At 46.1% G+C, this 288,358-nt stretch overlaps 3 protein-coding genes across 4 annotated transcripts; all 3 read left to right on the forward strand.

Moving 5' to 3' along the window:
* Positions 1-19,595: 19,595 nt before the first annotated feature.
* Positions 19,596-175,971, forward strand: LOC116979247 (sodium- and chloride-dependent neutral and basic amino acid transporter B(0+)-like). 2 transcript variants are annotated; one of them, XM_033030847.1, is made up of 14 exons: positions 130,924-131,076; positions 131,526-131,679; positions 133,488-133,619; positions 142,558-142,725; positions 144,121-144,259; positions 146,585-146,717; positions 165,339-165,479; positions 167,546-167,774; positions 167,940-168,065; positions 169,256-169,374; positions 170,243-170,342; positions 171,360-171,469; positions 171,559-171,729; positions 175,162-175,971. In XM_033030847.1, exons 1-14 carry the CDS (start codon positions 131,014-131,016, stop codon positions 175,270-175,272), a joined length of 1,896 nt encoding a protein of 631 aa, XP_032886738.1. In that variant the 5' UTR covers positions 130,924-131,013; the 3' UTR covers positions 175,273-175,971. The 2 variants fall into 2 exon arrangements, with proteins under 2 accessions (XP_032886739.1, XP_032886738.1); XM_033030848.1 differs by lacking the exons at positions 130,924-131,076; positions 131,526-131,679 and adding an exon at positions 19,596-19,629.
* LOC116979312 (sodium- and chloride-dependent neutral and basic amino acid transporter B(0+)-like) lies at positions 31,228-81,786 on the forward strand. The gene is made up of 9 exons (XM_033030920.1): positions 31,228-31,384; positions 34,256-34,394; positions 56,072-56,204; positions 56,942-57,082; positions 64,881-65,089; positions 65,765-65,769; positions 70,771-70,896; positions 80,728-80,769; positions 81,713-81,786. Exons 1-9 carry the CDS (start codon positions 31,231-31,233, stop codon positions 81,784-81,786), a joined length of 1,023 nt encoding a protein of 340 aa, XP_032886811.1. The 5' UTR covers positions 31,228-31,230.
* Positions 175,972-221,837: 45,866 nt separating the features above from the next.
* On the forward strand, positions 221,838-283,334 carry LOC116979248 (sodium- and chloride-dependent neutral and basic amino acid transporter B(0+)-like). The gene is made up of 14 exons (XM_033030849.1): positions 221,838-222,082; positions 222,543-222,696; positions 224,294-224,425; positions 234,678-234,845; positions 235,957-236,095; positions 240,082-240,214; positions 249,974-250,114; positions 250,862-251,090; positions 260,834-260,959; positions 271,932-272,050; positions 276,078-276,177; positions 280,162-280,271; positions 280,361-280,531; positions 283,215-283,334. Exons 1-14 carry the CDS (start codon positions 222,020-222,022, stop codon positions 283,314-283,316), a joined length of 1,887 nt encoding a protein of 628 aa, XP_032886740.1. The 5' UTR covers positions 221,838-222,019; the 3' UTR covers positions 283,317-283,334.
* The last annotated feature ends 5,024 nt before the right edge of the window (positions 283,335-288,358 follow it).

Genomic DNA, 288,358 nt, shown 5'->3' on the forward strand with positions numbered 1-288,358 from the left:
AATATTAACTCCACCAGAATTTCCATTGGTTAACTATGCCTAATTCAGTAACTTTCTGTGAATCTCTGCACAGCAGAATAATTTTGTACATTCATTTCTATAGTTGCTTGATTTTGGAAAACTATTAAAACTGCGTGGCTCTTTCTACCAGTTCTGCTCTAACTGATAAAACTTCTCTTTTGATAAGTAAGGAGAGGGAAGAATTACATTTCATGTTTTTCGTCACTCCTTACAATGCTATGTACGACAGTGATCGCAATTTCAACTGAAGTGTGGATGGCTGTTGGCTCACTAGAAGCTCATCCGTCCTTTGACAAGTCTTGTTTTTGGTCCTGCTGGGGTCCACAGCCCCCTCCTAGCAAACCAGATGTGGGAGACTGTTTAGTCGCCGACTATCCGACCATGGAGCAGGTAGCACGGGATTACATAGTACCCGTGGCGGGGAGAACTTCCCCCGACCTGACCAGTTCTGCTCTACTGAGTGAGCAAACTCTGAGACACAATGAGACACAATGAACTGCAGATACTGGAATCCTGCATAGAACACAATGTGCTGGAGTATCACAGTGGGACAGGCAGCATCTCGGGGGGACATCAATAGGCAAAGTTTTGGGTGGGAACCCTTCAGTCTCATCCCAACACGTGGCCTATTAATGTTCTCCAGAGATGATGCTTGACCCACTGAGATATTCCAACACTTTGCATTCTGAGTGACCTCTGAACAGGGTTGTCCTGTACATGAGCCAGGTGTCCCAGTGCGAAGAAGATGCCAAAATTAGGAAACGCACTTGTGGCACAGTTCATAACACAGACAGTACTGGTATCCCTGTAGCATTTGTTGGAGAGTTTGCTGTATGATTTCAGTATATATATCAGCATAACTCACTATGAGAGAATAAAGTGAGTGAAGCAGAGCTTTCCAGGCCAGGTGAATAGAAGATAGATCCAAATAAAAATGCCAGATGTTGGAAATAAAAACAGAAAACGATGGAAACACTCAGTAGGTCACGCAGATTGTATGGAAAGAGAAATAGTCAACTAACCTTCAACACCAGTGCTTCTCAGGCTTGTGTGCTCAGTCTACTTGGACACCTATGTCTGTGTGGCCAAAAACATCGGCAACTCCATCTTGAAGCTCGCCGATGAAACCACTGTCCTCAGTAGGATCAACAAAAACAAAGATATGAAGTACAGAATAAAGATTGTAAAAACCTGTGTCATTAGATTAGATTAGATTAGATTAGATTAGATAGCCTTTATTGTCATTCAGACCGAAGTCTGAACGAAATTGCAGCAGTCATACATATAATACAATAAAAACAACAATAAACACATATTAACATGATTCAAGACACAACCTAGTACTTATTGTGAGCAATACAAAAGAGTTGATTGTCGTCCTAAGGAAGTGAGGTAGTAAACACAACCCTCCAGCTGCTGCAGAGATGGTTAACAACTTTATGTTTCTTGGCCTCATCTCAACGTCCACATCTCAAGCAACCTAATCTGTTCACTTCACATTGATGTGATCAAGGAAGTGGACCAATACTTCAACGTCAAACAGATGGTTGATATAATTTACTTGGACTTTGATCTTGGATACAACATTTTACTTGGATACAACTTTTGACAAAATCCCATAAGGAAGACTGATCCAAAAGATTCGAACCCTTGGGATCTAGTGTAAGTTAGCTAAATGGACCTAAAATTGGTCTAGCAATAGGTGGTGTAGAGCAATGGTTTTAGTCATTCGAAGTGGTGCCTCACAGGAATCTGTTCTGGAAGCTAAATGTTTGTTATATTCAGTGACAATTTGGAAATTAATTTAGGTCAAAAAATAGTGGTGTTCATAGGTGCAATGACAGTATAATGAGATTAGCAGGCTGTTGCAGAAGGTCACCAGGATGTTGTCTGAGATGGAGCACTTCATATTAATGATCTGTATGAGGGAATTGAATGCAACATCTCCAAGTTCGCGGATGACACGAAGCTGGGGGCAGTGTTAGCTGTGAGGAGGATGCTAGGAGGCTGCAAGGTGACTTGGATAGGTTGGGTGAGTGGGAAAATGCATGGCAGATGCAGTATAATGTGGATAAATGTGAGGTTATCCACTTTGGTGGCAAAAACAGGAAAGTAGACTATTATCTGAATGGTGGCCGATTAGGAAAAGGGGAGATGCAACGAGACTTGTGTGTCATGGTACACCAGTCATTGAAAGTAGGCATGCAGGTGCAACAGGCAGTGAAGAAAGCAAATGGTATGTTAGCATTCATAGCAAAAAGATTTGAGTATAAGAGCAGGGAGGTTCTACTGCAGTTGTACAGGGTCTTGGTGAGACCACACCTGGAGTATTGCGTACAGTTTTGGTCACATAATCTGAGGAAAGACATTCTTGTCATAGAGGGAGTACAGAGAAGGTTCACCAGACTGATTCCTGGGATGGCAGGACTTTCATATGAAGAAAGACTGGATAGACTCGGCTTGTACACGCTTGAAATTTAGAAGATTGAGGGGGGATCTTATAGAAACTTACAAAATTCTTAAGGGGTTGGACAGGCTAGATGCAGGAAGATTATTCCCGATGTTGGGGAAGTCCAGAACTAGGGGTCACAGTTTAAGGATAAGAGGGAAGTCTTTTAGGACCGAGATGAGAAAATCATTTTTTACACAGAGAGTGGTGAATCTGTGGAATTCTCTGCCACGGAAGGTAGTTGAGGCCAGTTCATTGGCTATATTTAAGAGGGAGTTAGATGTTGTCCTTGTGGCTAAATGGATCAGGGGGTATGGAGAGAAGGCAGGAATGGGATACTGAGTTGGATGATCAGCCATGATCATATTGTCTATGTTTTTATGTTCATGACGAGGAGCAACTGGCTCGGTTGGGTTTGTTTTTCTTTAAAAATTAAGAAACGTTTCCCCTTTGCAATGCAATCTAGATGCATAAGTTTAGAATAAGTAGTAAGATGCATAAGTTTAGAATAAGTAGTAAGACTGTTAGAGGGGATATGAAGACGTCTTTTCACCCACAAGGAGGTTAGAATGAAGCACAATGCCTGAGTGTGTAGCAGCATATAATGTCACACTTAAGAAATATCTCAGGGAGCGCTTGAATCCCTAAGGCATAGAAGGGTCCAAACATGTGTTGGGTAATAGGATTAGTATGATGGTTAGCATAGATATGGAGAACGGAGATGAGGAAACACTTTTACACACAAGAGTTGTGAGTCTGTGGAATTTCTGCCTCAGAGGGCGGTGGAGGCCGGTTCTCTGGATACTTTCAAGAGGGAGCTAGACATGACTCTTAAAGATAGCGAAGTCCGGGGATATGGGGAGAAGGCAGGAACGGGGTACAGATTGGGGATGATCAGCCATGATCACATTGAATGGCGATGTTGGCTCGAAGGGCCGAATGGCCTACTCCTGCACCTATTGTCTATTGATATAGATGTGCAGCACAAGAATAGGCCCAAACAGTCCACAATGTATGTGTCGAATATGATACCAAAGATCATCACTTATCTACTGTTCATAAACTATATCCCTCCATTCTTGCATATCCACGTGCCCATCCAAAACCCTCTTTAATGCTACTATCGTATCTGCTTCAATCACTACCCTCGGCTGTACTTTCCAGGCACTCACCACCCTGTTAAAAAATCTTGCCATCTATATCCCCTTTAAACTTTGCCCCTCTTACCTTAAGGCTACGCCCTCCAGTATTTGATTTATTGAATATAGTGGGCCGACAGGCCGACCAGCGCCATACCGGAAGTGGCGGCGCTGGTGAACGGCTGCGGCTCGCCTGCAGTCCGTTTGTCTTTACTTTTTTATGTTGTTTTTTTTCCGTTTTGTCTAGTTAGTTTTTGTTTTTTAGGTTGTGTTTATGTGGGCTGGGGGGTTGAAACGGGGCTTGCTGTCTCTCTCTTCGGGGGAATACGACTTTTTTGTCGTATCCCCCTTCTCTGCCTCCGTCTGCGCTGAGGCCTAATGGCGGAGCTGGCGACCTCGAGACTCCGGAGGCAGAGCTAGTCAGGACTTGCCCTGGGCTCGCTCCCGTGAGGGCGGCCCGGCTCGGGGCTGGAACGGTGCTTCCGTCGGAGTGGCCCAGCTCGAGGGTGGAATGGCGCTCCCGTCGGAGTGGCCCAGCCCGCGGTGGAATGGCGCTCCCGTCGGAGTGGCCCAGCTCGAGGGAGGAACGGCACTCACGTGAGGGCGATCCGGCTAGGGGCTGGAACGGTGCTCCGGTGGCTGGGACGGCGTTCTGGCGGCTATGACCTGAGTCCGGGGTTGAGCCACGGGCCAGCGGCTGTGTCCGTTGGACTGGAGGGCGGCAGCTTCGACCACCCCGGGCCGCGGTGTTTGAGCCGGCCCGTTGTGGGGTTCGGTGAGCCGCGGGACTGTTTTTACCATCGCCCGGTGGGGTATCGCCTCAGCGCAGAGGGAGAAGAGGAGGGAAGAGACTGCAGCCCTAAGATTTTTGCCTCCACCACAGTGAGGTGCTTGGAGGACTCACTGAGGTGGTGTTAATTTGTGTTTATTGTTGTTATTATTGTATGATTGTATGTATGACTGCAGGCACGAAATTTCGTTCAGATCGTAAGGTCTGAATGACAATAAGGCATTCAATTCAATTCAAAAATTCAATTAACTCAAATGGAAAATGGTGAGTGCCTGCAATACCCTGCCTGAGAGAGTGGTGGAAGCAGACGCTTTGTATTACATGATGGTCAGCAAGAGATAGTCACACAGTTGGCAACTTCAGTGGGAGGATGCCGAACACAAGTGTGGCTTCAAGCCCCACACTCCATTTGGAATGAACATTGAATTCTGCAACTTCACGTAAACTGCTCTCTCATTGTTTCCCATTACATGCGTTCCTTTCTTGCCCACTTTCTCACCCAGCTCCTATTCCTTATTACCCGATCTGCCTTAACTAAACTCATGCACCTCACCCCTGCCTCTCAGCTCTGCTTTGAAAACGGACTCCTCCCCCAGTCCAGAGGAACGGTCCTACTACCGAAATGTTGACAGGCCTCTCTCTGGAAATTTTAGTTTTGATCACAAGCGATTTTCAGCTTGCCCGGCTCATCTTTTACAACAATTTAGGGGGAGGCCAGCTAATGCTTGAGTTATAGACCAGCGGACGACCGCTCTGATTCTATGTCATAACGGGTGAGATCCAAATTCTCCACAGTTGACCAAAGTGAGGTTATCCCAAATTAAGGAATTGAATTGAATACTTTATTGTCCACATGTGACAAGTCACAGTGAAATTCTTTGCTTGCATTACCAAGGTATGCAATAGTCGCCCATAAAGGGTGCTTACAAAGTACCCCCATGCCAGGTCCGCCTTTGTTCTCCCCCCGCCCCCCTCCCTCATGGCGGTCCTCCCCCAGACCGGGTCCTCCATTGTCCATTGTTCTTCCCCCTCCCTCATGGCGGTCCCCCCAGGCTGGGCCTTCCTTTGTTCCTTTCTCGGGCAGCGGCGTCCTCACTCCCACGTGGTCCGTCTTCGTCCATCGGTCGACGACATAATCGATCGCTGCACCAACCTCTCCACTATCGCTGCCGGATACTCTCCGCCGCCTCCGTGGCGCCGACCCAGACCCCAGCCACGGGCTCTACAGACCCAGTGGGCTGATGGCTGTGGGCTTCCTCGACTCACGAGGCTCCAGCTCTGACCTGCAAGACCCAGGGTCCGACCCGCGAGGCTCCGACCCGCAGGTCTCCGGCCCGCAAGGCTCCGACTTCAGCGGCACCTTCATAAGGTGTCGTATAATGGAATGTGAAATGGGCATGAGGTGCTGTGGGTATCATGAGTCCCTGTTCCTGTCTCATCAGACAGAAGATATAGCTTGAATGCATAAGCAACCAGGCTCAGGAACAGCTACTTCCCCTGTTATGAGGTTTCTGAACTCCCACCATTCCCCATAGTCCTGACAAATACTTACTGTACAAAAGCACAATAAATGACATACAAAAGCACAGTCAATTACCTACAAAAGTACAATAGATTACATTAAAAAACACAAAACATGGTTTAAGATTAAGAATTTAAAAAAAAATCACTGTCCTACAATGAGACAACTATACCAATGTCTCCACAGCAGGGATCTTTCCTTTCAGATATTAATCCAACTCCTTTTTGAACACATTTGAAACTGCCTTCATTAATACCCTTGCTGGAGAAACTCAGCGGGTGCAGCAGCATCTATGGAGCGAAGGAAATAGGCAACATTTCAGGCCAAAACCCTTCTTCAGACTGATGGGGGGGGGGGGGGGGGGGGGGTAGGGGGGTGGGTGGGGGGTACGGGGAGAAGAAAGGAAATAGGAGGAGGAGGAGCCCGAAAGCTGAGGGAGAGTTAGGATGGGGAGGTGACAGCAAGGGCTAACAAAATTGGGAGAATTCAATGTTAATGCCCCCAGGATGCAGACTCCCCAAGCGGAATATGAGGTGTTGTTCCTCCAATTTCCGGTGCTGCTCGCATGGAGGAGACCCAGGACAGAAAAATATTGAAGCTCCTGACGTCGGCAATCACTTCATATGCTCGTTCCGTGGACGGGGTTGACATGTCAACCAATCAACAGGACACCCTGGTTCTGCTGTGCAACACACAGTATGAGATCAACAACCTCCGGAAGGAGGCATAAGACATGCCCTCAACCCAAAATTCGCAGGACTGTGTAAAACGCCGACCTCACAGCCACAGATCCTGCTATTTGGCAAAGACTTACCAAAGCAAGTCAAAGATCTGGATGAAGAGTCCAAGGCATTTGGACTCATGAGGGCAAGCCCCGGAACGAGCAAAACCACGCAATCCAGACGGCAGTACCCCTACGCATCCACCAGTAGGCGTCTACTTCATGGTACTGGTGAAAGCTCGGGGCCCGCATATCATCCCCAGAAGTCTTTTTTAGGACAGGGCCCAGAGCGGGCCCCATGGAAAATGCGCCACCCCCACACAGCACCACCCCGACAGACAAGGAACCAGAAGCCCAAGAATTCTACCAATAACAATGGAGGTAGGTGGGTCTGGTTCCTACCAGTACATAAAAGGTAGGGGGATTTTGCTAACAGGGGGGAGACTACACCTGTTTTTGGAAGCATGGAGGACTATCACACTTGACAATTATATACTAAAAAGTATTCAAGGATATAAAATTGAATTTATTCAAGAAAATATGCCACCAGTTCAGCATGCACCCCAAAGGGGGTTTACCCTCTCACTGAAAGAAAAACGTGAGGGACAAGCAGAACTGGTGAGGTTACATACAAAGGGAATCATAGAGAAATCTAAACATGAACCTTTGGAATTCGTATCAAATATATTTACTAAAACCAAAAAAGATGGCGGATGTCGCATCATCATTGACTTAACCCCATTGAATACTTTTGTTAGGTATATACACTTTAAAATGGAAACATTTGTGACTGCCAAACAATTAATTTCCAAAGGATACTTTATGGCAAGCATCGACTTAAAGATGCATACTATTCAGTAGCCATTCATAAGGATCATCGTAGATACCTAAAATTTAACTGGATGGGGCAACTATGGCAGTACAAATCGTTGCCCAAATGGGCTAACATCAACCCCAAGACTGTTTACCAAGATATTAAAATCAGCCCTGGCAATATTAAGAAAACAAAAACATATTGTCATGGCATATCTTGATGATATTTTGATAATAGGCAAAACCATGGAATTAGCTAATTCAGCAGTATTAGCTACTAAACATTTATTTGAAACCTTGGGGTTTGTCGCATCCAGATAAATCTAAGTTGATGCCATCCACAACTATGGACTATCTGGGATTCACAATTAACTCAGTTCACATGTCTGTAACTTTGCCAAAAGAAAAAGCAGCAGAATTGGCACAAGCCTGTAACAAATTAATGATTAACAATCAACCAACCATTCGACAAGTGGCAAGAGTAATTGGGAAATTAGTAACAGCATTTCCAGCTACCCAGTTTGGACCTTTGCATTATCAAAACTTACAAAGAGCAAAGGTGCAAGCGTTAAAACAACATGCAGGTCACTTTGACCGAACCATGAAATTACCAATCGAAGCAATATCAGAGTTACAATGGTGGAAAGAGAACATTTGGCATAGTTCCAGTCCCATCATTATCAATAATCCAACATTAACAATTCAAACAGATGCCAGTGAAGGCTGGGGAGCAACTAATACCATATCCAGTACAAGTGGTAGATGAACTGATCTAGAATCATCACTACTTCAGACACTGGGTATAAACTATTTGGAAATGTTGAGTGCGTTCTATGGATTAAAAGCTTATTGTTCAAATATGCACCATTTGCATGTCCGCTTACAGATTGACAATACCACAATGGTGGCCTATATTAACCATATGGGCGGGATAAAATCGATATCATGTGATAATCTGGTCAACACAATCTGTCAATGGTGTGTCGACAAACATATTTCGCTATCAGCAACTTACCTACCAGGTAAGCTAAATACAGTGGCAGACACCAGGTCACGCAAATTCAATGATAACACCGAATGGATGCTAAACCCCAAAGCATTTGCTGAAATTACAAAGCAATATGGAACACCAGATATCGATCACTTTGCATCCCGACTGAATCACCAGGTACCAATGTATGTCACTTGGGAACCAGACCCTGAGGCAGCGGCGATGGATGCATTCTCGCTGAACTAGGGGAACTATTTTTTCTATGCCTTTCCCCCCTTCTGCCTCATCAGTCGGGTACTACGCAAAATACAGATGTACTCTGCTTCAGGTATTTTGGAAGTACCCGACTGGCCTACACAGCCATGGTTCCCAGTGGTCCTTGACAGGGTCATTGAACCACCCATGACCATTCCCAGCGGACCAGATCTACTGATCCACCCTGTCTCAGGTGAAAGTCACCGATGCCATGACAGAATAAACCTGTTGGGTTGCAGATTCTAAAAAGACCTTTACTGGACCTGGGATTGTCAAATAGGACCATGGACACGATGACAGCATCTCACCGACTTTCCACCAAGAAACAATATCTCTCCAGTATCAGAAAATGGGAAACATACTGCTCAAGAACAGGGACAACATACAGATCAACAACCATAACAAATGTACTGGAGTTCTTGGCCAGCCTTCACCACAATGAAGGTCTGAGCTATAGCACTATCAATTGTGCTAGGAGTGCACTGTCAGCCTATCTGAGGCAGGCACCAGGACAACAGGCCATAGGGTCTCATCCGCTGGTGGCAAAATTAATGAGAGGGATCTTCAATACAAATCCCCCTAGACCTAGGTACACCAAGATCTGGGATGTCCTGACATACCTAAGGGAATGGCCACCAGCCAGATCCCTCACTCTGGAACAGCTAACCCTGAAAACGACTATGCTGATGGCGTTAGTCTCAGCACAATGGGTCCAGTCCCTTTACCCACTCAGACTGGACAATATGGTCATAACATCAGACCAAATAACGTTCACCATTCAGGAGCTGGTAAAACAGAGCAGACCAGGAACTTTAGGACTCATTATGGAATTCCGGGCGTATCCACCTGACCCCCGTTTATGTGTCATGACACACCTACTACTATATATCAACACAACCAAAGATCCCCGAGGGAGAGAAAAGGCACTATGGGCCAGCCACAAAAAGCCACATGGTCGGGTGTCCTGTTAAACCGTCTCTCGATGGCTCAAACAGGTATTGGGAGCTGCTGGAGTGGATACTGATATTTACACATCTCACTCCACCAAGGCAGCATCCACATCAGCGGCTAACAGAATGGACGTGCCATTGGACCACATCCTGCCAAGAACTTTCCAAACATTCTACAACAAGCCAATAGTAAAACCTGTTTCATTTGCAGAGAGAATTTTAGACTCTGCAAATATATAATTTAAGCCCGGGGGAGCATTATTTTCTTTGTTATTTTTTCAAATAAATACCATTATTGTTTTATAAACAGATTAATGTTTGATTACAATAACATACTTCCTCCCTTGGATGACTTCGGCAGTGAGTGAAGCATGGACTGTTACACGGTTTGAAATCACAGAGCTTTAAAATCTTCACGTAGTCACTCACGTGACTCCAAAGTAAAATAGTAAGATTAAATGAGAACTTACCAGTTTGAAGTTTGATCTTTATTTTATGAGGAGTTACGATGAGGGATTACGTGCCCTCCGCTCCCACCCTCAATTATAAAGGTCAACTGGTATCTTAGTTCTCCTTATCTTTACTATGTTTATTTCAATTATTGTGTTGTTTCTGTGATTCCACACCGCTGCTTTGAAGTATGTCGCACATGCGTGCTGGCAGGGTCTTCACGTAATCCCTCATCGTAACTCCTCATAAAATAAAGATCAAACTTCAAACTGGTAAGTTCTCGTTTAATCTTACTATGATATTCTGAACTCTGCAGAATCAGAAGAAGGGTCTCAACCCGAAACGTCGCCTATTCCTTCTCTCCATTGATGCTGCCTCACCCACTGACTTTCTTCAGCATTTTGTCTACCTCATAATTTCTGCCAGGTCATCTTAGGTTTTCCCTATCAAAGTGCAACAAATGACATCAAATAATTGCCCATTATTTATTTAACCTGTCCTCATCCAACCTGTAGTCTTTTTTTATATGTCACGTAATCTTTTAGTGGTTTACTATGTTTCCAATGCAATACTAGTTACAAATCTGATAAATCAAGGATTTGGTTTGATAAATGATCCCAAGCAAGTACATGAAGGGAAAAAAAGGGTAACTAGTGAGAGAATGGGACCGCTCATGAATCAAAGCAATCTATGTGTGAAGCATATGAGATGGGCAAAGTCCTCAATGAGTAAATCTCCTCTGTTTTTATGGTGGCAAATGACAGGAAGACTGAGGAACTTGGGGCAGTCAATGTAAGTGGCTTGAGAGCAGTCAGTAGTTACGGTCAAAGAGGTGCTGAAACTTCCTGATGAAGGTAGACAAATCTCCCAGGCCAGGGAGATTTATCCGAGGACAATGTGGGAAACTAGAGAGGAAATTGCAGGAACTCTGGCTGAAATTTACGAGTCGTCATTAAATACAGGAGAGATGCTGGAAGACTGGGAGACAAATGTTGTGACTCTATTCAAGAATAGCTGCTGGGAAAAGATGGAATTATAGGCCAGTGAGCTTAACCTCTGTAGTTGGGAAATTACTCGAAAGTATTCAGAGGGTTAGGATATACATGCATTTAGAGGGACAAGGGCTGATTAGGGATAGTCAGCATGAGTTTTTTGAAGATGTGACCAAAAAGATTGATGAGGACAGAGCTATAGATGTATATGTGGACTTCAGCAAAGCATTTGACAAGGTTCCAATTGATTGGCTTCTCTGGAAGGTTAGATTGCATGGGATCCAAGGAGATAGCAGAATGTATAGAAAATTGGCTTCATGGAAGGACGCAGAGGGTAATGGTGGAAGATTGCTTCTTGGACTGGAAGCCTGTGAATAGTAGTGTGCCTCAGGGTTTGGTGCTGGGCCCATTACTGTTTGTCAGCTTATTACTACATGGCAAGATTTGCAAGTTTGCAGATGATACAAAAGTAGGTGGTATTGCAGATAGTGAAGATGGCTGTCAAAAATTACAGCAGGATCTTGATCAGTTGGCCTGGTGGGCTGAGGAATGGTTGGTGGAATTTAATACAGAGAAATGTGTGAATTTGCATTTTGGAAAGTCTAACATGGCCGGACCTATACAGTACATGGTAGGGCTCTGGGAAGAGTTGTAGAGCAGAGGAATCTGGGAGTGTACATAGTTCCTTGAAGGTGGCATCACAGGTAGTTAAGATGATCAAAAAGGCTTTTGGCACATTGGCCTTCACTAGCCAGAGTATTGAGTATAGAACTTGGGAGGTCATGTTGCAGTTGTATAAGACATGGTCGCATTTTGAGAATTGTGTTCAGTTTTGGGCACCATGTTATAGGAAAGATGTTGTCAAGCTGGAAAGGGTACAGAGAAGATTTACGAGGATGTTGCCAGGACTAAAGTGTTTGAGCTATAGACAGAGGTTGAGCAGGCTGGGACTCTATTCCTTAGAGCACACGAGGATGTGGGGTGATCTTATACAGGCATACAAAAATAATGAGAGAATAAATCGGGAAGATGCACAGAGCCTCTTCCCCAGAGTGGGGGAATCAAGAACCAGAGGGCATAGATTTAAGGTGAAGGGAGTAACATTGTCATAAATCTTCTCTGCACTCTGTGGGGGAAACCGAAGCAGCTGGGGGAAATGATTGTCAAATGGCCTAGTAATAATAATAATAATAATGGATGGGATTTATATAGCGCCTTTCTAATACTCAAGGTGCTTTACATCGCATTATTCATTCACTCCTCAGTCACACTCGGTGGTGGTAAGCTACTTCTGTAGCCACAGCTGCCCTGGGGCAGACTGACGGAAGCGTGGCTGCCAATCTGCGCCTACAGCCCCTCCGACCACAACCAACCACTCACACACATTCACACACAGGCAAAGGTGGGTGAAGTGTCTTGCCCAAGGACACAACAACAGTATGCACTCCAAGCGGGATTCGAACCGGCTACCTTCCGATTGCCAGCCGAACACTTAGCCCATTGTGCCATCTGTCGTCCTAGTAGTGAAATAGGATCATTGTATAGATATAAAGGACAAATATAGACCTGATTGGCTAGGTCTATAATTTCCAACATCCCTTTCAGGACATGAAGCAAACAAAAATGTAATCCTAGCTCCTCCCCTTAGAGCACCATGCACTTTGCTTCATATCAGCAATCATCACCACTTGCTCCAAACAGCATTCCCTGCATTTTGAAACATGTAGGATACAGTACAATGTCCAGATTCCTTTTCCTTTATGCGGATCCTGTGTACTATCACCTCCAAAGTTTCACTTCTTAATTCCTGGAACTCTCTGGATGAATCTCTGCCAGAATATTGAAATCAACCGTCATCATCTTTGATGGCAATCCCAGTTAGCACAGATGGAAGGAATCCATGTGTAACATCTCCCTCTCTTGGTAGTCTCTACTCTCTGGCCCAACTTACAGCAATGTTATATTTGATGCAAAAAGGGATCAGAAAATACCATAAAGGTACTTTCACACATAAAATGGACCAAGCTCCTGGGGCTCGGAGGCTCCAGCAACGCAGCCGCAGGTCCGGTGGACTGGGACATCGGGAGCTCGCGGGTCCGGGGGGGAGAGAGAGACCGCTTCCCGGAGCTCCCGCAACGCGACTTCTCCAGCCCGTGTCGTGGGGTTGGAACGACCTGGAGCGGGGTCGTACATCGCCCGGCACGGCTTCATGGCCGTGGGACATTCCAGCGCCCGCCGGGGGCTCCAACTTTGTGACTTTTAGACCGGGAGCGGGGCCGTAAATCGCCCGGCACGGCCTAAAATGGCCGTGGGACTTATCATCGCCCGCCTGGGGCTTGGACATCGGGAGAGACATGGAGAACAGGGGAGAGAAAAGACTTTGCCTTCCATCACAGTAGGTTCACTGTGATGGATGTTTGTGTGAACTAAATTGTGTGTATGTCTAGGAATTGTCTTTGTTTGTATGGCTGTGGAAACGGAATTTCGTTTGAGCCTCACTGAGGCTCAAATGACAATAAATTGTACTGCCATTGGGACCTAATGTAGCTCTTAAATGAACATTTCAAACAAGTAGTGAGATGAGTAGTGAACAGAATAGAAGAGGAAATATTCCTATGGGGACATGCACTTGATTGACTGGCTGACGTCATATTCACCAAGCCAGAGCTACAATTATATGATGACGCAAGGAACTACAGATGCTGGTTTATTCCAGAGGAATTCCATGGGCAGGAACTGAACAAACTCATGTTAATGTAGACACAAAGTGTTAGAGAAACTCAGCGGGTCAGGCAGCATCTTTGGAGGACATATATAGGGAACATTTTGAGTTTGAAGGGGTATGACTCAAAAAGTTGCCTATCCATATCTTCTAGAGATTCTTCCTGATCTGTTGGGGGTAGTCCAGCACTTTGTGTCTACAATGACATGAGTGGAATTCCTCTGATCAGGCTGTAACAGGATTTAGGATTTGTCCCAGAACTGTGAACCGGAAATTTCACTGCCATAAAACTCACTCACTGACCTTTCAAAATGCTGAAACACCCTGAACAGTTGTGCCTTGTATGATATTAGTTAATAATTAAACATTTTCTTCATGTAACAATGTGTTCAATAAATAATCCAGGAGCATGAAGCAATCAAATCAAGAACTTTGTGACTTACAGCAAATATTCTGAGATAATAACATGAGGGGGTTTATGTCAATCAATTGTCAGGAGTATAATTTATACTTTATAAAAGAGTAAGTAAGTAAGTAAGTTTTATTTATATAGCACGTTTTAAGTCAACTCGCATTGACACCAAAGTGCTTTACATAAAATAGATAATAAGTTTCCATACAAACCATAGAAAAAGGTTAAAAAAATAAAGAAAATGGACACAACACATTATAGAGTTCAACACAAACGTCCCCCCACAGCAGAATCAAAAATGTCCACTGTAGGGAAAGGCACCAGAAAGTTAAGTCCTCTTCCTCTGTGAAACTCCCGCGGTCGGGGCCCATTTGTGGCCTTGCAGCCAGTCCGATAATTTTCAGGGCCCTCTTGCCGTGAAGATGGAACACCGGCGTCGGGTGAAACATTTCTCAGCGGCTTGGAAAGTCTGGATCGGCTGCCTCCTCCCCGGAGACCGGGGCACTCGTAGCCCTCAGGCCACGCCGGTTTGAGCTCCGACCCCGGCGATCTCGGATCCCAGGCTCCGCGGCGCTCCAAATCCAGTGCCGCCCGCGGCCGGACGCCCGCAGCCACAGCTCCGCGATGTTGGGAGTCGGTGGCCACAGCGCTCCGGAGCTTACCGCACGGCGACCCGGTAAGGCATCGCCCGCTCCGTGTTGGTATCCCAGCGCTGCGCCACTGCCACCGAAGCTGTAGTCCCGGCTGGTCCCGACAGGAAACGCCGCTCCATTCTCGATGGTAGGCCGCGAGGACGGGGCGAAGAAGCAGCTCGGAGGGATGCTGCCTCTCCGACCAGGTAGGGGACTAAGAAATAAAGTTTCCCCCTTCCCCACTCCCACCCACCACATAAAAGACCTCCAACTAACATTTTTTTAACAAGACTTAAAATTAAAAAAAAAGGTGAAGAGACGGACTATGGGCAGGCTGCCATACACAGACGGCGCCCACTCCTGCACATCCGCCATCTTCATTTAAGAGGGTTCATTTAAGACTTGTCAGGAAACTACAGGCAAGGCTGATCACCCTAACTGATAAAAGCCTGTTACAGATCAAATGCTGTGTCATTGGAGCTTTAAACAGGCTGTGGAAAACATCTTGCCTGGTACCTGTCCCAAAGAAGACCCATCCCACTCTCCACAATGACTACAGACCAGTAGCGCTCACTTCACATATAATGAAGACATTTGAGAGACTTGTCCTTTCCTACATCAGGACTAGTGTGTCAAATCAAATGGATCTTTTACAGTTTGCATATCAGCCTAACATCAGTGTCGATGATGCCCTCATTTACATGCTGCAGAGGGTGTACACACATTTGGACACTACTGATGCATCTGTAAGGATTACATTTTTTGACTTCTCAAGCGCCTTCAACACAATTCAGCCCCGACTGCTAGGGGAGAAGATGGAGAAGATGAAAGTGGATCCATCACTGGTACTGTGGTGTTTGGATTACCTTTCCCTCAGACCACAGTACGTGCACCTACAGAACAGTGTCTCGGGCACCATCTTGAGCAGCACAGGGGCTCCACAAGGAACTGTGCTGGCTCCGTTCCTGTTTACCATCTACACAGCGGATCTCCAATATAACACCAACAGCTGCTTTTTGCAGAATTTTTCGGATGACACAGCTGTTGTCGGCCTCATTAAAGGGGGCGATGAGGAGGAGTATAGAGACATAATAAGTAACTTTGTGGAGTGGAGTGCACACAATAACCTCCATCTTAACACCAAAAAACCCAAGGAGATAGTTGTGGACTTCAGGAGGGGGAGGAGGAGCACTCAAGCAACACCAATCACCATTAAGGGCACTGAGGTGGAGGTGGTCGCTAACCACAGGTACCTTGGGGTGCAGCTTGACAGTGAGCTGAATTGGAAGTGTCATATGGAGGCGGTGTACAGGAAGGGACAAAGCCGACTGTATTTTTTAAGGAGGCTGAGGTCATTTAACATCTGCCAACCCCTACTGTGCAGTGTCTACCATTCAGTGGTGGCCAGTGCTCTGTTTTTTGCTGTGGCCTGTTGGGGAGATGGCGCCCGCATAGCGGACAAAAACAGACTGGACAAGCTAATCAGGAAGGCCGGCTCAGTGGTCGGGGCTGAGCAACGAACGGTCCAGCAGGTGGCAGAGGCCAGAACTCTGAACAAACTGGGTTCAATAATGACCAACCCCACTCACCCACTCCATGCCCTGAAGGTGATCAAGAGCAGCATCTTCAGTCAGAGGCTGATTGCACCAATGTGCAAAACTGAGAGACATAGGAAGTCCTGTTTACCAGCTGCTATAAGGTTATATAATGCGCATAAATAACTGCACTTTTTTTTTAAATTAATTGTATTTTAACTTGTATTTTAACTTGTATTTTAACTTGTATTTTAACTTGTTAAGTATGGAAGCCATTTGAGGAAATGTGTGGTGTTATGTCTGTCTTGAAGCTGTCGTGGCACTGTAATTTCCTGTAAAGGATTATTAAAGGTATAATCACAATCACAATGACACTGCAAGTCTATTTTTAAAGATCAATAGTTATAACCTTTATTTGTATTATAAAGAATAAATGACGGATTGATTTCAGTGGGATACCTCATGGTTCTCCCTGTAGTCTGGGGCAGGATCTGTGAACAACCACCTTGCCCTGAGGGCCCTATTGGGAGCCAGTTGGGCTGCAGCGTTGTATTAATGTACAAACATCCAACCACATGGTTGAAAGTGCAACCAGTGGGTTAGGTACCATAAGCTCAAAGACCCGACAAACTGCGCTCCATTTTTACATAAAACATAGAACGGTACAGCACAAGAACAACCCCTTTGGCCCACAAGTGTCTGTGCAAAACATGATGCCAAGACCAACTCTATCTGGCTGCACATATCCATCCATGTACTCACCTAAAAGTCTCTTAAACACCACATGGTCCTCAATTCCACTGGGCTAATTGGAGATGTTTTTGCACAGTGATGGCATAAATATTTCTCTATCACTCAAAACATTGGACCCAGAATGTGTTTAAGAAGGAACTGCAGATGCTGGAAGATAGACAAAAATGCTGGAGAAACTCAGAGGGTGAGGCAGCATCTATGGAGCGAAGGAAATAGGCAACGTCTCGGGTCGAAACCCTTCTTCGGACCCAGAATGTGAATTTGGTGGAAAACTCTCTACCCCACTGCTGGCAAAATATTGGAGAACAAGGCTAAGCCAGTGCAGACAAGCTTCGGGAGCAAAAAAAGGACTTTTCAGTCTTTATCAAAAATATTGCCCCATTTTTGACCAAACACTCTCTCTGAGCTTCTCATTGAGGCTTGAGTGCTTAATAATAATAATAATAATATATTTTATTGTTATTGCACATCAGTGCAACGAGATTTGGTATGCAGCTTCCAAACGATGTCAAAAAAAACAAAAAAAAACTGTGTGGCGTGACCATCTGAGGAAGACAGTCCAGGTGGGGTGGGGGGCACTCAGCAGGGCCGGTTCAGAGCCGCTATAGCTCTGGGAATGAAGCTGTTTCTGAATCTGGAGGTTCGGGCGTAGAAGGCCTTGTAACGTCTGCCGGAGGGAAGTAGTTCGAGCAGTCCATTACAAGGGTGTGAGGAGTCTTTATGGATGTTGACGGCCTTCCTGCGGCATCGTGTGTGGTAGATGCCCTCCAAGGCTGGTAGCTCTGTCCCAATAATCCTCTGCGCTCTGTGGACGACGCGCTGAAGAGCTCTCCTCTCCGCCTCTGTGCAGCTGAGATACCACACAGAGATGCCATACGTTAATATGCTCTCTGTGGTACAGCGGTAGAACATTGTCAGCAGCTGTTGGGGCAGACCATTCTTTTTTAATGTCCTCAGGAAGAACAGTTGTTGCTGTGCCTTCTTGACGAGCGCAGCGGTATTAGTGGACCATGTGAGGTCCTCTGAAATGTGAGTGCCCAGAAACTTACAGCTGGACACTCTCTCCACACTTTCCCCGTAAATGGAGATTGGGGCGTATTCTCCATTATGGGACCTCCTGAAGTCAATAATCAGCTCCTTGGTCTTGAAGGTGTTTAGTGATAAGTTGTTACGTGTGCACCAGTCCGCCAGGTTCTGCATCTCCGCTCTGTATTTTGTTTCTCTGCACCTCCGCTCTGTATTCAGCCCAATCACTGTTGTGTCGTCTGCAAACTTCACGATGGTGCTAGTGTTGAATGCAGGAACACAGTCGTGAGTGAAGAGGGAGTAGAGCATGGGGCTTAGTACACAGTCCTGTGGTGTGCCGGTGCTCAGGGTGATAGTGGAGGACAGGTGCGGCCCAGTCTCACTGCCTGCGGTCGCTTCGACAGAAAGTTCAGGATCCAATCGCATATCGGCGAGCTGAGGCCTAGCTGGTGGAGTTTGGTGGTGAGCTTGGTGGGGATGACCGTATTGAATGCAGAGCTATAGTCAATGAAGAGCATCCTCACGTACGTGCCATGTCTATCCAGGTGAGTCAGGACAGTGTGAAGAGCCATCTTGAAGATTTCAAGTCATCCTTGTGGAAACAAGGAACTGCAGGTGCTATTTACACAAAAGAACAAAGAATGCTTAAGTAACTCAGCTGGTTAGTCAGCATCTCTGGAGTAACATGGCTAGGTGATGTTTTGGACTAATTGTCGAGGAGGGGAATAATATGCCAGGGTTATCACATCAGTGGATGTGTTAAATCTGTACTTTGGTACCATAGGTTCTAAAACTTGTATAAGTAACTAAAGAAAATAATTTGTAATTGATGAATGAATGAATGTGTACAGTGACTGCAAGTATCACTGGACCCAAGTTTTAAAACTCTGGCTTGTGACTGTGGAAAAGCTATTGCCTCATATAAAACTTCATTTCTCTCAACTAGATGCAGTATAAGCGCCGTAAACCTCCAGCCACGAAAGTCTTCCTGAAATTACATTCAACCGCAGGCCAAGTGAAAGGATCATTCGTCATTGTGAAAAATGGACAAGAAAGGATTGGCTACGTCTGGGTTCCCTCAGAATAATAATCAAATATACACGCCAGCAGAGACAGTGAATATCACATTGATGCATGAAGAAAGCTGGTTATATGGGGATTGGGTTACTTTGAACTGTGGGGCTACTTTGTGGGATTATTATTGACCTAATGGAGAGGAGCTCAGGGTGAGGGCAATGGGCAGAAACTGTCCTGAGTTCATACGTAACAAAATCTAACCTTTCCTCTTTCTCACTCCTCCAGTCTGCCATCGATGGAAGCGTGGGCGAAAATGACGAAAATGTGGAGCGAGGCAACTGGTCCTCGAAAACCGACTACCTGCTCTCAGTGATCGGGTTCACTGTGGGTCTGGGCAACATCTGGAGATTCCCTTACCTGGCGTACAGGAACGGAGGAGGTACTGTTGAGGATTCACAATACATGAGAGGGAAAGGCAGAAGCAAAGGGAATGAGTATCGTACATTAGGAATACATAGGGAATAGTTATATTTAATAAACAAGGGGATGTTAATTATATCATATAACATTAATTGTATTAAGTAATAAAAGTGGGTCAACTACACCAAATAATAACGTAGATTCAACAATGTTGAACAAAGAGAAAATGCTTCAGTCTCAAGGCTTGAAACTGTACATCTTTAACGGAGATATGGGTGTGGAATTACGACAGTACTTTATACTCAGAGTGAGATATTTCAAAGGTAGACAAAAGTGCTGGAGAAACTCAGCAGGTGCGGCAGCATCTATGGAGCGAAGGAAATAGACAATGTTTCGGGCCAAAACCCTTCTTCAGACTGATGTAGGGTTGGGGGGGGAGGGCGGATGAAGAAAGGAAGAGGAGGAGCCAGAGGGCAGAGGGAGAGCTGAGAATGGGAGGAGACAGCAAGGGCTACCGGAAATTGGAGAAGTCAATGTTCAAGCCGCTGGGGTGCAGACATCCCAAGCGTAATATGAGGTGCTGCTCCTCCAATCTCCGGTGGTGCTCACTCTGGCCATGGAGGAGGCCCAGGACAGAAAGGTAGGATTTGGAATGGGAGGGGGAGTTGAAGTGCTGAGCCACCGTGAGATCAGGTTGGTTAATGCGGACCGAGCGGAGGTGTTCGGCGAAACGATCGCCAGGCCTATGCTTGGTCTCACCGATGTAGATCAGCTGACATCTAGTGCAGTGGATGCAATAGATGAGGTTGGAGGAGGTGCAGGTGAACCTCTGTCGCACCTGGAACGACTGTTTGGGTCCTTGAATGGAGTCGAGGGGGGAGGTAAAGCGACAAGTGGAGCATCTCCAGCAGTTACAAGGGAATGTGCCCGGGGAGGAGGGGGTGCGGATGCGAAGGGAAGAATTGACCAGAGAGTTACGGAGGGATCGGTCTTTGCGGAAAGCAGACAGGAGGGGAGGTGGGAAGATGTGGCGAGTGGTGGGGTCACGTTGGAGGTGGTGAAAATGACGGAGGACTATTTGTTTTATGTGACGGCTAGTGGGGTGGAAGGTGAGGGCTAGGGGGACTCTGCCCTTGTTCCGAGTGGGGGGATGGGGAGAGAGAGCAGTGTTGCGGGGTATTGAAGAGACCCTGGTGAGAGCCTTATCTATAGTTGGCGAGGGGAACCCCCGTTCCCTGAAGAATTAGGACATTTCCGATGCCCTGGTGTGGAACACCTCATCCTGGGAGCAGATGCGGCGTAGATGGAGGAATTGGGAGTAGGGGATGGAGTCCTTACAGGAAGCAGGGTGGGAAGAAGTGTAGTCTAGATAGCCATGGGAGTGAGTGGGTTTATAGTGGATGTCGGTCAGAAGTCTATCACCTGCGATGGAGATAGTGAGGTCAAGAAATGGTAGGGAAGTGTCGGAAATGGTCCAGGTGTATTTGAGTGTCGGATGGAAGTTAGTGGTGAAGTTGATGAAGTCAGTGAGTTGTGTGTGGGTGCAAGAGGTAGCACCAATGTAATTGTCGATGTAGCGGATGTAGAGGTCGGGGATGGGGCCCTGGTACGTCTCAAACAAGGATTGTTCGACGTACCCTACAAAGAGGCAGGCGTAGCTGGGGCCCATGCGCGTGCCCATAGCTACGCCTTGTATTTGGAGGAAATTGGAGGAGTCAAATGAAAAGTTATTAAGGGTAAGGATCAGCTCCGCTAGGCGGAGGAGAGTATCTATAGACGGGGATTGGTTGGTTTTCCGGTCGAGTCAGAACCGGAGGGCTTTGAGACCTTCCTGGTGTGGGATGGAGGTGTAGAGTGACTGGACGTCCATGGTGAAGATGAGTAGATGGAGGCCTAGAGAATGGAATGCCCGGAGACAACGGAGGGTGTCTGAAGTGTCTTGAACATAGGTCAGGAGGGATTTAACCTGGCGGGATAGGATGGTGTCGAGGTATATGGAAATAAGTTCGGTAGGGCACGAACAGGCAGAGACAATGGGTCTACCAGGACAGTCAGGTTTGTGGATTTTGGGGAGAAGGTAAAATCGGGCCATGCGGGGCTGGGGAACGATGAGGTTGGAGGCTTGGGAGGGCATGGAGCCGGAGTTGATGAAGTCAGTGATGGTGCTGGGGATAGTGGCCTGGTGCTCGCCAGTTGGGTCATGGTCCAGGGATAAGTAGGAGGTGGTGTCCGAGAGTTGGCGCGTGGTCTCAGCTTTGTAGAGACCAGCATGCCAGACTACCACGGCACCTCTCTTGTCGGCGGGTTTGATAACCCAGTCTGGGTTGTTGCGGAGTGAGTCGATGGCTGTACGTTCAAGTGGGGAGAGTTTAGAGTGAGACAGGGGAGTGGAGAAGTTGAGGCGGTTGATGTCCCGCTGGCAGTTTTGAATAAAAAGGTCTAAAGCCGGAAGATGGCCATGAGGGGGGGTCCAAGAGGAGGGGGTCTGTTGGAGACGGTTTGCGGGGTGAGTCGATGGCTGTACATTCAGGGGGGGAGATTTGCGGAGTGAGTCAATGGCTGTACGTTCACGGGGGAAGATATTTCAATCAGACAATATTTAAAATGAAAATCACCTGTTGAGCCTCAGTAGGTTGCCTTGATTAGAGGCTGGAATGTAGACTTTTCATTAGTTGAGGAATTCAGATCACAGCTGAATATGACACTGCCACCTGTAACTCTTTGTATTTTAAAAAAATGCCTCGTAAATCTTTAAATTTTGTTTCCGTCAGCTTAATACTATGCCTTCATAAGTATTTGACATTTTACTCCAGGAAAAAAATCTGACAGCGTTCATATTCTGACCTATCTGTATTATATACTTTTACAAAGACAGTGAAAATACACTAACAGTGAGATGCCACAGCTGTACAGTTGGCAATGCACATTGCTTTAGTGTATACTGACGACACAGTAACAAGGCAAGTTGTTTGTTTCTCACAATATCTCAAAGAACATCTCTAAGTAAAATGAAAATAACTTAAAACTGCTGCCATTCATTGTTCTACAATTAGTCAGGTATTAAACTCAATTCCTGGAATTCTTTCTATCTATCAAACAATATTTCACATACTACCGTTTTCATTTTACTTAAAGAGATACTATTTGTAGAGATTGCATGGGAAGTGAATAACTTACCTTGTTATTATGTCTTCAATGTATCTTAAAGCAAACTGTCCTCAAAAGATGACCTGTCAACAGTGCAACAGTCCATTGTAGTCATACCGTACAGAAGCAGGCCCTTCGGCTCAACTTAGCCATGCCAACTAAAATGGTTAATTTCATCACATTTGCCCAAGAGAGTTAAGAGAGTTCTTGGTTCTTGGTCCTCCAAAATATTACAAATGGAATTTAAACTGGAGGTGGAAGAGAGGTGGGGCAGGATAAAGCCTGCAATTAGTAGGTGAAACAGGTGAGGGTGGATTTTGATAGGCAGACAGTTGGACACAGGCCAGAGATGAAAATACAGATGATGTGAGACAAAAGGATTGAAGAATTGCAAATTGTGAATCTAGAGGAAAACATGTTTGCGGAAGGGGATGGACAGAGGACAAAACTAGTGTTCCCTTGAGTCTCTCATTGTGGTGGGAGCTCTTAGAAAGGACATCTCATCAGAGTTTCTCTGACAATGGATGAATGAATGAATGAATAAGTTTATTGGCCAAGTATTCACATACAAGAAATTTGCCTTGGTGCTCCGCCCGCAAGTGACAACATGACATACAGTGACAGTTAGGAATGACACATAAAACATTAAACATTAATAATAAAACATTGTAGTGGCCTGGATGAGGTCAGGAAACGGCCAGGCACCAGGCAGGTTCAGAAGTAGTTTTATCAATCATGGCAAACCCACTGGACGCCCGCGAGCAGCCCTCGGGAAACCCCGTGGCCAGACAATCGTCCCTGTCCATCAAGAGCTGAGTGGCCTAACCCCCAGGGACCCCCCCCCCCCAAGAACCAGAGGCATGAAGCGGACAGGAGGGCACACGCGGCGACTAGCCCGGGTGCGCGCCATGCCCAGCACAGGAACGAGCAAGCGACCAACAGATGCAGGGGATGGAGTAGCCACTGGAGGAGGTATCCTAGATTGAGGGCGCCCTTGCTTGCGGGGCCATGCTACCAGCACTGGCCGATCGATGGCAATATGCGCCGGCTTCAGCCGCGCGACCGAAGCAGTCTCAGGCCGACCCCCTATGTCCAGGACGAAAGTGGACGAACCCTGTTCCAGGACCAGGAAGGGATCCTCGTACGGCCGCTGGAGGGGTGTCCGATGAGCATCCCTGCACAGGAAGATGAACTAGCAATCCTCCAGAGCAGAGGGAACGTGCAGACGGAAGGACCCATGACGAGACGTTGGCACAGACGCCAGCTTTCCCACCGTCTGCCGCAGACGTTGCAGAGCGCCCGAAGGCTGCTCCACCTGGCTCCGCGCCGGCGGAATGAACTCCCCGGGTACCGTCAACGTGGACCCATATACCAACTCAGCGGAGGAGGCCAAATGCTCCTTAGGTGCGGTGCGGATCCCCAGCAAAACCCACGGCAGAGCGTCCACCCAGTCCGGATCATTGAGCCGTGCCTTCAGGGCATCCATGAGTTGACGGTGAAACCGCTCCACCAGTCCGTTCGCTTGCGGATGATACGCCGTCGTGTGGTGGAGACGAACCCCCAGGAGGCGTGCCATGCCCGACCACAGTCCCGACGTGAACTGAGGCCCCCAGTTGGATGTTATGTCCAGCGGCATCCTGAACCGGGCGATCCAGTGCGCCACCAAGGCCCGGGCACAAGTGGCCGTTGAGGAATCGGACAGTGGAATGGCTTCAGGCCACCGTGTGAAGCGGTCCACCACAGTGAAGAGGTAGGTCATTCTCCGGGACAGCGGCAGCGGCAGCGGCCCCAAGATGTCCATGTGAATGTGGTCGAACTGCTGCCGAGGGATGCCAAACTCCTGCAACGGCGCACAAACGTGTCGCTGCACCTTGGCGGTCTGGCATGGGTTACAGGTGCGCGCCAATGTCCAACCTCCTTGCGCAGCCCATGCCACATGAAGCGGGAGGCTACAAGGGCCGTTGTCGCCCGGATGGAGGGATGAGCGAGTCCGTGGAGCACCTCAAACACCCTGCACCGCCAGGCAACGGGGACGAAGGGTCGCGGAAATCCAGTGGAGACATCGCACAACAGCATTGCGCCCCCAGGACCACATACAACGTCCTCCAACTGCAAGCCCAATACTGCCGTGCCATTTCCTCATCGACCAGCTGTGCGGCTGCCAGGGCGGAATAATCAATACCCTCAGCGGCTTGGAGAATGGCGTGAACCGTAGGTCGCGATAAGGCGTCGGCCACCCTGTTGTACTTGCCCTCGACGAAATGGATGAAGGTGGTGTACTCGGACACGTACGCCAACTGCCTCTGCTGCTGCGCAGTCCACGGATCTGAAACCTTGGCAAACGCGAAAGTTAGCGGCTTGTGATTCGTGAAGGCAGTAAAAGTCCTCCCCTCCAGGAAGTAGTGAAAGTGGCATAAGGCGAGGTCAGACCAAGGAGCTCACGGTCGAAAGTGCTGTAACGGTACTGAACACCACTGAGATGCCTGCTGAAGAAGGCGAGTGGCCGCCAGCATCCGTCAACGAGCTGCTCCAACACTGCCCCAACCGCCATCTCAGAAGCGTTCACCGTCAGGGCAGTCGGGGCATCCTCTCAATACAATACAATACAAATTTATTGTCATTTGAGCCCCAGTGAGACTCAAACGAAATTTTGTTTCCACAGCCATACAAACAAAGACAATGTCCTACAGACATACACACAATTAAGTTCACACAAACATCCATCACAGTGAACCCACTGTGATGGAAGGCAAAAGTCTTTTCTCTCCCCTGCTCTCCATGTCTCTCCCGATATCCAAGCCCCAGGCGGGTGATGATAAGTCCCACGGCCATTTTAGGCCGTGCGGGGCGATTTACGGCCCCGCTCCCGGTCTGAAAGTACAAGGTCGGAGCCCCAGCGTGCGCTGGTGAGTCCCACGGCCATGAAGCCATGCCGGGTGATGTACTTCCCCGCTCCAGGTCGTTCCAACCCCGCGACACGGGCTGGAGAAGTCGCGTTGCGGGAGCTCCGGGAAGCGGTCTCTCTCTCCCCCCCGGACCCGCGAGCTCCCGATGTCTCAGTCCACCGGACCTGCGGCTGCGTTGCTGGAGCCACCGAGCCCCAGGAGTCGAGTCGCAGCAGCGAGTCACCACCGCTCCCCACGTTCCGAGGCCGGCCAGCCCCACGATGGTGAGTAGTCCGCAGTGCAGTCTCCCGAGCCCCCGGGTCATTCAGGCTGGAGGCCGCTCCATGGTGCTAGGCCCCAACGACAACGGAGACCCGACAGGGAAAAGGTCGGGTCTCCCGTACAGGGAAGAGATTTTAAACGGTTTCCCCCTCCCCCCCCCCCGCCCCCCACATATACACATTTAAAACCAAGCTTAAAAAAACACAAACACTACATTTAACTAGACAAAAATAAAAAAAAGACAGACAGGCTGTAGGAGTCGCGCCGCCACCAGGAACGTGAATGAACGAGCATCGTGGCCCCTGCCAGGGCCTCCTTAGCACTCTCGAATGCAGCTACTGCTTCGTCGGACAACTCAACCTCCTTGCGATGACCAGCAATCAGGTGCAAAAGCGGGCGCATGATTGCCGCCACCGCCGGCAAGAAACGGTGATAATACGCAACCATCCCCACGAATTCCTGGAGGCCCTTAACTGTGGTTGGACGGGTGAACCTGTGGACAGCATCCACCCTGGCCGGCAGAGGCACCGCCCCTTGTGGAGTTACGTGGTGGCCAAGGAAGTTGATAGCCGTCAACCCAAAACGGCATTTGGATGAGTTGATAGCAAATCCATAGTCACTGAGGCGCTGACACAGCTGACGGAGGTGGATGCAGTGCTCCTGCCGCGAGCGGCTGGCCATGAGTATGTTGTCCAAGTACACGAATACAAAGTCCAGGACACGGCACACACAGTTCATAAGGCCTGCGCGGCGTTCTTCAACTCAAACGGCATCCTCAAAAATCCAAACGGTGTAATAATTGCTGTCTTAGGGATATCATTGGGGTGGACCGGAATCTGGTTGTACCCTCACACGAGGTCCACCTTGGAGAACACCGATGCTCCGGCCAGATGGGCATTGAAGTCCTGAATATGCGGGACTGGGTACCTGTCGGCGATGGTCGCATCATTCAGGCGACGGTAATCCCCACACGGGCGCCAGCCCCCTCCCGCTTTGGGGACCATGTGGAGCGGTGACGCGCATGAGCTATCGGAGGGGCCCATCGTCTCCATCAGGCGGAACTCCTCTCGCGCTAGGCGGAGCTTGGCCAGTGCAAGACGACGCGCCCGGGCGTGCACAGGTGGGCCGGTAGTCAGAATTTGGTGCTCCACCCTGTGCTTGGGGGCGGTGGAGCTGAAGTGGGGTTCGAGGATGTCTGGAAAATCCGCCAGGATATTCGTGAAAGTCGCATCTACGGACGACAGGGAACCATCAGGGCGTGCAACTGGATCACGAATGCGCAGGAAGACTGGCTCCAACATGACTGAGTGCACCAGGCGCCGCCGCTTGACATCCACGAGGAGTGAATGGGCTCGCAGGAAGTCGCCGCCCAGCAGTGGCTGGGAAATGTCGCCGATGACGAACTTCCATGAAAAGCAACTGTGGCCAAAGTTGAGGGTGATGGTGCGAACTCCATAGGTGCGAATAGCACTCCCGTTCGCCGCGGTGAGGGGGCCACGTTTGCTCGCACGGATGTCAGCAATGGAGGGAGGCAGAACACTCACTTCAGTACCGGTGTCCACGAGGAATCGACCCCCGGTGTGGCGATCCCAGGCGAAGATGCAATGAATATGGCCGGCCGCCGAAGGAATCACTGACGACCGGCCCCTGCGTTTCCCGGGAACGCACAGGGGGGGGCGACATTCATTACCGTGCGCGGCGCGACTCTCGTCAGCAGCGGCCTCTGCAGTCCGTCTGCGTTTTTATTATTTTATGTCTATGTTTTTATGTAGTTTTTGTTATTTTTTGTTGGGGTATGTGTGTGGGGGGGTGGGGGTGGTGTGGGGGGGAGGGGGTAACTTTTAAATCTCTCCCTGCACGGGAGACCCGACCTTTTCTTTGTCGAGTCTCCGTTGTCGTTGGGGCTGCAACGAGGAGCGGCCTCCAACAGGAAGACCGGGAGCTGTGGTGCCGACTACTCACCTCACCGTCGCGGAGCTGGCCGAGTCCAGAGTGGGTGGAGCTGTGGTGGACGCTGCTGCGGCCCGACCTCCGGAGATTCGGTAGCTGCAACTGCGGGTTTGGCGGACAGTGACACCGGGAGCCCGCTGGTCCCTGGAGGGAGACCGCTTTTCGGGGCTTCCGCAACGGCGACTTCTCCCGCCCGAGTTGCGGGGTTGAAGAGCTCCTGGAGCGGGGCCTTACATCATCGCCCCGCGCGGCTTGGAATGGTTGCGGGACTGCGAGCGCACGCCGGGGGCTCTAACACCAAGACCCGGTGCGCGACCTTGCATCACCCGGCGTGGCTTTAATGGCCACGGGACAATCGCCATTGCCCGCCGGGGGCTTTGACTTTGACTCTGACATGGGGGGGGGGGGGGGGGGGGGGGGGGAGTGCAGGGGAGAGATAAGTTTTTTGGCCTTCCATCACAGCAATGTGATGGATGTTTATGTAAATTATGTTGTGTCTTGGGTCTATTTGTTTGTAATGTATGGCTGCAGAAACGGCATTTCGTTTGGACCTCAAGGGGTCCAAATGACAATAAATTGAATTGTATTGTATTGTCTGCTTGCAGGCGAAGTTGGCTGGGTTGAACCATAGTGACCTCTGCTGGCGTCGGGTGGAACTGCAGGCGGGCCCTGCTGGAAAGACGTGCCTGCGTTGGAATGCCCGATGGTGGCAGGATTTCGCCGAGGGGGCCGAACGGGAGCAGTGGAGACGCGGTCGATAGCGGCCCCCGATCTGCTCCGCGCCTCCTGATGCCATGGGAAGGACGGCCAGCGCTTCCAGGTCCCGCCGACGGGACATCCACAGCTGGTCGGTGCGCTCAGCCGGCACCTGCGTGTCGGCAAAGGTATCGGTGGCGAGCTGCAGGTGGATGCCGGGCGGGAGCTGCAGCAGGGAAGCATATTTAAATAAAAAACAAGGCCCGTGGTCACCCATTAGGGCGAGCATGTCCTCCAGGAGCCGACGGTCACCCAGGCCGTCCATTCGGAGAATCCGAGCTGCCCGCTCAGACTCACAAAGGCCAAACCTCCTGATGAGCCGGGCCTTGAGGACCCTATATTTGTTAGCTGCCGGGAGGGCCCTGAGATAAGGTTTAACCCGCCTCGCAGTCACCTGGTCAAGAGCGCTGACCAAGTAAAAGTATTTAGTTTCATCTACCGTCACCCCTCGCAGAGCAAACTGTGCCTCAGCCTGCTGGAACCAGATATCAGGCTCTTCAGTCACAAAGTCGGGAGCTTCAGCCCAACGCCGTTGTGTTCCATCACGTTGGGGTCACCAATTGTAGTGGCCTGGATGAAGTTTCAGAAGTAGTTTAATCAATCATGGCAAACACACAGAACGCCCGCGAGCAACCCTCGGGAAACAGCGTGGCCAGACAATCGTCCCTGTCCCTCAAGAGCCGAGGGGGATGACCTAAGAAGTGGCCTAACCCCCTGGGGACCGCCACAACATTATCGATTAAACATGTGAATTAAATAAAATACTAGAGCAAAAGGAGGCTACAGATTTTTGGTTATTGAGTAGAGCTACAACCCATGGAAAAAAGCTGTTTTTATGTCTGGCTATGGCAGATTTCACGGTCCGGAGTCGCCATCCAGAGGGAAGTGATTCAAAGAGTTTGTGGCTAGGGTGAGAGGGGTCAGAGATCGTCTTATCTGCTCGCTTCCTGGCCCTTGCAGTGTAGTTCGTCAATGGAGGGAAGGTTGCAGTCAATAACCTTCTCAGCTGATCAGACGATTCGCTGCAGCCACCGGATGTCGTGCTTGGCGGCTGACCCAAACCAGACCATGATGGAGACTCTACGGTGGCCGTATAGAATTGGACCATCGTTGCCTGTGGCAGATTGTCCTTCCTCAGCTGCCGCAGGAAGTACATCCTCTGATGTGCCTTTTTGACTGTGGAGTCGATGGTGCCCCCCCCCCCCCCTCCTCCCATTTAAGGGCATTGAAGATTATGGTTCCCAGGAACTTAAAAGACTTCACAGATGTGACTGTGTTGTTGTTGATGGTGAGTGGGGTGAGGGGAGCTCTCCTAAAGTCTACAATCAGTTCCACTGTCTTAAGAGCATTGAGCTCCAGATTGTTGTGATGGCACCAGGACGCCAGCTGTGTCACTTCCTGTCTGTAGGCAGATTCCTCCCCATCCTGGACCAGTCCAATCAGGGTTGTGTCGTCTGCAAACTTGAGAAACTTGACAGAGGAGTCAGTGAATGTGCAGTCATTGGTGTAGAGAGTAGAGGAGAGGGGAGAGTACGCAGCCTTGCGGTGCTTCTATGCTGAGGGTCTGCGAGTCCGAGATGTGCTTTCTGAGCCTCACATGCTGCTTTCAGTCTGTCAGGAAGCTGGTGATCCACCGACAGAGGGGTTCAGGCACAGTCAACTTGGAAAGTTTGGAGTGTAGTAGATCTGGCAAATGGTGTTGAATGCAGAGCTAAAATCAACAAACAAAATCCTCGCATAGTTCTCTTAGCGGTCTAGGTGCTGGAGGATGAAGTGCAGGCCCAGGTTGACTGCATCATCCACAGATCTATAGGCCCGATATGCAAACTGCAGAGGGTCCAGCAGAGGGTTCATGATAGTTCAATGTGGAGGTTCAATGTGCCTTCACATACCTCATTGAAGCAACAGGAATTAATGCACACCAACACGTCTACTTACTCAGGAGACTGAAGAAATTCAGTACGTCTCCCATGATTGCTGCAAACTTCTACAGAAAAACCATAGAAAGCATACTGTTGCTTGGTTTGAGAACAGCTCTGCCCAAGACCGCAAGCAACTGTAAAGAATTGCAGATGTAGCCCAGCCATCAGGCAGACCAGACCCCCCACCATTGCCCCCACCTACACTTCACTGCCTCATGAAAGCAGTCAACATGATCAAAGACTCCTCACCCTCGTCATCCCTTTTTCTCTCAGCTCCCGTTGGCCTGGAAATGCAGAAGCTTGAAAGCACGAACTATCAGACTTAGGAACAGTTTCTTCCCCTTTGTTAGCAGGCATCTGAATGATCCTTCCATAAGCTAGGGTATAGTAGAATTCTCTGCTACGTTGCAGATATTGGACTTTGTCTCTGAAACTGTTATGCTGCAATACCGAGTACTATATTCTGCACTCTGCTTCATTCCCTTTGTTCTACTTGTACGAGTTTGGTTGGATTGTATTATATATTGTATCTGATTTGATAGCATATAAAACATAGATTTTCACTGTTCCTCATTCTCAATGGATGCATTCTGACCTGCTGAGCTACTCTAGCAATGTGTGTCTTTTTTTCTAATGTAATTTCCATTTTTTTCTTCTATCTAAGGAGTGGGGATTGCTATGGTCCTTCTGATTACATTAGTGCACATTTCCTACAACTGCATCATCGCCTACAGCCTGTTCTGCCTGTTTGCTTCCTTCCAATCCCCTCTGCCATGGTCAGACTGCTTCAGCTGGTGGGGTGCGGATGAAACCTGCAGTCGGACACCCAGAGGTACTGTTTTGTGTAATATCTGTGCAATAAATATTCAACTTTTACTCTGTAGAAACTTCTACCATCAGTTCTACTCTGTCAGTCAGAATGATTGAGAAACTGAATCAGACTAGGATAGCGGGTGATGGTTGACCTTGTTACACAGACTGGGGGTGTGGTTGATGTCTGCCCATGTGACACAGGCTCGGTATACGGTGATGACTGTCACAGAGTAATTTTAATCATCAAAAAAGTTAAGTCTACATATTTTTGCAGCATGGAGGAAGGGTTTATCAGAAGACAATTTGTGATTACAGTCTTCCTTTCGAGGGAATAACCGTCTTTACTACAGCATATGAGGTAATTTGTTTTTACTGACAGGATTTTTTTTGGTTAATATCGCAGCCACAGGTTACGTTACCCACCTATTCCCACAGAAAGGAGTTTCCCACACAGACATCAGGGATTCTGAGAGATAGTGCTCCCTTGTTTCTCTTCAAAAGGCCATTTCCAGTCCATGCTTTGCCTCTTTGCACCAGTTACTGATATTTGCTGTTCAGTCTCATCTTTGTGTAATTAGGTTTCTTTACAAGTTACTAAATGTGTGAGTTAATAACAAAGAGAGAAACATTGAGTCAGATTTCACCCACAACTCAAGGAATCTGAAATACAAACAGGGTGTTCTGGAGACTCTCATGAGGTTAGGCATCTGTGGAAAGAGTATAACATACTAAACCTTTCATAAGGGAAAACAAGCTGTGGGGAATGACAGTCATACAGCTCAGCAACAGGACTTTAGGCCCAACCTATCCATGCCGACCAAGATACCCTATCTACACTCGTCCCATTTGTTGTGTTTGGCCCATATTTCTCTAAACCTTTCCTATCCATGTACAAATTTATTTTAAATGTTGTGATAATATCTGCCTAAACTACCTCTTCTGGCAGCTCATTCCACATAACCACCAGCCTTATTGAAAACTTTACCACTCAGGTTCCTATTAAATATTGCCTCTCTCACTTTAAACATGTGCTCAGGTTCATTAATATTTTAAGACACCATACGGCAAATACTCAGGATGAGAAACATAGAGTTATGGGCCTGTCCCACTTAGGCGATTTTTCAGCAGTCTGCCGGCGACTGTCAAGTTACCGGCAGTTGCCTGAAAAACCGGCAACTGGAACGGCGACTGTTAGAGTGGAACACGCACACAAACACATCGCTTCCTTCACCAACCTGTTATGCAGGTGGGGGACAGGGCAAGCGGGGAGAGTGCTGTCTAAATAATTCACACAGTGCAAAGCCAAGGTGAAACAGACATACACCACGATGAACAGGAAGGTTGGCGCTGTAAAAAGTGGCTAAAGCACAGTGTACGGTAAGTCCTTTAAAAGAGGGGGGGGAGAAGGAGTGGTGACAGCATTTAAGAAGCCAGAGGTACGGTGCAGCGGCATCTGTGGAGCGAAGGAAGTGGGCAACGTTTCGGGCCGAAACCCTTCTTCAGACTGGGGAGGGGTTTTGGCCCGAAACGTTGCCTGTTTCCTTCGCTCCATGGATGCTGCTGCATCTGCTGAGTTTCTCCAGCACTTTTCTCTACCTTCGATTTTCCAGCATAAAAGAGAAAATAAAAAACACAAAAAAAATAAAAAAAAAATAATTTAAAAAAAGCCAGAGATACATGGCTGTGAAGTTCGGCAGACATTTAACATTACGGGTCGGTTATCCTTGGTTCTGAAAACTACTGCTTACCTTTTTTTCCCCAATGAGCCAATGAAATTCACCTTTCAGCACCGGCTGCAACCTACAAGAACCTTCGACCTCCTGACATCCCATAAGGACCTCCTGGCGACCCACCTACGGCTCGAGAATTCTCGCTACTCTCCATGGCGGCTTCATACTAGTCGCCACTAATTTTTCAACATGTTGAAAAATTCACGGCGACCATAATGAGGCCGTGACTAGTTCCCAGAATGCGGGAACTCCTTATGACCATCAAGGCGACTCCCCGGCAACCATCCGCGAACATGTAGCGACCATGTGGCGACTGCATAGTCTCCTGCAGTCGCCTAAGAGGGACAGGCCCATTACAGAAAAAAAAGTGGAAATGTGGAGCCAGTACAGGCATGCCTAACCCGATGGCTTCCTTCTGGCTGTACTTGCTCAGAATTCTTTATATTCAGATTCGGACTATTAACATTAGAGGATCACAGACAGGGTGATCTTGTGAAAGTTTAGCAGACTGTAAAATAATTCAAAAGACACGTCTCAGTCAAAAGCCTTTACTTTAACATCATGATGGGAGAGGGACACAGATACTTGAATGTACCGAAGTTCACTCAAGCGCCCGCGATCGCCCTCTCAAAGTATACACAGAAGTACAAGCACTATTTATACCGAATAAAACAGCTTATGGTACATGTAGTATTTTTCCATAGACACATAAAAAAGTCATGGTGTAAAAAGACATAATAGGCTTCCTTTAATTGTGTTAAGGAGCACATGGGAGTTATTATGGAGTATAGGCAGCTGCAGAAACAAGAAGGCATTGTTGTGTGATAAGGTATCAGAATGTCCAACCTCAGAGAAACTATTTCTTGTCAGTGTTTCTCTAGCATAGTGAAGATCAGTCTGCAAAGCCTGTTTTTACTAAATTAATATGTTTGACTTAAAATGTCGGCTATAGCTTGAATAAAATGGCTGCTACCGCATTAACCCTTACAATCTCAGCAGAGCAGGATCTACTGAGAGACTCTATGTCTTAGTCTTCTGAACGCTCGCTCACCTGATAACAGGGATCAGACTGATTCAACAATAATGACCCCGTTTATTATTTAGAAATGAATATTTTTTCCAAAGAAATGTTCTTTTCATCCATACCCCATGTTTTTCAGATCCACTCTGCAACCTCACTCTGGACAGCGGATATTCTGAAGTCGTTAATACAACCTGGCTGCAGGCAAACAATAAAACGTGTTCAAATGGATCTGAAATCCATGTTCCTCACCAGGGTCCAGGTGAACAATACTGGGAGTAAGTAATTTTTGCAGAGCACGGCACTGTTCACCTGAACAGCCTCTTCCTGGGGAGGATCACTGGGTATATGTCTGGTTGGTTGAATGAGTGAGGATGGGAATTTCATTTGGATTGAGGTTTATTTGCATCTTGTGTCTGTTACTGAATACCATCACAGGAGTTAATAACATCTTGATTTTAACCCAAGGATTTTTTCAAATGTATTTATGCTGTGTGGACATTGTGAAGTGTTTTAATTTTTCTCCTCTTTACGTAAAATGATCATTATCAGTGTTTGTAAATGTTACATTGTTCATATTATCCATCGTTCTTGTCAGGGTCAGTTTGTGCAAGCAGTGAATAGCCTCTTGATTTTATTTAACCTCTTGATCTGAGGAACTTACTGGAAATGATAGTGCAAATTGTTAAATCAGTTAGCTAGGTAAAGCATAGAAAAATTATAGCACAGGAACAGGCCCTTCAGCCTACCATGTCTGATGTTCCATGATGCCAAGGTAAACTAATCTCTTCTGCCTGCACATGATCTATACCCCTCCATTCCCAGCATATGCACGTACCTATCTAAATGCCTCTTAAACGGCACTATCGTACCTGCCTTCACCACCACCCCTGGCAGCACTCTACAGGCACCCACTGCATTCTGTGCAAAATCTTACCCCACACATCTCATTTGAACCCTGCCCTTCGTTAAGTTGGTTTGCACTGAAAAAACAATACCGAGGACGGAGGTGTAGTTTAGTTTAGTTTAGAGATCCAAGGCGGAAACAGATCCTTAGGCCCACCGAGTCCGCACCGACCCCCGCACATTAACACTACCCTACCCACACACTGAGGACAATTTGCTCATACACCAAGCCAATTAACCTATATACCTGGGTACACAAAATTGCTGGGGAAACTCAGCGGGTGCAGCAGCATCTATGGAGCGAAGGAAATAGGCGACGTTTCGGGCCGAAACCCTTCTTCAGACTCTGATACATGTCATACAAGGTCTGAAGAAGGGTTTCGGCCCGAAACGTCGCCTATTTCCTTCGCTCCATAGATGCTGCTGCACCCGCTGAGTTTCCCCAGCAATTTTGTGTACCTTCGATATTCCAGCATCTGTTCCCTTTTGAACACTTTGTCTACTCTACTGCGATATCTCCTCAAGGTATGCCTACTTTGAAGAAGTTCTCCTCCTCTCTCCGGAGACAGTTTCACAACCTCCTCTCTAACTGCACACCTTCTGTGATCCCCCCTGCCCTCCAACTGTACGACCACATCCTTACCCAGACTCGATACCACAGCCACATTTGCTTCCTCGGGTCCTGCCTGCGCCATCACCTCATACCCCACGGCTTCCAGCTCCAGTTCCCTACCTCCCAGTTCGGACCCCAACCGGACCATCGGTACCGACTGGCTATCCACCGGCATACCCAGCAATTCTCCAACCGGGCACTGAGATCCACCCTGGTCGCGATGCGCCGGCACCAACAGGACCTCACATCGACACTCCCTGTGCTTCAGGCCTCACTAACATAGAAACATAGAAATTAGGTGCAGGAGTAGGCCATTCGGCCCTTCGAGCCAGCACCGCCATTCAATATGATCATGGCTGATCATCCAACTCAGTATCCCGTACCCGCCTTCTCTCCATACCCTCTGATCCCCTTAGCCACAAGGGCCACATCTAACTCCCTCTTAAATATAGCCAATGAACTGGCCTCGACTACCCCCTGTGGCAGGGAGTTCCAGAGATTCACCACTCTGTGTGAAAAAAGTTCTTCTCATCTCGGTTTTAAAGGATTTCCCCCTTATCCTTAAGCTGTGACCCCTTGTCCTGGACTTCCCCAACATCGGGAGCATCGGGAGCAAAACCCAGACCTGCAACGGACCCCAGCTGTATTTCATCCGCCGGAAGATCCACCTCTTTAATAAAAAATTCCTGGCCTACCTTAATTCCACTAAGGACCTTAAATTATCCCGACTCCAGGCCACTCCCGACGCCTACACTCCGCGACTCGACCGCCCGCAGACTCCGGGCCCCAACTCTGGCCCGCCTCGCCTGCCCGAGTCCCGCGACGCCATCTTGGCCACTAGGAGCGACTTCCATACTCACCGGGACGCCGTCTTCACCGACCTCCACATCGATGCCGCCGCCGACCCTCACCTGCCGACCGATGACGCCCAGCCTCGCAGCTTCTACGGTAACTCGGACTTTCTCCCCCTCGCCGATTCCTCCGACATCGCCGCCGGACCCGACCTACCCGACATCGCCGCCAAATCGGGGCTCCCCCAACATGGCCGCTGCAATGCACACGATTCATCTCGCCGCCGACCCGCCCACCGGGACCACCCACGTATCGCCCGCGGACCCCGACTCAACCACCGCTGGACTCCGACCATCGGGTCCGGTGACCCGCGCCACTCGACTCCGACCATCGGGTCCGTTGACCCGCGCCACTGGGCTCCGACCATCGGGTCCGGTGACCTGCGCCACTCCACCCCCCTCCAGCAACCCACAGCCGTCGCCTTACCTGGAGCCTGGACTCTGCACTGGGCCTTCAGCCTCCACGCTGCTTACTCCCACTCAGCTGGACTTAACTCCACTGGGTCCTAGCGCCCGTCTGCCCAGCCTTGCTAACCTCAGTGGCTGCTCCACTGACCCTCCCCCATCCCCCCCCAACCATGTCACCCCCGCTCTTCCCCACCCACATTACAGCCCCCTCTCCCCCCCACCCCCTGACCACCCACCACTCCTCCAACACCCACAACCCCCCCCCACACATCGCCCCGTCCCCAGTCTACCCACCTGCCTTCCTCTGGGCCCAACTCCCACCCCTGCCGGGTGTTCACCATCCCCCCCGACCTCCCCCTCTCCCCCACCCAACGGTCTGTCCTCAGCAGAGGTCTTACCTTTGTCCCCCTCCGTCCCCATCTCAATGAGTTCCGCGCCCACCATGACTTGGAGCGCTTCTACCGTTGTCTCCGCCTCACAGCGCACTTCCATGGGAAGGAGTCCTCGCCCCCCAATGATGACCCCTTTTCCCGTCTCCAACGCACCCCCTCCTCGTGGAACCCCCCTCATAAAGTCCCGGCTCTGGAACTCTTTATTCAGAACTGCCGCCGCGACGTCAACCGCCTCAACTTCTCCACTCCCCTGTCTCACTCTAATCTTTCCCCCTCTGAACAAAGAGTCTGAAGAAGGGTTTCGGCCCGAAACATCGCCTATTTCCTTCGCTCCATAGATGCTGCTGCACCCGCTGAGTTTCCCCAGCAATTTTGAGTACCTTCGATATTCCAGCATCTGCAGTTCCCTTTTGAACCTATATACCTGTATGTCTTTGGAGTATGGGAGGAAACCGAAGATCTTGGAGAAAACCCTCGCGGTCAGGGGGAGAACATACATGCTCAGCACGGACTGCACCCGTAGTCGGGATCAAACCCGGGTCTGCGACGCTGCAAACACTATAAGGCAGCAGCTCTACCGCTGCACCACTGTGGCCGACCTCATTAACACCTCCCCATTGATCCAGTGAAGCGCAGACTAAGTCTATGATGCAGCCTTATCGACATTGACACCTGGTACTATGCTGACTTTTACCGTAGCAACCACAAACCCCAACGTTACCTTCGGAAGTCAGCTGTGGAGATCTTGGTTCGTGAAGTGAAGGGAAGCAGAAGCCCTCAATCAACAGGGGTTTACTTCCTCTCAGAGTCTTGGTTCACTTCATGTCACTGACGAATCAACATCTGGTGTACTCTAATTGAGAAAAATCCCAGAGACATTCACTGGCTCCTTCAAATTCCTATGATGCATCTAAAAGGTAGACAGTCAGAACCTTTTTCTCCAGGATGGAAATATCAAATACTAGATGGCATAATTTTAAGGTGAGAAGGGTGAGGTTTAAAGGAGATGTGCAGAGCAAGTTATTTTTTAATATACACACACATAAAATAGTAAGATTAAACAAGAACTTACCAGTTTGAAGTTTGATCTTTATTTTATGAGGAGTTACGTCGAGGGATTACGTGAAGACCCCGCCAGCACGCATGCACGACATTCTTCAAAGCAGCGGTGTGAAATCACAGACAACAGTAGATGAAATAAACATAGTAAGATAAGAAGAACTAGAATACCAGTTGACCTTTATGATGGAGGGTGGGCGTGTAGAGCACGTAATCCCTCGACGTAACTCCTCATAAAATAAAGATCAATCTTCGAACTGGTAAATTCTCGTTTAATGTTACTATTTTACTTCGGAGTCACGTGTGACTACGTGAAGATTTTAAAGATCTGTGATTTCATGCCGTGGAACTAGTCCATGCTTCACTCACTGCCATAGTCGTCCAAGGGAGGAAGTATGTTATCGTATTCAGACATGAATCAAAATTCAAACAATAAAAATTTATTTTAACAAAAATAATGATCCCTTGGGATAAATTATATTACAGAATTCAAAATTGTTTCTGCAAACACCGCAGGTTTGGTGATCGGTTTATTATAAAAGAGTTGGAAGGTCTTCTCTCTAGACCATCCTGCTGTAGCCAGGATATGGTCCATAGGCACTTCCATGTCTCTAGCTGCCGATGTTGCTGCTGCCCTGGTGGAATGAGATTTAAAAATGTCAGTATCCACCCCAGCAGCTCCCAAAACCTGTCTGAGCCATCTAGAGATGGTCTGTGCTGATACCCTGCCATGAGGCTGTTTATAGCTGACCCATAGTGCCAATTCACTACCTCTTAAGGTTTTAGTAGACTTAAGATATAGCAAAAGGTGTATCTTAACACATAGTCGGGTATCTGATGGGTATGCACGGAATTCCAAATTCAGTCCTGATGTTCCTGGTCTGTTTTGTTTAACCAACTCCAAGATCCGAAAGTTTATCTTGTCTGTTGATACCATCATATTGTCCAGTCTCAGTTTATGTAGGGACTGGACCCTTTGAGCTGAGACCAGTGCCATCAGCATAACTGTTTTTAACGTGAGCTTTTCCAGGGACAGGGACATTGCTGGTGACCAACCCCTGAGCAATGTTAGTACAACACTGACGTCCCATATCTGGGAGTACCTCGCTCTAGGAGGGTTCGTGTTGTAAATGCCCCTCATGAGTTTAGCAACTAGAGGGTGGGATCCCATGGAATGCTGTCCTGGTGCCTGCCACAAGTATGCTGACAGGGCACTCCTCGTGCAATTGATAGCGCTGTAGCTCAGTCCTTCATCAAAATGAAGGCTGGACAGGAATTCCAGGACATTGGTAACTGTAGCTGTATTATACGCTACACCAGTCCTTGACCAATACAATTCCCATTTTCTTATACTCGAGAGGTATTGCTTCTTTGTTGACTCTCGATAGGCCGCCGTGATCATGTTCATGGTCCTGTCCGTTAGTCCCAGATCCAGCAATGGTCTCTTTAGATTCTGCAAACCAACTGATTGATCCTGTCATGGCATGGGTGACTCTTGCCCGTTACAGGATGGACTAAAAGATCTGATCGTTTAACGATGGACATATATGGTTCCGAGACCGTCGATGACCACATGGAACCATGGCTGAGTAGGCCAATCGGGTACTACCAAAATACCTTATGCTGAGTTCATTTGTATTTTGTGTAGAACCTGACTGATGAGGCAGAAGGGGGGAAAAGCATAGAAAAACAATTTTCCCCAATCCAGCGAGAAAGCGTCCATCGCTGCTGCCCCAGGGCCTGGTTCCCAAGCGACATATGTCGGTAACTGGTGATTAAGTCTAGATGCAAAGACTTTTGGATGGCGTCAACTTAGATTTATCTGGATGGACGATGAACCCCAGTTTTTCCAACAAATGTTTGGTAGCTAAGACTGCTGATTTGGCTAGTTCCAGGGTTTTCCCCAGAATTAATATATCATCAAGATATGCCATGACAATATGTTTTTGTTTCCTGAGTATTGCCAAGGCCGGTTTTAATATCTTGGTAAATAGTCTTGGGGCTGATGTTAATCCATTAAACAACGCTTTATACTGCCATTGTTGCCCCATCCAGTTAAATTTTAGATATCGACGATGATCCTTATGTATGGGTACTGAATAGTATGCATCTTTTAGATCGATGCATGCCATGAAGTATCCTTCAGAAACTAATTGTTTGGCAGTAACAAATGTTTCCATTTTGAAGTGAATATACTTTTCAAAAGTATTCAGTTTTGTTAAGTCAATGATGATGCGACATCCACCATCTTTTTTGGTTTTCGTGAATATTTTGGATTCAAATTCTAGAGAGTCATGTTCCGATCTCTCTATTACTCCTTTGGCATATATCTTCCCCAGTTCTGCATGTCCTTCCAATTTCTCCTGTTGTGAGAGTACAAACTCTCGGTTAGGCACATGTTGAACTGGGGGCATGCCTTTTTGGATGAACTCAATTTCATATCCCTGAATACTTTGTAGTATATAATAGTAAGATTAAACGAGAACTTACCAGTTTGAAGTTTGATCTGTATTTTATGAGGAGTTACGATGAGGGATTACGTGAAGAACCCGCTCAGTGCGCAGGCGCGGCATACTTCCAAGCAGCGGTGTGGAATCACAGATAGACACAGTTATTTGAAGTAAACATAGTAAAGATAAGGAGACATCAATGAGGGTGGGAGCGGAGGGCACGTAATCCCTCATCGTAACTCCTCATAAAATACAGATCAAACTTCAAACTGGTAAGTTCTCGTTTAATCTTATTATTTTACTTCGGAGTCACGTGAGTGACTACGTGAAGATTTCAAAGCTCTGTGATTTCAAACCGTGTAACAGTTTTATTTCACTCACTACCGAAGTTCTTGAGGGAGGAAGTGTTATCGTAATCAACCAATGAATCTGTTTTTCAAGAAACAAAAAGGTATTTATTAACAATAACAAAAATAAATTGTTCCCCCGGGCTTAAATTAAATATTTGCAGCTTCTAATATCTTTGCTGCAAATAAATCAGGTTTCATCAACGGCTTATTGTAAAATGTTCTGAATGTTGTTTCCCTTGACCATCTTGCCGTATTTAGTATGAGGTCAATAGGTACATCCATTCTCGCTGCCGTTGATGTAGATGCTGCCCTAGTGGAATGAGATTTAAAGGTATTAATATCTATCCCTGCAGCTTTCAATACTTGTTTTAGCCATCTTGAGATGGTTTGGCTTGTTACCCAGCCATGAGGTTTCTTGTGGCTGACCCATAAGGTTTGTTCACTCCCTCTGATGTTGTGGGTTGTGTCTATGTACTGTTGTAGATGGGTCACGACACACAATCGTGGCTCTGGTGGGTAGGCCCGGAATACCACTAGTGGATTAGATGTTCCTGGCCTGCTTTGTTTCACCAGACCTTGTAGAATGAATGTGATCTGATCTGGGGTAGTCACCATGTTGTCCAGCCTCAATTTGTGTAGTGACTGGGCCCTCTGAGCGGATACGAGTGCCATCAACATGAGCGTCTTTAGTGTAGTTTGCTCGAGGCCGAGGGATCTGGCTGGTGGCCATTCCCTGAGGTATGTCAGGACCACACTGATGTCCCAAATATGGGTATACCTGGGCTTAGGGGGCTTGATATTATAAATGCCCCTCATCAGTTTTACCATCAGTGGATGGGATCCCATTGCCTGTTGTCCTGCAGGTTTGAGGTAAGCAGAAAGAGCACTTTGTGCTGTGTTGATGGCACTGTAGCTGATCCCTTCATGATGGTGTAGATAGGCCAGGAACTCCAGTACATTGGTGACTGGTTGTATATGTTGTCCCTGTTTCCTGGCAGTACTTTTCCCATTTTTTGATGCTGGTTAAGTACTGCCTCTTGGTGGATGTTCGAAGGGATGCCGACATGGTGTTGATGGTTTGTTCGGACAATCCCAGTTCCAGGTAAGGTCTGTTCAAAACCTGCAACCCAGGAGTTTAATGTCTTTATGGCATGGGTGGCTTATGCCTGATACTGGGTGGGTTAATAATCCTGGATCACTGGGAAATACCATTGGTGATTCTACCACCATGTCATGTAGAACTGGGAACCATGGCTGTGTAGGCCAGTCGGGCACCATCAAAATACCAGAAGCAGAGTCCATCTGTATTTTGCGTAGTACCCGACTGATGAGGCAGAAGGGGGGAAAAGCATAGAAGAAGAAATTTTCCCCAATCCAGCGTGAAGGCATCTACCGCTGCTGCCTCTGGGTCTGGTTCCCAAGCGACATACATAGGCAACTGGTGATTTAGTCTTGATGCAAATAAATCGATATCTGGCGTTCCATATTGCTTAATAATTTTAGCAAATACTTTAGGGTTTAACATCCATTCGATATTATCATTGAATTTGCGTGACCTGGTGTCTGCCACTGTGTTTAGTTTACCTCGTAGATAGGTAGCTGAGAGCCAAATATGTCTTTCGACACACCAATGATTTTATGCCGCCCATATGGTTAATATAAGCCACCACCGTAGTATTATCAATTTGTAACCGAACATGCAAGTGCTGCATATTGGATACATATGCTTTTAAACCATAAAAGGCGCCCAACATCTCTAAATAGTTAATGCCCAGTGTAAATTGTAATGATGACTCTGGGTTAGTCCATCTACCACCTGTGCTGGATATGGAGTTAGTTGCTCCCCATCCTTGAGCACTGGTATCTGTTTGAAGCACTAAAGTAGGGTTAGTGATGATAATAGGGCTGAAACTATGCCAAACATTTTTTGCCCACCACTGTAGCTCTGATATTGCTTCAGTGGGTAATTCCATGACACGGTCATAGTGACCTCTATGTCGTTTTAGTGCCTGTACCTTTGCTCTTTGTGAATTTTGATAGTGCAAAGGTCCAAATTGTGTAGCCGGAAATGCTGCTACCATTTTCCCAATCACTCTTGCTACTTGTCGAATAGTTGGTCGTTTGTTGACCATTAAATTATTGCATGATTGTGCTAATCCAACCATTTTTTCCTTCGGCAAGGTAACAGTCATATGGTCTGAGTTAATTGTGAAACCCAGATAGTCCATAATGGTGGAGGGTTTTAACTTAGATTTACACAATGATCCTTGTGTATGGGTATTAGATAGTAAGCATCTTTAAGATCAATGCTTGCCATGAAGTATCCTTTGGAAATCAGTTGTCTGGCAGTAACAAATGTTTCCATTTTGAAATGTATATACTTAACAAACTTGTTTAGTGATGTTAAGTCAATGATGATGCGACATCCACCATCTTTTTTGGTTTTAGTGAATATATTGGATACAAATTCCAAAGGTTCATGTTTGGTCTTTTCTATGACCCCCTTTGTGATGAGTCTCACCAGTTCAGCTTGTCCCTCACGTTTCTCTTTGACGGAGGGAGAAAATACCCTTTGGGGCCAATGTTGAACTGGCGGCGTTTTTTCTGATATGAACTGTATTTTATATCCACTAATGGTGTTGAGTATATACTTGTCACTCGTGACCGTACCCCATTCTTCTTTAAACAAGTGTAATCTCCCCCTGTTAGTAAAGCACCCTTATTCTCTATATGCTGGTAGGAACCAGACCCACCTACCTCCATGGTTATTGGCGTTTCTGTTTCCTCATTTTCTTGAAGATTTTGTTCTGACGTGCTGGCGATGTTGGGGGGAGGCGCATTTTCCAGGGGGTCCGCTCTGGGCCCTGATCTAAAAAAGGTCTTTGGGGATAATATGCGGACCCCGAGCGTTCACCAGTCCCATATTGAGGACGTCGACTGGTGGATGCCGTGGGGTGCTGCCACTTGGGTATCGGAGGACTTGGTTTACTCGTCCCGGGGCTTGCCCTCATGAGGCCGAAACTTTTCGCTGCTTCCTCCATGTCCTTCAGTTTTTTATTGAGGTATTTCCCAAATAGCAGAGCGTCCGTCTCCGCAGCTGGGGCATCCACACAACCCAGCAAATTTGGGATTGAGGGCAGGTCTTATGATTTCCCTCCGGAGATTGTTAATCTCAAACTGTGTGTTACACATTAATGCCAGCACATCCTCCTGGCAGGTATCCATCTCCGTGGTCTCCACGGAACGAGCAAAGGCTGTGATGGCCGACGTCAGGAGCCTGAGGATCCGCTGTAGTTTTAATTCTTGGATCCGGATGTGTGACCCCACATGCCCCCAGATTTGGCTGTTTACACTTTTTACTTTGAGGACCTCACAGTTTTTTGGTGCTGTGTATTGTTCTAGTACCTCAGAGAGCACCTTTTCCATTAAGGGTTTGTTCGAAAGATGGTTGATGCTGGTCGCCGTTCTTGGTTCCAGCGGTGCTCCAGCCCGTGGGGTTGCTACAAAGCGGTCCACCACACCCAGCAGCTCTTCCTGCTCCTGCACCCCTTGCATACTCCCGAACTCGTCCGCCTGCCCCTGTTGCAGACCAGCCCAGCCCTGGTCACCAATGCTAGCCTCCAGTAATGAGGGAGCAGAGGGCAGTGCACAAGACACTGTGGAGGAGGTACCTGACCTTCCTCCCCGGGAACGCTCTTGCTGCGTATCCCGCTGGAGCACCTGCTCCAGGAGCTGCTGAATGCAGCTCAGGCGGCTGTCTCTCCTCCGTTTGGGTGGAGACATGTCCCCCTCCGACGAATCGGAAATGACCGGCCGGTTTGACTTCCTGGTCGATTTTCTCCCAGTCCGCCGTGCAGGCATTAGCGGGACTGGGCTCGGCTCGGTCTCGGGGATAGCGAAACGCTCTAAGAGCGACGCTGCCGCCGGTTGCTGCCCCGCTGGAACAGAACGCTCCTCTGGTGGAGTTAGATCGGGGGCAGTTTTCTTGGAGAGTCTTTTTTGTTGTGTAGACATTTCTGCAAGCAAACACAACTTCACTCTCCTCCGTTAGTTTTGCACGCACCGTATACTTACCTAACGGTCCGTTTTACAGTGCAGCTGGAGAGCCTGACTCCAGCTGCCGCCGCTGTTGCACTGCTGGCGTAATGCCGCGCCTGCACACTGAGCGGGTTCTTCACGTAGTCACTCACGTGACTCCGAAGTAAAATTATCAGTAGTAATAGACCTCCATGCCTCCCAAAACATGTGTAACCTTCCCCCTGTTAGTACAGGACCTACACCTTTTATGTTTTGGATGGAACCAGACCCACCTACCTCCATGGTTACCGGTGACACATTCACTTCTACGGCTTCTGCCTCTTCTGTGGATGAGGCGCCGGAGTGCGGGGTTGGCGCATTTTCAATGAGGGTCGCCCTGGGCCTTGGCCTAAAAAAGACCTTAGTGATTGCTGAGCGGCCCTCATGCTTTCACCAGCATCCTGGTGTCGATGCTTGCTGGTGGATGCATAGGGGTGCTGCCTTCTGGGGTGTGTGGTCTTGCTCGTTCCTGATGAAGCCCTCATGAGCCCAATGGCTTTAGCCTCTTCATCAAGCTCCTTGACTTGTTTTGACAAGTTTCCCCCAAATAGCAGTATTTGTGGTTGTGTTCCAGTTGTTTTACACAACCCTGCAAATTTGGGGTTCAGTGCAGGTTTTATTGCACTCTTTTTTAGACAATTTATCTCGTACTGAGTATTGCAGAGCAGTGCCATTGTATCCTGCTGAGTGTCGTCATCTCTGTACCATAGACGGAATAAGCGAACGCCGTTATGCCCGATGTCAGAAGCTTCAGAATCTTCTGCAGTTTGACCTCTTGGGTTCTTATGCCAGGCCCAATGTACCCCCAGATCACACTGTTTACTGCAGGGACATTTAACGAAATACAGTTCTCAGGAGGCATATACTTCTCCGTAGTTTTGTTGACTACCTGTTCCTGTAGTGGATGGAAAGACAGGTAGTCGATGCTGGCCGCCAGCTTGGTCTGCAACGGCTGTCCTGATTGTGGTGGCACCGCAAATTTGGTGACCACTCCCAGCAGCTCTTTTGGATCCTGCACCCCCAGCACACCGCCGGTTTCTTCAGCCATGTCCCCTTCTTCAGAGCCAGCCCAGCCCTGGCCCGAATTGCTCACCTCTGTCGAGGGAGATGCATTGATCAGCCCTGGGTAAGGCTGTTATGGGTGTACGATGACCCCCATGGTGACCATACTCCATCTCCCGGAGCATGTCACGTTGGAACATTTGCTCCATCAACCGTTCCATGCGGGAAAGGCGGTCACCTCCACTGTTTCCCGGCAGCGAGGCTTCCTGGCCCGACTCATCCGAATCAACCGGCCGGACCGACTTCTGCTTGGCTTTGCCTCCAGTCCGCTGCGCTGGTTTGGGCTGTGCAGCTCGCGGTGCTGGACTCAGCTGAGCAGGATTAGCTTCGGTGACTACGGACCGCAGAGACTGCGGTCAAGGTGCCGCTGGTCGTCCTCGACTGCCGGAACCTTCGCAGCCGGTCCCCCACAGCCACACGAGACGTGACCCTCTTCGACTTCTTCCCCTTGTCCATTGTTGCTAGAACAGAAAACACAACAAGGGAAAGAAATACGACCTCAGATAAGAGAACTTACCTGTAGGTCCCGTTTTTAAACTTTGGCGCGGGAGAGGATATGTCGCGCATGCGTGCTGGCGGGGTCTTCACGTAGTCACTCACGTGACTCCGAAGTAAAATGGAGAGTACCTGTCAAGAGCCAAGAGTGTTTTATTGTCATATGTCCCAGATAGAACAATAAAATTCTTACTTGCAGCAGCACAACAGAAAAGGTAAACATAGTATTCTGTAAACAATATGATAAACAAGAACAAAATCATATATATATATATATATATATATATATATATATGTGGAGGCACATATGATAGTGGCATTTAATAGCCTGATGGCTGTAGGGAAGAAGCTGTTCCTGAACCTGGACATTAGTTTTCAGGCTCCTATATCTTCTTTATGGTGGCAGGAGTGAAATGAGTGTGTGGCCAGGGCGGTGTGGGTGACTGATGATGACTCCTGTAAATCCCTTCGATGGTGGGCAGGTCAGAACCTGTGATGGACTGGGCAGAGGCCAGAGGGCAGAGAGCAGACGAGGGCATTCGATCCAATTTGTGATCCCAGCTACACAGACAGATGTATACTGCAATTCGTTCTTCCCCCGCACAATTAAAGCATGGAATCATCTCCACCCAACTATAGTTACCCAACCAGATACAACTAAATTTAAAGTAGCTCTTTCTTCCCAATAACCCTTTCTGGCTTAAGCCCTCCCTTCACCACCTCCAGTTTAAATTCCATTTGGAATATTTTGGAGGACCAAGAAACCAAGAACCAAGAACCACTATTTGCAGCAGGGAAAGTGCTGCCAGAGGTGGAGACAGATATGATAGTGGCATTTAAGAGGCTTTTGGACAGGCTTATGGATATGTAGGGAATGGAATATGTGTAGGCAGCTAGCTAAGAGATGGAGCTAAGAGCTAAGAGTCTGAAAAATGGTTTCGGCCCGAAACGTTGCCTATTTCCTTCGCTCCATAGATGCTGCTGCACCCGCTGAGTTTCTCCAGCATTTTTGTGTACCTTAACTAAGAGATGGACTTGGCATAATGTTCGGCACAGACATTGTGGATCACTGGGCCCTGTTCCTGGCCTGTACTATTCTATGTTCTAACTAGAAACATAGAAACATAGGTGCAGGAGTAGGCCATTCAACCCTTCAAGCTAGCACCGCCATTCAATATGATCATGGCAGATCATCTAAAATCAGTACTCTGTTCCTGCTTTTTCCTCATCTCCCTTGATTCCTTTAGCCCTAAGAGCTAAATCTAACTCTCTCTTGAAAATATCCAGTGAATTGGCCTCCACTGCCTTCTGTGAATTCTAAAGATTCACAACTCTCTGGGTGAAAAAAAAAATCCTCATCTCAGTCCTAAATGGCCTACCCCTTATTCTTAAACTGCGACGCCTGGTTCTGGACTACCACAACATCGGTAACATTTTTCCTGCATCCAGCCTGTCCAATCCATGAAATTTTTTATATGTTTCTATAAGATCCCCTCATCCTTCTAAATTCCAGTGAATACAAGCCCAGTCGACCCATTCTTTCACCATATGTCAGTCCTGCCATCCAGGGAATTAACCTGGTGCGCCTATGCTGCGCTCCCTCAATTGCAATAATGTCCTTCCTCAAAATAGGAGATCAAAATTGCACACAATACTCCAGATGCGGTCTCACCAGGGCCCTGTACAACTGCAGTAGGGCCTCCTTGCTCCTAAACTCAAATCCTTGCGCAATGAAGGCCAACATGCCATCCACGTGCCATTAGCTTTCTTTACTGCCTACTCTACCTGCATGCTTACTTTCAGTGGCTGATGTACAAGCTCACCCAGGTCTTGTTGCACCTCCCTTTTTCCTAATCTGACACCATTCAGATAATAATCTGCCTCCTGTTCTTGCCCCCAAAGTGGATAACCTCACATTTATCCACCTTATACTGCATCTGCCATGCATTTGGCCACTCAACCGATCCAAGTCACCCCGCAGTCTCATAGCATCCTTATCGCAGGTCACACTGCCACCCAGCTTTGTGTCATCCGCAAATTTGGAAATGTCACATTGAATTCCCTCGTCTAAGTCATCAATATATATATTGGAAATAACTGGGGTCCCAGCACCGAGCCTTGCAGCAGCCCATAGTCACTGAAAAGGACCCATTAATTCCTACTCTTTGCTTCCTGTCTGCCAACCAGTTCTCTATCCGTTTCAATACCCTGCACCCCAATAACATGTGCTCTAATTTTGCACACTAATCTCTTGTGTGGGACCATGTCAAAGGCTTTTAGAAATCCTGTAAATCAGGTTTCCCAAATTTACTAACTCCTTTGCTGTAACGATTTCCCTCTTGTCATCTTATTCAGTAAGGTGGTTTTACTTCGGTCAAGGTCGATAGATGAAACGGGGGAGATTGTCTGGCACGTGGCTCTCTGTCTGCTTCTGGCCTGGCTGATGGTTGGGGCCACCCTGTCTAAAGGAATCAAATATTCAGGAAAGGTAAAAGGATTGGTGATGATAGGGGTCACACGCTGGTGAAAAAGTACGGATTTCCACATGATTATCAAATTTATCTTGGTTGCAAACACTGGCTCTTTGGGTGGAGGGGTGGGGGGGTGTGGGTGGGAGGTGCCAGTTGAAGATCTTACCCTGTGATGGAACAGCAGCAACTCTCCAAAGCCTGAAACAAGTTCCTCACTCTAAAGATTTAAGATATAAGAAGGCTAATCAGGCTAGCCAGCGATTGAACATTTATAGTGGAAATCTTGGGAAATACGTTTGGCATGAATAGAAATGGCATAGAACACTGTGAACAATGTTTCGTGACTCAAATATATTGTCCACATTTTCCGCTTTCCAGTTGATATATGTCACAGCTGCAAACACGGCTGAGTTTAGAATGAGACTCTGCTATATAAGTTTAGCTAATCCTGCAGCTCAATGTTAAATACTTGATCCATGTGGTTAGTTCCTTCTGCTACATTCATTACTTTGACAATTATTCTTCCCGTGTGAGGGGGGGGGGGGGGGGGGGAGAGGGGGGAGAGGGAGAGAGAGAATATGCCTCAGTCTGACAATGGAGGAGACAGAAAGGAATGGGAAGGAGAATTAAAGTGTCCGGCAACCGTGAGATCAGGTAGGTTCAGGCGGGCTGAGCAAAGGTTTTCCGCAAAACAATTGCCCAGTCTGCGTTTGGTCTCGCCAATGTATAAGAGTCGCAGGGCATGTGAGGTATCTTGGACATAGGTCGTGAGAGATTGGACCGGTGGGGGAGGATGGAGTCGAGGTACGTGGAAATCATTTCTGTAGGACAGGAGCAGGCAGAAACAATTGGTCTGCCAGGGCAGTTGTGTTTATGGATTTTGGGGAGAGGATATAACCGGACTGAGCTGGGCTGGGAAACGATAAGGTTGGAGACTGAGGAGCCAAAAGTGATGTAATCATAAATGGTTTGTGAGATTAAGGCCTGGTGCTCAGCCGTGGGATCATGGTCCAAGCACAAGTAGGAGGAGGTGTCTGAGAGTTGTAGGGGGTGAGGTTAGAATAGGTAAGGGGATTGGAATAGTTGAGACGGTTGATGTTACGCCGGCAGTTAGAAATAAAGAGGTCTAGAGAGGGTAGAAGGATGTTCTGGGGAGTCCAAGAGAAGGGGGAGCGATGGAGACGGGAGAAGGGGTCTTCACTGTGTGGTGAGGATTCCTTCCCATAGAAAAAGGCACGGAGGCAGCATGAAGCATTTAAGCAATTATAGGCAGCATAAGGTAAATGAGGTGCTTAAGGAGTATAAGGAATGTAAAAAGAATCTTAAGAAAGAAATTAGAAAAGCTAAAAGAAGACATGAGGTTGCTTTGGCAAGTAAGGTGAAAGTAAATCCAAAGGGTTTCTACAGCTATATTAATAGTAAAAGGATAACGAGGGATAAAATTGGTCCATTGGAGAGACAGAGTGGACAGCTATCTGCAGAGCCAAAAGAGATGGGGGAGATATTGAACAATTTCTTTTCTTCGGTATTCACCAAGGAGAAGGATATTGAATTATGTGAGGTAAGGGAAACTAGTAGAGTAGCTATGGATACTATGAGTTTCAAAGTAAAAGAAGTACTGACACTTTTGAAAAATATAAAAGTGGATAAGTCTCCAGGTCCTGACAGGATATTCCCTAGGACATTGAGGGAAGTTAGTGTAGAAATAGACGGGGCTATGACAGAAATATTTCAAATGTCATTAGAAACGGGAATAGTCCCCGAGGATTGGCATACTGCGCATGTTGTTCCATTGTTTAAAAAGGGTTCTAAGAGTAAACCTAGCAATTATAGGCCTGTTAGTTTGACTTCAGTGGTGGGCAAATTAATGGAAAAGATACGTAGAGATAATATATATAAGCATCTGGATAAACAGGGTCTGATTAGGAACAGTCAGCATGGATTTGTGCCTGGAAGGTCATGTTTGACTAATCTTGAATTTTTAGAAGAGGTTACTAGGGAAATTGACGAGGGTAAAGCAGTGGATGTTGTCTATATGGACTTTAGTAAGGCCTTTGACAAGGTTCCTCATGGAAGGTTGGTTAAGAAGGTTCAACTGTTGGGTATAAATGCAGGAGTAGCAAGATGGATTCAACAGTGGCTGAATGGGAGAAGCCAGAGGGTAATGGTGGATGGTTGTTTGTCGGGTTGGAGGCAGGTGACTAGTGGGGTGCCTCAGGGATCTGTGTTGGGTCCTTTGTTGTTTGTCATGTACATCAATGATCTGGATGAAGGTGTGGTAAATTGGATTAGTAAGTATGCAGATGATACCAAGATAGGGGGTGTTGTGGATAATGAAGAGGGTTTCCAAAGTCTACAGAGTGATTTAGGCCATTTGGAAGAATGGGCTGAAAGATGGCAGATGGAGTTTAATGCTGATAAATGTGAGGTGCTACACCTTGGCAGGACAAATCAAAATAGGACGTACATGGTAAATGGTAGGGAATTGATGAATACAGTTGAACAGAGGGATCTGGGAATAACCGTGCATAGTTCCTTGAAGGTGGAATCTCATATAGATAGGGTGGTAAAGAAAGCTTTTGGTATGCTAGCCTTTATAAATCAGAGCATTGAGTATAGAAGCTGGGATGTAATGTTAAAATTGTACAAGGCATTGGTGAGACTAAATCTGGAGTATGGTGTACAATTTTGGTCGCCCAATTATAGGAAGGATGTCAACAAAATAGAGAGAGTACAGAGGAGATTTACTAGAATGTTGCCTGGGTTTCAACAACTAAGTTACAGAGAAAGGTTGAATAAGTTAGGTCTTTATTCTCTGGAGCGCAGAAGGTTAAGGGGGGACTTGATAGAGGTCTTTAAAATGATGAGAGGGATAGACAGAGTTGATGTGGATCAGCTTTTCCCTTTGAGAATAGGGAAGATTCAAACAAGAGGACATGACTTCAGAATTAAGGGACAGAAGTTTAGGGGTAACATGAGGGGGAACTTCTTTACTCAGAGAGTGGTAGCGGCGTGGAATGAGCTTCCAGTGGAAGTGGTGGAGGCAGGGTCGTTGGTATCATTTAAAAATAAATTGGATAGGCATATGGATGAGAAAGGAATGGAGGGTTATGGTATGAGTGCAGGCAGGTGGGACTAAGGGAAAAAAGTTGTTCGGCAAGGACTTGTAGGGCCGAGATGGCCTGTTTCCGTGCTGTAATTGTTATATGGTTATAGGCGACGGAAGAAAAGCTCTACGTTGAGGCGGAACCGGAACTCATTGAGGTGATGACGGAGGGGAACGAAGGCGAGGCTTCTGTTGAGGACAGATTGTTCAATATCGGAAAGGGGGAGGTCAGGGGGGGATGGTGAAGACATGACAAGGGTGGACGTTGTGGTCTGAGGAGGGCCGGGGAGTGGACAGAGGCCGAGGCGAGGGATGGTGGGTGTTCAGAGAAGAGGGGGGGGGGGCGTGAGGACTATTGTGTGGGTGGGGTATGGTCAGGGTAACCTGGTTAAAAGAGGGGAAAGACCCATCACTACTGAGGTTCCCTGTAGTAGGGGCAGAGCAGTAGGACCCAGCACAGTCAGACCACGTGGTGCGGGAATCTGTATCGTGGAGGTTATGGTCCTGGTGCTGAGTGTGACCCCACATTTTCGCCCTTGCTCCCCTCTCCCTAGTCACAACAGAGACAGAGTCCTCCCAGTCCTTATCTTCCACCCAATCAGCCGTTGCATGCAACACATAATCCTCCAAAATTTCTGCCACCTCCAATGGGATTCCACCACTAGCCACATTTTCCTATCTCCCCCCCCCCCTTCCGCCTTCCACAGAGACTGTTCCATCCGAAACTCCTTGGTTAACTCATCCCTTCCCACCCAAACCACTCCCTCCCCAGGTTACTTCTCCTGCAAATGCAGAAGATGCAACACCTTTCCCTATACGTCCTCCCTCGACTCTATACAGGGACCTCGACAGTCCCTCCAGGTTAGGCAGAGGTTCCCTTGCGCCTCCTCCAAGATCATCTACTGTATCCATTGTTTAAGATGTGGACTCCTATACATCAGCAACACCTAACGTAGACTAGGCTTTTTTTTTTTGCGGAACACCTTCGCTCAACTCACCTGAACTTGTATGATCTCCCGGTTGCTGGACACTTTAATTCTCCTTCCCATTCCTACATGGTCTTTTCTGTCCTAGGTCTGGTCTTTTCTCTTCCATTGTCAGAGTGAGGCTAAACGCAAATTGGAGGAACAGCATCTTATATTTTGCTAGGGTAGCTTACAGCCCAGTGGTATGAATATTGATTTATCTCACTTCAGGTAGCCCCGGCATTCCCTCTCTCTCTATCTCTCCCCTGCCCAAGTCACAATAGCTTCTCGTTTTTACTCTACAAACAGCTTACAATGGCCTGTTTCCTTAATCATGTTACTTTTTTGCATATCTTTCATTCATTTTCTTTACCTCTCCACATCATCGTCTATATCTCTCGTTTCCCTTATCCCTAACCAGTGTGAAGAATGGTCTCGACCCGACACATCACCCATCCCTTCTCTCCAGAGATGCTGCCCGTCCCGCTGAGTTACTCCAGCTTATTGTGTCTATCTTCGGTTTAAACCAGCATCTGCAGTTCCTTCCTGCACATTCTCTTGGAAAGTTTACTAGATGAATGTCGTATTATTGTGTTTGACCTACTAATCGTATATGTTGTAAAATAACATCACTACCAGGTGCCTTTTCATCAGTAACACCATGCTTTCTGACACTGCAGGTTTATTTCAACGATATCTATGGAGGGAAATTAATACTGGACATGTTGAAAACATTCAGCAGGTTTGACTGCTGCTGTGGAATATGCTCTTCCTAGTTCTAATGAGAACTATTTAAAATGTCACCTCTGTTTTTCTTTCCATGGATATTCCCTGGCCTGGGTGTTTTCTATTCTTCTATTTTCTTCTTGAATGAAGCGATTGCTCACCAAAGACCAATTATTAACAGTGCAAATAATTTGCAACTGATATCTTCACTTGATTTCAATTTTAATTGGATTCCTGGTTGAGAGTAACTTTCTGGGAACTGTCGCCCTGTTAAATAATACGAAGAAACCAAATAACGTTGTGATTAACAGCTGGAGATTCTGTTGGGTTCTATTTTTGTTCAATGCATTTCAGCCACTCGCATTGAAGCAGTCAATGTTTTTTTTAATTAAATATTAGTATTTAGAATGATTTTTTATTTTGCTTACTTTTTTATTTAATTTTGATTATTTTTTAAAGTTATTTTTCAATTAGTTAAAGGTGAATATTTGTAAAGTTTCTCTGTTTATTAAGCTTTTGGTACATTGGCCTTCATCAGTCAGGGTTTTGAGTATAGAAGTTGGGGCATTAAGTTACAGTTGGACAAGCCAAAGTTGAGGCCGCATTTGGAGTACTGTATTAAGTTTTTGTCACCCTGCTAGAGGAAGGATGTCATTAAACAGGAACGAGTGCAGGGAAGATTTACGGGGAAGTGATCTACTGCTTTAAATTATGAAGCTGTTTGCAAGGGTGAATGTGAACTTTTTTCTTCCATTTATTTATGTCCAGAATATTTATATTTAGTCCAGAACAAGGGGCCAAAAATAAGATCATCTTTTACATATCAAATAAGTAACTTTCCAGAGAGCATTGGAACTCACCACTACATGGAGTGGATGAAGCCCATGATATAGGTTGTGGGTGAGGAAGTGGGACGTGGGGTGGTAGAGATCATTTGTGTGGGTGGTTGTTCATGTGAATTACATATTCTGTACTAAACCAGCCAACTAATATGTTGCGCATTCTTTTAACTAGGATATTGTTATAATCCATGCATTTTAATTGAACTCATGTTTTATTTAATAGTGAGAAATCTATATACTATTAAAAGTATTGACTTGTCTGTCTGTCTGTGATCTCAGGAGCTACGTCAAAACCTTACAAAACGGTGCGAAGACTTTTTGGAGAATCTTACTCGCGTTTTCCCCATTCGTATCTAGTTTCCTTCGGATTTGATGTTATATTTCACGTTATTGATATTTCAAGGTATAAAAAAGCCAACGGGACGACAGATGGCACAATGGGCTAAGTGTTCGGCTGGCAACCGGAAGGTAGCCGGTTCGAATCCCGCTTGGAGTGCATACTGTCATTGTGTCCTTGGGCAAGACACTTCACCCACCTTTGCCTGTGTGTGAATGTGTGTGAATGTGTGTGAGTGATTGGTGGTGGTCGGAGGGGCCGTAGGTGCAGATTGGCAGCCACGCTTCCGTCAGTCTGCCCCAGGGCAGCTGTGGCTACAGAAGTAGCTTACCACCACCGAGTGTGACTGAGGAGTGAATGAATAATGCGATGTAAAGCGCCTTGAGTATTAGAAAGGTGCTATATAAATCCCATCCATTGTTATTATTATTATAACTTTAACAAGATTTTTACTGTTAAAATCCTTCCTGCCAGCTTCTAACAGACTTTGATACAAAGTTGCAATACAGGAACACTACTTCCACCAAATTTTCACCTGAATGGGGTATCACAGTCCTCCACCCGACGTTTGCAACGATGTTGCCATCATACAACACTTACTCCAGCTCCTGGCAGGACAGGAGGGGGAGGGTGAATTTGTGTTGCAATTGGGGAAGTGCAATTGGGATTTTTTTTTAAAGTCCAGTACTGGGGGAGGCAGGGGAGTGCGTTTGGCAATGGGTTCAGTTGGGGAACCGCCTCCCGTGGGAGCTACGGGTTAGTGGTGCAATATTGCGTTGGGGAACGGGTTGCCAGTTGGTCTAGTATCCCATTAAAAATATGTTTTCTGTTGTAATTTTATTTAGTAAAGAGGTTTTACGACAATCAAGTTCCATGGAGGAGACAGGGGAGATCGTGTGGCATTTAGCCCTGTGTCTACTTCTAGCCTGGTTGATCATTGGAGCTGCTTTGTCCAAAGGAATCCAATCTTCAGGAAAGGTTATGTATTCACAAACCATCACAATTGGTGATGAATACATTTAAATCTTTTCTGGCAAAACAGTCTCTTGCCACAATTAAACTAGAATACATACGACCATTTTCAGTGCCTCAATAATCTTAACTGCAGCCTTTTGTGAAGGGTGACTCTTGCAATTTTTATCTATGACCAGTCTGACTGAGATCTAAAATTCTTTATTTTGAATAAAATACAGCAGCAAAATCCCCAAAACCTGAAGTGGATTATTAATTTGCAAGTTTTCAGCCTCTGAAATGTATGTAGGTAGCTCTCTGTATTGTGACTTTACACAACACAAAGTAAATACAACAGGACTGATGAATCAGGGAACATTGTTTGTATTCTGCAGGCTGAATTGGTTACAACATGATTTCAATCTGAAGCTAGAGAACCACTTCAAAGTTAATTTGGAAATTTACAGGCAGAAAAACATATCTGTCTTGGAAAAATAGATTAGGGAAAAAGTACTGTTTCCATGTTACCTCCCCACAGTAATCAGATACAGATGTTGGTCTGCCAACAGTCATAAAACACAACAATATACATGAAACAAGAAATTAAAGTGACAAGTGGAAAGTCCAGGATTGGAGATGTGCAAAGATTGGGCTTAATTCTTTGTTTTAACTGCAATCTAATTATTTTTAATTTAAATGAGTTCAGTACAGTAAGTATTGCACCAATAGTACAGCATATCTAACAGGCTTCTCTTTGTGGTTAGGTGGTTTATTTCACTGCAACATTTCCATATGTGTTTCTGATCATACTTCTTATTCGAGGAGTTACCCTTGAAGGAGCCAATAAAGGGATTGAATTCTACATTGGATCTCAATCAGATTTCTCTAAGCTGGCTGTTGCTGAGGTAAATATAGCAGGTATTTTCAGGTTATTCACAATATTCTGAAATCCTGAAATGGGAGGGAGAGGAGCCTGAGGTTGTGGTGCATATAGGTACCAATGACATAGGTAAAAAAAGAGAAGAGGTCCTGAAAGAAGAATTTAGGGAGTTAGGTAGAGAGTTAAGGAGAAGGACTGGAAAGGTAACAATCTCAGGATTACTGCCTGTGCCACGCGACAGTGAGAGTAGGAATGGAGCGAGGTGGAGGATAAATGCGTGGATGAGGGACTGGTGCAGTGGGTATGGATTCAAGTTTCTGGATCATTGGGACCTCTTTTGGGGAAGGTGCGACCTGTACAGAAAGGACGGGTTGCACTTGAACTCAAGGGGGACCAATATCCTGGCGGGGAGATTTGCAAAGGCTACTGGGGAGACTTTAAACTAGTATGGTTGGGGGGAGGGACTCAAATTGGGAAAGCTAGCAGTCAGTGTGTGAAGCAGGGGGCAGAGAATGGTAGCACTCTGACCCAAAATGTAGGGGAGAGAGAAGAAAAAGAAAATAATCAGAGAATAAGAGAGGGTGGGTTTCTTAAATGTGTATATTTTAATGCTAGGAGCATTGTAAGAAAAGTGGATGAACTTAGAGCCTGGATTGACACCTGGAAGTATGATGTTGTGGCGATCAGTGAAACATGGTTGCAGGAGGGCTGTGATTGGAAACTAAATATTCCAGGATTTCGTTGCTTCAGGTGTGATAGAATTGGAGGGGCAAGAGGTGGAGGTGTTGCATTGCTTATCAGGGAAGATATTACAGCAGTGCTTTGGCAGGATAGATTAGAGGGCTCGTCTAGGGAGGCTATTTGGGTGGAACTGAGAAATGGGAAAGGGGTAGCAACACTTATAGGGGTGTATTATAGACCGCCAAATGGGGAGCGAGAATTGGAAGAGCAAATATGTAAGGAGATTGCAGATATTAGTAGTAAGCACAAGGTAGTGATTGTGGGAGATTTCAATTTTCCACACATAGACTGGGAAACACATTCTGTAAAAGGGCTGGATGGGTTGGAGTTTGTAAAATGTGTGCAGGATAGTTTTTTGCAACAATACATAGAAGTACCTACTAGAGAAGGGGCGGTACTGGACCTCCTGTTAGGAAATGAGATGGGTCAGGTGGCAGAGGTATGCGTTGGGGAACAGTTCGGGTCCAGTGATCACAATACCATTAGTTTCAATATAATTATGGAGAGGGACAAAACTGGACCTAGGGTTGAGATTTTTGATTGGAGAAAGGCTAACTTTGAGGAGATGCGAAAGGATTTAAAAGGAGTAAATTGGGACAGTTTGTTTTATGGGAAAGATGTGGAAGAGAAATGGAGTACATTTAAAGGTGAAATTTTAAGAGTACAGAATCTTTATGTCCCTGTTCGGTTGAAAGGAAATCGTAAAAATTGTAAAGAGCCATGGTTTTCAAGGGAAATTGGACACTTGGTTCGGAAAAAGAGGGAGATCTACAATAGTTATAGGCAGCATGGAGTAAATGAGGTGCTTGAGGAGTATAAAGAATGTAAAAAGAATCTTAAGAAAGAAATTAGAAAAGCTAAAAGAAGATATGAGGTTGCTTTGGCAAGTAAGGTAAAAGTAAATCCGAAGGGTTTCTACCGCTATATTAATAGCAAAAGGATAACGAGGGATAAAATTGGTCCATTAGAGAGTCAGAGTGGCCAACTATCTGCAGAGCCAAAAGAGATGGGGGAGATATTGAACAGTTTCTTTTCTTCGGTATTCACCAAGGAGAAGGATATTGAATTATGTGAGGTAAGGGAAACAAGTAGAGTAGCTATGGAAACTATGAGGATCAAAGAAGAGGAAGTACTGACACTTTTGAGAAATATAAAAGTGGATAAGTCTCCAGGTCCGGACAGGATATTCCCTAGGACATTGAGGGAAGTTAGTGTAGAAATAGCAGGGGCTATGGCAGAAATATTTCAAATGCCATTAGAAACGGGAATAGTGCCGGAGGATTGGCGTACTGCGCATGTTGTTCCATTGTTTAAAAAGGGGTCTAAGAGTAAACCTAGCAATTATAGACCTGTTAGTTTGACGTCAGTGGTGGGCAAATTAATGGAAAGAATACTTAGAGATAATATATATAAGCATCTGGATAAACAGGGTCTGATTAGGAACAGTCAACATGGATTTGTGCCTGGAAGGTCATGTTTAACTAATCTTCTTGAATTGTTTGAAGATGTTACTCGGGAAATTGATGAGGGTAAAGCAGTGGATGTTGTGTATATGGACTTCAGTAAGGCCTTCGACAAGGTTCCTCATGGAAGGTTGGTTAAGAAGGTTCAATGGTTGGGTATTAATGGTGGAGTAGCAAGATGGATTCAACAGTGGCTGAATGGGAGATGCCAGAGAGTAATGGTGGATGGTTGTTTGTCAGGTTGTAGGCCAGTGACGAGTGGGGTGCCACAGGGATCTGTGTTGGGTCCACTGTTGTTTGTCATGTACATCAATGATCTGGACGATGGTGTGGTAAACTGGATTAGTAAGTATGCAGATGATACTAAGATAGGTGGGGTTGCGGGTAATGAAGTAGAGTTTCAAAGTCTACAGAGAGATTTATGCCAGTTGGAAGAGTGGGCTGAAAGATGGCAGATGGAGTTTAATGCTGATAAGTGTGAGGTGCTACATCTTGGCAGGACAAATCAAAATAGGACGTACATGGTAAATGGTAGGGAATTGAAGAATGTAGGTGAACAGAGGGATCTGGGAATAACTGTGCACAGTTCCATGAAAGTGGAATCTCATGTAGATAGGGTGGTAAAGAAAGCTTTTGGTGTGCTGGCCTTTATAAATCAGAGCATTGAGTATAGAAGTTGGGATGTAATGTTAAAATTGTACAAGGCATTGGTGAGGCCAATTCTGGAGTATGGTGTACAATTTTGGTCGCCTAATTATAGGAAGGATGTCAACAAAATAGAGAGAGTACAGAGGAGATTTACTAGAATGTTGCCTGGGTTTCAGCAACTAAGTTACAGAGAAAGGTTGAACAAGTTAGGACTTTATCCTTTGGAGCGCAGAAGGTTAAGGGGGGACTTGATAGAGGTTTTTAAAATGATGAGAGGGATAGACAGAGTTGACGTGGAAAAGCTTTTCCTACTGAGAGTAGGGAAGATTCAAACAAGGGGACATGACTTGAGAATTAAGGGACTGAAGTTTAGGGGTAACATGAGGGGGAACTTCTTTACTCAGAGAGTGGTAGCTGTGTGGAATGAGCTTCCAGTGAAGGTGGTGGAGGCAGGTTCGTTTTTTATCATTTAAAAATAAATTGGATAGTTATATGGATGGGAAAGGAATGGAGGGTTATGGTCTGAGCGCAGGTATATGGGACTAGGGGAGATTATGTGTTCGGCACGGACTAGAGGGGTCGAGATGGCCTGTTTCCGTGCTGTAATTGTTATATGGTTATTATATGGTTATATGGTTATTCATAGAATTACATTTGCAGTTTTCGGTCAACCCATTTCATGCTTCATCCTATTTCCCTGCACTTTAAAGAGTGTCCCTCTAATTTTTGTCTATTGTTTTTGAGCTCTTGTTCAATTGTACATAGACAGTGCAAGAGCTATTGTTGAAGCTGAAAGAACATAAATCATCCAAGTGGACAGTATATGGGATTCTAGTCGAATTCCACCTGCCTGTCAACCTTATTTATCTTGAACATCACCAGATTTGCAACTGCTCGACATATTGGCAACTCATGCTGAGCTGCGCAAAACTATAACAAATGTATTCCACCTCCGCAATGTTGTGCCAATAAAGATTTTAATATCAGTGTGCATCAAGTCAGAGATTAAGACCTATCCTAGCACAACTCATTGTTTGAAAAAGCAAAACAAAAACTGCAAATCCTAGAAATTCAAAACTAAAACATCAGGAAGTACTGAAATTACTCAACAGGTCTGGCAGCATATTCTGAGAGAGAAGCAGAATTAATGTTTCATTGGCACTCGAAATAATTCCAACACATTCCTAATCCTACTTGGGCAATGGAACACTACTGAACACCTCTTACACCACCATGAATTTGTTTAACAAGTGTGTGTTTTTGAAGACATGTCTTATTTTTTTTATAGTATTATTTTATTCCTTTATAAAAGGTACGTGTAATTGATGTATAATGTATGTTTTTTTGTGAATTATCTGAGTCTATGTACCTGTGATGCTGCTGCAATCAATCCTTTCATTGTATCTGTACCTCATCATACTTGTGCACATGACAATAAATACAATTTAACGAATTAGAGATCAAAGATATTTTAAATTGGAGAGTACAAAGGGGATATTTGTGCATTTTTGTAGATTTTATTCCTCTGGCCTGATTCTTCCCCTGATTACATCTCCTCCATTAGATCTGCGTATAACAAGACTCCCTCAGCTAGCAACATCACCACTTACATTAGACTATCCGTCTAGGTAGACATTCCTATTGTTCTTACCAACCCTCTCTTCTTCACAATTTAAAATATAAAAGTTAACATTTCTACCTTCTTCTAGTTCTAATGAAAGGTTAATGCTATTTTTCTTAATCCACAGTTATTGCCTGATTTGCAGAATATTTTTTTCGTTCTCTGTTTTTATTTGGAATTAACACTAGGTAGAATGTTATCTTTTTGGGAATACTTCAGAAGTTTCAGATTTCAACTTATGTCCCTTCATATTCAACAGTGAAATAATGAGCCCATATTTGATACAAGACATCAAACAACTCCTTTGTACCCAGGAACTCTAAATTCAGCATCTCTCCTAATATTCCTTATCCTCACTATTGTTACATGCACACAGACTCAACAACATTTGCTGATATGCTGAAAACCATCATCCTGCACCTGACCCACATGAATATGACGTTTTGTTTAAGAAAGAACTGCAGATGCTGGTAAAATGCCACGCTTTTCAGACTCCTATACCTACTTCCCAATGGCAGGAGTGAAATAAGAGGTGGTGAGGCTCCTTGATGATGCTGGCTGTCTTTTTGAGGCAGCACCTCCTGTAGGTCCCTTTGATGCTGGGCGGGCAATATCCAGATGAAATGTTGTGGAAAATCTGTGCTATTTCTTTAAAGATAGTCACAAAAAATTAGAGTAACTCAGCGGGACAGGCAGCATTTCTAGAGAGAAGGAATGGGTGATGTTTCGGGTCGAGACCCTTCTTCAGACTGATATATATTTCTTAGTTTCAGCATCTTATAACAAAAATGTTAATTAAAATTAAAATGTACTTTATAGTTTTATTACCCACTTGAGTTGCAATTCTATCCTGTGGTGAAAGAGGTTCTTTTGTGATTCTTTCAGAAAAAGAATAATTCCGGGTTGTAACATAAAAATAGTGTCATTCATTTGATCATGTGATTGACAGGTAAACACATAAAAACATAAAGTTGCTGATCATTTAGTAGGGGACTGTATAATGCTTAGGGAAGCCATTTCAGATTTGAAGGAGTTTCATTCGATCATGTTACCATTTGCTTGTAGCTCTTATACCTTCTGTTCAAAACAATTTTACCTGTTCAATTAAAATCTTTGTGTTAGAAACATAGAAACATAGAAATTAGGTGCAGGAGTAGGCCATTCGGCCCTTCGAGCCTGCACCGCCATTCAATATGATCATGGCTGATCATCCAACTCAGTATCCCGTACCTGCCTTCTCTCCATACCCTCTGATCCCCTTAGCCACAAGGGCCACATCTAACTCCCTCTTAAATATAGCCAATGAACTGGCCTCGACTACCCTCTGTGGCAGGGAGGTCCAGAGATTCACCACTCTCTGTGTGAAAAAAGTTCTTCTCATCTCGGTTTTAAAGGATTTCCCCCTTATCCTTAAGCTGTGACCCCTTGTCCTGGACTTCCCCAACATCGGGAGCAATCTTCCTGCATCTAGCCTGTCCAACCCCTTAAGAATTTTGTAAGTTTCTATAAGATCCCCTCTCAATCTCCTAAATTCTAGAGAGTATAAACCAAGTCTATCCAGTCTTTCTTCATAAGACAGTCCTGACATCCCAGGAATCAGTCTGGTGAACCTTCTCTGCACTCCCTCTATGGCAATAATGTCCTTCCTCAGATTTGGAGACCAAAACTGTACGCAATACTCCAGGTGTGGTCTCACCAAGACCCTGTACAACTGCAGTAGAACCTCCCTGCTCCTATACTCAAATCCTTTTGCTATGAAAGCTATCATACCATTCGCTTTCTTCACTGCCTGCTGCACCTGCATGCCCACTTTCAATGACTGGTGTACCATGACACCCAGGTCTCGCTGCATCTCCCCTTTTCCTAGTCGGCCACCATTTAATTTAGATAATAGTCTGCTTTCCTGTTTTTGCCACCAAAATGGAGAACCTTACATTTATCCACATTATACTGCATCTGCCAAACATTTGCCCACTCACCCAGCCTATCCAAGTCACCTTGCAGTCTCCTAGCATCCTCCTCACAGCTAACACTGCCCCCCAGCTTAGTGTCATCCGCAAACTTGGAGATATTGCCTTCAATTCCCTCATCCAGATCATTAATATATATTGTAAATAGCTGGGGTCCCAGCACTGAGCCTTGCGGTACCCCACTAGTCACTGCCTGCCATTGTGAAAAGGACCCGTTTACTCCTACTCTTTGCTTCCTGTTTGCCAGCCAGTTCTCTATCCACATCAATACTGAACCCCCAATGCCGTGTGCTTTAAGTTTGTAAACTAATCTCTTATGTGGGACCTTGTCGAAAGCCTTCTGGAAGTCCAGATACACCACATCCACTGGTTCTCCCCTATCCACGCTACTAGTTACATCCTCGAAAAATTCTATAAGATTCGTCAGACATGATTTACCTTTTGTAAATCCATGCTGACTTTGTCCAATGATTTCACCACTTTCCAAATGTGCTGCTATCCCATCTTTAATAACTGACTCTAGCAGTTTCCCCACTACCGATGTTAGACTAACTGGTCTGTAATTCCCCGTTTTCTCTCTCCCTCCCTTCTTAAAAAGTGGGGTTACGTTTGCTACCCGCAAATCCTCAGGAACTACTCCAGAATCTAAAGAGTTTTGAAAGATTATTACTAATGCATCCACTATTTCTGGAGCTACTTCCTTAAGTACTCTGGGATGCAGCCTATCTGGCCCTGGGGATTTATCGGCCTTTAATCCCCAGGGCTAACCTGGATTTCACTCAATTCCTCCAACTCCTTTGACCCGCGGTCCCCTGCTATTTCCGGCAGATTATTTATGTCTTCCTTAGTGAAGACGGAACCAAAGTAGTTATTCAATTGGTCCGCCATATCCTTGTTCCCCATGATCAACTCACCTGTTTCTGACTGCAAGGGACCTACATTTGTTTTAACTAATCTCTTTCTTTTCACATATCTATAAAAACTTTTGCAGTCAGTTTTTATGTTCCCTGCCAGTTTTCTTTCATAATCTATTTTTCCTTTCCTAATTAAGCCCTTTGTCCTCCTCTGCTGGTCTCTGAATTTCTCCCAGTCCTCCGGTATGCTGCTTTTTCTGGCTAATTTGTACGCATCATCCTTCGCTTTGATACTATCCCTGATTTCCCTTGTTATCCACGGATGCACTACCTTCCCTGATTTATTCTTTTGCCAAACTGGGATGAACAATTTTTGTAGTTCATCCATGCAGTCTTTAAATGTCTTCCATTGCATATCCACCGTCAACCCTTTTAGAATTAATTGCCAGTCAATCTTGGCCAATTCACGTCTCATACCCTCAAAGTTACCTTTCTTTAAGTTCAGAACCATTGTTTCTGAAATGCTGCAATACAGATTTTCTTCTCGTCGTCAGTGGGTTCTGGCACTCTAATAACCCTGTCATCCTGCAACAAATTCCACAACAACTGTTACATCGACACCATCATTGTCTGTGTGGTGAACTGTGCCACGAGTGTGTTGGCTGGATTTGTCACCTTCTCAATCCTTGGACACATGGCTCATGTACAAGACAAGCCCATTTCAGATGTGGTACAGTCAGATACACAATCGTTCACACCTTCATACAGGAGAATAATCAATTAAACAATTTAATTGAGCACTAATCTGTCTCTGAAGAGGATCCAGTGGAGGCTTGCAGGAATGATCCCAGGAATGAGTGGGTTAACATATGATAAGCATTTGACGGCACTGGGCCTGCATTCGCTAGAGTTTAGAAGGATGAGGGGAACCTCATTGAAACTTACCAAATGCTTAGGTGAGGCACAGATTCTCCTCGTGCAACTGTACGCTCCAGAATTCTGTTATCTTGCTCTTCATCTCCTTTTGGATATGATAGAAGCACGGGAGATAGCTGCCTCTATCACACCGTCTTGGTGGTGGTGTGATAGATCCTGATACTCACTACCAAGAAGTTGGTAGTGTCAGTTCCCACTCAGTACATTGGAGTAACTCAGTAACTGTGCCCAGTTGCAAAATTATTATCGTAGCCTTCCAAACACTGTCAAGTCTGTTTTCTGTTCCCTGATAGCAGCACCAATAGAGGAGTGATCTCCTGTATCTGAAAGTCAGCCTGCTACTGATTTAGTTAACAGAGCAATAAAGGATTGAGACTGGTCCTCATTCCTATTCCCTCAGCTGAAACTTAAAACAACACTCTTGACATTCACCTCCACCATTACTTCCTCCTACCATTCGCCCAAAGCTAGGAGGGCAGGTGCTCTCAGATACGGTATCTCCTTTCTATATCTTGCGACAATTTTTTAGAATTTAGCCTCTTCTCAAATTATCATGGTCTGGAAGGCCTTTTCAAAAACCAATCAACATTTGTTTTCTTTCCCATCTTCGAGGTGCAAGTTCCTTGAAAAGTACTAATCAATCACGAGTCTGGACTTGTGCTGATGTATACAGCTAATGAATGGCATGGAAAGAATTAGCATCATAGAGGAAAGCCATGAAAATTCACAGCATTCATTTAATATATTGCCAATGAAAAGATGCAAATTAATCATGTACCTTTGACATTTCTCTGAAAGACCTCTAGGTGGCTCGTGGGTCACTGGAAAATATATTATAGAATCATGGAGTCGAACAGCATAGAAATTGGCCCTTATGCCCATCGCACCTTTGCCAAATATCACACCTATCTATACTAATGTCATTTGTATGCATTGCCTTGCTCATTCAAGTGCCTAACCAGATACCTCTTATACATTGTTACTATTCCTGTCTCCAGCACCTCTCCTGGCAGCTTAATCTAGATATCATCTACTCTGTGAAAAAAATACCTCTTCAATCCCCTTTAAACCATCTCTCCTAAACCTATGCACTTTAGATTTAGACACCTGCTATGGGAAATAGACACTGATTTTACTTCGGAGTCACGTGAGTGACTACGTGAAGAAGCCCGCCAGGACGCATGCGTGGCATTGCGCTACACGCATTGCGAAACGTCAGATGCGGTGGAAGGACATTCCCCCGCGGCGGCAATTTAAAAAGCCGCTATTGCAGGTAAGGTTTTTACTCTGCGGTCTTTTCCCTTTTTGTCCACCACAGACGGAGAATGGAGAAAGGGAAAAAGACAACGAGGGCTGCGACGAAGCTGGCCGGGGAGGACCGCGGAGCAGCGGACAGCCAGCAAAAGCAGCCGCGGCACTGAGATCACCCGTAGTGGGATCAGCTGTGCCCTGTGTAGCCGCCGCGCCGGCCAAATAAACGCGGCCGGGTGGTAAGGCAAAACACAAAACAAACAGAGTCGTGGACTCGGAGGAGTCCGACTCTGATACACCGCGGGAGGCCAGCGACCGAGAGCGCTGGACCCGTATGGAACGGTGTTTGGAGCATCTGCTCCAGCATGACCGGCTCCGGGATTTGGAGTCAGGCCACTGTGGGCCCTATATCAAACCCACAGCAGTACCTTTCCAAGGGCTGCATAGTGTCTCCACCTTATCGGAGGGGAGCACTTCGAGTCAGTTCTGGGCTGACTTGGAAGATGGGTCCGCGGAAGAACATACAAGTGTGCACGGGGTGCAAGAAAAAGAAAACTTGCTGGATATGGAGGCAAATTTCATACAGCCAGAACAAACTGGGGCAAATCTGAAGCCAAAATTTGCTGCCAGTATTGGCTATATGTCACTGAACCAGCTACAAGAACAGGCTGTAGTGGATACAACAGGAAGACATATGGCACCAGGCAACTGCATTTCCCTAAACGTCCCAATCATCAACAGCTGCATCTGGAAACACATCGGACCAGGGGTCAGAAGTATGGACCTGAAACTTCAAAAAGTCCTAAAATTGCTGACTGCGGGAATAATGTTGGGTGCATTTCATGGCCTTAAGTCATATTATACTGGATCACACCACCAGCATGTTAGATTACAAATAGACAATACCACTGTGGTAGCATACATCAGCCACATGGGCGGCAACAAATCGATATCATGTGACACTCTTGCTAATTCAATTTGGCAATGGTGCATCCAGAGAAATATTTGGATATCAGCCACTTACCTACCAGGGAGACTAAATTTAGTGGCAGGCACCAGGTCACGCAAATTTAATGAAAACACCGAATGGATGTTAAACAAAACGGTGTTTGCTGAAATTACAGCAAAATATGGAACACCGGATATCGATCTTTTCGCATGCAGACTAAACAACCAGATATCTAACTATATTTCATGGGAACCAGACCCTGGGGCAGCGGCAACAGATGCATTTTCACTGCATTGGGGGAAATTGTTTATTTACGCATTCCCTCCCTTCTGGAAGTGGCGGCGCTGTGATACAGCTGCGGCTCGCCTGCAGTCTGTCTGTTTTTACTTTTTGTGTTGTTTTTTTTGTCTAGTTTAGTAATTTTTTTGGTTATTAGGTGGTGTTATGTGTGTGGGGGGAGGGTGAACAGAGCTTTCTGTCTCTCCCTTCGGGGGAATGCGACTTTTTGTCGTATCCCCCTTCTCTTCCCCCGTCTGCGCTGAGGCCTAATGGCGGAGCTGGCGGCCTCCAACCTGCGACCGACCTCGAGGGTCCGGAGGTAGAGCCAGCCAGGACTCACCAACGCGAGGCTGGCCGTCTTCGAGCTGTGGCGACGTCCGGGTAGCGGCACTACTCGGCGCTCTGGTAGGGGCGGACGGCGCGGGGCTGAGACACTCCTGTGTGAGCGGCACGGCTACCGGCTGGAGGGCGCTCCCGTGTGAGCAGCCCGGTGCGGGCCTGAGACGCTGCCGTGTGGGCGGACCGGCTCCCGGCTGGAAGGTGCTCTCGTGGGGGCAGCCCGGTGCGGGGCTGAGACTCTGCCTTGTGGGCGGCCCGGTGCGGGGCGGAGATGGTGCTACGGCGGCTGAGGCGGCGTTCTGGCGGCGGTGACCTGGATCCGGGGCTCGGCCGCGGGCCAGTGGAGGACAATGTCGGGAGCTCGCAGGTCACAGGCTGGTGCCTGTTTTCCGGAGCACCCGTTGCAACAGCTGCGGGCAGCTTCGACCACCCCCGGGCCGCGGAGCTTGAACCGCGGGACTGATGCCATCGCCCGGTGGGGTATCGCCTCGGCGCAGAGGGAGAAGAGGAGGGAAGAGACAGTAACTCTAAGACTTTTGCCTCCATCACAGTGAGGAGGTGTTTGGTGAACTCACTGTGGTGGATGTTAATTTGTGTTTATTGTGTTTTGTTATTATTACATGTATGGCTGCAGGCAACAGCATTTCGTTCAGACCGAAAGGTCTGAATGACAAATAAAGGATTCAATTCAATTCTGCCTCATCAGTCGGGTATTAAGGAAAATACAACAAGACTCTGCGTCTGGTATTTTGGTAGTACCCGATTGGCCTACACAACCATGGTTCCCAGTAGTGCAAAACATGGTATTATAACCATGCATTACAACCCCACACAGACCAGATCTACTACTACATCCCGTGACAGGGGATAGCCATCCAAGCCATAAAAGCTTGAACCTGTTAATTTGTAGAGTTTAAAGATACCACTTCTACAACTGGGACTCACGGACCACATCATCTCGGCGGCCCAAAGAGAATCAACGAAGAAACAATATCTGGTCTACATCAGAAAGTGGGAAACGTACTGTCATAAGAACAAAATCACCAACAGGAATATGAACATCCCATCTGTTCTGGAATATCTGGCAGGCCTCCACTATGATGAGGGGCTCAGCTACAGTGCCATCAACAGTGCCAGAAGTGCCCTGTCGACATACCTATGGCAAGGGACAGAGCGTTACATGGTAGGGACTCACCCTCTGGTAACCAAGCTCATGAGGGGAATATTTAACACAAACCCCCCAAAAACCAGGTACTCCCATATATGGGATGTAAACATTGTCCTGAAAGCACTCAGGAACTGGTCACCAGCATCTACCCTGTCCCTACACAGACTAACGTTAAAAACAGTCATGTTGATGGCATTGGTCACGGCACAGAGGGTTCAGTCACTGCACAAACTTAGACTGGACAACATGACCTCCTCACCTGACGATATTACGTTCCATATTTACGAACTAGTAAAACAGAACAGACAGGGATCAGCAGGCCTCAATATCCAATTTAGGTCATACCCTGCAGATGACCGCCTCTGTATAGTTAAACATCTATCACTATACATGGAGAAAACAAAAATCCTAAGAGGCAATGAGAAGGGACTGCTGATCAGCCATAAGAAACCTCACAAAAAAGTGACGGTCCAGACGATCTCGAGATGGCTGAAACAGGTACTGACGCAGGCTGGGGTGGATACTAACGTGTTTAAATCTCATTCCACCAGGGCTGCAGCTACATCGGCAGCAGTACAACTGGATGTGCCCATGGACCAAGTCCTCGAAGCAGCAGGATGGTCAGGGGAAAGAACTTTCCAGTTATTTTATAATAAACCAGTGAGGAAGCCTGGAACATTTGCAGAAATTTTTTTAAATTCTGTAAATTAATTTAAAACCCATAAATGGGGTTATAATTTGTGTTAATAAATTTTATGATTTTAATAACGAATCATGTGCAATTATGTTAACACTATTCCTCCCACAGTCAAGGCAGACGTGTGCATGGACTCGTTTCCACGGCATGAAATCACAGAGCTTTGAAATCTTCACGTAGTCACTCACGTGACTCCGAAGTAAAATAGTAAGATTAAACGAGAACTTACCAGTTTGAAGTTTGATCTGTATTTTATGACGAGTTACGATGAGGGATTACGTGCCCTCCGCTCATACCCTGATCATATACTTAACTGGTACCTCTTCTCTAATCTTACTATGTTTAGTCATTACAGTTATCTGTGAATTCACACCGCTGCTTTGAAGAATGACACGCATGCGTCCTGGCGGGCTTCTTCACGTAATCCCTCATCGTAACTCCTCATAAAATACAGATCAAACTTCAAACTGGTAAGTTCTCGTTTAATCTTACTAATATCTACTCTAATTATGCCTGAGAAAATGTTACATACCTCTATCATGTCACCTCTCAACCTTCTTCACTCCAGGATTTGAGGGTTTGAACCTTCAAACCCTCCAATCCAGGCAACATCCTTATAAATCTTTTCTGCACCCTCTCTAGCTTGATTAAATTCTTCCTTTGATGTGGTATTAAATACACCCTTGTGTAGTATGTCATCATCTGCAATTGAGGTTGAGGAACAATATTAGGGTGGTACAATGGGATCTCTGTTCAACGCCATTAATTGCATTCCGTTAATTGTATCCACTGTTCAGGTTTCGGTTTGGCTTTCATCGCCTACCCGGAGGCTCTTGCACAGCTGCCTTGGGCTCCTCTATGGTCCATTTTGTTTTTCTTCATGCTGCTTACTCTTGGACTTGACTCTCTGTTTGCATCTGTAGGTAAGAATGATGTTGTTTGATTTAGCTTATTCGTTCCAAGGCTTAAAATATAGTTGTATAAAGTTTAGATAAAGTTTGGTAGTTTGATAAGATAAGAAATTACATTTGGTGATATACGTTGATGAATGCTCCATATATTTCTGTATCAATCCCTTGTTTGCGGTTGGTGAAACCTGAATCTTTCTTCTTCTAAAGGGTTAAGCATCTGCATGTGATGGATGATGCACCATCAAACTCGAACTTCATATACACTCCTATCTGATTTGTTGATCCCCTACTCTGCGTTTTGCTTGTCCTGTGTGCACAATATTATGATCCATACTGCTAGTTAAAATGTGGGCACCAAAAGATTTATTAAACATAATTGCTGTTCAATAAGTACACATTGACTCTACCCATCCCTACCAAACACTCTACCCATCCCTATCTCGGCTGCAATCTGAAAACAACACTCATGACATATAACTCCACCATTACTTCCTCCTACCATCTCCAAAAGCTAGGAGGGCATGTGCTCTCAGATATGGAATCTCCTTTCTATATCTTGCACCAAATTTTTAGCATCTTCTCAAATTATCATGGTCTGGACATGGCATTTAAGACTTACATAATAGCATAATGCTGCATTCTCCCTACTGACAAACCTACTAATTTAAATGTAACATATCCAGGTTTGCAGATGACACAAAGCTGGATGGCAGTGTGACTTGCGAGGAGGATGCTATGAGGCTGCAGGGTGACTTGAATAGGTTGGGTGAGTGGGCATGTGCATGGCAGATGCAGTATAATGTGGATTAATGTGAGGTTATCCACTTTGGTGGCAAGAACAAGAAGGTAGATTATTATCTGAACGGTGTCAGATTAGGAAAAGAGGAGGTGCAACGAGACCTGGGTGTCCTTGTACTTCAGTCACTGAAGGTAAGGATGCAGGTACAGTAGGCAGTGAAGAAAGCTAATGGCATGTTTCCCTTCATCGCGAGAGGATTTGAGAATAAGAGCAAGGAGTTCCTACTACAGTTGGACAGGGCCCTGGTGAGAGCACACCTGGAGTATTGGGTGCAGTTTTGGTCTCCTAATTTGAGAAAGGACATTCTTGTTATTGAGGGAGTGTTGCGTAGGTTAGCCAGGTTAATTCCCGGGATGGCGGGATTGACATATCTTGTAAGAATGGATTGACGGCTTATATTCTCTGGAATTTAGAAGGATGAGAGGCTATCTTAAAGAAACATATATAATTATTAAGGGATTGGACAGGCTAGATGCAGGAAAGTTGGAGGACAGAACCAGGGGTCACAGTTTAAGAATAAGTGGTAGGCGATTTAGGATTGAGATGAGGAAAAACTTTTTCACCCAATGAGTTGTGACTCCATGGAATTCTTAGCCACAGAAGGGAGTAGAGGCCAATTCACTGGACGTTTTCAAGAGAACGTTAGATATAGCTCTTAGGGCTAACTGAATCAAGGGATATCATAGAAAAAGGATTTGAGTACAGGAGCAGGGAGGTTCTACTGCAGTTGTACAGGGTCTTGGTGACACCACACCTGGAGTATTGCGTACAGTTTTGGTCTCCTAATCTGAGGAAAGACATTCTTGCCATAGAGGGAGTACAGAGAAGGTTCACCAGACTGATTCCTGGGATGTCAGGACTTTCATATGAAGATATGAAGATATCCACTGCCTACTGGATAGACTCGGCTTGTACTCGCTAGAATTTAGAAGATTGAGGGGGGGGATCTGATAGAAACTTACAAAATTCTGAAGGGGTTGGACAAGCTAGATGCAGGAAGATTGTTCCCGATGTTGGGGAAGTCCAGAACAAGGGGTCACAGTTTAAGGATAAGGGGGAAATCTTTTACGACCGAGATGAGGAAAACATTTTTCACACAGAGAGTGGTGAATCTCTGGAATTCTCTGCCACAGAAGGTAGTTGAGGCCAGTTCATTGGCTATATTTAAGAGGGAGTTAGATGTGGCCCTTGTGGCTAAAGGGATCAGGGGGTATGGAGAGAAGGCAGGTACAAGATACTGAGTTAGATGATCAGCCATGATCATATTGAATGGCGGTGCAGGCTCGAAGGGCCGAATGGCCTACTCCTGCACCTATTTGCTATGTTTCTATGTCTATGTTTCTATGATATGGGGGAAAAGCAGGAATGGTGTACTTATTTTGGATGATCAGCCATGATCATATTGAATGGCTCGAAGGGCCGAATGGCATGCTCCTTTTTTTTGTGTTTCTATGATGGAGACACAAAGAAATGCAAATGTTAGAATCTTGAGTAACTACTGCTGATGTCTGGCTAACTGGTGCCTGGTACTTGTTTTCTCTTTGCTTTACCATGTGTCAGTTATAGAGCAATATCCACAGATCATGGATCTATAATTAAATTATGTTTTACATCATAACTACTTTGGGGACTACATGACATTCTGCACATGACTATCTTTATCCTGAAGAAGGGTTTCGACCCGAAACGTTGCCCAATTCCACCGCTCCATAGATGCTGCCTCACCCGCTGAATTTCTCCAGCATTTTTGTCTACCTTCGATTTTCCAGCATATGCAGTTCCTTCTTAACCATCTTTATCCTGTTGATTTAAGTTCATCAAGTGATTGAGTTAAGGATGCATGAAGAAAGTCATGAAGAAAGTGTCATTATTTTAAAATGTTTTAATTCTGCTTAAAGGCGGGGCCTCCGTCGATGAGACGAGGAGGAGGGACTGCGGGGACCAGGGAGCTCTCCCGGACTGGCTTTACTCTGGACACGTGGAACGTAGGATGGACCCGCATGGAACGAGGCAACTTGAGCCTCACAGCCGCTGGGTTGATGACCTTCTGGATCTCAAAGGGACCAATGAACTTGGGTGCCAACTTCTTGGACTCCACCCTCAAGGGAAGGTCCCGGGTCGACAGCCACACATTCTGGCCCGCGAGGTAGGTGTGGGCCTGGGTGCGGTGACGGTTGGCAGCCGTGGCGTAACGGTCCACGGAGCGGAGAAGAGCCGCCATGGCTTGGGTCCACGTCTTGCGGCAGCGACGAATGAAGGCCTGGACGGACGGGCAGGAAACCTCTTCCTCCAGCGCCGGGAACAGTGGAGGCTGGAACCCGTAGGCACACTGGAAAGGGGAGAGCCCAGTAGCCGAGCTTGTCAGGGTGTTGTGGGCGTACTCCACCCACAACAACTGCTGGGACCAGGAGGAGGGATGCTTGGACACCATACACCGCAGCGCCGTCTCCATCTCCTGATTCTTCTTTTCAGTTTGGCCGTTGGACTGGGGATGAAATCCGGACGTCAGACTCACGGTGGCCCCCACAAGCGTGCAGAACTCCCTCCAGAACACAGAGGCAAACTGGGGTCCCCGGTCGGAGACCACATCGACGGGGAGACCATGGAGCCTGAAGACGTGGAGTAACATGAGCTCGGCAGTTTCCTTGGCTGACGGAAGCTTGGGCAGGGGCACGAAGTGAGCCATCTTGCTAAATCTATCGACCACGGTCAGGATGGTGGTGTGACCACTGGATGGGAGCAGGCCGGTAACGAAGTCCAGGGAGATGTGGGACCATGGTCGATGGGGTACAGGCAGTGGAAGCAGATGATCCGCAGGAGCTTGGTGTGAGACCTTGTGCTGGTTGCAAACGGGACAGGCGTTGACAAACTCCCGAGTGTCCACCTCCAGCGATGCCCACCAGAACCTCCGTAGCACCATCTCCTTGGTCCGCTGAATGCCGGGATGACAGGTGAGTCGAGAGCTGTGGGCCCACTGAAGGACGTCGGACCGCAGGGCAGAAACCACAAACAGGCGATCAGGAGAGCATGCGCTGGGTCCCGGCTGGTTCTCCAAGGCCGCCTTGACCCTCTCCTCCACTTCCCAGGTGAGGGAGGCAACCCTGTGCGAGGACGGGAGGATGGTGTTGGGGCCAGAGGCAGGCTCCTCCTTCGCCAAGAACTGTTGAGAGAGGGCATCGGGCTTCACGTTGCGGGACGCAGGTCGGTAGGAGAGGGAGAAGTTGAAGCGGGTGAGGAAGAGAGACCAGCGGTCCTGACGAGAGTTGAGCCTCTTGGCTGACTGGAGGTATTCAAGGTTCTTGTGGTCAGTCCAAACCAAGAAAGGCTGCTCAGTTCCCTCCGGCCAGTGACGCCATTCCTCCAACGCCAACTTAACCGCCAACAGTTCTCGGTTGCCAATGTCATAATTCCTCTCAGCAGGGGTCGGGAGAAGAAGGCGCATGGATGGAGCTTCTGGTCCTCGGCAGCCCGCTGGGACAGAACAGCTCCCACCCCCACGTCGGAGGCGTCCACCTCCACCACGAACTGTCTCACTGAGTCCGGAACTTGGAGGATGGGGACCGATGTAAACCGTGTCTTGAGTGTCTGAAAAGCTTCGTCGGCCGCGGCAGACCACCGGAACGGAACCTTGGAGGAGGTGAGTGCCGTGAGGGGTGCGGCCACAGTACTGTAGCCACGGATGAACCATCGGTAGAAATTGGCGAACCCCAGGAACACATGGCGCTGAACATACCGTCAGGCTGCACAGAAAACCTGGACTGGACTCCAGTGCTCTCCGCCCTTCCCATACACCTTCACATACACAAGCTAGCAATGGAAGAGCTGCAAGCTGCTATCAGCAAACAACTAACTGCACACCCAGAGGGGGCTTTTATTGTTGCGGGTGATTTTAACCACTCCAACCTTAAAATGTACTCCCCAGGTTCCATCAACATGTCTCCTGTCCAACCAGAGGAGACAATATTCTGGACTTAGTATACACTAATATTACTGAAGCCTACAAAGCCCTCCCCCTCCCCCACCTGGGTCAGTCTGACCACCTCTCTCTGTTGTGTTCAAAAGGGAACTGCAGATGCTGGAATATCGAAGGTACACAAAATTGCTGGGGAAACTCAGCGGGTGCAGCAGCATCTATGGAGCGAAGGAAATAGGCGACGTTTCGGGCCGAAACCCATCTTCAGACTGAAGAAGGGTCTGAAGAAGGGTTTCGGCCCGAAACGTCGCCTATTTCCTTCGCTCCATAGATGCTGCTGCGCCCGCTGAGTTTCCCCAGCAATTTTGTGTACCACCTCTCTCTGTTCCTGCTCCCCAAATACACACCTCTCATCAGACGTGTGAAACCAACCGTGAGGACAGTGAAGGTTTGGCCTGAGGGGGCTGTCTCTGTACTACAGGAACAGTTTCAGCAAACAGACTGGAGTCTGTTTTCCACCCAGGCCACCGTTAACTCCCAAGTGGACATTAACTCATACACCTCATCCGTTTTGTACTATATAAAATTCTGCACTGACAACGTCACTACCCACAAACAAATAAAGACCTTCCCTAATCAGAAGCCGTGGATGAGCAGAGAGGTCAGACTCCTCCTGAAGGCTCGCGATGCCGCTTTTAGATCTGGCGACGCTGAGGGATACAGCTCATCCAGGGCCAACCTGAAAAAGGGAATTAGGAACGCTAAACTCAATCACAAACGGCAGATCGAGGAGCATTTCCAAAACAACTCCGACCCCAGGCGCATGTGGCAAGGCATCAAATCCATTGCCGACTACCATAAATTTAACACCCCCCCCCCAGATAACGCCTCCCTTCCTGACGAGCTAAACTACTTCTATGCTCGTTTCGACCGGGACAACAAAACACCAGCCATCAAAGCTGCCCCACCCCCGAACGAACAACCCCTCAGTCTCTCCACCTCTGCTGTACAAGGCGCACTGAGCAAGGTGAATGAGCACAAAGCTGCCGGCCCCAATGGCATCCCTGGGCGTGTGCTCAGGGCATGTGCTGCACAACTATCCCTGGTCTTCACTGACATTTTCAATCTGTCACTGGCCCAGGGTGTCGTCCCCACTTGCCTCAAGACATCAACCATTGTGCCAGTGCCCAAACAATCAGCTTCAGGGAGTCTCAACGACTTCCGCCCAATGGCACTCACCCCTGTCATCGCAAAGTGCTTTGAGCGGCTGATCTTGGCTCACCTCAAAGCCAGCCTCCCCCCCACACTGGACCCCCATCAGTTTGCCTACCGGACCAACAGGTCTACAGAGGACGCCATATCGGCGGCCCTACACTCTGCCCTGACCCACCTGGACAGCAATAACACCTACATCAGGTTGCTGTTCATCGATTTCAGCTCCGCCTTTAACACTGTCATCCCCGCTAGCTTGATCACCAAACTCAGCGGACTTGGCATCTCCACCTCCCTCTGCAATTGGACACTGGATTTCCTCACCAACCGACCCCAGTCTGTTAGGATCAACAACCTCACCTCCTCCACTATAACACTGAACACCGGCATGCCACAGGGCTGTGTGCTCAGCCCTCTCCTCTACTCCCTCTTCACCCATGACTGCATCCCTAAGTATGGCTCCAACGCCATCATAAAATCTGCCGACGACACCACGGTGGTAGGACTGATCAGTGACAACGACGAGTCAACCTACAGGGAGGAGGTCCAGAACCTGGCAGCCTGGTGTGCCAACAATAACCTCATCCTCAACTCCAAGAAGACGAAGGAAATTATTGTTGACTTCAGGAAGAACAGAGGGGGCAGACATATCCCCATCCATATAAACGGGACTGAGGTGGAGCGCGTCTCCAACTACAAATTCCTCGGGGTACACATCTTGGAGGATCTGTCCTGGTCCCTCAATAACACCAAATTGATCAAAAAGGCGCAGCAGCGCCTTTACTTCCTGAGGAGGCTCAAGAAAGCTCACCTGTCCCCACAGATCCTGACCAACTTTTACCGCTGTACCATCAAAAGCATCCTGACCACCTGCTTCACGTTATGGTACAGCAGTTGCACCGCAGCTGACAGGAAGGCACTACAACGGTTGGTGAAAACAGCTCAGCACATCATCAGTGCCCCGCTCCCTGCCATGGATGCCCTCCACCGAAAACGGTGTCTGAGACGGGCCGGGAAAATCATCAAGGACCCCTCCCACCCTAACCATGGACTGTTTGCCCTCCTCCCATCAGGGAGGCGGTACAGGAGCCTCAGGTCTCGCACAAGCAGGGTGAGGAACAGCTTTTTCAATAACACTATTACACTGCTGAACTCGGAGTCCCGTCGCTAGATATCTTTAGTCTCTCCCATTTGTATACAATATTTGCCTATGTACCTGTTTTTTTTCTAATCCATCCACATTCCACACATTGTTAACCAGTACTCTTTTACTCTATTGTATGCTTATTCTGTATTTTTATTTTCTACTTCTACTATCTTGCACTATGACTATGATCAGACGCTAAACTGCATTTCGTTGTACCTATACTTGTATCTGTGCAATGACAATAAAGTTGAATTGAATTGAATTGAAGTGGAATGGAGTGAATTTCTCCAGTAACTATAACATACCTCCCCTCTTCATCTGATATAATGTTCTTGGGTATGCCTTTATGAATAATAATAGCCGTCCCTGTAGATTTAGAAGTAAATGAGGAATAGTATGTTTGCCCGATTCAATTTGCCTTCAATGTTATCTGTGTTTGTTGTCTCAGGTGTGTTTCCTGCAAGAACATTATGTCAGAATTAAGTGATTTTAATTGGGCGAAGATCTTGCCTCTTTTAATTGGTTCATTAGCGCCCCTTATATTCCATCTACAAAACGTGATTCCTCCAGTCTTCTTTTGTTTATCGTCTTGCATTGTGAATCATTTTGTTACCCTTAAGTCATATGGTGCAACCAAGTACCTCTGAGCTCTAGGTGTTGGGTGGTTGTCCAGAACTGTTGAGTTTATTTGACATCTCCTTTCCAAAGTAAACCTTAAAACCAACAAGAAAGAGTGAGGTGATGAAAAAATAATAATAATTTTTAAAAAGTGGTGTTAAAGTATCTAAAGAGGGATACCTTAATAGAAAGAAAACACCTAACGGTGGTAAATAAGTATTTATGAGCTTCCGTCGTTGTTATTATACATTCAGCTCCGCCCCCTTTACCAAATATTGTAAAAAGGAAGAAATGTCGTTTCAAGGCTGTGAAATATATCCAAACGGAAAAAAAACCCCAAAACACTTAGGTTCAAAATATCTATATGCATCTCCAAGTGGTCTAGCATTGAATATATATTAAAATTTACCGTATGTTAGTTATGTACCCATATGTACCTATACCCCAACCATTATTACCTTAGATTCCCCACTTACGTCCAAAACTTTTATTTTAAACAACAGCAGGTTCCAAGGGGTTAAACAGAGTTAGACTCCTGGATACCTTCCAAATGTCTGAATCTCCTCCCCCCTCATTTACACAGAACTTAGGCTAGTTCTATTATGAACTTTTAATTAATTAATATTGTTGTTAGTATATATCTATAAATTTTAGCTCATTATCCTTAAACCTAGGGGTTAGTTAACATCGTCAGGTGGGCCCCCCTATTCCCACCTCACGGGAGTTAGTCATTGTTACATTCTACATTAAAAGTAGGTTAGTGTTATTGAGTTAGTTGGGTTGGTTAGTTATTTTATGTTAGTATATGATTATATATATTTTTTAAATTCTTAAATCAAGCTTTTTTTATATTCAAGTCCATTTGTGTTATTTTTCCATGTTCTCAGGCTCGACTTTGTTTTCCATGTTCCCCGACTTTGTTTTGTTTTTCTTTAAGTCCTTCATTCAAGGTGAAACATAGCGTGTGACCTCGAATTCACATTCCAGGGAGATAACATGTCTGGCCAACGCCTCATGTGAAATTCCGCCATCTTAATGTGAACAAGTTCCTTTATTTTAAAAAAAGGTCTTATCTTCACCGCTTCTCCTCTGTAATATTCTAAGGGAGCAGTTCTTGGTTCTCAGTCATTCTCCTTTACGATATCTTGTGCATATTTAAATGCCACTTCTGAGTCCATAAAGGCACGTTCCCTGTTATAGGTAATTCTCATTTTTGCAGGATACATTATACCATTTCTTACACCAGGGATTCCTCTCAAAATGTGTCTTGTCTTTGTGAACATATTCCTTTTTTTTGACAATTTCAGCTGGATAGTCGCAGAAGAAACGAATATTATCCCCTTCGTATGTCAGATTCGATCCGTACGGAATCTGTTTCATTATATCTTCCAATGCAGAGATGTCGGGGGGACTCAGGTCCTGTCTGAGCATGACGAACCCGGTGAGCCATGTCTATTCTCGGGTTTTCCGGCAGCTTAAAAACTTGTTTAATTAAGTTAGCAGCAAACTGTCGGGGGTGCTTTCCAGCCTCCCTCCCTTCCTTTACTCCAACAATTCTTAAGTTCTGCCTTCTCGATCTCGCTTCCAAGTCCAAGCATTTGTCAGTCTTTTTAGCAAGTTGCCCCCCAGCAGCTTCTTGTGCCTTTCTCAGTCTCTTTATTTCCTTAGACATCTCACTCAATGCAGCATCCATTTCTTCCATAACCGTGTCATACTTTTGAGTGGTCTTGAGAATAGAATCAAACTTCTCATTGCAGACTATTTCAACCCGCATGATTTCTGAAGTAAACTCCTCCTCAACTTCTTTAACACATTTCTTTAGAGTAGCAAATTGCTCAATCACCTCATCATTGACATGTTTAATTTTTTAGACAGATTTTTCTCCTCTGTGACGTTCCCATCCAGTATCATTTGAGAAATGTCTTTAGTAACTGAAGCATTTACCAATTGTTCCATTTGTTCCATCTGTCTCTCCTTCGAAGCCATTTCAAAGGGTAACCTTTGAGAATCAGCTTCTTCTTCCGAGCTTTCTGCTGCTGTTTGCAGGGTTTTGCCAAGTTCTTCAAGATGGCTTCTTGTGGCAGGTCTTTCAGGTCTCTGAGGAAGATTATTTTTTCTCATTTAAAGCTGTTGTTAATCTCCGTTATTTTGCAGCGATTTCTGATGACGTCACTTACGCGACGTCAAACAGCTCCAGTGAGTATTTTCAAATCGATCCTGTCTTCCAAAACGTCTTTTTCGCGATTTTAACGGGAGCTCAATGCAGCGCCCTTACTGCTCCATGGTGCCACCGGAAGTCCACATCATAAATTCATTGGAAATGTTTTACGCAGTTGATTATTCTACTGGTTATACTGGTTTCCTGAGTTTAAAAAAGTTTCCAAAAGCACCAAAGTGGAGAGTATCACAAAAGGGGATACTTTAGTATAGTTTAGAGATACAGCATGAAAGCAGGCCCTTCGGCACACCGCAGACCACAGATCACCCATTCACATTAGTTTCATAGAATCCCATTGTCCCATCCACTCCCTATACACTAGGAACAATTTAGAGAGGCCAATTAACCTGCAAGCCCACTTGACTTTAAGCCATGGGAGGAAACCCATGCAGTCACATGAAGAATGTGCATCTTCACACAAACAGCATTGAACCAGGTTTATGACGCTGTGAGGCATCAGCTCTACCAGCTGTGCTGCCCAGGGTTGATAGGTTGAGTGTTGTTGCTCTGAGCACAAAGGCTCAGAATGATGAGAAAAAATGTGCTTTCAGAAGAGTTTATTGCATTTACAGGCCTTTTATGTACAGCAAATAAGAATTTCAAATATTAATTCCACCGGATTTTCCATTGGGAAACCAGGCCTAATTTAGTAACTTACTGTGAATCTCTGCACAGCAGAATAATTTTGTACATTCATTTCTACAGTTGCTTGATTTTGGAGAAACTATTAGAACTGCGTGGCTCTTTCTACCAGTTCTGCTCTAACTGGGAACAATTTCTCTTTTGAGAAGCAAGGAGAGGGAAGAATTACATTTTCTGTTTTTCTTCTCTCCTTACATTGCAATGTATGACAGTAATCACAACTTCTACTGTAGTGTGGATGGCTGTTGGCTTGCTAGAAGCTCATCCGCCCTTTGACAGGTGTTGTTTTTGATCCTGCTGAGGGTCCACAGCCCCCTCCTCACCGAGCAAACCAGGTGCTGGAGACGGTCTAGTCGCCGACTATCCGACCATGGAGCAGGTAGCATGGGATTACATGGTACCCATGGCGGGAGAACTTCCCCCGACCTGAACAGGTCTGCTCAACTGAGTGTGCGATCTCTGAGTCACAAGGAACTGCAGATACTGGAATCCTGCATAGAACACAATGTGCTGGAGTATCACAGTGGGTCAGGCAGCATCTCTGGGGGACATCAATACCTAACCCTAACCTTTGGATCCGATATTTTACTTGGATAAAACCTTTGACAAAGTTCCATAAGTGTAATGAGTCGACTCAAACACACATCAAGATACAACACATATTCACTCCCCTGCGGCCGGCACGGCTACTGGCTGGAAGGCGCTCCCGTGTGAGCAGCCCGGTGCGGGGCTGAGACGCTGCAGTGTGGGTGGCCCGGTGCGGGGCGGAGACGGTGCTACGGCGGCTGAGGCGGCATTCTGGCGGCGGCGACCTGGATCCGGGGCTCGGCCGCGGGCCAGTGGAGGACAATGTCGGGAGCTCGCAGGTCACAGGCTGGTGCCTGTTTTCCGGAGCACCCGTTGCAACAGCTGCGTCCGCTGGACTGGAGGGCGGAAGCTTCGACCACTCCCGGGCCGCGGAGCTTGAACCGCGGGACTGATGCCATCGCCCGGTGGGGTATCGCCTCGGCGCAGAGGGAGAAGAGGAGGGAAGAGACAGTAACTCTAAGACTTTTGCCTCCATCACAGTGAGGAGGTGTTTGGTGAACTCACTGTGGTGGATGTTAATTTGTGTTTATTGTGTTTTGTTATTATTACATGTATGGCTGCAGGCAACAGCATTTCGTTCAGACCGAAAGGTCTGAATGACAAATAAAGGATTCAATTCAATATTAATTAAATCTACATACAGCAAGGATCTGTAGCCATCACATGTCTGAGCTGCTATTCATTCTAACTAGCGTAAGCAGGCTCTTGATAATATGAAGTACACAGTAGGCGGAGTCACTACTAACAAACACTATAATTGGCTAGTATGAAATAGCCAATCTACATCCTTCCTTGTAGAAACAAAACAAGCATCGGTGACTAAGCAATATAGGACATTGTTAATAATACATTTGAAGAATTACACAAATTCGCCGTATCTAACGGGTGGCCTGCAAACCCTTCCGGCTCATGTGTGGTATGAGTCCGCATCACCATCTTTCATTGGAGAAGAAACCAGGGAGGGAAACGGGGAAGTGACCAGCGGCCCGACAGGCAGGGAGGGTGACGAGATAGGCAGCTAGGCACCATGCGCTGCGGAGAGACCGCAGTGGGAACAATAGGTGGTAGTGGGGATGCAGGTCCGACTGGGAATGAATACGAAACGTGAGACATCAGGATACGGAGTCGCAGGACGATGTTCCTTCACTGGAAGGATATGTTGACGGTTGCATCTGTAGATGGCTCCGCCTGCTTCGACCAGATAAGAGCGCAGCTCTTTGGCAGGGCCGTAGATGCGTCCCAGATGTGCATAGCCCTTGTTTGTCTGGAGACAGACCACTTGTCCACGAGCGAGATGTTTAAGTGGCTTGCTGGACTTGTCGAAAAAGCGTTTGTGCGTGTCACGTTTGGATAGTAGTTGCTTCTGAATTGCAGTCGGAGAACGAACTTGTGGCTGCAAAAGCTGCTGGGACACATGCAGAGGAGCACGGGTTTGGCGAGACATCAGCCGTTGGGCTGGAGAACCCAGTACGGGGATCCCGCGCAATATTCCTTAGGTTGAGCAAGTCCAGGTACACGTCTGATTTGGCAAGGTATGACCGCTCCATGAGTTGCTTTGCACTCCGGACCGCTCTTTCGGCGAGTCCGTTGGACTGTGGGAATTCGGGTGGTAATATGTCGAAAGTCCCATCATTGTGCAAAATTTAAAAGCTTGGCTGGTGAACTGCCTGTCGTTGTCGGATTGGATACGTGAAGGGGCGTGCATGAGCCGTGCATGGAGAGGTGTCGCTGCAGCTTTTCGATTACCGCTTCAGAAGTAGTGGTTTGAAGTAAGTCGAGTCGTTCTCGAACCAGCCAGAAGATGTCAGTTTCTAACGTGGACCATGGGAGAGGAGGGACTGGGTGCGGCAGTAGAGGCTGCTTTTGCTGATGTGGCATCAGGCTTTTGCAGACTGTGCAAACTTCGGTATTTTCACGTATGTATTTGGTCATTCCGGGCCAGTAAAACATGCTTTGCGCCCTTTGGAGGGTTGCCTCCATGCCAGGGTGGCCCCTGTGGTTGTCGTCAAAGTATTTGTCCCAGAGGGCTGCTGGGACACTGCCTTGTGGCCCTTGACAATAATTCCGTCCTGTAGAAACATAGAAAATAGGTGCAGGAGTAGGCCATTCGGCCCTTCGAGCCTGCACCACCATTCAATATGATCATGGCTGATCATCCAACTCAGTATCCCAACTTCCCTCCATACCCCCTGATCCCTTTAGCCACAAGGGCCACATCTAACTCCCTCTTAAATATAGCCAATGAACTGGCCTCAACTACCTTCTGTGGCAGAGAATTCCAGAGATTCACCACTCTCTGTGTGAAAAATGTTTTTCTCATCTCGGTCCTAAAGGATTTCCCCTTTATCCTTTAACTGTGACCCCTTGTCCTGGACTTCCCCAACATCGGGAACAATCTTCCTGCATCTAGCCTGTCCAACCCCTTAAGAATTTTGTAACTTTCTATAAGATCCCCCCTCAATCTTCTAAATTCTAGCGAGTACAAGCTGAGTCTAGCCAGTCTTTCTTCATATGAAAGTCCTGACATCCTAGGAATCAGTCTGGTGGACCTTCTCTGTACTCCCTCTATGGCAAGAATGTCTTTCCTCAGATTTGGAGACCAAAACTGTACACAATACTCACCAATTCCCTGTGCAACTGCAGTAGAACGTCCGTGCTCCTATATTCAAATCCTTTTGCTATGAATGCTAACATACCATTCACTTTCTTCACTGCCTGCTGCACCTGCATGCCTACTTTCAATGACCTGTAATAATAGTTCATGTACTGTCGTGTAAAAATAGTTCATCGCGAACCAGGAAGTATGGGCATATATCGAGCGGGGTTGTGTTGCTTATCCAGCCAGCTGCGCCGGATGACTGCAGACAGCAATTGTAAGGTCTCATCAGCAGCCGTGTGTTCTGCTAGGCTGTTCAAACAATCAATTGGCACAAACGAAACCTTCATTACTGAGAATTGGTCCTGTTCGGAGAGTTGTTTGTTGGTTTTACGCGGGGCTCTAGATAGCGTGTCTGCTATGTGCATGCCCTTGCCTTTCTTGTCAACAATGTTGAAATCAATTTGCTGTAGCTGCATCATCATTCACTGTAGTCGTGCTGGGGCAGCGTGGATGTTTGTTCTCAATGGTGACCAGTGGCTGGTGGTCAATCTCGATAGTCACAGACTTTCCAAAGATAAAGTCCTTGAATTTAGTGCAGGCAAAAACCACTGTGAGCAGTTCCTTTTTGATCTGGGCGTAACGCTGTTCAGTGTCAGTCAGCGTACAAAACGGGCTTGATATTGCCATCGGTAGTGGTCTGCAGGCACACTGTATCTAGCCCATACTGAGACGCGTCGCAGGTGAGCGTTACTGGTAATTCCAAAGCAAAGTAGGCGAGAGTAGGTCCGCTAGTCAGCTGCAATTTGAGTGTGTCAAAAGCTGTTTGGTGTTCCGGGTACCAGGACCACGACCGGTCCTTGTGTGTCCGTTCTCGTAAGGGGGCAGATATGTCGCTGAGGTTGGGAATAAATTTACCCAGGTAGTTGACCATTTCGAGGAACCTTTGGAAGCTCACGACATTAGTAGGAACAGACATTTCGCTGATAGCTGCAGTTTTCGACGCGTCTGGTTTGAGACCATCACTTGTGAACATATGTCCAACATAAGTAACCTCTGGAACTCAAAACCTGCAATTCAGAGGATTGAGTTTGAGATGAATATCTTTGGCACGGTCAAGTACTTTCTTCAGATTGGCGTCATGTTCAGCCAGATCGCGTCCGTAGTCGAGATTATCATCAATAATGATAGCGCATGGGTACTCTGCAAACAATTGTTCCATAGTGCGCTAGAAAACTTCACTGGTGGAGTTGATGCCAAAGGGCATTCTCAGAAATTTGTATCGGCCAAATGGGGTACCAAACGTAGTGAGATTGGACGAGTCTGGAATCTGCCAAAATGAGCTTTTGGCATCCAGAACTGAGAATACTGCTGTGTTGCCTATCTGGGCAACAACTTCTTCTATCGTTCGCATTAGGTAATGCAGGCTTTTGATGGCAGTGTTAAGATCTCTGGGGTTTATGCAGATACGGATCTCCTCCTTCTGCTCCCTCTGGACTGCATGGCAGACTGCAGGAGTGGATCGCCATTGTGTGTGGCAGTTCTCCCTGCAGTCCGCCCTTTCACCCTTTTATATTTTTATTTTTTGTCCTGTTAAAAAACAAAATGTTAGTTGGAGGTCTTCATTTATGTGGGGGGTGGGGGAGGGGAAGGGAGAAACTTTATTTCTTAGTTCCGTGCCTGGTCGGAGAGGCGGCTTCCCTCCGAGCTGCTTCTTCGCCCCTTACTCGCGGCCTACCATCGGACTGGAGCAGCGTTTCCTTTCGGGACCGGCCGGGACTACAGCTTCGGCGGTGGCACAGCGCTGGGACACCATCATGGAGCGGGCAATGCCTTACCGGGTCGCTGTGCGGTGCACTCCAACATCCGAGGAGCTGCGGTCTGCGGAGCGTCCAGCCGCAGGTGGGCAGCGCTGGATTTAGAACACCGCGGAGCCTTGGATCCGAGATCGGAGCTCCGGCCAGCGCGGCCTGACGAATTTGGGTGCTGCAGTCTCCGTGGATGGAGCGGCCGCTCCGGAAATACCAAGCCGCCGAGGAGTGTTCACCCGACGCCGGAGTTCCAGCTTTCCGGCAAGAGGGCCTGAAAACATCGGACTGGCTGCGGAGGCCACAAATAGGCCCCGACCTCTGGTGATTCACAGAGGAAGAGGACTTAACTTTTTCATGCCTTTCCCCACAGTGGAAAATGTTGATTCTGTTGTGGAGGGACGTTCATGTTGAATTCTATAATGTGTTGTGTCATTTTTTCGTCTTATTAATTTTTTTCTATGGATGTACGGAAACGTAATTATTTATTTTATGTAAAGCACGTTGATTTAAACCTGCTGTATAAATATAATGTACTTACTTACTTACTTACTCCTTGTTTTTTGTTGTTGTTGCAACAACCATGGTGGAAACCCAGTCAGACGGGTTAGTAACTTCGGCAATCACACCCATGGAGACCATGCGCTTGAGTTCAGTGTGTATTCGGTCACGCGTGGCCTATGGAACACGATGTGGTGATCTGACCACAGGAGTAACTTTGGGATCAACAGCAATGTGCTATTGGAAGATGTGGTATGTGAACACATCAACATCAATGTGGTATGTGAAGAAGGATTTTGGCCCGAAACGTTGCCTATTTCCTTCGCTCCATAGATGCTGCCGCACCCGCTGAGTTTCTCCAGCAATTTTGTCTACCAGCAATGTGGTATTTGATAGGCAACGTGCCAAGCTCATTGTTAAAACAGTTCTTTATTTTGAGAGAGTAGCTGTAGTGTAGGCCTGTCAGTGAGACAGAGTTTATGGACCGCTCGGCCAAAGTAAACCAAGCCTAGATCATGGCATGCATTAATGCCGAGCAAAGTTTCTGAATCTCCTTAACAATATAAAATGGTATGGTATGGGTCTGTCTGTGGATGGTGCACTTTAAATCAGCTTGTCCAAGTGGGTGTAGTACTTCTCCCCGGAAGCGTTGCAGGGGCCTTATCAATATGTTCAGCATTACAAATTTTTAAAAACTCTCTTAATGAGATGACGTTGCATTTGGCGCCAGTATCTATCTTTGCGAACAAAGGCCTGTTATTCATAAACATGGTTACCTCATGGTCAAGTTGCTTGTTAGATGAAGGGAGGAGAGAGTGGATGGCAGAACTGGTATCTGTACTCTCTGAGAGCGGTGCAGGATATTGCGAGTCAAGCTCTTGGAAGTTATCAGTAAACTCATGTTGAACCAGGTGCAGGCTCGTCCTTGAAGCTACAGGAGTCACACGGGAACGGGAAAGTGGTTTAATTTCTTGCAAAAATTACAGGTTTTCCCATAGGCAGCACAGAATTGACGACCCGTAGAATGGAAATAGTTGCAATTTTGACAACGAACTGAAAACCCAGTGCAGGGGTTGCGAGGGGAGAGGTCTGTGAGATTAACACTGTGCTGCGAACATTGACTGATGGGCACAGAGTCAGTATGAGGAGACGTTATCTCAGAAATACGACAGGCATGTTCTGCTTGTTAATTCAGTGTTGCGAAGGAGCTCACTCGTAGCTTGCTGTGAAGCATTCGTCCCACAAGCTTATCGCGGGTGAGTTCATCCCGTAAATCACGAAAGCGACAGCGTGCAGCCATGTGCTTCATGTTGCTGATAAATCGTTCATTTGGTTCGTCGACCTGCTGTAAACGAGCATAGAACTTGGTCCTTTCAATAATATAGTTGGAGGGCAAGTCACACAACTCTCTGTACTTTCTGATCAAAACTGCAGGGTCGTCAATTGGTTCAGCAGGCACTCTGACCTGACCGTTATCATCCAAAACAGCAAAAGTGAAGTTGTCAGCACGATTCATTGCTTCAGGTCCCGCCAAATTAAGCAGTACAGAGGCACACACCTCAGGCGTCATTTTGATGAACGATGAGAGCATAATGAATGTAGTCATGCACGAAAAGATGCCAGCGTTCAGCAATATCAGAATCAAAGATAGTTATATGTTATATGGTTATAGGACTTGGACGGCGACACGAGTTTGCCATGATTGAGATAAATAATCAGAAGAAAATAAAACCCAATAAACATGAGCGAAGTAGGCAAGATTCACTCTCTGACACCATGTAATGAGTCGACTCAAACACACATCAAGATACAACACATATTTATTAATTCTACATACAGCAAGGATCTGCAGTCATCACATCTCCGAGCTGCTATTCACTCTAAATAGTGTAAGCAGGTTCTTGATAATATGAAGTACAAAGTAGGCGGAGTCACTACTAACAAACACTATAATTGGCTAGTATTAAATAGCCAATCTACAATAAGGAAGACTGATCCAGAAGTTTCGAACCCTTGGGATCTAGTGCAAGTTATCTAAATGGACCCAAAATTGATCTAGCAATAGGTGGTGGAGAGCAATGGTGGAGATTGTTTTAGTGATTTGAAGCATGTGACCAGTGGTGCCTCACACGTTCTGGAAGCTAACCGTTTGTTATATTCAGTGACAATTTGGAAATTACTTTAGGACAAAAAATAGTAGTGTTGATAGTTGCAGATGACAGTATAATGTTGATCAGTTGGTAAAAAGGGCCGAGAAATGGCAGATGGAACATCATCCTCAAGTAAGAAGGGATGCACTTTGAAACGGTTAAAATGAATGAAAGGGTAAATGATTGTTAGGACCATCAAAGGTATCAAGGAACACAGAAACTTCATGGTACATTTCCATGGATTGCAGGAGGTGGCAGCATTGGTTGATAAAGGAGATGAGAAAGGCATGCAGGAAACCTGCCTCATTGGCAAGAGCAAAGAATATAAGAACTGGAAACCTATGGTGCAATTTATAAACTGTTTGTGAGGTCACAACTGGGATGCTGGGTACAGCTCTGGTTGCCACTGGGGTGCTGGGTACAGCTCTGGTTGCCACTGGGGTGCTGGGTGTAGATCAGTGCATGCTCCTTTAACATAGTGACCTCACCACTACTAACCACTCCCCATTGTCTCTTGTATAATTGTAGCTTCCCCACCTCCAGCTCGCTCTCTAGCTCCGGTGATGACCATGGACAGCTAGGGCATAGTGTGTGTAGTGCATATAATAAAGTTATGTAGTAAAAGACTTTGTGTGTCAAGAAGTCCTTTTTACATGGTGTCAGAGCGAGCGAAATCAGGATCTGCATCAACACGAAAGACCTGAACCTTGCTATCAAACGCCCGCACTACCCCATGCGGACGGTGGAGGACGTCGCTGCACAGGTCGGTCCGGCCACAGTCTTCTCGGTCCCAGATGCCAAGAGCTCCTTTTGGCAGATCCCTCTGGATGAACGTTCCTCCTTCCTGACAACCTTTAGCACACCTTTCGGCAGGTTCCGTTTTCTCCGCATGCCTTTTGGGATCAACTCAGCAAGCGAGGTTTTCCAGCGCACCATGGAACAGCTGTTTGCCGGGTTGCCGTGCGCTATCATTGTGGATGACATCCTGGTGTACGGGAGGGACGTCGCTGAGCACGATCTGCACCTCCGCCAAGTCCTGGACAGGGCTCGTGAGATCAATCTCAAACTCAACCCGAAGAAGTGTCGGTTCCGCGTTCAGGAAGTCACTTACGTAGGCCACGTTTTCACGGCGGGGGGTCTAAAGCCAGACCCCCAGAAGACGGCAGCGGTCACTGAAATGCCCGCTCCCACCGACGTGCCCGGCCTGCAGCGCTTTCTGGGCATGGTCAACTACCTGGGGAAGTTCATACCCGACCTCAGCGAACTGAGTGCCCCCCCTGAGGGAGCTGACCAAGAAGGACAATGCCTGGGTCTGGCTCCCGCACCACCAGTCGGCCTTCGTAGCCCTGAAGTCCAAGCTCGCACGCACCCCGACTCTCAAGTTCTTTGACCTAAACAGGCCAATCGTCCTCACTTGCGATGCATCTCGGTTCGGCCTCGTTGCCGCCTGCCTGCAGCTCTATGACGATCGGCAGCTGCCTGTTTCCTATGCCTCTCGCACCATGACCCCTGCTGAGCAGCGCTACGCTCAGATCGAAAAGGAGCTCCTTGCCGTGGTGTTCGCATGCTCCAAATTCAAGGACTACATTCTGGGCAACTCCTTCACCATTGAAACTGACCACCAGCCGCTGGTCTCTATCTTGAACAAGCCTATCCATGCGGCCTCTTCACGTTCGCAGCGAATGATGCTGCAGCTCCAGCGTTTCACCTTCGAAATTGTGTACCGCAAGGGCAAGGAAATGTTCGAGGCCGACACATTGTCCCGTGCGCCGCTCCCTTCCATTGCCCGCCATCCATACGAATCATCTGACCTGATGGTACTGAACGTTAACATTGTTCCCTCTTGGCAGATGCAGTCCCTGGTCAAACACACTGCCGCTGATCCTGCCCTGCAACAGCTTGAGGGCGTCATCCGCCGTGGCTGGCCTGACCGACGCTCTTCTCTACCGGCTGGTGCCGTGCCCTACTTCCTGGTTCGGGACGAATTGGTGCTGCACAACGGCGTGGTGGTGAAGGGTCACAAGGTCGTGGTGCCGGCCGCGCTGCGGGATCATTACTTTCAAACCGCCCACAACGGCCACCCCGGGGTTGAGGCCACTTTGTCCCAGGCCCAAGCCCAGTTTTACTGGCCTGGCATGGTTCAGGACATCCGGGACAGGGTCTCAGCCTGTGCTGCCTGCAACAGTCTCCTGCCTCATCAACAGCGCCAACCTCTCATGCAGCAACCGGCTCCCGAGTTGCCGTGGATGGCTGTCGCCACTGACATATTCGAATGGCGTGGCAAACACTTCCTGGTCCTGGTGGACTCCTACTCCAGCTGGTTCGAGGGGGACCAGCTGCCGTCCCTCACGTCTGCTGCCGTCATCGGGAAGCTTCGCCGCCACTTTTCGACCTTTGGTTCCCCGGTGACTCTCCAATCCGACAACGGCAGCCAGTTTACCAGCGCAGAGTTCGGCGCCTTCGCCACCCGATGGAACATTCGCCACATCACCAGCAGCCCCGAGTACCCGCAAAGCAATGGCCTTGCAGAGCGCGCTGTCCGCAGCGCCAAGGAGCTGCTGGAACATTGTTGGCTTGCTCATTCGGACTTCTACCTTGCCCTCCTCAACCTCCGCAACATTTCCCGGGACCCCGCACTCGGTTCGCCTGCCCAGCGCCTCATGTCCCGCACCACTCGTCCCCCTCTCCCGGTCTCTCAGCAATCCCTAAAGCCCGCGGTCCGCAGCCCTGCCGCTGTCAAGGAGCGCATCATCGAGAAGCAGGTCATTCAGAAGCGCTCCTTTGACAAGTCATCCCGTCTCCTTCCCTGTCTGTTCCCAGGCCAGGTTGTGCGGATAAAGTCCACCTCCGGTCATCACCGGCTGGCCGTTGTCGTTGGCAATGCTGACTCTCCCCGGTCATACCTGGTTGACTACGAGGGCACCGTGTACCGTCGGACACGCCAGCACCTGCTGCTTGTCAACGAGCCTGCTCCGCCTCCCGCAGACCCGTTTTCGCCGCCTGTCCATTCCCCGCTGCCCGAAACTCCTCCTGCCCCTGTCACTCCTCGCATGCCCCGGACACTGCCCTCTCTGCTCTCTGTGCCCCGCACACGCCAACCTCCTCCTCCTGCCTCACCTGCAGGTGTACCTGTTTCACCCCCCCGTTCTCCTCCTTCCCCTGGGCGCTCTTCACCCGGTTTCTCCCGTCTCTGTCCCTGCCTCCGTACCTGCAGCTCCTGCGGTTGAATGGGAAGGCGGGTTGCGCACCCGCTCTGGGCGGTTGGTCAAGCCGCCTGTCTGGTACGGAGTGTGCGAGTAGTCTGTATCATGATATATTCTAACTGTTCCCTGCTTATGGTCTGATTCTAGCGTATGAGCCATGGTCGCTTTTGTTTCCAAGAGGAAGGATGTAGATCAGTGCATGCTCCTTTAACATAGTGACCTCACCACTACTAACCACTCCCCATTGTCTCTTGTATAATTGTAGCTTCCCCACCTCCAGCTCGCTCTCTAGCTCCAGTGATGACCACGGACAGCTAGGGCATAGTGTGTGTAGTGCATATAATAAAGTTATGTAGTAAAATACTTTGTGTGTCAAGAAGTCCTTTTTACACTGGGTACAGCTCTGGTTGCCACTGGGGTGCTGGGTACAGCTCTGGTTGCCACTGGGGTGCTGGGTACAGCTCTGGTTGCCACTGGGGTGCTGGGTACAGCTCTGGTTGCCACTGGGGTGCTGGGTACAGCTCTGGTTGCCACTGGGGTGCTGGGTACAGCTCTGGTTGCCACTGGGGTGCTGGGTACAGCTCTGGTTGCCACATTGTAGGACGGATGGGACGGCACTGGAAAGGTTGCAGATGAGATCAGCAAGGTGTTTCAGAAGGTCACCAGGATGTTGTCTGAGATGGAGCACTTCATGACGAGGAGCAACTGGCTTGGTTGGGTTTGCTTTTCTTAAAAAAATAAGAAATGCTTCTCCTTAGCAATGCAATCTAGATGCGTAAGTTTAAAATAAGTAGCAAGAAGGTTAAAGGGGATCTGAAGACATAGGCATAGAAAGTTCCAAACATGTGTTTGGAAATGGGATTAGTGTGATGGTTAGCATAGATATAGACCATAGTACAGCACAAGACTAGGCCCAATCAGCCCACAATGTATGTGTCGAATATGATACCAAGATCATCACTTATCTACTGTTCATAAACTATATCCCTCCATTCTTGCATATCCACATGCCCATTCAAAACCCTCTTTGATGCCATTATCGTATCTGCTTCAATCACCACCCTCAGCAGTACTTTCCAGGCACTCACCACACTGTTAAAAAATCTTTCCCTCTACATCCCATTTAAACTCCATGTGCTCCAAGAACCCATGCTTCTTTGTTGTTTAACTCTAGTGGGAAATGGTGAGTGCCTGCAATGCCCTGCCTGAGATAGTGGTGGAAGCAGACGCTTTGTATTACATGATGGTCAGCAAGAGATAGTCACACAGTTGGCAACTTCAGTGGGAGGATGCCAAACACAAGTGTGGCTTCAAGCCCCACACTCCCTTTGGAATGAACATTGAATTCTGCAACTTCACGTAAACTGCTCTCTCATTGTTTCCCATTACATGCGTTCCTTTCTTGCCCACTTTCTCACCCAACTCCGCCCTGACAGTCAGTACTCCTATTCCTTATTACCCGATCTGCCTTAACTAAACTCATGTAGACTTTTGTCCTGCACCTCACCCCTGGCTCTCAGCTCAGCTTTGAAACTGACTCCTCCCCCAGTCCAGAGAAAGGATCCCGCCACCGAAATGTTGACAGGCCTGTCTCTGGAATTTTAGTTTTGGCCATAGGCATTTTCAGCTTGCCCAGCCCTCCTTTTACAATGACCTTGGGGGAGGCCAGTAACTGCTTGACTTATAGACCAGCGGACGTACGCTCTGATTCTATGATATAATGGGTGAGATCCAATTTCTCCACAGAATATGGTGCCAGGTTGGAGGTGGGACCACGGTGAGGTTATCCCAAATTAAGGAATTGAATTGAATTGTTACACGTGACAAGTAACAGTGAAATTCTTTGCTTGCATACCCAAGATATAGTCACCTATAAAGTGTGCTGACAAAATGACAAAGTACCCCCGTGCAAGGTCCACCTTTGTTCCCCCCTTCCCCACTCATGGCGGTCCCCAAACCGGGTCCTCCATTGTTCTTTCCCCTCCCACAAGGCCCCCCCCCCCCACCCCCCCCACGCCAGGTCTTCCTTTGTTCCTTTCCCCGGCAGCGGCGTCCTCACTCCCACCTGGTCCGTCCTCGTCTGTCGGTCGGCACCATCATCGCCTGGTCCTCTGCACGCCTCCGTGACGCCGACCCAGGCCCCAGCCGCGAGGTCTGCAGACCCAGTGGGCCGTTAGCCGTGGGCTTCATTGACTCACGAGGCTCCAGCTCTGATCTGCGAGACCCAGGCTCCGACCCGCAGGGCTCCGGCCAGCGAGGCTCCGACCTCGACGGCACCTCCGGAAGGCATCATATAATGGAATGTGAAATGAGCATGAGGTGCTGTGGGTATCATGAGTCCCCGGCCCATGGTTGGGCACAGGCTCAAACTCTCATCCGGCAGACAATATAGAAGCTTGAAAGCATAAGAAACCAGACTCATAGAAACATAGAAAATAGGTTCAGGAGGCCATTCGGCCCTTCGAGCCAGCACCGCCAATCATTGTGATCATGGCTGATCATCCACTATCTATAACCCGTGCCTGTCTTCTCCCCATATCCCTTGACTCCACTAGCCCCTAGAGCTCTATCTAACGCTCTCTTAAATCCATTCAGTGACTTGGCCTCCACTGCCCTCTGTGGCACGGAATTCCATAAATTCACAACTCTCTGGGTGAAAAAGTCTTAAATTACCTCCCCTTTATTCTAAGACTGTGCCCCCTGGTTCTGGACTCGTCCAACATTGGGAACATTTTTCCTGCATCTAGCTTGACCAGTCCTTTTATAATTTTATATGTTTCTATAAGAGCCCCCTCATCCTTCTAAACTCCAGTGAATACGAGCCTAACCTTTTCAATCTTTCCTCATATGACAGTCCCACCATCCCAGGGATCAATCTCGTGAACCTACGCTGCACTGCCTCAATCACAAGGATGTCCTTCTTCAAATTAGGAGACCTAAACTTTACACAATACTCGAAATGTGGTCTCACCAGAGCCCTATACAACTGCAGAAGAACCTCTTGACTCCTATCCAGAAAAATGTTTGTGGCCCTCCTTGGATGATATATATAGGGCCCGATGCTTGCGCCGGGCCACAAACATCAAGCAGGACACATCCCACCCTGCCAACCACCTTTTCACTCTGTTACCCTCTGGGAGGCGATTCAGGTCTCTGAAGGAGACTAAAAAATAGTTTCTACCCATGTGCGATAAAATAACTTAATTCCAACAGAGAACACTGGGGAAGCAAAATGTAATTCCAAGAAAAGCAACATTCTTTTAAAATTCTTTATAAATACTTATTTATTATTTTTACTAATAAGTGTACATATGTGTCAATGGTTGTCATGTTTGTATTTTTTAACCGGAGGAGATGCAATGGAATTTCGTTGCACAGTATTGTGCAATGACAATAAACGTATTCATTCATTCATTCATTCAAATCCTCTTGTTATGAAGACCAACATTCATTAGCTTTCTTCACTGCCTGCTGTACCTGTAAGCCACCTTTCAGTGACCGGTGTACAAGGATGCCCAGGTCTCGCTGTGCCTCCCCCTTACCTAACCTAAACCCATTGAGATGATAATCTGCCCCCTTGTTTTTGCCACCAAAGTGTATAACCTCACATTTATCTATATTATACTGCATCTGCCACGCACCTGCCCACTCACTCAACCTGTCTCTCGCCTAATTAAAATTTATTTCAGTTCCTCTACCCCCTTAGATCCTCTGTCCTCCAGTACATCTGGGAGATTGTTTCTGTCTTCCTTAGTGAAGACAGATCCGAAGTACCTATTCAACTCTTCTGCCATTTCCTTGTTGACCTTAATAATTTCACCCGTGTCTGCCTTCAAGGGACCCACATTTGACTTTGCTACTCTTTTTCCCTTAACATATGTAAAGAAGCTTTTACTGTCCTTCTTTATATTCCTGGCCAGCTTCCCTTCGTACTTCATCTTTTCAGCCCGTATTGCCCGTTTTGTTTCCTTCTGTTGTCCTATGAAAGTTTCCCAATCCACTGGCTTCCCGCTACTCTTTCTGTGTTATACACCTTTTCTTTTAGTTTTATTCTATCCCTAACTTCTCTTGTCAGCCACGGTTGCCTCCTACACCCCTTAGAATCTTTCTTCCTTTTTGGAATGAAATGATCCTGCGTCTTCAGGATTATGCCCAGAAATTCCTGCCATTGCTGTTCCAACGTCATTCCTGCTAGGATCCCTTTCCAGTCTACCTTGGCCAGCTCCCCTCTCATGCCTTCATAGTCCTCTTTGTTCAACTGCATCACTGACACTTCTGATTTAACCTTCTCCTTCTCAAATTGCAGATTAAAACTAATCATATTATGATCACTACCTCCAAGCGGTTCCTTTACCTCAAGTTCTCTTAGCATAACTGGTTCATTGGACAACACTAAGTCCAGAATTGCCTTTTCTCTGGTCGGCTCCATTACAAGCTGCTTTAAGAATCCATCTCGGAGGCATTCTACAAACTCTCTCTCTTGGGGTCCTGAACCAACCTGATTTTCCCAGTCTACCTGCATATTGAAATCCCCCATCACCATGGTGGCATTACCTTTTTACATGCCAGTTTTAACTCCTGCTGCAACTTGCACCCTACAACCGGGCTACTATTTGGGGGACTGTAGATAACACCAATTTGTGTCTTCTTGCCTTTACAATTCCTCAACTCAATCCACAGTCAGTCCCTATGTCTTCCCTTGCAAGGGACTGAATTCCATCCCGCACCAGCAGAGCTACCCCCCCTCTTCTGCCCACCTGCCTGTCTTTTCTATAGGATCAGTGACGGACTGGGTCTAAAAATATTGGTTGCTAGGAGACAAAGGCGGCCCACTTCATCAGGGGCCCACTTGCCATCGGGCAAGCTGAGACCCTGGCCAGTCCGCCACTGTATAGGATGTATAACCCTGAATATTAAATTCCCAGGCCCGATCCTCCTGCAGCCACGTCTCAGTAATCCCCACAATGTCATATCTACCAACCTCTAACTGAGCCTCAAGCTCATCTACTTTACTTCTTATACTTCGCGCATTCATATACAATACTTTTAATTCCTTATGCATCTCACCTTTCACATCGATCCCTATTACACTTGGCCATACTCTCCTATCTCTTTGTGAGCTTCCTTTCCCATTAATTCTGGGGGTCATTAACCATCCTTTTACTCTCTTTCCCTTTAACTCCGTCGTCGACTATCCCATTTGACACCCCACCCCCCCTTATTCAGTTTAAAACCACCCGTGTAGCAGTGGCAAACCTGCCTGCCAGAAAGCTGGTCCCCCACCTGTTAAGATGCAATCCGTCCCTTTTGTACAGTTCCCCCTTACTCCAAAACAGATCCCAGTGATCTAAGAATCTAAATCCCTGCCTCCTGCACCAGTTCCTCAGCCACACATCAGGTCCCGTATCTCCCTGTTCCTGCTCTCGCCAGCACGAGGAACTGGAAGCAAACCAGTGATAACAAGCACGATCACTTCTGGCTGTTCACCTTCGCCCGTGAGGATTTTCTGCACTCTGTCCGTGCCATCCTGGATCCTGGCACCAGGAAGGCAGCACGCCATCCTCGAATCCCGTCTGCTGCCGCAGAAACCCCTGTCCGTACCTCTCACAATGGAGTCTCCAACTACAATGGCGTTGCCTGACGTTGGCCTCTTTGGTTTTGGCTCAACAGCACTTTTTGCTTCGCAAGCCAGTCCGTCGCTCAGTGTGTTAGCGTCTTCTGTCCCGACTACTTCTAAGTGGGTGAACCTGTTCACAAGAGGTACAACACCCGGGGACCTTTGCATTCCAAGTTTCCCTCCCTTTCTCACCATCACCCACCTTCTCTCTTCCAGTACCTTAGGTGTATCAATCTTACTGTAGGATTTGTCGAGGAATGACTCAGTTTCTCGGACGAACCTGAGGTCATCCAGTTGCTTCTCCAGTTCCCCAACACGGTCCTTCAGGAGCTGTACCTGGATGCACTTCTCACATTTGTAGCAGCCAGAGGAACCAGCAGTGTCCTTGACCTCCCACATACTGCAAGCATCACACTGAATCAGCTTGCTTGACATCTCCTTCTTTCATCTCTCCCTCTCCAGCGTTTTGCGTATCCTCCTCTCCTCAACCTTCTCACCGAAGACTCTCGAGCTAAAGACTCGCACTTCCCTCACAAGGCCGCTCCCTCACTGTCGCTCCCTAAGAGCCGTCCTGCTTATATTCTGATAAATTGCCTCATTTACCAATTTACAAACCAAATTCCTCAGTTTTAAACTGTTTTCCTTGGAAACAGGAATAGATCCTTCCCCTCAAAACAGAAAGGGGGACAGTTTACAGAAACAATTAACTATATGCAAAAAAAAACTTTAGAAGTGTAACTGCTGGAGATAGTCAAGTATCAGGCCACCCAGCACTTGTGGAGGAAAAAACAAGTTGATGTTTCAAGTCAATAAACTCAAATAAGACATTGTCTTGTTAGATATGGACAATATAAATATGAAAGATAGTTTCAGATGATGTAAAAGGGGCAAGCGATAAGGTGATAAGAACCAGGAAATTACCACCAGGACATAACCACTGGGACATAGGTTTAAGGTTTGAGGGGAAATATTTAATAGGAACCTGAGAAGCAAGGTTTTCACTCAGAGGGTGGTGGGTATATGGAACATGTTGCCAAGGGAGGTAGTTGTGGCAAGTATTTTCACAACATTTAAAAGACACATGCACAGGTACATGGATAGGAAAGGTTTAGAGGGATATGGACCAAAAGTGGACATATGGAACTAGCTTTGATGGAACATCTTGCCAACTATAGTGGAATGGAACCTATGGTAGAGGAGATAGCTGTGATATTTCAGAATGTGTGAAGCACAATATGGTCACAGTGGATGTGACAGAGATGAAAAAACTGGGAGAATGGAAAACTTGAAGATAAGGAAACTAGAATTTGTGTGAATGGGTTGGTATGAAAGGGCCTATTTCCCTACTGTATCTTCCAATCAATCATTCAGTAAGGGGAGGCATCAATGAAACCATCAAATGTACTACCTGTCCCATAAAGACGCGGACATGGCTTGGATTTCCAATATCAATTTCCTTTCCATTTCAAACATAGGGCAGCCCACCACCTCAATTCATTTTCAATTACACTTTCCTTACAATTTCAAGCACAGGATAGGCCACATCTCATTTCAATTTCAATTTCCTTTCCATTTCAAGCACAGGACAGGCTAACACCTTATTTAAATTCAAATTCCATTTCCATTTCAAGCACTGGTCAGGCCAACACCTCATTTCAATTTCAATTCCATTGTCATTTCAAGCACAGGGCAGGCCAACACCTCATTTCAATTTCAATTCCATTTCCATTTCAAGCACAGGGCAGGCCAACACTTAATTTCAATTACAATTCAAGCACAGGACAGGCCAACACCTCATTTCAATTTCAATTCCATTTCCATTTCAAGCACAGGGTAGGCCAACACCTCATTCCAATTTAAATTTCAATTCCATTTCCATTTCAAGCACAGGGTAGGCCAACACCTCATTTCAATTTTAATTTCAATCCCATTTCCATTTCAAGCACAGGGCAGGCCAACACGTCATTTCAATTTCAACTTCCTTTCAATTTCATGCACAGGGCAGGTCAACACCTCAATTAAATTTAAATTTCCTTTCCATTTCATGCACAGGGCAGGCCAACACCTCATTTCGATTTCATTTGCAATTCAATTTCCATATCAAGCACTGGGCAGGCCAACACCTCAGTTCAATTTCAATTTCAATTCCATTTCCATTTCAAGCACAGGGCAGGCCAACACCTCATTTAAATTCCAATTTAAATTCCATTTCTAGCACAGGGCAGGCCAAACAACTCATTGCATTATTATTTCATTTCCAATTTTCATTGCAGTTTCAAGCATAGGCAAGGCAGGCCAAACAACTCATTGCATTGTCATTGCATTTCTAATTTTGTATTGCAGTTTCAAGCACAGGTAGTGCAGGCCAAACAACTCATTGCATTTTCATTAAGGGCGAACACATCATTTATTGCAAGTACATTGCAGACTCACTGTTCAGTTGATTCACAGCATAGAATCACAGTTGTGGCCTCTCCCTCGCGATCTTCCAGAGTGACTGACTCACTTCCAGGGCATTACCATGGTGATTGATAGGCGAGAGGACCAATCAGCTGATCTCAAGATTTTTTAAACATTTATAACTTTTTTTACTTTTCATCGATCGGAAAAATCCTTGGGGCTTTCTCAGTGGAGGAGGACTGTGAGTAAGATGGCCAAAAATCATAGCGATATATGGTAGCGTTTTTTCTAAAATCAATATACAGCGCAGACAGGAAGTGTTCAAATGAGACTTTTAGTTATATAGATATATCACCACACAGATTATGCCTGCTACACATTCCTTATGTAGTCCAGTCCAGATCTTCATCCCTACCCTGGACACACCGGTCCTATTTGTCAGTACGTCATTCTCTCTTTAGATTTGATGCAGACTCAGGGATGAAAGGAGTCGTGTTCCCTCTGCTTCTACTGCAATAAAGACTATGAGTTATCTATATTACTAAAACTAAGATCTTGACCGCTTTCGACTTACTGTTTCGTGATTTCCGAGAGAACCCTGCAACTTGCGGCCGTCATTTTTTACCGTCATTTTTGGCCACCTCGCTCAGAGTCCCCCTCCACTGGATTGGACTGGAGGATTTTTCCCACTTCCCGATGAAAAATTAGAGAGTTATTAATGTTTTTAAAAATGTCGCCATTCTCTCTGCTGCCCCCGCTGGCGGCAGGGGGGAGGGACTATAAAACCCGGAAGTGTCGTGCCTCACTCAGTCTCGGCGAGAGGGTCACGGCTCTCTGAGCTGCGAATAACACTGAAGGCACGTCTCTCCACAGTGAGTCCCCTCGATGTGGTTTTCATAACATGTGTTTGTTGGCTTGCAACGTGTTTGCCCGATTGGCTTCACTTTTTAAAGGGCTTTCAGAAAATGTGTTTGTTGGCTTGCAAAGGTTTGCCCAATTGGCTTTGCTTTTTAAAGGGCTTTTAGAAAATGTGTTTGTTGGCTTGCAAATTGTTTGCCCAATTGGCTTGGCTTTTTAAAGGGCTTTCAGAAAATGTGTTTGTTGGCTTGCAAAGTGTTTGCCCAATTGGCTTGGATTTTTAAAGGGCTTTCAACAGTTTTCGGATGGATAAAGCGTGAATAAACATTTTATTAGATCAGGACTGTTTAATTGCAAAATTGGCGCTCATTCTGTGACCCACTTAGTGGCAAGATGGCGCCGACGACGTAATTCCCGGTTAGCGGCAAGATGGTGCTGAGTGCGTCATTTCCGGTTCGTGGCAAGATGGCGCTGACTGCAGAAGGCACAGAGTGAAGACGTCGTTGAATAATTCAAGAGAGCTTACTGCTCTGTCTATGGTGAGTGTGTTTGTTGGACGTTATTTAAAGCACGTTTTTGCTTCAGCAGCAGCCTCGACAGGGGGCTTTAAACGCTTGAATCATTCGCTTTACACACTGTATGTTCACCACGTTCTGAAGTTACTTGGCATTTTATATTGGTTGTGTGTGAGTGACTCTGTGTGTGTGTGGCTGTGAGTGAATCTGTGAGTGTGTGTGAGCCTGTGTGTGTGTGAGTCTGTGTGTGTGTGTGTGTGTGCGTGTCTGTGTGTGAGTGGGTCTGTGTGTGTCTGAGAGTCTGCGTGTGTGTATAGGGGGGTTACACATAATGTCTCCGGGTGAAAGGGCTTGACGAACAGAACTGCTCAATCCATGTGGAGGACATCGCATCTTCCGGTATATGTTGTTAATACACGAAACGTGTACTTTCCTACCTGTTAAAAAACGCCAAAATTATGAATTTGTGCACTGTAAATAATTGTGGAAGTCGAGGTAACCGTGAGAGACATCTATCCTACTTCAGAATTCCAAAAGTGAAGAGAAATGAAGGTAAAGAGAAGCGAGGGCTAAAGTGCTTGGCGAACATTGGCCGTGCAAATATCGAGATTGAAAATATTGGGAATTATCGCGTTTGCTCACTGCATTTCATCAGTAAGGCATTATTTGCGTTTTTTTCTTGATTCCTTTGGTATCTAAAAAGTTTCAGAAGTGATAAATCTGGCTGTAACATTTTAAAATCGCCGATGTTTCTGAAGTGGGTTTTTTACATGCAAAAAGAAAACGCTTCTGAAGCTAAATTTATCATTAAAAAATTGCCAGACTTACGAGTGGCGTGTGGAAAAGTAAGTTTTCTATCATTATGGTTTTGAGGTGTATATTTTGGCAAATAATAAAATGTCCTGACAGGTTAAACACCTCTCCCTTTCAATAGGATATTGTCAATTTGCTGAGGTTGATTATGTCCAATTAACAGCTAACAATTATGCCATTCCTTGACTTGCATCTGAGTAAAATGTAATTCAAAACCCACTTATGGTTTGTGATTTTTGTAAGGATACTGCCAGCCCATCAGCTGTGAGTGACTAAACTGGCAGCCCACCAGCTGTAAATGACTGAACTGCCAGTCACCAGCCGTGTGTGAATGCACTGCCTGCCCACCAGCCGTGAGTAAGTGAACTGCCAGCCCAGCAGCCGTAAGTAACTGAAGTGCCTGCCCAATAATCCATTAGGTCCATCCTCTCCCCCTTCTCTCTCAGAGTCTGTCACCTGTTTTGGGCAGAATTTCTGGCAGTTTCTCAGCTGCCTGCCAGGTCTGAGTGAGTGTACTGCCAGGCCTCAGTGACTGAGCTGCCAGCCCAAGAATCCATTCGGCCCACAATGTCCATACTAGCCCTCTGGAAACCAGTCCCTTCTGCCCATAACCCATACTAGCGCAACAGAAAGCCCCCCCCCCCCCACCCCACTGGCCAGCAATATTGGAATTGGTGTAGTGGTGGAATATTGCGTTGGGTGACCAGCCCTCCCGTGTGATGCTGGGACCCAACGGGTCCCACTTAGTCTTGTAACCTCTATATGTGGGTCTGATCATTTCAACACTCTTCCACAGCCAGAGGCAAGTGCCTTACTCTGTTTAAAATAAGTGTATCTTGGTCTACTGAAAGTCTGGTGGATCCAGGGTCCAAGAATTTTTATGTTGTTAATTAATTTATAGATGAATGATTATTCTTTTGTTTTGGAGCACTCAGTGCCAAAGTGCAGGTATTGTGCATTTTTGATTTCCCATTTTGAAAGCTGGAGCTCAGGAAGCTGATCATAAAAAGCACAAACTAATTGGATAATTCACTTCTCTTAAAGTAGAATTGGTAATAATTTACCATATACGATAATCTTGAAACGTCTGCCCAAATGTATTCATTTTAAACCCACAGTTAACTATAAATAGTAGTGGAAGTTAGCCTTGGATCAAAGAGCCAATGCTCAGGGTTTCAAGATTCAAGATTCAATTTAATCGTCACATGTACCAATTAAGGTACAGTGAAATTTGAGTTACCACATAGCCATACTAAGTAAAAATACACACAGCACATAAAATAAAGTTTAACATAAACATCCACCACAGTGGGATCAACATTCCTCACTGTGATGGAAGGCAATAAAGTTTAGTCATCTTCCTCTGTTCACCCGTGGTCGGGTCCTTTGAACGGGGCCGTTGCCGACGGCCCGCTGTTCAAGCCCTCTTGTCGGGATGATCGAAACTCCGGCATGGAGCTCCTGAGTCGGCCGCTTCTTACCGGAGACCGCTCACAGTGTTAAAGTCCACAGGTCGGAGCTCCAACACTAGTGATCCTCGAGAAAAGATCCCAGGCTCCGCGATGGTAAGTTCGTGCAGCACCCGCGGCTTTAATCTCTGGCTGGTCTCCAGGAAAGGCCGCACCACTGCACGTTGTAGTCCGCAAAGGGGGGGGGGGGGGGGGGGGAGCAGTGATGGCGCCCGCAATTCAAGAGTGTTAGCACCACACTGCATTGAAGCAGACTCTTCGGCCAAATCTGCCCATGCTGACCAAGGTGCCCATCTAAGCTAGTCCCATTTTCCCACAATTGGCCCATATCCCTCAATGTACTGGTCCAAGTGGCTGAAATAGTACTTACCTCAACTACCTCCCCTTGGTTCAGTTTGGTCGCCCCGGCGTAGGAAAGATGTCATTAAGTTTGAATATATCTGGCATCTTCTCCTCAACTTTGTTATGTTAAATTCTTCAGTGCAACTCTCTTACAGTCTCTTGGTTAAATTGGATTAGATTGCTAGCTGATCCAGTTTCCATCGAACCTGCAACAAAGCCCCTCAGTGATCATTTCTGGTTAAAACCATGCCAATACTTAGAGCATGGGAGGCTGATGGGTGAACATATAGACGTGTTTAAAGTCACAAGAGGAATAGATCGGGTAAAAGCACACTGTGGCGGCTACCAAGGGTCGTGCCATCATAGTGTCGAACCCCTCGGCACAGGAGTGGTTTAGTCCGGAGGCGGCCCTTAGCTGGAGGCTTTAAAGGCAGGGGTTTGGGTGCCATCTTCCTCTCGTTTGGTCTTCCCTACAACCGGGAGGAACATAATAAAAAGTGTCTCTCAAAACACGACTTCGTGCTTCATTCTGAGACCCACGCACTACATTGGTGACCCCGACGCTCCATTGGCGTCATGATGGAGAGAAGAGCAAGCCCTCACAGGCTGGCCTGGCCCTGTCTCTGGACGCGGTCTCCGTAACAGTGCCCAACTTCTGGACCACCCGGCCGCTCATCTGGCTCCAGCAGGCGGAGGCCCAGTTCAACCTGCGGGGCATCACGGTCGATGCCACCCGCTTCTATTACCTGGTGGGAGCCCTCGACCAGGATGCGGTTGAAAAGGTCACGGACTTCCTCGCAGACCCTCCGATCAATAATAAATACCTCGGCCTGAAAGAGCTCCTGCTCCAGATTTACGGACTGAGTAGGATGGAGCGGGCAGGTAGGATCCTGCATATGGGGGGCCTGGGCGACCGGCGGCCATCTACCCTCCTAAAGGAGATGGTGGCGCTACTAGACGGGCACATGCAGTGCCTGTTGTTCGAGTACACCTACCTGCATCTGCTGCCGGCCTACATTCGGTTGCAGCTCACCGACGTCTCGTTTGCCGACCTTCGGGCCCTCGGGAGGCGCGCCGACGCCCTGTGGATGGCGCGCCCTGATGACGTCAGCGCGCTGGGCGTCAGCAGAGACGGGGTCGCGCTGAGGTCGACGCGCCCTGATGACGTCAACGCGTTGGCCGTCAGCAGGCACGCCGATGACGTCACCCCAGCAGCTCCCGATTTCCTCCGGTGGGGCGGGGGAGCTGTGGAAGGAGTGACAGCTCCAGCCCGACGGCCCGCACGATCACCCCCAGCGGCAGTGAGGGGTACTGCACCTGCAGTCCAGCGCCAGCAAGCTGCAGGCACCACCAGCGGGAGCAGGCAAGCTCCAAGTAACACCAAAATGAGGCGCTGGTGCTATTTCCATCAGCGCTGGGGTGCTGCAGCACGACAATGCCGCCAGCCGTGCACGTTCCCGGGAAACGCCTGGGCCGGCTGCCAATAGTCCCCGCGGCGGCCGGCCAAATTCACCGCCTTTTCGCCTGGGATCGGCGCTCTGGGACCCGCTTCCTCGTGGATACTGGAGCGGAGCTCAGCGTCCTGCCCCCTTCGCTGGATGCCCGACATTCATTCCGGTAAGCGGGGGCCCGTCCTCACCGCGGCAAACGGCAGCCCCATCCGCACATATGGACTGCGCATGGTTCCCATCGTGCTCGGCTCCTGCCATTTCTCATGGAGCTTCACCATTGCCGACGTCTCCCAACCATTGCTCGGGGCCGATTTCCTCCGGGCGCATTCCCTCATGGTGGACATCGGGCGTCAGCGTTTGGTCAACGCCACTACGATGGAGCCGATCACGTTGCGTGTGGATCAACCGGTGGGACGGCCACTGGCGTCCGTGGACTCCCGATTTGCACGGATCTTGGCTGCGTTCCCGGACATTCTCACTCCGCAGTTTCAATCAGCAACCCCCAGCCACGGGGTGTTGCATTATATCCCGACTATCGGCCCACCACTCCATGCATGAGCACGGCGACTGCCACCAGATAAACTGCGTCTGGCACAGCGGGAATTCCGCACGATGGAGGCCTTGGGGATCGTCCGCGCTTCGTGCAGCCCTTGGGCGTCCCCACTCCACATGGTCCCCAAGTCAAGCGGGGGCTGGCGACCTTGTGGGGATTACCGACGGCTGAACGCTGCAACAACAGCGGATCGATACCCCGTACCCCACATCCAGGACTTCACGGCCCATTTGGCTGGGGCCACAATTTTTTCCAAAGTGGATCTGGTACGGGGTTATAATCAGATGACGTGCCGAAGACGGCGATCATCACGCCATTCGGGCTTTATGAGTTTACTCGGATGCCGTTCGGCCTCAAAAACGCTGCACAGGCCTTTCAGCGCCTCATGGACGGGGTTTGTCGCGGCCTCGATTTCGTGTTCGTGTACCTGGACGACATCCTGGTGGCCAGCCGCTCGCAACAAGAACACTGCGCTCACCTTCGGCAGCTCTGTCAACGGCTCAGCGAGCATGGTTTGACCATCAACCTGGACAAGTGCCGTTTTGGAGTGAACGAAATTGACTTCCTCGGCCACCGCGTGACTGCGCAAGGCGCGGTTCCCCTGCCTGGCAGGGTCGACGCCATCCGTCGGTTTCCCCGCCCACGCACGGTGCGTGGCCTGCAGGAATTTGTCGGCATGGTGCGATTCTACCATCGTTTCGTGCCATCCGCGGCCCACATCATGCGGCCCCTGTATCAACTTCTGGCGGGTGGGCAGCACAAGAGCGTGGAGTGGACCCACGAGGCGGAGGCAGCTTTTGACGGAGCGAAGGAGGCCCTTGCTCGGGCCGTACTGCTGGTACACCAGCGGGGAGATGCCCCGACTGCTCTCACGGTGGACGCCTCGGAGTCGGCGGTTGGTGCTGTGCTGGAGCAGCTGACGGGCGGAGGTTGGCGGCCCCTGGCCTTCTTCAGTCGGCACCTCAACCGTGCGCAGACGAAATACAGCGCGTTCGATCGTGAGCTCCTGGCTCTGTACCTGGCTGTGCGCCATTTTCGCTACTTCCTGGAGGGCCGCCCGTTCACCGCCTACACCGACCATAAGCCGCTCACTTTCGCCCTGCAGAAGGTTTCCGATCCCTGGTCCGCACGTCAGCAGCGGCAATTGGCTTACATCTCGGAATACACCACAGCTATCCGCTACGTCGAGGGGAAAGAGAACCGGGTGGCCGACGCATTGTCCCGCCCCGCTATAAACGCCGTGTTCGAGGTGGCGCCCGGAATGGACTATTCTGCTCTGGTGGCGGCACAGCTCACGGACGATGAGGTGGCATCTCTGGCCTCCGCCTTGAGGATGTCCCTCTCGGTCCTGGGGGAGTAACAATCCTGTGCGATGTGTCGTCTGGTCAGCCGCGCCCCATCGTCCCTGCCACCTGGCGCCAGAGGGTGTTCGAGGTGATCCACGGACTGGCTCACCCATCAATCCGGGCGACAACGGCACTGGTGGCAGCTCGTTTCATGTGGCACGGTCTGCGCAAGCAGGTTGGCCATTGGGCTCGCACCTGCATTCCGTGCCAGACGGCAAAAAACCAGCGCCATGTCCGTGCGCCTCTCCAGGAGTTTGGTATACCTCACCAGCGGTTCGACCATCTCCACATAGACATTGTAGGGCCTCTCCCGCCGTCCCGGGGCATCACCCACCTTCTGACAATGGTGGACCGCTTCACGCGGTGGCCGGAGGCTATTCCGTTGGCTGACACTTCAATGGCTACGTGTGCCCGTGCGTTGTCCGCGCACTGGATTGCTCGCTTCGGGGTGCCGTCGCACATCTCCTCAGACCGGGGGCCACAGTTCACCTCCGAGCTGCGGTGAGCCATGGCTCGCTTGCTGGGTGTGCGGCTGCACCACACCACGGCTTACCACCCGCAAGCTAACGGTCTGGTGGAGAGGTTCCACCGGCAGCTAAAGGCGGCACTGAAGGCACGACTCTTCTTCCCGGACTGGATGGACGAGTTGCCATGGGTCATGCTGGGCATCCGGACCGCTACCAAAGAGGACTTGGCCTCGTCATCGGCGGAGCTCGTCTACGGGTCGCCACTCACGGTGCCCGGGGAGTTCGTGCCGTTGGCGCCGGAGCAGCAGGGAACGCCCTCCTCCACCCTTCAACGCCTTCGCGAGCGAGTTGGCAAGCTCGCACCCGTCCCGACGTCCCGCCATGGGACATTTCGCCCACACGTGCCATTGGCCCTCACGGACAGCCCGTATGTTTTCCTGTGCCGTGATGCCCAACGGACGCCACTCCAGAGGCCATACGAGGGCCCGTTCCGGGTGCTGGAACATGGGCAGTCGACTTTTGTCCTGGACATGGGGGGCCGGCCGGAGGCCGTGTCGATTGACCGTTTGAAGCCGGCACACCTGGACATTGACCAGCCGGTGCTGGTTGCCCAACTTCGGCCTCGAGGGCGCCCCCCTTCACGGCTCCCTCCACCTGTCACTCCATCTGTCCTCCCACCGGTCCCTCGTCCTGTCCCTCCACCTATGCCTCCGCAAGCCCCACGAGCGGCTAATTTCCGCACGCGGGCCGGCCGGGTCGTGCTCCCGCCGGTGCGTTTCGTGCCTCTGGTTCTGGGGGGGTGTCCTGTGGCGGCTCCCAAGGGTTGTGCCATCATAGTGTCGAACCCCTCGGCACGGGAGTGGTTTAGTCCGGAGGCGGCCCTTAGCCGGAGGCTTTAAAGGCAGGGGTTTGGGTGCAATCTTCCTCTCGTTTGGTCTTCCCTACAACCGGGAGGAACAGAATAAAAAGTGCCTCTCAAAACACGACTTCATGCTTCATTCTGAGACCCACGCACTACAACACAGTCTTTTACCCAGGTTAGGGGAATGAAAAACCAGAGGACACACCCCCCTCCCCCCTCCCCCCAAACACACAGGTGGGGGGAGGGGGGGGTGAAGAGGGGAAGGAGGGGAGAGGAGGAGGAGGAAAAGGGGCAGATTTGGGAGGGAATGGAGAGCGGGGTAGGGGGTGCGAGAGGGGGATGGGGAGAGAGATGTGTGGGAGGGGAGGGATGGGGAGGGAGGGGAGGAGGGAGGGAGGGGGAGAGGGGTGGGGGGAGAGAGGGGAAAGAGTGGGGAGGGAGAGTGGAGGGGGAATGGGGGAGAGAAGTGGTAGAGTGGGGTGGGAGGGAGAGGTAGAGGGGTAGCGAGAGTGGTGGATGAGAGACGGGGGAGTGGTGGAAGAGGGACAGAGGGGCAGGGGAAGGGGTGGGGAGATAGGGGAAGGGAGGGGAAGAGAGAGGGGTGGGGGTGGGACAGGCGTGGGGTAAGAGGATAGAAGTGGATGAGTGGGCAGGGAGGGGTAGGGGGAGTGATGAAAGAGGGAAAGAGGGGTAGGGGGAAGGGGGTGGTGGTAGAGAGGGAAGGGGATGGGTGGGAGAGTGAGAGGGGTGTGGAGAGGGAAACAGAAGCATAGAAATTAAGTGCAGGAGTAGGCCATTCGGCCCTTCGAGCCTGCACCACCATTCAATATGATCATGGCTGATCATTCAACTCAGTATCCTATACCTGCCTTCTCTCCATACCCCCTGATCCCTTTAGTCTCAAGGGCCACATCTAACTCCCTCTTAAATATAAACAATGAACTGGCCTCAACTACCTTCTGCAGCAGAGAGTTCCAGAGACTCACCACTATCTGTGTGAAAAATGTTTTCCTCATCTCAGTACTAAAGGATTTTCCCTTTATCCTTAAACTGTGACCCGCTTGTCCTGGACTTCCCCAACATCGGGAACAATCTTCCTGCATCAGACAAATGCAATTCAGGACTTTACTCTTCACAAGCAAAGTCAGAATGACGGTTAGTGAAGAATTCGAACAATCGCGGAGCGTTCAGATGCTGCGCGCACCTCCTGCACCAAAGGGGGGGGGGGGGAGCGTGTGTCGTCACACACAAAGATCTTGTTGCGGAGAGCTCCGCTATAAGATCTTTGGTCACACACTATGCACGCGCCTCCACAAACAGATGAGCGTCTTCTTGAATGGAGAGCGCGTGGCTGCCTTCACAAACAGTCGCACACACTGTGGACCTGCCCCCACAAAAAATATTTTGTGTGGAAGGGGAGGAGGAGGGTGGAGAGTGAGAGGGGGAGGGGGGGGGGTGGGGGGAGGAGAGGATGGGGGAGAGAGGTGAAGGGGGGGGGGTGGAGGGGTTGGAGCGGGCGTGCATGAGTCGAGAGAAGAGAGGAGAGAGAGAGAGGCTGGTGCAACAACAAAAAACCTGGATAAACTCAGCGGGTGCAGCAGCATCTATGGACCGAAGGAAAAGGGCAACGTTTTTGGCCGAAACCCCTTCTTCCGGGTTTCGCTCCATAGATGCTGCCGCACCCGCTGAGTTTATCCAGGTTTTTTTATGTCTACCTTCGATTTTCCAGCATCTGTAGTTCCTTCTTAAAGACAGAGACTGTGCACGGTAAGGGAATGAGGAGGGAGAGGGGGAAGAGTGTGGAGGGAGGGGGAGAGTGGGGTGGGAGGGGGAGAGGGGTGGGGGGAGAGAGGGGAAAGAGTGTGGGGGGGGAGGGGGGGTCTAAGCTATAACAGTAAATTAAACATTGTCACTAATGCCAGCGTGTTGTAGAGTAATCCCTGCTGATGTGCTGGAACACAAAGAAGGACCCCATGAATCAACTAACTCACTTCAGCAGGGACTTTGCTTTCTTGCACTTTAATCGACCTCACAGCACTTTCTTCAGCTTTTTTTATGCTTTTCCCACTAAATACAATGAACCTGCTGCAAGTTTCCACGACATTTATTCCACAGATCAACACATCGGAATCTCCAGTAAAACAGGCATCTGTGAAGCTCCCTCAGCCATTTTGTGTGCTAGCCTGAAACAAAGCGCGTGATTGGCCAACTGGCAGACAACTCAATGTTAAACGTGCTTTGATTGGACTAAAAAATTCCCGACAGTTTTCCCGTTTTTCTGAGTTTCAGTGGTGATTTTTATAAATATTTTTACACAATATGTGAAAATTTCATGTAGTTTGGTGACTTGGGTCACGAAACTGCAGAATAAAGGTCCTCGGCCCACAGAATAGAATAGAATAGAATAGAATAGAATCTTTAATTGCCACGCAACCAGGGTTGGTGGTATTTGGGTTCGGTACATGATGGTACACTGCTTTTGTTACATACCACTAATAACATAGATCACCGTAATAAAGTGCATCCATACCACATCACAAATCACAAATCTCACCAACAATACATAGTGCAAAAGAACAAACAAAGACCATAGACAAGACACTGTATACATCAAAAGTCATATTATTGTCTGATTATTGGACGGAATTGAGAGTTCTTATTGCTGAGGGGAAGAAACTGTTTTTAAAGTGGGTGGTTTTAGTAGCAAGTGACCTGAGGCGCCTCCCCGAAGGGAGAGACTGAAAAAGGTGATTTGCTGGATGGGAGTGGTCCGAGATGATCTTTTTTGCCCGTTTTGAGGTACGGTGGAGATAACTGGAATGGATTGAGGGGAGGGGGGAGTTGATGATCCTGGAGGCCTTGGAGACAATGCGTTGTATTCTGTGTAGTGAGTGACTATCGGTGTTACCGTACCAGACTGTGATTGAGGAGGTGATGATGCTTTCAATGATTGATTGATAGAAACGGACCAGGAGGTGTTTATCGACTCTGAACTTTTTGAGCTGTCTGAGGAAATATAGGCGTTGTTGACCTTTCTTGATGACGTGGTCTGCATTGATGTGCCATTTTAGATTATTGGAGATATAGGTGCCTAGAAACTTAAATGAGTTCGTGGAGGTTATGGGGTGAGAGTTGACATGGACCGGGGGTTTGTGGTTTTGATTGCGTCTGAAATCTATGATGATTTCTAAGGTTTTTGAAGTATTAAGCTGGAGGTTGTTGTCTGCGCACCATTTGACTGCGCTATCGACTGTTAGATGGTATTGTGATTCTTTGTTGTCTGAGATAAGGCCAATTATTGTTGTGTCGTCTGCATATTTAAAATTTTTAACTGAGCTGCATTGGGATGTGAGGTTGTTGGTGTAAAGTGAGAAGAGCTGGGGTGACAGAACGCACCCTTGGGGGGCTCCTATGTTGAGAGTCAAAGGGCTGGAGAGTTTTTCACCCACCTTGACTCTTTGCAGTCTGTTTGTTAGAAAGTGTAGAATCCAATGGCACATGGCTGGGTGAATGCTCATGTCCAACATTTTATTGTAGAGTTTAATCGGGTGTATAGTATTAAAGGCCGAGCTAAAATCTATAAACAGGATGCGTGCATAGGTGTTCGGTGATTCCAGATGATGAAGGGAATAGTGAAGAGCTAAGTTGATAGCATCCTCAACAGACCGGTTGGTCCTATATGCAAATTGGAAAGGGTCCATGATGGGGGCAGTGTGAGTTTTCAGATGGGTGAGGACTATGTGCTCAAAGGCCTTCATGGCGACTGATGTTAATGCCACAGGTCTATAATCGTTCAGGCAGCTCACCTTGGAGGACTTGGGCACAGGGATGATAATGGATGATTTAAAACACTGCGGGACTCTACATTGGCTGAGGGAGGTGTTAAAGATGGAGGTGAACACAGGGGCCAGCTGAGCTGCACAGTGGTTGAGAGCAGCAGGGCTGAGGTTGTCAGGCCCTGCCGCTTTTCTTTTATTAAGATTTTTGAAGGCCGCCCTAACCACCTCCTCAGAGATGGTGAATGGTGCTGAGTTAGGTGGGGGGGGAGGCATGGATGGCGGGGTGGCATTATCAAAGCGTGCATAAAAAGTGTTCAGTTTTTCCGGTAAATCCGGATCCTCGTCTGGGATGGGAACAGGACGTTTTTTGTAGTCCGTCATCTTCTGTAGATGTTTCCAGGCTTCTCTTGAATTGTGGGTTTTGAGTTGTTGTTCCAATTTGTTTGAATAAGCTAATTTTGCTTTCCGAATTGCAGACCTGAGTTCATATTTTGCTGATTTATACTGAACCTTGTTACCGTTGGTGTAGGCTGCATTTTTCTTTTTGCGAAGAAGTTGTATGTGCTTGTTGAACCAGGGTTTACCATTGCTGGGTATTGTGACAGTTTTGTAGGGGACGCACAGTTCTTCACAGTAGCGGACGTATGACGTCACCACGTCAGTGTACACGTCGATGTTGTTGCCGGATACGTCGAGGAAGAGGTCCCAGTCAGTACATTCAAAACATCCCCTTAACGTTTCGATGACATCCTCTGACCAGGACTTAACGGTTATTGTTTTGGGCTTGATGGATTTCAGTTTTTGTTTGTATGCGGGGATGAGCAGCAGCATTACATGATCGGATCTACCCAGTGGAGCACGAGGAAAGGCACGGTAAGCGCCAGTGATGTTAGTGTAACAATGATCCAATGTATTGTTTTCTCTGCTCGGGCATGTAACTTGCTGAGTGTAGTTAGGGAGTTCTTTTGTTAGACAGCTGTGGTTTAAATCACCCAAGGCTATAATGAAGGCCTATTCTCTGTACTCCCTCTATGTCAACAATGTCTTTGAGCATTGGGCATTGTGACATCACACGATGGAACGTTCACCAGGGGCTGGGGCTCCTGCAAAGGCATATGTAAATGGATCCATTCCGATTGGACATATGTGAGCATTGGGCATTGTGACATCACACAATGGAACGTTCACCAGGGGCTGGGGCTGGTGCTGCTTCTATGGGTGTGAAGCCAGTTTATTTTTGAAATAGTGTGGGGGGGGGGGTGAAGGATTTGATTAAAAACGTGTACTTAAACACGACGAAATGTAATGAGGAGCGGATACTTAGAAAGAAAAGTGAAATCTCTCCCGAAATGGAAAAGATGTCGGCGATTCTGCGTCTGGTTTCGGAGTTGCAGTGAATCAAAGGAAGAAATGCAGCCGGCAGCCGTACATGTAAATGGATCTATTCCGATTGGACATCTGCGACTATTGGGCATTGTGACATCACACGATGGAACGAATCAAAAGGAAGAAAGGCAGCCGGACGGCAGCCGGATGGATGGGGCGAGAGTTTTATATATTAACTAGACCAAGTGAAGACCCGTTGGGTCTGTTTCCCCAACGGCGTTTGCGGTGGGTGGGGGGGGGGGGGGTGAGAAGAGGGGAGGGAGGGGAGAGGAGGAGGAGGAAACGGGATAGATTTGGGAGGGAAAGGAGAGCGGGGTAGGGGGTGAGAGATGGGGAGAGCGTTGTGGGGAGGGGGTATGGGGAAGATGGGGAGGAGGAGGGAGGGGAGGGGGAGAGGGGTGGGGGAGAGAGGGGAAAGAGTGGGGAGGGAGAGTGGAGGGGAAGGGGAGAGAAGTGGAAGAGTGGGGAGGGAGGAGGAGAGGGGTAGGGGGAGTGATGGAAGAGGGATAGGGGGAAGGGGGTGGGGGAAGGGGGTGGGGGGGAGAGGGAAGGGGGTGGGGTAGAGAGGGAAGGGGGGTGGGGGAGAGAGGGATGGGAGAGGGAGAGGGGTGAGGAGAGGGAGAGGGGGAGGAGAGAAGGGGGAGAGAAGTGGAAGAGTGGGGAGGGAGGGAGGGGTAGCGGCAGTGGTGGAAGAGAGACGGGGGAGTGGTGGAAGAGGGACAGAGGGGTAGGGGAAGGGGTGGGGAGAGAGGGGAAGGGAGGGGAAGAGAGAGGGGTGGGGGTGGGAGAGGCATGGGGTAAGGAGATAGAAGTGGAAGAGTGGGGAGGGAAGGTTAGGGGGAGTGGTGAAAGAGGGACAGAGGGGTAGGGGGAAGGGGGTGGTGGTAGAGAGGGAAGGGGGGTGGGGGGGAGAGGGATGGGTGGGAGAGGGAGAGGGGTGTGGAGAGGGAAACATAGAAGCATAAAAATTAAGTGCAGGAGTAGGCCATTCGGCCCTTCGAGCCTGCACCACCATTCAATATGAACATGGCTGATCATTCAACTCAGTATCCTATACCTGCCTTCTCTCCATACCCCCTGATCCCTTTAGTCTCAAGGGCCACATCTAACTCCCTCTTAAATATAACCAATGAACTGGTCTCAACTACCTTCTGTGGCAGAGAGTTCCAGAGATTCACCATTATCTGTGTGAAAAATGTTTTCCTCATCTCAGTACTAAAGGATTTCCCCTTTATCCTTAAACTGTGTGCCGCTTGTCCTGGACTTCCCCAACATCGGGAACAATCTTCCTGCATCAGGCAAATGCAATTCAGGACTTTTCTCTTTACAAGCAAAGTCAGAATGACGGTTAGTGAAGAATTCGAACAATCGTGGAGCGTTCAGATGCTGCGCGCACCTCCTGCACCAAAGGGGGGGGGGGGGGGGGGAGCGTGTGTCGTCACACACAAAGATTTTGTTGCGGAGAGCTCTGCTATAAGATCTTTGGTCACACACTATGCACGCGCCTCCACAAACAGATGAGCGTCTTCTTGAATGGAGAGCGCGTGGCTGCCTCCACAAACAGTCACACACACTGTGGACCTGCCCCCACAAAAAATATTTTGTGTGGAAGGGGAGGAGGAGGATGGAGAGGGGGAGGGGGAGGGGGGGGGGGAGGAGAGGATGGGGGAGATAGGTGAAGGGGGGGGTGGAGGGGTTGGAGCGGGCGTGCATGAGTCGAGAGAAGAGAGAAGGGCAGAGAGAGAGAGAGAGGCTGGTACAACAACAAAAAACCTGGATAAACTCAGCGGGTGCAGCAGCATCTATGGACCGAAGGAAAAGGGCAACGTTTTTGGCCGAAACCCCTTCTTCCGGGTTTCGCTCCATAGATGCTGCCGCACCCGCTGAGTTTATCTAGACTTTTTTATGTCTACCTTCGATTTTCCAGCATCTGTAGTTCCTTCTTTAAAGACAGAGACTGTGCACGGTAAGGGAATGAGGAGGGAGAGGGGGAAGAGTGTGGAGGGAGGGGGAGAGTGGGATGGGAGGGGGAGAGGGGTGGGGGGAGAGAGGGGAAAGAGTGTGGGGGGGGAGGGGTGGTCTAAGCTATAACAGTAAATTAAACATTGTCACTAATGCCAGCGTGTTGTAGAGTAATCCCTGCTGATGTGCTGGAACACAAAGAAGGACCCCATGAATCAACTAACTCACTTCAGCAGGGACTTTGCTTTCTTGCACTTTAATCGACCTCGCAGCACTTTCTTCAGCTTTTTTTATGCTTTTCCCACTAAATACAATGAACCTGCTGCAAGTTTCCACGACATTTATTCCACAGATCAACACATCGGAATCTCCAGTAAAACAGGCATCTGTGAAGCTCCCTCAGCCATTTTGTGTGCTAGCTCCTCGGTCCACAGCCTATTCTCTGTACTCCCTCTATGTCAACAATGTCTGAGCATTGGGCATTGTGACATCACACGATGGAACGTTCACCATTGGCTGGGGCTCCTGCAAAGGCATATGTAAATGGATCCATTCCGATTGGACATATGTGTGCATTGGGCATTGTGACATCACACAATGGAACGTTCACCAGGGGCTGGGGCTGGTGCTGTTTCTATGGGTGTGAAGCCAGTTGAAGCTGGTGGAGAATGCTAAGAAATAAAATCTGGGTATCTCAGTGCAAAAGAAGTGAGAATATCTTTGCACAACATCTCTGTTTACTCTTGATTACATTCTAGTGGGCTCGGAGAAACGTGCCTGTTTATTTCATGTCGGGAAGAGTTGATGTTGTGAGGGGGGTTTAGAAGATTCTAATAATGAGAAAGAGATCACTGAAATGTTTTAAAACAAAATTTGTCCAGTTAAATTTCAAGAACCAAGAGTGCTTGCAATACATTACCACAAGGTGGCGCTTGAATCTATCAGAAATGTGCACCGCAAATTTATGTCTGGATCCATTTGCTGATCTGGGTTTTTTAAAACCTACATAAGATATTTGAGCGTCATTTTATCAATCCAACTTTAGTTATCAACAAATTTGCTCACCATTTCTATATACATTTTATATTTTAATAACAGCTCAAATCTTGAGTAGAACAGAAAGGTGATTTCTCCATACTGTTTGCTTAAACTATTTCTGTCTTTGTTTGATTGCATATGTGTTACCAAGAACTTAAGCAAATGTAAGGAAAAATTGAAATATCTTTTAAGACAAAGAATTTCATTGTTACATGCCACATGTGATAATAAAGTATAATTCATTCGTACACCATAATTTGTATAGAGAGAGTAGAGCAGGGGGCTGGACTGGACACACGGTTTAGGATATAGAGGAGGAAGTGTTGTCGCTAATTTGTTATGATTGTGGTCTGCCAATTATGAAGTCGAAGATCTAATTTAGGATCTTTTAGGATGCTTTATTTTATTACATGGAATTTATAAATACAAGATGTTCATTGTAGTCAAGGTGTGTGTTCATGCAAATTTTTTAAATTTACATTGTGTTCAGATAGTTAGTCGACTTGGGATTTTGTCTTATACTAAATTTGCATATCCCAGTTTGTGATCTTTACCCCTTGATTATAGAGACTGTAGCATGCAAACTGAAGGCTAGAAGCAGTTTAAGGACATTGTAATAAAGTGCAACAAAACAATAATACAGAGTAACAAATTACGTAGCTCAGAAATGGGCCATTCTGCTCAACTGTCAATGTTGGCTTTTCTCCACATGATCTTCATCACATTCCTCAAATTAATCCCAACAATCCCCATCAGTTAATACCTCAGCATGTTATTTTGCTCATTTCTCATGTCTATTCAAGGGAACTGGATAACCTAAATTATTTGCAAGAAGGAACTGCAGATGCTGGTTTACATCGAAGATAGATACAAAATGCGAGAGTAACTCAGCAGGACAGGCAGCATCCAACCTGTATTATTTGTCTGAATCACTCTGCAGAGCATGGTTCACTTTTGAATCAAGGTCCTAATCAAAATTCTTTATTGGAAATATTAATGATTTTCATATCTCTGGCCTCTAGTTCTGGTTTGATCTGCATGTGAAATCTTATCTTGACGTCTTATCAAATTCTTATTCATAGACCAAAGCTGTGCACAATTCTCCAAGTGTGGTCTAATAAATGTTCATTTCAACTCAAATGTATCTGGTTTCCAGTTTATTCTGGGAATCAGACGCATACATTATTTGTTTTTTAATTACCATATTAATTTTCTTTGGAATTTGTGATTTGCTTGTACCCCTATACTCCAATTAGACAGGCTTAAGGAGCAAAAATACTCAACTGTTGTTTGTATGTTTGTATGTACTTTGTTAAAAATAAGTTAACATTTCCAAATCACTGTACACTAGCATAGATAGTGTTAATGTAACACTATAGTGCTCTGAAGATTGCTTTCAAATTACTGAAATTTGGTTTAAAATTTGAATTCCTGTCCAGGGGCCATTTAGTTAGCTTCTGTGGGAAATGGAAATGTTCATTTGGTGAATGTTGGCCCCTTAGGTTAAAGTTGACACATAGTTATGGAATACAAACTGTTTTATTTTGCAAGTGAATGTAGGTTTAGGATGATCCTGTGGGACATCATGCAAGCAAAAATAAAAACACAAAATGCTGGAAGTACTTAGCGGGTCAGGCTGCATCAGTGGAATTGGCAAATATTTAAGATTCCAAATGGAAGATCTTTAAAAAAAAAAAAAAAAATCAGAACTGGGAATGGGGAAATCCAAGATAGACGCAAAAAGCTCAGTAACTGAGCGGGACAGGCAGCATCTCTGGAGAGAAGGAATGGGTGACATTTCAGGTCGAGACCCTCCTTCAGTGGTTTTCAATTGCAGAGAAGATGGGAGAGGGTAAGGTGGAAAAAGGGTATATAGATTATTGGCATGCAAATTATCTGAACTCCATGCAGAGGGTGCTGCAGCTGCTGCAACTCCAGCAACCACGTTGACTCATGACATCCGGTATTGTTCAGGTAGAGTTTACATGTTCTCTATATGATATATGTGTGTATATATACATCTACATATATGAAATATATATATGATATATATGTACATGTCGGTTTCCTCTAGGTGCTTCAGTTTCTTCCAACATCGCAAACATGTGACCACTTCATTGTATCAATGTAAATGGGTAAACTAGGTAGGCTTAAGGGCCTGTATCTGTAGTCTTTGACTCTTTTGGGTATCACAGTGGCAGAGCCAGCAGAGCTGCCTCATAGTGCCAGCAACTTGAACTCAATCTTCATCTCAGGTGCTGCCTGTGAAATGTGTGCACATTTTTCTTGCGACAACTTTGGTTTCCCCCTGGTGCTCTGGTTTTCTCTCACATTCTGATGACAGCAGGCTCCTGGGATGTGCTTTGCAAAAGGCTCTCAGGATGTGCTGCGGAGCCAAACAAAGGAAAACCCCGGCAGGCTGCCCATGGCCAGGTGTGGCAGGAGGCCTGGCTGGTTGCTGCAAAGAAAGACCCAGCAGGTCTCTGTCTGTAGGGGGGATGCTCGGAATCCGTCGAGCTCGGTTCCGAAGGCTGGAGAGTTGAGGAGGAGGAAGTCGCCGGTGATGATGGATGAGATGAGTGGGCCGGTAGGACAGGGAATGGGGTACTGCCTACCGGGCCTTCAAGGTCAGCTGCAGGAAGTGCCTCCAGGGCGCAAAGGTGGTCAAGCAAGGATAGGCACATCATTTCGTGGGCTGAGCCAGTCGAAAGTGACAGAAGAGGCCCTGGAACAGCCTGGGGCTTAACTCGATTGGGAGCCGCTCCAGTACATCGAAGTCATAGACTAGACTTTGGACATTTTGTAAATAGTGCCAAAATATGGCAACTCATGCATGTGTGATCAATGCAAACATAATTTCATTGTGCAGTGCACATATGGCAATAAAGCAAACATGCTTTCCATTATCATCACAGCTTCATTTTACATTTTTTCCCGAAAATTCAATCAGTGGAAATAGTATAATAAACATGTACATTATTTTAAGCTGTTAGGTGAAGGAAATGGTATTCTGTGCTCATAATTTAATCATTTCATCCACTGTATTATTATTTGCTCCATTTCCTCAAAAGGATTATATCCTTAACTTTAATCCCAAAGTTTAGCATAAGTTAGACTGCCTTTTTTTGATTGGCTAGCATGCAAACAAAAGCTTTTCACTGTATCTTGGCAAACATGGCAATAATAAACTTAACTAACTAAACAGATTGCAGATGAAGTCGAACCAACAAAATTGGTAATAACATTAAGTTACACCAAAAATTCGAACCAGCACAGATTTGATAGGCTAAATGCCCCTCTACAATGTTACAGGATGATGGGAATTTGTGTAGGTTTTCAGGCAAATTCTTTAAATCGCCTATCTCAAGCCACCATGAATGATCTTCCCGATGTGACATGGTGGTACAATCATTAGTGCTGTAGTCTCACAGCTCCAGGATCCTGGTTCCATACCAACCTTGGGTGCTGTCTGTAAGGAGTTTGCATGTTCTCCCTGTGACCATATGGGTTTCCCCCAGCTGTTTCCTTTCACATTGCAATGAAGTTCTGGATGGTCTGTTCATTGACTAGCGCTCCCTCGTGTGGGTGGATGTCAAGGGAATTAGTGGGGAAGGAGGTTGATGGGTACGTAAAGGAGAATAGAAATGTGAATGTGAAATGGGTTGACTTCCTCTCCCTTTACTGTTATTTTATATTCATGATTCCGAGAAGTATTCCATGCCTGTCTAAAACAAGCTCTGGATAGTATTTAGACATGGGAGTACAATTTGCAATGCAATGTTTTTACAATTTGGTCGCATTTAAAGGATTTCTGGCTTTTTGAAAAAAAGTTTGATCTTCATGAGGTTCCAAATGTGTGATTACATTTATTGGAAATGATCAAATGAAATATTTGCATCTTGTTGAACTTTAATCATAAACTTTGCAGTTTAATCATAAAATATCACACAGCAGTTGTAACCACTGTGTTCCCTTCTAGTGACAAAGTCAGAATCTAGTCATATGTTTGTTTTAAAATGAATAATGAATAATAACGCTTCAATAGCATAGGTATACACAGTTTTTTTTGGTGTGTGAAGGTCGATGATAGCTATGCTTTGAGGAATGTTGAATTCCCCTTTGAAAATACTTATGCACTTAACCAGATATGAAAGGTAAGCAGCCAGGAGAATTAATTAATTAATTAATTCATTCATTGCTTCTTCTACAGATTCGAGAATAAGAACCATTGTTCATGTGATAATCATGCAGCAACATTGTAAGGAATAGTCATGAAAGTTGAAATCGCTTTGTATTGCAATTGGCACATTTAGTGATATTGCCTTAATAAGTTGATGTTCAAATGATACGGATACATATGGCAACTACTTTAGTTTATTATAGTTGTTTTTAATTTTTTTAATGATTTCATTACTTTTTTCAAAGATTTATAAATATGATCCTTAAATCTTTTCATTTGTTGGAAAGTAGGAAACGTGGCAAGTACCATTAGTATGAGACGAGGTCCAGCCAGTGGCTGTTTCCAACTAGGGAAAGGCTAATGCCTTTGTTTGACATTTATTAACATTATCCTCACTGAATCCTCCACCATCAATATCTTGACAAGACAGATAGCTGGATCAGTCACAAAAGTTATAATTCTACAGAAACTATTCAGAGACAGGATATCTTGCAGTATATGCCTCCTTCTTGCTCCTCATAATTTTTTCAAGGTAAAATTAGGAGTGTGATTCAAGATATTCCTCTTGCAAAAAATGAATTCATTTGAATAACACTTGAAGCATGACATCTTCCAGGATATAGCAAATCTGCTTGATTGGTATTCTATCCACCATCCTGATGATACACACCCTTCCCCACCAGATCATTGTGAATGCAATGCATACAATTTACGGAATGTTTGCCAGCAATCCCTGTAGATTTCAATAGAATGTCCAAAAACCTCATAGCCTTGCATCCTAAAAAGATGATGGCAGCAGATGAATGGAGCCGCTCTGTTGAAATTCTCTTCCAAGTTGCACATGATCCTGGCTTGTAAATACAGCAGAGTTCCTTCTTCATCACTCAGCCTGAACCCAGGAACTATTGTTAACTGCATTATGGGTATGGCTTCACTATTTGATGAATGCAGTTCACCAGTATTTTCACGAGGGCAATTAAGGATAGTAAGTAAATATTGGGCTTTCCAGCATTACCAGCATTAAATGTAAAATAAAAAATAAAAAAATTAAAAAAATTGCAGCCAGTACAGGATTTTGAGAGTCTTTCAGTATGTTCTTGTCTTTACCGTGGATGGTTGACATTACCTCTGCCAGATCACTACTTGGCAATTTGTCTTTTTGCAGGTTATCTATAGCTACAAATTATACACTGGTGATCAGGGAGCAATACAAGGGGGTGTTGGAGGAGGGGAGAGGTGCTGCATAGCCACATAGCACAGCCAGCATGATATCTTGTTCTCGAGATTGGTTGGAGCTGCATTCATCCAGGATTTTGTCACTGACCTGTTTTGGAAATTCCTTGATATGTCAAAAAGTGTGTTACTCATTGTCTAACGTCTGACCTGCTTATGTGCAAACTTACTTCAATGGCCAGTTGAGTTTCTGATCAATGATGAAACCCCAAACTGTTGATGGTAGTGTCTGGAGTTGTTAATGCCATTGAATGTCAAGGCTGGTGAGTCAGATTCTTAGTGAATCCAAATTGGACCCAGATGGGGAATGGGTTGCGTTGGGGGAGCGGGTGAGTGGTGGAATATTGCCCAATGAGTCTGCACTTAGTCTAGTTACCTAATTATTTCTGTGTGCAGATTTTATCTTATTTGCTAACATCTGGAGTGACGTTGAAGCAAATGAATATTTTCATCGCCAACATGAAAGTCACTGCTGGCAGAATTAAAGATACTTGTGAAGATTTCTTGGTTACGGTTTCCCCACGAATACCAATTTAATTTGTTGAGGAGTAATATAAACTTGTGTGATTATAGCATTATGTGTTTATTTGTAGCGTTATGTGTAAACTTGTTTATTTGATTATATGTGATCATAAATGAGCCAAGAGCAATTTGGGTTGACTGAAGAAGGGTCTCGACCCGAAACGTTACTCATTCCTTCTCTCCAGAGATGCTGCTTGAGTTACTCCAGCATTTTTTTTGTCTATCATCATAACTTCAGCTTTATTATATATTAATGTCTTTCAATGGCTGACGCAGTTGACCTACTTACTGTCTTTCTTTTCAAAGGCTGGTTTGGTCAACATAATTTTGTGCTTGTGCTTAAAACCAATTTACTGTAAAAACTAAGAATATTCACAACCACTAGATTCAAGCATGATTTGTTCTTGCGAAGTCCTCTGTTAAACTAATTTAAAATCAAGAAAAGTAAAATGTGAAAGGTATTCATAAACCATTCATTAGTTTAAATGCTTCGTACATGTCAGCCTTTGAGTAAATTACATTTTTCAAAATTGTGCAAAATCTTTTAAAACATTGTCAGTGAGTCGCAGAAAATAAGCTCAATTCCACAAACAGTCCCAGGCAGCAGAACATCCCCAACAACAGTGGAGTAGCTTCCATACCCGCAACACTGCTCTCTCTCCCCATCCCCGCACTCACACTTTACGATAGACCTACTGCAAGAATACTAACTAACAATACGCTATCTCCAAAATTTTACTTATCAAGGGGTAATAGGCAAGGGTGTGCCTTATCACCATTGCTATTCGCCCTTATGATAGAACCGTTGGCCGAAACGATTAGAAATCACCCGATTATTCACGGATATAACACTAAGGACTCAAAGAATAAAATTTCACTATATGCTGATGATATCCTTTTATATATTACTAATACACAAACGAGTATACCCACCTTATTAACACTAATTGAGGAATTCAGCTCTTTTTCAGGATATAACCATATAACAATTACAGCACGGAAACAGGCCATCTCGGCCCTACAAGTCCGTGCCGAACAATTTTTTTTCCCTTAGTCCCACCTGCCTGCACTCATACCATAACCCTCCATTCCCTTCTCATCCATATGCCTATCCAATTTATTCTTAAATGATACCAACGAACCTGCCGCCATCACTTCCACTGGAAGCTCATTCCACACCGCTACCACTCTCTGAGTAAAGAAGTTCCCCCTCATGTTACCCCTAAACTTCTGTCCCTTAATTCTGAAGTCATGTCCTCTTGTTTGAATCTTCCCTATTCTCAAAGGGAAAAGCTTGATCACATCAACTCTGTCTATCCCTCTCATCATTTTAAAGACCTCTATCAAGTCCCCCCTTAACCTTCTGCGCTCCAGAGAATAAAAACCTAACTTATTCAACTTATCTCTGTAACTTAGTTGTTGAAACACAGGCAACATTCTAGTAAAATAGAATAAATTGGAATAAAAGCGAAATTATGTCTTTATGTCTTTAAAACCACAGGATTCGAGACACTTACTAAAATTCCCCTTCAAAATTGCAACAGAAGAATTCAAGTATCTGGGTATTCAAATTACGAGAAGACACAAATCATTATTTAGTGCCAATTTTATACCACTATTAAATAAACTGAATGATATGATTAAATTTTGGAAAACGCTTCCGCTCTCATTGATAGGTAGAATTAACGCTATAAAAATGACTTTCTTACCACAATTAATATTTGTTTCAAGCGATCCCAATATATATTCCAAAATATTTTTTCAAAAAACTAGATTCCACTATCACTAATTTTATATGGGATTACAGAACACATAGAATTCAACGAAAGCATTTGTGCAAATCTAAAGAAGTTGGGGGTTTATCATTACCTAACTTTATGTATTACTACTGGGCAGTGCATATTAAGAACATAATGTACTGGCTGGATAGTTCCACTCAGCAGTTGGAGTGGATAAGAATGGAGAAAGAGGAGTGCTATCCGCACGATATAGGAACGATCCTGCTCTCACCGATAAAATTGAATAGTATAATATATAAGAAGAACCCAATTATTCACAATATAATAAGAATTTGGAAACAAATAAAAGTATCCTTGAAATTAAATAATTTATCAGTACTAACCCCACTATTGAACAACCCCGCATTCAAACCTTCTCTCATCGACAACACATATCAACAATGGGATAGACTGGGGATTAGGAAAGTAGGGGATATGTATGAATTGGGCAAACTGTTATCATTTCAACAATTAAAATTAAAATTTAAATTGAAGGATAATCAATATTTTAAATATATACAGGTATGTGACTTTATGAAGAAATACACACATAGATTTCAAACTATATTTTTAGACCCTTTAGAAGAAGCAATGAATACTAAGACTGATTCACAAAAATTAATATCATACTTTTATAATAATACTAGACCAAGTGCAGACCCGTTGGGTGTTTCCCCAACGGCGTTTTGCGGGGGGGGGGGGGGGGGGGGGGGGGGGGGGGGGGGGGGGCTGCGGCATCAAACTCACATTAACCACCCCCCAAACACACAGGTGGGGGGAGGGGGATGTGAAGAGTGGAGGGAGGGGAGAGGAGGTGGAGGAAACGGGACAGATTTGGGAGGGAAAGGAGAGCGGGGTAGGGGGTGAGAGAGGGGGATGGGGAGGTAGGGGAGGAGGGAGGGAGGGGGAGAGGGGTGGGGGAGAGAGGGGAATGAGTGGGGAGAGAGAGTGGAGGGGGAAGGGGGAGAGGTGGAAGAGTGGGGAGGGAGGTGGAGCGGGGTAGGGGGAGTGATGGAAGAGGGGCAGAGGGGTAGGAGGAAGGGGGCGGGTGGAGAGAGGGAAGGGGGTGGTGTAGAGAGGGAAGGGGGGTGGGGGAGAGGGATGAGGAGAGGGAAACAGAACCATTGAAATTAAGGGCAGGAGTAGGCCATTCGGCAGTTCGAGCCTGCACCACCATTCAATGTGATCGTGGCTGATCATCCAACTCAGTATCCTGTACCTGCCTTCTCTCCATACCCCCTGATCCCTTTGACCACAAGGGCCACATCTAACTCCCTCTTAAATACAGCCAATGAACAGGCCTCAACTACCTTCTGTGCCAGTGAATTCCAGAGATTCACCACTCTCTGTGTGAAAAATGTTTTTCTCATCTCGGTCCTAAAGGATTTAACCCTTATCCTTAAACTGTGACCCCTTGTTATGGACTTCCCCAACATCTGGAACAAACTTCCTGCATCTAGCCTGTCCAACCCCGTAAGAATTTTGTACGTTTCTATAAGATACCCCCTCAATCATCTAAATTCTAGAATGTGCAAGCCGAGTCTATCCAGTCTTTCGTCATATGAAAGTCCTGACATCCCAGGAATCAGTCTGGTGAACATTCTCTGTACTCCCTCTATGGCAACAATGTATTTGAACATTGGGCATTGTGACATCACACAATGGAACGTTCACCAAGTGCTTGTGCTCCTGCAAAGGCATATGTAAATGAATCCATTCCGATTGGACATCTGTGAGCATCGGGCATTGTGACATCACACGATGGAACGTTCACCAGGGGCTGGGGCTGGTGCTGCTTCTATGGGTGAGAAGCCAGTTTATTTTTGAAATATTGGGGGAGGGGGAGGGGGGGGGGAGAAGGATTTGATTAAAAACGTGGTTCTGCTCCCCTAACGCAGCCGTCCCTACCCGTAGCCCCCACTGGGGGGGGGGGGGGCGGCATCACACACACTAACCACCCCCACACACAGAGTTGGCAAAAGTGTATAAAGACCGTTCCCTACCTGTAGCCCCCAGGGGAGACGTGATCGTCGAAGTCGGGTCCCGGCCGTCTTAAAATAGCGTATCTTGAAGTCGTCGAAGTCGGGTCCGTCTCGACAACGCGGGGGGGGGGGGGGGGGGGGGGGCGGCATCACACACACGAAGCATCCCCACACACAGAGCCTTAAAAGTGTAATGCCCCAATGCAGCCGTTGCCTACCCGTAGCCCCCACGGGAGACGTGGTCCTCGAAGTAGAGCCGTTCCTGAAAGGCCGTTTTTAAATGGCGTCGCTTGAGGTTGTGCTGCGGGCGCCAGCAGCCGTTATGGTAGCTGGCCAGCAGGAGGCGACAAAATGAGTGAGTGGGGGGGGGGGGGAGATGGTTTTAATGAAAAAAATGGACATTAACATAACGAAATGTAATGAGGAGTGGATAGCTGGAAGGGAAAGTGAAATGTCTACCGAAATGGCTGCTTGTATGGGTGAGAAGCCAGTTTATTTTTGAAAAACCGGGGGGTGGGGGGGAGGGGGGGAGAAGGATTTGATTAAAAACGTGTACTTAAACACGACGAAATGTAATGAGGAGCGGATACTTAGAAAGAAATGTGAAATCTGTACCGAAATGGAAAAGATGTTGGCGATTCTGCTTTCCCCCTTATCCTTAAACTTTGACCCCTTGTTCTGGTCTTCCCCAACATCAGGAACAATTTTTTTTGCATCTAGCCCGTCCAACCCCTTAAGAATTTAATACGTTTCTATAAGATACCCCCTTAATCTTCTAAAATCTAGCGAGTACAGGCGAGTCTATCCAGTTTTTCTTCATATGAAAGTACTGACATCCCAGGAATCAGTCTGGTGAACCTTCTCTGTACTCCCTCTCTATGGCAACGATGTCTTTGAGCATTGGGCATTGTGCTGGGGCTCCTGCATAGGCATATGTAAATGAATCCATTCCGATTGGACATATGTGAACATTGGGCATTGTGACATCACACGATGGAATGTTCAGCAGGGGCTGGGGCTGGTGCAGCTTCTGTGGGTGAGAAGCCAGTTTTGTTTTGAAATATGGAGGGGGGGGGGGGGGGAGGGGGAAGGATTTGAGTAAAAACGTGTACTTAAACACGACAAAATGTAATGAGGTGCGGATACTTAGAAAGAAAAGTGAAATCTCAACCGAAATGGAAAAGATGTCGGCGAGTCTGCATCTGGTTTTGGAGTTGCAGAGAATCAAAGGAATAAATGCGGTCGGAAGCCGTACATGTAAATGGATCCATTCCGATTGGACGTCTGCGAGCGTCGGGCATTGCGATTGGATGTCTGCGAGCATCGGGCATTGTGACATCACACGACGGGAACGAATCGAAAGGCAGAAAGGCAGCTGGACGGATGTCGGACGGATGGGGCGAGAGTTTTATATAATAATAGAAGATAGATAGATAGATAGATAGATAGATAGATAGATAGATAGATAGATAGATAGATAGATAGATAGATAGATAGATAGATAGATAGATAGATACAATGATTTTATATATATTTATGATATTTAATATGCAATGCATTTTTAATGTAATGTTGCCCCTTGTCTGGACCTTGAGTCCGAAATAATGTTTATTATTATTATTATTATTATTATTATTATTATTATTATTATTATTATTATTATTATTATTATTATTATTATTATTATTATTATTATCTCTGTACACATGACAATAAACCAAACTAAATTAACAAAACAATTGAATGTTTTTTTAGTTTCACCTGCTGTGAAGAAGTGCAACATGTTTAGTTCATAAGTCTTAGGAGCAGTATTAGGCCATTCAGCCGATCAGTTCTACTCCACCATTCAATGTTGGCTGATATATTTCCCTCTCGTTTAAGAAGGAACTACAGATGATGGAAAATCGAAGGTAGACAAAAATGCTGGAGAAACTCAGCGGGTGAGGCAGCATCTATGGAGCGAAGGAAGTAGGCAACGTTTTGGGTCGAAACACTTCTTCAGACCTCTGTTCTCATTGCTTGAGGTCTGAAGGGTTTTGACCCGAAACGTTGCCTATTTCCTTTGCTCCATAGATGCTGCCTCATCTGCTGAGTTTCTCCAGCATTTTTGTCTATCTTTCCCTCTCAACCCAATTCTCCTACCCATAACCTTTGTCACCCTTACTAATCAATAACCTGACAATCTCCCCTTTAAAAATACCCCTAAGTGACCTTCACAGATGTGTGACAATGAATTCCACATATCCACCACCCTCAGGCGAAATAAATTCCTCATCTCCTTTCTACAGGTACGTCCATTTATTCTTGCCCTCTGGTCCGAGACTCTTCCACTAGTGGAAACATGCTCTTCACATCCACTCTATCCAGGCCTTTCATTGTTTAAATGTTCATTTAGACAATGAATGTTTGGGGTCTCTGTCATTACCAGTATTTCGCACCATCTCAGCCTCTAAAGGAGCAGCATGTGGGGTTCTGGATGTTGACAACTTACCATCTGATTGCTGCCAAACTGAGAATAGCTCAGTGTGTGAATGGTGGGTGGGAACGGTTTTCATTGCTTGAGGTCTGACAAGGTGAAACTCTCACGATTCCATTGTCTGTTTCTCCCCAGTCTGCCGCCGATGGACACGTGGGTGAAAGTGATGAGAACGTGGAGCGAAGCAACTGGTCCTCTTTCTGGTGACACGCATGATTTCACATTTGGAAGGGTTGAACTGCATGCCCCATTGTTGTGACCACTCAACCATAGTATCGAGATCCTTTTGGAGAGCATCTTCATCATCAGCTGACTTAATTGGGCGGTACAGCAAACAATCATCAGCGAATAGTCTGGTCGTACTTGCGACTTTTTCATGGATGTCATTTATGTAAAGCAAAATAGGTGTGGGCCAAGTACTGTGCCCTGAGGTGTACCACTCAACACTGGATGCCAATTGGAGCTCTTTCCGTTCACACACACACGCTGAAGACGTTTTGTCAGGAAACTGGAGATCCATCGTTTCGTGTTGGAACGAATACCATAGAAGTCAAGCTTCCGAAGTAGTCTCTGGTGTGGGATGACATCAAATGCTTTAGAAAAGTCCAGCACAACTAAATCCGTGATGACGTTACTATCAAGGTGCTTGGCCAGGTAATTTGTCGTCAGGATAAGCTGGGACTCGCATGATCTATGCCTCCGAAATGCATGTTGGTTGTCAGCAAGAATATCATGTTTGCTCATGCGTCGCATCAGATTGCTATCAATTATATGCTCCAGCAATTTGCAGCAAGTACTTGTTAGTGAAACAGGACGATAATTCGCTGGGTTGGTGGTTGAACCCTACTTAAAGAGAGGAGTGATGTTGGCCTTCCTCCAATCCAGGGGAACATCAAGGGGGGGGGGGGGGGGGGTTGTATGCAAGCAAAGAATATTACTGTGACAATAAAGTATCCTATTCAACTCAATTCAATTGTTCTTTGTTTTGGGGAGAGGAGCGTTGTGGTACAACAATAAACATCACCCATTCCTTCTCTCCAGAGATGCTGCCTGTCCGTCTGAGTTACTCCAGCTTTTTGTGTGTCTCATTGTGTAATAAATACCTGCTTTGTTGGAACATGTTAAAACATGTCGTTGGTGCGCTGGGGAAAATCACCAAACAAATTGCAAAAGAGACATTGCAAAAAGAACTGCAGATGATGGTTTAAACAAAACACACACACAAAGTGCTGGAGCAACTCGGTGGGACAGGCAACTGGAGAAGATGAATAGGCGAGGCCCTTTTTCATTTCTGGACATTCCCTCCACAGATGCTGCCTGCCCAGCTGAGTTACTCAAGCACTTTGTGTTTTTTTGTAATCCAGTCCAGCATCTGCATTTCCTTGTGCCTCCAGGGAGTTTGTTTTGTTCTTTGGACTGGTCCAGTCATACGGCTTGCAATGGGAAGTTTAACTTGCAGATTATTTAATGAAGACATCCGGGACGTCGTAACTAAAGCAAGATGCCCCTCTTCCCCACAGGCTGAGCGGATGATCGCGGATGATGTGGGTGTGACGCTGGATGCAGTCCATGCCCGGAAGCAGAAGAACCTATTGGCCTTGTTTTTAATGGGGCAGGCGTGGCTTGCTAAAGATTTACGATTCAGCCATCCTGAAATGCATGTTCTTGCTGCGACCACGTTGACAAACACAAGCCACTCTCCAGAATGGACAGGGTCGATTTGGGCTTGACACAGTGCGAGCGCCCACCCCGCTCGGCTGAGAACGCAGTGAGTACCTAATCCGAGGATCAGCCACAACTTGGAGACCCGTGAACGTGATGGACAGACCACGTTTCGTGTCGGCACCCTTCTTTAGGCTCTCACACCCGCTGAGTTCCTCCAGCTCAAGGCTCCAGCATCTGCAGTTCCCGGTGTTCCCAACTTGTCCGCGAAAAAACAGGGTGGACCTGCCCTCCTCCTTCCCAGCTTCCCCCCCCCCATCGCAAACAGTCTGTAGAAGGGGCCCGACCCAAAAGTCACCCATCTATTTTCTCCAGGGATGCTGCCTGACCCGCAGAGTTACACCAGTACTTTGTGTCTATCATCGGTGTAAACTGGTACTTTGGTGCATCTGCAGTTCCTTGTTTCTTTGTTGCTGTTCCTTGGTTGGGAGTTTTCCAACAGCGAACTGAGCGGTGGGTGGAAACTGTCCGATAATCTCCCTCCTTCTCCCCCAGGCCGCCACTGATGGAGATGTGGGTGAAAGTGACGAGAATGTGGAGCGAGGTAACTGGTCCTCGAAGACCGACTACCTGCTCTCAGTGATCGGCTGTGCGGTGGGTCTGGGCAACGTCTGGAGATTCCCTTACGTGGCGTACAGGAACGGAGGAGGTACTGTAGATAGTCCACGGGTCTAACGCACGGACGCAGAGTTCAATAGGTTTGGTTAGTTGAGCTTTCATCGTCGGCAGTTAGTGTCAGGAGCCCAGCAGATCGCGTGTCACCAGAATACATCATTCCTCTGACTTCACTCGCTTTAGGGCATTTGACCACATTGACCTAGGAGAGATCAATGGATTCCAATGAGATACACATTCCCAGGATAACGTGGCCATTAAAACCAGTGATCCTCGTCCAGAACCGCCAGTCCCTCGACAGGAAGCAAATTCAACCCGAAACGCCGTCGGTCCATTTCCCTCCATAGATGCTGCCCGAGTCGCTGAGTTCGTCCAGCGGGTTGGGTTTTAAGGATTCCAGTAGCTGCCATCTCGTGTGTCTCGCTTCTCCCGCCAACCATCCCCAACCCGTCGCCCCTCCCGGAATCCCCATCTCCCCTGGAGGAACATCCCCGTCCAAGCGGCAAATCGATGACACGCGGCGCCGGTGCCCATCCTCACCAGAGTGTCTACCTACCCTCTGTCCATCCACTTTCACAACATTGCTCCGATGTGTCCCTCCCCTTCTCACGGCGGCGCAGCGCCAGAGACCCGGCTTCCTTCTGGTAACAAAGGGGGCTATTTCCGGTTGACTGCCAGTGACTCGCGGAGTTCTGCAGGGGTCGGTGCTGACTGGGTCTAAAAATATTGGTTGCCAGGAGACAATGAGGGCCCACTTCATCAGGGGCCCACTTGCCATCGGGCAAGCTGACACACTGGCCAGTCCGCCACTGGGTGCTGGGGCCGCTACTCTTCACGTTGTATATTAATGATTTGGACGAGGGGATTGAAGGCTCTGTGGCAAAGTTTGCAGATGATACGAAAATAGGTGGAGGGCAGGTAGTGTAGAGAAAGCAGGGACTCTGCAGAAGGACATGGACAGGCTGAGAGAGTGGGCAGAGAAGTGGCAAGTGGAATATAGTGTAGCAAAGTGTGGAGTGATTCATTTTGGTAGTTGGAATAAAGACGTAGACTATTTTCGAAATGGGGAGAGAATCCAGAAATCGGATGTGCAAAGGGACTTGGGAGTGCTGGTGCAGGATTTCCAAAAAGTAAATCTGCAAGTCCAATTGGTAGTAAAGAAGGCAAATGCAATGCGAGTATTTATTTCAAGAGGATTAGAATACAAAAACAGGGATGTAATGCCGAGGCTCTATAAGGTGCTGGTAAGGCCACATTTAGAGTATTGTGAGCAAATTTGGGCACCATATCGAAGGAAGGGTGTGCTGGCTCTGGAGAGGGTCCAGAGGAGGTTTACAAGCATTATCCTAGGAATGAGTAGGTTAATATATGTTGAGCATGTTGTGTATGTTGCTATGTTGTATTTTTATTAGTGTGCTGCAAGGACATCAGAATTTCCCCTGAATAAGGGGATTAATAAAGTTTAATCTAATCTAATCTATCTAATCTAATTTGACGGCACTGGACCTGTGCTCGCTGGAGTTTAGAAGAATGAGGGGGGACCTCATTGAAATGTACTGAATAGTGAAAGGCTTGGATAAAGTGGATGTGCAGTGGATGTTTCCATTAGTGGGAGAGTCTAGTATTAGTGATCACAGCCTCAGAATTAAAGGACATTCCTTTAGGAGGGAGAGATAAATCAGCCATGAATGAATGGTGGAGTCGACTTGATGGACCAAATGGCCTAATTCTTCTCCTATCACTTATGACCTTGTTGCTTAATCTAATCACAACTCAGCACGAACGATCCTGGTCACATTAATGTGCAGGCAAAGTTTAAGAGCTTTGTTTTATTATTTACAGGTGCGTTTCTTATTCCTTATGGAGTCATGTTGGCACTTGCGGGAATGCCCATGTTTTTCTTAGATTCTTCCTTTGGGCAGTTTGCCAGCATGGGACCTGTTGGAGTGTGGAAAGCCGTGCCAATTCTACAAGGTGAGTGGTGATTTATTGGCACAATCTAAGCAGTCATTTTACTCAGACACCAGAGCCGGATTTACCACTAGGCTTCATATGCTGAAGCCTAGGGCCTCGAAATCTAGGGGGCCTCCGGCCAAGGCAGGACACCTGCCGTTCAACTCTGAGCAGCCCCGCTCTCTATCTCTGTCATAACTCCGTCTCCGCGTGCCATCCGTATCCGTGTCCGGGCCGCCGTGACTCCACCCTCTGCTCATCCTCATCCGCCGGCACGGCCGGCCGCCTTGCACATGCGCACTGCTACGGCCAGCACACCCTCCCCCTGCACATGCGCACAACCACGGCCAGCACATCATCGGCCGCACTGCACATGCGCACTGCCACGGCAACTGGTCGGCGCTGGGCACTTTCTCCCTCGCTTTGAATTGTGGGAGATCTGGCCGCCATTGCTGTCTGGTTTCCACCTCGCCGCGACCGCTGAAAACCAACGCACAATCACTTGGGGAAAAAGGAGCTACCTTAAATTTAGTTACGTCTGGTTGGGTAACTATGGTAGGATGAAGACTATTCCATGTTTTAGTTGTGCGGGGGAACTCCATGCAACTCTGGATAGAAGAAATTGGGTGACATTTCGGGTAGAGACCCTTCTTTTGACTCCCTCTGGTTTTAGTGATTTTAGTTTAATTTTAAAATACAGCGTGGAAACAGGCCCTTCGGCCAACCGAGTCCACGCCGACCACTGATCACCCGTACACTAGTTCTATCCCACACATTAGCGATGTAAGTCAAGAGTGTTTTATTCTCTCACATCCCAGTTAGAACAATGAAATCCTTACTTGCAGCAGCACAACAGAATATGCAAATATAGTACTCTGTAAACAATGGTATAAACGAGAAAACAAAACGGTGTATATTTATATATGAATATATAACTATATAAATATATATATTATTTGTTTCTGTGTGTGTGTATATATATATATATATATCTATATTACTAAAACTCTGATCTTGACCGTTCTGGGCTACTGTGCTGCGATTTCCAACAGAACGCCGCCACCTACGGCCGTCATTTTTGGTCACCTCGCTCAGAGCCCCCTCCGCCTTACGGGTGCGGAGGATTTTTCCCATCGATGACAAATCAGAGAGATATTAATGTTTAAAACAAAATCACCATTCTCTCTGCTGCCCCTGCTGGGGGGAGGGGGAGGGACTATAAAACCAGGAAGTGGTGTGCCTCACAGTCTCTGCAATATGGATGAAGCCAAGGGTCACGTCTCTCTGAGCTCTGATTAACACTGAACAAATGTCTACACAACTGTGAGTACCCTTAATGTGGTTTAAAAATGAAAATATGGTTTGTTTGAAGTAAAAAGGCACTGCCTGCAAATGGTTGTTTGGGTGCTTTGGCTTGAAGTTGAAAGGCACTACTTACTGCAAATGGTAACTTGGGTGTTTTGCTTGAAGTTGAAAGGCACTACTTACTGCACATGGTGGCTTGGGTGCTTTGGCTTGAAGTTGAAAGGCACTACTTACTGCAAATGGTGGCATGGGTGCTTTGGCTTTAAATTCAAAGGGATTTCATACTGCAAATGGTGGCTTGGGTGCTTTGGCTTGAAGTTGAAAGGCACTACTTACTTAAAATGGCGGCGTGGGAGTATTGGCTTGAAGTTGAAAGGCATTACTTACTGCAAATGGTGGTATGAAGTTGAAAGGCACTACTTACTGCAAATGGTGGCTTGGGTGCTTTGGCTTGAAGTAGAAATTCGCTACTTACTGCAAATGGTGGCTTGGGTGCTTTGTTTGAAGTTGAAAGGCACTACCTACTGCAAATGGTGGCTTGGGTGATTTGGCTTGAAGTTGAAAGGCACTACTTACTGCAATTGGGGGCATGAAGTTGAAAGGCACTACTTACTGCAAATGGTGGCTTGGGTGCTTTGGCTTGAAGTTGAAAGGCACTACTTACTGCAAATGGTGGCATGGAGTTGAAAGGCACTACTTACTGCAAATGGTGGCTTGGGTGCTTTGGCTTGAAGTTGAAAGGCACTACTTACTGCAAGTGGTGGCTTGGGTGCTTTTGCTTGAAGTTGAAAGGCAGTACTAACTGCCAATTGCGGCTTGGGTGCTTTGGCTTGAAGTTAAAAGGCACTGCTGCAAACACACTTACGTCTTGTTTGCACTGTATATTGATTTTAGATAAAATGCTACCACTTACGGCTGTGATTTTTGGCCATCTTACTCAGTCCCCCCTCCGCTGAGCAGGTGCAGAGAATTCTTCCCATCAATGAAAAATAAAAGTGTTATTATTGTTTAAAAAATGTTGAGAATCTCTCTTCTGTCAATCACGCCATGAAAGCCACACCTTTTCCGGTGGGAGGGGGAGGGGTTATAAAACCCGGAAGTGTGGGTGTGGCTCAGTCTCTGCATGATGGGGGAGGGAGAGGTCACGACTGTCTGAGCTGTGAATCAACCGCACACTGAATGTCTGCTGAACTGTGAGCTTGGTGTTTTGTGTGGTTTTATGGTGGTTTCACCCTGCATGAAATGGTATGAAGCTGCATTTGAATTTGGTGGCCTTGCACCCTGCTTGAAGTGGTGAGAAATGGCACTTGAATTCGGTGGCCTTGCACCCTGCTTGAAATGGTAGGAACATGGAGTTGAATTTGGTGACCTTGCACCCTGCTTTAAATGGAATTTCAAGGAATAGTCATGAGTCAACTGCCAGCCCACCAGCCGTGAGTGAGCTGCCAGCAGATCCGGCTTGAGGGATTGAGCTGCCACCCCAAGAACCCATACCAGCACTCCAGAAAGCCCCCCCCACTGGCCACCAATATTGAAATTGGTGGAGAGGTGGAATATTGCGTCGGGGGACGAGTCCTCCCGTGTGAACATGGGACCCAACGGGTCCCACTTAGTCTAGTAATATATATACCCACACACGCACAATTTCCCTCCTGGGATTAATAAAGTTCTATCGTATAGTATTGTGTGTGTAGGAACGAACTGCAGATGCTGGTTTAAACTGAAGATAGACACAAAAGCTGGAGTAATTCAACAGTTCAGACAGAATCTCTGGACAAAAGGAAAATATTATGTTTTGGGTTGGGTCTGAAATAGGTTCCTGCACACCTTTGGAATGTGGAAGGAAACAAGAGTACCCGCAGAAAACCCATGCTATCAAAGGGAAAAGGAGCAAACCACATCCATACAGATAGCACCCATATTCAGGTTCCTGACAATTTTAGGCAGCAACTTTATGGCCAATGTACTGCCCCATAGTCTTGAACTGAATTAAAACATATAGTCGCTGTAAAGGTGTCACTTGGAGATTTAAGACTGAAAATTGATATTTTCATTTTTTTAGTAACCAAAGTTATCAACGTATAATTTTTTGTGTGTTGGAAAACAAAATATTGTGGCAGAGCTAGTAGACACTCCCTCACACGTCAGAGATCTGTGTTCGATCGTGTCCTTGGGCACTGTCTGTGTTGAATTTGCAAATTCTCCCTGCAAGTGTGTGGATTTCCTCCCACATCCCAAAGACACATTGGCTTTGTAGGTTAACTTATCTCTGTAAATTTGCCGCTAACGTGTCGGGAGTGGGTGAAGAAAGTTGGATAACAAAACTTGTGTGAATGTGTGGAAAAGAATGCTGGAGAAACTCAGCGGGTGAGGCAGCATCTATGGAGCGAAGGAAATAGGCGACATTTCCACGCTATCCCTCGTGGGCCGGATAAATCTGGTCAAGATGGTCGTCCTACCCAAATTCCTGTATTTTTTCCAGCACGTCCCTATACTTATCACTAAATCTTTTTTTGATAAATTAGAAAGGACAATATCTAAATTTTTATGGGGTAGCAAACCGGCTAGAATCCGAAAGGCGATACTGCAGTCTCCTAAGAGTGACGGCGGTTTGGCACTTCCTGACTTTAGGCGATACTATTGGGCAGCTAACTTGCAAAAACCCCTGTATTGGATGAATGATGATTGCGACCACCTACCGACCTGGGTACACATGGAAAAGGCGAGTTCACGTCTCCCGTTGCGGTCTGTCCTATGCTCCCAACTCCCCCTTCTTATAACATCTGTAGGTGCAGGCCCAATTGCGTCCCTCTCGCTCAAGATATGGAGTCAACTCAGGAAAAACTTCGGTTTACAAGGCCCTTCCATCTTGACCCCACTGCTTAAAAACCACATCTTTAAACCTTCAAGTACAGACCACGCATTCAAAACCTGGCATAGCAACGGTATCAGTAGTATCAAAAATCTATACAAGTATGGCATCTTTTCGTCTTTTGCGGAGCTCTCGTTCAACTATAGCCTCCCAAACTCCCACCTTTTTCGTTTTTTCCAGATTAGGGATTTTGTGAAGAAGACATTCCCCCATTTCCCAAATCGCCCCCCTGAAGCCCTGACCGATATCATCTTAGCTCTAGATCCCAACTGGAAGAAATGCATCTCTGTTTTGTATAACTTGTTAGGGTCGGTTATATTGAAACCTCGTACCTCATTAAAAGCTGCGTGGGAGGGTGAGCTGAATACGAAACTAACAGACCAGCAATGGGACTCTGCCTTGGATTTGATCCATTCTTCCTCCATATGTGCCCGTCATGGCCTAATCCAATGCAAAGTCCTTCACAAAGTCCACTACACAAATGCAAGATTATCTAGAATTTACCCCGCTGTTAGGGACACCTGCAACAGATGTAATCAATCTCCTGCCAACCATAGCCATATGTTTTGGTCTTGCCCTAAGCTAGCAGCCTTTTGGAGGAGTGCTTTCGACTTGATAAGCAGAGCCTACGGCCAGACTATTCCTCCAAACCCACTGTCAGCCATTTTCGGTACCCCTCCCAACACCAACCTCTCTGTTGCGGTGAAACGGGTTCTAGCTTTTACAACCTTGTTAGCCCGGAGACTGATCTTGCTTAACTGGAGGCTCACCTGTCCCCCGACACACGCCCGCTGGATTAAGGAGGTGCTTTACAATTTAGAGCTTGAAAAACTTAGGTTCTCTCTCAAAGGCTCTACCAAGACATTCCTAGATACATGGAACCCTTTCTTTGAACTTAACTCTCTCAACTTGTCCCCGGACTCAGAGGAGGACTGAATGCTCTCCACCATTGTTCTGCTCTACTGCAGCTGCTCTCCCCTTAACTCCCCCCCCCCACACTTATTTATTTAATTACTTACTTATTTACTGTTATTAGTGACCCGCCTTTTTGTTTTGTTTTTTTTGTTTTTGTTTTTTTGTACTTTTTGTTTCGTTTATCTTACCATATTTGTGTGGATGTGTATGTATGTGAGTGTTGTTTGTCCCCGTTTGGTTCCGACCTGATTCGGGTGGGTTGAAGGTGGGTAAGGGCTTTGAGGGTCGCCTACATACTGTTGCACAATTATGCCTTGACTGTCACTGTCTGTTATCATTGTATGTATGCAAATTGCTGTAAAATTCAAATAAAAAGATTTAAATCAGGAAAGTTGGATAACAAAACTTGTGTGAATGTGTGGGAAAGAATGCTGGAGAAACTCAGCGGGTGAGGCAGCATCTATGGAGCGAAGGAAATAGGCGACATTTCGGGTCGAGAGCCTTCTTCAGACTGATGTGAGGGTGGGGGGGGGGGGGAAGAAGAAAGGAAGAGGGAGAGAGTGGGCTGAGGGAGAGCTGGGAAGGGGAGGACAAAGCAGGGACTACCTCAAATTGGAGAAGTCAATGTTCATACCGCTGGGGTGTAAACTGCCCAAGCGAAATATGAGGTGCTGCTCCTCCAATTTACGGTGGGCCTTACTCTGGCCATGGAAGAGGCTCAGGATAGAAAGGTCGGATTTGGAATGGGAGGGGGAGTTGAAGTGCTGAGCCACCGGGAGATCAGGTTGGTTATTGCGAACCGAGCGGAGGTGTTGGGCGAAGCGATCGGCAAGCCTACGCTTGGTCTCACCGATGTAGAGCAGCTGACACCTAGAGCAGCGGATGTAATAGATGAGGTTGGAGGGGGTGCAGGTGAACCTCTGCCTCACCTGGAAAGACTGTTTGGGTCCTTGAATGGAGTCAAGGGGAGAGGTAAAGCGACATGTGTAGCATTTCCTGCGGTTGCAAGGGAAAGTGCCAGGAGAGGGGGTGGTTTGGGTGGGAAGGGACGAATTGACCAGGGAAGGAGATGGGAAGATGTGGCCAGTGGTGGGATCCCATTGGTAGACAAAAAAGTTGGAGAAAATCAGCGGGAAAGGCAGCATCTATGGAGCAAAGGAATAGGCGAAGTTTCGGGTCGTGACCCTTATTCAGATTGATGTCGGGGGGGGGGGGGGAGACAATAAAGAAAGGAAGAGGCGGAGGCAGTAGGCTGTGGGAGAGCTGGGAAGGGGAGGGGAAGGAGGGAGAAAGCAAGGACTACCTGAAATTAGAGAAGCCAATGTTCATACCGCTGGGGTGTAAACTACCCAAGCAAATATGAGGTGCTGCTCCTCCAGTGGACCTCACTGGCCATGGAGGAGGCCCAGGACAGAAAGGTCGGATCCGGAATGGGAGGGGGAGTTGAAGTGTTGAGCCACCGGGAGATCAGGGTGGTTATTGTGAACTGAGTGGAGGTGCTGTGCGAAGCGTTCGCCAAGCCTGCGCTTGATCTCACCGAGGTTGATCATACGATGAATAATCCAACCACATTTTTGTTTGGAAGTGGAAAGAAATAATAGAAATTGCATTCATTGCAACGTGTAAAAAGAGTTGAGATACTGTATTATAATTTTGCTTCATGTCATTGATTGGTGAATATGTTTAGTTTGTGACTTTATTTGAAGCAGAAATAATATGTGAATGCTTCATTAAGCATAATTCCGACTGGTAACTACGCACTTCGTCCGAGCACATTATCGCACGCGTCATGCAAGCCATCGTAAATGACCACCTAAACTGTCATTTGGCAACCTAAAAAGCTGCCAAGGTTGCCCGGCTGACAACAGGGGAAAAAAGTTAAGTGAGAGCCCTGCAAGGTGTATAATATTATTGACACTGTCATTGGCCTTTCTTACATATGCTTGTGGTGTCTAAACAACCTTTCAGTAATTTTCCTTGCCCTCCAGTGCAGAATAACAGTGTTTTAAGCCGATAACTTGACACTAGCACTGGCAATAAATAAATAGACATGTATGTGGACCATCTTCCTCTAGTCGTGGGGGCGGGGGATTGGGAGGGGACTCACAAATGGAACAGCCTAGGGCCTCTCTTCATCTAAATCCGGCCCTGTAAGTCACAGTGGGTGTGGAGGGTGATGGCCTCAGCCGGGTCCAACACAGACACAGCCCTCCCCACCATCGAAAGCATCTACTTGAGGAACAGCATCTATCATCAAGGTTCCTACCATCCAGGCCATGCCCTCTTCTTGCTTTAACGTCGGGCTTTAACATATAGTAGCCTGAAGTTACACACCATCAGGTTCAGGAACAGCCACTTTCCTACCACTATTGGGCTCTTGAACCGACCCGCGCGACCTTAATCCTACCTCAGCTGCGGAACACTACGCACCACTTCTTTCACTGTACCTGCACCTCTCTGTACTCTAGCTTGATAACATCTTTCCTATAACATGGTGACCAAAAATGAACACAATACTCTAAATGTGGCCTCACCATATATAACTGCAACCGAGCTTTCATCTTCAATACTCAGACTGATGAAGGCCAATGTGCCGAAAGCCTTTTTGACCCCCTATCTACCTGTGATGCTACTTTCAAGGAACTATGTACCCGCACTCCCAGATCCCTCTGTTCTACAACAATCCCCAGAGCCCGAGCATTCACTGTGTAGGTCCTGCCCATATTAGCCAATCATCTATTGAAATTTCAAAGATGAACATAGAATTTATACATTTACATATACCGATGGGACTATTTGGATTATGGAATGTAAGTGAATAATGTGAAACAGTCATTTGGGAGATGTTGTGTTTTAGTTTAGAGATACAGCCCAGAAAGTGGCCCTAATCCATCTTTGTATCCACACCCTAAACACGAGGGAGCAATTTACAGAGGCCAGTTAACTTACAAACCTGCATGTCTTTGAAATGTGGGAGTAAGCCAGTGCAGCCAGAGGAATCTCACATGTTCACAGGGAGAACGTGCAAGCTCCACACAGACAGCACCAGAGTTCAGGATCGATCCCGGTTCTCTGTCTTTGTGTAGCATCAGCTCTACCAGCTGGCCCACTGCAGAGGAGTGAATTCAGTTTTAATTATGAGTAAAACACAAAGTGCTGGAGGAACTCAGAGGGTCAGACAGCATCTATGGAGGGAATGGACGGACTACGTTTCCGGTTTGTGGGTTAATTGGCTTGGTATAAATGTAATAAAATATTGTCCCTGGAGTGTGTAGGAAAGAGCTAGTGTATGGAGATCGCTTGTCGGTGCGGACCCGGTGGGCCGAAGGGCCTGTGTCTGCGCCATGTATCTCTAAACTAAAGTAAATCACAAGTGGAACTGCAAACTTTATAGAGCCTTCACTTGAGGACAGGATCAAGCCCATGTTACTGGGGATGTGAAGTAGCAGCTATACTAGATGTCCCACTGTGCATTATTAATGCAAGTAATAATAATGGTGAATAATGTAGACAATACAAAGAGAGTTTAGTTTAGTGATACAGCGCGGAAACGGGCCCTTCGGCCCACTGAGTCTGCACCGACCAGCGATCCCCACACATTAACACTATTGTACACATACGATGACCATTTACATTTATACCAAGACAATTAGCCAACTAGTCTGTACGTGTTTGGATGCCAAGCTGGGCGTCACCTTGGATCATTATTCCCATGTCCTAAGTTGCTGCTGTTTTATTTCTATGCCTAATTTATCTGATTTTCCTTACTCCACATACGTGTAGGTGCCACCAATCAAACATATGTTTAGTCATTGGAATCCGTGTGAAATATTTTCTACAATAATCGCTTGTCTGTTCCGTTTCTAGGCGTGGGGATCACCATGATCCTTTGTGGGGCAATTGGTGACATTTACTACAGCTGCATCATCGCCTACAGCCTATATTACCTGTTTGCATCCTTCCAATCCCCCCTGCCGTGGTCAGACTGCTTCAGCTGGTGGGGTGCAGATGAAACCTGCAGTCGGACACCCAGAGGTACACAGCTAACTCTGTTGGGTAAATTGTCAGATTTTTCTTTGTCAGTCTAGGAATGGTTTTACTGTAGGATTGACGGTTTAAGGCACTGATATTATATTAGCACCAAAATGAAGACTGCAGATGCTGGAAATTTGAAATAAACAGCTTCTTCCCCTCCATGTCACTAGGCTTCTGAATGGTCCTTCCACAAGCTGGGGTACTGTCCAATTCACCTCTATCCCATTGTAGACATTGACTTTGTCTCCGGAAGAAAGCGTATCACTGTACCTCAGTACAAGTGACAATAATAAACCTAAACATAAAAACAAAGCCAGAAAATAAGCTCTGGCTGCATGTGTGGAGAGAGAAACAGAGTTAATGTTTCAGGTTCATCAGAACTGGTGTTAAATGTTGTGTTTGAACAATGAAATGTTTAAAATAAATTGGTTAATGGTATTGCTCACAGCAAAATAACAGATTACAGCTTGTTTTTCTAGTCATTCTTAACTATTTTCTAATTCCTTTTTGTTTCCATGTTACAGTTTGATTTGTCACTGTCTTCATGCCATTGTGATTATTTCTGACATTGTCTCCATTGTCCGTAGACTATGTATTGTCCGTAGCTTCTATGGCTATGTATTTTAATGTTCAATCACTGAAATATAATGTTTGTATTACAAACATAGCATCAGCTGTATTCTCCCCCCATTTACACCTTTATTGCTCCCCTTTAGGTTTAAGTTTATTATAGTCACGTACTGAGGTACAGTGAAAAGCTGCATTTGCATGCTAGCCAAGCAAATCAGATAATGCTATACACAAATGCAATCAAACCAAATTCCAATACATTAGGTAGAGTAAAGGGGAATATACGGAGTGCAGAAGATAGTCCTCAGCATTGTAGTGCACCAGTTCCATAGACAAAGTCCAAAGTCCGCAATGAGGTAGTGGTGAATTGGCTCTATGCTTATGGGAGAACCATTCAGAAGCCTGATAACAGATTCTTCTGCCCGACGGAAGCAGGGAGAGGAAGGAATGACCAGTGTGGGACAAGTCCTTAATGACATTGGCTGCTTTTCCGAGGCAGCATGAAGTGTAGATGGACTTAATGGTGAGGAGTATGGTCTGTGTTTATTTTCATCAAAGCTGAATATGAATTTCTTAATAGTTTTTCACAATATTCTCTATGCTTTCTAATCCTCAAGCCAATCGCAACCTTCTCTTTTCCCAAGGCTTACTCCTCTGGGGGTCAGCCCAGTGGCTGTGTGTGCTCACTGTGAGCATGTTCTGGCTCAGTTGAAACTTCTGCTGTGTCCCAAAACAGCTCAGCCTGTAGCTGTGAACCTGAGCCTAAGTGTAAATGTCATCACTCAAGAAGGTGTGTACTTTTAAACCCCACTTCGTATTTTCCAGATCCCCTCTGCAACCTCACGCTGGACGGCGAGTATTCTGGGATCGTTAATACAACTTGGCTGCAGGCAAACAACAAAACCTGTTCCAATGGATCAGTAATCCATGTTCCTCACCAGGGTCCAAGCGAACAATACTGGGAGTAAGTAACTTGCTGTACAGAGCACACATGGTACACTTTGTAGGGAAAGATTAGAAGTGACTCTTGATTAGTACGGGTGTCAGAGGTTATGGGGAGAAGGCAGGAGAATGGGGTTAGGAGGGAGAGATGGATCAGCCGTGATTGAATGGCAGAGGAGACTTGATGAGCCAAATGGCCTAATTCTGATCCCATCACTTATCTTTCTACTATATTACTAAAACTCTCATCTTGTTTGTTGCTATGTCAGTCTTTCTGTGCGGAGTGTGGTCCTGAAAATACGCCAAAACGGTACAGGATAGCGCTACTTTTTTTGGCCCACCTTACGTATCATTGCTCTGAGGTGTGGTGTATCAAGTTTCGTTCAGATTGATGTTATATTTTACAAGTTATTCCCATTTTAAAATTTACAAAAATGATTTTGACAAAAATCTCTTTCCTCTGCACTTTACAATGGGATCTCATTTACATAAACTGCCCAGTCACCGGTGTTCCCACAACGGGGATCTCTGGCGTCACAACGGGGAACCGTGGTGGAATATTGCGTTCGGGGACCAGCCCTCCCGTGTGACAGGTACCCAATGGGTCCCACTTGGTCTAGTGATGTTATAAAGGGTGTTGGGTGAATGTCCAGTTTAACAAGTAAAATGCTGTATGGTGCCACAGTGGCACAGCTGACTTTCAGCGCTGGTGACTAGGGTTAATTCCTGACTCGGTTGCTGTCACTGTGGAGTTTTCAAGTTCTACCTGTGACCTCATGTCTGTTCTCAAGGTGCTCTGGTTTCCTCCTACATCCCAAAGATGTGTGGGTCTGTACATTAATTTAGTTTACTTTAGAGATACAGTGCGGAAACAGGCCCTTTGGCCCATTGAGTCCGCACTGACAGCAATTCCCGCACACTAACACTATCCTACACATATTAGGGACATCTTACAATTTTACCAAGTCAATTAATCGACAAACCTGTACGAATTTGAAGTGTGGGAGGAAACCGGAGCTCCCGGAGAAAACCGACGCAGGTCACGGGGAGAAGGTACAAACTCCATAAAGACAGCACCAGTAATCAGGATCGAATCTGGGTCTGGTGTTTTAAGGCAGCAACTCTACCATTGTGCCAGCCCTACACCGCAACTTAAAAGCGGTTAGAATGTGTAGGAAAGAACTGCAGATGCTGGTTTACATTGAAGATAGACACCAATTGGCCTCAGTTAATTGTCGTAGGGATTGGATGAGAAAGTGGGATAACACAGAAATAGTGTGAATTGGTGATTGATGGTCGGAGTAGACACTTCTTCAGACGGATGTCAGCTAGACATGACATCAGTCTAGAGGGTTTCGACCCAAAATGCCACCCATTCCTTCTCTCCAGAGATGCTGCCTGTCCCGCTGATTTACTCCAGCATTTTGTGTCTAAACACAATGCTTTAGACAATAGACAATAAACAATAGGTGCAGGAGTAGGCCATTCGGCCCTTCGAGCCAGCAGCACCATTCAATGTGATCATGGCTGATCATCCACAATAAGTACAATGTTCCTGCCTTCTCCCCGTAAGTTTAGTTTTTCAGTTTAGTTTAGTTTTTTGTCACGTGTACCTTGGAACAGTGAAAAGCTATTGTGTGTGCTATACATTCAGCAGAAAGACTATACATGATTACAATCGAACCATTTACAGTGTATAGATACATCATAAATGAATAATGTTTAGTGCAAGTTAAAGCCAGCAATTCTTGAAGTCTTAGATGTAGCTGTTCCTAACCAAGCTGTGATGCATCCTGATAAAATGCTTTCTTTTGTGCACCTGTGGAAAATGGAGAGAGTTGCAGGGGGCATGCCGAACTTCCTACGTCTTCTAATGAAGTAGAGGCGTTCGTGTGCTTTCTTGGTCGTTGCTTCAATATAGGTAGTCCAGGAGATGTTGTTATAACCATATAACATATAACAATTACAGCACGGAAACAGGCCATCTCGGCCCTACAAGTCCGTGCCGAACAACTTTTTTCCCTTAGTCCCACCTGCCTGCACTCATACCATAATCCTCCATTCCCTTCTCATCCATATGCCTATCCAATTTATTTTTAAATTATACCAACGAACCTACCTCCACCACTTCCACTGGAAGCTCATTCCACACCGCTACCACTCTCTGAGTAAAGAAGTTCCCCCTCATGTTACCCCTAAACTTCTGTCCCTTGTTGGTGATATTGACTCCTAGGAATTTGAAGTTTTCAACCATCTCTAGTTTAGCCCCGTCAATGCAAACTGGGGTATGTGTAACGTTTGCTTCCTGGTCGATCATTATCTCCTTTGTCTTTCTCTTGTCATTCAGTAAGGGGGTTCTACATCGGTCAACGTCAATAGATGAGATGGGAGAGATTGTTTGGATCCTGGCTCTCTGTCTACTTCTAGTCTGGTTCATCATCGGGGCCGCTCTGTCTCGAGGAATCAAATCTTCAGGAAAGGTAAACTAACCAGCAACAGAAAGAGCTATTCTTCTTGCGTATGGTGTGCACAGCCTAAAGTTGTAGGACAGCCTGTTCTATTTGACCTTATTTGATTGTGCGCGCCGGGTTGATTGCATTTGTCGAAACAGGGCGGTCCACGTGAAGGTTGCAATCTTCCACCCCACATAAAGAGCTGAAGCAGCAGTGAAAAAATGCTAACTAGTACAACAATTCCACGAGAATGTACCTGGGTGGCACAGTGGTGTTGGTAGTCGAACTGCTGCCTCATAGAGCCAGAGATCCCGGCTCGATCCAGACTTCAGGTGCTGTGTGTGGAGTTTGTACTTTCTCCCTGGGTTCCATGTGGGTTTCCTCCCAGTGCTTTGGTTTCCGACCACAACCCAGAGTTGTGTGATTTTGTCTGTAAATTGTCCCAAGTGTGTAGGGATTGGATGCGAAAATTGAATAACATAAAACCTGTGCAAATGGGTGATCGATAGTTGGTGTGCACTCAGTGGGCTGAAGGGCCTGTTTCCATGCTGTATCTCTAAACTAAGCACATCCCATTATGGGGACTGGTCTATCTGACAACAATGTTGGCCATGTCTCTGCGAGGATCCACAATGCATGAGTAAGGGTGACAACAGAGTTTGCTACCCGTGTGAAGGAACAGCAGCAACTCCCCACATGCCTGGAACAAACAGCTCACTCTGTCACTAATACAGGACTTTGGCTGAATTTTCAGAGGCAGCTTGAAGAAATCTGAAGAACACTAACCTCCAAATAAGCTCCAAACTAGACATGGGCGCTTTGTTTTGGTTTTGTACTATTATTGTTTGTTTGTGTAAATGTTTTTTGATATTTATTATAGTTTACAGAATACTAGGTTTACATATCTGATGAGTTGCTGCTAGAAAGAATTTCATTATTTCATTTTGAGACAAATGACAATAAAATACTCTTGGCTCTTGAAGGGTCTCGACCCGAAACATCACCCATTCATTCTCTCCTGATATGCTGCCTGTCCCGATGAGTTACTTCAGCATTTTGTGTCTACCTTTGACTACAGTTATACTGGAGTATATTGCATGCAGTTCCATTAGAGAAAGGATGTGGAGGCTCTGGAGAAGGTGCAGAGGAGGTTTACTATAATAATGCCGGGATTAGAGGGTCTTAGCTACAAGGAGAGGTTGGAGAACTTGGAATGCTTTCTCTGGAATGCCGGAGGTTGAGGGGAGACCTGATTAAAGTATATAAAATGAAGAGAGGCATAGATAGAGTAGACAGTTAAAACCCAGGGTAAAATTGGATTATAGATTATAGAAACATAGAAAATAGATGCAGGAGTAGGACATTCAGCCCTTCCAACCAGCCATTCAATATGATCAAGGCTGATCATCCTGAATCAGTACCCCAATAGCAAGGAGAGACATTAGCTTGGATGCTGTATAATCGGAATGGGTAGAACTGCGAAATAGCCAAGGGCAGAAAACGCTTGTTGGAGTTGTATACAGACCACCAAACAGCAGGAGGGAGATTGGGGATAGCATCGAGCAGGAAATTAGGGATGCGTGTAGCAAAGGTACTGCGGTTATCATGGATGACTTTAATCTACATAAAGATTGGGCCAACCAAATTGGTAACATTGCTGAGGAGGAGGATTTTCTGGAATGTATAAGGGATGGGTTTTTTAACCGACTAGAGAGCAGGCCATCCTAGACTGGGTATTGTGTAATGAGGAAGGATTAGTTAGCGATCTTGTTGCGCACGACCCCTTGGGCAACAGTGACCATAATATGGTGGAATTCTGCATTAGAATGGAGAGTGACACGGAGAATTCAGAGACTAAGGCCCTGAACTTGAATATAGGAGACTTTGATGGTATGAGACAGGAAGTGGCTAGGATAGACAGGCAAATTAAACTTAAAGGGTTGATAGTGGAGTTGCAATGGCAAAGATTTAAAGAAATCTCCAGATATTGTTCATCCCTGTCTGGCGAAAAAATATAACTGGGTGGGTGGCTCAACTGTGGCTGACGAGGGAAGCCAGGATAGCTTTAAAGCCAAGGAAGAGGCATATAAATTGGAGAAGAAGCGGCAAACCTGAGGACGGAAGACATTCAGAACTCAACAGAGGAGGACAAAGGGGCTAATTAAGTTGGGGGGAAAAGGGCAAGAAAGAAAGTTTGTGTGGAATATAAAAACTGATTAAAAGTTTTTTTAGTTATGTAAAAAGGAAAAAAATAGTGAAGCAGAATGTAGGTCCCTTGCAGTCAGAGACAAGTGAATTGATATTGGGAAACAATGAAATGGCAGAACAGTTAAATGAGTACTTTGGTTCTGTCTTCACTAAGAAGGACACAAACAATCTCCAGGAAATACAAGGGGATCGAGCATCTAGTGGGAGGGAGGAACTGAAGGGAATCCATATTAGTCAGAAAATGGTGTTCTGTAAACATTTGGGACTGAAGGCAGATAAATCCCATGAGCCTGATGGTCTCCATCCCAGAGTACTCAAGGAGGTGACTGAATAATTGACTCAAGCATCTTCCCCACTACCGATGTAAGGCTAACTGGTCTATAATTCCGTTTTCTCTCTCCTCTTCTTAAAAAGCAGAGTTACATTGGTTACGTTCCAGTCCATAGGAACTGATCCAGAGTCTATCGAACATTGGAAAATGATCACCAATGCATCCATGATTTTTCGGGCCACCTCGAGTACTCTTGGATGCAGACCATCAGGCCCTGGGGATTTCTCTGCCTTCAGTCCCAAAAGATTACCCAACACCGTTTACTGATAAATGTGAATTTCCTTCAGTTCCTCTGTCACTGGATCCTCGGTCCACTAGTATTTCTGGGAGATTGTTTGTGTCTTCCTTTGTGAAGACAGAACCAAAGTCCCACATAGGAGATTAGTGGGCAAAATTAGGACACATGGTATTGGGGGTAGAGGGCTGACATGGATAGAAAATTGGTTGGCAGACAGGAAACAAAGAGTAGGGATTAACAGGTCGTTTACAGAATGGCAGGCAGTGACTAGTGGGTTACCGCAAGGCTTGGTGCTGGGACCAGAGCTATTTACAATATACATCAATAATTTAGATGAAGGGATTCAAAGTAACATTAGCAAATTTGCAGATGACACAACGCTGGGTGGCAGTGTGAACTGTGAGGAGGATGCTATGAGAATGCAGGGCGACTTGACAGGTTGAGTGGGCAGATGCAGTTTAATGTGGATAAATGTGAGGTTATCCACTTTGGTAGCAAAAACAGGAAGGCAGATTACTATCTAAATGGTGTCAAGTTGGGAAAAGGGGAAGTACAATAGGATCTGGGGCTCCTTGTTCATCAGAACATGAAAGTAAGCATGCTGGTACAGCAGGCAGTGAAGAAAGCAAATGACATGTTGGTCTTTATAGGAGTTGAGTATAGGAGCAAAGAGGTGCTTCTGCAGTTGTACAGGGCCCTAGTGAGACAACACCTGGAGTATTGTGTGCAGTTTTGGTCCCCTAATTTGAGGAAGGACATTCTTGCTATTGAGCGTAGGTTTACAAGGTTAATTCCCAGGATGGCTGGACTGTCATATGCTGAGAGAATGGAGTGGCTGGGCTTGTATACACTGGGGTTTACAGAGATGAGAGGGGATCTTATTGAAACATATATGATTGTTAAGGGTTTGGACACACTAGAGGCAGGAAACTTGTTCCTGATGTTGGGGGAGTTTAGAACCAGGGGCCACATTTTAAGAATAACTGGTAAGCCATTTAGAATGGAGACGAGGAAATACTTTTTCTCACAGAGAGTTGTGAGTCTGTGTAGAATTCTCTGCCTCAGAGGGCGGTGTGGGGCGGTTCTATGGATACTTTCAAGAGAGAGCTAGAAGATGGGGAGAAGGCAGGACTGGGGTACTGATTGGGGATGATGAGCCAAGATCACATTGAATGATGGTGCTGGGTTGAAGGGCCGAGTGGCCTACTCCTGCACCTATTATCTATTGTCTCCTCATTTAACTGTTCTGCTATTTCCTTGTTCCCCATTATAAATTCACCTGGATTGTAAGGGATCCACATTTGGCTTCACTAATCTTTTCATTTTTACATATCTAAAGAAGCTTTTACAGTCAATTTTTATATTCCCTGCAAGCGTCCTATCATGCCCTGTTCCCCCCTCTTATTTAACCCTTTCGTCTTCCTCTGTTGAGTTTTTAATTTCTCCCAATCCTCTGGTTTACTGCTTCCTCTGGCCAATGTATACCCCTACCCTTCATTTCCTTTGTTAGCCACGGTTGAGCTGCCTTCCCCATGTTATTTTTTCGCCAGACAGGGATGAATGAATGAATGAATGAATGAATGAATGAATGAATGAATGAATGAATGAATGAAAACTTTATTGTCATTCAGATATACACCTAGACACAGTGCACCTTGAACGAAATTTCGTTGCATTTGACTCTCCAATCAGGTAAATAGTAAAAGTAAAAGTGCTAGGTGCGTCCATAAAAAATGCCTCATGTGCATGGTTCTGTAAAATAAATATATATAAAAAGTTTTTTTTTTAAAGTGTCGATATTTAAAAAGTTCTAGCCTCGGTTTTGTTGATTGTTCAGTAATCTTATGGCCTGGGGGATGAAGCTGTTGCAGAACCTGGTTGTCCCGCTCTTCATGCTGCGGTACCTCCTCCCAGAGTTAAGCAGTATAAACAGTCCGAATTGTGGGTGTGTGGGGGCTTAGCTCTAATCAGACAGCGCTTGTACCCCATGTCCATGATTGAAGGAAGAGAAGTCCCAATGATTTTTTCCGCTGTCCTCACCACTCCCTGAAGGCACTTCCAGTCCGCAGCTGTACAGTTGCCGCACCACGTAGAGATGCAGCTGGTCATGACCGACTCAATTGTGCTTCTGTAGAAAGTGGCGAGGATGGGAGGGTGGAGGTGTAAACTTCTCAACCTGCGGAGGAAGTACAACCGCTGTTGTGCCCGTTTTGCCAGAGATGTAATGTTTGTGGACCAGTTTAAGGTGTCCGTTATATGCACCCCCAGGAACTTGATCTTTTTCACCTGCTCCACTGCTGAGTTGTTGATGCAAAGTGGAGTGTGACTGGGCTGAATTTTCCTTCTGAAATCGACGACAATCTCCTTGGTTTTGTTCACATTTAGGAGTAGGTTGTTCCTGCTGCACCAGCTCACGAGCTGTTCCACCTCCTCTCTATATGCCTGGTCATCGTTATTGCGGACGAGGCCCACTACTGTTGTGTCATCCGCGTATTTGATGATATGGTTTGTAGTGGACCTGGCGACACAGTCATGTGTCATCAATGTGAAGAGCAGCGGACTCAGGACACAGCCCTGAGGGGATCCGGTGCTCAGTGTGATGACCGAGGAGGTGTTCTTCCCCACCCGCACAGACTGGGGTCTTTCAGAAAGGAAATCCAGGATCCAGTTGCATAGTATGGTATTGAAACCTAGGGGTGCCAGTTTGCTCACCAGATGCTGGGGGATTATCGTGTTAAATGCTGAGCTGAAATCAACAAACAGCATCCGCACGAGGGTGTTCCTCTCCTCCAGGTGTTGTAGGCTCAGGTGGACTACAGAGGAAATAGCATCCTCTGTGGAGCGGTTCGGGCGATAAGCAAACTGGAACGGGTCAAAACTGGAGGGGAGTTTAGAGACCATGTGCTGCTTAATAAGCCTCTCAAAGCACTTCATTATTATTGGTGTGAGTGCTACGGGGCGGTAATCATTCAGGCAGGTTATTGTAGACTTTTTGGGAACTGGTATGATGGTGGCTGTCTTGAAACATGATGGAACAATGGCCTGGTTCAGGGAGATGTTAAAAATGTCTGTCAGAACCAGAGCCAGCTGGTCGGCACATCCCCTAAGCAGACGCCCCGGTATGTTATCCGGTCCGGCTGCCTTTCGCTGGTCAATACCCTCCAGGATTTTGCGGACTTCAGCAGTTTCAAAAGACAGTGTCTGTTCTCCTGGTTGAGGCTCTAATTTCCTCATTGTAGTGGTGTTCAGTGCCTCAAACCTGCCGAAATGATTATTTAGTTCATTTAGAAAGTCTGTGTCATCCTTACAAGACATCTGAGGTGCCTTGTAGTTTGATATGGCCCGGATGCCTTCCCACATGTTCCTGGTGTTGGTATCATCCTGGAAGAAACCCTGGATTTTCTGTCCGTGGGCGCGCTTTGCTTTCTTAATTTCGCGGTTGAGGTTGGATTTCGCTGTTCTCAGAGCTCCCAAATCACCAGATTTAAAAGCCGCATTTCGTGCTTTCAGCATGGCACGCACCTCTGCAGTAATCCAAGGTTTGTGGTTGGCCCGGGTTGTGATGTTCCTGATGACAGTGACGTCCTCCATGCACTTCTGTATGTAGCCCGACACTGACATGGCATACTCATCCACATTGATGTTTTCGTTATGAGTGGCTGCTGTCCTGAACATGTCCCAGTCCGTGCACTCAAAGCAGTCCTGGAGTGCTTCTGTAGCTCCCTCATACCAGACTCTAACCTGCTTCACAGTGGGTTTCTCTCTGATCAGAAGGGGCTTATAGGCTGGGACGAGCATTACAGAGAGGTGGTCAGAGGAGCCGAGGTGAGGCCGGGGTACTGCTCTGAAAGCCTGCTTGATGTTGCTGTAGACCCGGTCCAGCGTATTCTCTCCACGTGTAGCAAAGTCCACATATTGATGGAAATGAGGGAGGACAGTCTTCATGTTGGCCTGGTTAAAGTCCCCAGCAACAATGACAACGCCCTCTGGATGATTCCTTTGCAGCTCACTGATGGAACGGTAGAGAATACGCAGAGCCTCCTTAGTGTTGGCTGCGGGGGGGATGTATACAGCAGTAATGCTAACCACAGTAAACTCCCGTGGCAGATAGAATGGCCTGCATTTCACAGTCAAAAACTCTATGTCCGGAGAGCAGTGGTTGGAAACAGCGGTAGCAATTTTTGGGGTTCATTCATGTGGTCTTTAAATCGGGTCCAGGATGGTGGGCGGTAGAGGGTCAGTCTTCTGTCAGCGGTGGGAAAGATGCTTGAGTTGATTATTAAAGATGTTATAGCAGCGCATTTGGAAGGCAGTGACAGGACCGGTCCAAGTCAGCATGGATTTATGAAGGGGAAATCATGCTTGACTAATCTTCGGGACATTTTTGAGCATGTTACAAGTAGAATGTATATAGAAACATAGAAAATAGGTGCAGGAGTAGGCCATTCTGCCCTGGAGCCTGCACCGCCATTCAATATGATCATGGCTGTTCATCCAACTCAGTATCCTGCACCTGCCTTCTCTCCATACCCCTTGATCCCTTTAGCCACAAGGGCCACATCTAACTCTCTTAAATATAGCCAATGAACCGGCCTCACTACCTTATGTGGCAGAGAATTCCAGAGATTCACCACTCTCTGTGTGAAAAATGTTCTTCTCATCTCGGTCCTAAAAGACTTCCCCTCTTATCCTTAAACTGTGACCCCTTGTTCTGGACTTCCCCAACATCGGTAACAATCTTCCCCATTATCTCTCTCCCTCCCTTTTTAAAAAGTGGGGTTACATTAGCCACCCTCCAATCCTCAGGAACTACTCCAGAATCTAAAGAGTTTTGAAAAATTATCACTAATGCATCCACTATTTCTGGGGCTACTTCCTTAAGTACTCTGGGATGCAGCCTATCTGGCCCTGGGGATTTATCGGCCTTTAATCCATTCAATTTACCTAACACCACTTCCCGACTAATCTGGATTTCACTCAGTTCCTCCATCTCATTTGACCCCCATCCCCTGCTATTTCTGGCAGATTATTTATGTCCTCCTTAGTGAAGACAGAACCAAAGTAGTTATTCAATTGGTCTGCCATGTCCTTGTTCCCCATGATCAATTCACCTGTTTCTGACTGCAAGGGACCTACATTTGTTTTAACTAATCTTTTTCTTTTCACATATCTATAAAAACATTTGCAGTCAGTTTTTATGTTCCCTGCCAGTTTCTTTCATAATCTATTTTCCCTTTCCTAATTAAGCCCTTTGTCCTCATCTGCTGGAATGTGAATTTCTCCCAGTCCTCTGGTAGGCTGCTTTGTCTGGCTAATTTGTATGCTTCATCTTTTGTTTTGATACTATCCCTGATTAACCTTGTTATCCACAGATGCACCACCTTCCCTGATTTATTCTTTTGCCAAACTGGGATGAACAATTGTTGTTGTTAATCCATGCAGTCTTTAAATGCCTTCCATTGCTTCTCCACCTTCAACCCTTTAAGAATCAATTGCCAATCTATCTTGGCCAATTCACGTCTCATACCCTCAAAGTTACCTTTCTTTAAGTTCAGAACCCTTGTTTCTGAATTAACTATGTCACTCTCCCTCCTAATGAAGAACTCAACCATATTATTGCGCAAGAGGCCACGCACAACAAGACTGCTAACTAACCCTTCCTCATTACTCAATACCCAGTCTAGGATAGCCTGCTCTCTCGTTGGTACCTCTACATGTTGGTTTAGAAAACTATCCCGCATACATTCCAAGAAATCCTCTTCCTCAGCGCCCCTGCCAATTTGATACACCCAATCTATATATAGATTGAAGTCACCCTTTATAACTGTTTTACCTTTGTTGCATGTATCTCTAATTCCCTATTTGATGCCATCCCCAACTCCACTACTACTGTTAGGTGGCCTGTACACAACTCCCACTAGCGTTTTCTGCCCCTTAGTGTTTCGCAGTTCTACCCATATCGATTCCACATCCTCCAAGCTAATATCCTTCCTTTCTATTGCATTAATCTCCTCTCTAACCAGCAACGTTACCCCACCTCCTTTTCCTTTCTGTCTATCCCTCCTGAATATTGAATATCCCTGGATGTTCAGCTCCCAGCCTTGGCCGCCCTGGAGCCATGTCTCCGTGATCCCAACTATATCATAGTTATTGGGTACACAAAAATGCTGGAGAAACTCAGCGGGTGCAGCAGCAACTATGGAGCGAAGGAAATAGGCGACGTTTCGGGCCGAAACCCCTCTTCAGAATGATGGGGGGTGGGGGGAGAAGGAAGGAAAAAGGGAGGAGGAGGAGCCCGAGGGCGGGGGGATGGGAGGAGACAGCTCGAGGGTTAAGGAAGGGGAGGAGACAGCAAGGGCTAGCAAAACTGGGAGAATTCAACGTTCATGCCATCGGACGCAAGCAACCCAGGCGGAATATGAGGTGCTGTTCCTCCAATTTCCGGTGTTGCTCACTCTGGCAATGGAGGAGACCCAGGACAGAGAGGTCGGATTGGGAATGGGAGGGGGAGTTGAAGTGCTGAGCCACCGGGAGTTCAGGTAGGTTATAGCGGACTGAGCAGAGGTGTTCGGCGAAACGATCGCCCAACCTCCGCTTAGTCTCGCCGATATAAATCAGCTGACATCTAGAGCAGCGGGTGCAGTAGATGAGGTTGGAGGAGATACAAGTGAACCTTTGTCGCACCTGGAACGACTGCTTGGGTCCTTGAATGGATATATCATAGTCATTAATAGCTACTGCATATTCAACTCATCCACCTTATTACGAATGCTCCTTGCATTGAGACATAAAGCCTTCAGGCTTGTTTTTACAACACTCTTACCCCGTATACAATTATGTTGAAAAGTGGCTCTTTTTGATTTTTGCCCAGGATTTGTCTGCCTGCCACTTTTACTTTTCACCTTGCTACCTATTGCTTCTATCCTCATTTTACACCCCTCTGCCTCTCTGGTCATGCTCCCATCCCCCTGCCACATTAGTTTAAATCCTCCCCGACAGCACTAGCAAACACTCCCCAAAGGACATTGGTTCCATTCCAGCCCAGGTGCAGACCGTCCTGTTTGTACTGGTCCCACCTCCCCCAGAATTGGTTCCAATGCCCTAGAAATTTGAATCCCTCCCCCTTGCACCATTTTTCAAGCCACGTATTCATCTGCAATATCCTCCTATTTCTACTCTGACTAGCACATGGCACTGGCAGTAATCCAGAGATTATTACCTTTGAGGTCCTACTTTTAAGTTTATCTCCTAACTCCCTAAATTCACCTTGTAGGACCTCATCCCATTTTTTACCCATATCGTTGGTGCCAATGTGCACCACGACAACTGGCTGTTCACCCTCCCCTTCTAGAATGTTCTGCAGCCGCTCAGTGACATCCCTGACCCTTGCACCAGGGAGGCAGCATACCATCCTGGAGCCTCGTTTGCAGCTGCAGAAACGCCTATCTATTCCCCTTACAATTGAATCCCCTATTACTATAGCCCTTCCACTCTTTTCCCTCCCCTCCTGTGCCGCAGAGCCACCCACGGTGCCATGAACTTGGCTGCTGCTGCCTTCCCCTGATCAGCCATTTCCCCCAACAGTATCCAAAATGGTATATCTGTTTAGGAGGGAGAAGACCGCGGAGGACTCCTGCACTACCTGCCTAATGGTACGCCGGCTAGTGGCCACCCGTTCCCTTTCTGTCCGCTTAACGTTTACCTGCGGTATGGCCAACACACTGTACGTGCTATTCACGACTTTCTCAACATCGTGGATGCTCCAGTATGAATCCAACCACAGCTCCAATCATTCAATGCAGTCTGCCAGGAGCTGCAGCTGGACACACTTCCTGCTCACATAGTCACCAGGGACACCGACCATATCCCTGATCTCCCACATGTTGCAGGATGAGCAAACCATAAGGGAGAGCCAGTTAATGTGTATCCGGACTTTCAAAAACCCTTTGATAAGGTCCCACACAAGAGATTAGTGCGCAAAATTAGATTTCCCAGCCTTGGTCATCCTGGAGCCATGTCTCCGTAATCCGAATTCTATCATATCCGTTAACAACTGTAGATTTTACTTCGGAGTCACGTGAGTGACTACGTGAAGAACCCGCTCAGTGCGCAGGCGCGGCATTACGCCAGCAGTGCAACAGCGGCGGCAGCTGGAGTCAGGCTCTCCAGTTGCACTTTAAAACGGACCGTCAGATAAGTATACGGTGCGTGTGAAATAACGAAGAGGAGAGTAGAGTTGTGTTTGCTTTGCAGAAAAATGTCGACACAACATAGAAAACTCTCCAAGAGAACTGCCCCTGCTTTAACTCCACCAGAGGAGCGTTCCATTCCAGCGGGGCAGCAACCGGCGGCAGCGTCGCTCTCAGAGCGTTACACTATCCCCGAGACCGAGCCAAGCCCAGTCTCGCCAAAGCCTGCACGGCGGACTGGGAAAGTGGCCAGGAAGTCCAACCGGCCGGTCATCTCCGATTCGTCGGAGGGGGACATGTCTCCACCAAAGCGGAGGAGAGACAGCCGCCTGAGCTGCATTCAGCAGCTCCTGGAGCAGGTGCTCCACTGGGACACGCAGCAAGAGCGCTTCCGGGGAGGAAGGACAGGTACCTCCTCCACAGTGTCTTGTGCACTGCCCTCTGCTCCCTCATTACTGGAGGCTAGCATTAGTGACCAGGGCTGGGCTGGTCTGGAACAGGGGCAGGCGGACGAATTCGGGAGTATGCCAGGGGTGCAGGAACAGGAAGAGCTGTTGGGTGTGGTGGACCGCTTTGTAGCAACCCCACGGGCTGGAGCACCGCTGGAACCAAGAATGGCGGCCAGCATCAACCATCTGTCCAATAAGCCATTACTGGAAAAGGTGCTCGCTGAGGTGCTGGAACAACACACAGCACCAGAAAACTGTGAGGCACTCAAAGTAAAGAGTGTCAACAGCCAAATCTGGGGGCATGTGGGGTCACACATCAGGGCCCAAGAACTTAAGGTACAGCGGATCCTAAGGCTCCTGACGTCGGCCATCACAGCCTTTGCTCGTTCCGTGGAGACCACGGAGATGGATACCTGCCAGCAGGATGTGCTGGCATTGATGTGTACCACACAATTTGAGATAAACAATCTCCGGAGGGAAAACATAAGACCTGCCCTCAACCCCAAATTTTCTGGCTTGTGTAAAGCCCCAGCTGCGGAGACGGACGCGCTACTATTTGGGAAGGATCTCAATAAAAAACTGAAGGAAATGGAGGAAGCATCGAAAACCTTCGGCCTAATGAGGGCAGGCCCCGGGACGAGCAAACCAAGACCTCCGATACCCAAGCGGCAGCACCCCACGGCATCCACCAGTCGACATCCGCAATATGGGACTGGTGAACGCTTTTGGTCCACACATTATCCCCAAAGATCTTTTTTAGATCAGGGCCCACAGCGGACCCCCTGGAAAATGCGCCTCCCCCCAACATCGCCAGCACGTCAGAACAGAACCTTCAGGAAAACAAAGAAACAGAATCGCCAATAACCATGGAGGTAGGTGGGTCTGGTTCCTACCAGCATATAGAGAATAAGGGTGCTTTACTAACAGGGGGGAGATTACACTTGTTTAAAGAAGCATGGGGTATGGTCACGAGTGACAAGTATATACTCAACAGCATTAGTGGATATAAAATTCAGTTTATATCAGAAAAAACGCCGCCAGTTCAACATTGGCCTCAAAGGGTATTTTCTCCCTCCGTCAAAGAGCAACGGGAGGGACAAGCTGAACTGGTGAGACTTATCACAAAGGGGGTCATAGAAAAGACCAAACATGAACCCTTGGAATTTGTATCCAATATATTCACCAAAACCAAAAAAGATGGTGGAAGTCGCATCATCATTGACTTAACATGATGCGACTTGTCTGCGGAGGGCGCTCAGCATCGCCAAGGACTGCTCTCACCCCAATCATGGACTGTTTACCCTCCTACCATCCGGGAGGCGCTACAGGTCTCTCCGTTGCCGAACCAGCAGGTCCAGGAACAGCTTCTTCCCGGCGGCTGTCACTCTACTCAACAACGTACCTCGGTGACTGCCAATCACCCCCCACCCCCCGGACACTTATTATCACTTATTATTATTTATTCAAATCATTTGCTATGTCGCTCTTCCAGGGAGATGCTAAATGCATTTCGTTGTCTCTGTACTGTACACTGACAATGACAATTAAAATTGAATCTGAATTGAATCTGAATCTGAATCTGAACATCACTAAACAAGTTTGTTAAGTATATACATTTCAAAATGGAAACATTTGTTACTGCTACACAACTGATTTCCAAAGGATACTACATGGCAAGCATTGATCTCAAAGATGCTTACTATCTAATACCCATACATAAGGATCATAGCAGATACCTAACATTTATCTGGATGGGCAGCAGTGGCAGTACAAAGCATTGCCCAATGAACTCACTTCAGCCCCAAGATTATTCACAAAAATATTGAAGCCAGCCATGGCAATACTAAGGAAACAAAAACATATTGTCATGGCATATTTGGATGATATCCTCATAGTGGGGAAAACAATGGAACTGGCTGTGGCAGCAGTCTCAGCTACAAAACAGCTCCTTGAAACTCTGGGGTTCGTCCTACATCCAGATAAATCTAAGTTAAATCCATCCACTATCATGGACTACCTGGGTTTCACAATTAACTCAGTCCATATGACTGTTACCCTGCTAAGGCAGAAAATGATTGGATTAGCACAATCATGCAATAACTTAATGGTCAACAAAATACCAACTATTCGACAAGTAGCAACAGTAATTGGAAAAATGGTAGCAGAATTTCCGGCTACACAATTTGGACCTTTGCACTATCAAAATTTACAAAGAGCAAAGGTACAGGCACTAAAACGACATAGAGGTCACTATGATCGTGTCATGATATTACCCACGGAAGCAATATCAGAGCTACAGTGGTGGACACAAAATGTTTGGCATAGTTTTAGTCCTATTATCATCACTAACCCTACTTTAGTTCTTCAGACAGATGCCAGTGCTCAAGGCTGGGGAGCAACTAACTCCATATCCAGCACAGGTGGTAGATGGACTAACCCAGAGTCATCATTACTATCCACACTGGGCATTAACTATTTAGAAATGTTGGGCGCCTTTTATGGTTTAAAAGCATATGCATCCAATATGCAGCGCTTGCATGTTCGGTTACAAATTGATAATACTACGGTGGTGGCTTATATTAACCATATGGGCGGCATAAAATCTTTATCATGCGACAAATTGGTCAATATGATTTGGCAATGGTGTGTCGAAAGACATATTTGGCTTTAAGTTACCTATCTACCAGGTAAGCTAAACACAGTGGCAGACACCAGGTCACGCAAATTCAATGACAACATCGAATGGATGTTAAACCCTAAAGTATTTGCTAAAGTTATCAAGCAATATGGAACGCCAGATATCGATTTATTTGCATCAAGACTAAATCACCAGTTACCTATGTATGTCTATGTATGTAGGTTCTGAGCAGACCTTACCTGGACCTGGGATTGTCCGAACAAACCATCACCACCATGTCAGCATCCCTTCGAACATCCACCAAAAGGCAGTACTTAACCTATGTATGTCGCTTGGGAACCAGACCCAGAGGCAGCAGCGGTAGATGCCTTCATGCTGGATTGGGGAAAGTTCTTTTTCTATGCCTTTCCCCCCTTCTGCCTCATCAGTCGGGTACTTCGCAAAATACAGATGGACTCTGCTTCTGGTATTTTGATAGTACCCGACTGGCCTACACAGCCATGGTTCCCACTACTACAGGACATGGTGGTAGAATCACCTATGGTGTTTCCCAGTGATCCAGGACTATTAACTCACCCAGTATCAGGCATAAGCCACCCATGCCATGAAGACATTAAACTCCTGGGTTGCAGGTTCTGAGCAGACCTTACCTGGACCTGGGATTGTCCGAACAAACCATCACCACCATGTCAGCATCCCTTCGAACATCCACCAAAAGGCAGTACTTAACCAACATCAAAAAATGGGAAAAGTACTGCCAGGAAACAGGGACAACATATGAAACAGCCACAGTAACCAACGTATTGGAGTTCCTGGCCTATCTACACCATCATGAAGGGATCAGCTACAGTGCCATCAACACAGCACGTAGTGCTCTTTCCGCTTACCTCAAACCAGCAGGACATCAGGCAATGGGATCCCATCCACTGGTGGTAAAACTTATGAGGGGCATTTATAATATTAAGCTCCCCAAGCCCAGGTATACCCATATTTGGGACATCAGTGTCGTCCTGACATACCTCAGGGAATGGCCACCAGCTAGATCCCTCAGCCTCGAGCAGTCAACACTGAAAACGCTCATGCTGATGGCACTCGTATCCGCTCAGAGGGTCCAGTCACTACACAAATTGAGACTGGACAACATGGTGACAACCCCAGATCAGATCACATTCATTCTACAAGGTCTGGTGAAACAAAGCAGGCCAGGAACATCCAATCCACTAGTGGTATTCCGGGCCTACCCACCAGAGCCACGTTTGTGTGTGGTGACCCATCTACTACAGTATATAGATACAACCCACAACATCAGAGGGAGTGAACAAGCCTTATGGGTCAGCCACAAAAAACCTCATGGCCGGGTAACAAGCCAAACCATCTCAAGATGGCTAAAACATGTACTGACAGCTGCCGGGATAGATATTAATACCTTTAAATCTCATTCCACTAGGTAGCAATGTTACAAAATTTTGAGATTTTAAAAATCAAGTCTGTAATTTATCCCATCAGATAAAGCATAAAAATAAGTTTAATTTGACACCTAATTCACTTTCATATCTCAAGTATTTAAAAAGTTATGGCCATTTTCATACTCGGAAATGAGCATCTTGTTCCCTATTGATTTTCTATGGACATAACAAAAAAGTTGTGATCGTGAACAGTCAAAAGCCCATAACTTTCTTAAAAATTAAGAGAACTGAATGAAATTTTCAGTTATCATAGATTGAAGCATTCTGAAACAAATATAAAAGAATCTTACTTGGATGACCTGAAATTAAAGCATATAATTAGTTAGTTACCTAATTGTAGCTAATTTCAGACTTCAATACTAGATCTAAACATCTATCCATTTCTTAATAAATTATTAACATTTTTAAATAGCCTAAATGTCCAAATAATATTCACAAATAATTCACAATAAAACATGATTTTTAAATCTCATTTACATTAATTTATAGACCAAATGGAAGGAATTCAGTGTTCAATTGCTGTAAATAAATGCCCATTTAAATCAGCTTTCTAGTGGGTCCCTGTGGAACGCGCTGGTTTAGAACGTTCACATTGCGGTAGATTTGTGCCTCAAATGCCCAGAAAAATACTGCGGGATATAATTTGCCCAAATTGAGCTACTCGCAATATTAAATTTTGTATAAAGGGATCTTTAGAAGCCCTTTTTAATGTAAAAATATACAACCTAACTTCAGCTGTCTGCTTTATGAAACCCTGCGGTTGCTGGCTGTCGCGGGTTTAGAGATTGATTTTTAAACTACTATAACTATTATACGAGGCCTTTAAACCTAATAATAGCTTTTGCGACGGGGTCTTCCAGCGATTTTTCGTTAATAATTAACTAGGCTGAACGTCTTCGATTTGAACAGCCTAGAGAAAATCGCGTTTTAAACCCGCCCCCTCTAAACGGCGCCAAAATCGCGCACACACACAGCGGCAGATTTTCAAAGACGCTTCAGGTAGGCTTTGCAACATACCTACACTAGGGCAGCGTCCACATCAACGGCAGCAAGAATGGATGTACCTATTGACCTCATTCTGAATACAGCAGGATGGTCGAGGGAATCAACATTCAGAACGTTTTACAACAAGCCGTTGATGAAACCTGATTTATTTGCAGCAAAGATATTAGAAGCTGCAAATATTTAATTTAAGCCCGGGGGAGCAATTTATTTTTGTTATTGTTAATAAATACCTTTTTTGTTTCTTGAAAAACAGATTCATTGGTTAATTACAATAACACTTCCTCCCTCAAGAACTTCGGCAGTGAGTGAATAAAACTGTTACCCGGTTTGAAATCACAGAGCTTTGAAATCTTCACGTAGTCACTCACGTGACTCCGAAGTAAAATAGTAAGATTAAACGAGAACTTACCAGTTTGAAGTTTGATCTGTATTTTATGAGGAGTTACAATGAGGGATTACGTGCCCTCCGCTCCCACCCTCATTATATGGATCAAACTGATAAATTGATGTCTCTTTTTCTTTACTATGTTTACTTCAAATACTTGTGTCTATCTGTGATTCCACACCGCTGCTTGGAAGTATGCCGCGCCTGCGCACTGAGCGGGTTCTTCACGTAATCCCTCATCGTAACTCCTCATAAAATACAGATCAAACTTCAAACTGGTAAGTTCTCGTTTAATCTTACTATTATATGGGATAGATAGATAGATAGATAGATAGATAGATAGATAGATAGATAGATAGATAGATAGATAGATAGATAGATAGATAGATAGATAGATAGATAGCCTTTATTGTCATTCAGACCGAAGTCTGAACGAAATTGCAGCAGTCATACATATAATACAATAAAAACAACAATAAACACATATTAACATCCACCACAGTGAGTCCACCCAGCATCTCCTCACTGTGATGGGGGCAAAAGTCTTAGGTCTGCAGTCTCTTCCCTCCTCTTCTCCCTCTGCGCTGAGGCGATACCTCCCGGGCGATGTTATAAATCAGTCCCGCGGCTCAAACACCGCGGCCCGGGGTGGTCGAATCTGCCGCCCACCAGTCCTGCAGACGCAGCCGCTGGCCCGCGGCCGAACCCCGGACTAAGGCCACCACCGCCAGAACACCGTCCCAGCCACCCTCACGTGAGTACCGTACCGTCTTCAGCCTCGGGCTGGGCCGCCCCCGACATGGGCGCCGAACCTCCCCGGGCCGGGCCGCCCCGACATGGGCGTCGCTTCTTCCCCGGGCCGGGCCGCCCCGACTTGGGCGTCGCTTCTCCTCCCGGCCGGGCCGCCCCGACTTGGGCGTCGCTTCTCCCTCTGGCCGGGCTGCCCCGACTTGGGCGTCGCTTCTCCCTCTGGCCGGGTCGCCCCGACTTGGGCGTCGCTTCTCCCTCGGGCCCGGCCGCCCCGACATGGGTGCCGAACCTCCCTCGGGCTGCGAGTGCCGCACCTCCCCGAGCTCGGCCGCTCCGACGAGAGCCTCGTTCCACCCTCGGGCTGGCCGCCCTCACGGGAGCGTCACAACCTCTCACGGGAGCACTGTTCCAGCCCTGAGCCGGACCACCCTCACGGGAGCGAGCTCAGGGCGGGTCCTGATGGGCTCTGCCTCCGGAGCCTCGAGGTCGTCAGCTCCATTAGGCCTCAGCGCAGACGGAGGCAGAGAAGGGGAATACGACAAAAAAGTTGCATTCCCCCGCAGGGAGAGACTGCAAACCCCATTTCAACCCCCCCCCCCCCCAAAACACAAACTAAGAACCAAAAACTAGATTAACCAAAACAAAATAAACAACACAAAAAACACAAACAAACGGGACTGCCGGTGAGCCACTGCAGCTAGGGCCGCGCCACCACTCCGATGCTCCGATAGGTTTAAGATGAGAAGGGCAACGTTTAAACGAGATGTGCAGGGCAAGATTTTTTTTACGAAGAGCAAAGGAGAAAAATCAATCACTTGCAGACAGATGAGTTTATCTTGGCATCGTGTTCAGTATGGATATTGTGGCCAACGAGCCCATTCCCGTGTTATATTTTCTATGTTCTACGTCATTTTTGCTTCAATTGGATTGAGTGGTGTAGATGTTGTCCAACAACACAGGACAATCTAACAATCCCTCTCCCTGACCAGGTGGTTTATTTCACTGCAACATTCCCGTACGTGGTTCTGACTGTACTTCTGATCCGAGGACTGACCCTGGAGGGAGCCCGGAAAGGGATTGAATTCTACATTGGTAGTCAGTCGGACTTCTCAAAGCTGGCTGATGCTGAGGTAAATCACTGTGATCCATCAAGTTCCAGATGTGCTTTTATTGTATGAACTATTTCTTTCTTCCCTTCATTGATTGTGCTGAACATTGTTTTGGGATTTGGTTCTCATGTGTGAGATCTAATTCCAGTTGCTTCTGTCGTGCTGCAAAAAGATTTGGCCCGACTTTGTGATGAACTATGTGAGCAAGGAAGGATGTGATGAAGTCGGAAGCATTTAGACTCCATGGTATGAAGTGGGAATTGAAGGTGTAGAATAGATCTGTATGGAACATGTGGAAAGGAGGAATGAAATAAAACTTTAGACTTCACTTTAGACTTTAGAGATACAGTGCGGAAACAGGCCCTTTAGCCCCCCCGTGTCCACGCCGACCAGTGATCACCCCGTACACCAGCAGAAACCTACATACTAGGGACAATTTACAATTTTACTGAAGAAAATTAACCTAGAAACATGTACATCTCTGGGATGTGGGAGGAAACTGGAGCACCCGGATAAAATCCACGTGGTCACAGGGAGAATGTACAAACTCTCTAGAGACAGCATCCGTTGTCAGAATTGAACCCGGGTCTCTGGTCCTGTAAGGCAGCAACTCTATTGCTGCGTGACTGCCATTTATTTTGTCGAAATGGAATTTTGAACAATGGTTGCTTTAGAGTTGTGTTTAGTTTATTGTCAAATGTACCGATGTACAGTGAAAGGCTTTTGTTGCGTGCTAACCTGAGCGGAAAGACAATACATGATGAGAATTGAGCTATCCAGTGTACAGATACAGTATAAAGGAAATAATGTTTAATGCAAGGCAATGCCAGTAATGTCCAATCAAAGATAGTCTCCAATCAGGTAGATAGAAATACAGATACACAAAAAAGCTGGAGAAACTCAAGCGGGTGTAGCAGCATCTATGGAGCGAAGGAAAAAGGCAATGTTTCGGCCCGAAACCCTTCCTCAATCTGAAGAAGGGTTTCGGCCCGAAACTTTGCATTTTCCTTCGCTCCATAGATGCTGCTACACCCGCTGAGTTTCTCCAGCTTTTTTGTGTACCTTTGATTTTCCAGCATTTGCAGTTCCTTCTTAAACAGATAGAAATACAGGACTACTCTCTAGTTGTTGGTTCAGTTGCCTGATGTGAGACGAGGGAGTGGCCAGGGTGTGACTCATAGACAATAGGTGCAGTAGGGCATTTGGCCCCTCGTGTCAGCACCGCTATTCAATGTGATCATGGCTGATCGTCCACAATCAATACCTCGTCCTTGATTATGCAGGTGGTCTTGCCGAGGGAGCATGAGGTATAAAATGAGTCAATGGAAGGGAGGTTGGTTTGAGTGATGGCCTGGGCTATGTCCTGCAATTCTCTGCAATTTGTTGCGGACTTGGATGGAGCCGTTCCCAAACTATGCTGTGATGCATCCTGATAAAATGGTTTGTATGGCACATGTGTAGAAGTTGGTGAGAGTTGTTGGGGACGTGCTGAACTTCCTAAGCCTTCTAAGGAAGTGGAACTCAGTAAACAATGTATATTCCTGTTTACTTCAGATCCATCAGTGAAGTTTATGGTAATTATCTATGTCTGGGTCATTTTAACCTTTACCATTTGTGGATATGAAAGTTATGACACAATATTGCTAGATGCTGAAATTTTATATTCTAATTTGTTTGTTTTTGTTGGGAGTATCTTGGGATAAATAACTTCTCTTTCAAGTTTTGGAGGCTGAGGGAACATGTGATCAGTGTATATAAAATGTTGCGAGGCATAGACAGGGTAGACAGTCAGAACCTTTATCAGAGGGCATAGCGGCAAGGTCAGAGGACCAGAGTGGTGAGTGTCTGTAATGTTCTGCCTGGGCAGGGATGGTGGTGGAAGCAGATACGATGGTGGTGTTTAAAAGACTTCTACATGGGTACATGGATATGTAGGAAATGGGGGGATATTGATCATGTGCAGTTGGATGTGATTAGTTTAGCTTGATGCTGACGTGTGCAGTTAATTAACTTTTTGTTCTTTGTGCGGTTGAATGAATTTGAGTAACATTTTGCAATGCTGACTAATTTTACTATCTGTGCACCAGGTCTGGAAAGATGCAGCAACACAGATTATTTATTCGCTTGCACTGGGTACCGGCAGTCTAATAACCCTATCATCCTACAACAAATTCCACAACAACTGTTACAGAGACGCCATCATTGTCTGTGTGGTGAACGGTGCCACGAGTGTGTTTGCTGGATTTGTCATCTTCTCCGTCCTGGGACACATTGCTCACGTACAAGACAAGCTTGTTTCAGAGGTCGCTCAGTCAGGTAATGCAAATTCAGCGAAGATCACCCAGGTATGGCCCTCGTTCTGAAACCAATCCGAGGGCTTGAGTAAAAGAGATGGGACGTTCTAAAATTATGCTTTCAGTATCAGTCAGAGAGAGATTCTCTCAATATTTAATGCACCATTCCCATTGTTCCACTGTTCAGGTTTTGGTTTGGTTTTCATTGCCTACCCAGAGGCTCTTGCACAGCTGCCGTGGGCTCCTCTATGGTCCGTTTTATTTTTCTTCATGCTGATCACGCTGGGACTCGACAGTCAGTTTGCCACTGTGGGTAAGAGCCATGTACTTCACTGAGCCAGTGGTTTTCTGGCTTTGCAAAGGGCTAATATTGTTAAGTGGTAGCAGAAAAGTGAAGAGTTACTGTGGATGATGCTGGTGGATGAATGATGGGCCAATAATCTCTTTTGCCCACCACCATCAAGACACAAACCCATTTAAGACTTTAACAGCCAACCCTAGCCGGAGAATCTGTCACAATGATTTTGGGCTTTGGAGATCAAATAATGAGTATATCAACTCCCTGGGTTACAGAAGACCTGATTTATAGACTTTTGAATTTACACAAATTGTAAAGCATTTTTGAAGACAGAAACATCAGTGACAGAAATGCAAACATCTTCACAAGTTATGGAATGGTAGTAGCAGCTGGTCCATTTAACAGATAACTTGTCTTCAAAATAAAGGGATATATAGCAAGCAAGTGGATGTGGCACATACTGATTTTGTACCATTGTAACTTTACAGGGGAAGACAATAAATAAATGTTAATCAATCATTGAAACTGCTGGTTTCAGACTTTCGGAAAATTCAGTTAACGGAAGTTCTCAAGAACAGATCCCTTAAATAACACTTACTCAAGAACAGAAACCACATGACAGCTCACATTGGTTTGTGACACTTTTAGTTCTGCAGTGGGGACAGGATGAATGGAACCAGGAGTAGTTTGAAGTATCATTATATTAACTGAGGAAGAGAAGAATTATGCTCAGATAAAACAGGAAGCATTGATAAACATGTTTGGGAAAACCAGCTTCTACCAGTTCTTTGCTAGTCCTTGCTCTTTCTTGGACTCAAAACCACAGTTTCCACAATGCCAGCCTCAAGCAAGCAGCATAGGAGCTCCCTCATGTGGAGAGAGCAAGATTGATGCATGAAGATCCAGCGTTAAAGCAGGAATCTGAGTTTACATGTAGTGGCTAGAGTGGTTTGGAAGCATGCTTAGATCATATGTTTTTAGATCAATCTTCAATATTTAATTAAGGAACACTGTTTATATTAGGAGAGCCACAGGTAACACTATGAGATCATTTTCTCTGGTTCCGAATCAAAATTGCATTAGAACCAATTTGCCCCTCATAATACAAATAATGAGCCCTAATTCATCGATCACATTCTATCCAATTTGTGTCATGTGTTACAAACAATTAATCAGTCTTCTCATTTTATACTTTCTTTCATCAGAAACAAACATAACAATTCTGCTGGACCTGTTCCCTTCATTTCTTCGGACAAAACGCCTTTATTTGACGATAGCCATTTGTTTGTCATTCTATCTCCTTGGCCTTGTATATGTAACACAGGTATGTTTTCTCCATGATCATTTAAACGCTAAAGAGCAAGTAGCCAAAACTAGGTGGGTTTGGATTTGTTGGGTTGGATTTTAAAGACGAGCCCCATAGAATTTTACCCCACCACCATTGTGACACGTTGAGTGGGGAAAGGGAACCATCTGTCCCATGAAGTGATCCACTTTACACCACTCAATCTGTCAATGCCTCGTGATGTGTCCAACCGTCCCCATAATTTACCACAAGCCCAGCTCTGACAATCCCTCCGGATGCATCCATCCAAACCCCTCATGTCAGCTCCCTGATTCCCCTCAGGACTGAACTGAGTCTTTGTTCAATCCCTCACCCCCACTGTCAGCCCACATCTCTCCTGTGATCTCACCAATGACCCTTTGGACAGGGTGCAGAGGAGGCTTACCAGGATTCTGCCTGGATTAGAAGGTTTCAGCTGCAGGGAGTTGGATAGACTTGGATTACTTTCTCTGGAACGTCAGAGGTTAAGGGGAGACTTGATAGAAGTATATAAAATAATGAGAGGCACAGATAAGGTAGACATTCAGAATCTTTCTCCCATGGTGGACATCTCCAACACTGGAGGGCACAGCTATAAAATGAGAGGGGGAAAGTTTAATGTGAATGTGGGGGGCAAGGGGGGTGATGGGGTCTGGAACAAATTGTCAGGGGTGACAGTGGCGACAGATGATAGTGGTGTTTAAGAGGCTTTTAGATAGACACAGGGAATATAGGAATATGGATCATGTGTAGGCAGGTGAGGCCAGTCCAGCTAGGCATCATGTTTAGCACAAATATAGTGGGCCAAAGTGCCCGTTCCTGTACTGTACTTGCCTATCTATGTATCATATTTCACGTTTAATTTTAGGCTGGGATTTACTGGATCAACTTACTTGATCATTTCTGTGCCGGGTGGATTCTCATTACAGTGGCACTTCTGGAACTCATCGGCCTGGGCTGGATCTATGGTAAGTGTGCCGAGACCTACAGGGAAGCGACAAAACAAAAACAAAGTAATTTGTCTGAAAAAAACCAAGAAGAGCATCATTGAGTTTCTTCAAAGGAAACAAAGTTACTAGAGTGATGTTGAATGTTTCAGTGCTACTTTATTGTGGGGGAAAAAAGATAGAACATACTGGAGTAACTTACCGGGGCAGGCAGCATCCCTGGAGAACATGGACGTTTCGGGTCTGGACCCATCCTCATACTGATTATAGGGGGAGGGGGAAAGCTGGAAGTGAGGGGGGGGGGGGCAAGCTGGAAGAAAGGAGGGGCAGGAGATCCATTTTTGAGACATGCACCTCAGTGCAGTGAAATTCCTTTTTTTGCTTACAATTCAATAAAAATCTTACTATACATAGCACAATCATACTTAATCAAGAGAATGTGAATAGTAGATTACACAGAGACAGTACACGCGATGTGAATCAACTCAACTTCATCTACAGAATGCAAGTATCAACCACAAAGGCCTTTCGCCATTTCATTCCATATTCACAAGACACAGTAGACCTTCTGTGTCCTTTGCTCATGACCCCTTGTATTGCTGAGGTACTGGATATTTTTACTGAAGCATTTGCTGCAAATTGATTTCTGGTCACATAGACCTAACAAAGATATGGTGAATACAGAGTCTTTTACCAAGAGTAGAGGAATCGAGAATCAGAAGACATAAGTTTATGGTGAAAGGGTAAGATTTCTCCATGGGGCAACATTTTCACTCAGAGGATAGTTGGTTTATGGAGCGAACTGCTGGAGGTAGTTGAGACAGGTACTATAACAGCTTTAAAAGACACTTGGACAAATACATGGATAGGAAAGATTTAGAAAATAGGCCAAACGCCGGTAAATGGGACTTGGTTGGCGTGGATGAGTTGGGCTGATGGTCTGTTTCCTTTCCATGCTGTACGACTCAATGACTCTAAACTTCCCCTAAAGACAAGATGATACGTTATTGAGCATCTCTACATTCCTGCTGTCCACAGGGGTGAACAGATTCATCAGGGACATTGAGACGATGATTGGGGAGAAGGATTGGATGTTCCGGCTGTGGTGGAGAGTGTGCTGGTGTTTTATCTCACCCTGCTTGTTGGTGGTAAGAGTTTAAATCTTTTATTAATTAAAATCACCAATTGTCTAACTCATTGCATCTCTGACGTCTTTCTGTGTAATTATTTGAAACAGGTGGTCTTGGTCTGGTCTTTGGTCACATTCACCCCACCAACGTACGGACTCATCGAGTACCCCACCTGGGCAATAGCTCTCGGTTGGTGTACGATCATCTTCAGCATTATGTGGATCCCCATCATTGCCATTGTGAAAGTTGCACAAGCTGAGGGCTCCACATTGTACCAGGTGAGGACACAACTTGATAAACAGAATATGAAGTGTCCTCACTCCTTAACATATCATTTCTGCAAGATTCCTGGAAAGTTAGAGATCATAATAGAGAGGTTTAGTTTTATTATGGTCACGTACACAGAGAAACGCTTTGTTTTAGACAATAGACAATAGGTGCAGGAGTAGGCCATTCGGCCCTTCGAGCCAGCACCGCGATTCAATGTGATCGTGGCTGATCATCCCCAATCAGTACCCCGTTCCTGCCTTCTCCCCATATTCCCTGACTCTGCTATCTAGCTCTCTCTTGAAAGTATCCAGAGAACCGGCCTCCACCGCCCTCAGAGGCAGAGAATTCCACAGACTCATAACTCTCTGTGAGAAAAAGTGTTTCCTCGTCTCCGTTCTAAATGGCTTACCCCTTATTCTTAAACTGTGGCTCCTGGTTGTGGACTCCCCTAACATCGGGAACATGCTTCCTGCCTCTAGCGTGTCCAAACCCTTAATAATCTTATGTTTCAATGAGATATCCTCTCATCCTTCTAAATTCCAGAATGTACAAGCCCAGCCGCTCCATTCTCTCAGCATATGACAGTCCCGCCATCCCGGGAATTAACTTTGTAAACTTGTGCTGCACTCCCTCAACAGCAAGAATGTCCTTCCTCAAATTAGGGGACCAAAACTGCACACAATACTCCAGGTGTGGTCTCACTAGGGTCCTGTTCAATTGCAGAAGGCATGTCTCTACTATTTATTTCATTCCCCTTACATGTTTTTCCTCTACATGCTCAATTTTTGTAAGGTGTCCTTGAGACTCTTGAAAGGCGCCCATAAATAAAATGTATTATTATTATTATTATTATACTCGACTACTCTTGTTATAAAGGCCAACATGCCATTTACTTTCTTCACTGCCTGCTGTACCTGCATGCTTACTTTCATAGACTGATGAACAAGGACTCCCAGATCCCGTTGAACTTCCCCTTTTCCCAACTTGACACCATTTAGATAGTAATCTGCCTTCCTGTTTTTGATACCAAAGTGGATAACCTCACATTTATCGACATTAAACTTCGTCTGCCATGCATCTGCCCACTCCCCCAACTTGTCCAAGTCACCCTGCATTCTGATAGCATCCTCCTCACAGTTCACACTGCCACCCAGCTTTGTGTCATCTGCAAATTTGCTAATGTTACTTTGAATCCCTTCATCCAAATCACTGATGTATAATGTAAATAGCTGCGGTCCCAGCACCGAACCTTGCGGTACCCTACTAGTCACTGCCTGCCATTCTGAAAGGGACCCGTTATTCCCTACTGGGATGTCAGGACTTTCATATGAAGAAAGACTGGATAGACTCGGCTTGTACTCGCTAGAATTTAGGAGATTGAGGGGGGATCTTATAGAAACGTACAAAATTCTTAAGGGGTTGGACAGGCTAGATGCAGGAAGATTGTTCCCGATGTTGGGGAAGTCCAGGACAAGGGGTCACAGCTTAAGGATAGAGGGAAATCCTTTAGGACCGAGATGAGAAAAACATTTTTCACACAGAGAGTGGTGAATCTCTGGAACACTCTGCCACAGAAGGTAGTTGAGGCCAGTTCATTGGCTATATTTAAGTTAGATGTGGCCCTTGTGGCTAAAGGGATCAGGGGGTATGGCGAGAAGGCAGGTACGGGATACTGAGTTGGATGATCAGCCATGATCATATTGAATGGCGGTGCAGGCTCAAAGGGCCGAATGGCCTACTCCTGCACCTATTTTTTATGTTTCTATGTATACTCTTTGTTTCCTGCCTGCCAAGCAATTTTCTATCCATGTCAGCACTCTACCCCCAATAACATATGCCCTAATTTTGTCCACTAATCTCCTATGTAGGACCTTATCAAATGCATCCAATCAGATCAGATGTACCATACACAAATACAATCGTCAAGATCATACAATAGGTAGAATGAAGGGGATGATAGAGTGCAGAATATAGTACTCAGCATTGTAGCACATCAGTTCCATAGACGAAGCCCAAAATCCCCAACAGGGTAGAGGTGAATTGAACAGTACCCTAGTTTATGGAAGGACCATTCAGAAGCGTGATAACAGAGGGCAAGAAGATGTTATTGAGACAATAAGATATAAAAGCCACTCGGTCCCTCAGGACCGCACTTCTATTCAACAAGACTGATTTGACTTTCAACTCCCCATCTGATCTCCATCTACACGTCACTGAGTCTTGCTGTGGTAGAGAACTGCAAATATTCACAACCTTCATAGAGAAAAAAAGGTCCTCCTTATCTTCCTCTCATGGTTGAGCCCTTGCCCTGAGACTACATCCCATTGTTCTAGAATCCTCTCCAGGAGGAAAATCCTTACATCATCCACCCTGCCACGTTCCCTTACAATCTTACATACTTTAATGAGATCTCTCATTCTGCCCAACTCCAGCGAATACTAGCCCATTATTCTCCATCCTTCCAGGTACCAATGTGTGGTTCATCACTGCACCAGCCCAAGGCAAATATAAACTTTGTGAATTAAGGATACCAAAACTAAACAACACTCTTTATGTGTCAGTAAACATGGTATCCCCCCTGGTGTTGTGGCTAATCCCTTACCCATGCCTTCTTTGTGGCTCCAGTTTCCCGCCAGACCGAATACAGATGGAGTTCCCCTGGTCCTCACTTCTCACCCCACCAGACTAGGGATCCAACGTATCATACTCTGACAGTTCTTCCACGTTCAACATGATCCCATCACCAGTCACATTCTATTCCAACCTTTGTCTTTCTTCTGCAGAGAACACTCCCTCTGCAACTCCTTGGTTCTCCCTTTCGGGGGGTGAATTTTACCCAGAGTAGAGGAATCAAGAACCAGAGGACATAGGTTTAAGGTGAGAGAGGAAAGATTTAATAAGAACCTGAGGAGCAACCTTTTCACTCAGACGATAGTGTGTGTATTGAATGAGTTTCTTAATACAATACTTAAAAAAAAACATTTGGACAGGCACATGGATGAGGTTAAGAATGATATTGGCCAAACACAGAGAAATGGGACTAGTATGGATAGGGTATCTCAGTTGGCATGGACAAGTTGAGCAGAAGGGCCTGTTTCCATGGTGTATGAGTCTATAACTATAACTTACTGATCACACAGATTACCCAAACATCTCCTCAAGCTGAACCCACCATCTCTCCATGCCTCAGTGACTTATTAAAGCAATGAAATAGTTCTCAACATCTTCTGAGTTCTAAATGTAGTTCAAGGTTTTTCCATTGACTTTCCAGATCTCTGGGTAACACAAACTCGCATGGATCTTATGTCTTCCACCTCCTAACTTTCAACTCTGCGACCCTCAGCAGATAGTTCCTTGAGCTAAATTTGCTTCACATATTGAGCCTCCTGAACCCATTTAAAGAATTAATTAATGAAATGTGTTTTTTTTCCTTTCCACAGAAGATTTCTGCTGCTTGTGTGTCAGCTCCTGATTGGGGTCCATACTTGGAACAGCACAGAGTGGAAAGATACAGAAATAAGTCAGATTTTGCAGAAGCTCTAACAGTGTGATACCTCTTGCTGCATTTGAGACATGAACATTTAAGGCAAATTTTCTGTTTGCATTGATCATGAAATTCACATCATAAATTCTTTATTTTTTTAATTTATTTTTGTTAGAAGTAAGTACAATAATGTGGTACCATAGTACCTAATACTTATTGCGATATTACATTTCATATACAACTTCTTATTTTTAATTTAATAATAAAACAAGGGTAAGGAAGAAAATAATAGAAAAGGAGAGATTGACAGAGTGGTGCGTGAAATAGTAAGATAGCCCGAAAGAAGAAAGACGTAAAAAGAAAGAAGAAGAAGAAGAAGTAAAAAGAGAAAGAGAAAGAGACGAAGTAGAGAAAAAAAAGGAGATTGTAAGCGATATACCTATTTAATGTTCCTGGCTACCCGTCACCTGATTCTGAAACATTTTATTTCTATGATTGTGTTGCACCATATGCTTGTAAGAAGTCGATAAAATGAGACCAAATCACTAAGAATTGGTCTACTTTATCTGCTAGGTTGAGTCGCATTTCTTCAAGATATGCCGTTTCCGACATATTTGAAATCCACATTTTGAGCGTTGGTGTTGGCGCATTTTTCCAAAATTTAAGTATGTTTTTTTGCCGTTATTAAACCATAATTAAGGAGAGATTTTGAAACGTATTTAGCTTATTCCCATCTTCCATTGATCCAAAGATAATCATTTTTGTATTAGGTTCAAGTCTTCTATTGAATAGTTTTGTAAAAATTTCAAAAGTTTTGTTCCAGAATTTATGAAGTTTTATAAAAGAGTGTGTTATAGTGGCATTTTCAGATAAGCATTTATCACAGATGGGAGAGATATTTGCATAGATTTTATTCAGTCTAGTTTTCGAGTAGTATAATCTATGTAAGATTTTAAATTGAATTAGATTGTGTCTTGCATTAATCAAACATTTATGTATGTATATCAGGTATTTTTCCCATGTTTCTTTCAAAATTTTCATCAGTAATTCTCGTTCCCAATCTGCTCTGATTGACTGTCGGTGGTAATTCTATATTTAACATGATATTATATAAATATGATATTAAATTGCTTGAACCTGCCTTAATGTTCATTGCTTCATCTAATAAATCTAGGGTTAGAATTTGATATCCTTGTATGTGTTTTTTCAAATAGCCTCAAATTTGAAGGTATTTAAAGTATTGGTTACTTTTCAAGTTGTATTTTAATTGTGATTGTTGAAATGATTAAAAAATTCCCATTTCATACATGTCTCCAATCCTTTTAATTCCTAATCTTTCCCAATAGTTATACGTTTTGTCAGTGAGAGATGGTTTAAATGATGGATTATTATCTATTGGAGAGAAAAGCGATAAGTTTCTTAATTTCAAAGTTAGTTTTATTTGTTTCCAAATTTGTATTGTGTTGTGGATAATTGGGTTCTTCTTATATATTGTATTGTTTAATTTTATCGGGGAGAAGAGGATCGCTCCTATATTAAAAGGAGAGCAATCCTCTTTTTCCATTCTACCTATTGGGCAGAGCTATCCAACCAATAAATTACGTTTTTAATATGTACTGCCCAATAGTAGTATAAAAAGTTCAGTAGTGTCAGTCCCACAGATTCTTTAGGTTTACACAGGTGTTTTCTTTGGATTCTGTGGGATCTGTAGTCCCATATAAAGTTTGTAATATTGGAGTCTAATTTTTTAAAGAAATGTTTTGGTAAGTATATTGGTATTGATTGAAATAGATATAATATTTGTGGTAGAAAAATCATTTTTATAGCATTTATTCTGCCTATTACAGACATTGGCAGGGTTTTCCAGAATTTAACCAACGCATCCAATTTAGGCATAACATTTGCATTAAATAGTGATTTATATTTTCTAGTAATTTGGATACCCAAATACTTGAATTTTTCTGTTGCAATTTTAAAGGGAAATTTTAACAGATGTGTCGACTTGGGGTTTTAACGTCATAATTTCACTTTTATTCCAATTTATTCTATATCCTGAAAAGGAGCCAAATTCATCTATTAAATTTAGTATACTAACTTGCGAATTTGTAACGTATAATAATACGTCGTCTGCGTATAGTGAGATTTTATTATTTGAATCTTTGGTATTATATCCCCGAATATTCGGATGGCTTCTTATACATAGAAACATAGAAACATAGAAAGTAGGTGCGAGAGTAGACCACCAGGTCCGTCGAGCCCGCACCGCCATTCGCTCATGGCTGAACACTAAACAGACACACTTACCCACAAACAGTAGACACAAGACACAGAACACAAGACACTACCCTCCCCTTTATACCGCTATCACCCCTCTCCACCCCAAAAACCTCGTGATCTCCTGGGAGAGGCAAAAAACCGGATAAAAACCCAGGTCCAATTCGGGAAAAAAAATCCAGGAAATTCCTCTCCGACCCCAATCCAGGCGATCGACACTTGTCCAGGAGATCACTCAGGTCTTACTATACTAACCATACCTAGGTCCATATCCCTGCCCTCTCCCCGTAGCCCCTTATCCCCTTGGCAGCTAAAAAAACATCTATTTTAGTCTTAAATATATTTAAAGTTTCTGCTTCCACTGCTCCCTGGGGCAGTGAATTCCATAAATTAACCACCCTCTGGGTGAAGAAGTTCTTCCTCATCTCCGTTTTAAAAGAGCCCCCCCTTATTCTGCAACTATGTCCCCTAGTTCTAGTTTCCCCGATCATTGGGAACATCCTCGGTGCATCCACCCGATCAAGGCCCCTCACGATCTTATATGTTTCAATGAGATCGCCTCTCATTCTTCTAAACTCCAAAGAGTAGAGTTCCAGCCTACTTAACCTTTCCTCATATGTCAATCCCCTCATTGCAGGAATTAATCTTGTAAACCTTCGCTGCACTGCCTCCAGGGCTAGTACATCCTTTCTTAAGTATGGACCCCAGAACTGTACACAGTATTCCAAATGTGGTCTCACTAATACTGTGTACAGCTGCAGCAAGACCTCCGTGTTTTTATACTCAATCCCCCTAGCAATAAAGGCCAAAACTCCATTGGCCTTCCTGATTGCTTGCTGCACCTGCATACTAACTTTTAGTGATTCATGTACTAATACCCCTAGATCCCTTTGCGTTGCATTACAACGCAGCTCCTCCTCATTTAGAAAATAACTTGCCCTATCATTTTTTTTCCCAAAGTGAATGACTTCACATTTATTAGTATTAAACTTCATCTGCCAAGTTGTTGCCCACTCACCTAGCTTATCTATATCCTTTTGCAGACTCTTCCTATCCTCCTCATCCCCTACTTTTCCTCCCATTTTTGTATCGTCCGCAAATTTTGATATATTACACTTGGTTCCCTCCTCCAAATCATTTATATAAATTGTGAACAACTGGGGTCCCAGCACCGACCCTTGCGGAACCCCGCTAGTTACCGGTTGCCATCCCGAGTATGAACCATTTATCCCCACTCTCTGCTTCCTATTTGTTAGCCAATCCTCTACCCATGCTAATATATTACCCCCAATCCCATAATTTTTTATTTTTAGCAATAGTCTCTTATGTGGCACCTTGTCAAAAGCCTTTTGGAAGTCCAAGTATACCACATCCACCGGTTCCCCTTTATCCACCCGGTTGTTACTTCCTCAAAGAATTCGAGCAGATTCGTTAAACAGGACTTCCCCTTCACAAAACCATGCTGGTTCTGTCCGATGAAGTCCTGTTTATCCAAGTGCCCCGTTAGTGTTTCTTTAATAATTGTCTCTAACATTTTACCCACCACCGATGTTAGACTAACCGGTCTATAGTTACCCGCCTTCTGTTTACTTCCTTTTTTAAATATAGGTGTTACATTGGCCATTTTCCAATCCACTGGGACCGTTCCTGCCTCCAGGGAGTTTTGGAAAATGATCACCAATGCATCCACAATCCCCACCGCTATCTCCCTCAAGACCCTTGGATGTAATCCATCAGGCCCAGGGGATTTATCCTCCTTCAGTCTCATTAATTTCCCTAATACCACCTCCTTGGTGATCTTAATAGTATTTAGCTCCTCCATTCCTACCGCCCCCTGTTTATCCAGCGTTGGAATATTTTTTGTGTCTTCTATGGTGAAGACTGATACAAAATACTCGTTTAATGCCTTTGCCATTTCCATGTTCCCCACCAACAACTCTCCAGTCTCACCCTCCAATGGACCAACGTTCACCTTAGCCACCCTTTTTCTTTTTATATAGCTATAAAAACTCTTACTATTAGTTTTTATGTTGTTTGCTAATTTCCTTTCATAGTCTATTTTCCCCGTCTTAATTAATCTCTTAGTTATTTTTTGCTGACCTTTAAATGCTTCCCAATCCTCTACCCTCCCACTATCTCTGGCTACCTTATATGCCCTTGCCTTCAGCCGAATACTATCCTTTATAGTTTTACTGAGCCATGGCTGACTGTTCTTACCCTTACCCCTTTTTTTCTTCATAGGAATAAATTTTTCTTGAAGGTTATACAGTAGACCCTTAAACGTACACCACTGCTCATGTACCGTCTTATTCTTGAGTCTGCTATCCCAGTCAACTTTGATCAGCTCATTCCTCATACCTTCATAATCCCCCTTATTTAGACTAAGCACCCTAGCCTGAGTTTCAACCTGCTCCCCTTCTATTTGAATATGGAATTCGACCATATTGTGGTCACTTGTTCCCAACGAGTCCCTAACTATGACATTTTTAATTAATCCTGCTTCATTACACAGGACCAGATCCAAGATTGCCTCCCCCCTTGTCGGTTCTGTGACATACTGTTCTAGGAACCCGTCTCTAATACATTCTATAAACTCTTCCTCTAGTCTACCCTGCCCAGTTTGGTTTGCCCAATTAATATGAAAATTGAAGTCCCCCATGATTACAGCAGTTCCCTTTTTACATGCGTCAACTATTTGCAGATTTATGTTCTGACTAACAGCGTCACAGCTATTTGGAGGTCTATAAATTACACCCACTAGTGTTTTTTTTCCCTTGTTATTCTCTATCTGTACCCATGCTGTTTCACTATCCTGATCCTTCAACGCAATATCCTTCCTCTCTATTGCCGTTATTCCCTCCCTTATTAAAAGGGCCACCCCTCCTCCCTTTCTTTCCTGTCTATCTTTCCTAATTGTCGAGTACCCCTCTATATTTAACTCCCAGTCCTGATCCCCTTGCAGCCATGTCTCCGTAATGGCCACAATATCATAACTATATATACTTAATTGCACCGTTAATTCATTTATCTTATTACGAATACTCCGTGCATTTAGATAAAGCACTTTCAGATGATTTTTACTACCCTTCCTTTCCGTTTTTGCCCCTTTTACATCTAGAGCTTTATCTTCACACATTCTGTCTCCTGTCACTTTTTGACTTTCCGCTTCCCCACTGATACCCTGCTCTATTTCCTCTACCCCTGCCGTTATTACCCCCCTTGATACCTCCCCCCCGCTACTTAGTTTAAAGACCTCTCTACTGCCCTAGTTATATGATTTGCCAGGACCCCAGTCCCAGCACCGTTCAGGTGCAGTCCGTCCTTACAGAACAGATCCCCCCTGTCCCAGTACTGGTGCCAGTGGCCCAAGAAACCAAACCCATTATTCCCACACCAGTCTTTGAGCCACGCATTCAGCTTTTTAATTTTACGTACCCTCGCCGATTTGGCCCGTGGCTCAGGTAGCAATCCGGAGATCAGTACCCTCGAGGTTCTGCTTTTTAATTTATTCCCTAACTGCTCAAACTCCTTCAGCAGATCCTCCTTCCTCGTCCTTCCTATGTCATTGGTCCCCACATGGACCACGACCACTGGATCCTCCCCCTCCCACTGCAAATTTCTCTCCAGCATCGCAGAGATATCCTTAACCCTAGCACCGGGTAGGCAACACAGCCTTCGGGACATGTTCTGCTGGCCGCAGAGAACCCTATCTACCCCCCGAATAATACTATCCCCTATCACTACGGCATTTCTTCTAACTCCCCCCTCTTGAATGGCCTCCTGATCCACGGTGCTGCAGCCAGGTTGCTCATCCCTCCCACAGCCCCTGATCCCGTCCTTACATTGAGTAAGAGCCTCGGTCATGCTTGTCAGGGACAAGGGCTGTGGCTCCTGCCGCATCTCCTCCTGGTTCCCCCTACCTGCCTCGCTTATGGCCACACCTTCCTTTCCTTGCTCACTGCCTACTGAATTAGTTAAACTGGTCGGTGTGACCATCCCCTGGCACAAAACATCCAGGTAATACTCCCCCTCCCTGATGTACCGCAGCGTATGAAGTTGGGTCTCCAGCTCATCAATGCGGAGCTGGAGTTCCTCTAGCCTCAAACACTTACTGCAGCTGTAGGGATCATCTACATCAATGGTGTCGACAAATTCCCACATCTCACAGTATTGGCACTGCTAAAGGCTCTATCACAAGGGCACATAGCAGGGGTGATAATTTTGAAGATAACATGTTAGTCAGTATTCTAGCAGTCGGCTTGTCATATAATAATTTTACCCATGAGCTAAAATTCTCTCACATGTTAAATTTTTGCAATACTTTATACAGATATTGCCATTCTACTTGATCAAATGCTTTTTCTGCGTCCAGTGAAATAATTGATACATTTTCTTCTTCAGTTTTTTGTGAATACATTATATTAAACAAGCGTTTCAAATTGTTGGCTGAGGATCTTTTAGGTATAAACCCCGTTTGATCTGGGTATATTAGTTTACTAACGCATTGACTCAGTCTTCTCGCTAAAGTCTTTGCTAGTATTTTCTGATCTGTATTTAAGATATAGCTCTATATTTACCTGGTTCTTCTAGATCTTTATCTTTTTTTGGTATAAGTGTAATAGTTGATTCAGCTAATGTTTCTGGTAATGTGTTTTCTTTAAAAGCATGAGTATATAATTTTTGTAGGCGCGGATAAATTATCTCGTGGAATCTTTTGTAGAATTCATTACTAAAACCATCTGGTCCTGGTGTTTTACCATTTTTCAATGAGTTTATTGTTTCTTCTATTTCTTTAAGTGTAACCTGAGCTCCTAACTCCTCTTGTTCCAACAAAGTAAGTTTTGGAAGATTACACTTATCTAAGAAATTTGTAATTTTAATGTTATCTGCTGCGGTTTTAGATGTATATAAAGTTTGATAAAATTGGGCAAATCTTTTGTTAATATCTTTAGGTAATGCACTTTGGGGTCAATGCAAGTTGACTAAAAATGTGCTATATAAATAAAGACATTATTATATTATTATTAATTCACCCTTATCTGATTTAATTTTTGTAATTGTATTTTCCTTTTACCGTTTTTTCAGCTGACGTGCTAGAAGTTTATGTGGTTTATCGCCAAATTCAAAGTTTTCCTTTTTTTGTAATTTGAAATAATCTTATTACTCTTGCCGATAAAATTTAATTTAATTTAAATTTCAATAAAGTTATCTTATTGTGTTTGTCTATGGTTGGGTCTTTGGCATTATCTAGATCTAATTGTCTAATTTCTTGTTCTAACTGCAATTGTCTACCTTATTCTTTTTATTTTGGAAGGCTTGATATGAAATTATAACTCCTTTGATAAATGCCTTGAAAGTTTCCCATAATAAGGAAGGTGAAATACCTGTTGTATCGTTAGTCTCGAAGAAGAGTTTCATCTGTTGTTTTTAAATATGTACTACCTTGTGGGTTGTTTAGAATTTGGGGGTTAAACCTCCAAAATGATTATCATTCCTAATTTTAATTAAAAAAAGTTAATGGGGAGTGATCAGAAATAATGCTATTATGATATTTAGGGTTGAATGTGTACGGAATTAATTTAGTGTCTACTAAGAAATAGTCAATTCGTGAGTAAGTTTTATGTACCGATGAGTAAAACGAGTATTCCCTTCCAACTGGGTTAGCAATTCTCCATACGTCTGTTATTTTTGTGTTTTTTGTATATGTATTTAGGAGTTCACTCGTTTTAGATTTTATACTCCTCCTTTTGTGTTTTGCAGATTTATCTAAATATGGATCTAAGACACAGTTGAAATCCCCCCCTATTATCACATTTTGATAATTAAACTGAAATCATATCCAGAATTTTATTAAAGAATTGAGGGTTATCAAAATTAGGCGAATAAATGTTTATCATAGTTTATCAATGTTTATCATGTTTTTTTTAATTTTTTTTATTTCCAAGATGGCGTCGCGTGCACAACGCGAAGCTCTGCGTCTCCATAGTTTTTGTAAGTTAGTATTCTTTTTGTTAATAATTACCGTTGTTTTTGCTCGGAACACTCGAGCGAAGACTCTGTATGGCCATCAGGAGCTACTGGATCTCGGTCATCTCTGCACAACTAGTACTAGAAGCGACTTCCAACTACCGCCGGAGATCACCAGGACACCGCGGTCTACTGTGCCAGCTCCTCCGACAGGAAGTGCCCGGAGGCGGCGCAGAGACCGCAAACAAAGACTTGGGAAGCGGGGAGGCTATCGGGCTAGGCTAAAACTAAACCCTCACCAGCCAGCTCTGCCAAGCATTTTCCTCGCCAATGTTCGGTCCCTGGTGAATAAAATCGACGAACTACGGCTGCAGATCACCACACACAAATGGATCGCCGACTGCAACGCCATGGTCTTTACCGAAACATGGCTCAACGATAACATCCCGGACAACGCCATCGAGCTGGATGGGCGCACTGTCTTCAGGGCCAACAGAACAGCGGAGGACTCCGGTAAGACCAAGGGTGGCGGACTGTGCATTTTTGTGAACAACTCATGGTGTACGGACGTTGTTAGGATTGGTAGTCACTGCTCTGCTGACCTGGAATACCTGATGATAAAGTGCAGGCCCTTCTATCTGCCCGGGGAATTTACATCGATTGTTATCACTGCAGTCTATGTACCCCCGGACGTTAATGCCAGGCTAGCAATGGAAGAGCTGCAAGCTGCTATCAGCAAACAACTAACTGCACACCCAGAGGGGGCTTTTATTGTTGCGGGTGATTTTAACCACTCCAACCTTAAAATGTACTCCCCAGGTTCCATCAACATGTCTCCTGTCCAACCAGAGGAGACAATATTCTGGACTTAGTATACACTAATATTACTGAAGCCTACAAAGCCCTCCCCCTCCCCCACCTGGGTCAGTTTGACCACCTCTCTCTGTTCCTGCTCCCCAAATACACACCTCTCATCAGACGTGTGAAACCAACCGTGAGGACAGTGAAGGTTTGGCCTGAGGGGGCTGTCTCTGTACTACAGGAACAGTTTCAGCAAACAGACTGGAGTCTGTTTTCCACCCAGGCCACCGTTAACTCCTAAGTGGACATTAACTCATACACCTCATCCGTTTTGGACTATATAAAATTCTGCACTGACAACGTCACTACCCACAAACAAATAAAGACCTTCCCTAATCAGAAGCCGTGGATGAGCAGAGAGGTCAGACTCCTGCTGAAGGCTCGCGATGCCGCTTTTAGATCTGGCGACGCTGAGGGATACAGCTCATCCAGGGCCAACCTGAAAAAGGGAATTAGGAATGCTAAACTCAATCACAAACGGCAGATCGAGGAGCATTTCCAAAACAACTCCGACCCCAGGCGCATGTGGCAAGGCATCAAATCCATTGCCGACTACCATAAAGTTAACACCCCCCGCCCCCAGACAACGCCTCCCTTCCTGATGAGCTAAACTACTTCTATGCTCGTTTCGACCGGGACAACAAAACACCAGCCATCAAAGCTGCCCCACCCCCGAACGAACAACCCCTCAGTCTCTCCATCTCTGCTGTACAAGGCGCACTGAGCAAGGTGAATGTGCACAAAGCTGCCGGCCCCGATGGCATCCCCGGGCGTGTGCTCAGGGCATGTGCTGGACAACTATCCCTGGTCTTCACTGACATTTTCAATCTGTCACTGGCCCAGGGTGTCATTCCCACTTGCCTCAAGACCCCAACCATTGTGCCAGTGCCCAAACAATCAGCTTCAGGGAGTCTCAACGACTTCCGCCCAGTGGCACTCACCCCTGTCATCGCAAAGTGCTTTGAGCGGCTGATCTTGGCTCACCTCAAAGCCAGCCTCCCCCCCACACTGGGCCCCCATCAGTTTGCCTACCGGACCAACAGGTCTACAGAGGACGCCATATCGGCGGCCCTACACTCTGCCCTGACCCACTTGGACAGCAATAACACCTACATCAGGTTGCTGTTCATCGATTTCAGCTCCGCCTTTAACACTGCCATCCCCGCTAGCTTGATCACCAAACTCAGCGGACTTGGCATCTCCACCTCCCTCTGCAATTGGACACTGGATTTCCTCACCAACAGACCCCAGTCTGTTAGGATCAACAACCTCACCTCCTCCACTATAACACTGAACACAGGGCTGTGTGCTCAGCCCTCTCCTCTACTCCCTCTTCACCCATGACTGCATCCCTAAGTATGGCTCCAACGCCATCATAAAATTTGCCGACGACACCACGGTGGTAGGACTGATCAGTGACAACGACGAGTCAGCCTACAGGGAGGAGGTCCAGAACCTGGCAGCCTGGTGTGCCAACAATAACCTCATCCTCAACTCCAAGAAGACGAAGGAAATTATTGTTGACTTCAGGAAGAACAGAGGGGGCAGACATATCCCCATCCATATAAACGGGACTGAGGTGGAGCGCGTCTCCAACTACAAATTCCTCGGGGTACACATCTTGGAGGATCTGTCCTGGTCCCTCAATAACACCAAATTGATCAAAAAGGCACAGCAGCACTTTACTTCCTGAGGAGGCTCAAGAAAGCTCACCTGTCCCCACAGATCCTGACCAACTTTTACCGCTGTACCATCAAAAGCATCCTGACCACCTGCTTCACGTTATGGTACAGCAGTTGCACCGCAGCTGACAGGAAGGCACTACAACGGTTGGTGAAAACAGCTCAGCACATCATTGGTGCCCCGCTCCCTGCCATGGATGCCCTCCACCGAAAATGGTGTCTGAGATGGGCCGGGAAAATCATCAAGGACCCCTCCCACCCTAACCATGGACTGTTTGCCCTCCTCCCATCAGGGAGGCGGTACAGGAGCCTCAGGTCTCGCACAAGCAGGATGAGGAAGAGCTTTTTCAATAACACTATTACACTGCTGAACTCGGAGTCCCGTCGCTAGATATCTTTAGTCTCTCCCATTTGTATACAATATTTGCCTATGTACCTGTTTTTTTTCTAATCCATCCACATTCCACACATTGTTAACCAGTACTCTTTTACTCTATTGTATGCTTATTCTGTATTTTTATTTTCTACTTCTACTATCTTGCACTATGACTATGACCAGACGCTAAACTGCATTTCGTTGTACCTATACTTGTATCTGTGCAATGATAATAAAGTTGAATTGAATTGAATTGAAGTGGAGTGGAGTGAATTTCTCCCGTAACTATAACATACCTCCCCTCTTCATCTGATATGATGTTCTTGGGTATACCTTTACGAATAATAATAGCCGTCCCTGTAGATTTAGAAATAAATGAGGAATAGTATGTTTGCCCGATTCAATTTGCCTTCAATGTTATCTGTGTTTGTTGTCTCAGGTGTGTTTCCTGCAAGAACATTATGTCAGAATTAAGTGATTTTAATTGGGCGAAGATGTTGCCTCTTTTAATTGGTTCATTAGCGCCCCTTATATTCCATCTACAAAACGTGATTCCTCCAATCTTCTTTTGTTTATCGTCTTGCATTGTGAATCATTTTGTTACCCTTAAGTCATATGGTGCAACCAAGTACCTCTGAGCTCTAGGTGTTGGGTGGTTGTCCAGAACTGTTGAGTTTATTTGACATCTCCTTTCCAAAGTAAACCTTAAAACCAACAAGAAAGAGTGAGGTGATGAAAAAAAAAAAATAATTTTAAAAAAGTGGTGTTAAAGTATCTAAAGAGGGATACCTTAATAGAAAGAAAACACCTAATGGTGGTAAATAAGTATTTATGAGCTTCCGTCGTTGTTATTATACACTCAGCTCCGCCCCCTTGACCAAATATTGTAAAAAGGAAGAAATGCCGTTTCAAGGCTGTGAAATATATCCAAACGGAAAAAAAACCCCAAAACACTTAGGTTCAAAATATCTATATGCATCTCCAAGTGGTCTAGCATTGAATATATATTAAAATTTACCGTATGTTAGTTATGTACCCATATATACCTATACCCCAACCATTATTACCTTAGATTCCCCACTTAAGTCCAAAACTTTTATTTTAAACAACAGCTGGTTCCAAGGGGTTAAACAGAGTTAGACTCCTGGATACCTTCCAAATGTCTGAATCTCCTCCCCCCTCATTTACACAGAACTTAGGCTAGTTCTATTATGCTTTTAATTAATTAATATTGTTGTTAGTATATATCTATAATTTTAGCTCATTATCCTTAAACTTAGAGGTTAGTTAACATCGTCAGGTGGGCCCCCCTATTCCCACCTCACGGGAGTTAGTCATTGTTACATTCTACATTAAAAGTAGGTTAGTGTTATTGAGTTAGTTGGGTTGGTTAGTTATTTTATGTTAGTATATGATTATATATATTTTTTAAATTCTTAAATCAAGCTTTTTTTATATTCAAGTCTATTTGTGTTATTTTTCCATGTTCTCAGGCTCGACTTTGTTTTCCATGTTCCCCGACTTTGTTTTGTTTTTCTTTAAGTCCTTCATTCAAGGTGAAACATAGCGTGCGACCTCGAATTCACATTCCAGGGAGATAACATGTCTGGCCAACGCCTCATGTAAAATTCCGCCATCTTAATGTGAACAAGTTCCTTTATTTTAAAAAAAGGTCTTATCTTCACCGCTTCTCCTCTGTAATATTCTGAGCAGTTCTTGGTTCTCAGTAATTCTCCTTTACGATATCTTGTGCATATTTAAATGCCACTTCTGAGTCCATAAAGGCACGTTCCCTGTTATATGTAATTCTCATTTTTGCAGGATACATTATACCATTTCTTACACCAGGGATTCCTCTCAAAATGTGTCTTGTCTTTGTGAACATATTCCTTTTTTTGACAATTTCAGCTGGATAGTCACAGAAGAAACGAATATTATCCCCTTCGTATGTCAGATTCGATCCGTACGGAATCTGTTTCATTATATATTCCAATGCAGAGATGTCGGGGGGAGGGGGGACTCAGGTCCTGTCTGAGCACGACGAACCCGGTGAGCCATGTCTATTCTCGGGTTTTCCGGCAGCTTAAAAACTTGTTTAATTAAGTTAGCAGCAAACTGTCAGGGGTGCTTTCCAGCCTCCCTCCCTTCCTTTACTCCAACAATTCTTAAGTTCTGCCTTCTCGATCTCGCTTCCAAGTCCAAGCATTTGTCAGTCTTTTTAGCAAGTTGCCCCCCAGCAGCTTCTTGTGCCTTTCTCAGTCTCTTTATTTCCTTAGACATCTCACTCAATGCAGCATCCATTTCTTCCATAACCGTGTCATACTTTTGAGTGGTCTTGAGAATAGAATCAAACTTCTCATTGCAGACTATTTCAACCCGCTTGATTTCTGAAGTAAACTCCTCCTCAACTTCTTTAACACATTTCTTTAGAGTAGCAAATTGCTCAATCACTTCATCATTGACATGTTTAATTTTTTAGACAGATTTTTCTCCACTGTGACGTTCCCATCCAGTATCATTTGAGAAATGTCTTTAGTAACTGAAGCACTTACCAATTGTTCCATTTGTTCCATCTGTCTCTCCTTCGAAGCCATTTCAAAGGGTAACCTTTGAGAATCAGCTTCTTCTTCCGAGCTTTCTGCTGCTGTTTGCAGGGTTTTGCCAAGTTCTTCAAGATGGCTTCTTGTGGCAGGTCTTTCAGGTCTCTGAGGAAGATTCTTTTTTCTCATTTAAAGCTGTTGTTAATCTCCGTTATTTCGCAGCGATTTCTGATGATGTCACTTACGCGACGTCAAACAGCTCCAGTGAGTATTTTTAAATCGATCCTGTCTTCCAAAACGGCTTTTTCGCGATTTTAACGGGAGCTCAATGCAGCGCCCTTACTGCTCCATGGCGCCGCCGGAAGTCCACATCATAAATTCATTGGAAATGTTTTACGCAGTTGATTATTCTACTGGTTATACTGGTTTCCTGAGTTTAAAAAAGTTTCCAAAAGCACCAAAGTGGAGAGTATCACAAAAGGGGATACTTTAGTATAGTTTAGAGATACAGCATGAAAGCAGGCCCTTCGGCACACCGCAGACCACAGATCACCCATTCACATTACTTTCATAGAATCCCATTGTCCCATCCACTCCCTATACACTAGGAACAATTTACAGAGGCCAATTAACCTGCAAGCCCACTTGACTTTAAGCCATGGGAGGAAACCCATGCAGTCACATGAAGAATGTGCATCTTCACACAAACAGCATTGAACCAGGTTTATGACGCTGTGAGGCATCAGCTCTACCAGCTGTGCTGCCCAGGGTTGATAGGTTGAGTGTTGTTGCTCTGAGCACAAAGGCTCAGATTGATGAGAAAAAATGTGCTTTCAGAAGAGTTTATTGCATTTACAGGCCTTTTATGTACAGCAAATAAGAATTTCAAATATTAATTCCACCGGATTTTCCATTGGGAAACCAGGCCTAATTTAGTAACTTACTGTGAATCTCTGCACAGCAGAATAATTTTGTACATTCATTTCTACAGTTGCTTGATTTTGGAGAAACTATTAGAACTGCGTGGCTCTTTCTACCAGTTCTGCTCTAACTGGGAACAACTTCTCTTTTGAGAAGCAAGGAGAGGGAAGAATTACATTTCCTGTTTTTCTTCACTCCTTACAATGCAATGTACGACAGTAATCGCAACTTCTACTGTAGTGTGGATGGCCGTTGGCTTGGTAGAAGCTCATCCGCCCTTTGACAGGTGTTGTTTTTGGTCCTGCTGAGGGTCCACAGCCCCCTCCTCACCGAGCAAACCAGGTGCTGGAGACGGTCTAGTCGCCGACTATCCGACCATGGAGCAGGTAGCATGGGATTACATGGTACCCGTCGCGGGAGAACTTCCCCCGACCTGACCAGTTCTGCTCAACTGAGTGAGCGATCTCTGAGTCACAAGGAACTGCAGATACTGGAATCCTGCATAGAACACAATGTGCTGGAGTATCACAATGGGTCAGGCAGCATCTCTGGGGGACATCAATACCTAACCCTAACCTTTGGATCCGATATTTTACTTGGATAAAATCTTTGACAAAGTTCCATAAGTGTAATGAGTCGACTCAAACACACATCAAGATACAACACATATTAATTAAATCTACATACAGCAAGGATCTGCAGCCATCACATGTCCGAGCTGCTATTCATTCTAACTAGCGTAAGCAGGCTCTTGATAATATGAAGTACACAGTAGGCGGAGTCACTACTAACAAACACTATAATTGGCTAGTATGAAATAGCCAATCTACATCCTTCCTTGTGGAAACAAAACAAGCATCGGTGACTAAGCAATATAGGACATGGTTAATAATACATTTGAAGAATTAAACAAAATCGCCGTATCTAACGGGTGGCCTGCAAACCCTTCCGGCCCATGTGTGGCATGAGTCCGCATCACCACCTTTCATTGGAGAAGAAACCAGGGAGGGAAACGGGGAAGTGACCAGCGGCCCGACAGGCAGGGAGGGTGACGAGATAGGCAGCTAGGCACCATGCGCTGCGGGGAGACCGCAGTGGGAACAATAGGTGGTAGTGGGGATGCTGGTCCGACTGTGGGAATGAATACGAAACGTGAGACATCAGGATACGGAGTCGCAGGACGATGTTCCTTCACTGGAAGGATATGTTGACGGTTGCATCTGTAGATGGCTCCGCCTGCTTCGACCAGATAAGAGCGCGGCTCTTTGGCAGGGCCGTAGATGTGTCCCAGATGTGCATAGCCCTTGTTTGTCTGGAGACAGACCACTTGTCCACGAGCGAGATGTTTAAGTGGCTTGCTGGACTTGTCGAAGAAGCGTTTGTGCGTGTCACGTTTGGATAGTAGTTGCTTCTGAATTGCAGTCGGAGAACGAACTTGTGGCTGCAAAAGCTGCTGGGACACATGCAGAGGAGCACGGGTTTGGCGAGACATCAGTCGTTGGGCTGGAGAACCCAGTACGGGGATCCCGCGCAATATTCCTTAGGTTGAGCAAGTCCAGGTACACGTCTGATTTGGCAAGGTATGAGTTGCTTTGCACTCCGGACCGCTCTTTCGGCGAGTCCGTTGGACTGTGGGAATTCGGGTAATGCTGGTAATATGTCGAAAGTCCCATCATTGTGCAAAATTTAAAAGCTTGGCTGGTGAACTGCCTGTCGTTGTCGGATTGGATACGTGCAGGGGAGCCGTGCATGGAGAGTGTCGCTGCAGCTTTTCGATTACTGCTTCAGAAGTAGTGGTTTAAAGTAAGTCGAGTCGATTTCGAACCAGCCAGAAGATGTCAGTTTCTAACGTGGACCATGGGAGAGGAGGGTCTGGGTGCGGCAGTAGAGGCTGCTTATGCTGATGTGGCATCAGGCTTTTGCAGACTGTGCAAACTTCGGTATTTTCACGTATGTATTTGGTCATTCCGGGCCAGTAAAACATGCTTTGCGCCCTTTGGAGGGTTGCCTCCATGCCAGGGTGACCCCTGTGGATGTCGTCAAAGTATTTGTCCCAGAGGGCTGCTGGGACACTGCCTTGTGGCCCTTGACAATAATTCCGTCCTGTAGAAACATAGAAAATAGGTGCAGGAGTAGGCCATTCGGCCCTTCGAGCCTGCACCACCATTCAATATGATCATGGCTGATCATCCAACTCAGTATCCTAACTTCCCTCCATACCCCCTGATCCCTTTAGCCACAAGGGCCACATCTAACTCCCTCTTAAATATAGCCAATGAACTGGCCTCAACTACCTTCTGTGGCAGAGAGTTCCAGAGTTTCACCACTCTCTGTGTGATAAAATGTTTTTCTCATCTCGGTCCTAAAGGATTTCCCCTTTATCCTTTAACTGTGACCCCTTGTCCTGGACTTCCCCATCATCGGGAGCAATCTTCCTGCATCCAGTCTTTCTTCATAAGACAGTCCTGACATCCCAGGAATCAGTCTGGTGGTCAATCTCGATAGTCACAGACTTTCCATCTAGCCTGTCCAACCCCTTAAGAATTTTGTAACTTTCTATAAGATCCCCCCTCAATCTTCTAAATTCTAGCGAGTACATGCCGAGTCTTGCCAGTCTTTCTTCATATGAAAGTCCTGACATCCTAGGAATCAGTCTGGTGGACCTTCTCTGTACTCCCTCTATGGCAAGAATGTCTTTCCTCAGATTTGGAGACCAAAACTGTACACAATACTCCAGGTGTGGTCTCACCAATTCCCTGTGCAACTACAGTAGAACGTCCCTGCTCCTATATTCAAATCCTTTTGCTATGAATGCTAACATACCATTTGCTTTCTTCACTGCCTGCTGCACCTGCATGCCTACTTTCAATGACCTGTAATAATAGTTCATGTACTGTCCTGTAAAAATAGTTCATCGCGAACCAGGAAGTATGGGCATATATCGAGCGGGGTTGTGTTGCTTATCCAGCCAGCTGCGCCGGATGACTGCAGACAGCAATTGTAAGGTCTCATCAGCAGCCGTGTGTTCTGCTAGGCTGTTCAAACAATCAGTTGGCACAAACGAAACCTTCATTACTGAGAATTGGTCCTGTTCGGAGAGTTGTTTGTTGGTTTTACGCGGGGCTCTAGATAGCTTGTCTGCTATGTTCATGTCCTTGCCTTTCTTGTCAACAATGTTGAAATCAATTTGCTGTAGCTGCATCATCATTCACTGTAGTCGTGCTGGGGCAGCGTGGATGTTTGTTCTCAATGGTGACCAGCGGCTGGTGGTCAATCTCGATAGTCTCAGACTTTCCAAAGATAAAGCTCTTGAATTTAGTGCAGGCAAAAACCACTGTGAGCAGTTCCTTTTTGATCTGGGCGTAACGCTGTTCAGTGTCAGTCAGCGTACGAAACGGGCTTGATATTGCCATCGGTAGTGGTCTGTAGGCACTCTGCATCTAGCCCATACTGAGACGCGTCGCAGGTGAGCTTTACTGGTAATTCCAAAGCAAAGTAGGCGAGAGTAGGTCCGCTAGTCAGCTGCAATTTGAGTGTGTCAAAAGCTGTTTGGTGTTCCGGGTACCAGGACCACGACCGGTCCTTGTGTGTCAGTTCTCGTAAGGGGGCAGATATGTCGCTGAGGTTGGGAATAAATTTACCCAGGTAGTTGACCATTTCGAGGAACCTTTGGAAGCTCACGACATTAGTAGGAACAGACATTTCGCTGATAGCTGCAGTTTTCGACGCGTCTGGTTTGAGACCATCACTTGTGAACATATGTCCAACATAAGTAACCTCTGGAACTCAAAACCTGCAATTCAGAGGATTGAGTTTGAGATGAATATCTTTGGCACGGTCAAGTACTTTCTTCAGATTGGCGTCATGTTCAACCAGATCGCGTCCGTAGTCGAGATTATCATCAATAATGATAGCGCATGGGTACTCTGCAAACAATTGTTCCATAGTGTGCTGGAAAACTTCGCTGGTGGAGTTGATGCCAAAGGGCATTCTCAGAAATTTGTATCGGCCAAATGGGGTGCCAAACGTAGTGAGATTGGACGAGTCTGGAATCTGCCAAAATTAGCTTTTGGCATCCAGAACTGAGAATACTGCTGTGTTGCCTATCTGGGCAACAACTTCTTCTATCGTTCACATTAGGTAATGCAGGCTTTTGATGGCAGTGTTAAGATCTCTGGGGTTTATGCAGATACGGATCTCCTCCTTCTGCTCCCTCTGGACTGCATGGCAGACTGCAGGAGTGGAGCGCCATTGTGTGTGGCAGTTCTCCCTGCAGTCCGCCCTTTCACCCTTTTATATTTTTATTTTTCGTCCTGTTAAAAAACAAAATGTTAGTTGGAGGTCTTCATTTATGTGGGGGGTGGGGGAGGGGAAGGGGAAAACTTTATTTCTTAGTTCCGTGCCTGGTCGGAGAGGCGGCTTCCCTCCGAGCTGCTTCTTCGCCCCTTACTCGCGGCCTACCATCGGACTGGAGCAGCGTTTCCTGTCGGGACCGGCCGGGACTACAGCTTTGGCGGTGGCACAGCACTGGGACACCATCATGGAGCGGGCAATGCCTTACCGGGTCGCCGTGCGGTGCACTCCAACATCCGAGGAGCTGCGGTCTGCGGAGCGTCCAGCCGCAGGTGGGCAGCGCTGGATTTAGAACACCGCGGAGCCTTGGATCCGAGATCGGAGCTCCGGCCAGCGCGGCCTGACGAATTTGGGTGCCGCAGTCTCCGTGGATGGAGCGGCCGCTCCGGACATTCCAAGCCGCCGAGGAGTGTTCACCCGACGCCGGTGTTCCAGCTTTCCGGCAAGAGGGCCTGAAAACATCGGACTGGCTGCGGAGGCCACAAATAGGCCCCGACCTCTGGTGATTCACAGAGGAAGAGGACTTAACTATTTCATGCCTTTCCCCACAGTGGAAAATGTTGATTCTGTTGTGGAGGGACGTTCATGTTGAATTCTATAATGTGTTGTGTCATTTTTTCTTCTTATTAATTTTTTTCTATGGATGTACGGAAACGTAATTATTTATTTTATGTAAAGCACGTTGATTTAAACCTGCTGTATAAATATAATGTACTTACTTACTTACTTACTTACTTACTGACTCCTTGTTTTTTTTTGTTGTTGCAACAACCATGGTGGAAACCCAGTCAGACGGGTTAGTAACTTCGGCAATAACACCCATGGAGACCATGCGCTTGAGTTCAGTGTGTATTCGGTCACGCGTGGCCTATGGAACACGATGTGGTGATCTGACCACAGGAGTAACTTTGGGATCAACAGCAATGTGCTATTGGAAGATGTGGTATGTGAACACATCAACATCAATGTGGTATGTGAGGAAGGATTTTGGCCCGAAACGTTGCCTATTTCCTTCGCTCCATAGATGCTGCCGCACCCGCTGAGTTTCTCCAGCAATTTTGTCTACCAGCAATGTGGTATTTGATAGGCAACGTGCCAAGCTCATTGTTAAAACAGTTCTTTATATTGAGAGAGTAGCTGTAGTGTAGGCCTGTCAGTGAGACAGAGTTTATGGACCGCTCGGCCAAAGTAAACCAAGCCTAGATCATGGCATGCATTAATACCGAGCAAAGTTTCTGAATCTCCCTTAACAATATAAAATGGTATGGTATGGGTCTGTCTGTGGATGGTGCACTTTAAATCAGCTTGTCCAAGTGGGTGCAGTACTTCTCCCCCGAAGCGTTGCAGGGGCCTTATCAATATGTTCAGCATTACAAATTTTTTTAAACTCTCTTAATGAGATGACGTTGCATTTGGCGCCAGTATCTATCTTTGCGAACAAAGGCCTGTTATTCATAAACATGGTTACCTCATGGTCAAGTTACTTGTTAGATGAAGGGAGGAGAGAGTGGATGGCAGAACTGGTATCTGTACTCTCTGAGAGCGGTGCGGGATATTGCGAGTCAAGCTCTTGGAAGTTATCAGTAAACTCATGTTGAACCAGGTGCAGGCTCGTCCTTGAAGCTACAGGAGTCACACGGGAACGGGAAAGTGGTTTAATTTCTTGCAAAAATTACAGGTTTTCCCATAGGCAGCACAGAATTGACGACCCGTAGAATGGAAATAGTTGCAATTTTGACAACGAACTGAAAACCCAGTGCAGGGGTTGCGAGGGGAGAGGTCTGTGAGATTAACACTGTGCTGCGAACATTGACTGATGGGCACAGGGTCAGTATGAGGAAACGTTATCTCAGAAATACGACAGGCATGTTCTGCTTGTTAATTCAGTGTTGCGAAGGAGCTCACTCGTAGCTTGCTGTGAAGCATTCCTCCCACAAGCTTATCGCGGGTGAGTTCATCCCGTAAATCACGAAAGCGACAGCGTGCAGCCATGTGCTTCATGTTGCTGATAAATCGTTCAATTGGTTCGTCGACCTGCTGTAAACGAGCATAGAACTTGGTCCTTTCAATAATATAGTTGGAGGGCAGGTCACACAACTCTCTGTACTTTCTGATCAAAACTGCAGGGTCGTCGATTGGTTCAGCAGGCACTCTGACCTGACCGTTATCATCCAAAACAGTAAAAGTGAAGTTGTCAGCACGATTCATTGCTTCAGGTCCCGCCAAATTAAGCAGTACAGAGGCACACACCTCAGGCGTCATTTTGATGAACGATGCGAGCATAATGAATGTAGTCATGCACGAAAAGGTGCCAGCGTTCAGCAATATCAGAATCAAAGATAGTTATATGTTATATGGTTATAGGACTTGGACGGCGACACGAGTTTGCCATGATTGAGATAAATTATCAGAAGAAAATAAAACCCGATAAACATGAGCGGAGTAGGCAAGATTCACTCTCTGACACCATGTAATGAGTCGACTCAAAAACACATCAAGATACAACACATATTTATTAAATCTACATACAGCAAGGATCTGCAGTCATCACATCTCCGAGCTGCTATTCACTCTAAATAGTGTAAGCAGGTTCTTGATAATATGAAGTACAAAGTAGGCGGAGTCACTACTAACAAACACTATAATTGGCTAGTATTAAATAGCCAATCTACAATAAGGAAGACTGATCCAGAAGATTCGAACCCTTGGGATCTAGTGCAAGTTATCTAAATGGACCCAAAATTGATCTAGCAATAGGTGGTGGAGAGCAATGGTGGAGATTGTTTTAGTGAATTGAAGCATGTGACCAGTGGTGCCTCACACGTTCTGGAAGCTAACCGTTTGTTATATTCAGTGACAATTTGGAAATTACTTTAGGACAAAAAATAGTAGTGTTGATAGTTGCAGATGACAGTATAATGTTGATCAGTTGGTAAAAAGGGCCGAGAAATGGCAGATGGAACATCATCCTCAAGTAAGAAGGGATGCACTTTGAAACGGTTAAAATGAATGAAAGGGTAAATGATTGTTAGGACCATCAAAGGTATCAAGGAACACAGAAACTTCATGGTACATTTCCATGGATTGCTGGAGGTGGCAGCATTGGTTGATAAAGGAGATGAGAAAGGCATGCAGGAAATCTGCCTCATTGGCAAGAGCAAAGAATATAAGAACTGGAAACCTATGGTGCAATTTATAAACTGTTTGTGAGGTCACAACTGGGGTGCTGGGTACAGCTCTGGTTGCCACTGGGGTGCTGGGTACAGCTTGGTTGCCACTGGGGTGCTGGGTACAGCTCTGGATGCCACATTGTAGGACGGATGGGACGGCACTGGAAAGGTTGCAGATGAGATCAGCAAGGTGTTGCAGAAGGTCACCAGGATGTTGTCTGAGATGGAGCACTTCATGACGAGGAGCAACTGGCTTGGTTGGGTTTGCTTTTCTTAAAAAAATAAGAAATGTTTCTCCTTAGCAATGCAATCTAGATGCGTAAGTTTAAAATAAGTAGCAAGAAGGTTAAAGGGGATCTGAAGACATAGGCATAGAAAGTTCCAAACATGTGTTGGGAAATGGGATTAGTGTGATGGTTAGCATAGATATAGACCATAGTACAGCACAAGAATAGGCCCAATCAGCCCACAATGTATGTGTCGAATATGATACCAAGATCATCACTTATCTACTGTTCATATACTATATCCCTCCATTCTTGCATATCCACATGCCCATCCAAAACCCTCTTTGATGCCATTATCGTATCTGCTTCAATCACCACCCTCGGCTGTACTTTCCAGGCACTCACCACACTGTTAAAAAATCTTGCCCTCTACATCCCATTTAAACTCCATGTGCTCCAAGAACCCATGCTTCTTTGTTGTTTAACTCTAATGGGAAATGGTGAGTGCCTGCAATGCCCTGCCTGAGATAGTGGTGGAAGTAGACGCTTTGTATTACATGATGGTCAGCAAGAGATAGTCACACAGTTGGCAACTTCAGTGGGAGGATGCCGAACACAAGTGTGGCTTCAAGCCCCACACTCCCTTTGGAATGAACATTGAATTCTGCAACTTCACGTAAACTGCTCTCTCATTGTTTCCCATTACATGCGTTCCTTTCTTGCCCACTTTCTCACCCAACTCCCCCGTGACGGTCAGTACTCCTATTCCTTATTACCCGATCTGCCTTAACTAAACTCATGTAGACTTTTGTCCTGCACCTCACCCCTGGCTCTCAGCTCTGCTTTGAAACTGACTCCTCCCCCAATCCAGAGAAAGGATCCCGCCACCGAAATGTTGACAGGCCTGTCTCTGGAATTTTAGTTTTGGCCATAGGCATTTTCAGCTTGCCCAGCCCTCCTTTTACAATGACCTTGGGGGAGGTCAGCAACTGCTTGACTTATAGACCAGCGGACGTACGCTCTGATTCTATGTCATAATGGGTGAGATCCAATTTCTCCACAGAATATGGTGCCAGGTTGGAGGTGAGACCACGGTGAGATTATCCCAAATTAAGGAATTGAATTGAATTGTTACACGTGATAAGTAACAGTGAAATTCTTTGCTTGCATACCCAAGATATAGTGTGCTGACAAAGTGACAAAGTACCCCCGTGCAAGGTCCACCTTTGTTCCCCCCTTCCCCACTCATGGAGGTCCCCAAACCGGGCCCTCCATTGTTCTTTCCCCTCCCTCACGGCACCCCCCCCACCCCAGGTCTTCCTTTGTTCCTTTCCCCGGCAGCGGCGTCCTCACTCCCACCTGGTCCGTCCTCGTCTGTCGGTCGGCACCATCATCGCCGGGTCCTCTCTGCACGCCTCCGTGACGCCGACCCAGGCCCCAGCCGCGGGGTCTGCAGACCCAGTGGGCCGTTAGCCGTGGGCTTCATTGACTCACGAGGCTCCAGCTCTGATCTGCGAGACCCAGGCTCCGACCCGCAGGGCTCCGGCCAGCGAGGCTCCGACCTCAACGGCACCTCCGGAAGGCATCATATAATGGAATGTGAAATGAGCATGAGGTGCTGTGGGTATCATGAGTCCCCGGCCCATGGTTGGGCACAGGCTCAAAATCTCATCCGGCAGACAATATAAAAGCTTGAAAGCATAAGACACCAGACTCATAGAAACATAGAAAATAGGTTCAGGAGGCCCTTCGGCCCTTCGAGCCAGCACCGCCATTCATTGTGATCATGGCTGATCATCCACTATCTATAACCCGTGCCTGCCTTCTCCCCATATCCCTTGACTCCACTAGCCCCTAGAGCTCTATCTAACGCTCTCTTAAATCCATTCAGTGACTTGGCCTCCACTGCCCTCTGTGGCACGGAATTCCATAAATTCACAACTCTCTGGGTGAAAAAGTCTTAAATGACCTCCCCTTTATTCTAAGACTGTGCCCCCTGGTTCTGGACTCGTCCAACATTGGGAACATTTTTCCTGCATCTAGCTTGACCAGTCCTTTTATAATTTTATATGTTTCTATAAGAGCCCCCTCATCCTTCTAAACTCCAGTGAATACGAGCCTAACCTTTTCAATCTTTCCTCATATGACAGTCCCACCATCCCAGGGATCAATCTCTTGAACCTACGCTGCACAGCCTCAATCACAAGGATGTCCTTCTTCAAATTAGGAGACCTAAACTGTACACAATACTCGAAATGTGGTCTCACCAGAGCCCTATACAACTGCAGAAGAACCTCTTGACTCCTATCCAGAAAAATGTTTGTGGCCCTCCTTGGATGATATATATAGGGCCCGATGCTTGCGCCGGGCCACAAACATCAAGCAGGACACATCCCACCCTGCCAACCACCTTTTCACTCTGTTACCCTCTGGGAGGCGATTCAGGTCTCTACCCATGTGCGATAAAATAACTTAATTCCAACAGAGAACACTGAGGAAGCAAAATGTAATTCCAAGAAATGCAACATTCTTTTTAAATTATTTTTAAATACTTATTTATTATTTTTACTAATAAGTGTACATATGTGTCAATGGTTGTCGTGTTTGTATTTTTTAACCGGAGGAGATGCAATGGAATTTCGTTGCACAGTATTGTGCAATGACAATAAACGTATTCATTTATTCATTCATTCAAATCCTCTTGTTATGAAGACCAACATTCCATTAGCTTTCTTCACTGCCTGCTGTACCTGTAAGCGACCTTTCAGTGACCGGAGTACAAGGACGCCCAGGTCTCGCTGTGCCTCCCCCTTACCTAACCTAAACCCATTGAGATAATAATCTGCCCCCTTGTTTTTGCCACCAAAGTGTATAACCTCACATTTATCTATATTATACTGCATCTGCCACGCACCTGCCCACTCACTCAACCTGTCTCTCGCCTAATTAAAATGTATTTCAATTCCTCTACCCCCTTAGACCCTCTGTCCTCCAGTACATCTGGGAGATTGTTTTTGTCTTCCTTAGTGAAGACAGATCCGAAGTACCTATTCAACTCTTCTGCCATTTCCTTGTTGCCCATAATAATTTCACCCGTGTCTGCCTTCAAGGGACCCACATTTGACTTTGTTACTCTTTTTCCCTTAACATGTGTAAATAACCTTTTACTGTCCTTCTTTATATTCCTGGCCAGCTTCCCTTCGTACTTCATCTTTTCAGCCCGTATTGCCCGTTTTGTTTCCTTCTGTTGTCCTATGAAAGTTTCCCAATCCACTGGCTTCCCGCTACTCTTTCTGTGTTATACACCTTTTCTTTTAGTTTTATTCTATCCCTAACTTCTCTTGTCAGCCACGGTTGCCTCCTACACCCCTTAGAATCTTTCTTCCTTTTTGGAATGAAATGATCCTGCGTCTTCAGGATTATGCCTAGAAATTCCTGCCATTGCTGTTCCAACGTCATTCCTGCTAGGATCCCTTTCCAGTCTACCTTGGCCAGCTCCCCTCTCATGCCTTCATAGTCCCCTTTGTTCAACTGCATCACTGACACTTCTGATTTAACCTTCTCCTTCTCAAATTGCAGATTAAAACTAATCATATTATGATCACTCCCTCCAAGCGGTTCCTTTACCTCGAGTTCTCTTAGCATATCTGGTTCATTGGACAACACTAAGTCCAGAATTGCCTTTTCTCTGGTCGGCTCCATTACAAGCTGCTTTAAGAATCCATCTCGGAGGCATTCTACAAACTCTCTTTCTTGGGGTCCTGAACCAACCTGATTTTCCCAGTCTACCTGCATATTGAAATCCCCCATCACCATGGTGGCATTACCTTTTTACATGCCAGTTTTAACTCCTGCTGCAACTTACATCCTACATCCGGGCTACTATTTGGGGGACTTCTTGCCTTTACAATTCCTCAACTCAATCCACAGTCAGTCCCTATGTCTTCCCTTGCAAGGGACTGAATTCCATCCCTCACCAGCAGAGCTACCCCCCCTCTTCTGCCCACCTGCCTGTCCTTTCTATAGGATCAGTGACGGACTGGGTCTAAAAATATTGGTTGCTAGGAGACAAAGGCGGCCCACTTCATCAGGGGCCCACTTGCCATCGGGCAAGCTGAGACCCTGGCCAGTCCGCCACTGTATAGGATGTATAACCCTGAATATTAAATTCCCAGGCCCGATCCTCCTGCAGCCACGTCTCAGTAATCCCCACAATGTCATATCTACCAACCTCTAACTGAGCCTCAAGCTCATCTACTTTACTTCTTATACTTCGCGCATTCATATACAATACTTTTAATTCCTTATGCATCTCACCTTTCACATCGATCCCTATTACACTTGGCCATACTCTCCTATCTCTTTGTGAGCTTCCTTTCCCATTAATTCTGGGGGTCATTAACCATCCTTTTACTCTCTTTCCCTTTAACTCCGTCGTCGACTCTCCCATTTGACACCCCACCCCCCCTTATTCAGTTTAAAACCACCCGTGTAGCAGTGGCAAACCTGCCTGCCAGAAAGCTGGTCCCTTTTGTACAGTTCCCCCTTACTCCAAAACAGATCCCAGTGATCTAAGAATCTAAATCCCTGCCCCCTGCACCAGTTCCTCAGCCACACATCAGGTCCCGTATCTCCCTGTTCCTGCTCTCGCCAGCACGAGGAACTGGAAGCAAACCGGTGATAACAAGTACGATCACTTCCGGCTGTTCACCTTCGCCCTTGAGGATTTTCTGCACTCTGTCCGTGCCATCCTGGATCCTGGCACCAGGAAGGCAGCACACCATCCTCGAATCCCATCTGCTGCCGCAGAAACCCCTGTCCGTACCTCTCACAATGGAGTCTCCAACTACAATGGCGTTGCCTGACGTTGGCCTCTTTGGTTTTTGGTTCAACAGCACTTTTTGCTTCGCAAGCCAGTCCGTCGCTCAGTGTGTTAGCGTCTTCTGTCCCGACTGCTTCTAAGTGGGTGAACCTGTTCACAAGAGGTACAACACCCGGGGACCTTTGCATTCCAAGTTTCCCTCCCTTTCTCACCATCACCCACCTTCTCTCTTCCAGTACCTTAGGTGTATCAATCTTACTGTAGGATTTGTCGAGGAATGACTCAGTTTCTCGGACGAACCTGAGGTCATCCACTTGCTTCTCCAGTTCCCCAACACGGTCCTTCAGGAGCTGTACCTGGATGCACTTCTCACATTTGTAGCAGCCAGAGGCACCAGCAGTGTCCTTGACCTCCCACATACTGCAAGCATCACACTGAATCAGCTTGCTTGACATCTCCTTCTTTCATCTCTCCCTCTCCAGCGTTTTGCGTAGCCCCCTCTCCTCAACCTTCTCGCCGAAGACTCTCAAGCTAAAGACTCGCACTTTTCTCACAAGGCCGCTCCCTCACTGTCGCTCCCTAAGAGCCGTCCTGCTTATATTCTGATAAATTGCCTCATTTACCAATTTACAAACCAAATTCCTCAGTTTTAAACTGTTTTCCCTGGAAACAGGAATAGCCTCCTTCCCCTCAAAACAGAAAGGGGGACAGTTTACAGAAACAATGAACTATATGCAAAAAAAAACGTTAGAAGTGTAACTGCTGGAGATAGTCAAGTATCAGGCCACCCAGCACTTGTGGAGGAAAAAACAAGTTGATGTTTCAAGTCAATAAACTCAAATAAGACATTGTCTTGTTAGATATGGACAATATAAATATGAAAGATAGTTTCAGATGATGTAAAAGGGGCAAGCGATAAGGTGATTAGAACCAGGAAATTACCACCAGGACATAACCACTGGGACATAGGTTTAAGGTTTGAGGGGAAATATTTAATAGGAACCTGAGGAGCAAGGTGGGTATATGGAACATGTTGCCAAGGGAGGTAGTTGTGGCATGTATTTTCACAACATTTAAAAGACACATGCACAGGTACATGGATAGGAAAGGTTTAGAGGGATATGGACCAAAAGTGGACATATGGAACTAGCTTTGATGGAACATCTTGTCAACTATAGTGGAATGGAACCCATGGTAGAGGAGATAGCTGTGATATTTCAGATTGTGTGAAGCACAATATGGTCACAGTGGATGTGACAGAGATGAAAAAACTGGGAGAATGGAAAACTGGGAGATAAGGAAACTAGAATTTGTGTGAATGGGTTGGTATGAAAGGGCCTATTTCCCTACTGTATCTTCCAATCAATCATTCAGTAAGGGGAGACATCAATGAAACCATCAAATGTACTACCTGTCCCATAAAGACACGGACATGGCTTGGATTTTCAATATCAATTTCCTTTCCATTTCAAACATAGGGCAGCCCACCACCTCATTTAATTTTCAATTACACTTTCCTTACAATTTCAAGCACAGGACAGGCCACATCTCATTTCAATTTCCTTTCCATTTCAAGCACAGGACAGGCTAACACCTTATTTAAATTTAAATTCCATTTCCATTTCAAGCACTGGTCAGGCCAACACCTCATTTAAATTTCAATTCCATTGTCATTTCAAGCACAGGGCAGGCCAACACCCCATTTCAATTTCAATTCCATTTCCATTTCAAGCACAGGGCAGGCCAACACCTAATTTCAATTACAATTCAAGCACAGGACAGGCCAACACCTCGTTTCAATTTCAATTCCATTTCCATTTCAAGCACAGGGTAGGCCAACACCTCATTCCAATTTTAATTTCAATTCCATTTCCATTTCAAGCACAGGGCAGGCCAACACCTAATTTCAATTACAATTCAAGCACAGGACAGGCCAACACCTCGTTTCAATTTCAATTCCATTTCCATTTCAAGTACAGGGCAGGCCAACACGTCATTTCAATTTCAACTTCCTTTCAATTTCATGCACAGGGCAGGTCAACACCTCAATTAAATTTAAATTTCCTTTCCGTTTCATGCACAGGGCAGGCCAACACCTCATTTCGATTTCAATTGCAATTCAATTTCCATATCAAGCACTGGGCAGGCCAACACCTCAGTTCAATTTCAATTTCAATTCCATTTCTATTTCAAGCACAGGGCAGGCCAACACCTCATTTCAATTCCAATTTAAATTCCATTTCTAGCACAGGGCAGGCCAAACAACTCATTGCATTATTATTTCATTTCCAATTTTCATTGCAGTTTCAAGCATAGGCAAGGCAGGCCAAACAACTCATTGCATTGTCATTGCATTTCTAATTTTGTATTGGAGTTTCAAGCACAGATAGGGCAGGCCAAACAACTAATTGCATTTTCATTAAGGGCGAACACATCATTTATTGCAAGTACATTACAGACTCACTGTTCAGTTGATTCACAGCATAGAATCACAGTTGTGGCCTCTCCCTCGCGATCTTCCAGAGTGACTGACTCACTTCCAGGGCATTACCATAGTGATTGACAGGCGAGAGGACCAATCAGCTGATCTCAAGATTTTTTAAACATTTATAACTTTTTTTACTTTTCATCGATCGGAAAAATCCTTGGGGCTTTCTCAGTGGAGGAGGACTGTGAGTAAGATGGCCAAAAATCATAGCGATATATGGTAGCGTTTTTTCTAAAATCAATATACAGCGCAGACAGGAAGTGTTCAAAATGAGACTTTTAGTTATATAGATATATCACCACACAGATTATGCCTGCTACACATTCCTTATGTAGTCCAGTCCAGATCTTCATCCCTACCCTGGACACACCGGTCCTATTTGTCAGTACGTCATTCTCTCTTTAGATTTGATGCAGACTCAGGGATGAAAGGAGTCGTGTTCCCTCCGCTTCTACTGCAATAAAGACTATGAGTTATCTATATTACTAAAACTAAGATCTTGACCGCTTTCGACTTACTGTTTCGTGATTTCCGAGAGAACTCTGCAACTTGCGGCCGTCATTTTTGGCCACCTCGCTCAGAGTCCCCCTCCACCAGATTGGACTGGAGGATTTTTCCCATCGATGAAAAATCAGAGAGTTATTAATGTTTTAAAAAATGTCGCCATTCTCTCTGCTGCCCCCGCTGGCGGCAGGCGGGAGGGACTATAAAACCCGGAAGTGTCGTGCCTCATTCAGTCTCGGCGAGAGAGTCTCGGCGAGAGGGTCACGGCTCTCTGAGCTGCGAATAACACTGAAGGCACGTCTCTCCACAGTGAGTCCCCTCGATGTGGTTTTCATAACGTGGTTGTTGGCTTGCAAAGTGTTTGCCTGATTGGCTTGGCTTTTTAAAAGGCTTTCAGAAAATGTGTTTGTTGGCTTGCAAAGTGTTTGCCCGATTGGCTTGGCTTTTTAAAGGGCTTTCAGAAAATGTGTTTGTTGGCTTGCAAAGGTTTGCCCAATTGGCTTTGCTTTTTAAAGGGCTTTTAGAAAATGTGTTTGTTGGCTTGCAAAGTGTTTGCCCAATTGGCTTGGCTTTTTAAAGGGCTTTCAGAAAATGTGTTTGTTGGCTTGCAAAGTGTTTGCCCAATTGGCTTGGATTTTGTAGATGGGTTATGCATGCAACCTATAATGTAGCTACCTCATCACCACTAACCACGCCCCATCATATTAGTATAACTGTAGTATCCTCCCTTTGTTCCTCCCACTAGGTCCCAGTACGCCTGAAGGCTGGATGCAGTCAGTGCTGGGACGTGTGTGCCATGTGCTATAATAAACTACCAGTAAAGGTTACAGTGTGTCAGGTATCACTCCTTTACATGGCGTCAGAAGTTTAAAACTCGCGTTTCCCGTTTACCGGTTTTCATTTATTTTGTCCCCGTTAGTGCCCAGTTTCGGGTTTCCCTTAATATGGCATCCTCATGCCGAAAGCCATCTCCCCTTGTCTTCGATGCTGACATTGCGGAACGATGGTCGACTTTTGTGATGGACTACACTCACTACGTCAATATTGCGAACCGGAACGACCCAGCCGCGGTCAAAGCATCACTCTTGCTCAACCTGGCCAGTCCCGACGCAATGAAGAGAGCTCAAGCCTTTGTCTACGAACCAGCGGTCCTGGATGACAACGACCAACCGGTCGAGCCAGCTGAATCGGCCGACGACCCGGTATGTCTTTTGCGCAAATTCGCTGAGATATGTGACCAACCGTATACTGGAGCGGGCCAGGTTCTTCTCACGCAAGCAACAGCCTGATGAACCTGTTGAATGCTTCATTGCCGACCTGCGGCACCTCGCTCAGAGGTGCCGATTCGAAACCATGCGCGACCAGCTCACCAGAGACATTCTCGTTACCGGTATGATCGATCAGAAGCTGCGTGCCGACCTGCTGCAACGGCCTGACCTAACCCTGACTCAGGCAATGCATGCGTGCCGCATTGCCGAAGTGGTCAACCCTCCTCATGGAAAGAGGGGGTCTGACAACCGAGCCATAAATTTAACTGGTGTTGCTGGACAACGACGGATGAAGGAGAACTTTCGCCCTCCACCGCGGCCCGTTCGTACACCCCGGGACCCAAGATCTAACAAGTGTCCTAACTGCAGCTACGTGCACTCCTCAGAATCACAGTGCCCAGCCCTTGGTAAGACCTGCAATTTCTGCGGGAGAAGAAACCATTTTGCAGCTGTCTGCCGATCCCGTGGGAAAGTGCCCTCAGCTCCCAGACAACTCCGAAACAACCTTCTGCAAGTTGATAGCGAGATGGACTCTCAGCCCTCTGTTGACGCTGCCCCCGACTCTGAGCTCAGCTTTTCCACGGGAGATGTAAGTATTTACACTCTCCTCCACAGCCGATCTCGCCTCCCCGATCTCGCCTCCACTGATGCCTGGACAGGTCGTCCGTTTGCAGACGCCCACCGGCTATTCCCGACTTGCCACCGTCGTCGGGTTTGACAGCGCGCCACGGTCCTACCTCGTGGATTTCGAAGGGACTGTATACCGACGCAGCCGCCAGCACCTGTTGGCGGTTAACGAGCCCAAACCACCTCCTGCGGTTCCGTATACCCCTCCATCGCGTGTCGAGCCTTCCTCCACTAACGTTCCATCTGCTCCCTGCATGCCACGGTCGGTCCTCTTGCCTCGGGTAGCCCCCCCTGCTCCTCCGGGTTTTGCTCCCCAGGCTCTGTTGTCCCCTGCAAAGTCTTCTGTCTCTCCAACTTCAGCTCGTTCTACCCCTTCATTCTCACCTGGCTCTCCTGTGCCTCTCCGTTCCCCCTTCAAGCCGGGTTCCCCACCCATCTGCTCTCCACCTCCTGTTTCTGTTCCTGTCCCTCCTCCTATTCTTTCGGATGGGGAGGGTGAAGGTGCTGTGTGCACTCGCTCGGGTCGGATTGTAAAACCTCCGGCTCGCTACGGAGAATATGCTTAGCTTTGCAGGTACTGTATAATAAACCTGCTACTGTAGTAACTTGTTTGAATTGTAAGGGAAAGGATGTAGATGGGTTATGCATGCAACCTATAATGTAGCTACCTCATCACCACTAACCACGCCCCATCATATTAGTATAACTGTAGTATCCTCCCTTTGTTCCTCCCACTAGGTCCCAGTACGCCTGAAGGCTGGATGCAGTCAGTGCTGGGACGTGTGTGCCATGTGCTATAATAAACTACCAGTAAAGGTTACAGTGTGTCAGGTATCACTCCTTTACAGATTTTTAAAGGGCTTTCAACAGTTTTCGGATGGATAAAGCGTGAATAAACATTTTATTAGATCAGGACTGTTTAATTGCAAAATTGGCGCTCATTCTGTGACCCACTTAGTGGCAAGATGGCGCCGACGACGTAATTCCCGGTTAACGGCAAGATGGTGCTGAGTGCGTCATTTCCGGTTCGTGGCAAGATGGCGCTGACTGCAGAAGGCACAGAGTGAAGACGTTGTTGAATAATTCAAGAGAGCTTACTGCTCTGTCTATGGTGAGTGTGTTTGTTGGACGTTATTTAAAGCACGTTTTTGCTTCAGCAGCAGCCTCGACAGGGGGCTTTAAACGCTTGAATCATTCGCTTTACACACTGTATGTTCACCACGTTCTGAAGTTACTTGGCATTTTATATTGGTTGTGTGTGAGTGACTCTGTGTGTGTGTGGCTGTGAGTGAATCTGTGAGTGTGTGTGTGAGCCTGTGTGTGTGTGAGTCTGTGTGTGTGTGTGTGTGTGCGTGTCTGTGTGTGAGTGGGTCTGTGTGTGTCTGAGAGTCTGTGTGTGTGTGTATAGGGGGGTTACACATAATGTCTCCGGGTGAAAGGGCTTGACGAACAGAACTGCTCAATCCATGTGGAGGACATCGCATCTTCCGGTATATGTTGTTAATACACGAAACGTGTACTTTCCTATCTGTTAAAAAACGCCAAAATTATGAATTTGTGCACTGTAAATAATTGTGGAAGTCGAGGTAACCGTGAGAGACATCTATCCTACTTCAGAATTCCAAAAGTGAAGAGAAATGAAGGTAAAGAGAAGCGAGGGCTAAAGTGCTTGGCGAACATTGGCCGTGCAAATATTGAGATTGAAAATATTGGGAATTATCGCGTTTGCTCACTGCATTTCATCAGTAAGGCATTATTTGCGTTTTTTTCTTGATTCCTTTGGTGTCTAAAAAGTTTCAGAAGTGATAAATCTGGCTGTAACATTTTAAAATCGCCGATGTTTCTGAAGTGGGTTTTTTACATGCAAAAAGAAAACGCTTCTGAAGCTAAATTTATCATTAAAAAATTGCCAGACTTACGAGTGGTGTGTGGAAAAGTAAGTTTTCTATCATTATGGTTTTGAGATGTATATTTTGGCAAATAATAAAATGTCCTGACAGCTTAAACACCTCTCCCTTTCAATAGGATATTGTCAATTTGCTGAGGTTGATTATGTCCAATTAACAGCTAACAATTATGCCATTCCTTGACTTGCATCTGAGTAAAATGTAATTCAAAACCCACTTATGGTTTGTGATTTTTGTAAGGATATTGCCAGCCCATCAGCTGTGAGTGACTAAACTGGCAGCCCACCAGCTGTAAATGACTGAACTGCCAGTCACCAGCCGTGTGTGAATGCACTGCCTGCCCACCGGCCGTGAGTAAGTGAACTGCCAGCCCAGCAGCCGTAAGTAACTGAAGTGCCTGCCCAATAATCCATTAGGTCCATCCTCTCCCCCTTCTCTCTCAGAGTCTGTCACCTGTTTTGGGCAGAATTTCTGGCAGTTTCTCAGCTGCCTGCCAGGTCCGAGTGAGTGTACTGCCAGGCCTCAGTGACTGAGCTGCCAGCCCAAGAATCCATTCGGCCCACAATGTCCATACTAGCCCTCTGGAAACCAGTCCCTTCTGCCCATAAGCCATTCAAGCGCAACAGAAAGCCCACCCCCCCCCCCCACCCCACTGGCCAGCAATATTGGAATTGGTGTAGAGGTGGAATATTGCGTTGGGTGACCAGCCCTCCCGTGTGATGCTGGGACCCAATGGGTCCCACTTAGTCTTGTAACCTCTATATGTGGGTCTGATCATTTCAACACTCTTCCACAGCCAGAGGCAAGTGCCTTACACTGTTTAAAAGAAGTGTATCTTGGTCTACTGAAAGTCTGGTGGATCCAGGGTCCAAGAATTTTTATGTTGTTAATTAATTTATAGATGAATGATTATTCTTTTGTTTTGGAGCACTCAGTGCCAAAGTGCAGGTATTGTGCATTTTTGATTTCCCATTTTGAAAGCTGGAGCTCAGGAAGCTGATCATAAAAAGCACAAACTAACTGGATAATTCACTTCTCTTAAAGTAGAATTGGTAATAATTTACCATATACGATAATCTTGAAACGTCTGCCCAAATCTGTATTCATTTTAAACCCGCAGTTAACTATAAATAGTAGTGGAAGTTAGCCTTGGATCAAAGAGCCAATGCTCAGGGTTTCAAGATTCAAGATTCAATTTAATCGTCACATGTACCAATTAAGGTACAGTGAAATTTGAGTTACCACATAGCCATACTAAGTAAAAAGTAAAAATACACACAGCACATAAAATAAAGTGTAACATAAACATCCACCACAGTGGAATCAACATTCCTCACTGTGATGGAAGGCAATAAAGTTTAGTCATCTTCCTCTGTTCACCCGTGGTCGGGGCCTTTGAACGGGGCCGTTGCCGACGGCCCGCTGTTCAAGCCCTCTTGTCGGGATGATCGAAACTCCGGCATGGAGCTCCTGAGTCGGCCGCTTCTTACTGGAGACCGCTCACAGTGTTAAAGTCCACAGGTCGGAGCTCCAACACTAGCGATCCTCGAGAAAAGATCCCAGGCTCCGCGATGGTAAGTTCGTGCAGCACCCGCGGCTTTAATCTCCGGGCTGGTCTCCAGGAAAGGCCGCACCACTGCACGTTGTAGGCCGCAAAGGGGGGGGGGGGGGGATCAGTGATGGCGCCCGCAACTCAAGAGTATTAGCACCACACTGCATTGAAGCAGACTCTTCGGCCAAATCTGCCCATGCTGACCAAGGTGCCCATCTAAGCTAGTCCCATTTTCCCACAATTGGCACATATCCCTCAATGTACTGGTCCAAGTGGCTGAAATAGTACTTACCTCAACTACCTCCCCTTGGTTCAGTTTGGTCGCTCCGGCATAGGAAAGATGTCATTAAGTTTGAATATATCTGGCATCTTCTCCTCAACTTTGTTATGTTAAATTCTTCAGTGGAACTCTCTTACAGTCTCTTGGTTAAATTGGATTAGATTGCACTGCACGGTGCTAGCTGATCCAGTTTCCATCGAACCTGCAACAAAGCCCCTCAGTGATCATTTCTGGTTAAAACCATGCCAATGCTTAGAGCATGGGAGGCTGATGGGTGAACATATAGACGTGTTTAAAGTCACAAGAGGAATAGATCGGGTAAAAGCACACAGTCTTTTACCCAGGTTAGGGGAATGAAAAACCAGAGGACTTAGGTTTAAGGTGAGAGAGGCAAGATTTAATAGGAACCAGAGGGGCAACCTTCGCATTCAGAGGGTGGTGGGTAAAGGGAATGAGCTGCCAGAGGGTTTGATCCTGACCTTGCGTGCTGTCTGTGTGGCATTTGCACATTATCCATGTGACTGCGTGGGTTTCCTCTGGGTGCTCCGGTTTCCTCCCACATCACAAAGACAGGTTTGTAGGTTAATTGGCCTCTGTAAATTGCCCCTAGTGTGTAGGGAATGGGTGAGAAAGTGGAATAACATAGAACTAGTGTGAATGGGTGATTGATGGTTGGCGTGGACAGTGGGCTGAAGGGCCTGTTTCTTTGCTTTATCTACAAACTAAACAGATCTATCGGTGGATGCAGGTGAAGCGGGGACGATTGGCAGGCAACAATCAGGTGGAGGACGGAAGGATGGAGATAGCAACAGAGGGCGGGCGAACAGAATGCTGCAGATTCTGGAATCTGATAGGGAAGGAAGGAGTATGAGTGTAGTTGCAGAAGGGGAACAACAGTGGGAGGGGGGCAGAGTGTGATGAGAGAGCAAGGGGATTTAGTGGGAGGAGTGTGGGGGAGGGGGGAAATTGGGTACACATACCCTAGTATTCATTAACAGTGCTGAAGTAGAGATGGTTGAAAGCTTCAGGTTCTTAGGAATAAATATCGCCAGCAATTCATCTTCGACCACCCATATTGACATACCACACCAATGCCTCTACTTCCTGAGAAGGCTTAAGAGGTTTGGCATGTTCCCAGCAACCCTCACTAACTTCTACTGATGTGCTGTAGAAAGCATTTTATTGGGATACATTGGGATGCAGCCTGGTTTGGGAACATCTCCATCCAAGACCGCAAGAAATTGTAGAGAATTGTAGATATTGTCCAGACCATCAGGGCTGGTGGCGTTTCTTCTCTGCTGTTATTCCTTCAATGCACCACTGATAATGGGCTTGAGCCACTCAGCTCCCATTGGTTTGGAATCCACCTTCACCATTCCCTGCCATTCCTGTCTCAGGATCAATGTCATTATTCATCCTCTGTACAAACTGATGTTCCTTTTGTAATTAAAAGACCAGGAATAAAGGATAAACATAGTGGTTGATTTATCAGTTCATTCGACCTTCTGTAAAGCTATAAAATGGATGGTTTAAAATGATACACAGCTTGACAAAAAGTAATTTAGAACAATTAGCAAAATTTAATGATTGACAGGAAATGGAACATTAAGGTAAAAATCACACTGCCTTCAGATTGCAATGATTGCACATCGGTCAAAGTTCCATAAAACACAAGTGCTGGAGTAACTCAGTGGGTCAGGCAGCATCTCTGGAGAGCATGGATAGGTGACTGATTCAGCAGCAGTACACATGGAGTCTCGGGAAGGTGGATGGAGTGAGGGGGAGGGGGGACTGAAGTCCGAAGAAGCGTCCCGACCTAAAAATCACCTATCCATGTTTTGCAGAGTTGCTGTCTGACCCGCTGTTTGCTCCAGCACTTTGTCTTTTTTTGGGTCTGTGAGTAGTTTGTTAGGTAGTTCTCTCTTTCCATGCTTATCTATGGCTTTGTGTGTTTGTGAAGCATGAGCTCTGTTATCAATACCACTGTAAATGCTCCCGCTCTCTTTGGAACAAACACTAAAGTCTCAAGAACCCCCCCCCCCCCCCCCCAATAACACCACCCGTCCATGTTCTCCAGAGATGACATCTGAGCGGCTGAGTTATTCCAGCACTTGCCGTCTTTTTTTGTAAACCAGCATCTGCAGTTCCTTTAGTTTAATTTAGTTTAGAAATACATCGTCCCATCAAAAGTCAATTATCTCACAAAACTACATGTCTTTGGAATGTGGGAGGAAAACAGAGCACCCGGAGAAAACCCATACGGTCACAGGGAGAATGTACAAACACCTTACAGAAAGCACCCATGGTCAGGTTTGAACCTGGAGATATGGATTATGTGTAGGCATATTAAAATTGGTCTTAGCATCATGTTTGGCACCAATATTGTGGACTACACTAGTTAACTCTGCACCTCTGCCCCCCCCCCCCCCCCCCCCCCCCCCCCCCCCGGACACTCCTTCCCCCAGAGAAATTGTACTACTACTACTGTATGTACCTATATATATTTATTGCTCATTATTCTATGTTTGCTCTTCTGGGTGAGATGCTAACTGCATTTCATTGTCTCTGTACTGTACACTGCACAATGACAATAAAGATTGAATCTGAATCTGAATCTAATGCCTGTTCCTGTGCTGTACTGTTCTATGTTCTATAAGAAAATTGTAAAGTTTCTAACATGGTTAACCCTAGAGATGTAAATGTTGGAAAAGGATGATGGAAAAGGAGGCCAAGATGGTAAAGTTAAGTTCAAGATAGAAACATAGAAAATAGGTGCAGGAGTAGACCATTCGGCCCATCGAGTCAGCACCACCATTCAATATGATCATGGCAGATAACCCAAAATCAAAACCCAATTCCTGCTTTTTTCCCATATCCCTCGATTCCGTTAGCCCTAAGAGCTAAATCTAGCTCTCTCTTGAAAACATCCAAAGAATTGGCCTTCACTGCCTTCTGTGGCAGATCATTCCATAGATTCACAACTCTCTGGGTGAAATGGTTTTTCCTCATCTCAGTCCTAAATGGGCTATCCCTTATTCCTAAACTGTGACCCCTGGTTCTGGACTCCCCCAACATGGGGAACATTTTCTCTGCATCTAGCCAGTCCATTCCCTTAAGAATTGCATATGTTTCTATAAGATCCCCTCTCAGCTTTCTAAATTCCAGTGAATACAAGCCCAGTCGACTCATTCTTTCCTCATATGTCAGTCCCGCCATCCAGGGAATTAACCTGGTGAACCTACGCTGCTCTCCCTCAATAGCAAGAATGTCCTTCCTCAAATTAGGAGACAAAAATTGCACATAATACTCCAGGTGTGGTCTCACCAGGACCCTGTACAACTGCAGTAGGACCTGCTTGTTGGCGGCGGGATCTCCGCGTCGAGGCGATCAGCTCCTGCATCGGGGGGATGTCAGCTCCCTCACACCTGACGATCGAACCCCGCATCGGGACTAGTCAAACCTTCCGTGACATTGGAGCTCCCGACATCCACAGCCTCTCCACGAGACTGCAAGCTCCGATGTTAAGTTCACTTCTCTGCGGTGGGGCCCAATGTCAGTCCGAGGAGGCCTCCAGTTCCATCGATGGTCGGCCGTAGAATGACAGGGAAATGCGATCCGAATATTAAGGTAAGGTAAGAAACAGAAAATAAAGTTTCCCCCGACCCCACCCCTCCCCCACATCAAACATACCGGAGAACATTTACACTGCCTTTTAACACACACTAAAAATTTCAAAAAGACAAAAAAAACAAAGAGAGACTGAGCTGGCAGCAACCAATGCTAAGCTTGAGCTTGAGGCACATGAGGAACAGTTGAAAAGAGAGATGAAACAACTGGAAATAGAAATGGAGTTGGCAGCAGCCAATGCAAATAGTGCAGCAGCCAATGCAAATCAAATAGTTGAGGTCAAGAAACAGCTCTAGAGTATCTGATGGGATGAACTCTTATTTGAGAAAAGGAACTACTCAAAGGGAAGCATCAGCTAAATTAAATCCACATGCAAATGAATACTTGCCTGATCAGGTGCAACATAGTCAGAATGTGTTGATGAGAACTAAATCTTCCTCCCAGCAACAGGTTGTTAGACCAAACCAAACAACTCATGGAACATCTCACCTATATGGAGGAAATGAATGTTGCTTCCAACGTGAAGACCATCCTTTTAAAACTGCCTTCCAAGCTCAGAGACAAGTGGATGGATCGAGCAGGAACAGCTTGGATAGTGAGCTAGCTCTTCTGACCTGGTAGACTTCATGGAGAGACAAATGAAGATACTGTCAGATCTACTGTTTGGAAACATTCAGGATGCTTAGTCAATTGCAACTGTCAATGCTCTACTTTTGCTAATGCAAGGGTAAGGTCAGGATCAAGAAGAGTTAGTTTTGCAACAACTGTAACACCTGGACATTGGGCCGCCCGTAGCTGCAACTGCGGAGGGCTTGGGGAGGCCCTAACCATGGGGAACAGTGGAGGAAGAGACTGACTTTGGTGCCTTCCCACACAGTGGGAAACTTTGATTCTGCTGTGTGGGGATGTGTTATGCCAAATTCTATAGTGTGTGTTCTTTATTTTATTTTTTTTATTGTATGGCTGTATGGGAATTTCATTTATCTGTGCCATCTGGCACATGTGACAATTAAATGTATCTTGAATCTTGAATCTTGAATCTTGGAGAAACAGCAGTGCAAGAAAATCAGACAAGTGGAATGAGAAGAAATGGATCAACCACCAATACTCAAGGTTCTTGTTTGTTCTATAATAAAAGTGGTCACACATTGGGGCGCTGTCCACAGATCAAGAAGAAGGGACACAAAGGATAGACTTCTTAAAGAGAAGGGAGTCTGTACCGTAGCCACTTTCACTGGCATCTGAGAAGTGATGCAGCTGTGCACATCTGATTTGACCTAAGTTTGTAGGCTTCATACACCGGTCCACTTTAAATTCCGAGATCTTGTTGAGATCTGCTAACCATTCTGTCCATCGCTGAGAGAAATTCTGCGTTATACTCTCATCCCATACAAGTTTTTTCTTACAGAGATCCTGCAAAATTAACCCAGTCGAAAGTGTAAATAGTGCAAGAAATCCCAAAGGGTCATAAACAGAACCAATCACGGATTTGATACCCCTTCTTGTACATGGTCGCTCCTGAATCAAGATTCTGAACTTGAACACATCTGTTTCAACACACCAGTGCAATCCCGATGCTCCTTCCATTGGCAGATTGTCTTTGTCCAAATCCATCGTGGTCTCCTTGGCTCTGTTATTTGTAGGAATGGTTTATAATACAACACGGCTGTTGCCGATCCACTTGGATAGCGTGAATCCTCCTTTATTGAAGAGGGAAGTCAAATGTTTCACCATTAGAATTGCTTCCTGTTCCGTAGACATGGATTTTAAACAATTATCCACATAGAAGTTGTTTCACTAAGGAAGACATAAATAATCTGCCGGAAATATCAGGGGACCAGGGGTCAAATGAGATGGAGGAACTGAGTGAAATCCAGGTTAGCCGGGAAGTGGTGTTAGGTAAATTGAATGGATTAAAGGCCGATAAATCCCCAGGGCCAGATAGGCTGCATCCCAGAGAACTTAAGGAAGAAGCCCCAGAAATAGTGGATGCATTAGTGATAATTTTTCAAAACTCTTTAGATTCTGGAGTAGTTCCTGAGGATCGGAGGGTAGCTAATGTAACCCCACTTTTTAAAAAGGGAGGGAGAGAGAAAACGGGGAATTACAGACCAGTTAGTCTAACATCGGTAGTGGGGAAACTGCTAGAGTAAGTTATTAAAGATGGGATAGCAGCACATTTGGAAAGTGGTGAAATCATAGGGCAAAGTCAGCATGGATTTATGAAAGGTCCGACAAATCTTATAGAATTTTTCGAGGATGTAACTAGTAGAGTGGATGAGGGAGAACCAGTGGATGTGTTATATCTGGATTTTCAGAAGGCTTTCGACAAGGTCCCACATAAGAAATTAGAATGCAAACTTAAAGTACACGGTATTGGGGGTTCAGTATTGATGTGGATAGAGAACTGGCTTGCAGACAGGAAGCAAAGAGTAGGAGTAAACGGGTCCTTTTCACAATGGCAGGCAGTGACTAGTGGGGTACCGCAAGGCTCGGTGCTGGGACCCCAGCTATTTACAATATATATTGATGATTTTGACGAGGGAATTGAATGCAACATCTCCAAGTTTGCGGATGACCCGAAGCTGGGGGGCAGTGTTAGCTGTGAGGAGGATGCTAGGAGGCTGCGAGGTGACTTGGATAGGTTGGATGAGTGGGCAAATGCATGGCAGATCCAGTATAATGTGGATAAATGTGAGGTTATCCACTTTGGTGGCAAAAACAGGAAAGTAGACTATTATCTGAATGGTGGCCGATTAGGAAAAGGGGAGATGCAACGAGACCTGTGTGTCATGGTACACCAGTCATTGAAAGTAGGCATGCAGGTGCAGCAGGCAGTGAAGAAAGGAAATGGTATGTTAGCATTCATAGCAAAAAGATTTGAGTATAAGAGCAGGGAGGTTCTACTGCAGTTGTACAGGGTCTTGGTGAGACCACACCTGGAGTATTGCATACAGTTTTGGTCTCCTAATCTGAGGAAAGACATTCTTGCCATAGAGGGAGTACAGAGAAGGTTCACCAGATTGATTCCAAGGATGTCAGGACTTTCATATGAAGAAAGACTGGATAAACTCGGCTTGTACTCGATAGAATTTAGAAGATTGAGGGGGGATCTTATAGAAACGTACAAAATTCTTAAGGGGTTGGACAGGCTAGATGCAGGAAGATTATTCCCGATGTTAGGGAAGTCAAGTCAAGGGGTCACAGTTTAAGGATAAGGGGGAAGTCTTTTAGGACCGAGATGAGAAAAACATTTTTCACACAGAGAGTGGTGAGTCTCTGGAATTCTCTGCCACAGAAGGTAGTTGAGGCCAGTTCATTGGCTATATTTAAGGGGGAGTTAGATGTGGCCCTTGTGGCTAAAGGGATCAGGGGGTATGGAGAGAAGACAGGTACAGGATACTGAGGTGGATGATCAGCCATGATCATATTGAATGGCAGTGCAGGCTCGAAGGATCAAATGGCCTACTCCTGCACCTATTTTCTATGTTTTTTACTGTGTTTGTCATTTTTTCTGGAAAGTAAGCTTTATTGTCCTCGTCCGTCTTCCTTCCTGCAAAGTTTGCACAACTTGGTGATGACAGCGCTCCAAAGAGATGTACCTTCATCATCCAACGGGTCCCACTTGGTCTAGTCTCTTTCTAAATGGATTCTGGCATTTTCCTAAAGGCAAGTGTTATGTTACCTGTATCTGCCCCGACGTCGGGTAATTCACAGAGGAAGAGGACTTAATTTTTTGATGCCTTTCCTCACAGTGGAAAATTTTGATTCTGTTGTAGGGGGACGTTCATGTTGAATTCTATAATGTGTTGGGTCATTTTTTATTTTTTTTATTTTTCGATGGATATACGGAAACTTAATTATTTATTTTATGTAAAGCACTTTGGTTTCAACGCGAGTTGATTTAAACACGCTATGTACATAATATTTACTTACTTACTATCTCTCCTTTCTTGAATAAGGGTGATGTGTTTCCAATTTGCTGGGTCCCTACCAGTGTTCAGAGAACTCTGGAAGATCACAAGCATTTAATTCACCATCTTAGAAGTCACTTCCTTTAAGACCCTCAACTTTTCAGCCTTTAATTCCATCACTTTCTTTCTATTTAATCGTAACTGTGTTAAATTCCTCCCTCCTTGACACTCCGCATTTTATACTTATCCTGTTTTGTCTTTCCGCTGACTAGTTAACAAGCAACAAAAGCTTTTCACTGTATCTCTGTACACATGACAATAAACCAAACTAAATTAACAAAACAATTGAATGTTTTTTTAGTTTCACCTGCTGTGAAGAAGTGCAAAATGTTTAGTTCATAAGTCTTAGGAGCAGAATTAGGCCATTCAGCCGATCAGGTCTACTCCACCATTCAATCATGGCTGATATATATTTCCCTCTCGTTTAAGAAGGAACTACAGATGATGGAAAATCGAAGGTAGACAAAAATGCTGGAGAAACTCAGCGGGTGAGGCAGCATCTATGGAGCGAAGGAAGTAGGAAACGTTTTGGGTCGAAACACTTCTTCAGACATCTGTTCTCATTGCTTGAGGTCTGAAGAAGGGTTTTGACCCGAAACGTTGCCTATTTCCTTCGCTCCATAGATGCTGCCTCATCTGCTGAGTTTCTCCAGCATTTTTGTCTATCTTTCCCTCAACCCAATTCTCCTACCCATAACCTTTGTCACCCTTACTAATCAATAACCTGACTATCTCCCCTTTAAAAATACCCCTAAATGACCTTCACAGCTGTGTGACAATGAATTCCACATATCCACCACCCTCAGGCGAAATAAATTCCTCATCTCCTTTCTAAAGGTACGTCCATTTATTCTTGCCCTCTGGTCCGAGACTCTTCCACTAGTGGAAACATCCTCTCCACACCCACTCTATCCAGGCCTTTCACTGTTTAAATGTTCATTTAGACAATTAATGTTTGAGGTCTCTGTCATTACCAGTATTTCGCACCATCTCAGCCTCTAAAGGAGCAGCATGTGGCGTTCTGGATGTTGACAACTTACCATCTGATTGCTGCCAAACTGAGAATAGCTCAGTGTGTGAATGGTGGGTGGGAACTGTTCTCATTGCTTGAGGTCCGACAAGGTGAAACTCCCACGATTCCATTGACTGTTTCTCCCCAGTCTGCCGCCGATGGAGATGTGGGTGAAAGTGACGAGAACGTGGAGCGAAGCAACTGGTCCTCGAAGACCGACTACCTGCTCTCAGTGATCGGCTGTGCTGTGGGTCTGGGCAACGTCTGGAGATTCCCTTACCTGGCGTACAGGAACAGAGGAGGTACTGTAGAGGTTTCACAATACTCAAGATGGAAGGGCAGAAATCAGGTCAATAATTAATTGATTTAGAAATAGCATTAAATTCAAACATAAATTTATTATGCAGGGTAAAAGTGTGGTTTCAATAAAGTTGATAAAAATCTTACAACTTTAAACCGTAAATATTTACATTGTCGAGTTACATTTTGAGTTCCAAACATTTCAACGATTGACTATAGGGCCTGACTGCCCCGATCCCTGAAGCATACTGGGTGTGTCCGGGGTGAGAAAGATGTCGTTGTGAGTCAGGAACCAGAATGAATTAACCATCACAGCCTCCTTCCTTGCACTATCGATCTCTGTTAGTGAACATTTTGTGGCCTTAAACCAACTTGCCCCACTCCCAACAATCCTCTGCCCCCCCTCTCCCCCTCTGCCAGATCTCCCTCAACTCGACACCTCATTTCCCCTTCCACCCACCAACACCCTCCCATCCTATCTTTCAAGCAACATTATGAACCTGTATCTGAGACACCTCACACACTCTTCAACAGTCCAATAACTTCCAAATCCTCGGCCTCATCTTTTCCATGGACTTCCAGTCCCGTTACACCTCATTCCCCACCAGGAATGTCACAAGGCACTCCAGTTCTTCCTTGAATGGGAAGTTAAGAGAGGAGAAGTTGGCGCAGAGACAACGGAGACGCCGGTCAATTCAGCATGGGGTTGAGGTGCAGGGAAAGCCGTCTGGGCATTGGTGGCACTTTGGTGCGATGCTCTGCGGAATTCTACAGGCAGTTTTTGTCTCTAAATCTGAAGGATACATTGCCTGGTTCAGTGACTCGATCACCCAGAAACCAAGGAGATTGCAAAACGTGCTGCCCAGTCCATCACAGGTACTGACCTTCCCATCATGGAAGGGATCTATAGAAGGTGCGGTCTCAACAAGCCAGCATCATCAAAGACCTGCACCATTCTGGCCACAATCTCACGGGCCGGGGTGGAGCCTCACGGGCCGGGCCTCCTGGGTTGGAGGTGTAGCCTCGCGGGTCGACGAAGCCCGCGGCCATCGGTGACCTAGGTCGGCGCCATGGAGGCATCCGGAGAGGAACCGGCAGCGTTAGTGGACAAGTTGGTGCAGCTGTCGATGATGGCGACGGCGGCCGAACACTCGGAAGTGAGGATGCCACTGCCGAGGGAAGGAACAATGGAGGACCCGGCGTGGGGGGGAGAACAAAGGGGGAACTGGCGCAGGGTGAATTTGTAACTTTGTATGCTCCCTTTATGGGTGACTATTTGCTTACCTTCGCAAGGTATGCAAGCAAAGAATATTACTGTGACAATAAAGTATCCTATTCAACTCAATTCAATTGTTCTTTGTTTTGGGGAGAGGAGCGTTGTGGCACAACAATAAACATCACCCATTCCTTCTCTCCAGAGATGCTGCCTGTCCGTCTGAGTTACTCCAGCTTTTTGTGTGTCTCATTGTGTAATAAAAACCGGCTTTGTTGGAACATGTTAAAAAATGTCGTTGGTGCGCTGGGGAAAATCACCAAACAAATTGCAAAGGAGACATTGCAAAAAGAACTGCAGATGATGGTTTAAACAAAACACACACACAAAGTGCTGGAGCAACTCGGTGGGACAGGCAACTGGAGAAGATGAATAGGCGAGGCCCTTTTTCATTTCTGGACATTCCCTCCACAGATGCTGCCTGCCCAGCTGAGTTACTCAAGCACTTTGTGTTTTTTGTAATCCAGTCCAGCATCTGCATTTCCTTGTGCCTCCAGGGAGTTTGTTTTGTTCTTTGGACTGGTCCAGTCATGCGGCCTGCAATGGGAAGTTTTAACTTGCAGATTATTTAATGAAGACATCCGGGACGTCGTAACTAAAGCAAGATGCCCGTCTCCCGCACAGGCTGAGCGGATGATCGCGGATGATGTGGGTGTGACGCTGGATGCAGTCCATGCCCGGAAGCAGTAGAACCTACTGGCCTTATTTTTAATGGGGCAGGCGTGGCTTGCTAAAGATTTACGATTCAGCCATCCTGAAATGCATGTTCTTGCTGCGACCACGTTGACAAACACAAGCCACTCTCCAGAATGGACAGGGGCGACTTGGGCTTGACACAGTGCGAGCGCCCACCCCGCTCGGCTGAGAACGCAGTGAGTACCTAATCCGAGGATCAGCCACAACTTGGAGACCCGTGAACGTGATGGACAGACCACGTTTCGTGTCGGCACCCTTCTTTAGGCTCTCAAACCCGCTGTGTTCCTCCAGCTCAAGGCTCCAGCATCTGCAGTTTCCGGTGTCCTCAACTTGTCTGCGAAAAAACAGGGTGGACCTGGCCTCCTCCTTCCCAGCTCCCCCCCCCCCCCAATCCCTCCTCATCGCAAAGTCTGTAGAAGGGGCCCGACCCGAAAGTCACCCATCTATGTTCTCCAGGGATGCTGCCTGACCCGCAGAGTTACTCCAGTACTTTGTGTCTATCATCGGTGTAATCTGGTACTTTGGTGCATCTGCAGTTCCTTGTTTCTTTGTTGCTGTTCCTTGGTTGGGAGTTTTCCAACAGCGAACTGAGCGGTGGGTGGAAACTGTCCGATAATCTCCCTCCTTCTCCCCCAGGCCGCCACTGATGGAGATGTGGGTGAAAGTGACGAGAATGTGGAGCGAGGCAACTGGTCCTCGAAGACCGACTACCTGCTCTCAGTGATCGGCTGTGCTGTGGGTCTGGGCAACGTCTGGAGATTCCCTTACCTGGCGTACAGGAACGGAGGAGGTACTGTAGATAGTCCACGGGTCTAAGGCACGGACGCGGAGTTCAATAGGTTTGGTTAGTTGAGCTTTCATCGTCGGCAGTTAGTGTCACCAGAATACATCATTCCTCTGACTTCACTCGCTTTAGGGCATTTGACCACATTGACCTAGGAGAGATCAATGGATTCCAATGAGATACACATTCCCAGGATAACATGGCCAGTAAAACCAGTGATCCTCGTCCAGAACCGCCAGTCCCTCGACAGGAAGCAAATTCAACCCGAAACGTCGTCGGTCAATATCCCTCCATAGATGCTGCCCGAGTCGCTGAGTTCGTCCAGCGGGTTGGGTTGGTTTTAAGGGTTCCAGTAGCTGCCGTCTCGTCTCTCCCGCCCACCATCCCCAACCCATCGCCCCTCCCGAAATCCCCATCTCCAATCTCCCCTGGAGGAACATCCCCGTCTAAACGGCAAATCGATGACACGCGACGCCGGTGCCCATCCTCACCAGAGTGTCAACCTCCCCCGCTCTGTCCATCCACTTTCACAACATTGCTCCGATGTGTCCCTCCCCTTCTCACTATTTCTGGTTGGCTGCCATTGACTAGCGGAGTTCCGCAGGGGTCGGTGCTGGCAGTGGCGGACTGGGTCTAAAATTATTAAAATAATAATTATTTTAATATAAAAAGCTGACACCCTGGCCATCCGCCACTGGGTGCTGGGGCCGCTACTCTTCACGTTTTATATTAATGATTTGGACGAGGGGATTGAAGGCTCTGTGGCAAAGTTTGCAGATGATACGAAAATAGGTGGAGGGCAGGTAGTGTAGAGAAAGCAGGGACTCTGCAGAAGGACATTGATAGGCTGAGAGAGAGTGGGCAGAGATGTGGCAAGTGGAATATAGTGTAGCAAAGTGTGGAGTGATGCATTTTGGTAGTTGGAATAAAGACGTAGACTATTTTCGAAATGGGGAGAGAATCCAGAAATCGGATGTGCAAAGGGACTTGGGAGTGCTGGTGCAGGATTTCCAAAAAGTAAATCTGCAAGTCCAATTGGTAGTAAAGAAGGCAAATGCAATGCGAGCATTTATTTCAAGAGGATTAGAATACAAAAACAGGGATGTAATGCCGAGGCTCTATAAGGTGCTGGTAAGGCCACATTTAGAGTATTGTGAGCACCATATCCAAGGAAGGGTGTGCTGGCTCTGGAGAGGGTCCAGAGGAGGTTTACAAGCATTATCCTAGGAATGAATAGGTTAATGTATGTTGAGCATTTGACGGCACTGGGCCTGTGCTCGCTGGAGTTTAAAAGAATGAGGGGACACCTCATTGAAATGTACTGAATAGTGAAAGGCTTGGATGAAGTGGATGTGCAGAGGATGTTTCCATTAGTGGGAGAGTCTAGGATTAGAGGTCACACCCTCAGAATGAAAGGACATTCCTTTAGGGGGGAGAGATAAATCAGCCATGAATGGTGGAGTAGACTTGATGGACCAAATGGCCTAATTCTGCTTCTATCACTTATGACCTTGTTGCTTAACCTAATCACAACTCAGCACGAACGATCCTGGTCTCATGAATGTGCAGACATAGTTTCCAAGCTTTGTTTTATCACTTACAGGTGCGTTTCTTATTCCTTATGGAGTCATGTTGGCACTTGCGGGAATGCCCATGTTTTTCTTAGATTCTTCCTTTGGGCAGTTTGCCAGCATGGGACCTGTTGGAGTGTGGAAAGCCGTGCCAATTCTACAAGGTGAGTGGTGATTTATTGGCACAATCTAAGCAGTCATTTTAATCAGACACCAGAGCCGGATTTACCACTAGGCTTCATAGGCTGAAGCCTAGGGCCTCGAAATCTAGGGGGCCTCCGGCCAAGGCAGGACACCTGCCGTTCAACTCTGAGCAGCCCCGCTCTCTATCTCTGTCACAACTCCGTCTCCGTCCGCCATCCGTATCCGTGTCCGGGCCGCCGGGACTACGCTCTCTGCTCGCTCCTCACCCGTTGGCGCGTCCGGCCGCCTTGCACATGCGCACTGCTACGGCCAGCACACCCTCCCCCTGCACATGCGCACAACCACGGCCTGCACAATATCGGCCGCCCTGCACATGCGCACTGCCACGGCAACTGGTCGGCGCTGGGCACTTTCTCCCTCGCTTTGAATTGTGGGAGATCTGGCCGCCATTGCTGTCCGGTTTCCACCTCGCCGCGACCGCTGAAAACCAACGCACAATCACTTACAGAAAAAAGAGCTACCTTAATTTTAGTTATGTCTGGTTGGGTAACTATGGTAGGTTGAAGACTATTCCATGTTTTAATTGTGTGGGGGAACTCCAATGGGAAGCCAGCAACTCTGGATAGAAGAAATTGGGTGACATTTCGGGTAGAGACCCTTCTTTTGACTCCCTCTGGTTTTAGTGTTTTTAGTTTAATTTAAAGATACAGCGTGGAAACAGGCCCTTTGGCCAACCGGGTCCACGCCGACCACTGATCACCCGTACACTAGTTCTATCCCACACATTAGCGATGTAAGTCTAGAGTGTTTTATTCTCTCACGTCCCAGTTAGAACAATTAAATCCTTACTTGCAACAGCACAACAGAATATGTAAATATAGTACTCTGTAAACAATGGTATAAACAAGAAAACAAAACGGTGTATATTTATATATGGATATATAACTATATAAATATATATTATTTGTATGTGTGTGTGTATATATATATAATATATATACACACACACGCACAATTTCCCTCCTGGGATTAATAAAGTTCTAACGTATAGTATTGTGTGTGTAGGAAGGAACTGCAGATGCTGGTTTAAACTGAAGATAGACACAAAAAGCTGGAGTAATTCAACAGGTCAGACAGAATCTCTGGACAAAAGGAAAATATTATGTTTTGGGTTGGGTCTGAAATAGGTCCCTGCACACCTTTGGAATGTGGAAGGAAACAAGAGTAACAGGAGAAAACCCATGCGATCAAAGGGAAAAGGAGCAAACTACATCCATACAGATAGCACCCATATTCAGGATCAATTCTGGGTTTCTGGCAATTTTAGGCAGCAACTGCATGGCCAATGTACTGCCCCATAGTCTTGAACTGAATTAAAACATGTAGTAGCTGTAAAGGGGGACATAGCATCACTTGGAGATTTAAGACTGAAAATGGATATTTTCATTTTTTTAGTAACCAAAGTTATCAACGTATAATTTTTTGTGTGTTGGAAAACAAAATATTGTGGCAGAGCTCGGGCACTGTCTGTGTTGAATTTGCAAATTCTCCCTGCGGGGTGTGGTTTCCTCCCACATCCCAAAGACACATTGGCTTTGTAGGTTAACTTGTCTCTGTAAATTTGCCCCTAATGTGTAGGGAGTGGGTGAGGAAAGTTGGGTAACAAAACTTATGTGAATGCGTGGAAAAGAATGCTGGAGAAACTCAGCGGGTGAGGCAGCATCTATGCAGCGAAGGAAATAGGCGATGTTTCGGGTCGAGAGCCTTCTTCAGACTGATGTGAGGGTGGGGGGGGGGGGGGGGGGAAGAAGAAAGGAAGAGGCGGAGACAGTGGGCTGAGGGAGAGCTGGGAAGGGGAGGAGAAAGCAGGGACTACCTGAATTTGGAGAAGTCAATGTTCATACCGCTGGGGTGTAAACTGCCCAAGCGAAATATGAGGTGCTGCTCCTCCAATTTACGGTGGGCCTCACTCTGGCCATGGAAGAGGCCCAGGATAGAAAGGTCGGATTCGGAATGGGGAAGGGGAGTTGAAGTAATGAGCCACCGGGAGTTTAGGTTGGTTATTGCGAACCGAGCGGAGGTGTTGAGCGAAACGATCGGCAAGCCTACGCTTGGTCTCACCGATGTAGAGCAGCTGACATCTAGAGCAGCGGATGTAATAGATGAGGTTCACCAAGCCTGCGCTTGATCTCACCGAGGTTGATCATACGCTGAATAATCCAACCACATTTTTGTTTGGAAGTGGAAATAAATAATAGAAATTGCATTCATTGCAAAGTGTAAAAAGAGTTAAGATACTCTATTATAATTTTGCTGCATGTCATTCTGGTATATATCATGTCTTGATTGGTTAATATGTTTAGTTTGTGACTTTATTTGAAGCAAAAATAATATGTGAATGCTTCATTAAGCATAATTCCGACTGGTAACTACACACTTCGTCCGAGCACATTATCGCACGCGTCATGCAAGCCATCGTAAATGACCACCTAAACTGTCATTTGGCAACCTAAAAAGCTGCCAAGGTTGCCCGGCTGACAACAGAGAAAAAAAGTTAAGTGAGAGCCCTGCAAGGTGTATAATATTATTGACACTGTCATTGGCCTTTCTTACATATGCTTGTGGTCTCTAAACAACTTTTCAGTAATTTTCCTTGCCCTCCAGTTCAGAATAACAGTGTTTTAAGCCGATAACTTGACACTAGCACTGGCAATAAATAAATAGACATGTATGTGGACCATCCTCCTCTAGTCGTGGGGGTGGGGGATTGGGAGGGGGCTCACATATGGAACAGCCTAGGGCATCTCTTCATCTAAATCCGGCCCTGTCAGACACAGTGGGTGTGGAGGGTGATGGCCTCAGCCCGGTCCAACACAGGCACTGCCCTCCCCACCATCGAAAGCATCTACTTGAGGAACAGCATCTATCATCAAGGTTCCTACCGTCCAGGCCATGCCATCTTCTTGCTTTAACGTCGGGCTTTAACATATAGTAGCCTGAAGTTCCACACCATCAGGTTCAGGAACAGCCACTTTCCTATAACTATCAGGCATTGAACCGACCCGCACGACCTTAATCCTACCTCAGCTGCGGGACACTACGCACCACTTCTTTCACTGTACCTGCACCTCTCTGTACTCTAGCTTGACAATATCTTTCCTATAACATGGTGACCAAAACTGAACACAATACTCTAAATGCGGCCTCACCATATATAACTGCAACCGAGCTTTCATATTCAATACTCAGACTGATGAAGGCCAATGTGCCGAAAGCCTTTTTGACCCCCATCTACATGTGATGCTACTTTCAAGGAACTATGTACCCGCACTGCCAGATCCCTCTGTTCTACCCAGAGCCTGAGCATTCACTGTGTAGGTCCTGCCCATGTTAGCCAATCATCTTTTGAAACTTCAAAGATGAACATAGAATTTATACATTTAGATATACCGATGGGACTTTTTGGATTATGGAATGTAATTGAATAATGTTAAAGTCATTTGGGAGATGTCGTGTTTTAGTTTAGAGATACAGCCGAGTAAGTGGCCCTAATCCCTCTTTGTATCCACACCATAAACACGAGGGGGCAATTTACAGAGGCCAGTTAACTTACAAACCTGCATGTCTTTGAAATGTGGGAGTAAGCCAGTGCAGCCAGAGGAATCTCACATGTTCACAGGGAGAACGTGCAAGCTTCACACAGACAACACCAGAGGTCAGGATCGAACTCGGATTCTCTGGCGTTGTGTAGCATAAGCTCTACCAGCTGGCTCACTGCAGATGAGTGAATTCAGTTTTAATTATGAGTAAAACACAAAGTGCTGGAGGAACTCAGACGGTCAGACAGCATCTATGGAGGGAATGGACAGTATGTTTCTGGTCCGGTTCTGACCCACTGAGTTCCTCCAGCACTTTGTGTTTTACTTAGGAATGCAGCGTTTGCAGTTCCTTGTGTTTCTTTAGTTTTAAGTTTACTCTTCATTTCTGAGAATTGGTAGATGTTGGGTAGAAAGAATATAACTGACACAAAATGCAAAGCTGCAACTCAACACAAATCAAAAGCAGAAGGGTGTTAAATGAGGACTGGAGGGAGATGTTTCTCGCTCATGGATGCATAGAAGTTCATGGAATCATGAAACACAGCCTCACTCGCATCAAGCAGCCAATTACACAAATCCCTTTTTTATTTTCCCATCAGCCTATTCCACACACTATGGCCTCTCTGCAGCTGCCAATTAACTCTCCAACCCACACATCTTTGGGATGTGGGAGGAAACCAAAGCACTTGGAGAAAACCTACACGATTATTGGTACGTTCTTCCCGTGACCTCCATGGGTTTTCTATGAGATCTTTGGTTTCCTCCCACACTCCAATTATGTACAGGTTTATAGATTAATTGGCTTGGTATAAATGTAATAAAAATTGTCTCTAGAGTGTGTAGGATAGAGCTAGTGTATGGTAATCGCTGGTCGGCGCGGGCTTGGTGGGCCAAGAAATCGTGTATCTCTAAACTAAACTAAATCACAAGTAGAAATGCAAACTTCAGAGACTTCACTTGAGGACAGGATCAAGCCCATGTTACTGGGGCTGTGAAGTAGCAGCAATACTAGATGTACCACTGTGCATTATTAATCAAGTAGTAATAATGGTGAATAATGTAGACGATACAAAGAGAGTTTAGTTTAGTGATACAGCGCGGAAACAGGCACTTCGGCCCACTGAATCTGCACCGACCAGCGATCCCCACATTAACACTATCATACACATACTAGGACAATTTACATTTATACCAAGCCAATTAACCTACATATCCGTACGTCATTGGAGTGTGGAAGTAAACCGAAGATATTTGTTAAACCCCACGCGGTCACGGGGAGAACGTATAAACTCCGTGCAGACAGCGCCCGTAGTCGAGATCGAACCCGGGTCACCGGCGCTGTCAGGCAGCGCTGCAAGGCAACTACACCGCTGCACCACCGTGGCCGCCCCACGCTCTCCTCAAAAGGTGGGGTCGGAAGTTGTGAAGGATGTATTCTTGCCATAGAGGGAGTACAGAGAAGGTTCACCAAACTGATTCCTGGGATGTCAGGACTTTCATATGAAGAAAGACTGGATAGACTCGGCTTGTACTCGCTAGAATTTAGAAGATTAAGGGGGGATCTTATAGAAACTTACAAAGTTCTTAAGGGGTTGGACAGGCTAGATGCAGGAAGATTGTTCCCGATGTTGGGGTAGTCCAGAACAAGGGGTCACAGTTTAAGGATAAGGGGGAAATCTTTTAGGACCGAGATGAGAAAAACATTTTTCACACAGAGAGTGGTGAATCTCTGGAATTCTCTGCCACAGAAGGTAGTTGAGGCCAGTTCATTGGCTATATTTAAGAGGGAGTTAGATGTGGCCCTTGTGGCTAAAGGTATCAGGAGAGAAGGCAGGTACAGGATACTGAGTTGGATGATCAGCCATGATCATATTGAATGGCAGTGCAGGCTCGAAGGGCCGAATGGCCTACTCCTGCACCTATTTTCTATGTTTCTAAGTACAAAAATAATATGTTAAGTGAGTGGCTAAAAATGAGGCAGGTGGAGCTTAATGCAGGGAAATGTGAGGTAATCCATAAAATATGTTTAAAATGAGAGAAACTACAAAATATTTCTTTCAGCACAATAAGATCGCCGTAAGGGATATTCCAGGCAGTAGGAGCATGTGCTGTGGGGTGCACTGAAGGTTGATGCATTTTTACATAGAACACAGAATAATACAGCCAAGAAAAATTAATCTCTGCCTGCAGGTGATCCATATCCTCCAAATCCATTATCGTGTCAACCACCTCAACCACCTCCTTAGCTGCACATTCCAGACAATCTCCACCCTTTATGTTAATTCTTGCCCTGCACACCACCTTTAAAATTTGGTACTCTCACCTTAAAGGAATGCGCTGTGTCTTTAATATTTCTATTCCGAGAAAATGGTTCTGATTGCCAACCCTATTTAAGCCTCGTAATTTTATCTACTTCTCAACCTCTGACATTCCAGAGAAAACAATCCAAGTTTGTCCAACCTCTCCTTCTAGTTAATACCGTATAATCAAGGCAGCGTTGTGGGAAACGACTGCTGTCCATGGTCCCTCTGCCACTGAACATTGAGTGGCTAAGCCCTGTGTAAAAAACCCTCAAATGCTAGAAGTTTTGAAATCCCTAAGGGGGGACTTACAGAGTACACCACTTGCTCACAATACCAATGTACAGAATCTAGAGCAGCCACAATGGCGCAGAGGTAGAGTTGCTGCTTTGCATCGCATGCAGCTCCAGGGACCCGGGTTCGATCCCGACTACGGGTGCTGTCTGTACGGAGTTTGTACGTTCTCCCTGTGACCGCGTGGCTTTTCCCCGAGATCTTCGGTTTCCTCCCGTACTCCAAAGACGTACAGGTTTGTAGGTTAACCGGCTTGGTGTAAATGTAAATTGTCCCTAGTGTGTGCAGGTTTGTGCTAATGTGCAGGGATCGCTGGTCAGTGTAGAATCGGTGGGACTAAGGGCCTGTTTCCATGCTGTATCTCTAAACTAAACCATTACAATATGAATATCTATATTACTAAAAGTCTGTTCTTGACCGGTTTTGGCCATCTGTGCTGCGATTTCCGAGAGAACGCCGCCACCTACGGCCGTCATTTTTGGCCACCTTGCTCAGAGCCCCCCTCCGTCGCATGTGTGCCGAGGATTTTTCCCGTCGATTAAAAATGACAGAGATATTAATGTTTTTACAAAATTCCCCATTCTCTCTGCTGCCCCCGCTGGCGGCAGGGGGGAGGGACTATAAAACCAGGAAGTGGTGTGCCACACAGTCTCTTCAAGATGGAGGAAGGCAGAGGGCCACATTTCTCTGAGCTGTGAATAACACTGAACACATGTCTACTCAAATGTAAGTGCCCTTAGTGGTTCTAAAATGCCTGCAGAATGTGTCTATTGGTTCTAAAGCTTGCAAAAAAATGTCTATTGGTTCTACAGCTTGCAAAAAAATGTCTATTGGTTCTAAAGCTTTCAAAAAATGTCTATTGGTTCTAAAGCTTGCAAAAAGTGTCTCTATTGGTTCTAAAGCTTGCAAAAAGTGTCTCTATTGGTTCTAAAGCTTGCAAAAATGTCTATTGGTTCCTAAGCTTGCAGAAAGTGTATCTATTGGTTCTAAAGCTTGCAAAACAATGTCTATTGGTTCTAAAGCTAGCAAAAAGTGTCTCTATTAGTTCTAAAGCTTGCAAAAAGTGTCTCTATTGGTTCTAAAGCTTGCAAAAAAATGTCTATTGGTTCTAAAATGGTTCATACTAGCGCTCCAGAAAGCGCCCCTGCCCCCCCCCCCCCCCCCCCCTCCCCCTCCCCCTCCCCCCCCCCTCCCCCTCCCCCTCCCCTGGTTGGCTTGGCTGTGCCTTGAAATTGAAAGGCACTACTTACTGCAAATGGTGGCATGAAGTTGAAAGGCACTACTTACTGCAAATGGTGGCTTGGGAGCTTTAGCTTGAAATTGAAAGGCACTTCTTACTGCAAATGGTGGCTTGGTTGCTTTGGCTTGAAGTTGAAAGGCACTACTTACTGCAAATGGTGGCTTGGGTGTGGCTTGAAGTTGAAGACACCACTTACTGCAAATGGTGGCATGAAGTTGAAAGGCACTACTTACTGCAAATGGTGGATTGGTTGCTTTGGCTTGAAGTTGAAAGGCACTACTTACTGCAAATGGTTGCTTGGGAGCTTTGGCTTGAAGTTGAAAGGCACTATTACTGCAAATGGTGGCTTGGTTGCTTTGGCTTGAAGTTGAAAGGCACTACTTACTGCAAATGGTGGCTTGGGTGTGGCTTGAAGTTGAAAGACACCACTTACTGCAAATGGTGGCATGAAGTTGAAAGGCACTACTTACTGCAAATGGTGGATTGGTTGCTTTGGCTTGAAGTTGAAAGGCACTACTTACTGCAAATGGTGGCTTGGGTGTGGCTTGAAGTTGAAAGACACCACTTACTGCAAATGGTGGCATGAAGTTGAAAGGCACTACTTACTGCAATTGGTGGATTGGTTGCTTTGGCTTGAAGTTGAAAGGCACTACTTCCTGCAAATGATTGCTTGGGTGTGGCTTGAAGTTGAAAGGCACTACTTACTGCAAATCGGGTGCGTGGGTGCATTGGCTTGAAGTTGAAAGGCACTACTTACTGCAAATTGTGGCTTGAAGTTGAAAGGCAGTACTTACTGCAAATGGTGGCTTGGGTGCAATGGCTTGAAATTGAAAGGCATTACTTACTGCAAATGGTGGCATGAAGTTGAAAGGCACTACTTACTGCAATTGGTGGATTGGTTGCTTTGGCTTGAAGTTGAAAGGCACTACTTCCTGCAAATGATTGCTTGGGTGTGGCTTGAAGTTGAAAGGCACTACTTACTGCAAATGGGGTGCGTGGGTGCATTGGCTTGAAGTTGAAAGGCACTACTTACTGCAAATTGTGGCTTGAAGTTGAAAGGCAGTACTTACTGCAAATGGTGGCTTGGGTGCAATGGCTTGAAATTGAAAGGCATTACTTACTGCAAATGGTGGCATGAAGTTGAAAGGCACTACTTACTGCAAATGGTGGCTTGGGTGTGGCTTGAAGTTGAAAGACACCACTTTCTGCTAATGGTAGCATGAAGTTGAAAGGCACTACTCACTGCAAATGGTGGCTTGGTTGCTTTGACTTGAAGTTGAAAGGCACCTCTTACTGCTAATGGTGGCTTGGGTGTGGTATGAAGTTGAAAGCCACTACTTACTGCAAATGGTGGCGTGGGTGCATTGGCTTGAAGTTGAAAGGCACCACTTACTGCAAATGGTGGCATGAAGTTGAAATGCACTACTTACTGCAAATGGTGGATTGGGTGCTTTGGCTTGAAGTTAAAAGGCACTACTGTAAATGCACTTACTTCCTGTTTGCACTGTATATTGATTTTAGATAAAACGCTACCATTTACGGCTGTGATTTTTGGCCATCTTACTCAGTCCCCCCTCCGCTGAGCAGATGCAAAGAATTCTTCCCATCAATGAAAAATAAAAGTGTTATTAGTTTTTTTTTAAATGTTGAGAATCTCTCTCCTGTCAATCACTCCATGAAAGCCACATATTTTCCAGTGGGGGGGGGAGGGGTTATAAAACCCAGAAATGTGGGTGTGGCTCAGTCTCTGCAAGATGGAGGAGGGAGAGGTCACGACTTGCTGTCTTTAGTGGCATACTTCAAATGGTATGAAACTGCACTTGAATTTGGTGGCCTTGCACCCTGCTAGAAGTGGTAAGAAACTGCACTTGAATTTGGTGGCCTTATACCCTGCTTGAAATAGAATTTCAAGGAGTAGCCGTGAGTCAACTACCAGCCCACCAGCCGTGAGTGAGTGAGTTGCCAGCACAACAGGCTTGATTGACTGAGACGCCAGCCCAAGAATCCATTTGGCGCACAATTTGCACACTAGCCCTCTGGAAACCAGTCCCTTCAGCCCACAACACCCATACTAGCGCTCCAGAAAGCCCCCCCCCCCCCACCCAACTGGCCACCAATATTAGAATTGGTGGAGAGGTGGAATATTGCGTTGGATGACCAGCCCTCCTGTGTGATGCTGGGACCCAACGGGTCCCACTTAGTCTAGTATAAACTATAAATGGAAAATCTATTTTTATAAATTAAGTTTTTTTCCCAAGTTAAAAAAACAAAGCTTTAATACAGAGGGACCAAGATGTCCTTAGACATGACACGATAAAGGTAGCATACTGGTTTGGCAATTTAGGAGGAAGGCATGGAGAATGTTACTCTTGCAATGATGTGGAGTAGGGAAACTGGTAAGGTACATGTACATGGATAGGACAGGTTTGGAGGGATATGGACCAAGCGCAGGCAAGTGGGATTAGTGTAGCTGGGACATTGTTGGTTGGTATGGCTGCGTTGGGCCGAAGGGCCTGTTTCCACACTGCATCACTCTATGACTCTATAACATGTAGGGTTACTGCTCTCCGAACAAAGTTGTACATTTTAATGTTAAGGCACTGATATGTAATGTACAGTCTGTATCACATGCACACAGAGAAGCCAATCTGCGCGCCACCTTGGATCACAAGACTACTTATTCCCATGTCCTAAGTTGCTGCTGTTTTATTTCTCTGCCTAATTTATCTGATTTTCCTTACTCCACATCCGTGTCGTAGCCACCAATCAAAATATGTTTAGTCAGTGGAATCTGCGTGAAATACTTTCTATAATAATCGCTTGTCTGTTCCGTTTCTAGGTGTGGGGATCACCATGGTCCTTTTTGGGGCAATTGGTGAAATTTACTACAACTGCATCATCGCCTACAGCCTGTTCTACCTGTTTGCTTCCTTCCAATCCCCGCTGCCGTGGTCAGACTGCTTCAGCTGGTGGGGTGCGGATGAAACCTGCAGCCGGACACCCAGAGGTACTGAGCGAACTCTGTTGGGTAAAGTGTCAGATCTTTCTTTGTCAGTCTAGGAATGGTTTCACTGTGGGATTGACGGTTTCAGGCATTGATATTATATTAACATCAAAAAGAAGGCTGCAGATGCTGGCAATTTGAAATAAACAGCTTCTTCCCCTCCATGTCACTAGGCTTCTGAATGATCCTCCATAAGCTGGGGTACTGTCCAATTCACCTCTACCCCATTGCAGACATTGACTGTCTCTGGAAGAAAGCTTATCACTGTACCTCAGTACAAGTGACAATAATAAACCTAAACCTAAAAACAAAGCCAGCAAATAAGTTCAGCAGTTCAGGCTGCATTTGTGGAGAGAGAAACAGAGTTAATGTTTCAGGTTTATCAGAACTGGTGTTAAATGTTGAACAGTGAATTTTTAAAAATAAATTGGTTAATGGTATTGCTCACAGCAAAATAACAGATTATAGCTTGTTTTTCTAGTCATTCTTAACTATTTTCTAATTCTTTTTTGTTTCCATGTTACAGTTTGATTTGTCACTGTCGTCATGCCATTGTGATTATTTCTGACATTGTCTCCATTGTCCGTAGACTATGTATTGTCCGTAGCTTCTATGGCTATGTATTTTAATGTTCAATCACTGAAATATAATGTTTGTATTACAAACATAGCATCAGCTGTATTCTCCCCCCATTTACACCTTTATTGCTCCCCTTTAGGTTTAGGTTTATTAGTCACGTACTGAGGTACAGTGAAAAGCTGTATTTGCATGCTAGCCAAGCAAATCAGATAATGCTATACACAAATGCAATCAAACCAAATTCCAATACATTAGGTAGAGCAAAGGATAATATACGGAGTGCAGAAGATAGTCCTCAGCATTGTAGTGCACCAGTTCCATAGACAAAGTCCAAAGTCCGCAATGAGGTAGTGGTGAATTGGCTCTATATAAATTGGTTGATGGTATTGCTCACAGCAAAAGAACAGATTACAGCTTGTTTTTCTAGTCATTCTTAACTATTTTCTAATTCTTTTTTGTTTCCATGTTACAGTTAAGTGTAAATGTCATCACTCAAGAAGGTGTGTACTTTTAAACCCCACTTCGTATTTTCCAGATCCCCTCTGCAACCTCACTCTGGACGGCGAGTATTCTGGAATCGTTAATACAACTTGGCTGCAGGCAAACAACAAAACTTGTTCCAATGGATCAGAAATCCATGTTCCTCACCAGGGTCCAAGTGAACAATACTGGGAGTAAGTAACTTGCTGTACAGAGCACACACGGTACACTTTGTAGGGGAAAATGATTAGAAATGACTCTTGATTAGTATGGGTGTCAGAGGTAATGGAGAGATGGTAGGATAATGGGGTTAGGAGGGAGAGATGGATCAGCCATGATTGAATGGCGGAGACTTGATGGGCCAAATGGCCTACTTCTGCTCCCATCACTTATGATGTTATAAAAGGTGAATGTCTAGTTTAACAAGTAAAATGCTGTAGGGTGCGAGTGGCGCAGCTGGTGGAGCTACAGACTTTCAGCGCTGGTGACCAGGGTTCAGACCTGACTTGGCTGCTGTCACTGTGGAGTTTGCAAGTTCTACCCGTGACCACATGGCTGTTTTCAGGGTGCTCTGGTTTCCTCCCACATCTCAAAGACGTGTGGGTCTGTACGTTAATTTAGTTTACTTTACCTCCTCAGGGATCGGTGCTGGGGCCACTGCTTTTTATCATCTATATTCAACCTCTTGGCAATATTCTCCGTCATTTTGGAATCAATTTTCACTGCTACGCCGATGATACACAACTTTACCTCTCCACAAAACCAAACACCTCCCTTCCCCCAACTGCCCTCACCACCTGTCTTCAAGCTATCAGCAACTGGATGTCACTCAACCTTCTAAAACTCAATGGAAATAAAACAGAAATCATGCTAATAGGCTCAAAGTCCACACTCTCCAAAACCCACCCGTTCACCATTTCAGTTGATGTCTCACCCATACCCACCTCCTCCCATGTCAAAAGTCTCGGCGTCATTCTGGACAATACACTTTCCTTTGGCCCCCACATCAGCAATATCACACGCTCTGCATACTTTCATCTCCGCAACATCACCAGACTCCGCCCCTCCCTCTCCAAAGACAATACAAAAGTCCTCATCCACGCTCTGGTCACATCCCGCATCGATTACTGCAACGCCCTCCTCACTTGCACCTCCAATAAACTTCTTCATCGCCTCCAATGCATTCAGAACTCTGCAGCCCGGATCATCACCCGCACCAGATCATCAGACCACATCACACCCATCCTCACTCAGCTCCACTGGCTCGCTGTGCACCACCGGATTAACTACAAGATTTTACTGCTGACCTTCAAAGCCCTACACCACCTTGCTCCCCAATACCTCTCTGACCTGCTGCTACCATACACTCCTTCCCGGTCACTTCGTTCCTCCTCAGCTGCAATTTTAACTGTCCCCACATTTAGACTCAGCACCATGGGTGCCAGAGCCTTCAGCTGCTCTGCCCCACGTCTCTGGAACACTCTCCCACCTCCCATCCGTCACCTGGACACTATCGATCAATTCAAATCACAACTCAAAACACACCTGTTTAGATTAGCATACCCGACATAACTTCCACCATGTTCACCCTGATTTTAATGACTTAAAATGTTTTGTGTATTTTTTGTTTTTTATGTTTTTTGTTTTTAATCAACTTGATTTTAATATTGATAAATGTATTGTGATTTTATGTCCTGTAAGGTGTCCTTGGGTGTCCAGAAAGGTGCCAGCAAATAAAATGCATTATTATTATTATTATTATTACTTTAGATACAGCGCGGAAACAGGTCCTTAGGCCCATCGAATCTGCACTGAGCAGCAATCCCCGCACACTAACACTATCCTGCACACATTTGGGATATCTTACAATTTTACCAAGTTAATTAACCTACAAACCTGTACGTCTTTGAAGTGTGGGAGGAAACCGAAGCTCCCGTGGAAAACCGACGCAGGTCATGGGAAGAGAGTACAAACTCCGTACAGACAGCACCAATAATCAGGATCAAATCTGGGTCTCTGGCGTTTTCCCGGAGGTTGCAGGTGGTTGCCGGAGGTTGCAGGTAGTGGAAGCAGGTAGGGAGACTGACAAAAACCTCCGGGAACCGCACAAAGTCTACAGAGGTTTCTGTCCGGTTTCCTAAGTGGGACAGGGGCATTAGACACTTCTCTCTGGTTGTGGTAGGATGATTCAGTTGCCTGATAACAGCTAGGAAGGAACTCCCTGAATCTGGAGGTGTGCGTTTTCACACTTCTACATCTGGGAGAGGGGAGAAGAGGGAGTGGCCAGGGTGCAACTCAACCTTGATTGTGCTGCTGGCCTTGCCGAGATAGCGTGGGGTATAAATGGAGTCAATAGAAGGAAAGTTCATTTGTGTGATGGTCTGGGCTGCATCCACAATTTGCTGCAATTTCTTGGATGTAACTGTTTTACACTCCGTCGGAGTGGCCCAGCCCGGGGCTGGAACTGCGCTCTCGTGAGAGCGGCCTGGCGAGGGGCTGAGAGACTTTCCCGTGAGGGGCTGTGGCCCATCGGAGTGGCCCAGCCCGAGGGTGAACGGCACCCCCGTCGGAGTAGTCCAGCCCGAGGGAGAACGGCACTCCCGTCGGAGTGGCCCAGCCCGAGGGTGCAACGGCACTCCCGTCGGAGTGCCCCAGCCCGAGGGAGAACGGCATTCCCGTCGGAGTGGCCCAGCCCAAGGGAGAACGGCACTCCCGTCGGAGTGGCCCAGCCCGAGGGTCCAACGGCACTCCCGTCGGAGTGGCCCAGCCCGAGGGAGAACGGCACTCCCGTCGGAGTGGCCCAGCCCGAGGGAGAACGGTACTCACGTGAGGGCGATCCGGCTCGGGGCTGGAACGGTGCTCCGGTGGCTGGGACGGCGTTCTGGCGGCGGTGACCTGAGTCCTGGGTTGAGCTGCGGGCCAGCGGCTGCGTGTGCTGGACTGGAGGGCGGCAGCTTCGACCACCCCCGGGCCGTGGTGTTGGAACCGGCCCGTTTGCGGGGTTCGGTGAGCCGCGGGACTGTTGTGCCATCGCCCGGTGGGGAATCGCTTCAGCGCAGAGGTAGAAGAGGAGGGAAGAGACAGTAACCCTAAGATTTTTGCCTCCACCACAGTGAGGAGGTGCTTGGAGGATACACTGTGGTGGTGTTAATTTGTGTTTATTGTTGTTTATTATTGTATGATTGTATGTATGACTGCAGGCACGAAATTTCATTCAGACCGTAAGGTCTGAATGACAATAAAGGTATTCAATTCAATTCAATTCAAGCTGTGATGCATCCTGATAAAATGCTTTCTATTGTGCACCTGTAGAAAATGGAGAGAGTTGCAGGAGGCATGCCAAACTTCCTACGTCTTCTAATGAAGTAGATGCGTTGGTGTGCTTTCTTGGTCGTTGTTTCAATATAGGTGGTCCAGGAGAAGTTGTTGGTGATATTGACTCCTAGGAATTTGAAGTTTTCAACCATCTCTAGTTTAGCGCTGTCAGATTCAAAGATTCAGAATTAAAATTTTATTGTCATTGTGCAGTGTACAGTACAGAGATAACGAAATGCAGTTAGCATCTCCCTAGAAGAGCGACATAGAATATGAGCAATAAATAAATATATTTACGTGCATACAGACATAGTAGTGCAATTATTTTTTTCCTAGTGGAAGGAGTGTCTGGTGGTGGGGGGGGGGGGGGGTGGTTGGCAATCACCGAGCTACAGTGTTGAGTAGTGTAACAGCCACAGTGAGGAAGCTGTTCCTGGACCTGCTGGTCCGGCAACGGAGAGACCTGTAGCGCCTCCCGGATAGTAAGAGGGTAAACAGTCTATGGTTGGGGTGAGAGCAGTCCTTGACGAAGCTGGTTGGTATGGATGCTCTCGATGGTGCAGCGGTAGAAGTTCACCAGAATCTGAGGAGACAGGTGGACCTTCTTTAGTCTCCTCAGGAAGAAGAGACGCTGTTGAGCATTCTTGACCAGAGTTGAGGTATTGTGGGTCCAAGAGAGGTCATCGGAGATGTTGACCCCCAGAAACCTGAAGCTGGAAACACGTTCCACCTCCGTCCCGTTAATGTGGATGGGGGTGTGCGTGCCACCCCTAGACTTTCTGAAGTCTACAATGTAAACTGGGGTATGTGTAACGTTTGCTTCCTGGTCGATCATTATCTCCTTTGTCTTTCTCTTGTCATTCAGTAAGGGGGTTCTACATCGGTCAACGTCAATAGATGAGATGGGAGAGATTGTTTGGAACCTGGCTCTCTGTCTACTTCTAGCCTGGTTCATCATCGGGGCCGCTCTGTCTCGAGGAATCAAATCTTCAGGAAAGGTAAACTAACCAGCAACAGAAAGAGCTGAAGCAGCATTGAAAAAATGCTAAGTAGTACAACAATTCCACGAGAATGTACCTGGCGGCACAGTGGTGTTGGTAGTAGAGCTGCTGCCCCATAGCGCCAGAAATCCAGGCTCGATCCTGACTTCAGGTGCTGTGTGTGGAGTTTAAATATATTTTATTATATTAAATATAGGATGAAATCTTAATGTGCCTGTCCCACTTAGGCAATTTTTCAGTGGACTCCCGGTGACTGACAAATTGCCGGCAGTCGCCTGAAACACCGACAACTGGAATGGCGACTGCCAGAGTGGAACACACTCACACACAAACACATCGCTTCCTTCACCACCCCGTTATGCAGGCGGGGAACAGGGCAAGCAGGGGGAGCGCTGTATAAAAGGTTCACACGGGTGAAGCCAAGGTGAAATGGACACACACCGCGATGAACAGGAAGGTTGGCGCTGTAAAAAGACAGCTAAAGCACAGTGTACAGTAAATCCTTTCAAAGCAGGGGGGGGGGGGGGAGGGGGGGAGAAGGAATGGAGACAACTTTTAAGAAGCCAGAGATACACGGCTGTGAAGCTCGGCGGACATTTAACATTACCGGTCGGTTATCCTTCGTTCTGAAAAATACTGCTTACCTACAAGAACCCTCGACTTCCTGGCAATCCACCTATGGTTCGAGAATTCTCGCTACTTGCCATGGCGGCTTCATTCTAGTCGCCGCTAATTTTTCAACATGTTGAAAAATTCATGGCAACCATATGAGGCCGTGACTAGTTCCCAGAATGCAGGAACTCCTCACGACCATGAAGGCGACTCTCCGGCAACCACCCGCGAACATGTGGCGACCATGTGGCGACTGCACTCGCCTAAAAGTCGCCTAAGTGGAACAGGCCCATAAGTCAAGTCAAGTCAAGTTTATTTGTCACATACATATACGAGATGTGCAGTGAAATGAAAGTGACAATGCTCGCGGACTTTTGTGCAAAAGACAAACAACCAAACAAACTATAAACACAATCATAACACACATATTCTTTTACATAATAAATAATGGAAGGAAAAACGTTCAGTAGAGTTAGTCCCTGGTGAGATAGGTGTTTACAGTCCGAATGGCCTCTGGGAAGAAACTCCTTCTCAACCTCCGTTCTCACCGCATGGCAACGGAGGCGTTTGCCTGACCGTAGCAGCTGGAACAGTCCGTTGCAGGGGTGGAAGGGGTCTCTCATGATATTGTTGGCTCTGGAGTTCCTGTAGGGGGGCAAGTGAAGTTCCCATAATGCGTTCTGCCAAATGCACTACTCTGTGCAGAGCCTTCTTGTCCTTGGCAGAGCCATTCCCAAACCAGATGGTAATGTTCCCAGACAAGATGCTTTCCACCGCCGCTGCGTAGAAGCACTGGAGGATCCTCGGAGACACTCTGAATTTCCTCAATTGCCTGAGGTGGTAAAGGCGCTGCCTTGCCTTACTCACGAGTGCTGAGGCGTGTGATGCCCATGTCATATCCTCGGAGATGTGGACTCCCAGATATTTAAAACAGTTTACCCTATCCACAGGATCCCCATTTATCCTCAATTGAGTGTACGTCCTCGGATGATGTGCCCTCCTAAAGGCCATGATCAGCTCCTTCGTTTTTTTGATATTCAAGATGAGGCTGTTATCCTGGCACCAGAGTGCTAGACCAGCCACCTCCTCCCGGTAGGCCTTTTCGTCGTTGTCTGAGATCAGGCCCACCACCACAGTGTCATCAGCAAACTTAATTAATGAGTTGGAGCTGAACCTAGCCACACAGTCATGTGTGTACAGGGAGTACAATAGGGGGCTGAGGACACAACCCTGGGGCGATCCTGTGCTCAGGGTGAGGTACTTCGATGTATTCCCTCCCATCTTGCCTACCTGGTCAAGTGAACCTTAACCTGATGAACCTGCATGGAGGAGAAAAATGTAAGTCACAATATGTGACGTCACTGGAAGCTGTTGTTTTAAAAGGTGTTTTTTTTTAAACGTTAATGATGAATAACCCGGGGGGGTGGGGTGGGAGGAGGTGGGGAGTGTGAATAACCCGGGGGGGTGGCACTCGGCAGCTTGAGAGCCCATTGTGATTGGTGTACTGTGAGTGGGATTGTGACATCATCAGTGGAAAGACCTGGAAAAAGGCTGTGCGTGAGAACCATTTTTTGCCTTTTTTAAAAATACTTGAATCGTCAATAACTTGTGAAATATAGAATTAAATCTTAAGTGAACCTGATTATTGCATGGAGGGGGAATATGTGAGTCAGTATATGTAAAGATTTAAACGTTTTGGTGAAGGTAGAAAAACACATACGGACACACACGCACGTATACATACATACAAGATGAGACTTTTAATAGTTGTTCCCCCAACGTGCGGTTGTGGGGGGGGGGGGGCGGCACGCAGCACGCAGCGTCACACACACTAACTATCCCCCCCCCCGCACTCACGCTAATTACCCCCTTGATATTATATTAATATTATTAATTTGCTCCTTTTACCCCATAACCACCCTATCTACTGACGCATAGCCCCCAACTTGCAGTCACATCTAGAGAGGCGGGGGTAGAGAGTGAGGGCAGAGAGAGAAGGGGCAGAGGCAGAGAGAGAGACAGAGACACAGAGAGAGGGGCAAGAGGGGTAGGGGGGTGGAGAGGAGGATAAGAGGGAGGGTGGGTGAGGGGGGAAAGGTGGGGGAGGAGGGGAGGAGCGAGAGAGGGTGAGAGTGAGGGGGAGAGAGAGGGGGTGCTGAGGGGGGTGAGGGGAAGCGGTGGGGAGCAGGGAGGGGGAGGGAGGGGGAGGGTGGAGGGAAGAGGGGAGGGGGTGTGGAGGGGAGGGGGTTTAGGGGAGGGAGGGAAGGTGGGGGAGGGGATGGTGGGGAGAGAGGGGGAGGAGGGGAGAGGGGGAGGAGGGGAGAGAGGAGGGGGGAGAGAAGGGGGGAGAGAAGGGGGAGAGGGAGGGGAAAGAGGGGAGAGAGAGGGTGTGCTGAGAGGGGAGGGGGAGAGGTGGGGAGCAGGGAGGGGGAGGGAGAGTGGAGGGAAGGGGGTAGGGGTGTGTGGAGGGGAGGGGGTTTAGGGGAGGAATGGTGGGGGAGGGGAGGGGGGAGAAAAAGAGGGGGGAGAGAGAGGGGGGGGGAGGGGGGAGAGGAGGGGGGGAGAAGAGAGGAGAGGGTGGGGGGGAAAGGAGAGGGGAGGAGAACTTAAAAAACATTTTAGAACCAAAAAAGACACATTCTGCGAGCATTGTAGAACCAAAAGAGACACTTTTTGCAAACATTTTAGAACCAATAAACACTTTTTGCAAACATTTTAGAACCAATAGACACATTCTGCAAGCGTTTTAGAACCACTAAGGACACTTACATTTGAGTAGACATGTGTTCAGTGTTATTCACAGCTCAGAGAAACGTGACCCTCTGCCTTCCTCCAGCTTGCAGACACTGATTGAGGCACACCACTTCCTGGTTTTATAGTCCCTCCCCCCTGCCGCCAGCAGGGGCAGCAGAGAGAATGGGGAATGTTTTAAAATCATTAATATCTCTGTCATTTTTCATCGATGGGAAAATCCTCGGCACACATACGGCGAAGCGGGGCTCTGAGCAAGGTGGCCAAAAATGACGGCCGTAGGTGGCGGCGTTCTCTCGGAAATCGCAGCACAGATGGCCAAAACGGGTCAAGAACAGACGTTTAGTAATATAGATAGATATAGATAGATAGATATAAAATTCTTAGAGGATTTGACAGGGTTGATGCAGGAAAATTGTTCCCGATGTTGGGGGAGTTCAGGACCAGGGGTCACAGTTTAAGAATAAGGGATCTGCCATTTAGGACTGAGATGAGGAAAAATCGTTTTCATCCAGAGAGTTGTGAATCTGTGGAATTCTCTTCTACAGAAGGCAGTGGAGGCCTACTCACTACATATGTTCAAGAGTGAATTGGATTTAGCTCTTAGAGCTAAGGGAATCAAGGGATATTGGGAAAAAGCTGGAACGGGGTACTGATTTTTGATGATCAGCCATGATCATATTGAATGGCGGTGCTGGCTCAAATGGCCGACTCCTACACTATTTTCTATATTTATTGCTTTCTCCACATATCCCTTGATTCCATTAGTCCTATGAGATAAATCTGAAGAAGGGTCTCGATCGGAAACGTCACCCATTCCTTCTCTCCAGAGATGTTGCCTGTCCTACAGAGTCAGTCCAGCATTTCGTGTCTACCTTGAATTTAAACTAGCATCTGCAGTTCTTTTCTACGCATCATACTCCAGGTGCGGTCTCACCAGGGCCCTGTACAAGTGCAGTAGGGCCTCCTTGCTCCTAAACTCAAATCCTCTCGCAATGAAGGCCAACATGCCATTAGCTTTCTTCACTGCCTGCTGTACCTGCATGCTTACTTTCAGTGACTGATGTACAAGCTCACTCACATTTTGGTGCATCTACTCTTTTCCAAATCTGACACCATTCAGATAATCTGCCTTCCTGTTCTTGCCACCAAAGTGGATAATCTCACATTATACTGCATCTGCCCACTCACCCAACCTATCCAAGTCACCCTGCAGCCTCATAGTATCCTCTTCGCAGCTCACACTGCCACCCAGGTTTGTGTCATCCGCAAACTTGGAGATGTTACATTTAATTCCCTCGTCTAAATTGTTAATATATATTGTAAATAACTGGAGTCCCAGCACTGAACCTTGCAGCACCCCATTAATCACTGCCTGCCATTCTAAGGAGGACCTGTTAATCTATATTTGCTTCCTGTCTGCCAACCAGTCTACCCAACCCCCAATACCATGCGCTCTAATTTTGCACACTAATCTCTTTAGTGGGACCTTGTCAAAGGCTTTTTGAAAGTGCACACCACATTCACTGGCTCTCCCTCATCCATTCTACTTTGTAACCAGTGATGGAAATGGGTTTTTAGGAACTAGGGGTACTCTAAGGTCCGTGAGGCTGAGTATGGGAAGGAAGTGGGGGGGGAGGGGGCGGGAATTTTTTTATGTGCGGTCATACCCATGTAAGAGTACAAGAATGCATAACTTGTTCATTGTGTATTTATAATATCGTTTATTGTGTATTATATGTCATAGCTGCTTTTTTGCATCTCTCTCTCTCTCTCTGTGTTGGTTGCTGCCATCGTCTGCTTCGGTGAGGGAAGCAGGTCGGTGATTGATCAAAAGGCCCCTAGGAGACTGTCTGATTGGCCGCCGAGTGACCAGTGCATTATGTGATTGGACACAATGTCCCTGGAGACAGCGGTTGATTGGACGGGAGTAGACCGATTTGTTGATTGTACGGGAATTCTAAGGGAAGCTGGTCGATGATTGGACGCAATTCCCTTAGACACAGCGGTTGATTGGCCGCCAAATAATCAGGCACAAGGAAAACAATAAAATCAGAATTCTGATTTAAATTGGAAGAATATCATGCCAGATTCGCAGCAAAGATACTAGTATCCGCTCTAGCATCTTTGATCTGCACTTCCTTCCTATTGAAGAAGAACCCTGGCCCGAAACAACTCCTAATCCATTCCCTCCACAGATGCCGCCTAGCCCTCTGAGTTCCTCCAGCGCTCTGTTTTTTATTTAACTCGTGAAATTGAAGTTAGACATAAAGCTGGAGTAACTCTGTGGGACAGGCAGCGACTGGAGAGCAGACCCTTCTTCAGACTGAACTGAACTCTCGTCGGTGAGAATACTTGTGATTGTCTGCAGAAGAATCTCGACCCAAAACCTCACTAGAATTTAGGAGATTGAGGGGAGATCTTATAGAAACATACAAAATTCTTAAGGGGTTGGACAGGCTAGATGCAGGAAGATTGTTCTCGATGTTGGGGAAGTCCAGGACAATGGGGTCACAGCTTAAGGATAGAGGGGAAACCCTTTAAGACCGAGATGAGAAAAACATTTTTCACACAGAGAGCGGTGAATCTCTGGAACTCTCTGCCACAGAAGGTAGTTGAGGCCAGTTCATTGGCTATATTTAAGAGGGAGTTAGATGTGGCCCTTGTGGCTAAAGGGATCAGGGGGCATGGAGAGAAGGCAGGTACGGGATACTGAGTTGGATGATCAGCCATGATCATATTGAATGGCGGTGCAGGCTCGAAGGGCCCAGGAAGGAACCGCAGATGCAGCCGTACCCACAAAATGCCAAATTATTCCGGGAATGCCGAGGCGAGAGGGTGAGAGCGAGAGAGATCCAAAGGACGGATTCGGATCACAACTACGCCTCGCTGAGACCTCGCGAGAAGTTTCAAACCTACGGCCCCCTTCCAGTTCGAGCCACGTGGACCAAGATACCATGTTGTAAACAACCACGTTCGCTACTTTGACTGGGAGTTTGCGTTCCGCCACAGTCACGCCAGCAATTTACAGCTGTTCGATATCCGCTTCAGGAAGGAGTGGGTGGTCTACGAGTTGAGCGTCCAGGAGGTGAACTCGCTTTATGGCGGAGAGACGCCAGGTCTGATGAGGGCCAAGTTCTTAGACAGTCATTATGGAATTGAGAAAAGTTCCAATGAGCTGGTGAAAGACGTGGACTGCCCTTACAGTGCCACTTTCCTCCACACTGTCCATCTCATAGAGACTGGAAACCAAAGGTCCCATAGCGGCGGAGCAAGATAGTCCACTCGACAAAAAAGCCGTAGTAGGGTCAGGGTAATCTTCAGCACCATTTCCATAACCTCTTCCATCTCCGCTCTAGTATCTTTGTTTTAGTCATGACTTCTTCATGCACAAATCATCTTTTTTTTCTCAGCTGCAGGTGATCATTTTGATATTCCTGACTAGTCCTTCTTATTAACTTTGAACATACAAAATATTGCTATTTGGAAGGAGCTCCAGAAAATCCTGCTCCCACTCAAGCCATCCTCCCCCCTCCCTCCCTTTCCTCCGACGTGCAAACGGAGCGATCGCCGGCCCCCTTTTTTTTGTTAAACATCTATTTCCCCTTTACCATTTCCATACTTTTTCGATAGCTGCCATGACCTGTTTGATGTCATCCTTCGCCCTGCTCATGGTCTCGGCCCGCACCGATCTGCCGGACATGCTGTGTGTGTGTGTCTGTTTGTTTGGCAGAGTCTGAGGGGAGAAGCGCCGGCACCAAGAGCGAGCGAACGCGCGGTGAGACAGACGAAAGCAACGATCATAGAGCGGAATAGGTGACATTTCGGGTCGAGACCCTTCTTCAGACTGACAGTCAAGAGAAAGGGAAACGGGAGATATCGGCATATCTTCCATTCATTGGTCCTTAGTACCGTCCATATCTTTTGTTCCTCTTTCCCCGAATCAGTCGGAAGAAGGCTCGACCCAAAATGGCATCTATTCCGCTCTATGATCGATGCTTTCGTCCGTCTGTCCGCTCGCCCTTGGATTAAGTAGTGCAGGATAAAGCTGCGAATTCACGCACAGGATGGAAACTGGAAACTAAAAAGTAGGGGAACGCCGTCTGTGTGATATATTATCTGTCTGAGATATTAATGATTTTACAAAATTCCCCAAATTTTAGTCAAGCATGATTTCCTTTCAGAAATCAATGCTGATTCTGACCGATCCTGTCACTGCCTTCCAAATGCACTGCTATTACATCTTTAATAATTGACTCAAGCATCTTCCTAACTACCGATGTAAGGCTAACTGGTCTATAATTTAATTTTCCCTCCCTCCTTCCTTAAAAAGTAGGGTTACATTAGCTACCCTCCAGTCCACAGGAACTGATTCAGAGTCTATAGAGCATTGTCACCTATGCATTCACAATTTCTAGGGCCACTTTCTTGAGTACTCTGGGATGCAGACCGTCAGGCCCTGGGGATTTATCTGCCTTCACTCCCAACAGTTTACCTAACACCATTTCCTGATTAATGTAGATTCCCTTAGTTCCTCCCTCCCACTAGATCCTCGGTCACCTAGTATTTCTGGGAGATTGTTTGCGTCTTCCTTAGTGAAGACAGAACCAAAGTACTTATTTAACTGTTCTGCCATTTCCTTGCTTCCCATTATTAATTCACCTGTTTCAGATTGTAAGGGATCCACATTTGTCTTCACTCATCTTTTCCTTTTTCCATATCTAAAGAAGCTTTTACAGTCAGTATTTATTTTATCCGCAAGCTTTCTTTCATGCTCTTTTCCCCCCTTCTTAGTTAACTCCTTTGTCCTCCTCTGTTGAGTTCTAAATTTCTCCCAGTCTTTGATTTGCTGCTTCTTCTGGCCAATTTAATTGCCTCTTCCTTGGATTTAACACTATCCTTGATTTCCTTTGTTAGCCACAGTTGAGCTGCCTTCCCCGTTTTATTTTTTCGCCAGACAGGGATGAACAATTTTTGGAGTTCATCCATGTGGCCTTTAAATCGGGTTCGGGATGTTGGGCGGTAGAGGCAAGACCAGTTAGTCTGACATCAGCAGTGGAAAAGAATATTAAAGATGTAATAGCAGCGCATTTGGAAGGCAGTGACAGGACCGGTCCAAGTCAGCATGGATTTATGAAGAGGAAATCATGCTTGACTAATCTTCTGGAATTTATGGAGAATGTTACAAGTAGAATGTATAAGGGAGAGCCAGTGAATGTGGTGTATCTGGACGTTCAAAAAGACTTTGACTGTACTTCTGATCCCACACAAGAGATTAGTGTGCAAAATGAGAGCTCCCAGCTTTGGTCATCCTGAAGCCATGTCTGCGTAATCCGAACTATATCACATCCGTTAACTATAGATTATATAGTATAGGTTTAAGATGAGGGTAAAGTTTAAACGAGAAGTATGGGGCTAGATTTTTTAGGCAGAGCAAAGGAGGAAAATCGATCACATACAGACAGATGAGTTTATCTTGGCATCGTGTTCAGGTCTTTGGAAGGGGTAGGATGGGGACCCACAGTCCCGTTTATATCAATGGGTCGATGGTGGAAAGCGTCAAGAGCTTCAAATTCATGGGCGTGCATATTTCCGAAGATCTCTCCTGGTCCCAGAAATCTGATGCAATTATAAAGAAAGCACATCAGTGCCTCTACTTCCTGAGAAGGTTACGGAGAGTCGGTATGTCAAGGAGGACTCTCCCGAACTTCTGCAGATGCACAGTAGAGAGCATCGTAGCTTGGTTCGGCAACGTGCGCCCAGGAGTGGAAAAGACTGCAAAAAGTAGGAAACACTGCCCAGTCTATCATCGGCTCTGACCTCCCTACCATCGAGGGGATCTACTACAGTCGCTTCCTCAAAAAAGGCTGGCAGCATCATCAAGGACTCACACCATCCTGGCCACACACTCATCTCTCCGCTGCCTTCAGGTAGAAGGTACAGGAGCCTGAAATCTGCAACATCCAGGTTCAGGAACAGCTACTTCCCCACAGCCATCAGACTATTAAACTCAACTCAAACAAAAATCTGAGTTTAATAGCCTATTGCACTTTATATGCTTATTTATGTGTGTGTACATATATATATATATACACACATAAATAAGCATATAAATATATATATATATATATATATATTCAATAGTATATGGACACACTGATCTGCTCTGTATTTATTTATGCCTACAATATTCTGTTGTGCTGAAGCAAAGCAAGAATTTCATTGTCCTATCTGGGACACATGACAATAAACTCTCTTGAATCCTGTACGGATGTTGTAGCCAACGGGCCCCATTCCTGTGTTATATTTTCTATATTCTATGTAATTTTTTATTCAATTGGATTCAGTGGTCCAACAACACAGGACAATCTAACAATCTCTCTCCCTGACCAGGTGGTTTATTTCACTGCAACATTCCCGTACGTGGTTCTGACTGTACTTCTGATCCGAGGACTGACCCTGGAGGGAGCCCGGAAAGGGATTGAATTCTATATTGGAAACCAGTCGGACTTCTCAAAGCTGGCTGATGCTGAGGTAAATCACTGAATGACCCATCAAGTTCTAGATGTGCTTTTATTGTATGAACTATTTCTTTCTTCCCTTCATTGATTGTGCTGAACGTTATTTGGGAATTGGTGCTCATGTGTGAGATCTAATTCCGTGGTGTGCACGGCGACCAGTGATCACCACGTACACCAGCAGAAACCTACATACTAGGGACAATTTCCAATTGTACTGAAGAAAATTAATCTACAACCATTTTGTTCTTTGTGTGGTTGAATTTATTTGAGTAAAATTAAAATGTGGATTACGGAAATGTCGGAGACCCTATACTTAGAAAGAATTAGACTTGTCTTAATGGACAAACAAGATCTTTTCCATGAAATTTGGGCTCCATTAATTAACTATCTGAAGGGATAGATTGGCACAGCACGAGGACCCAACTGAAACTTGAACTCAGGACCAGATGAAAAGCTATACTTTATAACCTACGAACCTATCTCCGTTGACGCATTACAGGTAACCCATTCAACCTCCCTTGTTTTTCTGTTGTGTTTTTTTTCTTTCTTTTTTCTTTGTAACTTTCTACCCTCTCTTTCTCCCTCTTTCTATAAAAAATAAAAACACTAGAAGCAGAAGTAATTGATAATGGAAAATTTTAATAATGTATGACTGATGTATATGAAAAGTTTTTTTACTATAATATGTAACTACATTTTATAATATGTCTACTTCTAATAAATAACTAAAAAAAAAAAAATTTTACCATCTGTGCAACAGGTCTGGAAAGATGCAGCAACACAGATTTTTTATTCGCTTGCAGTGGGTTCCGGCAGTCTAATAACCCTATCATCCTACAACAAATTCCACAACAACTGTTACAGAGACACCATCATTGTCTGTGTAGTGAACTGTGCCACGAGTGTGTTTGCCGGATTTGTCATCTTCTCCGTCCTGGGACACATGGCTCACGTACAGGATAAGCCTGTTTCAGAGGTCGCTCAGTCAGGTAAAGCAAATTCAGCGAAGATCACCCAGGTATGGCCCTCTTTCTGAAACCAATCCTCCATCAGATGAGAAATTGTACGAAACTACACCATATTTCTTGTAGGAATTGATCTTAAGTCCCAAAGTAATACAACAATTGGTGATGTGCAGGGAAGTCTTTGTTTACATGGAGGGTGTGAGTGTGTGGAATGCATTGCCAGGGCTGGAGGTGGAGGCATTTATGAGATTTTCAATAGACACATGGATATGCAGCGAATGGAGAGATATGGATCACGTGCAGGCAGATGTGATTTGTTTAATTTGTCATCATGTTTGGCACACATATTGAGGGTCGAAGGGCCATGTTTTGTGCTGTACTGTTCTGTGTTAACACTGGTACTAGGTTATACTGACAGATTAGAGGTGAATCAGGAGTTGGAATGTCACCAAATTACTCATCATGCGTTCAGAACATGTTTTAAATTCCCTGGAAATGTATTTCATATTGATTAAAATTGACCAGTATACCCTCCTGTTGATCTAGTCTTGGACGGTTCCCAAAGGTCTAATGGGCCTGTCCCACTCAGGCGACTGCAGCAGACTATGCAGTCGCCACATGGTCGTCACATGTTCGCGGGTGGTTGCCGGGGAGTCGCTTTCATGGTGGTGAGGAGTTCCCGCATTCTGGGAACTAGTTGCGGCCTCATTATGTAGAGATGTTACAAAATTTTGAGATTTTAAAAATCGAGCCTGTAATTTATCTGATAAAGCATAAAAATAACCTTTTATATTTACCTAATTCACTTTCATATCTTCAGTATTAAAAAAGTTATGGTCAGTTTCATACTAGGAAATTAGCATCTTGTTCCCTATTGTTTTGTATTGACTTCTCAAAAGCTGTGATTGAGGACAAGGGCTGTTTTACACAGACACACATACAGATCGAGGGGCCACAATCCGATCTGTATGTACTGTGGAAGTTTATCGTCAGATATTTAGCATGAAAATAGTGATCACGGATAGACAATTACACAATACGGATAATGATCATGTTACCGATATCGGGGCCTAATTAATTTAGTTCGCATTATCAGATTAAAATTAAATGACACCAAAAACTAGATAAGATGTTAAATAAACGTCCCACATATCTTTTGTTTTAGCCTGAACTTGCAATCCGTGATTTTGAAGGCCTTGAATTTGAGCTCCGACTTTTAAATCCAGCGATTCAATAGACCAGCAACGTGTTGAAAAAACCCGCGAACAGATGAAAGAACGGGATTTCCTCTACATCGTAAGATTGTTGCAAGAGGAAATCCCTCCCTGACAACAATGAAAAACATGCAGTTTACTAACCCCCCCCCCACAGCCTCTTGAGTCCCGCGCACAGCAGTCGGCAGATCTGCAGCGCCACTGATGGCAGGGATTGTAACAACGCTACATTATGGTCGCCAAGATTTTTTCAACATGTTGAAAAATTAGCGGCGACTAGAATGAAGCCGCCATGGAGAGTGGCGAGAATTCTAGTGCCATAGATGGGTCACAAGGAGGTCCTAGTGGGGTGCCAGGAGGTTGAAGGTTCTCGTGGGTTGTATCGGTGAATTTCAATTGCACATTGGGGAAAAGAAATGCAAGCAGTAGTTTTCAGAAGCATGGATAACCGACTGGTAATGTTAAATGTCCGCCGAACTTCACAGCTGTGTATCTCTGGCTTATTAAAAGTTGTCTGGCTTCTTAAAAGTTGTCTCCTTGTCCCTCTTCCCCCCTCTTTTAAAGGACTTTCCGTACACTGTGCTAGCCGTATTAATTACAGCGCCAACCTCCTTGTTCATTGTGGTGTTTGTCTATATCACCTTGGCTTTGCACTGTGTGAATTTCAGACAGCGCTCCCCCCGCTTGCCCTGGCCCCCGCCTTTGTAATGTGTTTGTGTGTGTGTCAAGCACGTGCTGTCAGGGTAGCCAAGGTAGGCAGTGCCTACCCTGACTAAAATTATAAAATGGTAACTATTAAATATAAATAGTAAAGGCACGGGACAATTATGCCTACCTAAGAGATCGATCTCTGAAGTAGGCATAATTATCCCATGCCTTTCATCCGCAGTACATATAATAGGCAAAAGTATGTGCAGCTCATGTGCCGTCGATCCTGCTTCAAGCCTTCAATGACAAGGGGAGCTGAAGGCAGCTGAGATTCTGCCTTTGCAACGTGGACTGCGTGCATGTGCTGCGCAGCAGCCTATTGCGCATGCGCAGCAAAAGTTTCTTGGCATGTTTTTCAAACATGGATTGTCATTATCTTAAGAGTTTCTTAAGAAACAAAGAGAGAAGAATGGAGTTTGTGTACAAATAATGTGGTAAGTAAATTTCTTTGAGCTATATGTTTTTAAATACCGTATTTCCCGGCAATGAAGACGCTATTTTTTACCCAAAATAAGGCACGAAAATTTACCTGCGTCTTGGAGGCCGAAGATTAGGTGGTTAGCCAAGAAAGATACTTGGCTATCCCTCAGTACAGCAACATCACAAACAATGTTGCTGTACTGAGGGATAGCCAAGTCTATCCCTCATTGCTGGCAGCTGATGGGAAGCGGCTGTGAAAGGACAGCGCCGCTGGGGGGGTGGACAGAGTTCCTTACAGAGCGTGTGGGGAGTCTGGTCAGGGGTAAAGTTGCGGGGAGAGCAGGAACGTTGAGAAGGAGGGGGGTCGGGGATCATGCCAGCAACTCACTCGCGGAGCTCCGGGCGTGGAGCCATCACATTGTGGCCGGGGAGGGAAGTAGCTCAGGTGGCTGCAAGTGGCCGCCGGGACCGGACAGCAGAACCCGCCTCCACCTCAGCGACTTCTGCCTGCCCACTCACCTCTGGCAGTGCTCTCCGTCTGAACACCTCTCTCCTGCCGTTCGCCAGCCTCGCTCATGTCAGTCACTTCCTGCAAATCCTTAAATTCCGACTGCAGGACATGGCCTCACTTGCTGCGCTGGGTGACATTGCATGGCATTCACTGCCCGGTCCGCGTCTTTCAATGTAGACCGGATAGTGAGGGGACCAGCTCAAGAGCGGGTCAGCGGACGATGGATAACAGGATAGCTGGCGGTGGAGCTTACTCCTGTGTCAGCGCGAGCAACCTCAATTAGTCCCTTGATCGCGCTGACACAGGATTAGCTGCGGTCCCAGCATCGAGCCTTGCGGTACCCCACTAGTCATAGAAACATAGAAAATAGGTGCAGGAGTAGGCCATTCGGCCCTTCGAGCCTGCACCGCCATTCAATATGATCATGGCTGATCATCCAACTCAGTATCCCGTACTTGCCTTCTCTCCATACCCCCTGATCCCTTAAGCCACAAGGGCCACATCTAACTCCCTCTTAAATATAGCCAATGAACTGGCCACAACTACCTTCTGTGGCAGAGAGTTCCAGAGATTCACCACTCTCTGCGTGAAAAATGTTTTTCTCATCTCGGTCCTAAAGGATTTCCCCTCTATCCTTAAGCTGTGACCTCTTGTCCTGGACTTCCCCAACATTGGGAACAATCTTCCTGCATCTAGCCTGTCCAATCCCTTAAGAATTTTGTAAGTTTCTATAAGATCCCCCCTCAATCTCCTAAATTCTAGCGAGTACAATCCGAGTCGATCCAGCCTTTCTTCATATGAAAGTCCTGACATCCCAGGAATCAGTCTGGTGAACCTTCTCTGCACTCCCTCTAAGGCAATAATGTCCTTCCTCAGATTTGGAGACCAAAACTGTACGCAATACTCCAGGTGTGGTCTCACCAAGATCCTGTACAACTGCAGTAGAACCTTCCTGCTCCTATACTCAAATCCTTTTGCTATGAATGCGTACATACCATTCGCTTTCTTCACTGCCTGCTGCACCTGCATGCCTACTTTCAATGACTGGCGTACCATGACACCCAGGTCTCGTTGCATCTCCCCTTTTCCTAATCGGCCACCATTTAGATAATAGTCAGCTTTCCTGTTTTCACTGCCTGCCATTTTGAAAGGGAGCCGTTAATCCCTACACAGTTTAAATCACAGTTTAAGGATAAGGGGGAAATCTTTTAGGACCGAGATGAGAAAAACATTTTTCACACAGAGTGGTGAATCTCTGGAATTCTCTGCCACAGAAGGTAGTTGAGGCCAGGTCATTGGCTGTATTTAAGAGGGAGTTAGATGTGGCCCTTGTGGCTAAAGGGATCAGGGGGTATGGAGAGAAGGCAGGTACAGGATACTGAGTTGGATGATCAGCCATGATAATATTGAATGGCGGTGCAGGCTCGAAGGGCCTACTCTTGCACCTATTTTCTATGTTTCTATGTCTACTCTTTGTTTCCTGTCTGCCAACCAATTTTCTATCCATGTTAGCACACTACCCCCAATACTATGTGCCAAACTTTTGCCCACTAATCTCCTATGTGGGACCTTATCAAATGCTTTCTGGAAGTCCAGTTACACTACATCCACTGGCTCTCCCTTGTCCATTTTTCTAGTTATATCCTCCAAAAATTCAAGAAGATTATCAAGCATGATTTCCCCTTCGTAAATTCATGCTGACTCAGACCAATCCTGTTACTGCTATCCAAATGTGCCGCTAGTTAATCTTTTATAATTGACTCCAGCATCTTCCCCACCAACGATGTCAGGCCTATAATTCCCTGTTTTCTCTCTCCTGCCTTTCTTAAAAAGTGGAATAACATTAGCTATCCTCCAATCCATAGGAACTGATCCTGAATCTATAGAACATTGGAAAATTATCACCAATGCATCCACGATTTCTATAGCCATTTCCTTAAGCACCCTGGGATGCAGACCATCAGGCCCTGGGGATTTATCAGCCTTCAGTCCCTTCGGCCAATTTTGGTCTCTTATTTTGATGAAATACATTATTGCTATTGATGGAGTGCAGTAGGTTCACCAGGTTAATTATCGGGATGGCGGGACTGATGTATGACGAAAGAATGGGTCGACTGGGCTCCCATTAGTCTACCCAACACCATTTCCTGTCTAATGTGGATTTCCGTCAGTTCCTCCGTGATCCCAGATCCTCTGGCCACTACTATATCAGGAAGATTGTTTGTGTCCTCCTTAGTGACGACGGATCCAAAGTACCTGTTCAACTCGTCTGTCATTTACTTGTTCTCCATAATAAATTCACCGTTTTCAGTCTTCAAGGGTCCAACTTTGGTCTTAACTAATTTTTTCCTTGCCATATATCTAAAGAAGCTTTTACTATCCTCCTTTATATTCTTGGCCAGCTTACCTTCGTACATCATCTTTTCTCCCTGTATTGCCTTTTTAGTTATCTTTTGTGGCTCTTTAAACATTACCTAATCCTCTTGCTTCCCGCTCATCTTTGCTACGTTGTACTAATTCTCTTTTATTTTTATACTGTCCCTGACGTCCCTTGTCAGCCAAGGTCGCCCCTTTCTCCCCTTGGAATCTTTCTTCCTCTTTGGAATGAACTGATCCTGCACCTTCGGTATTATTCCCAGAAATACCTGCCATTGTTGTTCCACTATCATCCCTGCTAGGGTATCTTTCCAGTTAACTTTGACCAGCTCCTCCCTTCATGGCCACATAGTCCCCTTTATTCAATTGTAACACTGACACTCCAATCTACCCTTCTCCCTCTCCAATTGTAGATTAAACTTGACAATATTATGGTCACTACCTCCTATTGGCTCCTTAATCACAAGTTCCTTTATCAAATCCGGTTCATTACATAACACTAAATCCAGAATTGCCTTCTCCCTGGTAGACTCCAATACAAGCTGCTCTAAGAATCCATCACAGGGGCATTCCACAAACTCCCTTTCTTGGGGTCCAGTACCAACCTGATTTTCCCAGTCTACCCGCATGTTGAAATCTCCCATGACAACGGTAGCATTACACTTACTACATGCCAATTGTCACTCCTGATTCAACTTGCACCCTATATCCAGGCTACTGTTTGGGGGCCTGCTGATGTCCCATTAGGGTCTTTTTACCCTTGCAATTCCTTAGTTCTATCCAAACTGGCTCCACATCTCCTGTTTCAATGTCACCCCTAGCAAGGGACTGAATTTCATTCCTCACCAACAGAGCTACCCCACCTCCTCTGCCCACCTGTCTGTCCTTTCGATAGGAGGTATACCCTTGAATATTCAGTTCCCAGCCCTGGCCCTCATGCAGCCATGTCTCTGTAATTCCCACAACATCATACTTGCCAATTTCTAACAGAGCCTCAAGCTCATCCACTTTATTTCTTATACTTCGCGCATTCATATACAACACTTTAACCTCCGTATTCACCTCCCGCCTCGCAATTGGCCCTGACCTTACTCTTTTATCCCTTCTCGAACTTTCCTTCCCATTAATTTGAGAATCTTTTGTACTTTTTCCTGTACTCACTTCCCCTTCAACCCCATCTTTATACTCCCAGTTTGTCAATCCCTCCCCCCCCACTATTTAGTTTAAACCCACACGTGTAGCCCTAGGAAAACTGCCTGGCAGAACGTCAGTCCCCCTCCAGTTAAAGGTGTAACCCGTCCCTTTTGTACAGGTGACGCCAGAGGAGATCCCAGTGGTCTATAAATCTAAAGCCTTGCTCCCTGCACCAGCCCCTCAGCCACACATTCAGATCCCCTATCTTTCTGTCCCTGTCCTCACTAGCACGAGGTGCTGGAAGCAATCCAGAGATAACCACCTTAGAAGTCCTGCTTTTCAGTCTTCTTCCCAACTCTCTGAACTCACATTGCAGAACCTCCTTCCTCTTATTCCCGATGTCGTTTGTGCCTATGTGCACAACTACTGCCAGCTGTTCACCTTCCCTCTCGAGGATGTTCTGAATTTGGCTTGTGACATCTTGAACCCTGGCACCAGGGAGGCAACAGACCGTCCTCGCGTCTCGTAATACCCCCACATTCTCAAGCAAGTAATTTATATTGATAGCAAACAACAAAGGTCCCAGTGGAGATCTCAGCTGTATGCCACTTGGTTCACACCTCTGGGCCGAAAAACACCCATCCACCACTATCCTCTGCCTACCATCACCGAGCCAATATTGGATTCAGTTTGCCAAGAGACCTCGGATCCCAAGAGCACCTCACCTTCTGCAGAAGCCTGCCATGTGGGACTTTGGGAGTTAATGGGAACGCAGAGCTACAATTATAATCATATCAGCCATGATCTTCTTAAAGGCGAGATGACGGAAAGGGGGTCAGAACTATTCCTGCTACTAATCTGCACATTGCAAGTGCTTAGGGAGTTGGCTCAAGGGCAGTAACAGTTCCAAGCTGTGTTGAATTTCTCTGTCAAATCTAAAGAAAGAAAACTCAGTCATGTAGTAACAAAATAATGTGACAGGGAACATAAAAGCATTGATGTATACAGAGACCTTGCAGTGCATCCATAGCACCCTGAATTGGCAACATGGGTGGATCGGATGGAGAGTGACATTGTTAATTTAGAAACAAGGGTCCTGAACTTAAAGAAAGGTAACTTTGAGGGTATGAGACGTGAATTGGCCAAGATAGACTGGCAATTGATTCTTAATGGGTTGACGGTGGATATGCAATGGAAGGCATTTAAAGACTGCATGGATGAACTACAGCAATTGTTCATCCCAGTTTGGAAAATAATAAATCAGGGAAGATAGTGCATCCGTGGATAACAAGGGAAATCAGGGATTGTATCAAAACAAAAGATGAAGCATACAAATTAGTCAGAAAAAGCAGCCTACCAGGGGACTGGGAGAAATTCAGAGTCCAGTAGAGGAAGACAAAGGGCTTAATTAGGAAAGGGTAAATAGATTATGAAAGAAAACTGTCAGGGAACATAAAAACTGACTGCAAAAGTTTTTATAGATATGTGAAGATAAAAAGATTAGTTAAAACAAATGTAGGTCCATCGCAGTCAGAAACAGGTGAATTGATCATGGGGAACAAAGACATGGCAGACCAATTGAATAACTACTTTGGTTCTGTCTTCACTAAGGAAGACATAAATAATCTGCCGGAAATAGCAGGGGACCGGGGGTCAAATGAGATGGAGGAACTGAGTGAAATCCAGGTTAGCCGGGAAGTGGTGTTAGGTAAATTGAATGTATTAAAGGCCGATAAATCCCCAGGGCCAGATAGGCTGCATCCCAGAGTACTTAAGGAAGTAGCCACAGAAATAGTGGATGCATGAGTGATAATTTTTCAAAACTCTTTAGATTCTGGAGTAGTTCCTGAGGATTGGAGGGTAGCTAATGTAACCCCACATTTTAAAAAGGGAGGGAGAGAGAAAACGGGGAATTACAGACCAGTTAGTCTAACATCGGTAGTGGTGAAACTGCTAGAGTCAGTTATTAAAGATGGGATAGCAGCACATTTGGAAAGTGGTGAAATCATTGGACAAAGTCAGCATGGATTTATGAAAGGTCTGATGAATCTCATAGAATTTTTCGAGGATGTAACTAGTAGAGTGGATAAGGGAGAACCAGTGGATGTGTAATATCTGGACTTTCAGAAGGCTTTCGACAAGGTCCCACATAAGAGATTAGTATACAAACTTAAAGCACACAGTATTGGGGGTTCAGTATTGATGTGGATACAGAACTGACTGGCAGACAGGAAGCAAAGACTAGGAGTAAACGGGTCCTTTTCACAATGGCAGGCAATGACTAGTGGGGTACCGCAAGGCTCAGTGCTGAGACCCCAGCTATTTACAATATATATTAATGATTTGGACGAGGGAATTGAATGCAACATCTCCAAGTTTGCAGATGACACGAAGCTGGGAGGCAGTGTTAGCTGTGAGGACGATGCTAGGAGGCTGCAAGGTGATTTGGATAGGCTGGGTGAGTGGGCAAATGCATGGCAGATGCTGTATAATGTGGATAAATGTGGGGTTATCCACTTTGGTGGCAAAAACAGGAAAGTAGACTATTATCTGAATGGTGGCCGATTAGGAAAAGGGGAGATGCAACAAGACCTGGGTGTCATGGTACACTAGTCATTGAAAGTAGGCATGCAGGTGCAGCAGGCAGTGAAGAAAGCGAATGGTATGTTAGCATTCATAGCAAAATAATTTGAGTATAGGAGCAGGGAGATTCTACTGTAGTTGTACAGGGCCTTGGTGAGACCACACCTGGAGTATTGCGTACAGTTTTGGTCTCCTAATCTGAGGAAAGACATTTTTGCCATAGAGGGAGTGCAGAGAAGGTTCACCAGACTGGTTCCTGGGATGTCAGGACTTTCATATGAAGAAAGACTGGATAGACTCGGCTTGTACTCGCTAGAATTTAGAAGATTGAGGGGGGATCTTATAGAAATCTTATAGAAGTCCAGAACAAGGGGTCACAGTTTAAGGATAAGGGGGAAATCCTTTCCGACCGAGATGAGAAAAACATTTTTCACACAGAGAGTGGTGAATCTCTGGAATTCTCTGCCACAGAAGGTAGTTGAGGCCAGTTCATTGGCTATATTTAAGAGGGAGTTAGATGTGGCACTTGTGGCTAAAGGGATCAGGGGGTATGGAGAGAAGGCAGGTACAGGATACTGAGTTGGATGATCAGCCATGATCATATTGAATGGCGGTGCAGGCTCAAAGGGCCGAATGGTCTACTCCTGCACCTATTTTCTATGTTTCTATAGGGTTGAGAAGAAAGCATTTGGCATGCTTGCCTTCATAGACTGAGGGCTTGAGTAAAAGAGTTGGGATGTTCTAAAATTATGCTTTAAGTATCAGTCAGAGAGAGATTCTCTCAATCTTTAATGCACCATTTCCTTTCTTCCATTGTTCAGGGTTCGGTTTGGTTTTCATTGCCTACCCAGAGGCTCTTGCGCAGTTGCCATGGGCTCCTCTATGGTCCGTTTCATTTTTCTTCATGCTGATCACGCTGGGACTCGACACTCAGTTTGCCACTGTGGGTAAGAGCCATGTTACTTCACTGAGCCAGTGGTTTTCCAGCTTTCTTGATTGATAACAGAAAAGTGAAGAGTTACTGTGAATGATGCTGGTGGATGAATGATTGGCCAATAATCTTGAGTGCTAACACCACACCATGACCCTCTTTTTCCCACTAGCATCAAGACACAAACCCATTTAAGACTTTAACAGCCACCCCTACTTGAGAATCAGTCATAATGATATTGGGCTTATGAAATTAAATAATGAGTATAGTGTTTCGGGCCGAGCCACCTTGGTCTCGAACCGTTGTTGGTTGAACTCGAGAAATCGCGTGGACCTGGCGTGATCTGGGCCGACCAATCAACGCCGACCTGGGTGGTCAGCTCACCGACCACAATAAAGTTAACAATAAAGTCCATTACCGACACAATAAAGTTAACACCCCCCCTCCCAGTCAACGCCTCCCTTCCTGACGAGCTAAACTACTTCTATGCTTGTTTGATCGGGACAATAAAACACCAGCCAACAAAGCTGCCCCACCCTCGAATGAACAACCCCTCAGTCTCTCCACCTCTGCTGTACAAGGCGCACTAAGCAAAGTGAATGAGCACAAAACTGCCGGCCCCGATGGCATCCCCGGGTGTGTGCTCAGGGCATGTGCTGGACAACTATACCTGGTCTTCACTGACATTTTCAATCTGTCACTGGCCCAGGGTGTCGTCCCTACTTGCCTCAAGACCTCAACCATTGTGCCAGTGCCCAAACAGTCAACTTCAGGGAGTCTCAATGACTTTCGCCCAGTGGCACTCACCCCCGTCATCGCGAAGTGCTTTGAGCGACTGATCTTGGCTCACCTCAAATCCAGCCTCCCTCCCACACGGACCCCCATCAGTTTGCCTACCGGCCCAACAGGTCTACAGAGGACGCCATATCTGCGGCCCTACACTCTGCCCTGACCCACCTGGACAATAACAACTCCCACATCAGGTTGTTGTTCATGACTTCAGCTCCGCATTTAATACTGTCATCCCCGCCAGTTTGATCACCAAACTCAGCAGACTTGGCATCACCACCTCCCTCTGCAATTGGACTGGATTTCCTCACCAACAGAACCCACAGTCTGTTAGGATCAACAACATCACCTCCTCCACTCTGACACTGAACACCGGCGTGCCACAGGGCTGTGTGCTCTGCCCTCTCTACTCCCTCTTCACCCATGACTGCGTCCCTATGTATGGCTCATTGCATGGATAAAACTATTATATAACAAACCTACGGCTAGAATACTAACTAATAATATATTATCCTCGAAATTTGAACTATCAAGGGGCAATAGACAAGGTTGTTCATTATCTCCGCTGTTATTTGCTTTGGTAATTGAACCCCTTGCTGAAAAAATAAGAACACACCTGGATATTTACGGTTATAATACAAAATATTCAAATAACAAAATATCCCTATATGCCGATGATGTACTACTGTACATCACAAAACCACAAATTAGTATACCGAATATATTAAATTTAATCGAGGACTTTGGATCCTTTTCAGGATATAGAATAAATTGGAACAAAAGTGAAATTATGTCGATAAAACCAAAAGACTCAACACACCTCAGGAAATTCCCCTTTAAAATAGCTACAGAAAAATTCAAATATTTGGGAATTGAAATTACTAGAAATTACCAGGATATGTTTAAAGCCAATTATAATCCCTTACTTAAGAAATTAAATAATTTGATTAAATTCTGGAAAACACTTCCGATGTCCTTAATAGGCAGAATAAACGCTATAAAAATGATTTTCTTACCACAAATTCTATACCTATTTCAATCAATACCTATATATCTCCCAAAAAAGTTTTTCAAAAAATTGGACTCAGACATTACAAATTTCATATGGGATTATAAACCCCATAGAATACAAAGAACACACCTTAATAAACGAAAAGAGTGGGGGGGGTCTAGCGCTCCCTAACTTTATGTATTATAATTGGGCAGTAAATATTAAAAATATGATTCACCTGCTGGACAATTCTGCCCAGCAGGCGGACTGGATTGTAATGGAAAAAGGGGACTGCTCCCCGAGTAATATAGGAGCGATTATCCTCTCACAAATAAATCTGAATAATAAAAATTATAATAAAAACCCAATTATACATAGCACAATTAGAACATGGAAACAAATAAAACAGAATCTAAAATTAAGAAACCTATCTCTCTCAATACCAATAGCCAATAACCCATCGTTTAAACCATCAATCATAGACAAATCATTTATACAATGGGAAAGAATGGGAATCAAAACGATCAATCACAATCATAATCACAATAATAGTTTATTAGCCAAGTATGTTTTGCAACATACAAGGAATGTCATTTGCCAAGTCAGTCATACACACACACCTTGCCCTTTTGTACTAATTGTTGAGCTGTATCGTTTAAATATTAAACTGAGTATTTATACAACACGCGAACCTGTTCAGTGGTGACGCCGATGATCCAATACAGCCTCTTTTGGATTTCATCATGCATGGAGGAGACAACCCAGAGCAGCAGAATGCAGTTTCAGTCAAACTGCCCACCTTCTGTGGCCCCGTGTGGTTTGAACAAGCCAAAGCCCAATTCCACATCTGCCAGATAACTGCTGATGTCACCAAGTACTACTACGTGGTCAATGCACTGGGCCAGGAAACCGCCGGACGCCTCCTCGATCACCTTCGCCAGCCATCAGCTGACAACAAGTACGAAGGGATCGAGATGCGCTTCAAGGATACATTCGGTCTCAGCCGCTGGACACAAGACCTGCCTCCTTTTCGACAAGGTCTTCCTCGAGCAGATTCCTGAGGACATTTGCCTGCCTCTCGCGGATGACGATTTCACCGACTCCTGGCGGTTGGCATCCCGTGCGGACATGTTGCGGCAGGCCAAGCAGTAGGGTGGGCCACCATCAATCAGGTGGCGGCTGTGCCTCGGCAGGTCATACGGACGGCCCCAGCCTCCACGGAAGGAGCGGCAGTGATGTCGACCTCGAACGGCGCCAGCAAATACAAGTGGTGCCATCTCAGTGCTCCCGTGGATTTTGAAGCAACAGCAACAAAGAGAAGCAGGAGAAAGCACTGATTGGCTCTAGCCCGAGTGGGAGGAGAGTTAGAAGTGAGTCAGAGGGGGAAAACAGTTTAAAACTGAGGAATTTGGTTTGTAAATTGGTAAATCTGCGAGAAAAGTGTGAGTCTTTGGCTCGAGAGTCTTTGGCGAGGAGGCTGAGGAAAGGAGGCTACGCAAAACGCTGGAGAGGGAGAGACGAAAGAAGGAGATGTCAGGCAAGCTGATTCAGTGTGATGCTTGCAGTATGTGGGAGGTCAAGGACACTGCTGGTGCCTCGGACTGCTACAAATGTGAGAAGTGCATCCAGGTACAGCTCCTGAAGGACCGTGTTTGGGAACTGGAGAAGCAAGTGAATGTCCTCAGGTTTGTCCAGGAAACTGAGTCGTTCCTCGACAAGTCCTACAGTAAGATTGTTACACCTAAGGTACTGGAAGAGAGAAGGTGGGTGACGGTGAGAAAGGGAGGGAAACATGGAATGCAAAGGTCCCCGGGGATTGAACCTCTTGTGAACAGGTTCACCCACTTAGAAACTGTCGGGACAGAAGACGTTATCACACTGAGCGGCGGTCTGGCTTGTGAAGCAAAAAGGGCTGTTGAGCCAAAACCAAAGAGGCCAACGTCAGACAACGCCATTCTAGTTGGAGACTCCATTGTGAGAGATACGGACAGGGGTTTCTGCGGGAACAGACGGGATTCGAGGATGGTGTGCTGCCTTCCTGGTGCCAGGATCCAGGATGTCACGGATAGAGTGCAGAAAATCCTCAAGGGCAAAGGTGAACAGCCGGAAGTGGTAGTGCATATCGGTACAAACGATGTCGGAAAGAAGGGGATGAATATTCTGCAGCGTGACTTTAGAGAGCTCGGAAAAATGCTGAAAAGCAGGACCTCCAGTGTTGTTATCTCCGGTTTGCTTTCAGTTCCTCATGCTGGCGAGGGCAGGAACAGGAAGATACGGGACCTGAATGTGTGGCTGAGGACCTGGTGCAGGAGGCAGGGATTTAGATGCTTCGATCACTGGGATCTGTTTTGGAGTAAGGGGGAACTGTATAAAAGGGACGGATTGCATCTTAAAAGGTGGGGGACCAGCATTCTGGCAGGCAGGTTTGCCACTGCTACATGGGTGGTTTTAAACTGAATAAGGGGGGTGGAGTGTCAAGTGGTATAGTTGAGGACGGAGTTAAAGGGAAAGAGAGTAAACAGATGGTTAATGACCCCAGAATTAACGGGAAAGGAAGCTCACAAAGGGATAGGAGGGTATGGCCAAGTGTAATAGGGATTGATGTGAAAGGTGAGATGCGTAAGGAATTAAAAGTATTGTATATGAATGCGCGAAGTATAAGAAGTAAAGTAGATGAGCTTGAGGCTCAGTTAGAGGTTGGTAGATATGACATTGTGGGGATTACTGAGACGTGGCTGCAGGGGGATCGGGCCTGGGAACTTAATATTCAGGGTTATATATCCTATAGACAGGACAGGCAGGTAGGCAGAGGAGGGGGGGTAGCACTGCTGGTGAAGGATGGAATTCAGTCCCTTGCGAGGGAAGACATAGGGACTGACGAGGTAGAATCACTGTGGATTGATTTGAGGAATAGTAAAGGCAAGAAGACACTAATTGGTGTTATGTACAGACCCCCAAATAGTAGCCCGGATGTAGGGTGTAAGTTGCAGCAGGAGTTAAAACTGGCATGTAACAAAGGTAATGCCACTGTGGTGATGGGGGATTTCAATATGCAGGTAGCAGGTAGACTGGGAAAATTAGGTTGGTTCAGGACCCCAAGAAAGAGAGTTTGTAGAATGCCTCTGAGATGGATTCTTAGAGCAGCTTGTAATGGAGCTGACCAGAGAAAAGGCAATTCTGGATTTAGTGCTATGAACCAGATATGATAAGAGAACTCGAGGTAAAGGAGCCGCTTGCAGGTAGTGATCATAATATGATTAGTTTTAATCTGCAATTTGAGAAGGAGAATGTTAAATCGGAATTGGCAGTGATGCAGTTGGACAAAGGGGATTATGAAGGTATGAGAGGGGAGCTGGACAAGGTAGACTGGAAAGGGATCCTAGCAGGAATGACGGTGGAGTAGCAATGGCAGGAATTTATCGGCATAAGCCGGAAGACGCAGGATCATTTCCTTCCAAAAAGGAAGAAAGATTCTAAGGGGAGTAGGAGGCAACCGTGGCTGACAAGAGAAGTTAGGGATAGAATAAAACGAAAAGAAAAGATGTATAACACAGCAAAGAGTAGCCGTAAACCAGAGGATTAGGAAACTTTCATAGGACAACAGAAGGAAACAAGACGGGCAATACGGGTTGAAAAGATGAAGTACGAAGGGAAGCTGGCCAGGAATACAAAGAAGGACAGTAAAAGCTTCTTTCAATATGTTAAGGGTAAAAGAGTAGCAAAGCCAAATGTGGGTCCCTTGAAGGCAGACGGGTGAAATTATTATGGGCAACAAGGAAATGGCAGAAGAGTTGAATAGGTACTTCGGATCTGTCCACTAAGGAAGACACAAACAATCTCCCAGATGTACTGGAGGACAGAGGATCTAATGGGGTAGAGGAACTGAAAAAAATGTCATTAGGCAAGAAATAGTATTTGGTAGGTTAATGGGACTGAAGGATGATAAATCCCCTGGGCCTGATGGTCTGCATCCCAGGGTCCTCAGGGAGGCGGCTCTAGAATAGTGGACGCATCGGTGATCATTTTCCAATGTTCAATAGATTCAGGATCAGTTCCTGTGGATTGGAGGATAGCTAAAGTTATCCCACTTTTCAAGAAAGGAGCGAGAGAGAAAACGGGGAATTACAGACCAGTTAGCCTGACTTCGGTGGTGGGAAAGATGCTGGAGTCAAATAATAAAGAGGTAATAATGGGGCATTTGGATAGCAGTAAAATGATTAGTCCAAGTCAACATCGATTTATGAAAGTGAAATCATGCTTGACTAATCTTTTGAAATTTTTTGAGGATGTGACAAGTAAAATGGATGAAGGGGTGCCAGTGGATGTGTGTATCTAGACTTTCAGAAAGCCTTTGATAAGGTCTCGCACGGGAGACTGGTGACTAAAATTAGAGCACATGATATTGGGGGTTGCGTGTTGACATGGATAGAAAATTGGTTGGCAGACCGGAAGCAAAGAGTAGGAGTGAACAGGTCCATATTCAGAATGGCAGGCAGTGGCGAGTGGAGTACCGCAAGGCTCGGTGTTGGGGCCGCAACTGTTTACCATATATATTAATGATTTGGAAGAGGGAATTAGGAGCAACACTAGCAAGTTTGTGGATGACACAAAGCTGGGTGGCAGTGTGAACTGTGAAGAGGATGTTAGGAGGTTGCAGGGTGACCTGGACAGGTTGAGTGAGTGGGCAGATGCGTGGCAGATGCAGTATAATATAGATAAATGTGAGGTTATCCACTTTGGCGGCAAAAACAAGGGGGCAGATTTTTATCTCAATGGGGTTAGGTTAGGTAAGGGGGAGGTGCAGCGAGACCTGGGCGTCCTTGTACACCGGTCACTGAAAGTTGGCTTACTGGTACAGCAGGCAGTGAAGAAAGCTAATGGAATATTGGCCTTCATAACAAGAGGATTTCAGTATTAGAGTAAAGAGGTTCTTCTGCAGTTGTATAGGGCTCTAGTGAGACCACATCTAGAGTATTGTGTACAATTTAGATCTCCTAATTTGAAGAAGGACATCCTTGTGATTGAGGCAGTGCAGCGTAGGTTCACGAGATTGATCCCTGGGATGGCGGGACTGTCATATGAGGAAAGATTGAAAAGACTAGGCTTGTATTCACTGGAGTTCAGAAGGATGAGGGGATAACTTATAGAAACATATAAAATTATAAAAGGACTGGTCAAGCTAGATGCAGAAAAAATGTTCCCAATGTTGGGCGAGTCCAGAACCAGGGGCCACAGTCTTAGAATAAAGGGAAGGTCATTTAAGACTGAGGTGAGAAAAAACATCTTCACCCAGAGAGTTATGAATTTATGGAATTCCCTGCCACAGAGGGCAGTGGAGGCCACATCACTGGATGGATTTAAGAGAGAGTTAGATAGAGCTCTAGGGGCTAGTGGAGTCAAGGGATATGGGGAGAAGGCAGGCACGGGTTATTGATAGGGAACGATCAGCCATGATCACAATGAATGGCAGTGCTGGCTCAAAGGGCCGAATGGCCTCCTCCTGCACCTATTTTCTATGTTTCTCTGTCTCAAGAGGTCACAACAGCCAACCGGTACCCTGTCCCCCACATCCAGGACCACGGCAAGCCTGGACGGTGACAAGGTCTTTTCGAAGATCGACCAGGTACGCGGCTACCATCAGATTCCGGTCCACCCAGACGACATCCCCAAGACGGGCGTCATTATCCTGTTCGGGCTCTTTGAGTTCCTTAGCATCACTTTCGGCCTCAAAAATGCCGCCCAAGCTTTCCAACGGCTCATGGACATGGTGGGCTGCGGGCTGGACTTCGTGTTCATTTATCTCGATTACATCCTCGTCGCCAACTGTTCTCGCCAGGAACTGCACATAATTCCGGCAGCTCTGCCAGAGGCTCAACGAGCATGGCCTGGCCATCAATCTTGCCAAGTGTCAGTTTGGCCTAACTTCCATCAACTTCCTTGGCCGCCACATCAACCAGCATGGAGCGGTCCCGCTCCCGACCATGGTCGAGGCCATTCACAAGTTTGCCAAATCCTCTACTGTGAAGAGTTTGTCAATGAGCATGGTCAACTTCTACCACCGCTTCGTGCCATCAGCCGCCAGGATCATGCAATCGCTGTTCAAGGCCCTGGCCAACAAGCCGAAAGAGCTCGTTTGGGACAACACAGCCATGACCACGTTTAACAACTCCAAGGAGGCGCTGGTAAAGGCAAAGATGCTAGTACATCCACGGCCAAGCAGCTCTCACGGTTGATGCAACTGGCACAGCCGTGGGTGGAGTGCTGGAACTGATCGATGGAAGCTGGCAGCCCCTCGCCTTTTTCAGTCGTCATCTGAGACCCCACAAGCAGAAGTACAGTGTTTTCGACCGGGAGCTCCTTGCTCTCTAACTGGCCATCCGGCATTTCCGCTACTTCGTCGAGGGCAGGGATTTCACAGCTTTCACTGATCACAAGCCTCTCATGTTTGCCTTTGCCAAAGTGTCTGATCCTTGGTCAGCCCGACAGCAGCGCCACCTGACCTACAACTTGCGTCCAGCACATCGCAGGCAAGAGCAACCAGGTCGCAGATGCGTTGTGCTTCACCGCCATCAATGCCATCCACGCTCTGGCCCCAGGTGTTGACTACACGGTCGTGTTGGCCGCCCTGCGAGAGGATGAAGAGATGCCCGCCTACCGCACCACCATCTCAGGGCTGCTGTTGGAGGATGTGCGATTCGGGCCCGCTAACACCACACTCCTCTGCGACGTGCCCACGGGATAGCCACGACCCATCATCCCCGCTGCCTGGCGCTGCCGGATTTTCGACATGATTCACGGCCTTGCTCACCCTTCCATCCGGACAACAAAGGCACTGATGGCAGCCAAGTTCATGTAGCACGGGTTGCGCAATCAAGTCGGCAACTGGGCCAGAGCGTGAATCTCATGTCAAACCTCCAAGATTCAGCGACACATCAAGGCGGCGCTGCAGAACTTCGCCCTGCGCACCGGCGTTCCAACCGCATCCACATCAACATTGTTGGACCGCTGCCCCCCATCCAGAGGTGTCACCTACCTCTTCATCATCGTGGACAAATTCACGAGATGGCCGGAAGCCGTCCCACTCTCGGATACCTCCACTGCGACCTGTGCACATGCCCTCACTGCCCACTGGATCGCCCGCTTTGGCGTGCCGGCAGACATCTTCTCCGACAGAGATGCGCAGTTAAGCTCCGAGCTGTGGTCAGCAATGGCCCGGCTGCTTGGCACTAAGTTGCACCACACCACGGCCTCCCACCTGCAAGCAAACGGCCTAGTGGATCGTTTTCACCGGCACATGAAGGCATCCCTCAAGGCACGGCTCACGGGCCCAGACTGGATGGACGAATTGCCGTGAGTCATGCTAGGTATACGCACTCTCCCAAAGGAGGACCTGGCAACTTCCTCGGCCGAGCTAGTGTACGGTTCCTCGCTTACGCTCAGGGGACTTAATCCCGGCGGCGTGTGGACATCAGGAACAAACCACGACCATGCTGACGTGCCTATGTGAGAATGTGGGCACGCTTTCTCACGTCCCAACGCCCCGACACGTTCTCACAATCACGTACGTCCCACCGATCTCCAGGACTGCCAGTACGTCTTCCTTCGCCGAGATTCCCACCGTACACCACTGCAAAAGTCTTACGAGGGACCCTTCAGAGTACTGCAAAACGACACCACGGCTTTCATCATCAACATGGGCGGCAGACACGAGTGTCTCCATGGGCACTTGAACATTGACCAACCAGTGCAGGTGGCATAACCCCGCCGCAGAGGGCGTCCACCATCACGACCAAAGCCGCCCTCAACTCAACCAACTGCAACCCCGAACACAGGGGACACATACACAAGATCAGGCCGCCTCACTCGGCAGCCTAACCGCCTCCAATACTCCAGTTCTGGGGGGGAGTCATGAGGCGGGCTGAGCCACTTTAGTCACGAACCTTCGTTCAAGCACTCACGTGGACCAGGTGTGATCTGGGCCGACAAATCAACACCCCACCTGGGTGGTCGGATGACGGAGTACAGCGGATGACGGAGCTAGTCTTCATTTTGCAGTGAACACATTAACACACACCTTGCCCTTTTGTACTAATTGTCGAGCTGTATCGTTTAAATATTAAACTGTTTATACAACACGTGAACCTCTTCAATATCAACTCCCTTGAAGACAGGAAAGTCAGTGACAGAAATGCAAACATCTTCACAAGTTTATGGAATAGGAGTAGCAGCTGGTCCATTTAACAGATAACTTGTCTTCAAAATAAAACTATACATAGCAAGCAAGTGGATGTGGCACATTCTGGTTCTGTACCATTGTACAGGGGAAGACAATAAATAATGTTAATCAATCATTGAAACTGCTGGTTTCAGATTTTCAGAAAATTCAGTTAACGGAAGTTCTCAAGAACAGATCCTTTAAATAACACTTACTTAAGAATAGAAACCTCATGACAGCTGCCTTTGGTTTGTGACACCTTTAGTAATGCAGTGGGCACAGGATGAGTGAAACCAGGAGTAGTTGGGGGTATCATTATATGAATTAAGGAAGAGAAGAAATATGCTCGGATAAAACCCGGATTCCTGGACTCAAAACCACAGTTTTGTGGAGTGAGCAAGACTGATGCATGAAGATCCAGTGTTAAAGCAGGAATCTGAGATTACATTAAGTGGCTAGACTGGTTTGGATGCATGGTTAGATCATATGTTTTAGATCAATTTTTAATAGTTAATTAGGGAACACTATATTTGGAGGGCCACAGGTAGCACTGTGAGATCAGCTTCTCTAGTTCCCAATCAAAATTGCATTAGAACCAATTTGGCCCTCATAATACAAATAATGTGCCTTAATACACCAAACCCAAACCTGTTAGGAGCAGACGAGGGCATTCAATCCAATTTGAGATACCAGCTACCAAGACAGATGTATCCGCAATTAATTCTTCCCCCGCACAATTAAAGCATGCAATAGTCTTCACCCTACCATAGTTACTCAACCAGACGCAACTAAATTTAAGGTAGCTCTATTTCTCCAAGAACCCTTTTTTGTTTAAGTCCACCCTCCGCCACCTCCAGTTTAAATTCCATTTGGAATATTTTTGGAGGTCCAGGAAACCAAGAACCAAGAATTCATCGATCACATTCTATCCGATTTGTGTTATGTGTTACAAACAATTAATCAGTCTTCTCATTTTATACTTTCTTTCATCAGAAACAAACATAACAATTCTGCTGGACCTGTTCCCTTCATTTCTTCGGACAAAGCGCCTTTCTTTGACGATCGCCATTTGTTTGTCATTCTATGTCCTTGGCCTTGTATATGTGACACAGGTATGTTTTCTCCATGATCATTTAAATGCTAAAGGACAAGTAGCAAAAACTGGGTGGATTTGGATTTGATAGGTTGGATTTTAAAGACGAGCCCCATAGAATTTTACCCCACCACCATTGTGACACGTTGAGTGGGGACAGGGAATCCATGAAGTGATCCACTTTACACCACTCAATCTGTCAATGCCTCGTGATGTGTCCAACCATCCCCATAATTTACCCCAAGCCCAGCTCTGACAATCCCTCCGGATGCATCCATCCAAACTCCTAGTGTCAGCTCCCTGATTCCCTTCAGGAACCCCTGAGTCTTTGTTCAATCCCTCACCTCCACTGTCAGCCCACATCTCTCCTGTGATCTCACCATGCAATTTACTTGCATTTGGCCCATAGCCCTCCGGACCCTTCCTATCCATACATCTGTTTTCATGCTCTGATCATCTCCTAGCCCTTCACATGGTCTGTGGGATCCAGTCAGAAACATAGACCACCCTGTATTCTATTTTCCGTCCTAACAACTCTGTTCCATCACACTTCAACCAGCTTTCCTCCAATCCCAGAACTCGACATGGCATGGCACCTCCATCCAATCCTCCCCAATCCCAGCCACCGTCCCCCAGATCCGAGTGCTGATCCTTCAATCACACTGACATTATGACCTCCAAACCCTATCCACCAGGGGCGGAAAACCCGGGGGGGGGGGGCCAGAGGGGACACGTCCCCCCCATGTTTTGAGAGGTGGGCGACATCCCCTCCAGGTTAACCTGCCTGGGCTTGCGGGAAATATGGCCAGCGCGGAGAAGCAGCGCTGGTATCCCGTCACTCTAGACAGGGCTGTTGGTTAGCCCGGTGAGACAGGCAGTTGAGCTGCATTTAGCGCTGGATTGAGCCTCCGAAGCCTCGTGCGCGTGTGTGAGTGTGCGCATGCGCGCGCAGCCACCAAAAAATTGTGTCCCCCGTCCCCTCCATGTTTTGATAGTGAGTTCCGCTCTTTGTCTCCACCCACGGTGCCAGCCAGTTTCATACTGACTGGTTGTGCCCAGAAGAAGCAATGTAAAATGGACATACCTGGACAGGTATATGGATAGAAAAGGTTTAGAGAGATATGGACCAAATGCAGGCAAATGTGGCTAGGTTAGATGGAGCAACATGGTTGGCACAGATGAAATATAGAAACATTCAAAAATAGGTGCAGGAGTTGGCCATTCGGCCCTTCGAGCCAGCACCACCATTCAATATGACCATGGCTGATCATCTAAAATCCGTACCCCATTCCTGCTTTTACCCCATATCCCTTGATTCCTTTAGACCTAAAAGCTAAATCTAACTCTCTCTTGAAAACATTCAGTGAATTGGCCTCCACTGCGTTCTGTGGCAGAGAATTCCACAGATTCACAACTCTCTGAGTGAAATAGTTTTTCCTCATCTCAGTCCTAAATGGCCGACCCCTTTTTCTTAAACCGTGACCCCTGGTTCTGGACACTCCCATCATCATGGTTTTTTCCTGCATCTAGCCTGTCCAATCCTTTAAGAATTTTATATGTTTCTATAAGATTCCCTTTCATCTTTCTAAATTCCAGTGAATACAAGCCCAGTCGACCCATTCGTTCACAATATGTCAGTCCCGTTGTGAAAGTTAGCTTCTTAAAAAGCAGATAGCAACAACCGTTGAAGGTAGACCATGGCAATCTTTAATTGATTCGTGAGACGGAAGTGGCGAGATTACAATGAGCACAAACATTGCTCAGTGCTTCTCGTGCTCCCACTCACAGAACAAAGGAGAGTTAGCACAATTATACATTATTCTTATCAGTAAAACAATCCTACCAAGTCTGAATATGGCATGACTGAAAGATTCTGTAGCATTTCAGAATATAAGAAAGCTGGGTCCAAATCGAGCTCATCCAATGACAAACCCTCTCCATACTTATCTCTGGAGATTCAGCTATTTTTTTCAATCTTGGCTTCTTTATGGCCTTGGAGAAGCACATGTTATTACTGCAGGCTGCCATCTTAACGTCTTTATTGAAAAGACAACCTGTCCTCCATATTGTTTCATATAATTTACAAAGTCATTCAGACTTGGCACCGAGCCATTCTTTTGTTCTATTAGTCCATGCTTTTGTAGAAGAACGACTCCATTTTAGATTGAACTATTAGCTCTTTCACCGTCATCCTGGGAACTAACCTGGTGAACCTACGCTGTACTCCCTCAATAGCAATATTGTCCTTCCTCAAATTAGGAAACCAAAATTGCACACAATACTCCAGGTGCGGTCTCACCAGTGCCAGTCTGAAGAAGGGTCTTCCCCGAAACGTCATACATTCCTACTCTCCAGAGATGCTGCCTGTCCTGCTGAGTTACTCCAGCATTATCCACTGTGTGTCCCTTCAATTTAAACTCGCATCTGCAGTTCTTTTCTACGTACAATACTCCAGGTGCGATCTCATCAGGGCACTGTACAACAGCAGTAAGACCTCCTTGCTCCTAAACTCACATCCTCTCGCAATGAAGGCCAACATGCCATTAGCTTTCTTCACTGCCTGCTGTATCCGCATGCATACTTTCAGTGACTGATATACAAGCACACCCAGGTCTTGTTGCACCTCCCCTTTTCCTAATCTGACACCATTCAGGCAATAATCTGCCTTCCTGTTCTTGCCACTAAAGTGGATAATCTCACATTTATCCACATTGTACTGCATCTGCCATGCTTCTGCCCACTCACCCAACCTATCCAAGTCACCCTGCAGCCTCATAGCATCCTCCTCACAGCTCACACTGCCACCCAACATTGTGTCATCCGTAAACGTGGAAATGTAATTCCCTCGTCTAAATCATTTATATTGTAAATAACTGGTGTTCCAGCACTGAGCCTTGCGGCACCCCACTAGTCACCGCTGAATAGGGCTGAAGGGCCTTTATCTGTATTTTATGTCTCTATTCCTCTATCCCACTGATAAGACAATTTATTTGAGCAATGGGGGCCATTTCAAAAGCAGAGCAATGGTTGGCAGAGTGATGCAGCTGGTAGAGCCGTTGCCTCATGTCATCAGTGGTGCCTGTTCAATGTTGATCTTCAGAACTGTCTGTGTCGAGTTTGCACACTCTCCCTGTAACTACAATGCTTTTCTCTGGGTGCTCCAGTTTCCACCTACATGCAGGTCTCCGAAAGACGTGTTGGTTATTGAGTTTATTGATGGTAATGTGGAGAGAATAAGTTAAGGGGAAAGCTAATGGAGGAATAGATTGACTGAGATGCCCCCTTCTATGCTTTGTAGAAATAATGGAATCAACAAAAACTGAAGTAGTATTTCATGATAACACAGGATAATATACCCAGAATAAAAACATTGGGTGAGTGATTTGCCATGTGTAAAATCGATCTTGTCTCTCTGAGCAGTACAGCCACCAAGCTGGACCCCAGCTCATCATGCCTGTCGTTGTGCGTATCCCACAAAGCTTCAGACAACACACAGGGATGCCATTTTAACTCCATATCAGCACATTAAGTAATTTGCTAAGGATGAAATTGAGTTACTGGGTATGTTTCGGAGAGGTTGCAGAAGAGGTTTATCAGAATTCTGCCTGGATTAGAGGGTTTCAGCTGCATGGAGTTGTATAGACTTGGATTGCGTTCTCTGGAACTTCAGAGGTTAAGGGAAGACTTGATAAAATTATGAAAAGCACAGATCAGAATCTTTCTCCCATGGTGGAAATCTCCAACACTGGAGGGCATAGCTATAAAATGAGAGGGGGAAAGTTTAATGGGAATGTGCAGAGCAATTTTTTTTCCCCAGAGGGTGGTGGGGCCCAGAACGAATTGTCAGGGGTGACAGTGGAGACAGATGATAGTGGTGTTTAAGAGGCTTTTAGATAGTCACAGGGAATAGAGAAATATGGATCATATGCAGGCAGATGAGGTCAGTCCAGCTAGGCATCATGTTCAGCACAAATATAGTGGGCCAAAGTGCCTGTTCCTGTACTGTACTTGCCTATCTATGTATCAAATTTCATGTTTAATTTTAGGCTGGGATTTACTGGATCAACTTACTTGATCATTTCTGTGCCGGGTGGATTCTCATTACAGCTGCTCTTCTGGAACTCATCGGCCTGGGCTGGATCTATGGTAGGTGTGCCGAGACAACATGGGAAGCGACAAAACAAAAACAAAGTAATTTGTCTGAAAAAAACCCAAGAAGAGCATCTTTGAGTTTCTTCAAAGTTACTAGGGTGATGTTGAATGGTTCAGTGCTACTTTATTGTGGGGAAAAAAGATAGAATGTACTGGAGTAATTCAGCGGGTCAGGCAGCATCCCTGGAGACACTTCCTCTGACTGATTATAGGGGCAAGGGGAGAAAGCTGGAAGAGAGGGGGGGGGGGGGGGGCAAGGTGGAAGAAAGGAGGGGCAGGTCATCCATTATTGAGACATACACCTCGGTACAGTGAAATTCCTTTTTTTGCTTACAATTCAATAAAAATCTTACTATACATAGCACAATCATACTTAATCAAGAGAATGTGACTAGTAGATTACACAGAGACAGTACACGCGATGTGAATGAACTTAACTTCATCTACAGAATAAAAGTATTGTCCTCAACCGCAAAGGCCTTTTGCCATTTCATTCCATATTCACAAGACACAATAACCTTCTGTGTGCTTTGCTCATGACCCCTTGTATTGTTGAGGTACTGGATATTTTAACTGAAGTATTTGCTGCAAATTAATTCTTGGTCACATATAGTGCATTCTGAAAGTATTCAGGCCCCTTCACTTTGTCCACATTTTGTTACGTTACAGCCTTATTTTAAAATTGATTAAATTCATTTTTTTTAAATCATCAATCTACGCACAATACCCTAGAATGAAGAAACAAAAACAGGTATTTAGAAATTTTTGCTATGTAATTAAAAATAAATAACTGAAATATCACATTTACATAAATATTCAGACCCTTTGCTATGACACTCAAAACTGAGCTTAAGTTCATCCTGTTTCCATTGATTATTCTTGAGATGTTTCTACAACTTGATTGGAGTCCATCAGTGGTAAATTAAATTGATTGGACATGATTTGGAAAGGCACACACCTGTCTTTATAAGATCCCACGGTTGACAGTGCATGTCAGAGCAAAAACCAAGCCATGAAGGCGAAGGAATTGTCCGTAGACCTCCGAGACAGGATTGTGTCGAGACACAGATATGGGGAAGGGTATAAAACCATTTCTGCAGCATTGCAGGTCCCGAAGTTCACAGTGGCCTCCGTCGTTCTTAAATGGAAGAGCTTTGAAACACCAGGACTCTTCATACAGCTGGCCGTCCGGTAAAACTGAGCAATCGGGGAGAAGGGCCTTGGTCAGGGAGGTAACCAAGAACCCGATGGTCACTTTGTCAGAGCTCCAGAGTTCCTCTGTGGAGATGGGATAAGCTTCACGAAGGACTACTATATCTGGAGCACTCCACCAATCAGACATTTATTGTTGATTGGCCAGACGGAAGGGACTCCTCAGTAAAAGGCACATGACAGCCTGCTTGGAGTTTGCCAAAAGGCATAAGAAACAAGATTCTCTTGTCTGATGAAACCAAGATTGAACTGTTTTGCCTGAATGCTAAGTTTTACGTCTGGAGAAAACCAGGCACCACTCTTCACCTGGCCAATACCATACCTACGGTGAAGCATGGTGGTTGCAGCATCAAGTTGTGGGGATAGAAACATAGAAAATAGGTGCAGGAGTTGGCCTTTCAGCCCTTCGAGCCTGCACCGCCATTCAATAATATCATGGCTGATCATCCAACTCAGTATCCTGTACCTGCCTTCTCTCCAAACCCCCTGATCCCTTTAGCCACAAGGGCCACATCTAACTCCCTCTTAAATATAGCCAATGAACTGGCCTCAACTACCTTCTGTGGCGGAGAATTCCAGAGATTCACCACTCTCTGTGTGAAAAATGTTTTCCTCATAGAAACATAGAAATTAGGTGCAGGAGTAGGCCATTCGGCCCTTCGAGCCTGCACCACCATTCAATATGATCATGGCTGATCATCCAACTCAGTATCCCGTACCTGCCTTCTCTCCATACCCTCTGATCCCCTTAGCCACAAGGGCCACATCTAACTCCCTCTTAAATATAGCCAATGAACTGGCCTCGACTACCCTCTGTGGCAGAGAGTTCCAGAGATTCACCACTCTCTGTGTGAAAAAAGTTCTTCTCATCTCGGTTTTAAAGGATTTCCCCCTTATCCTTAAGCTGTGACCCCTTGTCCTGGACTTCCCCAACATCGGGAGCAATCTTCCTGCATCTAGCCTGTCCAACCCCTTAAGAATTTTATAAGTTTCTATAAGATCCCCTCTCAATCTCCTAAATTCTAGAGAGTATAAACCAAGTCTATCCAGTCTTTCTTCATAAGACAGTCCTGACATCCCAGGAATCAGTCTGGTGAACCTTCTCTGTACTCCCTCTATGGCAAGAATGTCTTTCCTCAGATTAGGAGACCAAAACTGCATGCAATACTCCAGGTGTGGTCTCACCAAGACCCTGTATAACTGCAGTAGAACTTCCCTGCTCCTATACTCAAATCCTTTTGCTATGAATGCTAACCTACCATTTGCTTTCTTCACTGCCTGCTGCACCTGCATGCCTACTTTTAATAACTGGTGTACCATGACACCCAGGTCTCGTTGCAACTCCCCTTTTCCTAATCGGCCACCATTCAGATAACAGTCTACTTTCCTGTTTTTGCCACCAAAGTGGATAACCTCACATTTATCCACATTATACTGCATCTGCCATGCATTTGCCCACTCATCCAGCCTATCCAAGTCACCTTGCAGCCTCCTAGCATCCTCCCCACAGCTAACACTGCCCCCCAGCTTCGTGTCATCCGCAAACTTGGAGATGTTGCATTCAATTCCCTCGTCCAAATCATTAATATATATTGTAAATAGCTGGGGTCCAGGCACTGAGCCTTGCGGTACCCCACTAGTCACCCCCAATACCGTGTGCTTTAAGTTTGTATACTAATCTCTTAGGTGGGACCTTGTCGAAAGCCTTCTGAAAGTCCAGATATAACACATCCACTGGTTCTCCCTTATCCACTCTACTAGTTACATCCTCGAAAAATTGTTTTTCGGGGATGTTTTTCAGCGGCAGGAACTGGGAGACTAGTCAGGATTGAGCTAAGATGAACGAGCAAAGTACAGAGAGATCCTTGATGAAAACCTGTTCCAGAGCGTTCTGGACCTCAGACTGGGGCAGAGGTTCACCTTCCAACAGGACAACGACTCTAAGCACACAGCCAAGATAATGCAGGAGTGGCTTTGTGACAATGAGCTTGAGTGCTCCAGCTAGAGCCTGGACTTGAACCCGATCGAAGATCTCTGGAGGGACCTGAAAATAGCTGTGCATTGATGCTCCCCATCCAACCTGAGAGAGCTTGAGAGGATCTGCAGAGTAGAATGGGAGAAATTACCCAAATACAGGTGTGCCAAGCCTGTAGTGTCATACCCAAGAAGACTTGAGGCTGTAATTGCTGCCAAAGGTGCTTCAACAAAGTACTGAGTAAAGGGTTTGAATACTTATGTAAATGTGATATTTCAGTTATTTCTTTTTAATTACTTGTGAAAATTTATAAGCACCTGTTTTCATTTTTTAATTATGGGGTAATTGTGTGTAAATTGATGATAAAAAAAAAAGAATTTAATCCATTTTAGAATAATGCTGTAACGTAACAAAATGTGGAAAAGTGAAGGGGTCTAAATACTTCCTGAATGCACTCTAGACCAAATGAAGATATGGTGAATACGGAGTCTTTTACCTAGAGTAGACAAATCAAGAATCAGAAGACTTAAGTTTATGGTGAAAGGGTAAGATTAAGACAGGTACTATAACAGCTTTAAAAGACACTTGGACAAATATATGGTGAGGAAAGGTTTAGAAAATAGGCTAAACATGGGCAAATGGAACTTCTTAAATAGGAATTCTTGGCTGGCGTGGATGAGTTGGGCTGATGGTCTGTTTCCTTTCCATGCTGTACGACTCAATGACTCTAAACTTCCCCTAAAGACAAGATGATACGTTTTTGAGTATCTCTACATTACTGCTGTCCACAGGGGTGAACAGATTCATCAGGGACATTGAGACGATGATTGGGGAGAAGGATTGGATGTTCTGGCTGTGGTGGAGAGTGTGCTGGTGTTTTATCTCACCGTGCTTGTTGGTGGTAAGAGTTTAATTATTTTATTAATGAAAATCACCAATTGTCTAACTCATTGCATCTCTGACATCTTTCTGTGCAATTATTTGAAACAGGTGGTCTTGGTCTGGTCTTTGGTCACATTCACCCCACCAACATACGGACTCATCGAGTACCCCACCTGGGCAATAGCTCTCGGCTGGTGTACGATCATCTGCTGCATTATGTGGATCCCCATCATTGCCATTGTGAAAGTTGTCCAAGCTGAGGGCTCCACATTATACGAGGTGAGGACACAACTTGGTAAACAGAATATGAAGTGTCCTCACTCCTTAACATATCATGTCTCCAAGATTCCTGGAAAGTTAGAGATCATAATTGAGAGGTTTAGGTTTATTATTGTCACGTATAAAGAGAAAAGCTTTGTTTTGCATCCAATCAAATCAGATGTACCAGACACAAATACAATCAAGTCAAGATCGTACAATAGGTAGACTGAAGGGAAGGATACAGAGTGCAGAATATTTCTCAGCATTGTAACTCATCAGTTCAACAGACAAAGCCCAAAATCCACAACAGGGTAGAGGTGAATTTGACAGTACCCTAGTTTATGGAAGGACCGTTCAGAAGCGTGATAACAGAGGGATAGAAGCTGTTACTGAGACTATTATATCATATCATATCATCATCTGTGTGTGTGTGCCATTTTGCCTTTGAAACGTATCTCCTCGAAAACCAGACGCAAAAACGGGGGAGATTTTTACATATTTCGGTTGGGATTTATTTTACGATTTCAGAAATCCTCTGTAAATTTGGTCAATTATTTCCCCAGATTTTGAATAAAATTGTTCACAAAACTCACTTAAAAAAAAATTATCACCGCTTGCCAGGTGCTGACATCACAATGCCCAAATGCCCACCAGTCGAGGCCCACCTGCCTCCTAGCCCCGGCCCCCGCTGTGGATTAAAGCATTGTTTATTTCTTTTTTTTTCATAGCATTGAATTTTATTATTTCTCTGTGTCCCTCTCTGTGTCCCGCCCTCAAAGCCCAAAATCCACTCCTCTATAAATTTGTTCAATTATTTCCTGAAATCTATCTATATTACTAAATCTCTGTTCTTGACCGCTTTTGGCCTTCTGTGCTGCGATTTCCGAGAGAACGCCGCCACCTACGGCCGTCATTTTTGGCCACCTCGCTCAGAGCCCCCCTCCGCAGCATGTGTGCCGAGGATTTTTCCCGTTGATGAAAAATGACAGAGGTATTAATGTTCTGCAAATGGTTATTTGGGTTGAAGTAAAAAGGCACCCTCTCTGTCTCCCCTCCTCTCTCTCCCCACTTCTCTCTCCCTATCCCTCTCTCTTTCTCTTTCTCTCCCTTCCTCTCTCCCCATCACCCCCCTCTCCTCTCCCCCCCTCCTCTCTCCCCCCTCCTCCCTCCTCTCCTCTCCTCCCTCCTCTCTCCCCCTCCTCTATCCCCCCTCTCTCCTCTTCCCCCCCTCCCTCTCCCCCCCTCCCCCCTCTCCTCTCCCAACCCTCTCCTCTCCCCCCCTCTCCTCCCCCCCTCTCTCTCTCCCCTCTTTTTCTCCCTCTCCTCCCCTCCCCTCCATCCCCTAAACCCCCTTCCCCTCCACACACCCCTACCCCCTTCCCTCCACCCTCCCTCCCACTCCATGCTCCCCACCTCTCCCCCTCCCCTCACCTCAACCCCCTCTCAGCACACCCTCTCTCTCCCCCTCTCCCTCCCTCCTCTTCTCTCTCCTCCCCCCCTCCCCCTCTCTCCCCCCTCTCCCCCCCTCTCTCTCCCCTCCTCCCCTCCATCCCCTCCCCCTCCCTCCCCTCCACACCCCCCTCTCAGCACCCCCTCTCTCTCCCCCTCACTCTCACCTTCTCTCTCCTCCCCTCCTCCCCCACCTTTCCCCCCTCACCCACCCTTCCTCTTCCCCTCCTCTCCACCCCGCATCCCTCTTGCCCCTCTCTGTGTCTGTGTCTCTCTCTCTGTCTCTGCCCCTTCTCTCTCTACCCTCACTCTCTAACCCCGCCCCCCCCCTCTCTAGATGTGACTGCAAGTTGGGGGCTATGCGTCAGTAGATAGGGTGGTTATGGGGTAAAAGGAGCAAATTAATAATATCAATATAATATTAAGGGGGGTAATTAGCGTGAGTGCGGGGGGGGATAGTTAGTGTGTGTGACGCTGCATGCCGCCTCCCCCCCCACAACCGCACGTTGGGGGAACAGACCCAACGGGTCTGCACTTGGTCTAGTATTACTTAAAGTCTGATCTTGACCGCTTTCGGCTCGCTGTGCTGTGATTTCCGACAGAACGCCGCCATCTACGGCTGTCATTTTTGACCACCTCGCTCAGAGCCCCCTTCCGCCTTCCGGAACCGGAGGAATTTTCCCATCAATGAAAAATCAGAGAGATATTAATGTTTAAAAAAAAATCCCCATTCTCTCTGCTGCCCCCACTGGCAGCAGGGGGGAGGGACTATAAAACCCGGAAGTGCAGTCCCTCACTCAGTCTCTGCCAGACCCAAGAAGCGAGAGAGTCACGGCTTTCTGAGCTGCGAATAACACTGAACGCACGGGACTCCACGGTGAGTCCCCTCGATGCGGCTGTAAGGTGGCTGCTGCCCAATTGTTTGCCTCACCTTTTTAACAAGTTTGTGTTCACAAAATGAATTTTGGTTGTCGGGTGGCTGCTGCCCAATTGTTTGCCTCGCCTTTTTAACAAGTTTGTGTTCACAAAATGAATTTTGGTTGTCGGGTGGCTGCTGCCCAAATGTTTGCCTTGGCTTGGCTTTTAAAATCATTGCAACAGTTGGCTGCCAGCCCAAAAATCCATTCGGCCCACAATGTCTATACTAGCCCTCTGTAGATAGTTCCTTGAGCGAAATGTGCTTCACATATTGAGCCTCCTGAACCCATTTAAAGAATGAATTAATGAAATGTTTTATTTTTCCTTTCCACAGAAGATTTCTGCTGCTTGCGTGTCAGCTCCTGATTGGGGTCCATACTTGGAACAGCACAGAGTGGAAAGATACAGAAATAATCAAGATTTGCAGAAGCTCTAACAGTGTTATACCTCTTGCTCATTTAAGACATGAAAATTTAAAGCAAATTTTCTGTTTGCATTGACCTTGAAATTCACATCATAAATTAAGTGGAAGGTTTTCACAACAGATTATTATTCTACTGGTTATACCGTTTCCTGAGTTTAAAAAAGTTTCCAAAAGGGGACACTTTAATATAGTTCAGAGGTACAGCATGGAAGCAGGCCCTTCGGCACACCGCCGACCACAGATCACCCATTCGCATTAGTTTTATAGTATCCCATTGTCCCATCCCTCTACACTGGGGACAATTTACAGAGGCCAATTAACCTACAAACACACATGACTTTGAGCCATGGGAGGAAACCCATGCAGTCACATGGAGAACGTGCATCTTCACACAAACAGCACCCGAGGTCAGGGTTGAACCAGGTTTCTGATGCTGTGAGGCATCAGCTCTGCCAGCTGTGCCACTGTGCTGCCCAGGGTTGATAGATTGAGTGTTGTTGCTCTGAGTACCAAGGATCAGAATGATGAGAAAAATTGTGCTTTCAGAAGAGTTTATTGCATTTACAGGTCTTTTATGTACAGCAAGTAAGAATTTCAAATATTAACTCCACCAGATTTTCCATTGGGAAACTATGCCTAATTCAGTAACTTTCTGTGAATCTCTGCACAGCAGAATAATTTTGTACATTCATTTCTATAGTTGCTTGATTTCGGAAAACTATTTAAACTGCGTGGCTCTTTCTACCAGTTCTGCTCTAACTGATAACACTTCTCTTTTGATAAGTAAGGAGAGGGAAGAATTACATTTCATGTTTTTCTTCACTCCTTACAATGCTATGTACGACAATGATCGCAATTTCAACTGAAGTGTGGTTGGCTGTTGGCTCACTAGAAGCTCATCCGTCCTTTGACAGGTCTTGTTTTTGGTCCTGCTGGGGTCCACAGCCCCCTCCTAGCAAACCAGATGTGGGAGACTGTTTAGTCGCCGACTATCCGACCATGGAGCAGGTAGCACGGGATTACATAGTACCCGTGGCGGGGAGAACTTCCCCCGACCTGACCAGTTCTGCTCTACTGAGTGAGCAAACTCTGAGACACAATGAGACACAATGAACTGCAGATACTGGAATCCTGCATAGAACACAATGTGCTGGAGTATCACAGTGGGACAGGCAGCATCTCGGGGGGACATCAATAGGCAAAGTTTTGGGTGGGAACCCTTCAGTCTCATCCCAACACGTGGCCTATTAATGTTCTCCAGAGATGATGCTTGACCCACTGAGATACTCCAGCACTTTGCATTCTGAGTGACCTCTGAACAGGTTTGTCCTGTGCATGAGCCAGGTGTCCCAGTGCGAAGAAGATGCCAAAATTAGGAAATGCACTTGTGGCACAGTTCACAACACAGACAGTACTGGTATCCCTGTAGCATTTGTTGGAGAGTTTGCTGTATGATTTCAGTATATATATCAGCATAACTCACTATGAGAGAATAAAGTGTGTGAAGCAGAGCTTTCCAGGCCAGGTGAATAGTAGATTCAAATAAAAATGTCAGATGTTGGACATAAAAACAGAAAACGATGGAAACACTCAGTAGGTCACGCAGATTGTATGGAAAGAGAAATAGTCAACTAACCTTCAACACCAGTGCTTCTCAGGCTTGTGTGCTCAGTCTACTTGGGCACCTATGTCTGTGTGGCCAAAAACATCGGCAACTCCATCTTGAAGCTCGCCGATGAAACCACTATCCTCAGTGTGATCAACAAAAACAAAGATATGAAGTACAGAATAAAGATTGTGAAAACCTGTGTCATGATTCAAGACACAACCTAGTGCTTATTGTGAGCAATACAAAAGAGTTGATTGTCGTCCTAAGGAAGTGAGGTAGTAAACACAACCCTCCAGCTGCTGCAGAGATGGTTAACAACTTTATGTTTCTTGGCCTCATCTCAACGTCCACATCTCAAGCAAGCTAATCTGTTCACTTCACATTGATGTGATCAAGGAAATGCACCAATACTTCAACAAGTCAAACAGATGGTTGACATAATTTACTTGGACTTTGATCTTGGATACGACATTTTACTTGGATACAACTTTTGACAAAGTCCCATAAGGAAGACTGATCCAAAAGATTTGAACCCTTGGGATCTAGTGTAAGTTAGCTAAATGGACCTAAAATTGGTCTAGCAATAGGTGGTGTAGAGCAATGGTTTTAGTCATTCGAAGTGGTGCCTCACAGGAATCTGTTCTGGAAGCTAAACGTTTGTTATATTCAGTGACAATTTAGAAATTAATTTAGGACAAAAAATAGTGGTGTTGATAGGTGTAATGACAGTATAATAAGATCAGCAGGATGTTGCAGAAGGTCACCAGGATGTTGTCTGAGATGGAGCACTTCATATTAATGATCTGTATGAGGTAATTGAATGCAACATCTCCAAGTTTGCGGACGACACGGAGCTGGGGGGCAGTGTTAGCTGTGAGGAGGATGCTAGGAGGCTGCAAGGTGACTTGGATAGGTTGGGCGAGTGGGCAAATGCATGGCAGATGCAGTATAATGTGGATAAATGTGAGGTTATCCACTTTGGTGGCAAAAACAGGAAAGTAGACTATTATCTGAATGGTGGCCGATTAGGAAAAGGGGAGATGCAACGAGACCTGTGTGTCATGGTACACCAGTCATTGAAAGTGGCATGCAGGTGCAGCAGGCAGTGAAGAAAGCAAATGGTATGTTAGCATTCATAGCAAAAAGATTTGAGTATAAGAGCAGGGAGGTTCTACTGCAGTTGTACAGGGTCTTGGTGAGACCACACCTGGAGTATTGCGTACAGTTTTGGTCACCTAATCTGAGGAAAGACATTCTTGCCATAGAGGAAGTACAGAGAGTGGTGAATCTGTGGAATTCTCTGCCACGGGAGGTAGTTGAGGCCAGTTCATTGGCTATATTTAAGAGGGAGTTAGATGTGGCCCTTGTGGCTAAATGGATCAGGGGGTATGGAGAGAAGGCAGGAATGGGATACTGAGTTGGATGATCAGCCATGATCATATTGTCTATGTTTTTATGTTCATGACGAGGAGCAACTGGCTCGGTTGGGTTTGTTTTTCTTTAAAAATTAAGAAACGTTTCCCCTTTGCAATGCAATCTAGATGCATAAGTTTAGAATAAGTAGTAAGATGCATAAGTTTAGAATAAGTAGTAAGACTGTTAGAGGGGATATGAAGACGTCTTTTCACCCACAAGGAGGTTAGAATGAAGCACAATGCCTGAGTGTGTAGCAGCATATAATGTCACACTTAAGAAATATCTCAGGGAACGCTTGAATCCCTAAGGCATAGAAGGGTCCAAACATGTGTTGGGTAATAGGATTAGTATGATGGTTAGCATAGATATGGAGAACGGAGACGAGGAAACACTTTTTCACACAAGAGTTGTGAGTCTGTGGAATTTCTGCCTCAGAGGGCGGTGGAGGCCGGTTCTCTGGATACTTTCAAGAGGGAGCTAGATATGACTCTTAAAGATAGCGAAGTCCGGGGATATAGGGAGAAGGCAGGAACGGGGTACAGATTGGGGATGATCAGCCATGATCACATTGAATGGCGGTGTTGAGTCGAAGGGCCGAATGGCCTACTCCTGCACCTATTGTCTATTGATATAGATGTGCAGCACAAGAATAGGCCCAAACAGTCCACAATGTATGTGTCGAATATGATACCAAAGATCATCACTTATCTACTGTTCATAAACTATATCCCTCCATTCTTGCATATCCACGTGCCCATCCAAAACCCTCTTTAATAACCATATAACCATATAATAATTACAGCACGGAAACAGGCCATCTCGGCCCTACAAGTCCGCGCCGAACAATTTTTTTCCCTTAGTCCCACCTGCCTGCACTCATACCATAACCCTCCATTCCCTTCTCATCCATATGCCTATCCAATTTATTCTTAAATTATACCAACGAACCTGCCGCCACCACTTCCACTGGAAGCTCATTCCACACCGCTACCACTCTCTGAGTAAAGAAGTTCCCCCTCATGTTACCCCTAAACTTCTGTCCCTTAATTCTGAAGTCATGTCCTCTTGTTTGAATCTTCCCTATTCTCAAAGGGAAAAGCTTGATCACATCAACTCTGTCTATCCCTCTCATCATTTTAAAGACCTCTATCAAGTCCCCCCTTAACCTTCTGCGCTCCAGAGAATAAAGACCTAACTTATTCAACCTATCTCTGTAACTTAGTTGTTGAAACCCAGGCAACATTCTAGTAAATCTCCTCTGTACTCTCTCTATTTTGTTGACATCCTTCCTATAATTGGGCGACCAAAATTGTACACCATACACCAGATTTGGTCTCACCAATGCCTTGTACAATTTTAACATTACATCCCAGCTTCTATACTCAATGCTCTGATTTATAAAGGCTAGCATACCAAAAGCTTTCTTTACCACCCTATCTATATGAGATTCCACCTTCAAGGAACTATGCACGGTTATTCCCAGATCCCTCTGTTCAACTGTATTCTTCAATTCCCTACCATTTACCATGTACGTCCTATTTTGATTTGTCCTGCCAAGGTGTAGCACCTCACATTTATCAGCATTAAACTCCATCTGCCATCTTTCAGCTCATTTTTCCAAATGGCCTAAATCACTGTAGACTTTGGAAATCCTCTTCATTATCCACAACACCCCCTATCTTGGTATCATCTGCATACTTACTAATCCAATTTACCACCCCTTCATCCAGATCATTGATGTACATGACAAACAACAAAGGACCCAACACAGATCCCTGAGGCACCCCACTAGTCACCTGCCTCCAACCCGACAAACAGCCATCCACCATTACCCTCTGGCTTCTCCCATTCAGCCACTGCTGAATCCATCTTGCTATTCCTGCATTTATACCCAACAGTTTAACCTTCTTAACCAACCTTCCATGAGGAACCTTGTCAAAGGCCTTACTAAAGTCCATATAGACAACATCCACTGCTTTACCCTCGTCAATTTCCCTAGTAACCTCTTCAAAAAATTCAAGAAGATTAG

The sequence above is a fragment of the Amblyraja radiata genome, chromosome 12 (assembly GCF_010909765.2).
Source record: "Amblyraja radiata isolate CabotCenter1 chromosome 12, sAmbRad1.1.pri, whole genome shotgun sequence".
In the NCBI taxonomy this organism is placed as follows: domain Eukaryota; kingdom Metazoa; phylum Chordata; class Chondrichthyes; order Rajiformes; family Rajidae; genus Amblyraja; species Amblyraja radiata.

What these genes read in the sequence shown, in the direction of transcription:
- LOC116979312 (XM_033030920.1), top strand. Translation starts at nt 31,231, where the DNA reads ATGGTCCTTCTGATTACATTAGTGCACATTTCCTACAACTGCATCATC. An exon ending in CTGCAGTCGGACACCCAGAG is followed by an intron (nt 31,385 to 34,255) that starts GTACTGTTTTGT and finishes CATGTTTTTCAG; the next exon opens with ATCCACTCTGCAACCTCACT. An exon ending in CTAAGCTGGCTGTTGCTGAG is followed by an intron (nt 57,083 to 64,880) that starts GTAAATATAGCA and finishes TTCTGAAATGCT; the next exon opens with GCAATACAGATTTTCTTCTC.
- LOC116979247 (XM_033030847.1), top strand. Translation starts at nt 131,014, where the DNA reads ATGGACAGGGTCGATTTGGGCTTGACACAGTGCGAGCGCCCACCCCGC. An exon ending in GGCGTACAGGAACGGAGGAG is followed by an intron (nt 131,680 to 133,487) that starts GTACTGTAGATA and finishes TATTATTTACAG; the next exon opens with GTGCGTTTCTTATTCCTTAT. An exon ending in AGGGCTCCACATTGTACCAG is followed by an intron (nt 171,730 to 175,161) that starts GTGAGGACACAA and finishes TCCTTTCCACAG; the next exon opens with AAGATTTCTGCTGCTTGTGT.
- LOC116979248 (XM_033030849.1), top strand. Translation starts at nt 222,020, where the DNA reads ATGGACAGGGGCGACTTGGGCTTGACACAGTGCGAGCGCCCACCCCGC. An exon ending in CAAAGCTGGCTGATGCTGAG is followed by an intron (nt 250,115 to 250,861) that starts GTAAATCACTGA and finishes TCTGTGCAACAG; the next exon opens with GTCTGGAAAGATGCAGCAAC. An exon ending in GCCTTGTATATGTGACACAG is followed by an intron (nt 272,051 to 276,077) that starts GTATGTTTTCTC and finishes GTTTAATTTTAG; the next exon opens with GCTGGGATTTACTGGATCAA.